The sequence below is a fragment of the Lonchura striata genome, chromosome 16 (genome assembly GCF_046129695.1).
Source record: "Lonchura striata isolate bLonStr1 chromosome 16, bLonStr1.mat, whole genome shotgun sequence".
In the NCBI taxonomy this organism is placed as follows: Eukaryota; Metazoa; Chordata; class Aves; order Passeriformes; family Estrildidae; genus Lonchura; species Lonchura striata.
Genome location: NC_134618.1, coordinates 15,469,382 through 15,744,470, shown reverse-complemented (window position 1 = coordinate 15,744,470; position 275,089 = coordinate 15,469,382). Strand labels below are relative to the sequence as shown.

At 54.1% G+C, this 275,089-nt stretch overlaps 11 protein-coding genes and 1 long non-coding RNA gene across 17 annotated transcripts in view; 5 read left to right on the top strand and 7 right to left on the bottom strand.

Annotated features, from left to right (window-relative positions):
* FLII (FLII actin remodeling protein) overlaps positions 1-9,391 on the top strand; it is a 9,787-nt gene extending 396 nt beyond the window's left edge. The window contains exons 2-30 of the mRNA XM_021550530.2: positions 724-834; positions 1,811-1,882; positions 2,010-2,090; positions 2,373-2,458; positions 2,601-2,762; positions 2,869-2,972; positions 3,072-3,247; positions 3,327-3,484; positions 3,592-3,676; positions 3,932-4,079; positions 4,217-4,350; positions 4,462-4,674; positions 4,756-4,935; positions 5,008-5,090; positions 5,170-5,244; positions 5,458-5,541; positions 5,607-5,778; positions 5,859-5,963; positions 6,167-6,358; positions 6,562-6,750; positions 6,840-6,979; positions 7,095-7,320; positions 7,500-7,654; positions 7,780-7,840; positions 7,924-8,052; positions 8,132-8,238; positions 8,360-8,465; positions 8,550-8,615; positions 8,775-9,391. Coding sequence (XP_021406205.1) covers positions 724-834; positions 1,811-1,882; positions 2,010-2,090; positions 2,373-2,458; positions 2,601-2,762; positions 2,869-2,972; positions 3,072-3,247; positions 3,327-3,484; positions 3,592-3,676; positions 3,932-4,079; positions 4,217-4,350; positions 4,462-4,674; positions 4,756-4,935; positions 5,008-5,090; positions 5,170-5,244; positions 5,458-5,541; positions 5,607-5,778; positions 5,859-5,963; positions 6,167-6,358; positions 6,562-6,750; positions 6,840-6,979; positions 7,095-7,320; positions 7,500-7,654; positions 7,780-7,840; positions 7,924-8,052; positions 8,132-8,238; positions 8,360-8,465; positions 8,550-8,615; positions 8,775-8,909 — 3,735 coding nt within the window. The 3' untranslated portion in view covers positions 8,910-9,391. The remainder of the gene's footprint in view (positions 1-723; positions 835-1,810; positions 1,883-2,009; positions 2,091-2,372; positions 2,459-2,600; positions 2,763-2,868; positions 2,973-3,071; positions 3,248-3,326; positions 3,485-3,591; positions 3,677-3,931; positions 4,080-4,216; positions 4,351-4,461; positions 4,675-4,755; positions 4,936-5,007; positions 5,091-5,169; positions 5,245-5,457; positions 5,542-5,606; positions 5,779-5,858; positions 5,964-6,166; positions 6,359-6,561; positions 6,751-6,839; positions 6,980-7,094; positions 7,321-7,499; positions 7,655-7,779; positions 7,841-7,923; positions 8,053-8,131; positions 8,239-8,359; positions 8,466-8,549; positions 8,616-8,774) is intronic.
* A 1,151-nt stretch (positions 9,392-10,542) lies between these two features.
* On the bottom strand, positions 10,543-21,279 carry LLGL1 (LLGL scribble cell polarity complex component 1). Its single transcript, XM_077786898.1, has 23 exons — positions 21,160-21,279; positions 18,510-18,607; positions 16,397-16,478; positions 16,197-16,312; positions 15,647-15,805; positions 15,404-15,566; positions 15,181-15,316; positions 15,034-15,088; positions 14,797-14,954; positions 14,498-14,715; positions 14,330-14,397; positions 13,907-14,060; positions 13,439-13,543; positions 12,950-13,242; positions 12,723-12,876; positions 12,492-12,645; positions 12,117-12,400; positions 11,641-11,905; positions 11,430-11,544; positions 11,241-11,335; positions 11,009-11,132; positions 10,857-10,936; positions 10,543-10,666 (listed from the first exon to the last, which is right to left on the bottom strand). Exons 1-22 carry the CDS (start codon positions 21,238-21,240, stop codon positions 10,858-10,860), a joined length of 3,156 nt encoding a protein of 1,051 aa, XP_077643024.1. The 5' UTR covers positions 21,241-21,279; the 3' UTR covers positions 10,543-10,666; position 10,857.
* Positions 21,280-22,918: 1,639 nt separating this feature from the next.
* On the bottom strand, positions 22,919-39,445 carry ALKBH5 (alkB homolog 5, RNA demethylase). Of its 2 annotated transcripts, XM_021550046.3 has the most exons (5): positions 38,642-39,418; positions 32,771-32,851; positions 28,498-28,653; positions 26,645-26,844; positions 22,919-26,547 (listed from the first exon to the last, which is right to left on the bottom strand). In XM_021550046.3, exons 1-4 carry the CDS (start codon positions 39,370-39,372, stop codon positions 26,661-26,663), a joined length of 1,152 nt encoding a protein of 383 aa, XP_021405721.1. In that variant the 5' UTR covers positions 39,373-39,418; the 3' UTR covers positions 22,919-26,547; positions 26,645-26,660. The 2 variants fall into 2 exon arrangements, with proteins under 2 accessions (XP_021405721.1, XP_021405715.1); XM_021550040.3 differs by having other exon boundaries at positions 22,919-26,844; positions 38,642-39,445.
* Positions 39,446-40,539: 1,094 nt separating this feature from the next.
* MYO15A (myosin XVA) lies at positions 40,540-63,469 on the bottom strand. The gene is made up of 64 exons (XM_077786964.1): positions 63,260-63,469; positions 59,735-63,211; positions 58,914-58,996; positions 58,631-58,694; positions 58,402-58,511; positions 58,113-58,187; positions 57,851-57,941; positions 57,273-57,376; positions 56,797-56,860; positions 56,599-56,712; positions 56,276-56,437; positions 56,065-56,178; positions 55,908-55,966; positions 55,571-55,694; positions 55,394-55,489; positions 55,170-55,301; positions 54,778-54,903; positions 54,529-54,606; positions 54,004-54,158; positions 53,833-53,878; positions 53,577-53,701; positions 53,214-53,331; positions 52,949-53,124; positions 52,796-52,880; positions 52,466-52,519; positions 52,227-52,308; positions 52,013-52,143; positions 51,025-51,120; positions 50,704-50,939; positions 50,049-50,227; positions 49,866-49,938; positions 49,536-49,727; positions 49,290-49,384; positions 49,116-49,204; positions 48,912-49,038; positions 48,751-48,809; positions 48,564-48,627; positions 48,341-48,479; positions 47,534-47,624; positions 47,351-47,450; positions 47,025-47,146; positions 46,873-46,932; positions 46,587-46,662; positions 46,133-46,248; positions 45,933-46,051; positions 45,712-45,853; positions 45,387-45,498; positions 45,156-45,230; positions 44,590-44,795; positions 44,389-44,522; positions 44,256-44,310; positions 44,087-44,159; positions 43,816-43,889; positions 43,649-43,731; positions 43,338-43,468; positions 43,103-43,197; positions 42,600-42,677; positions 42,265-42,361; positions 41,999-42,159; positions 41,765-41,898; positions 41,551-41,684; positions 41,064-41,197; positions 40,731-40,871; positions 40,540-40,641 (listed from the first exon to the last, which is right to left on the bottom strand). Exons 1-64 carry the CDS (start codon positions 63,407-63,409, stop codon positions 40,540-40,542), a joined length of 10,389 nt encoding a protein of 3,462 aa, XP_077643090.1. The 5' UTR covers positions 63,410-63,469.
* Positions 63,470-69,860: 6,391 nt separating this feature from the next.
* Positions 69,861-80,138, bottom strand: DRG2 (developmentally regulated GTP binding protein 2). The gene is made up of 13 exons (XM_021550032.2): positions 80,012-80,138; positions 78,643-78,803; positions 77,339-77,428; positions 76,253-76,313; positions 75,203-75,293; positions 74,791-74,863; positions 74,563-74,653; positions 74,288-74,385; positions 73,347-73,423; positions 72,606-72,694; positions 71,716-71,774; positions 71,255-71,308; positions 69,861-71,168 (listed from the first exon to the last, which is right to left on the bottom strand). The coding sequence occupies exons 1-13, from the start codon at positions 80,073-80,075 to the stop codon at positions 71,082-71,084; spliced, it is 1,095 nt and encodes a 364-aa protein (XP_021405707.1). The 5' UTR covers positions 80,076-80,138; the 3' UTR covers positions 69,861-71,081.
* A 1,666-nt stretch (positions 80,139-81,804) lies between these two features.
* GID4 (GID complex subunit 4 homolog) lies at positions 81,805-89,706 on the bottom strand. Its single transcript, XM_021550509.2, has 6 exons — positions 89,400-89,706; positions 88,244-88,303; positions 87,430-87,537; positions 86,692-86,793; positions 85,558-85,688; positions 81,805-84,384 (listed from the first exon to the last, which is right to left on the bottom strand). The coding sequence occupies exons 1-6, from the start codon at positions 89,610-89,612 to the stop codon at positions 84,321-84,323; spliced, it is 678 nt and encodes a 225-aa protein (XP_021406184.1). The 5' UTR covers positions 89,613-89,706; the 3' UTR covers positions 81,805-84,320.
* A 160-nt stretch (positions 89,707-89,866) lies between these two features.
* On the top strand, positions 89,867-95,563 carry ATPAF2 (ATP synthase mitochondrial F1 complex assembly factor 2). The gene is made up of 8 exons (XM_021550500.3): positions 89,867-90,089; positions 91,268-91,312; positions 91,644-91,789; positions 92,210-92,307; positions 93,150-93,230; positions 93,369-93,481; positions 94,238-94,353; positions 94,958-95,563. Exons 1-8 carry the CDS (start codon positions 89,960-89,962, stop codon positions 95,093-95,095), a joined length of 867 nt encoding a protein of 288 aa, XP_021406175.3. The 5' UTR covers positions 89,867-89,959; the 3' UTR covers positions 95,096-95,563.
* A 678-nt stretch (positions 95,564-96,241) lies between these two features.
* Positions 96,242-112,528, bottom strand: DRC3 (dynein regulatory complex subunit 3). The gene is made up of 13 exons (XM_077786963.1): positions 112,415-112,528; positions 111,356-111,529; positions 109,878-109,994; positions 108,411-108,577; positions 107,685-107,831; positions 106,385-106,504; positions 105,185-105,297; positions 103,719-103,893; positions 100,581-100,712; positions 99,252-99,322; positions 98,314-98,437; positions 96,836-96,967; positions 96,242-96,693 (listed from the first exon to the last, which is right to left on the bottom strand). The coding sequence occupies exons 2-13, from the start codon at positions 111,510-111,512 to the stop codon at positions 96,580-96,582; spliced, it is 1,569 nt and encodes a 522-aa protein (XP_077643089.1). The 5' UTR covers positions 111,513-111,529; positions 112,415-112,528; the 3' UTR covers positions 96,242-96,579.
* Positions 112,529-112,945: 417 nt separating this feature from the next.
* TOM1L2 (target of myb1 like 2 membrane trafficking protein) lies at positions 112,946-169,828 on the top strand. Of its 4 annotated transcripts, none has more exons than XR_002467255.3 (16): positions 112,946-113,052; positions 132,198-132,282; positions 133,224-133,302; positions 134,899-135,048; positions 139,203-139,337; positions 140,258-140,416; positions 141,094-141,210; positions 143,817-143,950; positions 146,502-146,550; positions 147,363-147,486; positions 148,285-148,402; positions 150,646-150,721; positions 153,801-153,866; positions 161,381-161,450; positions 163,900-163,936; positions 164,468-164,546. XR_002467255.3 is itself a non-coding variant. In XM_021550004.3 (16 exons), the coding sequence occupies exons 1-16, from the start codon at positions 113,001-113,003 to the stop codon at positions 164,614-164,616; spliced, it is 1,590 nt and encodes a 529-aa protein (XP_021405679.1). In that variant the 5' UTR covers positions 112,946-113,000; the 3' UTR covers positions 164,617-169,828. The 4 variants fall into 4 exon arrangements, 3 of the variants coding, with proteins under 3 accessions (XP_021405679.1, XP_021405685.1, XP_021405693.1); XM_021550004.3 differs by having other exon boundaries at positions 161,391-161,450; positions 164,468-169,828; XM_021550010.3 differs by lacking the exon at positions 153,801-153,866 and having other exon boundaries at positions 161,391-161,450; positions 164,468-169,828.
* Positions 169,829-173,869: 4,041 nt separating this feature from the next.
* SREBF1 (sterol regulatory element binding transcription factor 1) lies at positions 173,870-183,647 on the top strand. The gene is made up of 19 exons (XM_021549992.2): positions 173,870-174,112; positions 177,351-177,734; positions 177,880-178,049; positions 178,119-178,259; positions 178,336-178,554; positions 178,644-178,758; positions 178,840-179,051; positions 179,529-179,733; positions 180,271-180,455; positions 180,542-180,803; positions 180,907-181,073; positions 181,146-181,314; positions 181,392-181,500; positions 181,572-181,681; positions 181,773-181,905; positions 182,078-182,240; positions 182,478-182,663; positions 182,746-182,857; positions 183,424-183,647. Exons 1-19 carry the CDS (start codon positions 174,007-174,009, stop codon positions 183,645-183,647), a joined length of 3,372 nt encoding a protein of 1,123 aa, XP_021405667.2. The 5' UTR covers positions 173,870-174,006.
* Positions 183,648-186,572: 2,925 nt separating this feature from the next.
* On the bottom strand, positions 186,573-258,974 carry RAI1 (retinoic acid induced 1). 2 transcript variants are annotated; one of them, XM_077786897.1, is made up of 6 exons: positions 258,892-258,974; positions 223,771-223,851; positions 188,601-194,184; positions 187,339-187,432; positions 186,988-187,037; positions 186,573-186,630 (listed from the first exon to the last, which is right to left on the bottom strand). In XM_077786897.1, exons 3-6 carry the CDS (start codon positions 194,166-194,168, stop codon positions 186,616-186,618), a joined length of 5,727 nt encoding a protein of 1,908 aa, XP_077643023.1. In that variant the 5' UTR covers positions 194,169-194,184; positions 223,771-223,851; positions 258,892-258,974; the 3' UTR covers positions 186,573-186,615. The 2 variants fall into 2 exon arrangements, with proteins under 2 accessions (XP_077643023.1, XP_077643022.1); XM_077786896.1 differs by lacking the exon at positions 186,573-186,630 and having other exon boundaries at positions 186,703-187,037.
* A 295-nt stretch (positions 258,975-259,269) lies between these two features.
* On the top strand, positions 259,270-260,541 carry LOC116184157 (uncharacterized). The gene is made up of 2 exons (XR_004148904.2): positions 259,270-259,375; positions 260,271-260,541. It is a non-coding gene; the product is annotated as an uncharacterized LOC116184157 (long non-coding RNA).
* Positions 260,542-275,089: the final 14,548 nt, after the last annotated feature.

Sequence of the window (275,089 nt, the reverse complement as noted above, 5' to 3'; positions counted from 1 at the left end):
CGATCCCAGCTCCCGGTCCCGTAGAACTGAGCGATCCCAGCTCCCGATCCCGTAGAACTGAGCGATCCCAGCTCCCGATCCCGTAGAACTGAGCGATCCCAGCTCCCGATCCCGTAGGACCGGGCGATCCCAGCTCCCGGTCCCGTAGAACTGGGCGATCTCAGCTCCCGGTCCCGTAGAACTGGGCGATCCCAGCTCCCGGTCCCGTAGAACTGGGCGATCTCAGCTCCCGATCCCATCGGACTGGGCGATCCGTCCCAGTCCCATAGGACTGGGCGATCCCAGCTCCCGATCCTGTAGGACTGGGTGATCCGTCCCAATCCCATAGGACTGGGCGATCCCAGCTCCCGCTCCCGTAGGACTGGGCGATCCCAGCTCCCGGTTCCGTAGAACTGGGCGATCCCAGCTCCCGCTCCCATAGGACCGGGCGATCCCAGCTCCCAGTCCCGTAGGACTGGGTTTCCATGGCCCCCAGCTCCCAGGCCCCTAGGACGGGGTGATCCCAGCCCTCTAATTCCCAATTTTATGGGACTGCTTCATCCCAACCCCACAGCTCCCAGTCCCTTAGGACTGGGTCATCGTGACCCCACACTTTCCAGCCCATAGGACTGCACGATCCCAGACCTCCCATGACCACAGAGCCTCAATCAGACTGAGGTCCCCAGATCCTCATCCCGTGGGACAGGTGTTTCCTCACCCTCTTCCTCCTCCTCCTCCTCGCAGGGCGGGTACTTCCCGGAGCATGTGAAGGCGATGACCAGCCTGCGCTGGCTGAAGCTGAACCGCACGGGGCTCTGTTACCTGCCCGAGGAGCTCGCTGCCCTCCAGAAGCTGGTGAGCCCCGTGTTCTGGGATGGAATGGGGCTCCCCTATCCCGCTGGGACCGTAGGATCCCACGGGAGCCTGTTCCCTGCCAGCCTCGTGGCTCAGCAGCGGGTGCTCCAGTGTCTAATAATAGCACTGAGCTGCAATGTGTGGTTGAAATGGGATGCAGGAGCTGTCAGGAGTGGGTTTGGAGTGGGCTTGCTCTCAGTTTCACCTTGTTTTCCTAGAAAACCAGATTAAAAACCACGCTTAGATCCTCTACCCTGTAGTAGAAGGGAAGGGTGATGGTTACAGTGGGGACAATCAAGGGTTTGGGGGCTTTTTTTCCTTCTTCTTTGCTAAAGTATGTAAAAAGCAGGAGCTGGCAGCTGTCTGGCTTTGTTTTTCGGGTGGTTCACCCAGGCCCTTGCTGGAGTCAAGGCTCAGCTTGGCTTTGGTGGTGTCCACAGCACATCAGGGACCTCATCCTGTCCGTGTCACACAAACTGAGTGCTTTAATCGCTGCCAGGGAATCCCTCAGTGCCACTCCTGCCAGCCCTGCCAGGTGCTCGGGGGCCACAGCAAGACTGAAATCCTGGCATCCCACCCACAGCCTGCCAATGCCGTGTGTTCCTGAGCAGGCAACAGCCGGGCTGGTGATGCTCAGAGGAAAACATTTCCCCAGGGGAATTCCTCCCACCCCAGCAGTGCCCACGTCTGCCCGTTCCCAAGGACTGGGATCTGTTTGTGTGGGCATCCCAGAGCACCCCAAACCCCACGGCAGGGCTGAGGTGTGCAGGGGATGAGGGATGTGGAGGCAGCGCAGGCACACTGGGCCAACCAACCAGTTTGAGACTGGGAGTGTCCCAGCAGCTCTGTGGGTGACAAGTCCCCAACTCTCCTGGGATGGAGGAGCCTCCACATCAATGTTGGGGCACAGCCTTTGCCCTGCACAGCCCCAGCTCCTCTCTCTGCTCACTGGGGCTTGTCTGGGACTTCCCTGCAGGAACACCTCTCCGTGAGCCACAACAGCCTCACCACGCTCCATGGAGAGCTCTCCGGCCTGCCCTGCCTCCGGGTGAGTGTCCCCCTCCTGCCTCAGGGGTCCCCAGGCACCTCTGGGATCTGAGGGCACACCAAGATCATACCTGGGCACCCTGGGGGCTCCGCAGGCAGCTGCATTCCTGCCTCTCTCCCCTCTGCAGGCAATTGTGGCTCGTGCAAACAGCCTGAAGAACTCGGGAGTCCCTGATGACATTTTCCAGCTGGATGACCTCTCGGTGCTGGTGGGTGCAGATTCTTCTCAGCTTATACAGGAGCCAGCTCAGACTCCTGGGTCCCTTTGCTGCACCGTGGTGGCTCCTTGTGTTCCTTGGGAGCAGCAGTCGCAAGCCCATGGCTGAGCTCCAGGGAAGCTGGCTGTCGGCAGGGTGACCCTCTGGCAATGTCTCCTTTAAAGGCTGATGCCATGGAAGGGCTCCCTGGGTTCCCTGTGTGCTGGTCCAGCTCCCTGGAGGTGTGGGTGGTGGTGGCTGGGTGACAACTGCTTTGTGCTCCCCCTTTCCCAGGACCTGAGCTACAACCAGCTCACAGAGTGTCCCAGGGAGCTGGAGAATGCCAAGAACATGCTGGTCCTTAACCTTGGCCACAACAGGTGGGTTCAGGCTAGAATAACCATCTCCCCATCCTGGCCATGGCCACATTTTGCTCTGGGTCCTGTTCTCTGCCCCTCCTCGAGGGAGATCCGGGGCTGGTGCAGATCCTAGGCACTCCTGAATTTCCCCACATCCCTGCAGCATCGACACCATCCCCAACCAGCTCTTCATCAACCTGACGGACCTGCTCTACCTGGACCTGAGCGACAACAAGCTGGAGAGTCTCCCACCACAGATGAGGCGCCTGGTGCACCTGCAGACCCTCATCCTCAACAACAACCCCCTCCTGCATGCGCAGCTGCGGTACGGCCCCGCTCCCCGGGCTGCCTCCCAGCCTGGCAGGGCTGGCACTGAGCTCCCTGCTCCATCCTGACACTCCCTCTGCCCTGTGGCTCTCCCTGGTCCTCAGGCAGCTCCCGGCCATGACGGCCCTGCAGACCCTCCACCTCCGCAACACCCAGCGCACGCAGAGCAACCTGCCCACCAGCCTCGAGGCCCTGGTGAACCTGGCAGGTAGGGCTGGGGCATCCAGCCCCACAGAGCCCTCCAGGGGCTCTCCCAACCCCAGTGTTGGTCTGGCTGGTGGTGTCACCCCGTTGTTTCTGTCCCCAGATGTGGACCTGTCCTGCAATGACCTCAGCCGTGTCCCTGAGTGTCTCTACACCCTGGGCAGCCTGCGGCGCCTCAACCTCAGCAGCAACCAGATCACGGAACTGTCCCTCTGCATCGACCAGTGGACCCAGCTGGAGACCCTCAACCTGTCCCGCAACCAGCTCACCTCCTTACCTGTATGTACCTGCCCTTTTGTGCCATCCCTGCTCGTGGTTCCATGGTTCTCCCTCACCCCACCATCTCCCCCTTCCCCAGTCAGCCATCTGTAAGCTGACCAAGCTGAAGAAGATGTACCTGAACTCCAACAAGCTGGACTTTGATGGGATCCCCTCGGGCATTGGCAAGCTCACCAACCTTGAGGAGTTCATGGCAGCCAACAACAACCTGGAGCTCATCCCTGAGAGCCTGTGCAGGTAAGGAACACACCACTGGATCTGCTGTGTCCCCAGGAGGGAGCACAGAGGTTCTGTGGTCACAGGTCACCCTGGGCTGGCCTGTCACCAGCATCGCCGTCCCACAGGTGCTCCAAGCTGAGGAAGTTGGTGCTGAACAAGAACCGCCTGGTGACGCTGCCAGAGGCCATCCACTTCCTGACAGATGTGGAGGTGGGCACCCAGTGCTTCTCTGCCTTGGGCTGGCTCCACCACAGCCCCAGCACCTCCCTGGGACCCCAGGGCTGTAGGGTGGGCTGGATGAGGTGAGGGCAGGGAAGCTCAGGGCCAGTACCTGCAATCTGCCACATGTCAGCCCAGGCAGGCCATGGATTCCCTCCACATCCCCTCAGGTCTCCATCCCATGCCACATTCCAAATATCCCTGTGAGCACGAACTTCACCGAGGTCTCTGTGCCCTCCCTGGCAGATCCTGGACGTGCGCGAGAACCCCAACCTGGTGATGCCCCCGAAGCCGGCGGATCGCTCCTCGGAGTGGTACAACATCGACTTCTCCCTGCAGAACCAGCTCCGCCTGGCCGGAGCCTCCCCCGCCACCGTCGCCGCTGCCGCCGCGGGTACGCGTGCAGGGAGGGGGGCACGCGGTCCCTCCCTGCCCTGGCACGGACCTGGCAGAGGCTGGGGGGTGAGCCCTGCTCCGTGGGGTGCCCCACGGGCGGCGTGGCCGCCTCTCACCCCGTCCCTGTGTCCCCAGGGAGTGGCACCAAGGACCCGCTGGCCCGCAAGATGCGGCTCCGGCGGCGCAAGGACTCTGCCCAGGATGACCAGGCCAAGCAGGTGCTGAAGGGGATGTCGGATGTGGCCCAGGAGAAGAATAAGAAGATAGAGGTAGGGTCTGGGGTGGGAGAAGGGCCCTGAGGGCATCACAGTGTCCCTGGCCTACCTTGGCTGCCAGCTGGGTTCTGGTTGTCCCTAATCTGACCTGTTCCTGTCCCACAGGAGAGTGGGGAGGCGAAGGCGCCGGATCTGAAGACACGGCGCTGGGACCAGGGCCTGGAGAAGCCACAGCTGGACTACTCGGAGTTCTTCAGCGAGGACGTGGGGCAGCTGCCCGGCCTCTGTGTCTGGCAGATCGAGAACTTCGTGCCCACGCTGGTGGACGAGGCTTTCCACGGCAAGTTCTACGAAGCCGACTGCTACATCGTGCTCAAGGTAACCCGGGAGGACCAAAGGTCCCCTGCATCCCCTGCCAGGAGCTGCAGCCATCCCATCTCACACCCTTGTCCTTCCCAGACCTTCCTGGATGAGAACGGTTCCCTGAACTGGGAGATCTACTACTGGATCGGGCAGGAGGCCACACTGGACAAGAAGGCCTGTTCCGCCATCCACGCCGTCAACCTCCGCAACTACCTGGGGGCTGAGTGCCGCAGCATCCGGGAGGAGATGGGGGATGAAAGCGAAGAGTTCCTTCAGGTGAGGCCAAGTCCCAGCTCCCCTGTAACCCCCGACCCCTCCTGTCCCAGCCTCACCCCTCCATGCCCCCAGGTCTTCGACAATGACATCTCCTACATCGAGGGTGGCACAGCCAGTGGTTTCTTCACCGTAGAGGACACGCAGTACGTCACCAGGTACAGCTGGGGACAGGGGCTGGGGCGATGATTGGAGCAGGCAGTGCCCCATGTCCCACCACGGCTGTCCCTTCCCCAGGCTCTACCGTGTCTATGGGAAGAAGAATGTCAAGCTGGAGCCGGTGGCACTGAAAGGGACATCACTGGACCCCCGGTGAGTGGCCAGGGGACAGAGGGACCTTACAGAAAGTTCAGCAGGATCCACCTGAGACACTATAGCTGCAGTTCTGTGGTGCAAATGGGCTATGCCAGCACCTTTCTACAAGAACATGGGTTCAAACATTGGTGCCCTGCAGGGATCCCCAGGATGGGGAGGATGCCCAGCACTCCCCATTCTCTCCTGACCCCTCTCACCTCTCTCCTCCAGGTTTGTTTTCCTCCTGGACCATGGCCTCAACCTCCTGGTGTGGCGTGGGAGCCAGGCCACGCTGAGCAGCACCACCAAGGCCAGGTAGGGCTGGTGGGGGTGCCGGGGTGTGGGGAGCTCAGCTGCCATCTCATGTGCTCCCACCGCAGGCTCTTCGCTGAGAAGATCAACAAGAACGAGCGGAAGGGCAAGGCCGAGATCACGCTGCTCACCCAGGGCCAGGAGACCCCCGAGTTCTGGGAGGTGCTGGGGGGCCAGCCCGAGGAGATCCGACCCTGTGTCCCCGATGACTTCCAGCCCCACAAACCCAAACTGTACAAGGTGGGGAGCTGCATCCACAGGGCCACCACCTGCTGAGGTCCTGCAGCCCCCACTCACCTCTGTCCCCCTCCCCTCTGCAGGTCGGCCTCGGTCTGGGCTACCTGGAGCTTCCCCAGGTCAACTACAAGCTCTCTGTGGAGCACAAGAAGAGGCTGAAGGCTGATCTGATGCCGGAGATGCGCCTGGTAGGATGGGGTGGGGAGGTTCTCCCAGTCTGACCAGTGAGACTGGTTTCATGCCCCTTTTGCCTCCAGCTGTGCCCTGGGAGAGGGAGGTTCAGGCAGCAGAGCCTGGCTGGGGGATGCTCTGCCCTGTCGGGAGCAGGCAGGGTGTTTTCCAGCTGGGAAGGCCTGCAGGTGCCTGACCCCTCTTCCTGTGGTGCCCCCAGCTGCAGAGCCTGCTGGACACCAAGAGCGTGTACATCCTGGACTGCTGGTCCGACGTCTTCATCTGGATCGGGAGGAAGTCGTCGCGGCTGGTGCGGGCGGCGGCGCTGAAGCTGAGCCAGGAGCTGTGCACCATGCTGCACCGGCCCAAGCACGCCATGGTCACCAGGAACCTGGAGGGCACCGAGTGCCAGGTGGGCATGGACCCCTCAGATGGGTGCTGGGTGCCTGGGAGGGGACTGAGGCTGAGGGTCTGTTACCTGCTCCCCAATTTACACCTTGAACGACTGGACGTGGCACCTGGTGCTCTGGTCTGGTTGATGAGGTGGGGATCGGTCACAGGTTGGACTCGATGATCTTGGAGGTCTTTTCCAGCCTTAATGATTCTGTGGTGTAGGTGTTCAAGTCCAAGTTCAAGAACTGGGATGACGTCCTGCGCGTGGATTACACCCGGAACGCCGAGACGGTGCTGCAGGACGGTGGCCTGGCTGGCAAGGTCCGCAAGGACGCCGAGAAGAAGGACCAGATGAAGGCCGACCTCACCGCGCTCTTCCTGCCCCGCCAGCCCCCCATGCCCCTCACTGAGGTAGGGCTGGGGACCCCCATGAGTCCCCCATGGCGTGGGGCCGGGTGCTGATGGAGCAGCGGGGGCTGACACAGCTCGTGGGGCCACAGGCGGAGCAGCTGATGGAGGAGTGGAACGAGGACCTGGATGGCATGGAGGGCTTCGTGCTGGAGGGCAAGAAATTCACTCGGCTGCCCGAGGAGGAGTTTGGGCACTTCCACACCCACGACTGCTACGTCTTCCTGTGCAGGTGACACCTGGCTTGTCCCCCTCTCAGGGGCTGCTGGACCACCTTGTCCCCAATCTCCCTGCCCAGTCCTCCCGACTGTCCCATCCCTCACATCACTCCCTGTTCCTGCCCTCAGGTACTGGGTGCCAGTGGAGTATGAGGAGGATGAGGAGAAAAAGAAGAAGGGTGAAGGCAAAGGGGAAGAGGAGGGTGAGGAAGAAGAGGAGGAGAAGCAGCCTGAGGAAGACTCCCAGTGCATCGTCTACTTCTGGCAGGGCCGGGAGGCCTCCAACATGGGCTGGCTCACCTTCACCTTCAGCCTCCAGAAGAAGTTTGAGAGTCACTTCCGCGGCAAGCTGGAGGTGACACAGTCTGGGGGTGACACGGGGGTGCCCCAGCTTTGCCTCTCCCCCATCCCCTCCTGCCCCTCAGGCTGAGGCAGGGGACAGCCGCAGAGATGGGAGCTGGCAGGGGGGTGCAGCTGGGGCTTGGAGCTGTGTTTGGAAGTCCCTGTGCCCCTTCTGACAGCCACCCTGTGCAGGTGGTGCGCATGACCCAGCAGCAGGAGAACCCCAAGTTCCTCTCGCACTTCAAGAGGAGGTTTGTGATCCACCGGGGCAAGCGGAAGGACCGGGTCAGCGCTCCCCAGCCCAGCCTGTACCACATCCGCACCAACGGCGGGGCCCTCTGCACCAGGTCAGTGCCCCGGGGCTGCTCCGTGCCAGGCAGCACCCACGGGTGCCACGTACGGGTGGGATACCTGTGGTGGGCACAGCTGCTGGGTCTCCCTCTGATTTGTGCCTCGGGGGCTCCGTCTCCAGGTGCATCCAGATCAACACGGACGCTGCTCTGCTCAACTCCGAGTTCTGCTTCATCCTCAAGGTACTGCTGGTGGCTGAGCATCCTCAGGGCTGCCTGGGTGCCCTCCTGCCCCTCTGGGCAGCCCTGACTCCACTGTCCCCCAGGTGCCTTTTGAGAGCACGGACAACCAGGGCATTGTCTACACCTGGGTGGGCCGGGCAGCTGACCCTGACGAGGCCAAGCTGGCTGAGGACATCATGAACCACATGTTTGATGACTCCTACAGCAAACAGGTGAGCAGGGCTCAGTGCCACCTTACCTGGCTGACAGTGACCACCCAGGCCACACTCAGCCCTGTTCCTGCCCTTTCAGGTCATCAATGAGGGAGAAGAACCCGAAAACTTCTTCTGGGTGGGCATCGGGGGCCAGAAGCCCTACGATGAAGATGCTGACTACATGAAGCACTCACGGCTCTTCAGGTGGGCACTGGTCTGGGGGGGGATGCTCCAGTTTGGGCTGCTTCCCTGGGAACCCAGCCAGAACAGCTGCTCTGTCCTAACAAACTCGTGCCTGCTGCTGTCCCTGCCCATCTCCCTGCAGGTGCTCCAATGAGAAAGGTTATTTCTCCGTGTCAGAGAAGTGCTCAGATTTCTGCCAGGATGACCTGGCTGATGACGACATCATGCTGCTGGACAACGGGCGGGAGGTGAGCTGGGGGCATGAGGCTCTCCTGGGCCCAGATCTTCCAGTGGCTCTGTGGGCTAAGCCCAGCTGCTGATCCTTTCTGCAGGTCTACATGTGGGTGGGCACCCAGACCAGCCAGGTGGAGATCAAGCTGAGCCTCAAGGCATGCCAGGTAAGACTTCCCTCCATGCTGGGACTGTGGGTGGGAGGATTTGGGCACTTCCATCTCCCCTTGGGGCCCTGGTCTAGCTGCTGCAGAGCTCTGGGCTGGGGAATACCAACCCTGGAGGTGGGTGAGGACCAGGACCCCCACGGCAACGCTCTGCCCCAGGTCTACATCCAGCACATGCGCTCCAAGGACCCCGCACATCCCCGCAAGCTCCGGCTGGTGCGGAAAGGCAACGAGCCCTGGCCCTTCACCCGCTGCTTCCACGCCTGGAGCGTGTTCCGCAAGCCGCCCACCTAAGGGCAGGGGGCACCCGGAGCTCCGGCCACGGTGCCCCCGGCACGGCCGGACCCCGGCACCCCGCGCTGCCGCCGCCGCCAGGCTCAGCCTGGAGCCGCCTCCCCCCGAGCTGGGGCCAGTGGGGATCACTGGGGCTGTCCCTCTGTCCCCTCTTCTCCCAGCACAGGGCCCAGCTCAGCCCCCTTCCCTTCCAGGGGGGCACAGGGGTGCTGTGGGCCCTGTCACACCCTGCTTGGGGATGCTGCTGCCCCGAACCAGTGCCGAGCTCCCCCCGTGACTGGGGGACAGGAGTGACTCCCAGTTTGGGTGGGAGGATGCTTTGCTAAGGAGAGCTGAGGGGAGTGAGGAGCTCCAGGGGAGCTCTCAGCCCCAGAGTCGAGCCTTACAGCTGGTCCCTGCTGTCCTGGGGGAGGGACCCCCAGCGGGGATCAGCCCCTCAGAATCATAAATCATATCAATAAAGGCTGCACTTCTCACCTCAACCCTGTCCCAGGCTCTGACTCACTCCCAGGTGGGGTCACCCCCAACCCTGATTGTGCCTCTCTGCAGCTCAGCACTCACCTGGCTCCGAGGCTCAGCAAACACCTGCAGCCCAGGCAGCTGATATTAAATGCTTTATTTTCAATATTAAAAACCAGTATTTTTAATAACTAAACAATGCTAAATTCATCTTACCAAAAAAAAAAAAAAAAAAAAAAAAAAGATGAGGTTGAGGGTGGGGGGGGGTTCTACCAGGGACGCTACAGCCCCGGCCTCGGCCGGCAGCAACAGAGCCCAAACCCCCCCAGCCACACACGTACCGCAAGAGAGCCCGGGGGGGCCACAGGTCCCCAAAAGGAGAGGGGCAGGGCCCAGCTGAGCCCCGTGGGAACAGCCACCATGGGCCAGGGGACAGACCACAGCCCCCCAGGAGGACGAGGCCAGGCTTGGAGCCCAGGGAGGGTTTGGCACAGTGAGACCCCCAGGGTGGGGCAGCCCAGCCTGGGGCAGGAGGGGTCTGGGGCAGCCCCATCTGCCCCCCTCCAGCACCAACATGGACCAGGAGCAGGAGCCCGTGTGTAATTCCACAGCGTGACCCCATCCCAAACCCACCCCGTGGCAGGAATTAGTGTCAGAAAGGAGCAGCAGGCACAGAGCCCAACCTGGAGAATAGCCCTTGGAGAAGCCACTAAGAGAAAAAGGCCACCTGTGACCCCGCACTGTGCCCCTCCTCGGGCTGCTCGAGGCCTCTGCTGCCCACCTGGGAGCCAGGGGATCCCCACGGGGCTCCCCTGGGGACAGTCCCTGTGCAGCAGCCAGAGCCTCCTGGCAGGCAGGGAACGGGGCTGTAAACTGCAGGGAGCCGGGCATGTAAACACAGACCAGGGTACGGGGGGGCTGTGCCCGGGGGCTTCTGGCCCCCCACTGCCCCAAGGGACCAAAACCGGGGGACAAGGGGGGGCCCACAAGCCCTAGCCCTCCCCGTGGAGCCGGGGAAGCAGCAGCATCCCCCAGGAAGGGGGCTCTGGAGCAGGGGACAGTGACACTCGACCGTGTATAAAAAAGGAACTGATCTTCCCCGGGAAGAGTCTGTGCCCCACGGCCCCGGCTCGGGGCCCGGGGCCGGGCGGGGAGGTGTGTGGGGAGCGCCGGAGCCGGGCTGCAGATGTTAGAGAGGAGGCGAGTCTACGTTACGTGGGGAGGGGGCGCGGGGGTCCAGTCGAGTCGCGCATCCCGGGAATCCGAGCACTGAGATGGGTCAGGGAGGCCGGCGATGCCTGTGGGTGAGGCAGCTCCTCAGACGGCGTTGGTGGGGATCAGACAGGCATTCCCCCTGCTCCCCCTCCTCTACAAGCCCCAGGGATCACAACTCCATCCTCCCACGATGGATCAGGAAGCAGGGCACTGCGCTGGGGTCCCAGCTCCAAACCCCACTCCCACCCCAGGGACCACCAGCCCTTCACAGACCTCACTTGATGAGGATCCCCGTGGGCCGGGCCTCGTCCTCGCTGGCGTTCCTCAGGTTCTGCTCCGCTTCCTCCGAGGACCTGGGGCAGAGCAGGGTGAGAGGCGCTGCCACGGCCCCTCAGCACCATTTACCCCGTTCCCACCCCACTCACGCCAGGAAATCCTTCACTTCCTCCACGGTGATGTCCCCGGTGGTGTCCAGCGGGTTCTCCATGCTGCTGTTGGGGGAGTCGATGGGGCCGGGCGAGAAGGTGGCCGAGTGCTCCTCAGGGGACCCTGGGGAGTCGGGGGACAGGAGGCATTGGGGACAGCCAGGACGCAGAGCCGGGCTTGGAGCAGGGCTGTGGGACACGGTGTGTGTGCAGGGACAGGGTGGGCACTCACGGTCGCTGTCCGAGGGGGAGTGCTGGCTCTCGGAGCTGCGCGGGACGTGGGTGCCGTTCGCCTGCGGCAGCTTCGGTGTCACCGTTGAACTGTTGCTGGAAGGAAACAGGGAGAAGTTATGGCTAGAACCGGTGTCGTGGGGTGGGTTCCCACACAGCAAAGCCCCCCCACGCCCCCGAGACAGCCCACCTGAGGCAGGAGGTGTCCTGGAGCTGGGCGACCTCCAGCCGGCACAGGGGCTCCGTCACATTCCTGGCGCTCAGCGAGAAGCGCTCAAACTCGGATGGTGAAATTAGGTAGAAACCTACAGGGGGGACAACAGCGAGCCTCAGGAATCCCCCCAGAGGGCTGCAGCTGAGGTCAACATCTCATCGACACAGATGTCACCTGGCGTCCTCACCTTGGCCGTGCTTGGTGAAGACGCAGGAGGCAATGCCACTGATGTCCTCCTTACGGATGCAGCTGTAGTGGACCTGGGGCCGCAGGCTGGGCACGGTGAAGATGTGGATGTCCCCCAGGTTGGTGAGACAGGCCAGGCAGTTCTCCAGCCGCTCCTCGGAGCCAGCACTGGCCAGGCTCACCAGGGCCACCTTCCGCACCCGGCAGCCCTCATGTGCTGTCAGCTTGAACTTGGTCTTGGCACTCACTTTGGGCAGCGTGAACACCTTGAGGGGGAAGGAGGAGTCAGGCTCAAGCAAGCTGCAGGGCTTAAGGGGACACCTTCCCCTTGGATTCACCACCCTAGAACAGGCATAGGAGTGCCCCCAAAACCTGACTGGTCACCTCCAGTCCTTGCGTGATGAGGACATCGGAAGAGGACACGGGACATTTTGTGTCTCATCTCTACCAGAGTGGGACACTGAGCCCCGCACTCACCTTGAACTGTTCCTCGGAGGAGATGAGCATGGAGTGGCTGCCCTGCATGTCAGGGGCCTTGGCCAGGTCCCGAGACACCTCGTAGGGCTCGGGCAGGGGGTTCCCCCGCCCGTCCAGCACCGCAATGGCCACCACCGGCGCCCGGTGCATCAGCTGGATCTCCTTCCCCAGCACCGCCTCCACCGCGCGCTCCGAGAACTTCTCCTGCGACGGCACCTCCAGGGCGTAGGCGAACACCGACCCCGAGTTGGTCCCTGCCCACATCGTGGGGCCGTGGTGGGCAGCTGTGGGGATGGAGCAGTGTCAGAGTCCCCTCCCCACAGACCCAGCCTGGGGCCTTTTCCCTGGGGAGGGAGGGAGGGAAGGGGGTCTCACCGTCACGGAGGAAGGTGTCGGCAAAGTAGAGGCACCGCACGACCCCCGAAAGCGAATCATCGGCCGAGCGAGGCTCGATCCGCCGCTGCACCGGCGTCATCTCCACCTCGGGGGGGCCCGCCTGCTCCGCCAGCTGCGCGTTGGCCTCCTGCACCTGGGGAGGGGACGCGGGGTCAGCCCCTGCTTGGTGGGGACGGGGAGCTGCCACGGTGGCCCCCACCCCATGCCCACCTTGCTGGAGGGGCTGCTGGCATTGAGCCTCTTCTTGCCCGACACGCGGCTCTTGCGGATGCGGCGGAAGGACTGGCGCAGGGACTTCTTGAGGGACTTCACTCGTGACAGGGGCCCCTCCATGGCCAGCGAGTCGTTGGGGTGCAGCGTGCACCTGCGGGCACCGACGCTGCTCAGCACCCACCGTGCCACTCCACGGGGTCCCCAGCACCGAGGTCCCCCCGTACCTGGCCAGCACGGGGTTGCGCCGGTAGTAGTCGAAGAGCCCAAAGCCGTGGCTGGTGCCAAAGGCCACGAGGTTCCACTCGGAGTGGAGGGTGACGGCGGTGACGGCGGCGGGGGGCACGCACTGCACCAGCACGCTGGGCTGGAAGCCGGGGGGGAAGTGGAGGGGCCCATTCCGGGGGGCCAGCCGGTCGTGGCCCTTCCAGGTGAAGCCCTCACGGTCCTGCAGCAGGTCCACTGTGGCCACGCTGACCGCGTGCTCCGACTTCTCGTCGCTCAGCTCCATCACCAGCACCTGCAGGGATGAGCACACACAGGGGGGACACACTGGAGACCCCCAGCCGGCCAGCCTGCTGCACATCAGGGGTTAAACCCAGGCTGGGAGCCCTTTAAGGACAAGTATGGGGGTCTGTAGCCCCCTCATGCTGTGGGCCCCCAATGGGAGAACCGAGAGGTGCTCGGCAGCCCCTGCTCTGCCCGTGCCACCTTACCTGCCCCGCCGTGCCAGCCACCACCATCTTGGCCGTGTACTTGCAGAGCGCGATCTTCTGCACGCCCAGGCGCGGGTCATCGCTGTAGGGATCAAAGCAGCCCACCTGCGGGAGGGGACAGCTGAAGGGACAGCCAGGACCCCGCCCAACAGCTGCAGGACAGCCCCCCCTGCACCCCCACACCCCTCCACCAGCTGTGGCACACGGGCCACTCTGGGCATCACGCCCAGGAAAAGTCTGTCCCCATGCGCCCCCACGGTGGGGCAGACCCGCGGGATGGGGCCCACGGAACAAGCGTCCCTTGTGTCCCCACAGTGCGTCACACAGCAGCTGTGCCCTGAGCCGGGGGACACAGCCCGGGGCGCAGCCGGGATGGCTCCGGCAGGTGCATCCCCCGTGCCCAGCTCTGGCTTTGCCCTCTCCAGTGCTGAGCTCCGCGGGGGTGTCACCCTGCCCCGGGGACCTCACCTTGCGGAACGGAGGCCACTCCTCCTCGCCCGCCTGGTTGAGGCTGTCGTTGTGCTCACAGTCTGTCTGGAAGATGTTGGCGGTGCCCAGCTTGTAGAGGGGCTTCAGGGAGACCCCCGAGGCGTCCCAGAACCGCACCGTGCCGTCCTCGTGCCTGGGCGGGGGGAGTCCTGTCAGCATCTGCCCGGCTAACAAGAGCTGCCTGTGTGCTGGCAGCCACCGTGCCGGAGCGGGGGACAACGGGGACAGCGCAGCGGGTGACACACTCGTGCCCGGCCAGAACAACAAGGGGCAGCCACTCGAAAAGAGAGAGTGGATGCTACCACCATCCCATCCCACTCCTCCACCGCAGGAACCAGTGTGGATGTGTTCCCCCTGCATTTTGGGTTTCCCAGGCCCCCTCCCTGCTGCCAGCCCACTCACCCGGTGAGGAGAAGCCCTCTCTGCGTGGGCTCCTGGGCCAGGTTCTTTCCCCCATCAATGGGCCAAGCCTGGAGGGAGGGATGGAGAGGATGGAGGAAGGGATGAAGCTCACTGGGCCACGCTGGAAGAGGCTCAGCGGGACCCCTCCCCACCATCCCCATCACTGACCGCAGAGGATTGCCGGGGGCTCTGCTGCTCGCCCACGCTGACGATCCTCTCCCAGAGCTTGAGGGGCACGTTGGAGACATGGCAGGAGCAGGTGATGGCAGAGGAGTGGAGAGGTGCCAGGTATGGGGCAGGGATGGTGGGCCAGCCCGGTGTTTGCAGGTCGACGGCCACCAGCTCCTCCTCCACCAGCACCACGAGGGCTCGGGGGTTCTCAAAGCCTGGGGAGGGAGGAGATGGCTGCTGCATGTGGAGACCCCCACACCATCACCCGCTCCCTGGGAGGCCCTGGCAGGACGTACCTCCCTCGGGCACCTCTGCGCTCTGCACAGTGAAGAAGTCAATGACGCGGGAGGTGAAGTCGAGCGTGGCCAGGGTCTGGCCCTGCAGCACGCTGACACAGTGCCTGTCACCGTAGCTGGCCCGGGGCATCCCCCCACTGAAGATGATGAAGGGGTTCCTGGGTGGGACGAAGCAGCTGCCATCAGACCCTGGACCCCCAAGTGCCCCCCGTGCCCATGCCCAGCCCGCACACCTACCCCGACTCGCAGGTTCGCCAGAGGATTTTGCTGATGGCTTTGCAAGGGAACGGCCCTGAAACGAAGACACCAACACTGGTTGTAGCGCTGGGGTATGTGGGGGATCAGCCCCCAACCCCAGCGCCCCCCCAGCGCCCCGTCCTGTACCGTAGGGGATGGTGGACATGACGGGCTGCTGGCTCCTCTGGCCGGTGCCGCTCACTGCCCACACCATGTACCCGCCATCGCTGTGGGAGCTGACGATGCTCGTCCCGCTCTGCTCCCAGGCCAGGCTCTCCAGCTGCTGCGGGGCCACACGGGGGGCTCAGCTCTCGCATGGGGACACACACACAGGGCCACAACCCCGCCAGCCCCACGCCAGCCCCGGTACCTGGTTCCCCAGGAAGAGATGCTGGACAACACGAGTGCTCTGCTCCCACAGGACCACCAGCCCCCGGCTGTACCCGATCAGGAGCTGGCTGCTGCTGCGTGGGTGCTCCTGGATGGACTCCACGGGCCCCAGTGCCTTCCCGCAGCGGTAGTCATCAGGGACACTGCGGGGGGACAAGCACAGAGGGGTCAGAGCGGGGCTGGGGGTGCTGGGGACAGGGCATGGGGCCAGCAGGGCTCTCACCTCTGCAGGATCTCGTCCGGGAAGAGGGTTTTGTCCTCCAGCAGCGTCAGGGTGGGCAGGGTGACAAAGTACACGGCACCGCCCTCAGTGCCCAGGCAGACCGTGGCACCAGCAGCCATCGGCAGGACCACTGTCACCCGTGTGATGCCAGGGGAGCAGCTGAGGGGGGGACAGGGGCTGCCTCAGCACCATGTTGGGTCTGGGGGAGCATCAAAGAGACCCCAGACCTCCCCGGCTCCATCCCTACATTCCCATCTCCCCTAGTACAGGAGAACAAGGACAAGAACAGCCTCAGTGCCGACAGCAATTAGAGCCATTAATCACCCCCAGGCTCTGCCAGCACCATAAAAAATCCAGAGCTGTTCCCTGCACTCAGCATCTCAGTTCGGATCAGAGGAGCATCCCAGTGGGGAAAACACCACCACGGAGAGGACCTTGGCCAGCATCCCGCCCCAGCAGGCCGGCTGCTCCCATGCTGCTCCCACGCATTCCCAGCTGCGGCCGCAGCCCTGCTCCAATCCCCCCAGGCAAGTACTTAGCGCTGCCGGACCCTGGGCGTCCCGGGAGGCCGAAGCTGCGGGTCTCCTCCAGGTGGGAGCAGCCCTCCTTCTGGCACACCTCCCACAGGTGCAGCGTGTTGTCGTCCAGCAGCGAGAGGAGCCAGCCCTGGGGATGGGGGGATGATTTGATGGAGGGGTGTGTGAGGTGCTGGGGGCTGCTGCCAGGTTCTCCCCCGGGACACCCACGTACCTGGCCGGGAAGGAAGTGCAGCTGGGTGACAGTGGCTGTCTCCTTGTGCAGGCCGGTCAGCTCCACACCCGGCGCGCCATATCTGGGGGGGCCGTCAAAGAAACAACGAGGGTGGAGCCCCCCCGCCCCTTCCCCAGCAAACCTCAGGACCCTTGGAGTTCCCCCTGGTCACAGTTCTGCCTGCAAACACCAGTTTAGCTCCCCAGGAGAGCCAGGGCAGAGCATCCCTGGCCGCACCCCATGCCAGAGCTGGCCATGGCACCACCATCCCCATCCGGGATCCACCAAGCACCTCCAACTCCAACCAGGACGCTCTGAATCAGCCTGGAATCCACCCAGCACCTCCAGCTGAGACACTGCAGGTCAGGCTGGGATCCACCAACCACCTCCTGCCAGGGTGTCCCAGGTCAGGCTGCGGCCAGCACGCAGAGCTGGGGTGGATGTGTGAGGTGTGAGAGCGCCGGGAGCCCGGCACGCACCGGCAGCGGGGTGGGGTTCGGCATGCGCCGGCACAGCCTCACTCACCCGACTGGTCCCGGCTCCTCTGCTGGGCAGGAACCACGGCAGGACCCGAGCAGCAGCTCCAGCACTCACAGAGCAGCCTGGCCTGGCATCCCCAGCACCCCCAGACCCACCAGCTGCTCCCTGCCAGCCCGGTGCCACCAGTGCACTGTGCAGCCCCACCTGGGCATGCCGTGTGCTGGGGGTACCTGCCCCCGGCCACCTTCTGGTGCCCTCGGCATGGGGAACCAGCCCGGCAGCTCTGCCCGGCCGGACAGGCAGGAGCTGTCTGGCAGTGCTGGGCACAGCTGAGCCAGCAGAGCCAGGGACAGCCACGGAGTTTTGGGGAGAGCAGGCAACAGGGCATGGGAATGAAGCAGGAAGCACGCAGAGGGCCCTCGGTGCTACATGCATGGTGGATGCCACCCATCCTTGCGCATTCTGGGGTCTTTCCCCACCCAAAATAGTGCCACAAGCTGAGAGCCATCAGGGCAAGTGGCTCAGGCACCCCAGTGGCACCAGCATATGGAATGGGGGTCCAAGTGCAGGGACCCCCAGCTGCCTCAGGAGACCCCCCCCAGGCATTGGCTGCCCCTCAGTGCCAGGCTGTCTGCAACCAGAGCGGCCCAGCCCGGCCAGGGAGCACCCAGGGGTGCCCCCACTAACCAGTAACGCCAGTCAGGCCAGCTCTGGCTGCTGCCTCGCCCGGCACCGCCAACCTCCAGAAGCATCACTTGGGAGGCAGCCTGAGCGGGGCCATGTAGGCACGGGGTACCACGCTGGGTACCACCCCAAAAACCATCCCCGCAGAGGATGCTCAGGGCATCGCAGCCCCCCGCAACCGCATCCCTGCAGCGCCGGGGGCTGGGCTCAGCTGGGACCGGCACCGCGGGCCAGGCAGGGCGAGTGGGGCGGCCGGCGACGTCTCGGCCGGGCTGGCACCCGGGCGGCCCCGGCAGAACAAAACACGCCATCTTTGTGCTCGGGAGGCAGCGAGCCGCCGGCCTGGGGGAGGGGGAGCGCGGCTGCCCCCCACGCCCCGACCCCGCGCCCCCAGCCCGCATTCCTGCGGCGCGGGGCCCCCCGAGCACGGCCGCATCCAGCCCTGGCCGCCCGCCAGAGCCCTCTGAAGTCTCCCTGCATGCTGCCGGCAACAAAGCCCGGCCGGCCCCGCTCGGCGTCCCCCGCTTCGGCCCCCCACCCGGGACCGGGCTCCGCGCCCACCGCAGCCCCTCTTCCCAGCGCTGGGCCGGCCAGAGCCCCTGCTGCTCCCCCGGGGGCTGCGTGGATGAGAAGGATGGAGAGGAGCCCCCCCGGGATAAGCGGGGTAACGGCAGGAAGGACCCCACACTTGGGATGCTCCCCCCGGGACGGCCGAGCCCCTTTCCCCCGCCGGCGTTTTGGGGCGAGGTGGGGGTTTCCTCCAGCACTCCTCCAGCTGCAGCACAGCTGGACGGAGGGATGGACGTCAGCCGAGTGGGGGCTGCGGGATGGGCCAGAAGCAGCGCAGCCACGTCTCCAAGCATTCTCCGGGATGGGGAGAGCCGGAGGAGCGAACGCGGGAGGGTCCGGGAGGTCCTTACCTCCTGCTCATGTGGGAGGAAAAGGATACAGCTTGACGGCTCCCGCCTTGGTGCCGATGGCCATCACACGCAGGACGGGGTCGTAGGCCAGGGCGCTGGGCTGGCTGGGGAAGCCGTGCTCCACCGTCTGCCATGGGGACAGGCAGGTCAGAGCGGGACCCCCCCCACCTCGGACACCCCCAAACCTTCCACAGCCCCCCTCGCCCCCACAGCTGCGATCCCGCACCAGCCTGAGCATCACCCCGGAGATGGGGGATCACGAAGATGCTGCTCTGTCCCCCAGTGCCACCAAGGAGGGCCCCGGGGAAAGGGGACATCACTCCTCACCCAATTTCCACCCAGCACTCCAAAACCCAGCCCAACAGCCACAGCGGGGTAGGGCTGACCTTGAACGAGCTGCCCCACCACCCGCCGGCACTTTGGGGGTGGGACCCCCCTGCTCTGAACCTCGGAGGTGGGGACACCCCAGGGGAGGCGAGCGGGACCCCCAGTGCGACATCACCGGGCGTCCCCGATGCCGGGCGGCAGAACCAGGCGAGCGGGACCCGCCAGCGCCAGGGACGTCCCCGCCGGAGCCGCGCGTGGCCCCAGGGCACCTTCCCAAGGAAGTCCCGGCCGAACGGCGTGCCCGGGCTCGCCGGCCGGGGAGGGGCTGCCCCGGCAGCGGGGGGACGCGGGGGGCACCCACCGGCCCGGCCCCGGCGCGGGGACCGCAGGGCTCCCGAGGGCAGCTCGGCGGAGCGGCGACGGCGCGATCAGACGATACGGAGGCCGCCGGAGCCAGACTGGCCGGATCCTGACCCGCTCCCTTTGTCTGGGGCATCCGAGAGGCGCAGCGGGGCGGCTTTGCGCACCCGCCGGCGGCACCCCAGCTCCTGCTCCCCTCCCAGGGGACACCTCCAGGAGCGTGAAAACGCCCCCAGCCCATCCCAGGCGTCCCGGCCCATCCAAGTGGGTCCCAACGCGTCCAAGGGGCGAGGAAGTGGGTGCTCGTGGGTGCCCACCCACGCAGGGTCATGCTGAATCCCCCCGGGATGCACGCTGCGCTGGAGGACGGAGCTGGGACAGCAGCACCACAGCGATGCTTTAGGCCAGAAACCAACACGGTGACACGGGCAAAGAGTCCCCAAAAAGCGCTGTCGCAGCTCCCCAGCACTCCCAGTCCCAAAAGGAGGGACCCCCGCCGCAGCCCCCGCTCCCGCCCGCAGCGGGGCCGCATCCGGCAGGCTGTGCCGGCCGGCCAAGGCGCGCTCCCGGCCAAATTACAGCAAATCCCAGGCAGATCTGGAGCTCGGGAGGAAAAACAACCCTTAATGGGAGGCAGGTGGGCAGCCCGCGGCCCCAGGGCTGGGACGGCCGGAGAGGGGCTCTCCTCAGCCTCCCCCCAGGACATCCCACTGCTCACACCCGCCCTGGGCACTCGTTCGGGCAGGATCCGGCCGCGGGACTGTGCTCCCCAAAAACAGGGGGGCTCAGGCTGGGCTGAGCCTTGCACCCCGGCCGGATCCACGGCAGAGAGTTGGGGGGCCAGGGCTGTGCGGGGCGCTGACCCCTCAGCACTGCACACCCGACCCCGCTGTGGGACAGCCGGGGGTCGCCCCGGTGCGTCCCCAGCAGGAGCTGGGCAAGGACCCCACGGCAGTGCCGGGACGCGGCCGAATGACGGAGAGACGGGCACGGTTTGGGCGCATCCAGGGGGCACTGCCGGTGGTCTCATGCCCCGCGGGCAGGGCAGCAGCACGGTCCCAAGGCCACCACGGCGCCTCCAGGACAAGGTGCACCAAGTCCCAGGCACAGCCCGGTGTCCCGAGGGAAGGGTCTGGCACCTCAGGGCTTGTTTGATGAGCTTGGGGGTCGCTCCCACCCCAAATGAAGGAGGCAAGTGGTAAAACTCGGAGGGAGGAGGGGGGCAAGAGCTGACCTCTCATGTCCCCACAGAGACGCATCTTTGGGGTGCCAGGGCACCCCAAAAGCCCAGGGGGTCATTGGCACAGCCCTTCCGGCTGACACAGGGGGTCCAGCCCCCCAGTATCCCACCCCTGGGGAGACGGGAGTGGGGGGCTGAGCCCCACATGGGGGATGCAGCCAGGGATGCTCCAAGGCCAGACAGGGTGTGGGACCACGGGTCACCCCAAAACGCCCGCGAGCGAGGCCTCGGGGGATCCACGGGACAGGGGGGAGTGCGGGAACCGGGGCGCTCCGGGAGCCCCCCCAGGAGGGGCTGGGGACCGGGATGTCGCGCTGCTCAGGGGGTCGCATCCTCTCCCGGAGTGCCCCCCTGCACCGCACGGGGAGGAGCGCAGCCCCCCGGTCCGCACCCCGGGGCGCATCTCGCACCCGGGGGCTCCCGGTACCCACCCCCGGTGTGCATCCTCCCGGGGCGGCCCAGCAGCCCGTCCCGGGATCCCCGGGCCAGGCAGCCCCGCCGTTCCCGCGTGCCCCTTCCCCGGGAGCGGGGAGGTCCCGGTGCGCGGCTCCCCCGGGGGTTCAGCCGGTCCCGGGGGGCGGTGCCCCGCACTCTGCTCGCCTCCCCGCGGGCGGCATCCCGCGGGGGTACCAGAGCCCCGCGCCACCGGGGGGCTGCCCGCACGCCGCACCCTGCCCGGTACCCCCGGTGCCTCCCGGCGGTCGCCGCCCCCCGGGATCCACCGCCGCGCCCCCCGCTCGCCCTAGACGCACCTTGCTGAAAGCGAAGAGGTCGTGGCGGAGGCGGTCGCGGTGCGGGTCGGCACCCTGCCGCCGGAACCGAAACTTCATCATGGTTGGGCCGGCGGCGGCGGCGGTGGCGGCGGCGCGGTACCGGGCGGGGCGGGCGCGGCCGGCGGTCCCGGGGCCGGTCCCGGGGCGGCGGTGGCGGCGGCGGGGCGCGGCGCGGGGCGGGGCCGGCAGGGGGCGCGGTGCCGGTGCGGGGTCCCCGGTGCCGGTGCGGGGTCCCGGTGCGCGCGCCCGCCGAGCCCGGGCAAGCACCGCCGCGGCGGGGGCGGGGCGGAGCGCCTGACGGACAGCTCCGCCCGCCAATCACCGCGCGGCAACGCGCGCCGCGCGCCGCGGCCCCGCCCACCTGCGCTGCGCCTGCGCCGCCGCGGCTGCCGATGGGAGATGTAGTCTTCTAACTCAACGCCCTCTGCGCTGGGTTTATTTGTATTCTTTTTTAAATCCTCTTCTTTCGGCGTCTTCCCTCGCCGTGGGCATAGTGAGAGACAGCGAGGATACCCCAAGCTTGGTCACGGTGGTCCCAAAGCCCCCACAAACATGGGGCGTCGTGGATTTAGGGTCTCATGGTGTGCCCCACAGCCATGGGGTGCATCAACATGGCGGCGCCCCGGCTGCTAGGCCCGGAGCATCCTGGCGGCTCCCGGAATGAGCACTCGAGCCTCATTCCCGGCTGGCGACTCATTATTCCCGCTAGGGCACCGGGAATGTTGCTCCCCACTCCCCCCGCGGCACCATCCCCAGGTGGGAGGGGGTGCAGCCTGCCCTGCACCCAGTTTTGGGGTGAGTCAGCCCGGGCAGGGCACGGCTTCCCCTCCCTGCTGACTAACCCCGGCCCGGGGAGATGCGGCTGCGGGGCGGTGCAGGGTTTGGGGCGGAAAACAGCCCCGGGCGAGCGGGGAACCGAGCCCCGGTGATGGGCTCACGCAGGGATGGAGGGGCCCGAAGCGCCGGCACAGCCCCGGGACCGAGCGTGGGGAGGCTGGGTCTGCTCCCAAGAGAGGGAAAAGGAGGAAAAAGTCAAAGGAGGAAGAAGGAAAACAGATGGGAGCAAGAAGGGGGTAGTGAAAAGGGGAGGAGAGAAAGAGGACAGGGAATAAGAGCTAAAGAGGTGTGAAGAAGAGAGGAAGAGGAGGGAGAAGAGGGAGAGAAAGGGGAGAGAAAGGGGAGAGAAAGGGGAGAGAAAGGGGAGAGGGAATAAGAGCTAAAGAGGTGTGAAGAAGAGAGGAAGAGGAGGGAGAAGAGAGGAGAATTGGAGAGAGGAGGATGAGGATAGGAGAGAAGGGAGGAGAGCAGGAGAGAAAAGAGGAGAGAAAGAAGAGAAAGGGAGGGAGGGAAAGAAAGAGGAGAGAAAGAGCGAAAGGGAGAGAAAGGAAAGAGGAAAGGAAAAGAGGAGGAAGAAGCAAGGCCACAGAGCAGCAGATCCCATCCATCCCCTCTCTGGCACCGCACACCCACCCCGTCTCCTCTCGCAGGAGGGAGGCACCAGGAGGATGAGGGGCTCAGCACGAGGCCGAAGCACAGGGTGCTGGCAGCAAGGGGAGGAAGGCAGAGATCCCTGTCCCTGCTTTCTAGGACAGCACAGCCACCCCATTTGGCCACCCTGTCCCCGGGGAGCCGGTGACTCCCTTTATTTAGAACCATTTCCCTGCTCCAAACCACCTCGCTCCTGCCAGGGGGAATCGAGGCACGTCCCAGCCCCCAGTACCACACAGCCAGGCCAAGAGATGCTTCCTGCTTTTATTCAATTAATGCAGCAATCTATACAAGAAAAAAAAAAATAATAATGAAACCATGAAATTCCAAACCCTGACAGTGAAGAACCAAATTCTTCCTAAGAATCAATTGGAATTAAAAGATTCCCCCACGTCAGACTGTACATAAAATAATCTCTGCTCCATTTACAGCGTTTCACACAGTACTTCTCGTATCTCAAACTTCAGAACTGTACAACTTTGTTACAAACCACGCTTTTTCCTAGGAAAAGCTTACAGAAAAAAATATTGCCACTTTCTTTTTTATTTTTTTTAATTTTTATTTTTATTGGTAACAAAAAAAAAATTAGAATCTTTTAAAAAAAAACCCAAAAAATTAAAGTCAGCCAAAACTTCTAAGTGTGGGCAGGGGAAGGAGCAGAGACATTTCTCACCTGAATGTTTCTCCTCCCAACAGGGAAAGGGAACACTTTTGGCAGGTAAAAGACTCTTTGCTGCTGGTGGGGGTCTAAGACTCTGCTCCCCCTCCGAGTTCTCCTCAAAGCCTGGCAGATGTTTTGATCCATGGGCTTGGCTAATTCCACCACTGACCCTTCTCGAGATACGGTACCAGCAACAAACCCCAATTCCTCCTGTTCTTTGTGGAAAAGCAGGGATGAACCCCACCTTCCTCCCCCTTCCTTAGCAAAGACAGTTTCTCCTGGTCTGGGCACACGGATTGTCACACTGGATGCAGCTCCCAGTTTGGGGCTGAGCACGGACACGCTGTGGGTGGATGGAGAGGTTGGACCACACACAACCAGACCAGACACACGACAAACCAGCAGGGTCAGGGCTGTCATGAGCCTGGCCCAGGGCAGTTTTGCCTCCAAACTCCAGCTCACCCCACTCCCTGCTCAGCCCCAGCCCCATGGCACCAGCCTGACCCCTGCCTGCGTGCAGCCCAACAGCGAAACCCGGGAATTCCGAGCCACAGCTTCAACCAGACAGGTTACAGGAAGGATCCAGACCTCTGGATCCGTGTGAAAAATGTCTTCTGGTTTTGAATCCAGGTTTCACTCCGATGTTGTTCAGTGCAAAAGAGTTAAAAAACCATGTTATCTACACATATACATCCGTGTCTATAGAAAATGTCTGTACAAGTGGGAAGATGGCCCTGCCTGCACGCTGGGGACTCCCCTCCTGAGGGATCCTGCTCTCCCTCTCTCTCCAAGGTGCCAAGCCCCAACCAGTTCAGGTTAAAAACCAAGAGCAGATCGTGGTTGGGGAGGAGATCCTCCTGTCCCCCAGCCACTCTGCATGGATGGGAACGGGGAAGGAGGGGAAAGCTCCCGAGCAGGACATGCAGGAACAGCAAAACAAGCTGGGAAAGGAATCTTGCACACGCACAGCCTGCACAAGGACTGGGATGAGCTGGTGGCTGGGACCAGGCTAGAGGTGCAAGACCTCAGCATGTCCAGAGACAGAGCCAGCGCCTCATCCCACGGAAGTTCTGCTCTGGGAAGCTGCTCCAGCTTCATTTTGAGTTGACACCAGGGTAGAGCATCCATATTAGAGAGGCAGGGATAAAACTGGGAGCCAGGAAGGGAGAGCTGAGACCTCTGTCACCATCTGTGCCTACAGCAGAGCCTGGCACCATGACTGGAACAGGGCATGGCCAGGATGGATGCAGAAAGACAAAGCCATCAGGAGGAGAAGGGATCTCTGCTCTCTGCGTGCGGTTTTGCTGTCAGGGGAATGCCAAGCTGCCCAAAACAGGGGGTCTGTAGCCAAGAGCTGGCCTGGATTCACAGCAGAAAGCTGGGAGGGTGAGGAACACTGCTTCAAATGCTATGTGTGGTCTGAAAACGGCATTTTCAAGGTTTCACAAGCAGCAGAAGCACAAACTTTTGGATCTCTGGACTGACAAGACACGTTCCTTTGGAGGCTGTGCCAGGAAAACCAGTGGATAATCAGAGACAGGCACTGGGGACCTCACCAACACCCCCACAGTCAGCACTGTGCTGAAGTGATGGCAACATCCTCTGAGCTCATGTGACAAGATCCAGCCTGAGCAGAACCCCAACACCAGGAAAAAAATCAGCAGGGAAGGAAAAGGACAGCGGGACCCAGATGTCAGCAAATGTCCTCGATCAGCACTGCAGGGAACAATGCCAGGGTGGTTGTTTTAGACCAGGAGCCCCTCAAGCCAGCAGCAAACAAGTTTCAAAATATATTACATCTTTTTATTGCCAAGCGTGCAGACCATGAAGTGTGTGGGGGACACGACACTAAGAAAAACTACAATTGGAAGGAGGGCAAAGCAGTAAAAATTTAAAAATAAGACTACTCCTTACAATTGCCAACACTTGGGTTCAAAGAATCAACTGGAGGAAGTTTTTCCTTAAAAGTACAGCTCTAAATATGGCATTGGGCCCCAAACTTTGCAAACACCAAGGCTTTGGTCTGGGCTAACACAAACCAGGTGGGAGAAGAGGATGATGATGGCAGATGCTCTATCACAACTCCACGGGGCTGAATGCCTGATTCTTCTCAGCATTTCCTGTAGCAACCAGAAAACTCCCTAACCCAGGAACACAGGCAGGAATAAGCCAGGAGAAAGCAGGCAATTTCAGTGCTGGATGCACTGAACTGGGGCCAAACTCGAGCCCTGCAGCGTCCCTGCTCCCAGAGCCAGCCTCGGAGGGGACAGAGCTGCTCAGCTCCCCCAAGGCCACAGCAGCTCCTGGTGCTGCTCCACGAGAGTGCAGCCAGTCCTTCGGGATGGGAATGCTGCACCAACTCAGCTCTCTCCACCTGGAAGGGGCAGTGGAGCAGGGCTCTCCTCGGGGGTCCCAAGGCACGGGCCCTCACAAGCACAGCGTCTCCTACTCCTCTTTGCTATCCCCAGCTCTGGGAAGCAGCATGTGCTCAGTGTGATCCCTCACCTGGCAGCCCTGAGATTCCAATATGGATCTCAGGACAACGCTGAGCCACGTTTCCTTCCTTCTCCAGCACAGCCCCAGTCAGACCAGCACTGAGAAACCAGAGCTCTAGTACATTCTTCTTGGAGAGGGCAGCGCAGGGACACAGGGCTGCAAGCCCATGCTGGCTTGGGAAAAGGGTCTGGAAAGGAAACCTACGGCATTTAAAACACTAAAGTGCAACAAAAATGTCCTAAACCCTTTGAAATCGGTTGCAGCAAGAGGGGTCTGCAAAGCTTCAAACTTCCAGTTACTGCAGGGCACCCTTAAAAGAGACCCAACAACCACCAGGTGAAAAAGACCAAGGAGCCCTTTGGTGAAACAAGGAATATGAGCCCACCACAGGATTTCAGCTCCTGGGGTCAAACATCATATCTAGAACATTTGGAAAGGGAAAGTGTTAAAGCAAAACAAAAAAAAAAAAAGAAAAAAACCAACTGAAAACCGAAACAAAAATACAATTCTTGAATCTTGCGCAATGAAACAGTTAAACTTTTTGGTGTTTTCAAAAGAAATCCCAACAAACAACCTGGCACAACTTTATCTGCTTCCTAAGGGAGAGATGCCCACTTGACCCATGACTCAGGACACCGCGTGCACTGGACATGTTCCATCCTCACGTATGTCTCAGCATTCCTCCATTCATAAAACCAAATCCTTCCTGTTTACTCTTCAGCCTGAAAGGAAAAACCAAAACTGAAGCTAGATGGAAGATAGCCAGAGGGAGGAGAAAGTTTTCACAGACTGGAGGCCAATCTCATCAGCTCCACGAGCCTGGGAAGTGCAATCCTCAGTGTCGCCTCATTTTCACTTTCCTGGCGGGGCTGCCGTCCTCCTCCTCCTCCTCACAGTCCTCCGTGTACTCGTAAGACCTTCGCCAATAGTTCTCAGAGCTGAAGTTGCTCCGTCTCCTATGTTTTGGTAAGAGGACTGAACGCCTGTTCTCCTCCTTATCCATTTCTAGAATCCGTGGCCTGTGGAGAGGGAGACAACAGGAGTGAGAGCACACCATGATGGGATCCAGGATTCCTCCTGGACACTATCTGCAGCTAACCTGCCATGATAGCTCTGCCCATTTTCCCACTGCTTTCCCAGAACTACTCAGTGCTGGGAAAGTGCTTGGTGATCTGTTCCTGCTCTGCCATCTATTCCTTGGCAGAGCAGGAATAGATCACCAAGTTGCACCTCCCTAGGGAAGCCGAGAACTTTGCTATGATGGTCCAGTTCCTTCCCAAGGCAAGCTTTGGCCTTTACCTTGACCAGTAACACTTCCAGTCAACCTCTTTTTTTTTTACTTGCAAGAAAAATCAAAAAAGACCCCAAGAAAAATCCCTTGGGCAGAGGGGTCTGTCTCTACTGCAGCAGAATTTAGAGCACAGAGCTGAGCTCCTTATGGTGCAGGATGACACAACACAGCTCCAAAATCCTTTGTCCTCTCAAATATTAACACAGTGCAATTGTTATTTCTGCAGAGTAGCCTCTGATCACTTTCTAGCAGGACTAGGTTGGTGGGCTGCACACACCATTTACTTTATCTGAGTGGCTCCTGGGACATCCCACTATGATATCCATGAGAATTACTTGTTCTACTGGAGTCTCTGGGGCCAGAGAAAGAGAAAAACATGTTTTTCACACCCATCTGCTGCAGGAGACTATGCAAGCCATCCCCCACAGCCTGATAAGGTCACATCAGGCTGAAAAACAGCTCTGAGGGATGTGCACATTTGTCCCGCATGATCGCTCCTCTAATCGGACACCGGCCCTCTGCGTGCTCCCAGGGAAGCTGCATCTGCAGCCCAGCCTCAGATCTTCATCCATCTCCCAGCCTGCGTCCAGGTGAATGAACACTGCTCACAAACAAACCATCCCCACCCTCCTCCCTCCAGGACAGGTTCAAACAGGGCTGGGACTGCATGGCAGCCAAGCCCTGCGACCAAGTCAAATTTTGGGTTGTACCCATTGTGCAAAAAAATGCCATCTGGATGCTGAATTGGAATATGCAGGACAGCTGGCAGATTGGCTGTCACTCACAGCCATCAGTGTGCTCACACCGAGGTGTTTAAGGGAAGCCTTGCTGCAGAGCTCAAGCTTGTCTGAAACCTCAGCAAGGAGCTTCCCTGAAGGTCAGCCTTAAACGTCCACACGGTCTGGTTTCTCACACAAAAATACACACACAGAGCTCTGGAATCAAAACAGGCCTGAGAAGCTTCCCAAGAAGTCCTTAACCTTTCCCAGATAGCAAACCCTCACGTTCCCTCCCAGGACTGCTTTCATAATATAGCTTAACGCAGCTGCACAGGTTGCTTGGCAATAGAGGTCAGAAATGATTAGCTGCAGGAAAACTATTGTTCTGAACAACTGCATTATCAAAAGCCAGCCAAATCTATTGCTTCTTCATTATGCCACTCACAGGATAAACAATGTAAGCTGCTTACAGCCAGAGCTCAGCCTCCACAAGTCTGGGAGGAACACATAAAGAGCTCATTCTGATAAAACAGATCTGGGCATTGCAAACAGCACCTGGCAGGTGCAAATCAGAATGGTTTAAAATATGTTCTGAGACCAGGGACCTCAGCTATGCACAGAGATAACATCCCAGACATGGCTCTTAGGAGGGATGATCCTACCTGTGGGCAGCATCAGGATCTGCTTTGCGATGGGACCGCTTTGGTTTCAGGATCTGGTCCCGGTTGCTTCCCGACAGGCGGTCAGAGTTATAACCTGGTGGCAACACAGAGCTACTCAGGGATTTTGTTTCCAATCGAGGTGCATCTAGTCTTGTTCTGCAAATATTGAAAGAGAAGAGAATTTGCAAGGAGTTTCTACAGCATCACAGCAGAACTCTCCACCCCAACCACACACAGCTCAGGAGGAGGGGCAGGAATACCCCATTCCACAGCACAACAAGCTGCAGCTTTGTGGTACTAGAAGCTTCACAGAATGGTTTAAGTTGGAAGGGACCTTGAAGATCTTCTCATTTCCAAACCCCTGCCCCAGGCAGGAACACCTTCCACTAGACCAGACTGCTCCAAGCCCTGCTCACCCTGGTCCTGGACACTTTCAAGGATGGGGCAGCTACAACTTCTCTGGGCAACCTGTGCCAGGGCCTCAGCACCCTCACAGGAAATGATTTTTTCTTTACATCTAATTTAAACATACTCTCTGTCAGTTTGAAGCCATTGTCCTTTATCCTGCCTTGGCTTAGGGACACACAGTCATGAGGTGAATGCAAAAAGCACCGAGCTCACTGCAACCACAGCTCTGGGATAAGGAGCAGAGGTGCTGGAGCAGCTGTGAAATCCCATGAAATCACTTGGCAATAACTCACAGCTCCAGTTAAGCCACCTGGGTGGGAGATGCCCTGCAAAAGCATCATCACCTGCAACAGTAATAACTGCTTCCACCTGGAAACTCCCTCCTGCCCACGGATCTCCCGGGGTCAGGTGTTCCTCAGCTTGACTGCCAGGTGCAAGAGTTGAAGTACGAGTCAGGAGAAGGCGTAGCAAACAGAAGCTGCACTAAATCCCTTCCAGCAGCTATGCTGGAGAGCAAGCACAGCTCATCCCAAAGGAGAACTGTCACAGGACTGTAGCCATGCAAAAATGAAGGGGGAGAACCACTACTTGCTCTCCTGCGCTGAACTTTAGCTCCTGAGGGAGGTTTCCACAGGAGAATCCAAATCTAAACTTCCATTAGGAAACACATCCAGTTGCCAAGCTTCTCTCTGCCATCAGGGAGAGCCTCTTCAGCTAATCAGGGTGATGCCAGTCTGGCACAGGCAAAGCTGGGCATGGCAGCCTGAGTTTGCCCAGCATGCCAGAAATGAGGAACGATTCCACAGGCAGCTGCCAGGCTGGAGCCTGTGCTAGTCCACGCTGTCACCCTGAGTTTTCTCAGCTCCAGGGCTGGACCCAGTCCAGCCCAAACTCCAAAGGCCTTGCAGATCCTGCCCGTGACAAGGAACGTGGTTTAAATACCTCTCAAATACAACAGCAACTTCAGGGCTGCAGTTCAAACAAATCAACACACAATACACTGCAAGAGCAAGGGAACACCAGCCTTGCTGCCTCTGGCCAGGTACAAGGAGAGGTGACACTAAAATTAAGAACAGCATACCTTCAAATAAACTCTACTTATGAGAATGAAAGCAGAATGGCAGCAAAAGCCTCTAAAATTGCTTTACCCACCTCCCACGTTACCTCTACCAGCATCTCATAAATTGAGAGCACCATTCCTCCCCTGCCCTGGCTCAAAGCACTTCCAAACCCTGCTGGCTCCCGGCAGCCCTGCGATCCAATACAGAGGAAACACAGAGCACTGAAATGTTTATGACCTGCTCGGTAACCACACTGCTCTGGAGAATCCTGCAAAACCCCACTGCTCCTCCAGCTCCCAGAGCTTTGTTCTCCTGCTGCTGTCAGCGAAAACACACTCAGAGCAAAAGCAAGAGCAGAGCCAGACTTAAACGTTGGGGAATTCAGAGCCAAACATCCCAGCTCCAACCGGGATGATCCAACTGATGCGATCCGGAGAGCTCAGGGCTGCTCCTCACCAAAAAGAAGAGGAAGAGGCCGCTGGCTGCTCTCGTGCTCGCAGGCCACCAGGGGAAGTGCTGCTTTCCTGGTTGCACAACACCCTGTTCCAGGCAGCCGCATGATCCGGGGATGGGAACGGCGATCCACAGCGCGGCACAAGCGGAGGGCACGGCGGCCCCGCTGCGCGCAGGGACACGCAGGGGACACGCGGAGGTGGCCGCCCTGGCTGGGGATAAGCAGCAATTAATAAGCTCTACTTGGCAGCAATCACAGCCCAGCCTTTGGCAAACATCGGCATGGATTCGCCACGGCTGCGAAAGCTACGCAGAAATAATTGCCAGGGGGTTTCTGCTTTGCTCAAGAGAAAAATGCTGGTGTGGTTTCGTCTGGTCTGTCTGTTGGGTCAGCCCTCACTGTCTGATGGGCAGAGACACTTCTGCTCTGACAGGAAGCAAATAAGGGCCCAAAAAGCAGGGTGGATGAGCAAACAAAGCCAGCAGAGCTCCAGGTTCTGTCCCTGCACCACGTCAGCTGGGTACAACTGGGGAGACCTCACTGCTCCTCCCAGGACTTAAAGAGGGCTTATAAAAAACACAGAGAACAACTTTTTATGTTGGGAGATGGTCATAAGACAAGAGGGACCATTGTTAAACTAAAAGAGGGAAGATTTAGATTGGATATTAGAAAGAAATCCTTTACTCATAGAGCTTGCCCAGAGAAGTACACGTCAGACGGGGCTCTGATCTAGTGGAAGGTGTCCTTGCCCATGGCAGGGGCTGGAAACAAGGCCAAGGTTTAAGGTCCCTTCTTTCCCAGATGCACTTTGAGGGCAGCCAGGCTTGACTGGAACAATCCAACACCCTCAACTTACCAAAGCTGGAGAAAGCAAGAGGCAGAGCCAGTTTAAACAGGTACACTGGATATCTGCACCAGTTTGGGCAGCTTTAGCTTATTTATCTGACTCTGTCTTTTCCAGAAAACTGCTCCACAACTTAGACAAGTAGCTTCTCTTTCTCAAAGTCCAACCAAAGCAGCTACAAGACTTGGAGATGCCTCCTTGTCAGCATTTGTGCTGCTTTTCCCTGGCTGCTCCAACACCATGAACACAACAGCTGGAAGTTCTTATCACAGCCTCTCGCCCCAAACCTCACGTGGCCATACCCAGCTGTGGGCTGGTTTGGCTACAGCCTGCCGTTCATCCCTCTCTATCTCCTGCCACATCTCATCCTGCCTCCCTGGGTCTGGGCTGATTTTGCTTGGCTAATGCCTCAGGGCTGCTGTTTTTCCTGCCTTCATTCCATGAGTTTCTCTAACCAGATGTCCAACTCCACTCCACTGGCTTTGTGCCATATCCTCATAATGTTGCCAGACTTGTTTTGAAATCAAGTAAGCCATCCAAAAGCTCATCCAGTCTGGATCCAGACCGCTTGCCTGTGAGCCTTATGCCAGCCTGGGCCACAACCACAGCCCTGCCACCAATGCCCACGTTTCTGGCTGGGTTTACAGGACTCAAAATGTGTATTTTCATTTACAAAGACTCTTCTTGACAGTAGAATTACTGCTAACACCTTCCAAGGCACAGTCAGCAGGGGTCAATGTGTGGCGGTCACATTTTTTGGTCTCCTAGTAGAAGAACTGATAAGATAGGACATTTCTAGGCAGAAAAGAAGGTTTTACCAAGGGACTTTGGGGTGGGCTTAGTTTACTTTGTCTCACATTTTCTTAAGAGCTTTAGGAACAAGCACTGATTGATGAAATGCCATCAGGAGTGCTCTTCTAGAACAGGAAGCCCCTTTCTAAAACAGCTTATGGAGCTTGGCTTCCCAACACAGACTCAAAGGACAAACTCTGTAATGAGCACTGAACTATGTGTTTCCCTCCAAAGCCAGTGTCTTCCTCTCTCCCCAGGAAACCAAAGCCATGACACCAAGAAAACCTTCTCTGCTCCATAGGACATTCTTCATCACAAGTATCAGCCTCAAAAGACCATCCAGGTAACTCACACATGGGTATCACACACCCAAACACCTGTACACACAGCCCAAAACAGGAGTTTGATACCCAGGTGTTTGGAGCTGGGCAGCCAAGGGAAAGAAAGTCAGTTTGGGCACCAGAAGGGTTTGCAACCCCAGACATGACAACAAAGTGCTGCTGCACAGAGCCAAGAAGTGATTAACCCTGCAGGAACAGGCTCCAGCCACTTCCACTGCCGGGTACAGCAAGACATCAGCGAGTGTCAGAGTGACACCTAATCAAGGTGTAAGATCAAGCCAGCAAATTAACAAGAAACACAGTTCTCAAGTGTTTAAGCATCATGACACCACATCCACGTTTATCTTGCTGTCTGGAGGGCTTCAACACTTACTTTCGGAGGATGATGACAGCTCTCCTCTCCTTGATGTCCTGTGGTCGAATGCAGTGTGTGATTTCATCGGCCGCATACCCACTGACAACAGAAACAAAAAGCCACCATCAGGGACATGCCAGGCAGAAGCAGAAAGTGGTTTCCAGCCTCAAAACTCAGTTTGGTCAGTACTTCCTAACTTCCACCAGGAATTCCTCCCCCAAACACCACCCCCCAGGCACACAGGAGCTAGACTTGCAGGCAGGAACAAACATCAGGTAAGGATGAGGACAGTCAGGGGGTTTTGGGGGGTTTCATGACTCAGTTTTTCAGCATACCCCGAAGGAAACTGCCACTTGCTCCAGCACTGTGAATAAAACATGTAGAAATGTAGAATTATAGATTCAGACAATTAATTAATGAAGAAATCATAAAGCAACAGGGGTAAAAAATGAGCACATTCCTCCAAAGCATCATCTCAAACATGCCTATGAGAAAATGTCATCTCTCATAGCTCAGATGTGCAGCACACCCAGACCCAAACATGAAACACATCAAGGAGGTTTTTTAGTCACAGAGGGGTGCAGTCATGGTAAGAGCTGAGCCTCTCACCCCTTCTCCCTGAGCACAGACACCTCATCACCCTCCCCATCACACAGCACATCCTCAGCCACCACAAGAACATCACCAGCCCTAACCCACTGCTCATGGGTTAACCTACAAATTCAGACCTGCAAAGCAAGCTGGACTCCTCTAAAACCTTCCTATAACAGGGTGAAACAGCTCCCTGGTCTGAGGAAAAGCCCAGGCTCAAGCAGTAGCTGTTGTCAGAAGTGTTTCACTGTGTGACATGACTCCAGATACTCCACATTTTCAGCAGGCTGGAGAGAAGCCACAGCCAGCCCCAGCTTCCCACAACACCCTGGAGCATTTCCTGATGGCTTCTTCTGTTTCCAGCTGGGTTCCTGTGCCCAGCAGAGCAGGTGAGGTCACGGTGGGTCCATGCAGAGCGGCCACCACAGCTGCTCTGACACACAAACCATGCTGGGAGCACAGCCCAGCGACTGCAGGGCTGAGAGGCAGCAGGTCCCGTGGTGGGGCCTGCCCTCTACCTGCCATTTGGAGAGTGTCAGCTCACCCAGAGCCTTCTGGAGTCCACTGCGGGCAAAAGAGAAGCTGAGCACCTTCAGAGCTTCCTGAAACACCCAACAAGGGCAGGAACACCTTGGGAGGCACTTGGGTGAAGGCTGCTCAAGCTTGCACACAGGAATCACCAGGCTCAGTGTCCCCACAAGGCTGGCACACCAGGGGCAGGGGCTGGCAGGTTATTCAGGACACCCTGAGCAGAGAACAGAGCTCACACACACAAGTCCTCTCCAGGGACAGGACCAGGTTTCCTTGATCTGCTTAGATAACCCACCCACTCACCCAGAAACACCTCCTCACACACAGATTTACTGCTCTGCGAGGAGAGCTGAAAGTCCAAGGCCTGCCCAGTTGAAGCAGGGGTGGTGTCCATCCCCACCATGCTCCAGGCATTGCAGAACACGGACAAGGGCCTTATGATGATGCTCTATTACGTTCCTGGAATCTCTGTGTCAAGCTCCAGTGAATTCATGAATATCACCCACATTAACATTCCACTCAGCATCCTCAGCAGCACCCTGAGCACCAGGGAAAGGTCTGCTTCCAGATCTGCTTCCAGATCTGCACTCTCCATCACGAGGCATCAGCCTGGACACTTCTTTTCACTCCTTCCCCAGATCGCTTCCAGAGGGGCACCAGGAAGTTTGTGGTCCCAGATCCACATGAGCAACATCAAAAACCAGCCCCACCACTCCGGTCTGAAACCACAAGGGGGACACACCAGTCTGGCCTGAGTGCCAAACTGGTGTGGAAAACTCTGCACTGTATCATATATAGCGATGGAGTGCCTCTGCACAGGCAGAGAAATTAAAGGATTATTTGGTTGTCATACTCTTGCTGCCTCGTGCCAGCATGAACTTCTCACCCACTGCCCAGTCCTGCAAGCCCTGAGGATGGGTGAAGGGGCAGACCCTGAAGGAAAACACCCATAATGATATCAGGGGTCTATGCACAGATTTCTTGCCCAGAGAATAAACTCAATAAAACCTAGAAAGGAAAATTATAAATTCCTGCCCATGAGAACACTCGAGCGTGACATTTCCATCCCAGAGTGTTTTCCAGAAGAACATGGGCAAGTGCTGATGTTTTCTACACACTACCCCAAAACCAGACCCCAATTCCAAACTAACCTGTCAAACCTTACACCCCCAACCCTTCCCTGAGTATTTTTCCATCCGGAAGAGCCACTGCTGAGCCAGAATTGATTCACACAGAGATAAAAGTGGATATTTTTGTGCAAACATCACCAGAAAGGAAGCCTTGAAGTTCTACAGACTCTAACAAGAAAAGCTTGAACAAATCTCTGCCTCATCACCACTGGCACATGTGGAACTTCCTCTGCACCAACAGCCTGTTCTGAGGGATCAGGCTATTTTGGAGCAGACAGCTGCAGAGAGATTCCTCCAGCTGGGAAGGAAGGAGGTTCATCCTCCAGCGACTCCAGCCTGCTCTGACTGTGCCTCCATCAGGCACGCCTCGAGACAACAGGAGGGACACACATCACAGCACTCCCCTGCCACTACAAACAGCCAGGAGATGACCTGGAGCACTCTCCAGCTGTGGGAGGGAAGCCTGTATGGCACAAGCTCTGGGAATTTGGGACATGTTACCTGTGCCTTTCGTTCCTCCAGCTGCAGCTGCACTCTTTCCAAAGCTCACACAACATACCTGGCAGTTTCAGTGCTGAGATTTGCTTCCTGTGACAGCAGCTGCAGGACAGGGATCCACCTGGAGCCCCCCATCCCAGGTGGCTCCACACATCCCCTGTTCCCTTCCTTTTTCCCAGCCCAAGCATTCTCAAAGCACACGTTCCCCAGATGAAAAGGCAAATTCCTCCAGCTCCCCCCTCGCTGCTTCTATCGATTGATGCTCACCAAATTGTTGTTAAAATAAGAAAAACCCACAAACGTGGTGAGGTCAGCAGCCCCTCCCAGGGAGCTGATGCTTCCTCATGGCCTGGCTGCCACTGGGACAAACCTGCTTCCCAGGGCTGCAGGACAAGAGGGGACTGGAGGAGGTCATTTTCTAGATCACAAAAGCTACAAGAGCAAATCTTCCCTGCAGATGTGAAAGGAGAGGAGGAAGGGCCTTGCTGGAAGAGGGAAGGGCTCATCAGCAGGTCACGGGGTGGCTCAGCCTTTGCCTTCTGGCAGAGTGGCACAGCCCAGCCACGTGAATCTTGTTCCACCTCACCTGGCATTTGAGTTCTGAACACTTTCCAAGGAGTCTGAGGCAGGTCCAGTGTTGGCAAACACCACATCCTGCTTCAGGGCAGGCAAACAAAGTCAAGAGAGGGAAACTGCAAAATCCCTACTGGGTCAGCAGCTGTGAAATTTGGAGCAGGAATGGAACAGGAGCAATCTGGGGCCAGTGTGAGAGTGCTGTGGGGTCAAAGAGAGGGATTCAACACCTTCCTTTAGATCCTCAGGACTTCCCCAAACACACACAGCTTCCCTGGAAGGGCAGCAGGCCAGGAGCAGCCACTGACCCAGCAGGGTTTGAATCCCAGACATTACAGGCATGCCACCTCTATCTGTGCCCGTTCCCCATCTCCAGGGCAACTGCCTCCAGCAGCTGTTTAGCCAGAGGAGAAAATGCCAAGTTTGGGGAGTTGACTTAGTCATGACCAAGAGCTGGATTTGGTGCCACACCCCTGAGCACGGTCTGCACTTCTACTCCTCCTGATTTTTGGGGCTAGATGGGAGACCAGGAGAGCTGCTGTGAGGCAAGAAATTGATTCCAGACAGAATCCTATCAACACAGAACAGTCTCTCTGGCAGAATCTCTCCTAAGTGAGTGTAAAGTACGTGCTAACTGCCGTACCAAATTTGAAATAATCCCTGTTTTAAAGTCTATTACTTGCTGGAAGGCAGAACATCTGACCGTTGGATTTAGAGGGAAAAGATATCTCGGATATCTTCATCTGGTTTGTAGGATTGCTTCAGCCACATAAACAAACTGATTACAGCACCTGAGTGACACTGGCCAACAATCCAAACACCCCTGGGAGACACCTCACTCCAATTCCATGAGCCCTGAGCCAGCAGCCTCTTCCCAGCAGTTTTGAAGGAAGAGCAAGGGTCTGGATAACTCTTTGGTCCTGGAGAAGAGAAAGCATCTCTCCTTCCTCCCACCATCCTCCACTGCAGATCCTCCTCCGGAGTTTTTCAAGAGGCTTTGACTGCAAGACTTGAGGCTGACCCTGCATTAGCAGCTCTGCCAGAATGCTTCTGAGCAGGATAAAACTCTCACTGTCTTTAGAAAAGAAGGCCTCTGGCTGTAAAAGGAAGGACAACTATTTATCAAGGCCTGATGAGGAAAGACAGCAGAGGGGTTTGCATCAGCAGCAGGAAAATTAGGGTAGAAAGTTTCCCTCCTGGTCTCTTAGAGAAGTCAGGGAGCAGAGCAGCTGCCTCACACCCAGCAGTCCATCCCTGGGGATGGAGCTTGCTCTGCAGTAAAAAGATACAGAGCAGGATGGGTCCCCTTGGGTCCCATTTCACAAAATCACCCTGACCTCTGCCCCCCGAGCCCTGTCGAACCACCAGAGAACGGGAAAATATCCTCAGCGCCATTCCCGACTCCCTCTGCAGCCTCCCTCATCCCCGGCTAATCCACACAAGTTACCTAACACCGGGGTACGGCAAGGATTAGTTAATGTTTGTGCAGCTTTTCCGAGATAAAAGCGACGTGAGATCTCAGCATTTATTATTGATGCCCCAGTCAAGGAGGCCGTGTGTTTGTGGGGGGAAAAAAATTCCTTCCTGAACCCTGCAGCGATCAATTTACAAGCCAAAGCAAGGGATTGTATTACAGCCTGGGAGCCCGGAAAACCAGCCTGGACCTTCACCAGTCCAAAAAAACCACCCCAGAAACGAGGATAGAGCTGGTAGCACTGCTGGCAGAGCCCTGGTGATCCCTGCTCCTGGCAGGGAGGGAGCACTCTGACCTTCAGGGACACCAGGGACCAGCAGCTTCGAGCTGCCCTCCCCAGGAGCTGGACACCAGCAGAATTCCTGTGCTCCAGCCCTTCCTGGCCTCACCTGCCTGTCCCCTCACCTGCCTGCTCCCCGTCCCAGCCCGTACCGGGAGGCAGTGGGATTAGGAAGCAGGCATTTCCCGGTGCCAATCCCAGCTTTACTGCCGGCCAGCTGCATGACCTTGGGCAGGTCATTCCACCTTCCAGGGCTCTTCCTCAACACACAGAAAGTCCCTTCCTGTGCCCGTGACCCGCTGCACTTCCAAGTGACAATCACGCGGGGCTCTGCACTCTGGTGTCCCCATCGTCACCGGGCAGGGGAGGGTTCAGCATTCCCAGTTCACAGACTGGGAAGACGAGGCCATTCACACCTTCTCTCCACGATTAAGGTCAGGTCAGAGAAGCTAAGAATAGACCCCAGGAGCCCCGTCCCTACCAGCTGCTCCGCTCTGACCACTCTTGGGCAAAGGATCCATTTTGTGTCTGAACGTGTTGTTTTAACCATTTACGGGGACTCAACGCCTAACTCAGCTCTGCTAGCACGCTCCCACCAGCACTCGCCTCAAGCCCCGTGGAAAAGGCACCCACGACGGCGGCAGGACACCCTCCCACCTCCCCAAAATCCCTGCTTCACCCCTTCCACCACAGCGAAGCCCTGAGCTCCTAGAGGCGAGGGAGATGGAGCCCGAGGCGCCGTCGGGGCGCGCATCCGTGCGCCTCGTGATCCGCGTTACACAACCGGAGCCTCGGCAACGCGGGCGAGTTACCTGAGCACCGTGACGCTCCCCCTCTTCACGGGCAGGAAGAGAACGGGCTCCGAGACCCTGATGGGTTTGAACTGGAATTTACACCCGAAGCAGAGCGCCGAGTCGCTGAAGAAGGACACGGAGACGATGGGCCTCTCAAAGATATGGATGGGGTCCACGTGGGAGACAATGCAGCCCCCCGGCTGGTAGTCGTTGATGACGGCACTGTTCACAAAGCCCTCGGGGATCACCCGGTGCTCCACCAGCTTCCTGATCACCAGGTCGTGCACCCACTCGGGGATGGCGTCCACCTCCCCCCGCGGGTACAGGCGCTCCTGGCCGGGGCCTCGCCGCTGCAGCTGAGACCCGTAGGTGTAACCTTCCCCGAAAAAATACTTGTTCCGCAGCGGCGCCCGGTCCACCGTGTGCTCCTTGTAGAGCCCCTTCTCCGCCCGGGACACCACGTCCTCGATGCGCGCCTCGATCTTGGCGCACTCCTCGGCGCTGAAGAGGCGAAGCTGGCGGATGCCGCTCTTCACTTTCCGAGCTTCCTCCTCCTCCTTCTGCTCCTCGTAGTCGCTGGGCTCGGAGCCGGAGTCCTCCTGGTGCCGCCGCTTGCGGTCGTACGGCGCTTCGGGGGGCTCCCGCGGGAGGCCGCCGCTGCCGCCGCCGCCGCCGCCTTTGTGGCCGTCCCGGTAGGGCATCATGGACTTGAGCTTCTCCCGCAGGTCCGTGTAGCCGCTGCCGGCCATGGCGCGTCCGCAGCCCCCGCCTCTATCGATCCCGGCGCTGCAGGCGGCGGCGGGCGGCGGCGGGGGACGCGCAGCTGCTGCTCATGGCACCCGCCGCCCTGCCGGGAGAGAGAGCCCCGCAGGACGGGCAGGTGAGCACGGGATCCCGGTACCGCACCAGCCCCTCTCCCGCCCCCCCCGCTCCTCGGACCCCGCTCCCGCCCTCTCCCTCCCGGGGCTGGGGCGGCCCGGCGGACGCCACACTCACGGCTTGGCCCGGGGCGGGCGCGGACAACGTTGCCGGTGCCGGTGCTCACGCGGCGGCAGGGCCTGGCACATTCCCAGCAGCGGAGCCGGACGTCCTGCCCGTTCCCACCGCCGCGGCTCTGCCCATGGCGGGGGACAACCGGAGGAGGTGCGGGGGGTCCCGTGCCGTGCCGGGGGACGGCGGCGGGCGGGGGTCTGGCGCGGCCCTTCCCGCTACGTCACCAGGAGCCGGCCCGACATCCCGGATCGCCGCGGGGCCGCCCCGCGCCCCGCCGCGCACGCGCCGCCGCCGGCCCCGCCCCCCGCGCGCACGCACGGACAGAGCGCGCGGCCCGGCCCCGCCCCCCCGCGCGCGCCCACCGGCGCCGTTAACCGGCAGCGGCAGCCCCGCCCCGCCCCGCCCCGCGCGGCGCTGATTGGCCCGGGGGGCGGCCGCGAGCGCCGCGGGCCGCCGGCTGATTGGGCGGTTGGAGCGCGCGCGCGCGCGCGCGCGGCGGCGGCGGGGAGGGAGGGGCGCGGAGGTGGCGGCGGGCGCGCGGCGCCCCCCGGCGGACGCGACGGGCGCGACAGGCGGGTGGCAGTGACTGAGCGAGGGAGGGAAACTGAGGCACGGGCGGCATATAGGGGAAGCTGAGGCACCGGGATGGGCAAAGAGACCGGTGGGGGAAACTGAGGCACGGGAATAGGAAACACATGGGTGATCGGTGGGGAATCAGACACGAGGGGCAGCGTGCCCCCTGCAGCAGCGAGCGTAACACAAAACCACGGACACTGAGTCATGCCGGGCTCCTGGGCGTGTATAAAACCCCAGAACAACAGCGGGTTGGTGACAGGGGGACAGCAGCCACTGGCCAAGCTGGGGACACCCCATGGTCACTGCGCCCTCTGTCCCCCTTGCCGGGGGGCCGGGCCATGGCGGGCTCAGAGCAGGGTGATCTCGCTGGGTGGCAGAGTCAGCCTCTTCTCCCGGGCACCCAGCAGCCTCTCCATGTGCGCAGCCACCACGCGGCACAGCTCCAGGCCCTGGAGAGGGACACACAGGTGGGCGGTGGCCGTGCCACCACTGTGAGAGCCCCAGCAGGGCCCCCACAATGTCCCCAGTGTCCCCCGACCTGCTCCAGCTGCAGCTGGGTGATGCCCTGGGCCAGGAGGTCTCCCAGTGTGATCTCCACGTAGGGAGAGCTGGATCCGGCCGCCGGGCGCTGCGTCCGCGTGGACTGGATCTCATTCAGCGAGAACTTGGCGATGAGTTCCTGGGAGGGGGACAGGGGGGTGGCCCGTGTGCCTTGGGAACCCCTCTAAGAGGGTCCCTGGTTTGGACAGGGCTTAGAGCAAACTGGTCTAGTGGAAGGTGGCCCTGCCCATGGCCAGGGGCTGGAACTGGATGAGCTTTAAGGTTTGTTCCAACCCGAGCCATTCCATGATTCCACGTGTCCCACACCTACGTGGGTCTCCTTGCTGAGGAAGTTGAGGCCGTTCTGGTTGACGGCCAGGATACAGGGCGAAACGATGGCGTTGTTGCTGCAGCTCTGGATGTAGAAGAAGGATGAACCAAACATGGGGTAGGCGCTCAGCAGCCCTGCAGGGCAGAGGATGGGGTCTCAGTGCCCACTGCCACCCCCATCTGCTCAGTCCTCAGGGTGGCCTGCACCCAGGAGCAGCCAAGGGGAAAAATGCTTGTCCCATTAGGGGCCTGGAAGCAGCCTGTCCTGCTCTGTCCCGTCCTGCAATCCATCCTGCATTGCAGCACCCCAAGCTCTGTGCAGGGACAAGGGCTGTGTGTCCTAGCAGCATCCCATCCCCATCATCCTCACCCTCCAGGCAGCATCGCATCCCCAGCAGCATTGCATCCTCATTAGCACTATTTCCTCATTAGCACTGCATCCTCTCCCTGTGGATGTCACCTCCCCGTGCCCATGGCTGTCCCCTCACCCAGGAACTGTGCCCTGGCCTGGTGGGCGCTGAGTGCCTGGGCTTGCTGCACGTGCTGGGTCACCATCTGCAGCCAGGACTGGGGCTTCAGCAGGCGGAAGAGCTGCGGGGGGACGTAGTCCTGCATCTCCCGCCTGTGGGGAGCCCGAGGTCAGGCCCAAATCCCACGGGACACGTGTTTCCCCCCCTCCAGGTGCCCCGTCCCCTGCCGTACGCCGTGGGGAGGTGGTGGCGGTCCTTGGCTCGGTGCTGGAGCGCGGCCAGCTTGGCCACGTGCGGGAAGTGCTGCTCTCCCGGCCTCGCCGGCGGCAGGACGGTGAACAGCCCCTTGAGGTAGTCAGGGAGCACCTGGGAGGGGGACAGAGCACAGGGACACGGCTTGGGGACAGGGCACGCTCTGAGGGACACAGGGAGGTGGCCCTGGGGGAGGCTGATGGCGTGGCCCGACCTGGTTGTAGTGGACGGTGACGTAGAGCTCGTTGTCGAACTTGAGGGGCTGGCTCCAGAGCACGCGGCGGCACCAGAAGGTGTAGCTGCTGTCCCGGAGCTCCGTCTCGGCAGCCACGTCCAGCACGTATTCCCGGCGGGTCAGCGGCCGCACGCTCTGCCCTGTGCCACCCAGGAGTCTGAGTATGGCCACCGCCACGCCACCCGCATGGCTGTGCCACCCTGGCTTGTCCTGTCCCGTCCGTCCCGTCCCTGCCAGCTCCTCACCTCTGTCGGTCACCACGAAGAGGATGTATTCCTCCAGAGCCTCTGGGTTCTGCAGCCCCATCTCACAGCACAGCTCCTCGATCACATCCAGAGCCACCTGGGCACAGGGACAGCTGGCTGGGACACTGCCACGTCCCCCTGTTGTGCTCTGGGACACCAGCTTGGCCTGCATTGAGGCTCATCCCAGCGATGATCTGCTTTTGCCAGAGGATGAAGTCCCACAGCGGGGACAGCCAAAGGGTGCAGCCCCCCACATCTGCACCCTCTAGGTGCCCAAAGCTGAGGTGTCACCATAATCTTGGGGTGCACTGAGCATCCTGTCCCCTCTGGCTCACCGAGCACGTCTTGATCTTGAGGTGCCTCTCGATGCCACCGGGCAGGAGAAAGAGCTGACGCTTGGCACTGCGTCCAGCCTGCATGGAAGGACACGTTGGGGTGCAGGGGGGGCTCTTCACACAGCAAGAACCCACAGAATACCCCAAATCCTGCAGCTATCCCTAAGGAACCATCCCATTGGGATCATCCTGTCTCTTGCCCATCCTGTCCACCTGAACCATCACCCCTCCCCGCACTCCATGTCCACAGAGCTCCATCCCCACTGGGGACCTCTGAAGGCTCAGGGTACCCCCAAAGTGAAGAGCAGACCCTAAGAAGGGCTGTGCTCTCTTGGGAAGACCCCCAAAAAGGATCAGCTCCGTTCCAGGGTGCTGTCTGAGGGAGATCCCAAGCCCACAGGGAGAACCTGATCCCATGTGGGTACCCAGAACTTCTGGGGGGGATCTCAAGCTGACACCAGCCCTGTTCCACCCCACGGGCACCCACGAGCCCCTGGCCTCACCACCATGGCTTTGAGCTCCATGCTGCTGGGGAAGAGGCTGCGGCCGCCGAACTGCTGGGTTTTCCTCAGGTTCTGCTCGCAGGCTTTGGCGATGCCTGGCAGGAGCAGGGACCGGGATGAAGGATGGGGCTGAGCTGCCATGCTGGTTCTGTTAGAGCTCCTCCTGAGCTCTGTGACACCTGGGGTGTCCTTTCCCACCATATAGCCAGCACCCCAGGGTGTTCATGGCCCCTACCGTGGAAAGGCAGCTCCGGGTGCCTGCTGGCATCCTGCAGGAAGGCCAGGAGGAAGGGCCGGAGCACCTCAGAGCACTTGTAGTAGGCAGCGAGGATGTAGAGCAGCCTCCAGCCCCTCTGGCAGCTGTCCCTGTGGGAACGGCCAGGGCTGATCCCCTGAGCAGGGCGAGGGTGCCCGCGGTGGCACCCATCACAGCCCTCTGCAAGGATGAGGTCCCCGGGTCCCCCCCAGGCTGGAGCAGCTTGGCCTGGGCAGGGGTACCAGTGTCCCAGTGCCAGCCTCTGCTGCCCCACAGGTGCAGGGACTCACGGCTTGGAGCTGGTGTTGTTGGTGATCTGCTTGATGATCTGGCAGTACACCTCATCCCGCAGGACCTCGTGCTCCGCACACAGCTGGGGGACAGGCACAGCTGCCACCTCTCTGCCACCCCCTGCCCAGGCCACCCCCAGGACTCACCACCCCAGTGATGGATTTACCTTGAGGATGGTGCAGACGACGTCCAGGTCTGTGTGGCCCCGCAGGGGGTGGTCACCCATGAACTTCATCACGGCTGGGGACAACAAAGCCACACGGTGACACAGGTCAGCATGTCCCTTCCCCAGGGACGTGCTCTCCTGGGTGGGCACGTGGAGAAGTGGGACCAGAGCTAAACTCCCCTAGGACACCTCCTCTGCCCATCCCAGTCCAGCCCCACCCTCCTCCAAGGACTGAGGGACAGGGGGACAGCACACTCGTGCCCCTGCCTACCTTGGAAAGCCTCAGCAGCCAGTTTGTTGAGGCCACCATCCACAAATTCAATGAGCGACTCCTGAATAGGAATCTGGAGCAGGGGGAGAGGACCAGCTCTGGAACCCTGCTGGGACCTCAAAGGGACCTGCAGGTGACAGCAGGACCCCAGAACTCCACTTCCCCATACCTTGGTGAACGTCAGCATCTCCAGCACACTTGGCACCTTCATCCCACGAGAGTCCCTGGCAGAGGAACAAGGGAGCAGGTGGGCACAGCTGTCCCCACCATGGCATGCCCCTGTCCCACCGCTGGACACTCACGTGGTCCCACGTCGTGCCGCACGGAAATGCCGCTGGGCAAAGGCCAGCATGGGACAGGCCCCGGTGACGTCCCTGAGCTGCTCGATACCATCTCCCTCGGGACCCTCCACAAAGGTGGCACTGGCTGGGGACACCTGCAGAGCGGGGCAGTGGGCACCGGGCACAGCCAGCACCGGGGGACAGCCCCGGGCCAGGACCCACCTCGGTTTTGCGGTCCAGCTCCTGGGCGGCAGCTGTGGAGGCCACGGCCACGGCCACGGCCGCCGAAGCCGCCACTTTGCCCTGCTTGTCCCGGGGCTCCTCCTTCCTCTCCGCAGGCAGATGGACAAAGTCGGGTGCTGCCACGGGCTGAACGTACTCGGCAGGGAAGAGCCCTGACCTGCCATGGATGGCCCCAAACTTCCACCCTGTGGCAGAGAGGGTGGGGATGGCCCCAGGCTGACAGCCATGGGGTCAGCCCTAAGATTCTCTACCTGCTCCCTCCTGCCTCTGCACCCCCAGCCCTTTTCAGGGATCTGGCCATGGGTTTTGGTTGGAAGCAGCTGCAGTTTGGCATCACTCAAGGGGAAAGTATAGACCAGGGGCCACAAAACCTGTCACCTGAGGGACATGGGTGGCACGAGGGTGGGACCTTCAGGGGAGCATCTGTGCCAAAAAGACCCCAAACCATCCTGCTGAGGGGTGGCAGAGGCAGGACCCTGCCCCATGCCCCAGACCCAGGAGGGGACACAGCTCAGGGACACACGCAGGGACAGTGTGGCACCCACCAAAATCCTGGGTGCCTGCCTTCAGCTCCTCCAGGTACATCACCTTCTTGCGGACCACGCAGCCATAGTAGTGGTCTGCAGGGACACCGTGGGGACACCATGGGGACATGGGGTGTCACAGGATGCAAGGCAAGCACACAGCCCCACGGGCAGGGCAAGCCAGCAGTCTGCTGCCCCTCTGTCCTCTATCAAAGGCATTCTGGCATTTGGGGGCCTTTGGGGGTTCCTCACCTCTCTCAGGGTGCTCCAGTGACTGCAGGTGGATGATGTCCCCTTTGTGGAAGCTGAGCTGGCTCCCGTCCTCGGGGCTGTAGTTCCTCACGGCCACCACATACTGGGAGTCCTGGGCACAGGGCATCTGGCACAGCTCAGGCACGCAGGGACACCCACACCCCACCCAGCACAGGGACTTCAAGCACCCACAGCCTCAGGACTACTCCCCCAAATCCAGCCATGGTCCCATTCACAGGGTGCCCTCATCTGCCCACACCACCTCCCAGGCTCAGGCACACGGGCAGGGTCTGACCCCCAGGACAAACCCCAGGGCACCCCCCACCTTCCTGAGCTCCGTGATGAAGTGGTCGACCATGACCTTGACCTGGGGGGCTTTGGGGGAGAAGAGGATGAGCTTCTCGCCGCGCAGGTTGAACTCCAGCATGTTCCTGGACGGGGTGGTCACGAAGAGCACGTCGGGGTAGCTGGGGCAGGGCGAGGGGAGGCTGAAACACCTGGCATCTGCGGCACCCACAGCACCCACCCCACCCTGGCCACCCCTACCTGTAGGCCCGCAGCACCCGCAGCTGCTCCCCGGGGACATTGGTGCCCTTCACCACCCGCAGCAGCTTGATGCCAACGTGGGACACAGCCAGGATCTGCACACCCGTCCCCACGCTGCCCTGGGGGCCAGGACAGCACTCAGCCAGGGCACGGCGATGCAGTGCCCCCCACGCTGACCTGCCCCACAGCTGGACCCTCACCGTGGCAGGGAAGAGGCGGGAGAAGTAGACCTCGCAGCCATCCCGGGCTGCAGCAATGATCTCCCTCTTGACGTTCTCGGTGGCCACGGGGCTGAAGGAGTCCAGCTTGTTTTCCGCTGTGGAGAAGGGGAAATACCTCCCGTGAGCACCTCCTGCCTGGAGAGGATGTGGAGAGAGCTCCCAACAAAAGCAGGGGTGCTCATGCCCTTCCCATGCCTGGCAGGACCGTGTTGCAGAGACAGAAGCGTGTGCCCCAAGCAGCTGGCCGAGACCTGACACAACTTGTGATGTTGTGGAGCACTAAATTACAAGGGGTCGTTGCTTTTGGAGGCAAAACTACCCAAGGTTAAGCAGAGCCAGTCCTAGCTTTGAGATAGATAGCCAGGAGATGAGGACACGCACAAGAGTGGCTGGGTGTGACCCCCAGGCAGGGAGCAGCAGGACACAGGGTTACCAAAGAGGGATTTCAGGCGGAGCCGCTCCTCGTGGCTGAGCCGGATGCAGGTGTCGGACAGCACATCATTGAAGATCTGGGAAAGGGGGTGAGGAGCAGTGGGGTTGTGTGGAGAGGAGCAAAAATCCCCCCAGCCCCAGCTCGCAACAGCCCCAGCTCCTCCACAGCAGCTCAGGGGAAGGCAGGATGGCCACAGTGGGATGAGGAAATCATCACCCCACTGGGGAATCATCACCCCATCTCCCAGGGGACCCCGGGGGGCTGCGGGGCCAGCTCGGAGCCTCACCTGCCGGAAGATGAGGTCGAGCAGCAGTGGATTGTTGATGCTGTCCTTGGGGTAGAAAACCTGCCAGGAGAGAGACCAGGGCTTGGTGTAAACCGCTTATCCTGGTAGGACCTTGGCACCAACGTGTCCCCAAGCGTCCCCATAATCTGCACCTCCTTCCGGATGAATATTTTCCAGGGCACGTTGTGGTAGGTGTAGAAGTCCTCGCTGCAGCTGCGGTGCAGCTGGGTCTGGACCTGCTGCGCCTCGGATGGGAGCTCCCGTGAGACAAAGACTGTAAAGGGACAGAAAGCCTTGCAATCCCCAGGGGGAACAACCAACAGCTGCCTTCACCTGGGGAAACTGAGGCACGGGGAGCAGCTCTCTGGCTGAGCCAGACACGGCAGTTATCCCACCAGGCATCAGCCGTGCCACTGGGAGGATGAAGTGCCTCACTCTGCCGTGGTGCCCCCGGTGCCACAGCTCTGCCCAGCAGTACCTGGGGGCTGTGTGGCTACAGGACGGCCTGTGGGTGCTCGCAGCTGGTACCTGGCACTTGGCACTGGCTTCACCGCAGCCACCACCTCCTTGGGCCCCCCCTGCGAGGCACAGAGGGGCTGTGTTCAGTGCCAGCGACACCCCCAGCCCTGTCGGGGGGATGTGGGGCTGGCCACATCCCTACCCCAGCTGATGGCACCCGGGCTGCTGAGAGCTGCTCCTTCAGGATCTGCATGGCTTCCTCATGGGGGTCCAGCTTCTTCCCAAAGAGCTTGCTGCCGAGAGAGAATCCCACAGCAGCTGAACCCCAGCACCAGCTGCACCCCAGCATTCCCTGTGCCTGAGGCCACCCTGCAGCCCCATCACTTGGGGCACCACATCGTGCCAACACCCTGGAATTCCCTACACCCCGGTGTTCCCTAGATCCCATCCTTCCCTACACCCCATCATTCCCTACACCCCCAGCATTCCCAACACCCCACCATTCCCTGGATCCCATCATTCCCTATACCCCGGCATTCCGTACACCCCATCATTCCCAACACCCCATCATTCCCTATACCCCACCATTCCCTACACCCCACCATTCCCTACATCCCACCATTCCCTACACCCCACCATTCCTTACCCCCCATCATTCCCTACACCCCACCATTCCCTACACCCCACCATTCCCTAGATCCCATCATTCCCTACACTCCAGCATTCCCTACACCCATCATTCCCTACACCCCAGCATTCCTTACACCCCATTGTTCCCTACAACCCTGCATTCCCTACACCCCGTCATTCCCTACACCCCGGCACTACCTACACCCTGGCACTCCCTACACCCTGGCATTCTGTACACCCCATCATTCCCAATACCCCACCATTCCCTACACCCCATCATTCCCAACACCCCATCATTCCCTACACCCCACCATTCCATACACCCTGGGTATCAGGACCAGCAGAAGCCCGTGGCTGGGTTGGGGACCCCGGCGCGCACCTGTGGGGCTGGGAGCCACGCGGGGCTGGCTGGCACTGCCGGATGATGTTGCGGATGTCGTGCGTGGGCCGCGGGAAGTGCTCCGAGTTGAGCCGGGAATGCCGCACCGGCTCTCCCGGCCACCGCCGGCCCACGGCTGCTGCGGAGCCCAGCGCACGGCTCAGGGGCCCTGGCTCAGTGCCACTCGGCCCTGCGCCCACCCCGCGGCACCAGGACCCCTTACCGGCTTTCTGGGAGTAGGGCCGGGGCTGGGGGACACGGGCTGGCGTCCTCTCGGTCGCTCTGCCCTGCAAGGGACACGATGCCATCAACACCTGGCACCTCCAGCTGCTCCCATCCCCAGGGGCTGCCCCAGAGAGGTGCCCTGAAGCAGAGAAGGGGCTCAACCCCTCCTGGCCCCATGTGCTGACCAAAGCTCCGGGCTGGTTGGCATCTGCCCGGTGCTGTGGGGATGGGTCTGGCTCTGTGCCTGTGACAGCAAAGAGGAGAGCTCAGTCAGAGCTGTGGGGATCAGACAGGGAAACTGAGGCAGGGGGCTGGCTGGGGATGTGGGAGTGCTCGAGGCGCTCACCCCTCGGCTGACGCGTGTCCGCAGCCACGGGAGGGTCGCTCCGGGTGGCATCAGTGCCACTGCTGCCCCCTCCCACGCCACCTCCTCCCTTCAGCCTCTGCGAGAGGATGGATGGCTTCTCCAGCTCCTGCGGGACAGGGGTCAGGGCACAGCGGCCAAGCCACTTGCACCCCAAAATGCCTCGGGCAGGGACACCCCTCTCACCCCATTGCCGTAGGAGAGCACGGGGTCAAAGAGACTGTCCAGGTACCGGTCCAGACCCTTCTGGCTGCGTGGCTCCCCAAATTCCCCATCTGTGAGGGGACGAGACATGAACACTGGCATGGCAGGGCTTTGTCACAACGCTGGGGGACAGGAGCTGGGGGAACGATGCCCTACCATGGGGGTGATACGCCTCCATGGAGGGCAGTGTGGGGGCTTTCACAGCTGGGGGAGGAGGCACTTCATCCAAATCAAATCCATGTCCCAGCACCCTGCAGAGAGGGAGGATGCACTCATCCAGCACCCGTTGGGTGCCAGGATTCCACTCAGGAGCCCACCCAGCCCTGGCACCCACCCAGCCCGGTGCCAGCGTTCCCCCCACCAGCCCCACCGTGGGGCACCCATCCCTGCCCGGGTACCTACGGCCGGCTGTCCCTGCTGTGGCTCTCGGTGCCATCCCACGCGATGAGGAAGCAGGATTTCTGTCTGGGGAAGCCCCGCAGCAGCTCGAGGTCGGAGACAAGGTCCAGGACATAGTCGTGTCCAGCCAGCTCAGCCCAGTGGGCACCCGCCTTCATAGCCACGGACCAGCCACGCCAGCCCTCCGCCAGCCCTCTGCCAACAGCCAGGCACTGGGGATGGGCTCAGGCTCCACAGGGACACCGTGCCCATGAGCTGGGCATGGGGACACTGAAGACAACCCCAGGTGACACCGTGACCCGTGGGCTGGGTGGGTGCCAAGCCAGCACATACCTGAGCTTCAGGACATCCCCTGCCAGGTCCTCGCCTGTGCTCCAGGAGTGGATGGGGCAGGAGAATTGGTCACCTGGGAGGGGTGGACAATGAGCAGGTGCCACCAGTCCCCCGCGCCCGTGAGGGTGGTCACCCTGGGCCCGACCCTGGCCAGCGCCGTGCCCGGCGCCCCGCTGCCCGCACCGTTGAAGCAGTGCAGGTCCAGGGCCATGCTGGCCTGCCGCCGGTTCGCCGTCCACTCCAGCAGCGAGGGGGGGAAGGTGCGGGCGGCCGCGGTGCCCAGCTGGGAGCGGGCCATGGCGTGCATCAGCTTGCGCTGGCACACCGGCTTGTAGCCGGCAAAGGCGTAGTCAGACACGAACCTGAGGGGAAGGGAGGATGCTGCAGGAGGGATGTGGGCAGGATCATGTGTGCCAGGTTGGGACAGGGGACCACAGAGGGATTAAGAGCATTCCTGGAGGGATTTTGGCAGCATCCTGGGCACGTGTGCCAGGCTGGCCCAAGGCATCTTGGAAGGATCTCAGAGCATCTCTAGTGGGACTTGGACAGTATCCCTGGGCACATGTGCCAGGCTGGCCCTGGGGAATCTAGAGGGACATGGGCACACATGCCAGCTTGGCCAGAGGGATCCTGAAGGGACCTCAGAGCATTCCCAGCAGGACTTGGCCATGTGTGCCAGGCTGGCCCAAGCAATCGTGGAGGAACCAGTTGGGGTTTAGGCAGCATCCTTAGCCACAGGTGCCAGGAGAGCTCTGATGCTCCCAGGCATGAGCACCAGTCTATTCCTGAGGGTCCCAGCCATGCCCACTCCCCATCCCAGAGCCCATCCCCAGCTCACTTGAGCAGGTACTTGTCGAAGGCGGCGGACGGGGGGAAGGCGCTGAGGCAGGCGGCCAGCAGCAGCCAGCCCCGCTCCTCGTTGTTGACGTTGGTGTTCCTCCACACCTGGTTGGCAGCTTGTGCCAGGAGCTCGTCCCGCAGCCCCGGCACCGACAGCCCCTTCTGCACGATGTAGTTGCCAAAGAGGGTCTCCTGCTTGCCACCCAGCCCCGGGTCCCCCATGAACCGCAGGATCTGCCACAGGGACAGCCAGGTCCTCCCTCTGACCCTGGGCACAGAGCGGGGGCTGTGGTGATGGATCCCGTGCCATCCCACCTACCAGCTGGAAGAGGCTGAGAGCCTCGTGGCACAGCTCCTCATCCAGCCGGGTGAGGGGGGCTTTCAGTGGGGCTGTCAGCATCCCAAATGCAGGTTCCTGCGGTGACACCCGCACCCGTGGCTACCTGGGCACAGCCTCAGGCCACAAGGGGCTGGCCCCATGGTGCTGATGCTGGGTGGAGCCTGGGGGGGCTGCCAGAGGGCTGGGGTGAAGGATGGGGCCAGCATCGTCCTGGGAGTGGGGCTGGGAGGGGCTCAGGCTGTGCTGGCAGCACCAGAGATGGGTGGTGAGGCCCTGGCACAGATTGCCCAGAAAAGCTGTGACTGCCCCATCCACGGAAACGTTCAAGGCCAGGTTGGACAGGGTTTGCAACAAGCTGGTCTAGTGGAAGTCGTCCCTGCCCATGGCAGGGGGTGGAACTGGATGTTTTTTAAGTCCCTCCCAACCCAAACCATTCTGTGGTTCCGTGGCAGCACTTTGGCAAGGCTGAGAGCCTTATCCAGCCCCGGTGCTGTCATTCAGGATGCCGGGGACTGGGAAATACGGGTCAAAAATAGGGATGAGGAAGAGGAACGGGGCAAAGTGACGGTGGGTGGGGCCGGGGTCCCGGGAGCAAAGCGACCTGGTCTCCCGCCCCAGCGTTCCGGATCCGCCCCGCGCCGGGCGTCCAGGAGGGCTCAGCGGGTCTCTCTCCGATAACCTCAGCAGGGTCCCCCCGGCCTCTGGAGACGACAGGAACCCACGGGGAGGGAGGGAGGTGGCAGCCAGCTCCCCGCAGCACCACAGCCACCCCGGTTCCAGCCTCTCTTGCTACCCGTGGTGTCCCCGGGGTGGGAGCCGGGGCAGAGCCCGGTGGGACAGTGCGGGGAGCCACCACGGGGACCCTGAACCTCAGCGCTGCACCACGACCGGGGTGCCAGGGACTCCCCAAAAGCTGTCTGCCCGTCGGGAAAAGCTCCCCGCTGCCGGGCCACGGCGCCCACCTTACCTGGAAGTGGCCCCGCACGTACTTGGCCATGGGGTAGTCGTTGATGTCGAGCGGGAGGGTGAGCTGGGGGTCGGGCTGCAGCGCCGGCGGCGGCACCAGCACCACGCAGCCGGCGTTCACCTCCCGAGCGGCTGCGGCACAGCGGGGAGCTACGGCACGGCCGCCGGGAGGGGAGCGAGGGGCTGGGAGCGACGGCGGTGCGGGACCCGCTCACCTGCAGCGGCCTCCAGCAGCCCCATCAGCTCGGCCGGGATCTCCAGGTGGGTGACATCCACCACCTCCCTCCGCGTCAGCTCCTGCCGCCGCAGCGCAGGGATGTGCCCACCTGCCCCGCTGGTCCCTGCCCCAGCACCCGCGGGTGCCGCGGCCAGGATGGGATGGGCAGGGAGGAGGGCACACGGGCTGCTCAAGCATCGCACGTGTGCTCCCACCACCGGGGCCGCACATCTTTACCTGCTTCATCCTCTCCTTCTCCTCCTCGGCACGCCGGCGAGCATCCTCCTTCCTCTGCAAGCAGAGCAGCCATGCTGAGCCCCTCAGGAGGAAGGGAGACCCTGAGGCACCACGGCACCCTGGGTTGCCATTGACCCCTCCCCAGTATCAGCAGTGTTTTCACCCCAAAAAGGCACTGCCCATACCCAGTGGGACACGGAGGAGGTGGTAGGGTGGCACATGGTGGGGTTCACAGCCTGGGGATGCCGCTGTGTCCTCTCCAGGCTGAACATGCAGCAGGGTGGCAGCAGGTCCCCTGGAGCCCCTGGGATGTGACAGGCCCCACCTCACCTTGAGGTACCTCCGGCGGTTCACGTAGATGTGCACCAGCGACCTGAACTTGATGAGCGTGTGCCGCATGCGCCGGTACCGCTGCCTGCAGGAGGGCACCTGTCACCCTCTGCCACCCACCCGTGCCCGCCCGCCACCCCCAGGGACCCCCACCTGGCTAGGTATCCCCGCGCCCGGCTCTGCAGGAGGATGATCTTGCGGCGGAGGGAGCGGAAGCGCCGCTTGATGAAGAAGGTGCGAGCGTAGCGCTGGAGCGTGAGCGCGGCCAGGTGATGGGCTCGGCATCTCTTGCTCTCCAGCGCCTGGTACAGCTGCTCCTTCAGGAAGAGCTGGGAGCAGGGGTGAGGCCATCAGCTCCACCACCTTGGCCACCACCGCCAGGGCATGACCAGAGCCAAGCCCCCTCCTGGGACAGTACCTTGGTGACACCGACGTAGTACATGCTGGGGTTAACGGGGCAGAGGCTCCTCAGCATCTCCACACAGTTGGCTCCATTGGGAATGACATTGGACCACATATCAACGAGGCAGCGATACCTGGGTGAGCCCATGACACTGTCACCACACAAGACCACGCTGGGACACCAGCACAGACCCTCCCTGTGTGTGACAAACACTGCGCCTGGAGATGCAGCTTCTCTCAGAGCTGTGTGTTAACACGAGGGGGTTCCCAGGTCCCACTGTGGGGGAACCCCAGCCCAAACGCTGCCCCCAAAACATCCACAGCTTCTGTGGTGTCGCCTGGCTGGGATGGCAGTGCCCAGCCTGCAGCCCCCGGGCACCTGTCGATGAAGACGAGGAAGGGGATGCGGATAGGGTAGCCCTCCTTGCGGATGCGGATGGTCTCCAGGATCCCCGAGTACCGCAGCTGGGTCTTGACCACGTCAGCCTCAAAGAGCCCCGGCTCCTGAGGCAGGGATGGGGAGAAGCATCAGCAACTGCCTGGGCAAACCCCCACCCCATGTGCCCACACACTCCCAGTGCCAGCGGGGCGGGTAGCACGGGCACCAGCAGAGGCAGGAGAGCCCCAGCTCTCACCTTCTTGTTGTTTGGCTTGATGCAGCGCACAAAGAAGGGGTTGCACCTGTGACACAGAGACCCTGTCAGCCACAGGGAACAGGAGACAAAGCCAGCCCAGGCACCTTGGGCTCAGGTCCAGCTCCCAACAGCCCAGAGGACGGCCTGGCTGCCCACCCTGCCCACACTGACCTCTCCATCCTCTCCACTAGCTCCAGGAGCGACTGCTGGAAGCGTGCGGCCACGGTAGGAGCCTTGTACCGCCGTGTCCTGGTGCTGCTCCTCCTGATGAGGCTCCTCTGCCGGGCCATCACCTGGGCGTGGCCGAAGAAGAGGTTGGCCACCACCTTGGGGAGACAGGAAAGGTTAGAGAGGAGGAAGGTGGCCGGGATGGTGCAGCTCTCCCACAGCCTCTTCACAGCCCGGCCGGTCCTCTTTTGCCCAGCCCTAATTGTGGCAGGATTGCCTGGGTAGGGATGGGGATGAGGATATGGGTAATACAAAGCACAGGAGCAGCCCATGTGCCAGTTTCTGCCAAATGCTTGAGGGGTCAAAGCCCAGAAGATCCCATGGGTGGAACCAGAGGCATTCTCTGATTCTGGTCCCCCTGAGCTTTACTGGCCATGGGGACACGCTTGGGGACATGGAAAGGGATGTATGGAAGGGGGCTATTGATGCCCAGTGTCACTGCAGAGCCAGCACCAGGCAGGGCCCTACCTTGGTCCTGCTGCTGATGAACAGGTCCAGCACATCCTGACGGACCTGGTCATAGTTTTTATCCAAAAACTTGTGAACCTGGCAAATAGCAAAACCTCAGGGTGAGGAGCCTGGCAGGATGACAGGGTGAGGCAAGGAGCTCCAGGATCCCAGCCAGACCCTCAGAGATGCATTTCTCTCCTTGGTGCAGGATCAACCTCCTCTTTAACCCGCCTTAACGTCCCTGCTGGACATCCCGATGTCACACACCTGGTAGGTCACTTTCCCTGCATAGTGCTTGATGGTGAACTCGGGCAGTGGCATCTTCGGCTTCGTGTAGAGCGGGTTTGTCCCGTGGTGGTAGTGACACTTCTGGAGGAACGTGTGGTCTGTGGCCTGGGAAGGAACACAGGAATGGCACACGGCTCAGGCGATTCAGCAGCAGCTTGGAGCCAGGTGATCTCCAAGGTCCTTTCCAACCCAAGCCATTCGGTGATTCCATGATGTTCCTATGATTCTCTAGGCTTATCTCTGGAGGAACCTGGGGGTTTCCCAGGTTGACCAGGACAGCCCAGGAGAAGAGCAGCCCTGGGCCATGGTGATTCCTCAGCCACAGTGACATCCCAGTGCTGGCTGCACCTCACCACCAGGCAGCCCCTCACCTGGGGGAAGCAGCTCTGGTCATCCAGGATCCGGAGGATGCCGTAGGGTTTTTGGGAGATGAGGTCAATGCAGGGCTGGTTGTCACTGAAGGGGATCTCCTTCCACTCGATCTGCTCCCGGATGTACTCCTCCTGCAGGGTGGGCACCAGGTCAGCCCTGCGCCCCCAGCCCCACAGCAGTGTCCAGCACTGGGGCAGAGCCCAGCACTGCCCACCAGCCCCACCTGCTCCTCCTGGAACACAATCCTGTTGAAGAAGAACTGCAGATACTCATTGGCGTAGTTGATGCACAGCTGCTCAAAGCTGTTGAAGTTGAGGTCCTGCAAGAAGGAAGATCCATGGAGCCTGGGGGGATGGAGCTGGGATTGAGCCAGGATGGAGGTGGGATGAATCCTGCTCACCTCAAAGCCATAGATGTCCAGGATGGCGATGGAAAGGGCCTCCTGCCGCGGGTACACCAGCTTGTTGATGCGGTCCGTGAGCCAGCTGAAGAGCAGGGAGTAGAGGGTCTTGGCAATGGCATCCCTGGGAAGGGGAGAGATGTGCAGAGTGCTGGAGCTCTGGAATGGCACCAGTGTACTCCACCGCCACAGCCAGCACCCACCACAGCATCGGTTTTGATCACCACACTGGGGGACCTGATCATCCCCTTTCCCAGCTGGCATTTCACATCCCACACCACCCCTGGGGGTCACACCCCCTCATACCCTCCTGCAGTGCTGCCCCCAGTCCCTCTACCTGGCATCCACGGCGCTTTCAACAGTCAGAGGGGTAAAAATCTTCTCCCGCTGCGTTTCCTGGTTGGGAGATGGCACGATGGGGCTTCAGCAACACCAGCCCAGGTGGTCCCTGGGGCCTAGAGACCCCCTCCCAGCCTGTGCCCCCCTGCACTCACCGTCACCTTGAAGGTGATGGCTTTCTGAAGGCCCTCGGGGGACACCTGCAGCAGCTCAGCCACCGTCCGGATCTCCGTGGCGCTCACCACCGTGGCGACCTCCTGGCAGTCGGTCTGCAGGACACGGCGGTGCCGTGGCATCGGTGAGCCCCCGTTTGCCACATCCCAAATCTCGCCCGATGAGCACAGCTTGGCTCCCCGCGCGGGGTACCTCGTATTTCTCAAAGTAGACATTGCCCAGGTGGAGGACGGAGGAGAGGATGCGGAAGATGCTGTTCTGCTCGTCCACGCTGAAGTTCAGCACCTCCATGGTGTTGAGCAGCCGGCGGAAATCCTCGGCGTCGTCCTTGCCGGGAATCTCGCAGTTCCCACCCTGGCACAACCCCCTCAGTCCATCGGTGGGTCCCGAGGGGGTCAGCACCCAGCATGGAGGGTCACCCTGCCCTGGGCATCCTCATCCACTCATTGAGGACTCGGGAACCCACCAGCCCCCCAAAAATCAGGCCGTGGGAGGCCGGGGAGGGGACACACTACCTGGTTCAGGTAGTAGTAGGTCTCGGCGCCCTGCAGGCAGTACCTCTGCCGCTGCTGGGATGGCAGCCCTGCCAGCATCTCGTAGAAGATGTGGTAGTTGCGCTCGCTCTTGGCCTGGAGAGCAGAGGACAGGGCTGGGGAGGGGGTGGCAGAGGGGGCAGAGTGGGGGGCAGAGGCCAGGACCCCCTCACCACACACCTGGAAGACCACGCGGGACTTCTCCAGCAGGTACTGCGAGGTTATGGCACCGCAGATCAAGCCGCTGCAGGGGTGAGAGTGGGCACCTGGCTGGCAACCTCGGTGTGGGCAGGGCTGTGGCCCCCCAAAACACCCACCCATGCCTCAGATGTCCCTGGCTGTGCCCAGGGGTGATATCGGGCACCCTCTGCCAGGATCAGTGGGGCCAAGAGAGGACAGGATGGGATATGAGGACAGGGGTGGGGATTGGGAATGATAAAAGTGCCAGGCAGGTCACAGCATCCCTGCCCCTACCCCAGGGACAGCCAGGTGTCCTCAGGCGCCATCACCCTTCCAACATCAGGTTTGTCCCAAAAACATCCTTATGTGTCCTCCCAGAGCCAAGGGACAAGGGGCTGGCTCGGGCTGGACACCCCTGGGGCAGCAGGGGACGTGGGGTGGGAGCAGTCACACACAGGTTACTCAGCATTACTTACTCCTCCAGGAAGATTTCCACAAATTTCCCAAACCTGCTGGAATTGTCATTCCTCACGGTTTTGGCGTTGCCGAAGGATTCCAGCAAAGGAGTCGCCTCCAGGATCTGTCATGGTGATGGGGAAAGCTGGGGGTGAGCCTGGGCACCCAACACACCATGGGGCAACTCCAAGGTTGAGGCCCCCCCTTTGACCCCCTGTCACCCTCCCTTCCACCCCATGTTCCACCCACACACCCGTGGGTACCCAGATTTGGGGTGTGCACCACAGCCAGGTTAAATGAGGATATAAGAGAGCACAGAGACTCCATCTCTGTGCTTGCACTGATTTCCTGCTGTCCCTCCCACCTTTCCCCTCCAGCTGGGGTGCCATGGCCAAGGTGCCACCATGATTCTCTGTCCCCCTGACCCATCCTAGCCCACGTGTCCCCTTGGTACCTCTATCTGCCGTGGTCCAGGTGGAAGCATTGGGACAAGGAGAGAGCAGCAGAGCCATGAGGAGGGATGGAAAAGAGCACTTGGAGGTGGGAGAAGATGGTGGGGGCACGGGGACTCAGGGATGTCCCCAGGGCAGCAGCCTACCTGTGGGGCAGTGCTGCGTTTCTGGCTGACAGCTGCCAGGTAGCTCAGGATCAGCTTGGTGGCTTCGGTCTTCCCTGAGCCGCTCTCCCCACTGAAACACAGAGCAGGGGCATGGCTGGGGCCATCGCCAGCCGAGCAAGGGGCGCCCACCCCAAAGCCCCCTCAGCACCCCATCCCCAGAACCAAGCCAGGCTGGTGGCAGCGACCCAGCAATTAGGGTGGCGTTGATTAGGGGCTGTGCATGGGGACAGCCGTGTCCCACCTGATGACGATACACTGGTTGTGTTTGGCATCCATCACTTTGGAGTAGGCGACGTTCGCGATGGCAAAGAGATGCCTGGGGTGGGCAGAAGCAGGGGCTGGGAGGTGCCACGCTGGCCCAGCACAGGGACCCCCAAAATCAGCACGGGGACCCCCCAAAGTGCCCCGAGCATCCCCATGCACAGACACAGCTGCTCCAGCACCCACGGACCCAGGGATCCGAGGGTGGGGGATGGAGGGTGGGAGTGAGCCCATCCCCACAGGGTGTTTGGGGACAGCCTGGTACTCACGGTGGGTTTTCACCCAGGGCTCTGCCCTCATACTGCAGCACCTGCTCCTTGCCATAGATGTTGTAGAGCCGGTACGGGTTCACCGACACCAGGATGCTGCCGATGTAGGTCTGCCAGAGAGAGAGTCCACACTGGCTCGAGAGGTCCTGGCTGCAAGCCCTCAGAGGGGGGTGACTCCCCAAAGACCCCACCCCATCTTTGGGGGATGCTGTGTCCACCCTAAGCTTACGTAGATGAGCTGGCGCTCGAACCGTGTCCGGATGTTGCTGAGCACTGCAGCCTCCTGGAGGTCCCTGCGTGGAGCAGAGGCTGAATTAGGGGGTGACAGAGGGACAAGGGAGTGTCTGCTGTGCCCAGAGTGCCTCAGCATCTCCAGGCCCGGGAGGCTGAAGCAGAGCCCATATTGGGATGAGATGGGGTGGGATAGCAGGGTCGGGGGTATAGGGTTGGGGGCTGCAGCCCCATTGTCCCCCACAGCACTGAGTCACGGTGCAGGGGACAGGGACACTCACTCCAGCTGGGTCATGTCCTCCAGCCCGTCCTCCTCCTGTGGCTCCTGGTACCGCACGATGGGCAGGCTGCACAGCGACTGCATCTGCATGGAACAACCACCCCATCATGGCAGGGGTGTGCCAACACCCTCAGATGTCCCACCCAGTCATCACCAGCACCCCAAAACGCCATCTGTGACCCCACACCAGGGAACACGCAGCAGCATTGGAACCCCAGGAAAACACCCCACAGCTCCAAAACAGCAAGAGCATTGTGTGTCAGGTGAGAGCAGCAGTGCTGGAACACAGAAACACGAGGCCACCTTGGGGCTGGTCCCAGGAAAACCTGCTCCTGGGAATCCCGGTCCCGCTCACCGTGGGCATCACCTTCGGTGGAGGCGATGGAAGGGGGCTGAGGCTGCTTCCCCCGGCCACGCGCAGGGGTGACACAGGACAGGTGTCACTCGGGAGCCTGCACTGGCGCCCGGCCAGGGGGTGGGCAGGAAAGCGGACACCCCGCCGGGTCACCGTGCCGCCTGCACCCGGCCCCGCCGGATCGGGTCTCTACATTTCCATACGCCAGAATCAAGTGTCCCCAGAGGGGCCGCTCGTGGGGGGGACACACAACGGGTGATGATCCCCTCTTGCACTCTGCTCCCCACTGGAGGACCCTCACCAGCACCCAGACCCCCCACAGCCATTCACCCCCACCGTGGGCACTGCAAACCCCTCCGCACCGGGAGAGCCATCGGGCACCTCAGCTCGCCTCCCTGCCCCGGGTCCCGCCGGCTGCCAGCTCACCCCCGGCTCCATCCCCCGAGGGGGCTCCCCGCGGGCGTTACCTTGCTGCGCCAGGGCTGCTTGCTGCCCAGGTACCCGTCCGCCCAGGGGTGCCTGTCCCGCCAGCCGCCCGCCGGCGGGCGCTGGCACAGGTATCGGGCGATGTCGGCTCCCCACTGGCCCGCCCACCGCCGGCCGCGCTGGGTGGGCTGCTGGGGGAGGCCCTGCTCGGCTGTCCAGGCGTCGGGCATCTCCCGCACCCTCACGACGTGCTGCGTGGACCAGTGCTGCTTGTACATGCGGGATGCGCGGCGGAAGGAGCCCAACCTCTGCACCTGCGGCGTCACCACCGCGTAGCGCCCCGCGCCCTCCTCCGCGGCCGCCCCGCCGCCCTCCATCGGCTCCGCCGGCCCCGGGGGACGAGAGCCGTGCCGGGAGACGGCCGGAGAGCCGGGGGCTCGCCCGTGGGGTGGTGGGAAAGCGGCACGACGGGGCGGTGAGGGGCTCCGGTTGCCACGGGCGTTGGAGGGGAGGATGGGGCGCCCGCCGTCGGCCCAGCCCCGGCGCCCCGAGGGTGGGCTCGGGGACCGGCGGGTGCTCCCGTCCCGCCGGGATGGGCGCCGGGGCAAGGAGGGCGAGCGAGTGGAGGGAAGGCGGCTGGGGGGTGAGGATGAGGGGGTTTTGGTGGGGGCTATGCTCCTTACGAGCAGAGAAGCCAGGGACTGCGCCATGGAGCGCCCCTTGGAGAGGCTGCGGCCCCCCACTTCAGCAGATGGCCTCGGGGGTGGGGAGTGGGGGGCCATCCCGGCAAGGGGCTGCCCGATGCGCTGGATGAAACTTTTGGGGGTGCTGGGAGCGGGGCTGGGCGGAGGGGGCACGCCGGCGGGACCCCGCGGGGCGCCCTGCCAGGGGGGCAGCTCCTCATCCCAGGAGGGGCCGGGGGCGCCGAGGCGGCGGCTGCCGGGGCGGGACGGCGGTGCTCGGAAGGGAGTCCTCTGCAGCGGCTTCACCGCCTTGGTGGGGGGCTCGGGAAGCCGGGGCCAGGCCTGGGGGAGCGGCAGCCCGGGGGGGCTGCTCCGGCGCGATGCCAGGGGTCTCCCCGCCGCGGGCCCCCCCAGCCGCCTCCCCCCCGGCCCCGGGGAGCGGGGAGCGGGCGGAGGCGGGGTGGGGGACTCGGGGCCGAAGCGCCGGAGGCTGGCACCGAGGGAGGGGGATCGCCGCGGCCCCTCGGCCCGCGTGCTGCCGGGGCGCGGGCGGACGGGCGGCGGCGACGAGGAGCGCCCGGCGTTGGCGAAGGGGTTACGGAGCGACGGCCGGCGCGCAGCCCCCGGCTCCCGGGGAGGGGGCTGCCCCCAGGGCCCCGCCGGCGGGGAGGAGTCCCGGTCCCCCAAAGCGGCGCTCTCCATGCCCGCCAGCCTGCGGCTGGAGAGCCTGTAGGAGGGCTGGGGGGTGCGGGAGCCCCGAAATCCCCCGGCACCTCGCGGCGGACGGCTGGCAGGAATCGAGAGGGATCGCTGGAGGAACTGCCCCAGAGGGCTCCCGCACGCCCGCGCTGCCGAAACCGGGCGTCCCGGGGATGCCGCGGGGCTGGGGGCTGCCGGAGGCGGCGGCGGCTCGTACTCGTCGTAGTCGTCCTCGTCACGGGCGGCGGGAAGGTGGGGGGACGGCGGGAGGGGGACGTCCAGGCGGTCCCTGCCGAAAAGCTTGACCTGGGGTCGGGGGAAGAGCCTGAATTTCCTGTTGAGCGAGAGCTTGGAGGAGAGCGTCTCCCGCATGCCCCGGAGCGAGGAGCCGCTCAGGATGGAAAATGGATACTCCTTCTCTTCTTCCTCCTCTTCTTCCCACTCCTCGGGCTCCTCGCCCTCAGCTATCTCCTCCAGGCCCAGGGCGTAGGGGTTGCAGGAGGATTGGGCGTGGGGCGCCCACCCCCCCTCGCTGTACTGGATGCGATGCTCGGGGTACTCGCCCCCAGGGTACCCCCTGGCAAAGGGCTCCCCAAAGTCCTCGTAGGGGTCCCCCCTGTAGCCAAAGGGCCCCGCTGCCTCCTCACCATACTCTGGGTCGCTGCTGTACGGGTCATAGAGGCTGAGGGGAGAGCCACCACCAAACTGTCCCTCGTCCTCGAGCTCCGAGTCGCCGTAGGGGTGCCCTGGCTGGTCACCATCCTCCCAAAACCCCCCGTAGTAGTCATACTCCTCCTCTGTCTCATAGCCAGGGTAGTCAGAGTAGGGGGTCACCGCATCCTCAAAGCCGTACCCTGCTGGGTAGGCTGGGCTCTGCATGTAGCCGTCCTCCTCCTCGGAGTAGTTGTGCCGGGGGCTGTAGGCTCCATCCTCCTCCCTGCTGTAGCCATGCCAGGGGCCGTAGGCTCCATCCTCCTCGGCGTAGCCATGCTGGGGGCCGTAGCCTCCATCTTCCTCCTTGGGGTGACTGCGCCAGGGCCCATAGGCTCCATCCTCCTTCCTGGCATAACCACGGCGGGAACTGTAGGCTCCATCCTCCTTGCCGTAGCCTCGCCGGCGGCCGTAGGCTCCGTTCTCCTCCTCGGCCCAGCCGTAGCGCGGCACCGGCGGCTCCGCGGCCGCGCGCTGGGAGCGCCGCCGGGACGGCCGCCTCGCCATGCTGCCCTGCCGCGAAGTGCCGGGCGCCGGCAGCCCGACACCGCCAGGGATCCGCTTCATGTTGGCCCGGTGCCTGAGGATCTCGTCTTCCGCGGGGAACGGCAGCTTCTTGGCACCGATACGGGACAGCCAGGCCGTGTCAGTCGCCCGGCTGCCCCCCACCAGCCGCCCGCGCCGGGAGAGCACCTTCCTGGCCAGCCAGCCCGTGGCTGCGGCCGCCTTGCTCAGCACCTGCGCCCGGGGCTTGAATTTCCTTTCCGGGCGCCGGCGGAAGAGCAACGCGCCGTCCTCGGGGTCCTGCCCGCCCTGCCGCAGCAGCAGGAAGGATGGCCTCGATGGTGACTCCTTCTTGGCCTCCTCCTTGGCCTCCTCCTTCCTTTTCTTGCCCACCTGCTTGAAGCGCATCATCAGGTTGGAGGTGGACTTCAGCACTGCCTTGTTCTTCTTTTTCTTCCTCTTCTTGGTGCTGTGCTTATGCAGGCCCCAGAAGAAGCGGGATGTGTTCTTGAACTGCCCCTTCTTGGGCCGACGCAGGCCCAGGTTCTTGAAGCCCAGGAAGAGCTTGGAGGTGCTGCGGAGGCTCCGCTTTGCCCGGGCCTTCGGAGGTGCTGCTGCCTCCTCCTCGGCTGGGCTGGCTTCCACAGAATCTTTGGGCTGGCCCTTGGCCTCTGCACCCTTGGCCCCTTTCTTCTTCTTGTCGGTTGCCAGCCCCATCATCAGCTTGGAGGTGCCCTTCGTGTTCTTCTTGGCTGCTGCAGCATTGCTCTCACCCTCCTCTTCCTCCGTCTCTTGCTGCGCCTTCTTCCCACGGCCCAGTTTCTTTGCCACTCCTGCCTTGGGCAACCCCTTCTTCTCCTTCCCCTTCCCTTTCTTGGGCTCCTCTGCAGCCACTTCCTCCTCATCCTTCTCCTTTTCCACCTCGTTTTCCTCTTCCTTTTCCTCCTTTTCTTCCTTTTCCTCCTCCACCACTTCCGTCTCCTCACTCTCCTCTGCCTTCAGCAGCTCCGCATCCGAGGCATCCTCCGACTCGTTGGGATCCTCCTTCTTGCCCTTCTTGCCATCCTTCCCTTTCCCTTTGCCCGCCTTCCCTTTGGGCTCCCCCTTCTTGCCGGCCATGCTGGCGGCGGCGGCCGCTCATGCTCCGGCCCCGGCGGGGCGCTGGGAGGTGATGCCCTGTGCCGGCAGGAGCCTGCTCCCGGCCCGGCGGCCGGCTCCGGACCCCGCCGCCTGCCCCGCCCGCCTATTTACCTGTGCCCGGGTCTGGCGAGGCACATGCCCGTGCGCGGCTCCCTCGGGCGCCGGTGGCAGCCCGCTGGGCATGGCGCTGGGGCGCTGGGAGCCGGCCCGGGGCAGCCCGGCGGAGCTGCTCCTGCCTCCCGCGCACCCCGCGAGTCGGCGGCGCGGTGCCGGTGCCTCGGATCCGGCTGTAACCCAACCGCCGGGCTTGCGGTGGCATGAATAATGTAAGGGATGCACCACGCCAGCCCCGAGACTTTTCCGAAGGAGCAGCGAAGGGCTCTTGCTGCTGGGAGCATCCCCCCAGGGGAACGCTGCAGGGGCAGCATCGTTACCCCAAAACGGGACTTTGCCACCTCCCCACGCCTCAGGGCTTGCTCTGCCCCTCCTTGAGGAATCAGCCTCTTCCTCCAGTCAGCACAGAGACGGGTGAAGCCCGGGGATCCCTGAAACCGAACGGCGGCGCTAAAAGAGAGGTGGCAATTCTGCAGAGCCCAAGGCAGCAGCGGGAACACACCCAAGGGGACCCAACACAGACCAAATTCCACAGCCGCGCTGGGAAGCACTGAGGAGCCCAGAGCCTTCAGGGAACTCCTCTTCCATGCCAGGCAGCAGATATGTTCGGGGTGCCACACGTGCCCACACACAGCTGGCAATGGGGGGTGCGTGTGCCACACGTGTGGCCCGTGGCAGTGCCAGCAGCGTGTTTGCACACACACGTGCCCAGGCGCAGGGTGACCGCATCAAATGTTAATGGCAGGCCTGGATTCCTGCAGCTCATCAAAGTTTAAGCAGCAGCAGCGGGAACTCGCTGTCCCACATGGATCAGTGCACGCTGCAGTGGGGCTGGTGTGGGCAGGGGCAGCACCCGCTGCACCCCCCCTTACAGGGGATTTGTTTGGGTGAGAGAGAAGCATCCAGCTGTGCAGCAGCTGGCAGAACCAAAGAACTGGCAGCAGTTGCTGGACTGAACCCACTGGTCTCCCCCAGGATCAGAAGAGCTCAAGGCTGGCACCTCCAGGCATTGTGCTGTCCCCAGCCTTGTCCCTCCCTGCCAGATCTACAGAGGAGCACCATCCACCACGATCCCATAGCTTTGCCTACTCCCTGCATTAATTTCTGGGATAGACACATCCTGGTCTGCACAGATGGAGGCAGCTCTGGAGTGCAGGGCGGGCAGAGGGGCAGAGTGGGATGAGAGGCACCTGGCAGGCATCAGGAGAGGGTCTGTGACAGAAACACAGGATCAGCAGAGCCCCGCCCGGCACTGTCACAGCCCATGCCCAGGTGTGCAATGGCCACCGAGCCATATGGGGCTGACAGAGCCTGCCCTGCCAGGGGCACAGGCACCTGCCACACAGCACCACCCACCCTCCTCCTGGCATGGGCACACAGAGCCCGGGCACCACGATGTGGCAGGGAACCACCTCGGGCAGGGACACAGCCCTTCTCTCTGTGCTGGCAGAGAGCAAAGGGGTACCCAGCTGGGGAAAAGCTGGTGCAGGTCAGTCCCTGCATCCCACCACTCATGCAGTCCTTGCCACCAGCACACTGCCCTCCACGGTCCCCATCTCTGTCCCCCCAGGCAGGACAGCCCCGGCAGTGCTCTCAGAGCTCTGGCACAGCTCCCGTGCTGTTGCCATGGCTGTGCCCATGGTGCCTCCCTGCCCATGACAAGGGCTCTCTGAGAGGGGGAATAAAGGGAGAGGGAGGGGCCTCATCCCACACAGTTGCTGCCTTCCATGGTCCCGGCCTCCATACCAGACCCCAAAACGCCTCCCCATGTTCTTCATCCTGGTTCACCTGCCTTTGGCACGGCAGAGCTGGCCAAGAGGCTTTTGTGCCCAGGTGCAGTGGGATGGAAGCAAAGCAGGGGGGGTTGGAGGGGCACCCACATCTGGTGGCTGTTTCCAGGGTGTCTGGGCACGGCTGCATCCAGCAGCAATGCACAGGAGGGACCCTGGGTGCAAAACCTGGCAGTGAGGGGTCTCTGTGGTGGCAATGGGTGCCAAGGCTGTGGCAGAAGATACCCAGAGCATCCTTTGGTTGGGTGAGTCCTGAATGTCTCCAGCCACGTGGGTGAAGCAGGGAAAGCCACCTCACCCCGGGGACACGGCCCGGGGCAGCCTGCGGCTGTGCCACGGCCGGATGCAGGGAGGGGATGGAGACTTTGGCCTCGGGGTTCTCCCGCCCCAGCCCGGCAGGACTGTACCTTCGGCGTGCCGGCACCGGCGGGCAGAGCTCCAGAGGCAGCAGCTCCACGTCTCCAGGCAGGTCTGCGGTCACCAGCCGGCCCCGGGTTCGCTTACAGCCTGTTTCCAGTTACAGCCGGAGCGGGGCTCTGTGCCACCACACCACGCCACGCCACACCGGTCCTGGCACCGCCGTGCCTCCCGGGAGCCCCGCGCTCCGGCACCACGGAGCCAGCCCAGGCACCTCCTGGCTGCAGCAGCACCTCTCAGCACATCCCTGCCTTCAGTTCTGCATCACTGCACATCCACTCTCAAACACCTGTGAGCAGGGGAGGAAGCCCAGCCACAGCTCTTGTCGCTCCAGTCACAGCTCCAGGGATGCTGGGAGCATAGGGAAAAGCTGGACCCTTCCAGCAGTGTGACAGTGGCACAGCCCTCCAAGCCCCCGAGGCACAGTGGGGTCTTTCCTTGCTCCCCCAAGCACACATCACCCCCCTGACCTGGCTAATTTCCACCCCCTCCAGCTCCTGCCTCCAAAATGAGGATGAGGGCCCAGCACACGAGCAATGCATGACAATCCCTGCCTGCCAGCTGCTGCCTGCTCCCCACGAGGGAGGTGTTATGGGAGGAGATAGGCCAGAGCAGATGCTGGAAGAACAAAGCAGCTGGGCACGATGCTGGCATGCACCCAGGAATATGCTGGCTGGCAGCCCTGGAGCCAGGTCACAGCCCTGTGCCATCACCTCAGTCCCAAAGCCAAGCCCAGGAGCTTTCCTGGGGCAAAACAGCCCCGAGGTAAAAGGAATGTGGGGAAGGACTGGTAGGAAACATGGGGTAGAGGGTGCCAGGGGAGGAGGGAGCATTCAGGTGAGGCCGCTCTGCTCTGGAGGGCAGTAGGAATATGGGGCGTGGAGAAGGTGGGAAGGCAGAAGGTGAGATAAGGGAGGATAAAGACAGTGAGCAGCCAGGCAGGGACAGGCAGGGAACAGGCAGAGGTGAGGGGACACCACACGCCCTGACAGGGAGAACCTGAACAGCAGCGCTCGCTTTAAAACCACCTCACACACAAAGGTCCCTTCCCAGCAAAGCCCCTGCGAGCCCAGGGGAGGTGCCACCCAGCTGGGGCACCCAGAGCCACTCACCTGGGGTAGCCAGCTGCCCTGCATGGTGTGGGGTGGCTCGGAGCTCTGCCGTGCCCGCTCCCCGCGGGACCACAGCTGCTGCGCTGAGGGACCCGATGCATATTTGATGACTGCTATTATTCTCATCTCCACTAGTGAGCAGAGAGATGGGAGCTGATCTTCCCTCACAGAGCTGGAGGGGTGGAGGGTGGTGCCACCTCCTCCTCCTCCTCCCGTGGTCCCTGTCCCTTGCACCCCTGGTGACACAGCTGGACTGTCCTGCATCCCTCCCAGGATGTAGTTGAGCCTCAGTGTAGCCCAGATGTGAACAGCTGGGAAGTGGCCCTGACCCATTCTGGCCCCCAAACCAATGGGAGTTTAGAAGAAATCACAGAACATGGGAGTGAGGAACAAATGCATCTCCTCACACCCCTCTCCAAAGGTGGGCCGGGACCAACCGGGGCAGAGGTTCTGGCAGGGATCTAGGCACCCATTAGCCCAAAAATACCAGAGCTCTCTCCTCCCTGGATAAGCAGGGCACTCCACCCGCCTTCACAACACTCCATTCTCCCCATTCCAGCACTGAGCTCCTGCATCCCACCAAACTGGGGAGCGTTTTCCTGCAGTGATGGAGCCTGTGGCTCTGCCAAACGCAGGGGCAGAGAGAGCATCCTGCTGCAGCACCCGAGCCGGGAAAACCTTGCTTCCTTCTCCTCCTTCTGCTCCAGGCAGGCACGTCCCAGCCGTAATGCGGTGGGTATTTATTATGCTGATTCCTCAGAACGCGAGGGCTTAACTGCAAATTACAATCAATAGCCCCAATCCCCTCGGGGCAGGTTCATCATTTAGCAGGCGCAACCAGAGGAATTCAAAACTATTTGCCAGCCATAAATCCTCCTCTCCGCAGGCTCCCCAGCCGGCTCCCGCCACTCCCGATGGCTGGTTGGGGTGACCCTTGTCAGCATTTGAGACAATTAAGCTGTCACTGCGGATCGTGACTCTTATATACGGCCCTGAGCAGCACTTTGAGATGTCACCGTGATGGGGTGAGGGGAGCTGGCTGAGGCGACCTGCCGCAGCAACCATCTCTCATTGAATTAAATGAATGTATTTGGAGGCAGAGTCACTCTTTATTACCTTGCAAACGATTCCTGACTAAATTAAATTATAAGAGGAGTGCTCAGCCAATCAAACCTGCTTGATTGCCTGGAACAGGCATTTTAAACAGAGCACGCCTCGAGTCGTCGCTGGTTGCAGCGCTAGATGGAGGGTGGCTGATGGGCTGTGGGGAGGCTGAGCCACCCTGCTCCACACCTGGAGTCCTGTGTGGCCCCAGGGATGGGGCAGGATGAGCACAGCCCCCTGGGAACAGCATCAATGAGCCTGGAGGCAGCTGGAAGAGCAAGGGAATGGCAGGAGCACAGAGCAGGGCTGCTGAGGGCAGCTTTCTCTGAGCATCATCTAGCCAAGGCTTTCCTCCTAAAGAGCAGAGAAATGCAGGGTGCTGCTCTTCTGGGGGCAAATCCACAGCTCCTGCCTGCACCCACCCTCCTGAGAACGCTTCTCCCAACACACAAGGAGAGTCTGATCACATTTCCCTTCAGCAGCTCCCCAGTGAGGGGCTCTGGTCAATGCAAAAAATCCCAGAATGATTTGGGTTGGCAGGGAGATCAAAGCTCATCTCATCCACTCCCTGCCATGGGCAGGGACACCTTCCACTATCCCAGGTTGCTCCAAGCCCTGGTCTTGGACACTTCCAAGGATGGGGCAGCCACAGCTTCTCTGGGCAGCCTGTGCCAGTGCCTCACCACCCTCACAGGGGAAGAATCTCCTCCTAACACCTCATCTGTATCACCCATTTCAATTTAAAACCATTCCCACTTTCCCTGCCAGTGCATGCCCTTGTGAAAAGTCCCTCTCCACCTTTTTTATAAGCCCCTTTAAATACTGAAATACTGCAAATTCTGTAAACCTCAGGAGGCTCCAGTACAATCCTAATGCTGCAGCAGATTTCCCTCTTGCCCTTTGGACCTTGTCTTTTCAGGACTTGGAGATCTCTTGGAGGCAAACTCACTCCAGCACGAACTGCAACGTTTGCTGCTTTTAACATAAGTGCACAACAATTAGGGACGCTCCTGGAAGAAGGAATACTGCAATTAAATGGTGCATTTTCAAATGCAGCTATAAACTTGCTGCCAAAAAAGCTACTCTCTCTGAAAAAATAAGTTGGCTCCTTCTAGCTTAACTATTTTTACTTCATTCCCATTCCAATTTTAATCATGTATCTGTTCATTTTGAAGAGGATAAAATGCCCATTTTCCTAAATGAAGCTAATTAGGCAGAGGGGGTTTTAACAATGATATGCCAAAATCAATTTGAAACCCACACTGAGGTAGCAGCAGCTATTCAAGGACAGGTTTTAGCAGGTAACACTGTGCATTTCAGCCTCACACCAAGCACCCCCTGGCTCCCAGCACTACCTGGGCTGAGCATGAAGCCCTGTCAGCACTTCTGGCTGCCCGGCTCCATGCCAAGGCTTGGCAGGCTGCAGGATTTGGACGAAAAAGTCAGAAACTAAGGGACAAAACGAAACCAAAATTAGTCTTTGTGAAGGCAACTCTGCCTGTGCGACCTTCATGGGAAATGGGAAGGGTGAGTTAATGTGCTGGAACAGCATCCCACCCAGCTCACACTGGGAAGGGCCAGCTTTCCACTGCCAGACAGGGATAATGGGGATCATTTGGAGCTTGTTCACCACTCGCTGCTTCTGTGGTCAGGATTTCCTCTGCACCCCAGCTGTGAACAAAGCCAGGAACAGGGAAGGGAACTTACAGAGTTCAAAGTCACCTTCTTAGCTTGGGCACTGTGTATAGTATGTATTTATCTCCTATCACCAGTTTCTTGCAGCCACTTCACCTTCTGTTGCCCCCTCAATGTCCTGTGACAGCATCCAGGATTCCTCAGGTGGCCAAAGGTAAAAAAGAGATTTAGGAATCACACCAAGCCATCTACCCACCATTCACATGAAATAACAATTCTTTATTTTCTCAAATAAAATAATCCTTCCATTTCTGCTCAATCAGGTTGTGAGGGGCGGGAAGGAGCAGGGAGGAGGGAAGGAACTCTGCTCAGACAGGTGTCACACCTGTCCTCAGAGTTCTGCATCCACGTCAGACCAAACCCTTTTACAATGAAAGAAAATAAAAGCTATTGGCAGTTCTTGATCCCAGAAGACAAGAACTGTCCTCTATCAGGCACTCTGAATTGTTTAGCAACAGTATTCAATGGAAAAGCACGATTACAAAAATCCCAGATTTCTGATGAACAATATCCAGACAAGCAATGTGTAACAGGGCTGGGGTAAAACTCACAGCATGGGGTGGTACCTTGAGCTCCAAAGAGCTGCAACTGGAATTTAGGGGTATGGGTGATGAGACCTCCACCTTGGGGACTGAAGGGCAGGACAACTCCTGCCCAAGAAAGGAGGAAGCTCCCAAGGCAGCTCCTCAACGAATGAGATGACAGACATGAATCCTCACCCCAGACTACAGCTCTTGGATCATACCCCACTGCAGTCTGGCCAAGCTAATTAACCATTACCAAATTAATTTTTCATGTCTCAGTACCAGGATGTCCTACAAACCCCACTGCAAGGCTATGGAGAGGCACAGAATGCCAGGTTTTAATGTTAATTGAGGTGGGACCATTAAAAATAAGGGTTGTCTCAGCTGCAGAAATGTGTCCAGCAAGCAGGGGAGGGAAAACTCTGATTCTGCTTCAGATCAATGCTTGAATTAAGTGAATGGATAAGCAGCAAAGCATCAGCAATGTTCTCTCAGCCCAAAGCACAGGGCCAGATTTTTTCACACAAACCCAAATACTTCCCACTGGGAATGCACATGGATTCATGTGCAAACCCCACAAGGGGCAGGACACTGCTCTCTGTGGAACTGTGCCCTAGAAGAACTGTCTCCTTCTAAATTTTTAAGAAATATCACTTGGCCTGAAATGCTGCCAGATGGAAACCCATCTTCCCCATCCCCACCTGCAAGCACAGTAACCTCATTTTCTGCCTTTCTCCAAGAAAAGGAGCTTCACAGAAGCTTTCTTGGCTCTGGAACACATATCTTTTTTTTTTTTTTCTTCTTTTTCTTTTTCATTTTTTTTGCTGTGTTTTGTTTTGTTTTTACATGGTCAGTTCCAATTGCAGTGATTAAAGGCAAGGCCAGGCACCAGCAGTTACTTCTTCACAATCTGAATGACATCTTCATGCTCCATCATATGGGTTAAGCCCACTCTTTGAGGGCTGTACTTTGTGCTGGTCCCCTTTGAAGCAAAAAATGGGGAGAAGGGTTAGAAGACCAGTCAGAGACACCTGAAGACAGGAATTCCAGTTGCTGTCTAACACTTACCCACACCAAGGCATATTTGAACTGGCTGGCTAATGATCTGTGAATCCGATGGCACTGCAAGACAGGCAGAAGTTGAAGTATTTACATTCACCACTTTGCAAACAACTTGTTCAATACCCAGGAATTAAAAGAAACTCAAGTCTATGCCAGAATTTACAATAAAGACTTTAAGAGCCAGTTAAAAGCACTTGAAACCACACAGAACAGATACAGGAATCACCAATCCCATAAAGCCCCATTCTATTGTTTCCATGTGTTTTTTCACTGGGCTGCATTAAATAATTACCGTTTAAACCTTTTATAGCAGCTGTGAAAGAAACCTGAGGCAGATAAAAGGCAACAAAAGGAGAAGCACAACCAAACACTGACATGTCCTGAGCTTTATGGAGCACAAATCACAGCATGTCCAGGAGGAACTGCATCCTGCACACAGGGAAATGTAAAAGATGCAGAAAAATTACCACATGTTCCACAGAGGCCCCTTTCCGTAGAATAATGGCATCTGTAAAGTCTGGTCTCTCTGTGGAGAAGCAGAAGGGGGAGAAAAAGCATTGGATTTCTATCAAGAGTGTTTTAAAATGCTGACACCATCTCACATCACCTTGTGCTTACTACTCCCAAATTCCTCCTTCCTGCTCCCAGACAGAACAGGGATCCAGTACCTAAAAGCATCAAATCAGCTCTCCACTACCCACAAGTGCAATTACCCACTCCACACAGTCAGCACCTTCCTCACATCCCACCTGATCTGACTCCATCCCAAACCCTTGACTTAAGAGAAACAAAACCACCTAAGTCAAAACACACCTGCTGCTCAAGGAAAAACCAAAATCCCCAAGATTTCAGAGCTTAACAAGCTCAGAAAATTCCTTGATGTCCTCACATCCACCCAAGTTCAGCTGCTCACAACCAAATAGAGCAAGTTATAGATGTGCCTTCATAACTGGGAGAAGTTGCAAGCGGGTTATAAAGCAAAAGGGCATGGGAATCACCAAGGGCATGGGAATCACCAAATTTCTCGCAGTAGGAACAGGAAACTTCTGGGTTGTGACAGGCTAAAGAGGTCATCACAGTGTGCATAGCAAGGAAAAGGCTGTGAACTTGCACACTTTACTCCCCTCTATAATGCAAAGACTTATGAAAATTCAGCTCTTGTAAAATACAACAGGAAGGCCATGGTGGGATCCACACATGGCAGGATCAGACAGAGCAGGAAGTATTTGCCAAGAGCTGAAGGATGATGAGGGAGGGTGTAATTCCAGCATTTCCAAGGCACCAGCCCTGTCTGCCTTCCACAAGCAGCAGCAGCATCTGTGCCTTTCAAACTTCTGCTCAGCTCATGGTCACTTACGTCCCCGTTTCTTGGTGTAGATGCAGGTGAGTGCCAGGTACTCCCAGAGCTTTTCCAGCAAGTAGTCCAAGTTCAGCTTCATGCCACAGCTGCAAAACACCAGGATCATCTGTTTACTGCTGCTGTGATTTAGGGATCCAGAAGAACAAGGTGAAATGTCTTTATTAAAGTGCTGGAGAACGAGGAGGAAGTCTTTAATGAGGCAAGGAAAGGAAAAACACAAGGTAAAACGATGTTAAACTGAAAGAGGGCAGGGTTAGATTAGCTATTAGGAAGAAATTCCTTACTAAAGGGGTGGAGAAACACTGGAACAGGATGTACAGAGAGTTTCATGCTCCATCCCTGGACCTGTTCAGGACTAGGTCGGATGGGGCCTGGAGCAAACTGATCTAGAGGAAGGTGTCCCTGCCCACAGCAGGAATGAGATGAGCTTTAGGGTCCCATCCAACCCAAACCAATCCATGATTCCAGAAGGGTGAACAGCTTGGAAGCACCAAAGCCCCAACAGATATATCAGCACTTCTAAGGAAACAAGGCAGACTGTTTGACTCTGTCCTGCAGACAGCCAAGCTGCTTGCCTCTCCAGGGGAAGGAAATCTGGGAAAAGCTGCACAGCAGCTCTGCTTCTCACCCCAGAAGCCCCTGGGAGAAGTCCCTTCCTGGGAGAAGCTAGAGAAAGGGGTGTGAAATGAACCCTACACCAGGCAGAGCAGCAGAAAAAGGCAATGTGACAGCTCCTACCTGATGACAACACTGTGGGGCCTCCGAGCAAGACGATCCACCTCCTCCATGGATATCTGGTCAATCTTGTTATAAACCTAAACCAAAGGGAAAACAACACAGCCCTTAAAAAGGCAATTCAGCAACATATACAAAGAAATCTCAAGCACCTGAAACAGAAACACAGATCTTGTCAGAAGATAAGCCAAGACTCTCAGTAAAACAAACAATTAAAATTCAGACGCCTGAATATAAATTTTGGCCTTCTAAAATTCTCCTTTTGGGATGCCTTGGAACACGTTCTTTGATTTCATACAGACCCAGTGGCTACAAACAGAGCCCTAAAGGGACCTCTGGCACACAAGGGACTAGATGTGAAAAGTTAAGCACAGAGCTGGCAGCAGGGGAGTCGGAGGCTCCACACGTGGGAGCAAAGCCCGGCACTGGGATTGGAAGCTCTGCTGCTCCAGGGCAGCACCAGCCACAAGAGGGCCCAGGGAGCACACACAGCACACGGCTGCACATCCAAAGCCTATAAAAACCTCCCTGTCAAGCTGTTTTCCACCTCTTAAACCCCAACTCGTTACTGTTTTAGGAGCCAGGGACAAGGGCATGGAGTAATAGGACAAGGGGGAATGGTTTTAAATTGAGAGGGCAAGGTTAGATGGGATACTGGGGAAATATTCTTCCCTGTGAGGGCAGGAAGGCCCTAGCACAGGTTGCCCTGAAAAGCTTTGGCTGCCCCTGGATTCCTGGGAGTGTCCAAGGCCAGGCTGGACAGGGCTTGGAGCACTCTGGGAATACTGGAAGGTGTCCCTGCCCATGGCAGGGGTGGAATGAGATGAGCTTTAAGGTTCCTTCCCACCCAAACTGTTCCACAAATTTGTGAAGCTCCAACATTTCCTTTGGCACAGAAAAGAGATGTTGGGTGTGACAGAAGCCAGGCTGCCCAGGATACTCACATAAAGGCATGGCATGTAGACCCTGTTTCCTACAATCACATCAATGAACTCATCAGGGGAACAATCCTCTCGGAACAGGACCTCAGCGTTGAAGATTTCTGAGGTGGACACTGTCAAGGCCCAAATCCCAACACACCACACAGGCTGAGCTCCCTGGTGACAGCCTGATGCCAACCAGCCAGCACCAAGGTGACACCAAGGCTGTCCCACAGCAGGAAGCACTTAAACCATGAGCTGCTGATGGCTTAAGGGTCTCCCATATTAGGAAAGGATACTGTATTCATGGAGGATGAGCTGAACCAGCTTCTCAGAGCACTGAGTCAATGTGACAGTGGAGTTGAAGGAGATGCCTCCACCCTTCTTGGGCTGCAGGATGCAAAAGAGCAATGTAAGAACATTCTGCAAAACCCAGAGCCCCCTCAGCCTGTCCAACACAAGGGGCAGCAGAGTGAGCTCAGCTTTGAGCAGACAAGCTGTGCCTCCAGAAGCTCAGGAAGTCTCACCTTGAAGTAGATATTTGGTTTGCTTTTGTTCAGCCGGATTCCTACAGATTCCAGTTCTTTCTCCAGCAAGGCCCTGCAGGGACACAGCACGTGTGAGACTGAGTGTGGCCAGGTGACACCCAGACCTTTCCCTTTTTGATTTTTGTGTTGATACAGCCCTGCCACAAGCCTAAAACTCCCCTAACGCAGGTCAGAGTCTGTGGTGGAAATCCAGGTTTGCATTCCCATCTCTGACAGCTGTGCTCTAGGAATGACCCTTCAGCTGAGCACCCACTCTTATCAGCAGGATGTTTCTCATGGAATACAACCCCCATCCCGTACTCAATACTTTAACTCCTCATTCCCCAGGTGCTCTCCACAATTCCTCAGGGGGCTGGCATGTTTTCAAGCCCAAAGCCCAGCTCACACTCACCTCTGCACTTCGCCCTTGGTGGCATCCAGCATCATGATAACAACATCTGCTGTCCTGGCCACAGCAATCACCTGCCGGCCTCTGCCCTTCCCTGGGGAGACAGGAGGGGGATGCACATCAGCAAGAGGAACCAGCTGAGTGCTCTGACAGATGGGGAATCCTGCCCCATGCAGCAGCTTGAAAGCAAGGAAAAAAATCCTGCAGTGCTGTCCTGGCTGCAGTCAGCTGCTGGAAGCCCTGGCAGCAGCTCCAGGCTGCACAGAGAGCTCAGCACGGAGGAGATCAGTGCCAGAAGGTGCCTTAGGAAACACAGGCACTGTTCTAGTGACCCAAGGGAATGGCTGGAGCTGTGTCAGGAGGGTTTAGGTTGGATATTAGGAAAAGGTTCTTCCCCCAGAAGGTGCTGGCACTGCCCAGGCTCCCCAGGGAATGGGCAGAGCCCCAAGGCCACCAGAGCTCCAGGAGGGTTTGGACAACACCAAGCACAGGGTGGGATTGTTGAGGTGTCCTGTGCAGGGCCAAGAGTTGAACTGGATGATCCCTATGTGTCCCTTCCCAGATGTTCCATGACTCCCTAATTTCCTAAGCTATTTTCAGACATAACCAGCCAAGGGGTACAATGACAACACAGAGAAACAAAGCCAGCATCTCTTCCCAGAACCAGGAGTCATGGGAGGACTGGCAGGAACTCAGGGAATTACTCAAACAAGGTTAGTGTTTAGCTGTAATTCTCCCTCCTCCTCTCCAGCATCTTTCTATAGATTTCCTCAGTACCAGAAAACAGATGAGCCACTTAACACTCAGGCAAGGATGTGAGAAGTGACTGGCTTGCTTTGGCTCCCACCTCCAGAAAACCATCTTTGTGCTACATATAGACCCTTCTGTGGGCTCAGGGACAGGAATCGTGCCTCACATAGGATCAAGGACTCAAAAATTTGGAAAGCCAATGTAGGAACTCTTGGCCCAGGAAACCTCTGTGTGTATCTGAGATACCCAGGGGCACTACTGAGGGCAAATCCCTCCTGTACAAAAACACAGACGTGAGCCAACCTTGAGCTGCTCCTTCGATGATTCCAGGCAGATCCAGCAGCTGAATATTGGCTCCTTTGTACTGAAAGGGAAATGGAAGGATGGAAAGTTGAAAGCTTCTTGCAGGGCACCTGAGCTGCACCAAAAGCCCCAAACACGTGCTGGGGGTCCACATCCTGTGGAGAGTGGAATTGGATGGAACTGGCAGGCCAGGGGAATCCTGCACAAAGCTTGTGGCTCTGTCCTGAGGCAAATTCCAGAGCTATGGGCTGTGTTCAGCAGCACACACAGCTTGCATTAGATCCAGACCCCCTAAAGCATCCTGCTGGACAAAGCAGCAGGAAAACAGCACAGCAGTCACACATTCCCAAGTTTGGGGAACAGAAAGGAAAAACAACCCTTCTTTTCTTGGTCTAATGAGAAAACTCAGTAATGAACAAGTGCCACATCTCTTACTGTGACAGAGCAAATTATTCAGGGGTGCTGCAGATCTTACAGTACCAGAAAAAAGCCCAGGAGACTCTTATCCCTAGGATTTGCAAGGCATTGGCTCTCCAGCCATTGTTGCAGCTCACAGCTCTGCTTGAATGTGTTACATTAAACTCCTTTTCCCACTAATATAGTTACTTTCATTATTTAACTTCCTCTTCCCTCCTGACCCAGATTTCCTCATTACTCTTGGACACTTTTCAGTTTGATGCCCTTTATCATTTGCTTTCCTGATGGATGCTGAGGTCACCACTAATAAAACCCCTCAAGGACAGGAATAGCTGCATTTTGTTTTGAAAGTGATCACAGCACAGATTGCCTCTGTAAAGCTTCATTAAAAACAAATCTGTCAAGGTTTGCAGCCAGCTGGTCACTGGCACTGACAGTGGTTATACAAAATTCAGCTGAGAATTGTATTGCTCTGGTCAGTCCAAGAGCAGCACAAAGATCCTGATCAGGCAGCCAATCCTGAAGAGTTCAAGGAAGTGCTACATCAGCACTCATAAGTTTAAAGCAAAATTCAGCGTTGGAGACCCTTGGATGTGTGTGCTCCTTAGTGGCAGCACAAGTGTGGCTGGTGCAAACACATTTACACAGCTGGAGGAGAATCCTGCTCACCTCTATGACTCCTGGGATGCAGGTCAGCGTGGTGAACTCGTAGGACGCGGCCTCGCTGGCAGTCGAGGTCATTAAACTCAGAAACGTGGACTGAAATGCAAGAGATCAGCATCAGCAGGCAGGAAAATGAGAAGGTTCAGCAAAACAAGCAACACCAAAGTGCTCCTCAGGCTGTGGAAGTTGTGTTGTGGCTGTTCCAGGCACAGGGACTGAGGTGGTGCCACTGTGATGGAACTCAAGTAAATCAGGTTTTTTCTTTCCTCAGCCCTGAAAGAACAACTTTTAGGCAACAAGTTCCACAGGGCAGAGCACACAACATGAAGGAGTGTTTCCCCATCTCCAACTTTCAGCTAGATCACAGAATCATGGAAGGGTTTGGGTTGGAAGTGACCTCAAAGCCCATTTCATTCCACCCCTCCCATGGACACCTTCCCCTATCCCAGCGTGCTCCAAGCCCCATCCAACCTGGCCTTGGACACTTCCAGGGATCCAGGGGCACCCTGTGCCAGGGCCTCCCCACCCTCACAGGGAAGAAACCACCTAAATTCCTCCTCTTTCAGTGTGAACCCATTCCCCTTCTTCCTGCCACTACAAAGAATCCATTTCCATCTCCCCTGTAGCCTTTCCTGTGAGGTCTCCACAGAACCTTTTCCTCTCCAGCCCCAACCCTCTCAGCCAGTCTCCACTCTCCAGTCCTCTCTCCAACCTTGTGGCCTCTTGCTCCAACAGTTCCACATCCTCCTCATGCTGGAGACACCAGAACTGTGCACAGGACTCCAGGTGGCATCCCACCAGAGGAGCTTTAAGGTGCCTCCCAACCCAAACCATTCCACACTGCTGTGATCCCAAACCTGCTCTGCAGCCACTGCTGTGGCAGGCACATTCTTCTCTCCCTCAGGATTTTTCACAGAGGAACACAGAGGGAAGAATGAGAGAACAACTTCAATTTCTGCTCCTTGTTTTCCCCATGTGGAATGTGTTTGGGGAATTGTTTACCTGGGGTGATGGCTTGGTTGGATTCTGGTGAGGATTGAGCCTGATGGCCAATCCAACCCACCTGGGGCTGGACTCTCAACAGAGGGTCAGGAGTTGTGAGTGAGTTATGGTAGTTAGAAAAGTAGGTTTGTAGTTTTAGTATCTCCTTTAGAAAGTATATTAATGTATTACACCATAGTTATAATAAAGAAATCATTCAGCTTTCTGAGCTGGAGTCAGACATCATTTCTCCCCACCAGGTTCACCTGCATGTACAACACACTGCAAAGCCCAGCCTGGAGGCAGAGGGAGCACAAAGCCTGACTGACCTTCCCCACAGAAGGAAAACCGATCAGTGCCACCCGGGCATCTCCTGATTTCATCACATCGAAGCCCTCGCCCTTGGCAGCCGGCGATTTGGAGGGTTCCAGCAGCTGGGCTCTGTACTTGGCAAGCTTCGCCTTCAGCAGGCCCAGGTGGTACTCTGTGGCTGCAATGACACAAAGCCAAGAGCTGGTTGGCAGAAAGTTGCTGGTGATTCACTTCTGGGAGTGAGAACCTTCCTAAAAAGGAAACACTTATGGATCTTGGTCAGCATCTCAAGCATGGCCAGGCACTGAGCTGCTCCCAGCTGTAGCAACCGCATTCTTCTCTCTCTCAAGATTTTTTCATAGAAGAACACAGATAGTAGAAGCAGAAATTGTTTTCTCTTTCTTCTCTCTGTGTTCTTCTACGAAAAAATCTTGAGAGAGGGAAGAATGTCTTTGCTACATCCAGCTGTTCCATCACTGTTTGGAACCCTGGGCATTGAGAGCAAACCTTCCAGGGAGCTGCACAAAGTCAGAGTGGAGGGAAGCTGCCAAAAAGATTCCTGAGTTAAAGGAGCAAGGCAGAGGAAAACAGGTGCAGGAATGAAGGGAGCCAGTTCAGGAGAAAGAGAGGTCACAGGGGGAGCAGCCCCTCTTGGAAACAGCCCCTCCTTACAGCTGCTCACATTCAGCACCCCAAAACGACCAGGTTACTTTGCCCTCTTCTTGTCAACTTTTAAAGACACATTTAACCCAGAGTTCACATGTGTGAAAGTACTTTCCTGCCTCAGTCCTAACAAAACACTTGAATTTACACCCGAATCAGAAAAAAAAAAAAAAGGAAGGTAGCTGTCTGGCTTTGTAACAGATAAGGGCATGAAACCAGGACCTTACAGGTTTATTTCTATTATTTACCACAGCCCAGCAGCAGCTCTGGCAGAGCCCACGGGGAGCCCCCAGAGCACCCCAAGAGCAGGAGCCTCCTGTGCCAGCGGGACTTGAGATGTCCTCGCCTCCCAGCTCCGGGGGGGCAGCGGCTGCAGGGCAGCAAAGAGAGCGGCCCCCGCCCTCCCCAGGGCCCCTGGCACAGCCCCAGGGCTCCCCCTGCTCCCCAGCCCCCGCACCCCCGATCCAGCGCTCTGCGTCCCCAGAGACCCCCCAGCTTCACAACCCCCCGATTCTGCCTCCCGCACAGCCCTGACCGGCTCCTCTCCCCACGGAGCCCCTCCCAGCCCCACAGACTCCCCACAGCCCCCGGTCCCCTCTTCCCTCTCAGCCCTCTCATAACTCACAGACCACCCGTGCCCCACCCCCCCCGCCCCCCAGAACGCCCAGCCCGCCTGCCCGCCCGCCGCCCCCGGGTCCCTCAGCCCCCGAGCGCCCTCCGCACCTTTGTTTTTCTGCGTGCGGGCGATCTCCTTCTCGATCTCCGAGATCTTCTCCAGGATGCCCATGGCGGGCCCCGCTCCGCGCCCGCCGGAAGCGCCGCCGGCCCCGCCGTCCGTCCCCGCCACGCGTCCGGGCCGCGCCGCACTGCGAGCTCCGGCCGCGCCCCGAGCCCCGCGCCCCGCGTTCCGCCCGCCGCCACCGGGAGGGTCCCCAGGGAGGCGGCCCCGGGTGGGGACAGGAGGGAGAGGCTGGAAGGGAAAGGTCTCAGAAAGCAGCGAGCCCCTCACCGGGACTGCCTCCCCCTGCTCCTCTAGTTAAGGCTGGAAAATCCTGAGAAATCCTGTAAAAATTGGAAACGTTGAGGTCAGGATGCTACTGTGGGCCAGGGCGAGTGGCCGCAATTTGAGGCCATTTTCCACGGGAAAAAGAAGTAATTTCCCCAGGCTCTGGTATCTGCTTAGAGGTGGCACTTGGGGCTCTAAGATCACACAGGTTCCTAGTTCATGATAGGAACTAGCAACCTGTGTAGGTAGCTTTGAGGAATCCTGCAAAAACTGGAAATGTTGAAGTCAGGACGCCACTGTGGGCCAGGGCGAGTGGCCGAGTTGGAGGCCATTTTCCACGGGAAAAAGAAATAATTTCCCCAGGCTCTGGGTATCTGCTTATAGATGAGGATAGGGGCTCTAAGATCACACACGTGCCTAGTTGCTGACATCTCTAGTTTTGCAGAAATCCTGCAAAAATTGGGAATGTTGAGGTCAGGATGCCACTGTGGGCCAGGGCGAGTGGCCACAATTGGAGGCCATTTTCCACGGGAAAAAGAAATAATTTCCCCAGGCTCTGGGTATCTGCTTATAGATGAGGACTGGGGCTCTAAGATCACACAGGTGCCTAGTTGCTGACATCGGAAGTTTTGGAGAAATCCTGCAAAATTTGGAAGAGTTGAGGTCAGGATGCCACTGTGGGCCAGGGCGAGTGGCCACAATTGGAGGCCATTTTCCACGGGAAAAAGAAATAATTTCCCCAGGCTCTGGGTATCTGCTTATAGATGAGGACTGGGGCTCTAAGATCACACAGGTGCCTAGGTGCTGACATCGGAAGTTTTGGAGAAATCCTGCAAAATTTGGAAGAGTTGAGGTCAGGATGCCACTGTCGGCCAGGGCGAGTGGCCACAATTGGAGGCCATTTTCCAAGGGAAAAAGAAATAATTTCCCCAGGCTCTGGGTATCTGCTTATAGATGAGGACTGGGGCTCTAAGATCACACACGTGCCTAGTTGCTGACATCGGAAGTTTTGGAGAAATCCTGCAAAATTTGGAAGAGTTGAGGTCAGGATGCCACTGTCGGCCAGGACGAGTGGTGCAATTGGAGGTCCTGAAAGGGCCGTGGAGCCAGGGGGTATCGGGCTCATCTCCCAGGCTCCCAGCCACAGGACACGAGGAAACAGCCTCAAGGGACCAGGGGAGGTTCAGGTTCATTATCAGGAGGAATTTTTTCCCCAAAAGAGTGATTAGATATTGGAACAGTCTGTCCAGGGAGGTTGGTGGAGTCCCCATCCCTGGAGTATGCAAGTGACACTCAGTGCCACCAAGTGAAAAGGTGGCAATGGGTCACAGGCTGGACTTGATGCTCTCAGGGGTCTTTTCCAGCTTTAATAATTCTGAGGGTCTGTGAATTAAGGCCATCAGAAGCTGCTGGGATTCCTGGAGAAGCCCTCAAGGAAGGAGACAAAGCACAGCAATGCCCAGGAACCAGGAAGTGCTGTGGTGGACAAACACACACGGACACAGACCCCTTCAACAGAATTCATGTTTAATTTGGATGTTGATCGCTCCACAAAACTCCTCCTCGGCCCCCACATAGACACCCTGCTGCAGCCAGAGTGCTTCAAGAGACACATCTCTCCCAAACCCAAACACCCCATTTCTCACCTCTGCCCCCCAAATCCTCCCCTGGGCCATTCTCTCTCACCGCACCACGACGTACAGAACATCTCCCCTCAACTCAAACAGGTCAAAGAAAAGGAAAAACCAAAGCAAAGGCCTTTGAGGAGGGAAAATCCACACACCAATAGCTCCTGCAAAAAACCCTCAGCTCCACAAGCTGCTCTGCTCCTGCCACACATGACATCCAGCCAGTTCTGGATCTAAGCTGAAATTCCCTTCAGGATGGTGGGAAGAAGGCAGGCACAGAGCAGGATGCTCTTTCCATACCCTTCTCACACAACATATCAAGTCTTAAAAAAACCAAAACAACCCAACTTCATTGGTTTAGGGATAGTTACACATGTTAAACACTCCCAGGACCATCCTAACTCAGCTTCTGCCAACAAACAGGGTTAATTCAACTAAACCATATCAGAAATCCAAGTGTCCCTCTGGCACTGACAGCCCTGGGGAGCACAGGGACACTGGTGCCACCACCAGCATTGCACAGACAGCTCCAGAGGGCTGGGAAGAGCCACTGGAGCTGGGTCCCTGCACTCACAGCACCTGGGATGGAGATTTCACCCCCACACTTGGTCACAGTGGAGCAGCACCACTGGTTTTCACCTCCAAAACCAGGACAATCTCCCAGCACCTCCCATGAGGAAACCCCTCTCCTCCAAAGGGGCTGAGTTTCTCCAAGAGGAACAAATTAAAACAGGAACACACTTCAAAGTGCTCTGCTCACAGCCCTGAATCACCTCACTGCTGTCCCTGCACATCCCCCAGCAACAGCCAAAGCACCAGCACACAGTCCCTGGGAAGGGCCAGGTCTCCCTTTTCCCCCAGGCATCTCTGTCCATGGGAAAAGGATTGATCCACGGAGAGCAGCAGGCGAACTCTGCATCATCTCCCGAGACCAGGCACTCCAAATCCCAACCTGGAATAGAGGAAAGGGCTCCCCAAGCCCTGAATCCTCCCTTGTTAAGGCTTAAACAAGTGGTAACTGCTGCCAAAAGGGAAATTAGTTAAAAAGAAGCAAAACCCAAAGCACCTCGTGCCGGCACGTGGAGGCTTCAATCTCCTCTCCCAGGTGGAAAATCCATCCTCAGCACCAGCCGCACCACACATCTGCCTGGAGGAAGCTGGGCTTTAAAACAGCCAGAAAAACGGTAAACTCAACTCTCACAAAGCCCCACAGGTGGGGCTGACAAGGTAAAAACAAAACTGAGGCCAAGTTTTAAAGTGTCTTTAAAAAAACCACCCCACACACACACACACGCTTTGGCACAGGAGCCTTAAGCTACGTCACTTGGAACATTCGGAGTCACAGGGAGCTACTGAGAAGGGTTTTTTAAAAACTTTTTTCTTGTTTTTCCTTGTAAAAAGGTGTCAAGCAGTGGTGGTGAAGCATGAAGGGGGAGTACAAACGTTGAGAGGTCCCAGGGCGACGCTGCTCAGCGTTTGTGCTCTGGTTATGTTCCCAAAGCTTAGCTGGATACAGATATAAAAACACAGACATTCCTGGTTTTCAATGTGAAAACGGTAACATGGAATCCAGTACTTGTGCATTTGCCATAGGGTCCTTTGGAAAAGGAGCCATAAAAATAGATATATTCTTTTAATAAAAGGTGGGTTTTTTTGTCTTTTTTTTAACTTTTTTTTTTTTACCCTTAACTTAAGTAAAGAGCAAATATACACCTACAAGCAGAGTTCAGATCCACTTTACTGAGAGCCTGGAAGTCCGTACATCAAATTAATTCCCAATGGCGCATCCAGACACAGGAACAGCTTCCAGCTCCAAAACGCTGGTGTTCCTGAAAGATCTGCAGCTCCAGCTAACCTTGTTAGCCAGCAAAGCCTCATTCCAGCCTTACCTCAGCCAACACTCCCCAACAGACTCCACAGCCGAGTCTCACACCCAGGACCTGGCTCTGGGAGCATCACAGCTGAAAATCTGGGCAAGAAACCTGAATCCTGGTGATTTCAACCCACATCAGGATATAACAAGGAAAATATAAGCCCTGAGCTTACATTTCCTTATTATATAGAGGCCAGAGCACTGATTCCAGCTACTGAGAAACAGCTTCCAGAGAGCTGGGAGGAACTTCAGTGACAGAGAAACGAGCTGTGCAACAAGAAAGTGCATTAAAGTAGCTTAAAACCAGAGTAAAGATCAAATGGCCACTCGACAGGAGGGAGAATCAAGCTCCAGCAGCTCCTCGGGCTGGGTGAGTTAACATCCAGGCTCTCTCTCGCTCTCTCTCTCGAGTCCAAGGGCAGGAGAGAAGCGTGCATTCCCGTGCTCCCACAGGGACACAGTTCTCCTGGCAGGCCATGCTCTCCTGCCCATTTGCTTCTGGGCGCTATCAGATGTGGACAGCTGTCATCGGAACTCGTAGATAGGAGCACTGTGCTCGGGAACGTGCGTTAAATTCAATGACTGATACCTGGCAGAGAAGGAAGAGAGGATTACACACAGCTCCTGCTTGGCAGCCGCAGAGCAGCCACTCTGCTGCCTGCTCTTCTCTCCCCCTTTACACACCCAGGGTGTTCAGGCATCCAGCACCCACTTCCCACTGTGCCAAAATCCTGGCAGGACTCAGCATTGCTCCTCATCACTCAACAATTCCCTGACAGGAGGGTGCAGCCACGTGGAGATTGGGCTCTTTTCCCACAAAACTTGAGGCAACAGCCTCAAATTGTGCTATGAGATGTTCAGGTTGGATATGAGGAAAAAAAGTCTTCACTAAAAGAGTGGTTTAGACCTGGAATGGCCTGCCCAGGGAAGTAGAGGAGTTGCCATCCTTAGGAAGTGCTCAAAAATCAAACAGACATTCCATTTAGGGTTTAGAGGGAATGGCAGTATTTGGTCAAAGGTTGGACTTGATGATTTTGGAGGTTTTTTCCAACCTTAATGATCCTGTAATTCCCACTCTGGTCCCTCTGAGCCACCTGCAGCAAGGCAGCATTCCAGGTGGGCTGACTGTAGTGGTTTTTTGGAATTCCTTTGAAGTTCAACAACTTTCAAGTTCAAACAGCGTTTGCTACAAGTGCAAATTACACGAGTCTTTCAAAGCTCAGCTAGAGGGAATGTGTCTGAAAGCCTCCTGGTTCCTTCCCTCCCCCTGAGAGCTTACAGCCATCCACCTGCTGCTCATGACAATGATGCAAGGGAAAAGAGCTCTCCACAGCTACTTGTCTCCAACAAGAAACCCACCAATTAGCTTTGCCGGTTCTCTTGTTTTACAGCAACACCCCAAGGACCTCAGAATAAAAAACATTGGCCTGACAAGATTTCTGCCTAAAGGGAACAACAGCCGAGCTGTTCCTTAGGAGAAAGAACTGAGCTCCCTCACAGCACTTCCCCAGACCCTGCATCATCTTCCCTCATCCATCCTGCCATCCCAGATTTCCTCCCCTTTTCCATTAGGGCAGCACTTTATACCACACCAATGGACTACACCAGTCTGCTCAGGCCAGCTATGGCTCACACTCCCCCTTCAGCCCCAAGGTCCAACCACCAGCCTGAACCTCATGCCTGGACACTCCCAAGGTTGTGGACAAGGAGGAGAGGAGTCACAGCTTGGTTTAAGTCTTCAGGAGGCAGGAAGCTTCCTTACCATTCTGAACTCCTATGGTAGTAATAGCCTTCTATAGATGCTGCTGACTTCTGGAAGCAGATGTAATAGAAACCAGCAAAGGAAGCACCACTGATGTCCTTGATGGTGTGATCTGGGACTAGGAACTGCTCCTGCATTCAAAACATAGGCTGCATCTTAATATGTTGGTCAAATACAGCCCCACCCCACCCTAATCTGCCCTCCCAAACCAAATACTGGCACCCACTAACATGAGGACATTCCTGGCTGAGTACTCCCTCACTCTCAGCAGCCCAGGGCAGAGACCAGTGTCCCCTCACCACCCGCCACTGCAGGGACCTCACAGGGAAGCAGAAAACTGAGAACAGAATGAGTTTTGAGAGTGCAAGAGATCAGTTTCAACACCTGTCCCCTGCAAGCCAGAAGCCCATTGCAAAACTCGGAGTCAGAGCCTGAGAATGAAGAGAAGGCTCCAGGGAGTTCTCACTGCAGCTTTTCAACACCTATGGGAGCTTATGGGAGAACTGGAGGGAAACTTTCCAGCCAAGGACATGGAGTGACAGGAAGAGAGGGAAAGGCTACCCACTGCCAGAGGGCAGGGTTAGATGGGATATTGGAAAAGACATTTTTCCCTGTGAAGGTGGGGAGGCCCTGGCACACAGTACCCAGAAAAACTGTGGGTACCCCATGATCCCTGGAACTGTCCAAGGAAAGGACTTGGAGCAACCTGGGATAATGGGATGTGTCCCTGCCATAGGCAGGAGGATGGAACAAGATGAGCTTTAAGGTTCCTTCCAACCCAAAGCAGTCTATGGTGACTCTGTGATGATCTCAGCTGAAGAATGGAGCTGCAGACTGGCCAGAACATCAAACACAGGCCCCACACAGGGACTGGAGGCATCAATTCTCTCATCCTCTGCAGGATCACCAAGCAAGATTTTCCTGTTGTGTTTTTAGCCATGACTGCAGTCCTTAAGGACACAATTAGCTGGCTAGACAAGAGTCATACTGGAACTTGCAAGTACAGTGGGTTTTGGGGTTGGCAGGGTGAGATCTTCTATTAAACCATCATAGCTGGAAAAGCTCTGAGACATCTCAAGTTTCTGTCAGTGCCTTGCAAGCAGCTCAGCAGAGAAGGAGACAGGCAGGGTTTACCTTCCATCTCATGAAGACATAGTCCCCATTTTTTAGATCTTCATAATCAAAGTCATCAGAGTTAAATGTTTTTGCATACTGGTAAAAAGCTTGGAACTTTCCCTGAAACAAAACAAACAACAACAAAAAAACAGCTCAGGATGTTTATTCCAGGAATAGAACTTCTAGTACCAGCTGCTGTTTAGGAGGGAAATCTACTGACACTCACAGCAATATCCAGCCTGGCTGAAGAAGCTCCTGTACTTCCAGAGGAGGATATTTTGACAGAAATACAACAAACATCAAAGCTTGGCAAACAACAGCCAAGGTCAAGGGCGGGGGGGTGATCAGGTGGGCTGCTGTGGCCTCACAACACAGCAACAGGTACACCCTGCCCTGAGCAGGGACACAGGTACCAACTACTCTGCCTGTGCTTGTGGGATCCCTTTCCCCTTTTCCATTCCATTTTGTAATAAATCTCCAAAACTAATTACTGTGTTCTCTTAGGGGATCAAGAGACAGGGATTGCTCCTGCTTCCTCCCAACCCCGAGGCAAACAAGTAGAAAACAAAACATCCCTTCCCTCATCACAGATCACAGTTTGCTGAAGAGACCTTTATAAATAAAGATCCCAGGGGAAAAGGAAGGAGACAGCAAAAAGGTCTCCAGGCCTTTCTGCCAGCTCTTGCATGGGCACACACTGCCCCTCTCCCCCAGACCAGCAGCCCAGAGCCACCCTGTGCCCCCAGATTTATTTACCCAGTGTTTACGATCCACGTCTTCGTCGGCATCCCACTTGCGCGTTAGGAACGGGTGTTTCTTACTGATTATCTCGCCCTCGAAGAACGTGGTGAGGGTTGGGTACTCCTGGCAGAGGGGAGACAAAGGTGGGGTCACAATAGTCACCTACAGGCACAAACTCAAGAGCAGACAAAGCTCCATGCACTCAGCAAAAAGCATCTCGCAGGGAGATTGGGCCATCTGAGGCTGCTGCTCCCATCCCTCATCCTGCCCCACACCTCTCCAAGCTGACTCTTCCACGCTCTTATTCCAGCCTTTCTCTGCCTCTCTCTTCATTTTATGAAGCCAGGAGCCACATCAGAGCTGGGCTGCAGGGAAGGATTTGGAACATAAGCAGCTGAGGGGGCTGCGAGGTGGGGGTCATGCTCTGCTCCCAGGGAACAAGGGACAGGACAAGAAGAAATGTCCTTAAATTGCACTAAGGGAGGTTTAGATTGGATATTAAAAACAATTTAAAAGAGTGGTTAAACATTGGAACAGGCTGCCCAGGGAAGTGGTGGACCTGGCTGGGTCCTGGGTCAGTGGTTGGACTCAATGATTTCAGAGGGCTTTTCCAACTGTAAATGATTCCATGGAGCTCCCAGCTGGATGATCACCTGTGGCATTTACAGCCAGCACCACTCCCCAGCTGATCCCCTTTGATCAAATCTACACCATGCTCACACCCTCCGCTTCCTATTTCTGGCAGCAGCTTCTCTCACTCCACCAGGAAAAAAAAAAAAAAAAGCCTTCACAGAGCCCCTTTTTGTGCTGTTTTGCAGTTAACACTCACCTCTGTAAGGCCTTTAATCTTCAAGTATCCACAGAGATAGGAGTTTTCCATATCCACATGCTGGAAAAGAGTGCAAAGTCCAACCATAAAAATAGGCATGAAGGTGCATGCTTGACCCAAAGCAGTTTCTAACCCTTCCAAAGATAATTTCAGCTCCAGCTGGTACCCACTGCCCAATATTCACAGCCCTTTTCCATGATGGGAACCACCTGGAAAGATCATTTGCAGGTGCCCAGCTCACCTCTGGCAGCCTCCACATCCCAGGCCTGCTCCCAAGAACTCTGCAGCAGGAAGCAAATCCCCTTTCCAGCAGGAAGGGATCTGATTCACAGTATTCTCCAAGAAAAAGCATCCCTGGAAGAATCACCCACACCCCCGGCATTTTACAAGCCTTTCTCCTAAATTTAAAGCTTTTATGCCACCTGCATTTTGAGTTATCAGGCTGCATCTCTCTGCCTGTGCTGTGCAGAAATTAGGCAAGGATTTGCCTGCTCCTTTAAAAGCAGGGATTTTCCAAGGGGTTTTTTCTTTTCTCTGAGATCTAGAGTGAGTTATTCAGGGAAGTACAAACCTCCACCCGTGAGAAGATGGATCTTCTCCACCTGTGATCAAAGGACAGCAACGTTTCCCCGTGCTCAGCACAGGGAGAGCAGGCAGCCCCCTTCTCTTCAGCTGACACATGCAAATCAGCCACGTTTTCGACAAAAAAAGCAGCGTTTTTAAACACAAAACCACAACCAGCCCCTGCGAGGTGGCAGCGTGCAGCAGGGCACAAATCCCACCAGAAACGTGGAGAAATGACCATAAAAAGCTTAGAATCATCACAGAACCACTGAGGTCGGAAAAGAGCTGAGCTCATCCCGTGACTGATTCACCAGCACTAAGTGCCACGTCCAGTCTTTCCTCCAACACCTCCAGGGATGGTGATTCCACCACATCATTAAGTAGGATATTCTGATGTTTAGAGTGATATTTTCTGCGACAAATTCCTTCTAATATAGAGGGGTAGGGTGATGCGGGTGCTGTCACAAGGGGCTGGCAGGGTGGGAATGGCCACCGCGACCTGAGGCGAGCCGGGGTTCCCCCGTCTCGCCTCAGGCCGCGGTGGCCATTCCCACCCTGCCAAAACCAGGCTCGCCACGCCGTTCCCCCTCACCTGCATGACGACCTCCACCTCGTAAGCGTTGCCTTTGCTGCGCTGCTGCCCGCGGAACTTGGCCCCGCTGTAAAGAAGCGAAGTGGCCACTCCAGGCTGCGCCGTGTTGATGGGGGGTGGCGGTACTAAGCTGCTGGCGGCCGCTCCGGTAGCAGGGGAGGAGGATGAACCTCCCGCCCCTCCACTGCGGTGCCTCTCGCTCCGAACCGGCATCTCGGGAGGGTCCCCGGGCGCCAGCGTGGCCGGGGCCGGGGTTGCGGCCGGGGGGACGCCGCCCGCTCCGCTCCGCTCCCTCACGCCGCCGCCGCCGCCGGGTCGGGGCCTCCTGGCAGCGCCTCGGCGCGCGTGCCTGAGGGGCGTCCCTTAGCTCTGATTGGCTGCTGGCAACGACGCTCGGGCGTTGATTGGTTGCGGTGCCACCCGGCGCTGCTGGGAAATGTAGTTTCTTTTTAAATGGAGGCGGCGCGGATTGGTTGCGGCCGGCGGCAAGATGGCGGCGCCCAGGGAGCGGCGCTGAGCGCGGTGCGGACGGGGTGGTCGTGGTGGTGTCGTCTGGCGCGATGTGGCGCGGCTGTCGCCGGCTGTGGTGGGCTCGTTCCCAGCCCGCTCGGCTCCCCAGAACTCCTCCTGCAGATGCTGGGAGCGGCCCGGTGGGGTCATGTGGGCGCCGGGCCTATGCCCCGCCGACAGGTGAGGGAGCCGCGTTTGGGGAGGGGGATCCTCCCCCGGGGACCCTCATGCCGGGGTCACCCAGGGCAGGGCGGGGATTAGCACGGCCCCGGTGCTGGAGTTGTCCCCGGCGCCCTTTCCCTGGTGTTAGCCTGTCCTTGGAGCGGGCAGGGTTCGCTGGCAGCACGGCCGAGCCCTCGCTGAACCAGTTTGTTACACTTGTTTTTGTGTTTTGTTGGGTTTTAGGGATTTTGAGGGAATGGGACTCAGACCAGGGGGTTCAGGTATGTTCTGGCTCACGTATCCCATCACGTGGGTTTAAAAACAATAAAATTAATCTCATTTTGTCGGAGGTGAGGCTGCAGCGTCGCGGTGACTCATGACAAAGTTTTGGGAGTCACTGATGAGCCTCGGGGCTCCTCTGGGGTACACACACTTTAATCTGTTTTTAGAACTGTGCCTGAGGCCCCAAAGCTCACAGGTCGCCGAGCCTGAGCAAATCCTTCTATTTCCTCAGTGGGAATGTGCTGGTTTTAGCCTGGAATAGCAGACCCGCGGCCTGGCCTGTTTGCTGTGTCCTTCACCAGACAGGTTTATGGGTTTGGGATTTACAGCCTGCTTGCTGTTGTCAGGGGAATGGCTCGTGGATTCTTCCTGCCTTGTGGGAGGGGTGTGAGCCTTTGGGATGGGTGTAATCCTGCTCTCACGGCGGTAGGAGTGCTGGTAGCAAAGGATGCTGCTCCTAAAATGAGACCTGAAGTTTCCTCAGGCTCATCTTGTTGGTGGAACAGGTATATTCCTGAGCTGGACTGAGATGTTTGGGCTGCAGTGTCCTTTGAGGGTTAATTTATCCAGTGTAACTGTAATTGTAGAATCTGGAAAGGTTGACCCTGAAGCAGAACTGAGGAGAGGTGGGACAGGCCTGCTTGGGAAACCAGCCCTGCCACACTCTGAGGCAGCTGAGCCCCCAGCCTGGCAGGATTGGAGCTGGTTCTCGTTGCTCCTGGTGCCTCCCTGCTGAGGGGAGCTCACTGCAGCTCACAGCTTGGAAACTGTGGAAGAAGGGCTGGATTTTTGTTACCACGTCGACAGCAGCAAAGCTCTGTCTGTTCTGAGCTGTGATGGGGAGCAGGGGAAGGCATTGAACATTCTCTGTTTGCCCTCTGAATGTTCTCTTTGCCTTCTGTTTCTGTCCCTAGAGAGGAAGAGGTTCTACCAGAACGTGAGCATCTCGCAGGGGGAAGGTGAGTATGGCCGATGGGATGGGATGGGGGAGCTGATCCCTAGGAGAGGTGTCATCACCCCACCCCACATCAGCACCTGCAGCCCAAGCTGTGTCAGTGGCAGGTTTGTCACCAGCTGCTGTGCCCCCTCCTCATCTACAGCAAAGCTGCATGGTGGGAACCAGCTTCCAGGACCAAGTGTATCCAAGTGATGGTGGGAAACCTGAGTGTTCCTGGTCTCTTGCTCCTCTCAGCTCTATAACTTTGAATCTGCTCCTCCTGTGGGGTTGTCTGTTGTTCCTTAGTGCCTGCTCCTCTTTGATTCCCCAGGATTTCTACTCTGATTCCCCAGGAGGCTTTGAAATAAACCTGGACCACCGAAAGCTGAAAACGCCCCAGGCCAAACTCTTCACTGTCCCCAGCGAGGCCTTGGCCATTGCAGTGGCAACAGAGTGGGATTCCCAGAAAGACACCATCAAGTTCTACACAATGCACCTGGTGAGCATGGCAGGGTGGAGTGCTGAGACCTCCAAATGCAGAATGTGGAGGCAGCAGGTTGTCCTGCTCCTAATGAGCAGAAAGGACTTTCTCTGGGCTGGCCAGGTGCCTGTCTAGAGGGAATCTGTGTCACTTAGGGGAACTTGAGAAGGGGCTGGACAGTGTTATTTGGAATAGTTAGGGGCAGGAGGAAACTGAGCTCTGGAGCAATCCTTGGCCCCTCTTCCCTGCTGCTTAATAAGCTGCTTCCAGGGATTCTGAAAGATTTGAGAAGACACTTATTACATTAGCCATTTTGTAACCCTGCACCCCTCAGATCATTTGCCACAGATCCCTCTGCTTCTTCTTGGCATTGTACCATGGAAGTTGCTGCTTTTTCAAGCCTGGAATAACAGCAGTTTCAACTGCTTTTATCCCCAGACCACTCTGTGCAACACGGCGCTGGACAATCCCACGCAGCGAAACAAAACGCAGCTGATCCGAGCAGCTGTGAAGTTCCTGGAGACAGACACAGTCTGGTAACGAGATGGGGACCCAGCTGGATTTTGGAAAGAGGGTTGGGTAAAGTGAGGGAAGACATCTGCACTCACCCAGTCATGGCATGGCTCTGTGCTGGTTTTTGCCTGAGGGTTTGAATGTGCAAACCTGGTTGCAGTCTGTGCACCCAAAGAAGGAGAATTGGATTTGGTCCTCTGTTGAACTCCGTTTTGGACACCTCCCTGCTGGGCAAGGGTGAGATCAGTGGGAAATGAAGATCTTGGAGAAAAGAAAACACCTTTGAAAGGCTTGTGGGGCTCTGTCAGCCAGTCCCTGGTATTCCTGTGCCAGTACAGATAGCTGAGACTACTTGTAGCAGTCCCAAAATGCCCTTCATTCCTTAAAGTCCCCATGAGCTGTAGCATCAAGCCTGTTCATGCCCAGGCTCCTCCACTGGCAGCTGCACAGTTCCTGTGGAGAGAGGAACAGGCTTCCCCCACCTGCCCCTGTGGCTTTGGTCAGACTGGGTGAGCAGGGAATGCTGAGCTGAGCCACTGGGCAAGGAGAAGCAGGAGTGGCCCCACAGAGAGTTGCAGTGGGGTTTGTACCCTCTAACTTCAGTCTGGCTTGGGGCTGCCTGCAATTTTCAGTTGGGTGGTTCACCGCTCTGTTTTGTAGTAAGACAGAATTGTCCTTCCTGGAATAACAAAAAAACACTGAATTTAGGGCAGGGTTGGGGGATTATTCCCTGTCACTGCTGCCTGGGTGGACGGCAGGTCCCTGTTCCACTTGCTGTGGGTCTGGTGGGGTCAGTGGCCTTTCCAGAGGTGTGTCCTAGCCTGGGAGTGACCATCCAGTGTGGTTTTGTTCTGTGATGTCCCAGCTATCGTGTGGAGGAGCCTCCAGCCTTGGCAGAACTACAGAAGAATGAATGGGATCCTGTGATCACCTGGGCTGAGAAAAGGTGAGAGCTCAAAAGGTTCCTGACTGCTTTAGGCCCTGCCCTGCTCAGCCCAGGAGCTCAGAAGTCCCAGGGCCACAAGCTCCATGAGCCCTGGGTCTTTCCCCTGGGCTTTACTAAGGGTTTGGGTGATCATTCCAGGTACAATGTGACAATTGGCTCCTCGACCAGCATCCTGGGGCCAAACATTCCAGCCAGCACCAAGGAGACCTTTGTCAGCCATCTGGCATCCTACAACATGTGGGCCCTGCAAGGTGAGCGGGGCTGGGCCAGTGAGGAGTTGGTTCCTCTCCTCAGGGCAGGAGAGTGACTGGAATGTTGTTCTTCTCCTGCTCCAAGTGTGGAGGTTTATGTTTTAAATCTGCAGGCCAGGCCCTGACCTGCTTTTGTCACAGGCAGGGATTCTCTTCAGTGCCACTGGTGTTCAGGATCTGACTGTGCTGTCCCATAAGCTGCTTGCTCCACCTTAGCACAAATAACTTCTTTAATGCCAAACCTTCTAATGATTTAATCCCTAGCTGTTGTTACCAGGAAAAGAAATCAGGCTTAGTACTTCAAAGTGCCCACACTGTGCACTGTCCTCACGTTTTTATCCTTATATCCCACTTAATCTTGCCTGAATCATCTGAATGACACCGAAAGATAAAGAAGTGAAGGGAGGTTTGCTTCGCTCCAGACCTGAATGAGCAGCAGGCAGTGAAACCCACAAAAGACACAGAATTCTCAGGCTTGGGTGGATGTCTCTTCCCTTTGCCCAGGGAAAGGTTATGGCAGAATAAAAGGAGATGGTGTCCAGGGCACGGCCTTTGCCACTGTGGTGGCAGGGCCAGCACAATGTTCTTTCCTGGTGTTAACCACAGGTCTGAGTGCTCAGGTGCAGGTGGGAGGATCACTGGCCCTCCCTGAGGAGGTACCACAGCCTGCCTGTCTCTTCAGAGCTGTGAAGATGCTGCTGTAATGCTGCAGAAAACAGCCATGAATCTTGTTTGGTTTGGGTTATTCCCTTCCAGGTATAGAATTTGTAATCACCCAGCTGAAATCGCTGATTCTGTCCATGAGCCTGATTGACAGGCACATTACAGTAGAGAAAGCTGTGCTTCTGTCTCGCCTGGAGGAAGAATACCAGGTAAATTATGTTACAAAACAGCCCCATAATTCAAATAGCAATAATCTCAGCATGACAAATGCATCCCCCACCACAAATAACTGGCAGGGGAAGTGCCTGCTATAGCAGGAGACGTTCCACTCCACCAGTCTCCGTGTCTGAGAGCGTTTGGAGCGTGCTGCTGCAGAGCAACACCACGGGCACACCAGCCCAGAGTGCTCCCAGGGCTGCCAGTTTGTTTTCACAGAGCCCAGATGGCTGCTTTTCTCCCTCTCTAATCTGAAGTGCAAAGTTGTGGCTGACTTCTCCTGCTGAGGGTTATCCAGCCTGGAGGCTTTGGTAGACACCAAGATATCAAGCTTGCTGGAAATTAGCTTGGTGTAAAGCTCTCCTTGTCCCAAAAGTGGCTGAAGTTGGGAATCTTTTCATCCTCCTGTTAAGAGGCTTTGCCTCAGACCCCAGTACAGATGAAATACATCCTGATCTCAAGATATCCCTGCCTCAGCAGTCGAGGATCATCTCAGTTCCTGGGGGTGGGGGTTACCTGTGCTTCACAAACATGAGAAGGGAAGCCGAGAGTTGCTGAGCTGCTGTGAGTATAATCCATGTTCCTCCTCTCCTTCAGATTCGGCGCTGGGGCAACGTGGAGTGGGCCCATGACTACGACCTGTGTGAGCTGCGTGCTCGCACGGCAGCTGGGACTCTCTTTGTTCACCTCTGCTCAGAGAGCTCGTCTGTAAAACACAAGCTGTTGCAGGACTGAGGCAGCTGGGCAGGGCAGAGAAAGAAAATGTCCAGCTGGGAATTGCTGGCCTGACCCCAGTGGATGGTAGCCACCTTCCTGCCATTCCAGTTTTCCTGGGATCAGCTTCATGTGCTGTGGTTTTGTGGGCAACTCTTCACTTGGATTGCCTGCTGCATTGCAGCACACAAGGAGGAGAGGTCAAGGTGAGTTTCCTCTGAATCCCCAAGCCAGCAGCTCTGTCCTTTCCTGGTGTCTGTAACTCATCAGAGGAGCTCCCACAGAAGCAGCAGCTTCCTGGGCAGGGCACGGCACAGACATACCCAGCATATGCCACATGTCTTCATAGCTGCCAGCTCCTGACACACACTTGTTATGGAAATCTGAAAACAGACTCCACTGCATCTGTTGTTCATCCCTCGGCGTGCCTGTCTGTAACACCAGGGTCTCTGTGTTCCATTAAAGACTCGCCCCTGTGAGGTACCAAAAGTTGTGTGTCTTTGTTTTAGTCACCAAGCTGTGGGATGGGTCCTGAGCTGCCAGGTTGTGGGCAGGTGCTGGGATGGCTCCAGGTATTAAAAATCACAGACCAGAGCAGACACTAACTACTGTGTGAACCACTCCATGCAGCTGAGGAAGTAGCAAGGAGACAACTGTGTAGTTGTGGAGCAAGAGGAGTAAAGCGTTCCAGCCATCTTCAGAAGCACAGAGCATGATGAGCTGAATCTGTTTTTGACGGGCAGCACCAGCCACGGGGTTTTCTGAGACCTGCTCTGCACACACACGAGAGCCACCCTCTCGTTTAACCTCCCCACCTTCTCCTTGCTGCCCGCCTGGAGCAGCACCGCCCCGGCCAGCACCTTTCCTCAGCAGCTGCCCACAGGCGAGCGTGGCAGCGCCTGTCACCGAGCAAGGAGGGGAATTAATGACTCCTCACTTGGCTGTCGCGAGCGGCGGCGCGTGAGCTCCTGTGGAACCATTGATTTCCCTTCCTGCTGGCTGGGGGCTGCTCTGCTCACGCTGCAGAAAGCCGATTGTGAGAAGGGGTGAGAAGATGAGGCTCCCAGGCATACGGAGCCCCCGCCAGCCTTGTGCTTGCTGAGCTGGAAACCTGCTGTTATCTCGGGGGTGGTTTGATGGAGAGTGTTCCTCTCCCAAGCTGCTGCCTCGTGCCAGCAGCTCACAGGTTCCTGCCACTGAGCTTGCAGGTACCAAAGCTTTCAGGCATGATATGCTACAATGATTTGGTTCAATCAGCTCACAGCTGATCCATAACCCCTTGTGACCAGGTCTGAGTTGTCTGCCTGGGCTTTGTGCCAATGTGATGGAAGAGACAGGGCTTTGGATGCTTTTCCAGAGTCACAAAATAGCTTTTATTTGCAGTTTATGGTGGATGGAAGAAGTATGCATTTGGTCTGAAATGTCCCAGGCAGCTTGGCTGTAGAGAGGTAGCTGTTCCTGCTGGGGGCTGTCCTGTGTGCCCCAGCTGAGGCAGCTCCCCAGCCCTATTCTGTAGGCTCCAGGATCATTGTGCTCTCCAGCTCCTTCTGCAGAGTGTTGATGAAGCAAATTATATTTTTGATACAGGCGCGGTTTCTGTCGCTCTCGGTTTGGAAAGCCTGGACAGATTGAAACCAAGCAATGAATCTGCAGGTGTGTCAAGGTCCAGCAAAGATCTGTGAACGTCTCTCCTCACAGTGTCCCTGCCACTTGGGCCAGACCTATCTGTGTCCCATCCCCCTGAGTGTGAGGGTCTCTTACCTTCCCTGTCACTGAGATTTGCCACTGGTAGGTGTTGCAGAGCATGTCGCTCTCTCGCTTATCAATCTTCCGCAGGCGGATGCTGTGGGACACGTTGAGGATGTTGACAATGGTGTTTTTGTTCTTGAAGAGCTGAGAGGTAACGTGACCGGATGAGAGGAGGGGTGAGCACACAATGAATGAGCAGCACAGCAGTGCTCAGAGGGAGAAACCCTCTGTCACTGGCAAAATTTGGCAAATCCCTACTCATCCAGGGCTCTACCCTTGGCATTGCTGTGGTGTAATGGGGCATTATCCCTAACACAGCAAGGGAAACAGAGGCAGCACCCTTGGCCTCACGTGCTGGAATGGGGAGATCAGTGCAAGCAGGGCTGCTGTGCAGCTGGTGTGGAAGAAAGGCTGTGTATGCTCCAGCATGCCTGGAAATGGAAAATCACACTTGGAAGGGATTCCTGCACTGCTGGCACTGGCTGTAAATCTTCATTTTTGGAGAGTCCCAGCTTCTAATGGAAGCGGTGACTTCCCTTGTGGCTCTAAATAGAGGGTGGCTTCACTAACCCATAATGAGTCTCCTCCTGCAGCCAAGTGCAGCTGTTGGGCAAATGAATTCCCTTCTCCATGGGAATGGATGGCAGTGAAGCAAAATGGGTGCATGGCCGTGGTGCGGAACTGCCACCATCTGCACAGGCCATAAAGCAGCAGCTCCCCCAGGAGCTCAGGGCTCTGGTTTGTGTCTGTCAGCTCGTGATTACCTGGACTGACAGGGGGCTGGGATAATCTGGACAGAGCAAAACCGCAGCTAATGCAAATTCAAGTAATTTAGCCACTAAATGAAGGAATTATGGAGGCAAAAAGGGCAGCAGCGTTGCTGAGTGGAGCACTGCAACAATGTTGGTGCTTTTGGAAAGGCTCCTGGGATCTTTGCTTGCACAGCAAGACTGAGGGCTCGGTGGAAGGCTCCATTTAAAGTGTCATGTCCTGCCTCCAGATCAGCTCATGGGCTCAGGAGCTCCAGGAAGGGATTTTGAAATCATTGAGGCAAATAGAGCCCTGGTGTAAGAAGTTCAGAGCAGTGTTGGGATTCTGCTGAGGGAGCAGGGAGAGTATGAACAAAACCAGCTGTGAGGGAGTGCAGCAAAGATGCTGCCTGAGTGCCTGGAAATCAGCCAAAGCAGTGAGTTGTGCTGGAGGCAGGAGAGAGATTTCCTCAGCACCTCTCCTGGGCTGCTGCCACCAGCTCTGGCAGTGCCCAGGGAAAGCTGCAGTGCAGTTATCCCCTGTCCTAGTCAATGGAGATGTTCGGAGGCACCACAGTTCAGCCAAGCAGCTGGACCCTCTAGGAAGGAGGTAATGCTGTGATTCAGGTATGGCTCTGGCAGCACTGAGCCTCCTGGAAATTCTGTCCCTTCAGAGAAGAGGCTATGGCCTCATTCTCTTTCCTATTCTCTCACAGAGATTAATGGTTTTGGTGACCTCACCCTTCGAAGATCATCTGGAAAATCCTCTTCAAGCTCATAGTGCTCCACTTTCCTCAGGGTGGCCATGGCAATCTCCATCAGCTTTTTATGGTGTTGATTTTCCAGGTCCCGGCACTGGTTAAACGTACAGAACGTGGTTAAGGGAAAAGATGACCACACCACTCATCTGTGGAGATTAAATGATCTCCTGTAACTGGGACCAAGTGTCTGCACAGGGGGATTGTGCAGAAATGAGCCTGGCTGCTCCCAGAGGCTGCTGTGGTGTCAGGATATCAGGATACACACTTTCAGTTCTTAATCACACACCGAGTCTCATCTTTACTGCCAAATATGACAGAGGTGTGAGAGAGGACCTGGGATTTCCAGGGAAATTGGAAGAGGCCTCCAGGTGAAAGCTAAACTCTGAATGCAGTGCAATTATTTGCACCAAGCCATCAGATTTCTAGATTTAAATAAGTGTGACCTGACACTCAAGCACTTCAGTATTCTCATATAACTTTTTTTCAGCACACATCAAAAATACAAAAATGAACACCATTTAAAGAGCATTCAACCAGAATTGTAGATATTTACTTTAGAATTACTACAGAATTGTAGATACTTACTGCTATGGCAGGAAGGTACTCAGACAACAGCCTAACCTGATCTTCCCTCTGTTTTTTCTTCTCTGCATGGAGAAGAAAGATTCACAACAGGGTGAAAGCTGCCTAAATCCTACAGACTTTCAGCACAGTAGAATTTTGATCTTTCTGTGCTCTCTAGAGTCTCCACATAAAGAAGCTGGGCACCTTAAATGACCATTCCTCAAGGCTGGGAAAAGATATTTTCTATTGATTAAAATTTAAAAAAAAAAAAAAAGTTTTTATACTGGAGGCTCATTTTTGGATTTAGAGGTACATGGCAGGGAGGTCCAGGCAAACCTACTGTGAAAAGGATATATCCCTTGAATGTTTTCAGTGAATGTTGATGCTAAGACATCAATGCTTCTTTTGAAATCCTGTAATAGTTCCTTAACAGAGGGGGAAAAGAGGAAATATCACAATGAAAACTTGCACAAACATAACAGGGAGTCAGAGAGTCTAGGAGGAATCTACAACTCATTGTAATTTGGACTCACTGCTGTTATTAGCACAGTCAGACACTGAACTGCCTCAAGCATTTAAAGTGTTTTCAAGGTGCTGCAAGATTTTATTCCCTTCTCCAGGGACAGAAAAACAGAATCAGTTTATTGGAGGGAAGTTGACTGAATACTACCCTTACCCAGAGTCTGGAGTAAGCCAGGGGATGCTTTGTAACCCTCACCTAAGCAGTGCCTGGGGAGGGCTGGATTCCCATACCCTGCCTTACTGCAGCCTCCTTGTCCTTGTCTGTATGAAGAGTCTCTTGTCAGAAGCACAACCCCTGCCTGGGCTTTGCTGCAGCTCTTGGTTTAGTCCTCAGAAATTAAAATTGCAGCTGCCTGTTCCCTCTCTCAGAAATGGCTGATGGAGAATCTTTGAAGTGTTGCAGTTAAATGTCCTGGTAGCTGAATCCTGCACACCCAGCAGGGCACGCAGGGAGGATTGTTTCTGCTCATCCCATCAGTGATTGCAGATATGTAAGGGCCAACTCAGAAAACACTAAAAAGGCACAATCCTGATGCAGTGAGGATCTGTTTTGAACTGCTGCTTCCTGCCATTCCTGCTCACAAAACTAAACTGCTGCACAGAGGCCACAGCTCCTGCCTGCTCATTTTTAAACAGATTACTTTGGGTTTTTTCCCTTCGATGAAGATGCTCATCAGCAGCCCTGCCCTAGTTTTTGAGGAAAAGTCTGGGGAGGAAAAGGCAGCTATTATGCAAGCAAATGCAGCAAGCTGAGCAGGAATGTGTATAATCTTATAGCAGAGATCAGCTTCAAAGAATGATACCTCTAGAATTCTAAATGCATACCCCATGCTATGCAGCAACTTGTGCAGACCTATAACGTGATTGCACGACCTCCCTGCCTCTGAAGTGTGGGAAATCAGCTTGGATAGATGGGATGGACATACTGTGCTCTGCTCTGAGAAACAGAAATCTGCTGTAAGGTATCAGTGTCCAGGGCCTGATCTCACTCCCATCAACTTTGAACAGAGAAAGAATAAGACGGGGACAAAACATTTTCCTGAGTGGAAGTCCTGTGCTCCCCTCTTTGTGAGTAAGCTGCTACACAGGGCTGCAGTGACAAAGAATTGACTCCCCAATGTTCTAACTGTGAGGTCCCACAGGTGTGAGCTTGGATCTCACCTCCAGGTCGTTAGACACCAGTGCTTCCAAGGTCAGGAGTGCATCCAACAGCTGATTAATGCCCTCCTCACCCTGGGCTTGTTTAGACTCAGCAATTTCACCACTCCCGGCCTGAGAAAGCTCATCCAGCCTCTAAACACAGAGATACATGAATTAGAGTCTGTGTTCAGCACTCCATTGCAATTTAATTAACTTGTTACATGTGTGAGAAAAGTTCGTGCTGCTGATTAGCTGAAATGAAATGTGATGATCCAGGGATGTCTCCAGATTTACATAGTGGGTAGTCAACAGTGCTGAGGTTTGCTGCTGCAGGGGGATTGGGAAAACCCTTCCTCATCCTCCACTCAGCAGAAGACTTTGCACCTTCTATGCTTCCAATTTTGGTTCCCCCTCATTTCAAGTGAAAAAAAAAAAAAGAACAACATTTCATTCTTGATATTGCTGGCTGTGAAGAAGAAATAAACAATTGCTTTGGAGAAAGAAAGGCAGGTGTAAATCCTGATCCACTTCCTGCTAAGGAGAATCTTGACTGACTTCCAGTAGGGTCAGGATTTAGTATTCTGAATATGGAATACCTATCATTGCCTGCCTTCCTCTTACAGCAAGGATTTATTGCCCTTCAGAATTATGTATTGATGTCACTTTTGTATCAGGCAAGATTTATGTTTGCTTGGATCAAAAAAAAAAAAAAATCCTCTTGCGCTGAATGTGTTATTTTCAAGTCTGTTTAATATCAGTTAACAATCAACTGCTTAAAAAAGGAGGAAAAATATATATGTTTTATTATGTCTAATCCACTTCTCCTGAGAGGGAATGGAATGGGGTGAAATAAAGAATTCTGTTAAAAGCCCCTGCCAAGGCTTGTGTTTGGAAATGGGGTGGATTACCCAAACTTTGCAGTTTAAAAAGGGGGAAGGGGAGAGCAAGGTGTCTTCTTTTCTAATGTAAACAAGTGAGGAGGCTCAAAAGGCTCCAGAGCCACTCAAGCAGCACCTCTGGGAGCAATAACTTCAAAGTTCAAGGCCTTTAATCCTCAATAACCAACTTCAGAGAATGCAGTGATTTTACGGGTTACCCAAGTTTACATGAAAGGATTACAGACAGACAAACAGCCTAAGAACAGCTCACAGACTGCAGTCTGCTGGGACCTCTGTGCCTTTTGAACTCCTGCAGCAATTTTAAATGATGGGGAAATGATGTTAAAACACTGTGTTCAGTTTTGATACAAACTCCTCTAATATTTATATGAAAACTGGCATGCTGAACCCTGTGTCCTGTTTATAGAGAATCACAGAATCCCAGAATGATTTGGGTTGAGAAAGACCTTAAAGATCATCCAGTCACACCCCCTGCCATGGGCAGGGACACCTTCCACTATCCCAGGTGGCTCCAAGCCCTGTCCAACCTGGCCTTGGACACTTCCAGGGATGGGGCAGCCACAGCTTCTCTGGGAATCTGTGCCAGGGCCTTCCCACCCTCATAGGGAAGGATTTTTTCCTAATATCCCATCTCTCCACCCCTCTTTAGCTTAAGGCCATTCCTTCTTGTCACCCCTTGCAGCTCAATCCACAGCTGAGCCTGTAGGTCAGACAGAAGTGAAGGGGTAAAATCTAGCTTCAGCTGTGTCTCTTTGGGTTTTGTTGTTGTTTCTTTGTTTTTGTAGGTTTTGCAGGGTTTGTTTTGCTAGTTTAGGTGTTTGTTTGGGGTTTTTGTTTTTTTTTTTTTTCATGGAAGATACAGTAAGAATTCAAGCACAACTTAACTGAATATTCAAATCAAACTTCTAGTTGGAACGAGACGATCTTTTAGGTCCCTTCCAACCCAAACCATTCTGCAGTTCTGTGACCCTGGTAGTGCTGCCAGCCCCTAGAGCTGCTGGATGCAGATTTCCAACATGAGTCAGCAAGGTTCAAAGCCCTGGGAGCAGAGTGACTCAGCAGCTGGCAGCCTGTGACACAAAATAAAAGTGACCTGGTTTCCAGCAGGAGCCAGCACTTGTGACTCTGCTGGTGTCACTTGTCAGGGACTTGCTCTCTCAGCTGACAGTGTTACCAGGCTTTAGCCCTCCCCTAATTCTCTTTTTTTTGTTTGTTTGTTTTTTGTTTTCTGTGGAAATAAAATCATGATCCATCTATTATACGTGGTTAGAAAAGGATCCAGCTAGAAGCTACGCCCTGAGCAGCCACAATGGGTGGCTGTAGTTGAGCAGAATGAAAAGAGAGAGTTTCTGCTTTAAAGGACTAGAAATACATTAAAATAACTTTCTCTAATTTTTTTGGTTATAGTTCTTTGAGCTGTTGAGAAAATGAACTGAAGCAGAAAATTGCTTGAAAATAAACTGAATACCCTGCAATTTCCTTTCTTTTCTTCCTGTTTTTTCAGTGAAGGAAGAGCTATTGGAGGCTTCAAATAGAAGGGGAGTAGAGTAAATATCTATCTATCTATCTATCTATCTTAAAAATCAACTTTATAAAAATATTTAAACTAAAAGGAAGGTTGAGCATTTCCATTTTCTTAAATATTGGTGGTTTTTCTGGATGGGAAACAAAAAGTAAAAAACTCCACCCTGTTTAGCCACATTTTTTGTAAACCCTTGAACGACTTTTACCTTTATAGATGAAAACATTATGGCATATTAATATTCTACACGGAATTCCCAGTATATATAAAGACTGTGTTAGCTGGTTGTAGTTTGCCCAAAGGGTAGAAATTTCAATCCCCATTATTTTTCCCCTACATAACTTTATGTCAATGACATTATATTAGCTAATAAATCAATTTTTCTTTGCATAAATGTATGTTGTAAGAACCATATAAGGACATATTAGTGAGTGAGCACTGGAAGAGGTTTCCCAGTGAGGCTGTGGAATCTCCATCCTTGGATATATTCACAGTCCTGGGCAGCCTGCTGTGAGTGGTCCTCCTTGACCAGAACCAGATGACTTCCAGAGATCCCTTCCACCCTCAACCACTCTGTGATTCTGTCATTAGGGATCAAGAATTAATTTCCATTACAGCATTGTCAATACAGAATAATTTCCCTAATTTTAATGGAGTTACCCCCATTTTGAGCAAAATTAAAAGCTGGTATAGGATAGAGAGAAATCATGTATCAAACAAACAAAAGTATAACATTACCTTTTGGTTCTGACTCTCAAAGTCTGAGATTATTCTCTTGCTTTCTTGCTGGTTGACTGCCAGAATTTCATGGAGTCTTTTGTAGAATTTAGAGACTTCAGCTTCTCGTTTTTCATACTCTTCCAGTCCATAGTTATACAGGTTCCCACAAACTAAGACAAACTCCTTCTTGTATGTGACAGCAGAGTCAAGGTCTTTTGCTTGTTCAGTGGAGCAACACATTATGTTCCTTCTGCTTCTGCAAATCTGAGCAGCAAGAGCTACGAGCTACTTTTATGTAAACTCTGTGGTTCTTGCTGGGAGCTGCCAAATATTCTGTCTGGGGCAGGTCTGGGTCACCCATTCACGTTTTATGCACAGGATTTTGCTGCCTTAAGGGTGTGGAGAAAGCTATGGCAACTTCAGAGGGGAAAAAGGCCTTGAGGAAGAGAAGAAAATACATTCACTTGTCTGACTCTTCTGACACAGCAGCAGAAGGAAGCCTACAACCCTATCTGTCTTCACAAGTGTGAATACAGTGCCTGTGTGGTTAATAAATACAGCTCTGGAGCCCACAGCCAGAGCACAGAATAAACTACTGACTTGGTAGCATCACAAAAATAACGTCAATTTTTCTTCTGCTATTATCTTGGCAATGGAATTGTTTCTGGAGTCTATTGTAGTTAAGCCATGATGCATTTTTCCCCAACAGTGTAATGCAATTTTAAGGAAGGTCAAGTTACTGGCCTTGACAATACTCTATTAATCTGAATGAGAAAAGAAAAAAGAAAAAAAAGTGTCTGCTTTCTGCTCCCCCGTGTAGGAGCAATGATCAGAAAAATGTGCTGGCCTGGAAACTTCACGTTGCTAGTTCTGGCAGGTTGTGAGATATGCGACTTGTATCCTTCTGATTAGTCTGTTCCTATCTCCTACCACTTCCATTTCAACTTGATTTTAGCAACTGTGCTCTTATAATCTAACTGACAGAGATTTATCTTCCAGCTCATTTTAAACTTTAAGTGGATTCCAGACTTAAAGAAAGTACAAAGTCTCGATTCTCGAAGGGTCAGAAAAGGAGGCTACCAAAATCGTGTTTGATTCAAGGGAAGGAAAAGGAATATGGTAATTACAGCGGTGAGAATTTAAAATGCTGGGATCTCACGACCTGTTGGGGATAGAAACGAGTGGTTTTACAAATGGGATGTCTCAAGCTGGGCTGGCTAGCTTGTCAGTAATATAAACCATTTGTTTGGAGCCCTCATATTTCACAAGATATCATGCCTTAAAGCTGTCAGTGGTCTCACAGCCTTGTAGTGTAACTTTTGGTACCGTTCCAAAATTGAACACAGACTGCCTCAGATCTTAGATCAATGTAGCTTTCAGCTCTGGACAAAAGCAACAGATGAAGAGTCCCTGTGGATGCACTTCCTTCTTAACTCAAGGCATTACCTGTTAGCTGTAGGTATTCCAAACCCTAGGAAGGATATGCCTGCAGCAGGTCCCCCACTCCAGGGAGGGAAGCCAGTTTGGCAGCTTCTCTATCCTCTGCATGCAGACTGTCAAACAGGAATGATCCGTTCAGGTACTCAACAAAGGCTGCCTTTGAAGAGAAACAGAGCAAAATAAGTAAAATAGAGACGCCAGCCTGCTGCCAGTCCTCAGGATGTGTCTCCTCTAAGCTCCTCAGCAGCAGCAGAACATGGGTGCAGACACAGACACATGAACACAGCAGAAACACCAAGCAAGCCACAAAAGCACCTTGCAGCTGGAGTGAAACCCACCCCAGGGGCTTTGCTGCTACAGCTCTGTAGCCTAAGGATAAAAAACACTGTTTAATCTTGTATCAGATCACCAAATCATAAAATGGTTTGGGTTGGAAGGGACATTAAAGATCATCCAGTCACACCCCCTGCCATGGGCTGAGACACCTTCCACTGTCCCAGGTTGCTCCAAGGCCCATCCAGTCTGGCCTGGAACTCTTCAGGGATGGGGCAGCCGCAGCTTCTCTGGGCAAACTGTGCCAGTTGCCAGCTTAAGACATTACCACATACAAACACTTATTGCAAGCCTATTTAGCCTTTCAGATAAGGAGTTGGTGAACTTTGGGGAGGGACAAAGGGAAGAGTTGCAGCATTCTCCCTGGCACTAAGCACTCAACTTAAACCACTCTGATCTTCTAGAGGTCTGGAATATAGAGCCAGGTTATAACTGAAAGCACCATTTCACCTGGTCTTGCTTTCAGCCGATTCAAAGGACTACAGTGATCTCCAAAAGTCCTGGAGAGTTTAACCATAAAACTAATGAAAAGCTTGACTTAGTGTGAAGGAGAAAAAAAGAGTCACTTCACTATGAAAACGTTAACATTTCCCTCAGCCCTGTAATTTTCTTAATCTCACGTCAGGCTGATAAGCTCCCTGGGAATGATTTACTATTTAGCTTTGCAGGGTCTCTATCTGTAGTTTCATTGTTCAGCTCAAAGAATTATGTTCCCCCACGTCATGTGTATTCCACAGCAGCTCCTGTTTCCATCCAAAAGATAAGATTCAGAGATCACAGAGATTAATCTGAGCCTTAGTTTTAGCAGAGTTGATGTTAACCTCTCATTAAATCTTCGAGCAGGGAGAAGACAAGTCAATATGTGTTGTGCTTCTTTCTCCTGAGACAACACACAGTTAAAGAAAACTTACCTGGTCATACTCCAGCTGTTTCTGCTTTGCATCTTCTGCCTCCTGGAGAGCAAGGACCTGAGCCTCCTCTTGCTCCAATGGCTTAGTAAGATCTTGATACTTTAAAGCTGCAGCTTCTCTCTGAGAAATATGAATAAAATATTTGTATTAGATTATCCAACATTGCTCAGTGAGTCAGGGTGTAAGCAACTGATCTTTCTAGAACATACACCAGAGCGGCATCTGCCTCTCCATTTCTTCATGGGCTTTTTATTAAACTACTTATGAAGTTTCTAATCTAATCCTCATCCCATTTTTTGCTGACATATTGCTCTGTTTCTGCATTCAGTGCATCTGAGATAATTCAGTCATAGGAAACTTTTCTCTCTCCATTTTCTCATCTTTAGAGTTGTTTTTTTTTTCCTCTTTTAGCAGGAAGTTCTATTTTGACTTCTAAAATTTGAGCTCCAATTTGATCAGTCAGCGAGGTTAATACATTTTCTAGGGAGGAGAAGGTTCTTTGGAGGAGTGGATGGCAAGGTAGTACCAGGGGCAAGAACCTCATTAGCTTGAAACTGAAGCTTGACAAATTTAACTGTGCAATTCTCAGACATCCCTGATGAGCAGGGACTGCCTTCCATGACCTGGAATGCACTTCCAGTCCTATGGTAAGAGCAATGTACATTCCAAGTACAGCTCCTGCTCTTTGACAAGCAAATTTACAATTAATCATGTTCTTCGGTTACTAAAAAAAACCCCAAACCCTGAACAAAAATCCCCTTGTTCCTTTGAGCCCTGGGATGATAAAGCAGCTCCACAGGTTACTGCTGAGGATGAAGAGTCTTATCCTCAGAAATCAAAAGTGGGAAGTGCATCCAGGCACCTGCTTGCCTGGATTGTCAGTTTGCTACTGAAACAAATCACTCTGTGAGCAGCAGGACCACCAAAGCTCCTTCCCCCTGGATCCATGTCTCCAGACTGATTTCCTCTGAGATTCTCTAAGAAGACTTGCACTCACACTGCAGCCTCTCTGTGGCAACACGAACTGGGCCCCTCTCCCACACACAGCTGCTGATTTTCACAAAATCTGTGAAGACATCATGCTTCTGACACCTCTACCTCTCTGTCAGATTTGACAGAATTTGGCCTACAGGTTCACAGCTGTTATGTGGAAGCAGAATAAACACTGTGTGTTTCTGTGAGCCTGATTTCTGCAGGGAACCTGCCCCCAGTGCTGGAATATTGCTGGCACACCAACAAAGCAAAGGCTCTGTAAGATGCTGCTGCCTGATTTCCCAATCAGGGAATGCAGAAATCTCACCGTGGAGTTTCTCACGAGCTTGAAGTCCAAGTACACCAGGCTTGGAAGATGAGCAACAACAAACAGCCTGTAGTGCTCTTCACTGCACAAAGGGTTCCCACTGAGGTTCAGTGTCTGTAAGCTTTTTAACCTCCTGAGATAGATAACCTGTGCCAAAGGGAAAGAGCTTTGTATTTCCCAGTGCTGGAAAACACAGCCTTCGAATTTATTGCTTTTATTACGGTTGAGTTCCAATATGTATTCTGCTCCGCTGCCAAATTCACACAACAGTCAATTATGAGTTTCTAATGGTTTTGGGAAAGGAAATACTTAAATTCACATTGACAATATCCAGACAATGGGTGGAGAGAGAAGGCAGATGGGGTGCACAAATCACAGGTCCTAAATTGGTAAGATGGCCTCAAAAGAACCCCAAATAAATCCTAGCCTCCCTCCTTTTCTCATATGTAGCCACTTATTCCTTTTCTAGCTTTCATGGAGGCCAATAGGAAGTTTGCCATGACTGAGAGCAGTCACAGAACTGGGCCCCCATGAGTCAATAATCTAAAAGAAAAATGGCTGCAGTAAGCAGCTAACATCAGAGGACCAAAACCATAGCTCAGACTACTTAGAAATCCTAAGAAGAATTTTATCTCCTAAGGAGGGTCTTGGTCACAATGGCAAATGCCAGTTTAAGAATATCTGAGCCTTCAGCAGGGAATATTTGCAAAGCCAGGGAACACTCACATCTTTCAGAATGGTCAGGTTATTCTTCCCTATGGAGAAAATCTGCAGCTCTTGCAATGTGTCCATGTGCTCAATTTTAGATATTCTGTTACTGTAGAGACTGAGGTCCTGCAGTTTGACAAGAGTATCCAGGCCCTCAATTACTTCAATATTGTTGAAGGACAGGTCTGGGGAAGAATTTACAAAACAAACATTAAATTATTTCTTGCAGAACACCCTGATTCTGCCCTTTAGTTCTGGATGTAGGAGTTTATGTACAGATTTTTCTCAGGGGTGGTCCAGGTCCCACAGGAAATGCTCAGCATTAAATCATCCTTTATTCCCATCTTCTCCTTGCAATTATCTGTGAAACTTTTAAATGAGAGGAAAAGCTGAAGTTAGTCCATGCAGAGTCCACACAGCCTGAAAAGGACTTCTGCCTTATGGGGAAACACAAAACAAAGGGTGAGGAAATGCCCTTAGAGGGAATTTTTGTGATAAATCTGACACTGTCTTGTTTCTTGCAGACTCTGCCCTGCCACACCAATGCCACAGTTGTGGTCACTCCCACAGGGCCAAGATAAGGCACTTCCATGTCAGTGGAGTTATGCAAAGGCTCACTTTCACTGTTTCACTTATTGAAATGTCCTCTTCCCCTGCCAGAACATCTAACACCTACACTCACCATGACTAAGGGCAGGATTTGCCTTTGAACTAGTACCGAGCAAGCCAAGAGTCCAAAAACAGTCTGTGAGGTCTCTTGGGTGGCTGAGACAATTGTACAGCAGCAGCTGAGCCACTGCAGCCTTTGGGCAAACAAAATAGGTGAGTGTGCTTCAAAACACGGTGCTTACACTGATCAGCTGGTGTTTCACAAGTGCCTCAGTCATCTGTGGAGCAGCACAGTGCAGACAACAACTGGGTGGAAGAACCCATTAGACATTTCACAATGTTGAGGATATATTTAGAATTCCAGCCAGCAGCGTGGCTGCAGTTCCAGGGAATGCTCTAAGCTGTGCATCTGTGTAGCTGCAAGCAGTCACATAAGGCTACAAGGATGGGCACTCCTTGGGACAAGGATGACACCAAGCCCTTAAGGACATAGGGGTTGTAGGTTTTGGAATGCCTGCAGCAGCTTTGAAAACAGAATGCAGGCTTCTAAATCACAGAGGTGTTTCCATAAATATTCCTGAAAGTCACCCCTAAACACAATACAAACCTTGGAAACAACCTTGAAACCTCAGTTTCCTGTTCCTGCCACATGAAATGTATTCAACCCAGTTTTTAAACATTTGAAGGATTGTTTTGCAGCTCTGATACTCAGGCATTTTGACATTTGACAGTCAAATAAGGAGACACACAGACAGCTGACAGCCTTCCCAAGGTAAGCTCCTATCAGTCGTGTTTGAGAAGGAAGGTGACATCCTGGTTTATCACAGATTGCTTTGCACCTGCAAAGGCATCCACCCTCCTCTGTCTGTATCTCACCAAGCCATACAAGGTGAACCAGACTCTCCAGGCCTTCTATCTTTTCAATGACGTTGTTGTCCAGCTGCAGTTTAGTCAGATTCTCTAATGGCCACAGATTATCAATCCGCAGGATGTCTAAAGCCACAGGGAAAAAAAAAAAGGAAAGAAAAAGAAAAGAAAATTGCTTTTCACGTGAGCCAGCTTTGTTTTAGCAGACACACTGCCTTGCACAAGGAAAACATGTCCAGTCTTGCCTCCAAAAGGATTTTCAGCGTGTGATGAGTGCCCTGGAGAGCTCAGAGGTGCAGAGATTTCAATGAAACAGCCCACTTAACCTCAGTGTCCTGCACCAGAGCACGCTGCTCATCAGCGAGGCCAACGAGGCGTGCAGGGGATGCTGACTATGGCCCTGCACTCCAGTGCCTTTATGAATCCACTACTAGGAGGCCTTGACCTTCATTTTCCTCTCCAGCTCCAAGCAGGAGGTTTGGGATGAGACTCTGCTTTTCTCTGCATTTGCAGTCTAGCAGTGCCCAGCTCCTGCTTTTGTAAATGACTCTTCTGCTCCTGGGATTCTCAGCACAGGAGAGGAAGCTGGAATCTACTTTTTTTCTGTGAAGGCTGCAGTTTAGAACTAATCAATATCCCTGCATTTAGTTTCCTCCAAAAACAGAATCACAAGGGCAGGCTGTTAGTCACCACAGCAAAGTATCAGGACCAAGGTGACAGGAAATACAGAACATTCTCACTCCCATTTCTCTTTTGCCCTGCAATGGCTTCCCAGAAGATTTCATCTGCTGTCCTGTTATCCTTATTTAGTGAGGGCACCATAAACTGAGGAATTGCACACCCAAAATATTCACACAGCTCTGGATTTTTTATTTGCAAACAAATCTATGCAGGATCAGATCAAGGGAGTATTTTCTAAGAAAATTGACCCATACATACATTATTTTACTGAAATTACCCCCCTCCCTCAAATACTCAAATATTGAGCCAAATGTTCTTCCTCTACCTTTTTTTTTTTTTTTTTGTGTGCAAGTTTACAACTTGACAGGTTTGACAGTAAGAGGCACACCATGGTAATGCTACGGATGACCAGAGAATGACATCAGATTGGACTGTAAATCACCAAAATCTCCCAAACAGCTCCCACACAATCACCAGCCGTGGCAGAGCCTGCCCAGGGTTGGGTTTGGCCACGAACTGAGGGGCCCAACAGGCCTGTGGCCTGTAGGTGTCACCACAATATAAATGTTAAATGAGAACAGCAGTGACGAGAAGAGGGAAGTGAAGCAGTTTTGAAGTCACTCATCAGCAAAAGTTCCCTCTGATGAAGCTCCTGTGTACAGCTGTGAGCTAAAGTCCAAGTCCAGATGTTAATTTTCACATAATAAATCCAAGTTAATAATGGTTGCTTAATTGCCAGTTACCCACTTATTCTATTACCTTCTAGCAAAAGAAGAGGCAAAATATGTACATATTCTGATACTTACTTTTAAAACTAAATTGTAGCTCTGTTACAACCTTAACATTAAGACTTTCTTCTCTGGCAATATCTCCAAGGTCCTCTGGACATTTCTCTTCAATGGCTTTCTGAAGCATTTCATCATCAATAATTTGTGGCTCAATAATATTGAAAAACTGACTCATTGTGAGACAAAATCAGCCTTAAAGGACAGAATAGAAAATAAAGTAAATCACTGCCTAGCTACTCTTTCCAGCAGTTACAGAATCCCAGAATAGTTTGGGTGGGAAGGAACCTTAAAGATCATCTCATTCCATCCTCTGCCATGTGCAGGGACATCTTCCACTATCCCAAGTTGCTCCAAACCCCATCCAGCCTGGCCTTGGACAATTCCAGGGAAGGGGAATCCACAACTTCTCTTGTCAGCCTGTTCCAATGCTTCTTTCAGTGAAGAAATTTTTCATGGAAATTTAAATATCCCTAATGTTTTATATATATTATACATTATATATATCATATATCATAATATATATTATATATTATTTTATATTTATTTATGTATATATATATGTATATTTATATAATGTAATTTAAATATCCCTAATGAGACTATTTGTCTTTTTCAAATGGTGCAGAGTTAATGAATTGCTGTGAAGGACTTGAATCTTCAAACTTTTGCTTGTGTAAGATGTTTATAATTACAGGGTAAGTTCTGATTTATTTTTGCATGGGCCAGCGATGATAAATGTCAGAGTTTGGAGAGGTCTGTCCTCATTATGGCATTTCATTAACAAACCAAACCTCCCTGTGGCTGTGTGCAGTACAGGCCGAGGAGCAGCCGGCCTTGGATTTATCCATCCTTCACCTTCCTCTCTCTCTTTCTGGTACAATCACAGAAAGGACTGGGTTGGGAGGGACCTTAAAGCTGCCATGGACACCTTCCACTAGCCCAGGCTGCTCCAAGCCCCAGCCTGGCCTTGGGCTCTCCCAGGGATGTGCGCTTGTCGCCGGTTCCGAGCACCCCTGCCCGCCGCCTCTCGCTCCAGGACCCACCGAGGATCAGATTCCGGCCTATCAGGGCTCTCACCCGCAGGTCCCCTGGGGTCTGGGTGGGTTCCCGGTTCCCCGTTCCCGGTTCCCGGTTCCCGGTTCGCCGTTCCCGGTTCCCAACAGAGCCTCAGCGCCCGTCGCTAAGGAAGCCCGGCTGGGTTGCTAAGGGCGGCACGTGACCGGCTCAGCCGCCAATGGGCGTGGAGTGGGTGAGGAGGCCAACGACTAATCAGAGTTAGAGAAATCCGTGTCAGCCAATCAGCGCTGGGACCGTGCCCTAGGGGCGGAGAGGGCTCTGATGATTGACGTTCCGTTCTGCCCAATAATGTTACAGATCGTTTAGGGCTTTGCCCAATAAGGAATGGCAGTCTCATTGTCCTCGCTGTCCATCAAAGTGAGGGCGGGGAAAGAGGCGGGACTACCGCGGGGGCAGGACTCTGACTTGACAGTGATGGACACGCTTTTTAACCAATGGCTTTGCCGCGCGTCCTGGAGCTGTCCAATTGAACGCAGGGAGACGGGACGCGGCCGGCAGAGCGCGCTGTGGTTGGTGCGCGCGGCTGTCAGTCAGGGCGCGGTGCGGGAGGGGCGGGCGCTGGGCCGCTGTTTGTTGTCATCCCAAGATGGAGTTTCTGCTGGGGAACCCCTTCAGCACCCCGGTGGGGCAGAGCCTCGGTACGGCGGCCTGGGGAGCGCGGAGGGGCCCGGGGGAGCCCGTGGAGACAGCGGGGGCTTCGGCCAGCGGGCGGGGCTGGGGGCAGCGGGGCGTTCCGGGGGTCTGTGACGGGCTGTGGGGGCTCGGGGGGGTCTGTGGGGGGCTCTGGGGGTCTGTGAGGGGCTGGGGGGGTTGTGAGGGGCTGGGGGGGGGGTCTGTGAGGGGCTGGAGGGGGCTCTGTGGCTCTGTGGGGGGCTCTGTGGGGGTCTGTGAGGAGCTGTGGGGGCTCTGTGGCTCTGTGGGGGGCTCTGGGGGCCTGTGAGGGGCTGGGGGGGCTCTGGAGGTCTGTGAGGAGCTGTGGGAGCGGTGGGTGGAGAGTCCCTGAGAGCCCATGGGGGAAATCTGGGCTCGGTAAGGGGCTCTGGGGCTTAGTGGAGGTGTTTGGGTGTTATGGGGGGTCGGTGAGGGTTGATGGGGGTCTGGGGGTGGCCAGGCTGCTCTGGGGGCTCTCGGGGGTCTCTGGGGAGCAGGGATCTCAGGGCTGGTGGGGGCTTGGAAGGGCTGGAAGGTTTTTGCGTTTGGGGAGTGCTGGAGGCCTCAGTGCCGGACTCTGGGGTTAGTGGAGGGTATGGAGAGATCAGAGGAGGCCTGGGGAGCAGGCTGCTGTCCATGGGAAGAGACTGACTCCATGTCGAGATGGATGCAGGAAAGCTGTTGCATCCCCCAGCTCCTTTTCCTGAAGTTGAGTGCCTTCTTCCAGACCACCCCATCATTGATGCACTCTTTCCCAAAGTACTGAAACCTCCCTGTCCCTCTTAGTGGGCGAGGGGGTGATGTGGTTTAGAGACACAAATAAGTGCTCGTTTTTCAACCTGGAGGCTGAATTGTGGCTTTGGTAATGCATTGGTGCCATTAGCAGGTTATTCTGAGCCAGCTTTCACTGCGTGGCCACTCAAGGCCTCCCTGGGCTGCTGTGGCTGATCCCTCCCTCCCACAGACGTGTTCTTTCATGGCTACTCATGTTTTGCTCTGGGTTGCCATGGGGCAAAGAAGAGAAAGGAGAAAGCCTGGGCATCACTCATGCAGAGTTTGGTAACTCTGAGTTTTCACCTCAGCTGGGTGGGCTCTCAGTGCCTCCTGCTTTTCTCTGCTGGGCCCTGAAGAAATTGAAGCTGTCTGACATTGCAGGAGCAGGCTGGCTCAGGTTCCTGCAGTGCAGGAGGGCAGGCAGTCCCAAAGCCAAGGTGATGCTCAGTTGAGCACGCCTGCTGCGAGGGAAGGCTGGGAGAATTGGGATTGTTCAGCCTGGAGAAGAGAAGCCTTGGGGTGACCTAATTGTGGCCTTCCCATATCTGGAGGGAACCTGCAGGAAAGATGAAGAGAGAGGATCTGGAGTGACAGGGCAAGGGAGAATGGCTTCAAACTGGCAAGAGAGTAGGGGTAGATGGAATATTGGGAAGGAATCAAGAAATCCTTCCCTGTGAGGATGGGAAGGCCCTGGCACAGGTTTTCCAGAAAAGCTGTGTCTGCTCAGTGCCTGGGAGTGTTTCAGGCCAGGTTAGACAGGGCTTGGAGCACCCTGGGATAGTGGAAGGTGTCCCTGCTCGTGGCAGGGGTGGAATCAGATGATCTTTAATGTCCCTTCCCACCCAAACCATTCTGTGGTTCTATAACCCACAGCTGTGCATAGCCTAGCCTCTAGCTATTCTAAGTTGATTTATGGAATGATGGAAATCTTTGAAAATCATAGTGGAGAAAACTTTGCAGAGTATCAGCTCATGGCCTCAAAGCTCTTTTCTAGTCCTTTCCTCATCCCCATGTGCAGGGACACCCCCTGGTCGAGGTGTAAGGGCCTTGCATGGGTGAGTCTCACACTGTGCTTTGAGCATGGCTGGGCCCTCTTTGTCAGGCTATATGGAGCATATGTATAACTTGCTGTTTATCCTCAGCCATCTGGGCTGCTTATTTCTTCTGCTGAGGGAGAGAAGTGCGGGGAATCAGAGGAGAATAATGAGAACAACTCAAGAGAAAGGTGATTTTAGAGTGAATTTGTTTTGTTGTGTTTGGCCATCACAACAATACCCAAAAATACGTGTTGTAATACCTTCATAAACTACAGTCTGCTTTTGTCCCTATAAAATTTTAGAGTGAATTGGCTTTGTTGTGTTTGTTGTGTTGTGTCCTGGCAGCCCTGCCAGGCCTCTGCCATCAGCCTGGGGAGGGCAGGCAGCAATTTCTCCTCTCTTCATTGGCAGCTTCTTTTAGCATCAGTCAGTGGTTTGAATTGTTGGGGGGCAGGGAGGGAGGAGTAAAATCTGCTTTTTTAGCCTTCTGCCTGTTTAACTTCAGAGTGCAAAGGTTTTCACAGCTCTCACATCCCTTCGCTCGCTGAGCAAGCGGCCGCTGCCAACTTTGAGACTTTGAACACTGAACTGCTTCCATCAGATAAGGTTAGGTGTGCAGCTTCCCTTAATGCAAAATTCAGCTGCACTTTCACAATGTTTTTCTTTACTCCCAGGGGGAAGAGATAACTGCAGATTTTATTTTGGAAGACAAATTTTTCTGCTTCTCCTATCGCTGCCAGTTATCCCTTTCTGAGACAGCAGTAAAACAAAAGCATGCCTTGTTCTCAGACACTGCTATTTGCCCAGTGCTTCCACAGTTTGTTTTTCCAATGAGCTTGTGGAATATAATTTTCACTTATGCTTCTCTTCATTCTCTGAAAGAAATGGAATAATTTTGTATTTCTGTTTAAACATATTGTGTTGTACACAGTTGTGATGTTTTCAAGCAAGGCCTAACACTCACCATAAGGGAGAAGTGCAGAAAATCCTGTAGGTCCATCAGCACACCAAGAATGTGTGTTCTCTGCCAGGAAGTAGCAGAAGTTCACGAGAAGATTTAATTAGGGCTCTACAATATCTGCAGATAAATACCAGGTCTGTAAGAACAAAGATGTCAGAAAAGGTTTGAGGAGAGCTGAGAGAGGTAATACAAGGGATTTTCTCTTTTCTCCTCTTTATCTGGATAATGTCTGAAGTTAGGCAGGCTTTTTATGTTAACTCTTTTGCTTAATGTGGGAAAGTAATGCTAGGATGAGCTCAGAGGATTTGTAATAGAGATGGATAGAGTCTCCTGCATCTAAAGTGCCAGTTGAAATGGCAGCCAGGTTCCTCATGGCGGAAACTCACATGATTTTTAGACTGGCTTATATGGTACCCTCTATTTAATTCCCAGTGGTGACACAGCAGAAACAATATAAGCCACCACAATATAAGCCAATTATAAACCTCACCTAATTTTGCTATAATACTTTGATTGACCTGTGGACACTCAGCTGACCTTGTGTCTCCAACAAAGTCCTCTCCTGAGAAGAGTGGTTGGTTTTTGGTGGGGCTGTGTGGAAGGCAGGCAGCTGTACCTGAAGGATTTCTGAGCTCATAAAAAACATTTTAATTTCGTTTTGCTTTTTACCTGGAGGTTGCTGTGAAGGGAGCTTATAGCATCATTTTGTGTATAAACCAAAAATCTCACCCAGGGTTTTGCAGCAGAATCCGGTACTTCCCAAAGGTTTTGTGAGGTGTTTTTCAGAAGTTCTTTGTGAAGTCTAGAGGGTGAAATTGGGTGCCATGGATTTCATAGGCTGCCAAGTACATCGAGGTTGGCAAGATCCTTTGTGGCACTGGGTGCTGGCCCAGTTCTTACAACTGAACTGTTTATTTTTTCCACTCACCACTGTAAATACCATTTTGAACAATATCCTATCCAGTGAGGAGCAGAAGAGCAGGAAGATGTGTAGTAAAGCAGCTCTGACAGAGTGCTTGCTATGTGGAGAGGGATTGGCCTGGAGAAAAAGCTGCAATTTACAGTAGTGGGAATTTGCCTTGAGATTCACCATCCTGCCATAAATTGCTTTTTTTTATCTTTCTTTGTTCAGTGGAGCCATCTTTAAAGTGTCACCACTCAATTCAAGGTTATTAGAACAAATACCCTTGCTGCAGGTTAGAGAAAACATATTTGATGATGAAAGCTGATTGAATTACAAGAATGTGGAATGCTAGTGACTCTTTTTTGGCCAGGCTGCGTATTTGATAGTGGCCATATGGCTTCCACATGAATACACAGGGAAGCCTGGTTTAGGGTTTTTTTTTTGTTTGTTTTACTCGGGAGACATTGCAAAGGCTTCAGGAAAGTGCTTCTTTGTTTGAATCCAAACCAAACCTTGCTGCTGCCCCCTCATGCAGGTGCAGAGGGCTGACCTGGGGCGGTGAGGTGTGAAATGAGCTCCTCACAGGGTGCTGGACAGGGACATCAAGGTCAGTTTTGGTCAGGCTCTGGTCAGGGCTGTGTGTGCTGCTGAACTGAGCTCTTCTCGCTGCAGTCCCAAATCTGCCTGACCCAGAGCCAAAGACCTCTGGGGATGAAGTTCAGCAATTACGTGCAGCAAGAATTGAAAGTTAATTTTTAACACTGTAGTAGAAATGAAGTTGTCCTGTGTAGCTGGGAGTGGGGATCAGGTGCTGCTGGTTGACACCCCTGGTGCCTGTTGCTGAGAGGAAGTTTCAATGCACAGTGCTGGTCTGGGCACTTGGAGTCTGGTTTTGGAGGAGAAACAGTGTGGTGATTTAAGGAGGCTAAAAAAACAAGGTTTCAGCAAAAGATACAGAGGCACTTTATTGAAGCAACAGTGAGGCAGACAGCTTCTCAATTGATTTTTATCAAAGCACTTGCAGTTTCCATTCAAGGTTGTTAAATTGATAATATATATGGTGGATACAGGCTGTTTTCAGACCTGCTGTTTTGTTCCCCCCCCCCTTTTTTTTTTTTTTCCTTTTTTTTTTCCTTTTTAATGGGAAACTGCTTCAGGGGGTTTAAAACACCTTTTATTTTCCCTTCCACAAAAAGCACTTGAGCCCTTTCTTCAGGTTTCTTATATCTCTAAGATTTTTATGATTCTTAGAATAAAAACAGTTCCTAAATAAATGAGTTGATGACTACATGTAGGAACAGAGAAATGCATTAGAGCCAGCAGCCCATGGTAGTCCTGTGGGAGGCATTAATCCAGGCTTTCTTGTCCACAATTTCCCTAAGTTCCCTTCAGAGTAAACTTACTACTTAGCTGTGCTGTGAAACATTTTTTTAAATAGATAAGCCTTTCCCCAATGTTAGAAAGGAGTGTTTAAAGTGTACACCATAATCTTAGGATGTGGTCCACATAAAATATAATTTTTGCAGTGTGCTGTTGGGCTCTGAATCTTCCCACTCATCATTCATTGCCTTATAATGAAATAAAAAGTCCTTTGCATTTACCCACAGCCATGGAAGCATTGTCCCTTATTCTAAGGGAAGCTTTTCTCCATACAAGGTGGCAGTAACTTCTCTTGCTGTATCAAAAAGATGAATTTTGCCTTTTCATGCAGTGAAAAGGGCACAAGAAGTTCTCTCCTCAGAGTTGAAGTACTTTTCTAGGTACTCCTGTAGCTGGTCAGTTTTTAGAAATCCAGCCCCCCACTGCTCATTCAGAATTGTGCTTGTCATGCAAAAAGAGCCTGATAAAGTGCTTTTAGTTTTAAAAGATTATTTGGGTCTGTTTTCACTTCATGACAATGGATTATGTTGTAAGGAAAATCTCCATGAAATACAAAAATGGATATCTTTGCTCTTTAAAGGAGCAAATAAATACTGAGTCATGAATCTGGCAACTTGGAGAAACTATGTACACGTGTGAAGCTGGGTAATTAGTATAATGCCATTTAATACTGGGTTACTAAGACTGGATTTATTTTATAGGCACAAAAGCAGATTGTAGTTCATGAAGGTATTATAACATGTATTTTTGGGTAATGCTGTTTTATCTCTTTCAGCCTGGTATGCTTAAATGTATATTCCATATGCTTCTAATAGCCATCTATATGTGACAGTGAGGACAGCTTGTTCCCAGTTTGGTACTGCTCTGCTCATGAACTCAGCAGATTTTTTAGACTTCATATTTAAAATATGCATGCCTGAAAACCACAGAAAATCCCCACAAACCCTTCCAACTGATGTCATATTTCATCCAAAACAATTTTCCCCCAAAAAAATACTCTGTGTTTTCCTTAGTGAGGAACAGTTTTAAGGTAGACAGACTTTCCTATGATTTCATAAACTATGTTGAGTTTTTAATTAACAATTTTTGAAGGTGTTGAAGGCATTTGTGGCATTCTCAGTGACAGGGATCAGTGTAGGGACAACAACAGCTCTTGCAGAAGTTTTGGTAAGATAATCCTTGGCTGGGAAGGTGCTGCCTGATACCTGCAGGGCTGGGGCTCTTTGAGGTTGGCCTGGCAACCTTCCTCCTCATCTGGTGTTTCCTCCTTGACCAAAAGTAATTTCATCCTCTGTGTTTGGGTTTAAAATCTGTACAATGGGTAGGTGATAAGAGCATAAATGTTTGAAGAGCACAGGGAGAAAGGATGTTGTGGGAGCCCTGTGAAGTGAGGAAATGACCCAAAAACCCAGCCTGTGAAACAGCAATGAGTCTGCACACATAATCCAGAACTAGTTTTCCTCCTTCTCATTTGCATCTGCCTGGGGAATTCCTAGTTTTCTATGTAAAAGAAATTCGTTGCTGAGCATAAAAATCCTACCAAGGATAGATAAGCCTTATCTTCTGTATTTGTGTAGTTATTCTATTGATGATTCTGCCCGATCATTTCAGTTACTGCCAGTGGCAAAAGGCTCTTTTAAAATTGATGATTCTTCAGCACAAAAGGTACTGGTCTAAAAGCTTTGCTAGAGCTGGGTCTCTCTTCCCTTAGGAGCAGCTCCTTTCATGTTTTTATACAACCCAGGGAGACAAATCTTCCAGCTATAGGTAACATTTCCCACTGCTCAGGAAGGGGAGATGCAAATAAATCCAGCCAGTCTATTATTGGCAGCATTGTCTTTAAATTTAAATATACACTCCCTGGTTGTTCTCTACCTGCCAGAATTATAAGGTGGGCTCCACAACGCAGGAACTCATTTCAAAATCCAGGATTAAGGATGAAAAAAATCCATGCCCTGTCTGTGTTTGAGCAGTTCCTGGCATGGCTGTGTTTGGACTATTTACCCATGCTCTTGTATCTCTTTGTTCACAGCATTTGGCAGCTCAGTGTAGTCTCAGGGAGCATCAGGAGACTCAAAAATGGGGAGATGCTCAGAAGAAACCTGTTGAATAAGTTGGTTACCTTGTAACCTGCTTATTCCTTGAGAGTAGGGCAGCCTGTTCCCCAGCTGGACCTCGGAAAGCTTCTGGGTTAAATTAGTTTGGGAAGAAATTCCTTTTTCAAATTCAGATCAAAGAAAACATACACAAAGTGAAGGCACAGACTTGTGTTGTAAGCTGTTTAAACTGTGTTTCAATACCAAGAATTTTTCAGAGCATTGGTTTCATGTTTTTAAGGCAGGAAAGACTTTGTTTCATCCCAAATGTGGTCAGGAATGTCGAAGACATTAGCTTGAACATGTTGCATCCTCTTTATATCCTCTTTATTTTCATGGGACACATTTACTGCAAGAAATATGACTGGTTTCCTATTTAACCCAAATAGAAAAAAAAAAAAAAAAAAAAAAAAATCCCATTTTTTGCCTACCTTAATAAATGCAAGAAGTCCTTTTTAAAAATCTGGTATTTCCTGACTTTTTTTTTTAACTTTTATTTTGTCTCAGTTATAGCTTTCTGCATTTATTTTACCTTGCCTTTCCTTGCCCATAAACTACCTTGAACATATTAAATAAATTGCAAGCTTCAGCAGCTTTGCCAGCAAAATTTGGAAAGTTTTATGATAATCTGAGCCTACAGGTGAGAAATATTTCATAGCTTTGTTTTTTGAGACTAATAAATATATCTGTATATTAAATTGAAGCATTTTACTTAAGCTTTGGTGACCAAACACATACTGAAGTACAGATATTTTTTGCAAGGCTTTAATTAGTAGTTTTGTCCAAGAAGTCCTGCCCAAGGTTTGGACTGAAATGATCCAGAGATGAGATATTATGTTGTAGCTTTTCCTCCAAAACCTTGTTGATTGCAATCTGTTGGGCTCAACACTTTCCCCTCTTTTACATAAGTTGTTGAGGATCTTAATTCCTCAGTTTTCACCAAAAAGCTCTCTGATCAGTTAACAGAGTGTTAAGGAATTTCACCAGTTAATTGGTTCCTAATTAAAGGATTAGGAGAGAAAATATGCAATTTTTATTGGAATATTTAATCTGGAGTGAGTGTTGAAATCCATCTCCACACTGTGACCGGAGTTATTTCCTGAATTCTGTCTGGTATTTTCCTGAGCAGTTGTTGTGGGATATAGGTATGATAATAAGGTGATTAATAGTGGGATGTAGAGGTTGGGCTGGATGCAGCATGTATTTGGGTTTGTGTTACCCTGAGCTCACATTTAAGCTGTTGTAGTAAATAGCTTGGTTTTTTTCATTATCTTTGAGCTGCCCTTTCTCTACTGATTTTCAGTGGTTTTAATTAGAAGGGTATTTTGCTGAAAAGAGCGAACTCAGACCTTTGTGAAATTTTCTGCAAGTACAAATAATGGTAAATCTGAAATCACTTATTAGACAAGGAGTTGTTATGGCAACTATAAGATGGTTGGCTAATCAGAGAGTGAGATCAGTTTTTATTTACAAGTGTAATGAGCAATTAAGTTTGAGCAGCTGTCAGACTTGGAAAGTGATTAAAGTTCAGCAAACAACCCAAATGGGTCAGTGTTCAGTTCTGATGGTTTTCTGACACTGCAGCTTGATCATCTGTGGGTTTTACCTACTATAATTAAAACTGCCTTTTAAATCCCCATCCGTGCCAATGACTTGGCATAGCCAGTGAGTAGAAAAACCCCTTTTTCCTACCGGGTTCCTTAATGGGTATTGGCCTGGAGTCTTGCTGTGGGTAATGAGGTATTTCACGTGTAGCATTCCTTAAAGCAAAGCTCAGTTTGGATGTAGAATCATCTCCTGCCTGTGCTGATCACCAGGAAGGAGCTGGGGCGGTGCAGCCTGGCTCAGCTTTTGCACCTCTAAAGGCTCCCTTTCATTAGAGGCAGCATTATGCAGTTGTTGGTTGCTTAGGGAGCTGCTGCTAGGCTCAGAGGAAGGATGTGCATAGTGTGCATGAGCAATAAACCCAAAGGAAGTGGAGAAAGTTGTGATTCACCCAGAAACAGGAGGGAATGCCCAGGAGAGGCTGACCTTGGCTGGAGCTGCTCACAGTGGACAGGGAGGCTGCTCGTCCTCGTGGCTTTCCCAAGCATGAGGAGCTGGTTCTCTGCAGATTCCAAAAGGCTGCATGTGTTCACACTGGGAAGGTTATCCTCCCATCCATACTTAGGGCAGGCTGCTCATCCTCGTGGCTTTCCCAAGCATGAGGAGCTGGTTCTCTGCAGATTCCAAAAGGCTGCATGTGTTCACACTGGGAAGGTTATCCTCCCATCCATACTTTGCACCAGATCAGTCTATCTCATTGCTGGGGTTTGCTTCCCTGTTGCACGTGTTAAATAAGCCAAACTGTTTGTAAGCCTTGCTCAAAATTTGTGTTCTAGTTAGAATTTTAACTGTCCAAAACTGTTAAACCAGTAGAGTTATTTTCCAAAATTACGCTGCAGTCCCCTGATACATTTTCATTTTTATTAATTTTGCCACACTAATGGTATGATGTAATAAAAGCAATTGCAGTGGAACTTGAAACGGGTTGGGACAGCTCCTGACCTGAAGAATTTACAAAATTGTGTGCCTAGATAGCACAAGCTGGTGGATGAGGACTTAAGGGGAAATTAAAATGACAGTCTCAGAAATAGGCATTTGCATACTTGACCTAAACTTCTGGTATTTACATTTTCTATTTATCAGTCTTTTTCAGGCTTATCTACAGCAGTGGCACATGAGAAAACAGGGCTGTAAAAATGGAACAGAATTTTTAGTAGGGTTATTAGAGACCAAGAAATCCACATTTCTCAGCCCCCAAGATGGGATTGCACATACGTATCTTGTTATTGCTGTTGCCTGATTTGCACTCGGGTTTCCTGAGGAGATTGCTTGGGAGTGTTTATCTGCTAAGCTTCTGCAGGCATAGCAAGCAGAATGGGCAGCTGGCAGTGGAGCCTTTCAGTCACCACAGCATTGGCAAAAGCAATTCCTGTCACCTCGTGGAAGAGGAGCCAGCTTTTCCCTCCTTGCGTGGTGAAAACACAGAGTACTCCAGATACTGATCCTCAAGCTGTGGAGATTTTGGAGAACTGGGATGGGGTTAGAGCTTGCTGCCTCTTGCACAGGCCTGCTGTTGTTCTGTAGAGCAGTGCAAGGGAAGGCTGAAAAACTGAAATGCAAACTGAGGCTTTCACACAAGAAAATACAACCCATCAACTCTCAAAAGCTGCAGACTCATCTGTCTAGGTCACTCTACATGTGGGATAATTGTAGTTTTCCAGAGGATGCAGCTCTCACCTTCCTAGTTGTAGGAGAGCTGGGGTGGGAACATCCACTTGGAATAGTTACTGCAAGAGTTGTTGCATTTCACTTCTAACACATTTTAATTATCACATGTGAACATTTGCTTAAAAATTCCGTGTAGCATGCTTCAGCAAAGCAGTAAACCTGTTCTTGTAACTGCCTTCTTGTAGGAATGAGTGATTTTACCTATTTTTTCCCTCACTCAATAGTATTTTCAGTTTATTTTAAGCATGTTAAAATGTGGGCAACTGATTTTAGGAGTAACCTGTAAAAAATAATACAAATAATTCTAATGTAGGAGCGTGATGATTCTTTCTGCCTTGTAGTTTGTTTGCAGCAAACATGTTTCAAGTGAGCAGGTGGGAGGGGGATTTTGAAAAATATGGGGATGGATTTTTAGAGTTTGCAGCTGACATGGATTAAAAATTCTTAAAACATTCCATCCATGAAAGGCAATTAGTTTTGTTTTATGAATATGAAAAGCACGTAGCTTGTAAGTACTGGAGTGAAGTCCCAAGTGAGTTATTAGAACTTGCTTTACTCATGTAGTACAAAATTGGCCATCAAGAGCTGATAGATTTCAAATATAGCTCACTGACACACTGATCATCCATAACTTTTCATAAAGTCATTTTTTTGGGTTCACCTGTAATTACTGGATGCTGTTGAAGTCCTGAATGGGGCAGATAGTCACACATCAGGACACCTCCTTACTCTTGATGCTGATTACAGCATGTTGTGCTGCTGGGAGATGGAATTGTGATACCTCTCAGCCTGCTTTTCCTACTTTCAGCTGCCCCATTCTCTGAGATTGATAAGTTAAGGCTAATAAAATGAATGGAGTCTGCTTTTTTTTAGCAGGTTTTTTTTGGCATTAGGAAAAATTAATGTAGTCATTGGTTTTTGATTGGGGTTGTCTGTATGAGTAGTTCTCAGCTACTGATGGGTGTTTTGAAAATGATTTTTTTTTCAACTTCTTTGATTGTTTTTTGGAGGTTTTTTTGGAGAGACAAAACTGTTAGAAAATTTGATAATTGTAGTGTTAATCAACTCAACAGATGTTATTCACCCAGTATGTCAGTGCTTTAATATCTGAGATTCTCAGTTAAGGAACTGGTAGCCCAAGTTAAGGAATGAGGTAGCCCCTCCAACCATCCAAATTCCACGGAGAAACTAAAACAGAACGAAAACTCTTTGGCAAGTGGTGGGCTACAATGTAAGTTCTGGTTATGGAAATGACTAACTGTTGATGATCTTGTTATAGAACACTGGCTGCTGGACAGTGTTCAAAGGAGGAGGAGATTTGGGTACCCATCCTGATGCATTGACCTGTTAAAACAACACCGTGCTGTTAAATTCTCCCACACAGAATTGTACGGACACGTTGCAGCAGTCGCAGTTAAATTTAGAAAAGGCAAATCTGAAGGAGACCATTTCATCACCCAGGAGATTTTAATTTATGCTTTCATGCCTCTCATCCAGAGAAGAAAGATGGACACTCAGAGTGGGATGATATTAAAGCTGGAAGTGTTGCCTAATAGATCACAAATGTCTGTGAAGTGGCAAGTCATCATCCCCCCAACACAACGGGACGAGGGGACACCGTCACGAGATGTGACATGTCATAAAGGATCATTGATTTGTTGCTCCCCTACTGTAAATCAAACATCTCCATTCAAATCCATTAAAATCCATTAATACAGGGTGCAGATTTTAAAACTGCTTTGACGTTTCTGATTGAAGGCTTGGGCGTATCGATTCCTGACGTGAGCAGGACCCTGTTTGTCAATCAGAAAGTAGCACCATCATCTGAAAATCGTGGGTTGGCAGCGAGGTGGGAATCTACCCAAGGTCACTGCTAAAAGAGATGAGGAAACGTGCAGTGAAGGCTGAATTTTGGGGAAAAGTGCCTGTGAATCATGCAAATGGCTTGATGAGCTGGGAGCTGCTTGTGTATGACCTCGCTGTGAAGGACGGCTATTTACAGTACATGGGTCAACATGTGAGCTCTGATGAGTGTCAGGGCATGGGAGGAAGGTGGCTTTCTGTGCTTTGTTTCTAAAGCTGTGTAGAATGGAGAAGTCAGATAGATTTCACTGTGTTTTAAAGAAGCAGTAGTGTCTCTCTGCCATCTGTTTTGGAAGAGAGCAACTCACATACACGTGTCATTCAGCGGAGTTTGCTGTCAGCAGCAACAATTTCTGCTGATGGGGGAACTTCAGGGAGAAGATTCATAACAAAAGTCTTTATTGTATAGAAACACACCGTTCTGCTTGGGATCCAGCTTCCAAATGCTTTTAAGGACTGTGACTAAACTACCATTTATGCCTGAGGTGAGAGACATATGAGTACAGAAGCTGCCTGGACCAGGTTGTCCTGCCAGGCCTTTTTTGTGCAACACAATTGCAGCTGGGAAGGTCTGACTGGTTTTACACCCTGCAAACGTATCAAGACCTTTGAGATGAGATAAACTAAGTGAGCCATGCTGATACGCTGCCTTGCCTGCTCTGATATTATTTTAAGGCTTTCTGTTTTGGTTTTCTTTTTGTTCAGGTGAAGCTCTGATCTGAGTATGAAAGAAAAGTCTTCTTTATTGTACAGCTGTTAATATTTATTTAATATGTATTAGTACATTCACCTTGTTCTGCTTCTGAAACTGCAGTGCAGCTATGCTCAGTTAATCACCTGGAGTTTCCTGCACCTGAGAGGCTGAATTTGTGGGTGATGCTTTTTTCTGCAGCATATCTAAATCACGAGAATGTTGTAGCATGACTGTGAGTACCATGAGGTCCTTAAAAAGGCACAGTAATTACATACTATATATTCATGGTTGCAGGTACGTGTGATCTGGAAAGCAGGTTGGAGGAAGTTTGCATTTGGGTGGCACCTTCAAAAAGAAGAAAACCTGAAAGTTAATTGGAGAAAATGACAGTTCCCAGTTTACTGCTGTGCCTTCCAACAGCACTTGAGCTAAATACTCTTTAGAATTGCACATGTGCATGTCCGCAGTGTCTCTTTATTTTATTTTAACATAGACTCTGCAGCCATTACCAACTATTCATTTATTCAGCACCAGAAACTTTGGCAAAACAATGAATGGAAGATAAATTATTTGATCCCAAAGAGTTTTAGTGTGAACATAGCTAAAAACCAAGTGAAAAATCACAGTGGTCATGACAAGTGGATGGCCGGTGCTGCAGCAGTCCGACCCAAATCGCATTTTCTGTAGTGCTTTGCCGTTCAGATTGAGCCCGTTTGTTCTAGCTGACTGGCTTTTTCCTTGGAAGTGTGAAGCTCAGCATTTTCAGAGCAGTGTGAAATAAGGAATGTAGAAAAAGGACTTGGAGCAGTGAGGTGGCTAATTGAAAAATGCTCTTGGAGCGGTGCGCTCTAACAAAGGAGCTGGCAGGGTTTTATGAGTAAGTCACTCCAGAGCTGAGTTTTGATCTTGAATTTTGAATGAGTCACATTTATATTTTAATAGGAGCGTTTTGATAAAAAGGAACAATCCTCCTGTTGGTTACCATAATGTCTAAGTGGCCGTGACTGTCTTTTTAAAAGCAAATATAGAGAAACAAGAATAGACTGTTGGGTCCAGGAGTATCCAAGTGTGTTATTTGAGTGTGTCTCTTGTCTCCCAAGTGAGATGCCTTGAACTCAGCAGCTTTGTGAATGCTGGAGGTCTTTGGTCTTATCTTCATTTTGCTTGGACAGCTGAAATATGTTTCCATGGCCTCTGTATGGTCTTTCCTTGGATCTTATTGATGGTGCTGTGGGGGTCATTGATGATTGAATCCAAGAGAGACAGCTGCAGTCACAAAATGTAATGGTGCTTTGAAGTGTAAAACAGTTCTGTAGGCTACAGCTCAGAGATGTCATTGTCCCGTTCATTTGAGCAATCTTGTCTGGTTTGCATTGCCTTGCAAAACTCTTGCTATTTTCCTGAAAGCCCAGTCTGTAAAAGCATTTTGCTTTTACCCTCAGCTGATGCCCCTCGCTTCTGAGAGAGCATTGAAGGGAGGGGAACCAGCAGGATGGGAGCAAAAACCTGCTGATGCTGTGGTTCCTTCTGATCCCTGTTATGCAGAGTGAAATACAACATATCTGACTGTTTGATTTGCTAATATCAGTGGTGGAGCACAGCTGGTAGGCAGGTGGACTGTTAAGAGACAAGACGAAGATCTAAGATCTGCAATCTTATGAACGTGCAAGCAAAAAAGAAAGAGTAACCACAATTCCTAAGATGTTTTATGCTATTTGAACACCGAACACTGTTGGAGGGAAGGGGACTTGGAGCTTTCTTGGTTTTGGATCTTTCTAACACAGTGCACTGGTGTGCATGTTTCTTGCATAAATAGAAGATGATTTTGTGTGTGTAGTTCATCCCAAATGTATGAATTGAGTCTCTGAAGGAACATCTGGAGAAGACCCAAGAGAGAAAACTGTGAGTTTTCTGAACATAAAGATCTGTTCATTCATGAGATTCTGATATTCAAACAGAAAACTGCAGTTGTGTCCTTTCCATTTAATGTTATTTCTAGCAAGTGCCACATTTAACTTTCCCTTTTGCCTTTTATCCCAAGATCATTCTACAGCACTGTAAAGACTGGTACTTATAGATGGACTTTTGGAGAGATTTTTACCCTGGTGCTGTCATAATTCGGGCTGGAATAGCTGCTCTCAGTTCTTCCAGCAGTCAGAATTCCAATCTCAGCTCTACAAACATGCACATGGAGCAGTGGTATGGATTGAAGAGAGCAGAGAAGAGCTTTTTGAGGATAACCAGTGTTAGTGTTTCTCTGTGAGCCCACTTTTGACCTGATTTCAAAAGATGGGTGATAAAAGTTGTTTTGTTTTCTTCCTGCATTTAGAAGCTAATTCCTGCCCTGTGTAACCTGTTTGTTACGTGGTGATTGTACAGGAATTTCTAACCTGGTTTCCTTATGGTGACACCTCAGGTCAGAACAGGTTGTTTGGGCAGAGGCTTGGCTGGGGGTGTGTGCACCGAGACTCTTTGTACTGGGAACTTTAGACTGCTGAACCCTCTGAGTGCTGTAAAGGATACAGGATTTCAGCATGAGTAGGGAAATGCTGATATTGCCGTTTGGCAGAGCGTGGAAACGCGGCCACAAGAGTTGGATCTCAGAGGGAAGGTGTGAATGAAGAAAATAGCACCGTTTTTTCTCCTTTTCCTCACAGACTACAGATAAGCTGATGCTGCGTGTGCATATGCAGTGCCCAAGGTCTGCTGTGTGTCAGGCATGGAGTGCCAGATTGTCTTTCTTCCTACCAGAACATTTATGCTTTAATTTGGGACACGTGGTGGGAACTGATAGCATCTTGTTTCAGAGAGAGACTTTCTGATAATCTCACTGGTGGTATCGTGTCTCTGTGTGAGACACAAACCCGGCATTATCCCAGCACTCAGAGCTGTGCAAGGAGCCCTTGGCACCAGGCTGGGAGCTGCCAGCCCTTCTGTGATGCAATGAAACTATACCATAAATTCTTCAGGGCAAACTCCTCCTCATCACCTTCCCTCTTAACATTTCTTATTGCACCCTGGAATCTTTTGGTCACATTCCAGAGTTCATGTGTGAATGAGCTGGTGCCTTTTAATGGTTGTGAAAGAGGTTGAGGAACTGATTAACTTTTTAAAGGGGATTTGCATGATTTGTGTGCCATTCCTTTGCTGTTCTGTGTTAGTTTCCAAAATCTGTTTAATCTTGTCAGCCATGTCTGGGTGCTATTTGAGGAGGAGCCTTCCAAAACGTCCATGAAATACTGGACAGATTATTGAACATTTTTAATTTCCTGCATTTTGGCTATGTTGGGTACGGATTCTCCTACAGCTGAGTGCAGGCAGAGCTGCTTCACTAGAAATCCAGAACTCCAACCTGCTGTGTTTTGGCTCTAGAAGAGCTCTGCAGGCTCTCAGTTTGTCACAGCACAATACTGCTCTTCAGACAAATCCCACCCAAACCTTCTCTGCAGCCAGTGAGCTCCTTTGTACAGCTGAGAGAGCTCTGCAGCAGCAAATCTGGGTCACACACCCTACAAAGGACACACAACTCCAGATGACAAGTGCTCGTGTGCTCTCTTGCTGAAGAAGAGACTAAAATTAGCTTCTGACTCTTACTCGAATTAAAAATTACCCAAGGGGAAAAGAACTAATTCTCAAGAAGACAACTGTTATGTCTTAAACCCACGCAGTCTCAGCTGTGTATGCAGAAATGCAAAAATAAAAAGGTAGTAATCAAATTTTTTGGGAGAAAGGGGATTTTGTTTTCCTTGGAGTATCTCAAAAAGGGAATATGACCAAGGTTATCAGGGACCACAGTTGAGCATTCTAGTGCTAACCTCTCTAACAGTGCTGCAGCAGCATCTCTTTACTCTGCTATCTTCAAAATATCAGCTTTTTTTACCTATGGAGTGCTGCCATATCCACATTTTGTCAAAATAAACCTTAAATCCATGGGTTTTACAAGACCAGTGAGTGAATTGGCTGCCAGCACAACTTTGTGTAGGATCAGCATTTTCCAAAATCATATAAAAAGTGATTATAGCAGACCAGAGAGACTGAACATTGCTAAGTTGCTGCCTGATGCCAAATACTGTCAAGAACACACAAATTTGTTAATATAGTTTAAGATTAAGGAAACAAATGATGTGCCCAGCTTAAGGAATACTCTCTATTTAAGGCACAATCTCTTATTTTGGAGCATTTGGCTTGTAAATCCTTTGCAGCTCTGGGGATCACCTTCTCTAGCAGATCAGATGTAGTGATGGGGTTTTTTTATCTCTGAGTGTTAAGGGTTTTTTTCTAATGTTGAATAAAATGTTTTCTTAAGCGATAAGGACTATATGGTGGTGAAGGCAGATCACGTTCTGTAGCAATAAAACCTTATGTAGACTGTAAGAACACAAAGCAACTAACAGAAGTGATTCTTAAAGTAGCTTTGCACAAAGATAAATTCCTGTATCCTAGAAAACATTAAATAGCTCTGCCTGCACTGTAAATGCAGTAAATTAAAAATACTCAGTAACCTGTCCAGTATTTATTGGACATTATGGAAGCTGTGTAGCTCTCAAGCATAAAGAATTTTCATTGACCAAAGTGAACTTTACCATGAGGGGATGATGGCTGTAAAAGATCCAGCTGGGAGATTTTCAGCCTTCATTCCCTCCCCAAAGGGTACACTGCAGTGCTGCTTCTCAGAATGAGAAGTGAGGTCTGTAAAAAATATTTTCCTGTTCCATAATCTCCTTTTCCATGATGTCCTCTCCCTTCTGTTCAGCTCTCCCTTCTGGGGTTTTGCATAGCTGTCTGGTTTGTCTCAAACTTCTGTAATTGCTGTCCTTGGTGGAGCTGCTTTAACCATGATTTTGGTGTAGATAAGTCACTGAAACTTCAATTACCCAGGCACAGTCTTTCTCCAAATAATGTCCCATAATTATGGCCTGTAGGCATCTGTATCCTCAGTCACAGTGATGGAAATATTAATAGGGAAAAAGCACTATTGGTAAACAAAAGGAGATGTGTGAAGTTCTTGGAGCCTGGTCTTTCTAAACAAAATCTGCCTTGTCCTGGGGTACAGATTTGGGTTAGATGTGGACAGAAGGATAGTTGGAGAAGATGGTACCTCTGGTTTTGTTTCTGCTTTGAAATGTTTAGAAGTGGGTTTGGTTACCCTCTTTACCTTCCACCATTGGATGCCAGGGATCTGTAGAAAAACCCAGAGTAATTTAGAGAAGGTCATGCTTGGCTCAAAGGTCTCCTTTTTAGATCTTTCTAGTGACAGGCTTTACATTCAACTTGACATCATTCCTGACTGTGGGTCGCAGATAGGATTTGAATGCTGCAAGTGAGGAGTGTGAAAAATTCCAGGGATGTTCCAGGCACTGCTAGACAGAACTATATTGATTTAGGAGGAAATCCCAAGGAGGAAATAGTTCTTGTCAACTGATTACTACAAGTTATGGTTATTCTACTCCTGCAGACATCTATAAATTAAACTGCCAACAGTTGGCATCTGCCACTGTCACAGTGCTATAGGTCATTCTTCCCCGGGAATTGAGTGATGCCAGAGTGACTTAACCTGCCACACAAATAGTGAGGGAAGATTTGGGAGGAAGGCAGAGCTTGGGAGGTGTGTACAGAGCCCCAGCATGGAGAGGGACATAGCACAGGACAGGTGTCGTGATATAATGACCTGAACTGTTATGTACCAAATGTTTTCACGTGCTGGTGGGTCTTTTCATGCTGAAATTCCTTGAATTCTGTCTCCACTTTGCTGTTTTTCCTCCCTCGATTCATGTGGAGGTATTATCTGCTGAAACAGGGAGGAGGTCATGCTGGTTTGGGGGATATTTTCCTAGCTCATAACTTGCCAGCAGTGCAGCATCTGAAGAGTTTAAATTGGAATTAGCTGACATTTTCCTACTCTCCCTGGAATTCAGGAGTCTTTGAAGAACAGCCCATCTATGTGGGCTGGAGGGATAATTGATTCTGTCTGGAAACCTCTATGCTGATCCCTAAAACCAGGATGGAAGGATTGACATTGTTTACTGCCAGCAGGGATTTGTTTTTTTCTGTCTGTTACTGAATAGTTTCAGCTCAGAGTAACTGAAGATGGATTGAGGTATAGACCTAATCAGGAAGATGTGAAAAGATTTATTTTTCTTTACTTTACAGAAAAGGCCACAGATGGCTCTTTGCAGAGTGAAGACTGGACACTTAACATGGAGATCTGTGACATTATCAACGAGACAGAAGAAGGGTATGTGCTACTTCAGCAGACTTGGAAAGGTCCCTGAACACAATCTTCCTCTAGTTGTACTCAGCACGTGAGGAGATGCAGCGAGGCTGGGGGCAGATGCTTATGGTTTGAATGCAGTTTGCAGATCAGTTGCTTGGTTTTCCTGCTCCTTAGACCTCTCCTGCTCTCACAAAATACTGTATGATGCACCACCTGTAGGATTCAGGACAAGAAGAAATGGCTTCAAGTTGTGCCAGGAGAGCAACTTACTTAGATGACATATTAGAAAAAAATTCTTCACTGAAAGGGTGGTCAGGCTCTGGGTCAGGCTGCCCAGGGAAGTGGTGGAACCACCATTCTTGGAAGCATTCAAAAAACACATGGATGTGGCATTTTGGGACATAGTACAGTGGTGGCCTTAGTGCTGAGCTAATGATTGGACTCAATGATCTAAGAAGGCTTTTCCAAGCCAAATGATTCTGTGATACTTTCTGTGGTCAGTCTCTGCTTGGGAGGGTTGGCATGAAAAAATTTTTGGAGAGGGTGCCACCTTTGTTTTTCATCAGGTGTACCTCTTTGCAATGCCTTTAATTTCAGCTCTTTGTGTAGATAGCATTTCTGACACACCTCCAGCACCAGAAAGCTTTGCTGTTTGCAGTCTGCAGGAGAACTGATCACTGCTCTTATTCCCTGGGCTTGTCAGAGTGGCTGTCAGTCTTCCCTGCCTAATCAACAGCCTGAATTTTTGGAGACTTGTGGCATTCTTCCAGTCTTGACTTCTATGGTACCTTGTCTCCTCACCTATTTCTCCATAACCCTGATTTGGTTGTAGTCAGATGATCTGAAGTTAACCCATGTGCTTATGTCCAGCTGAAAACGACAAAGGATTCATTTTCCCACAGTTTATGGGATGTGAAAAGCCTGTCTGAGCCGTCTGTTAAAATGGTGTGTTTCTCCTTCAGGCCCAAGGATGCCATTCGAGCACTGAAGAAGAGGCTGAATGGAAACAAAAATTACAGAGAGGTCATGCTGGCGCTGACGGTGAGTGGGGGCAGGCTGGAATGCCTCAAAGGGCAGAACCCTTTTGTCATTTTCCTCTTCCTGGCACTCTCTTGAATGTACACACTATTTCCTTTAACAGCCACTGCTCTGCCCTTTTCTTCTCTCCAATTGCCTCCTCACTTCCTTGGGGAGAGCTGCTGGAAGCTTTGCATAGTGGTTTTCTGACTCAATTGATTTCTGCTTCTTTTTGTGGCTCTTATTCATCCCAAGGACTGACTGAGGAAAATTAAAGTGGCTCAAATGGATCTGTTACTCTTTGAGGTTTTCCTTTCTACTCTCATTTCCCTGTGTCCAACCATTCCTCCACTCCAAGGCAACAGCTGTGGGCATATCTGCAAGTGAGGATGATGAACTTGCCATATTTTCAGCTTCACAAGTAGCTGATGCACAATTTCCCTTGTGAATGAATCTCTGTAGGAGACAACGCATTAATTTATGCTGATCTAATTTCACTCAATAAAGTGTGAATTATATTCTGTGCATTTAGACAGCACTGCTAAGGTGTGGGATAATTTAGCAGTGACCTTTCCTGCTGATGGCTTTAGCTGGAGGTTTCCTGGGTAGTGCAGCCCTCCTGAGTGGGGTGCTGGGCTGGCTGTGGCAGTAACTGGATCGAGTTATCCTGCTGTGGGGAGGTGATCTGCATATGATTCTTTCACAGAGCTCTTGTTGCATCTCCCTGCCGAGGCGTAACCGTACTTTCTGTCTTCTTGCCATTTCCTATCCTGGATTGTCATTTTGACAGATTACCAAAGACCAAACCATGAGATTATCCATTGTGCAGGAAAGAGCAAAATCCATCAGGAATGAGCTCGTGTCATCATGGCTGATGAAAGTAGCTGAAGGAGGAGAGTAATTACAGATTCCTCGGTACAGAGTCGCAGTGGTTATTAGGCATGGCTGTAAGGAGAAGTGACGCGTTGGATTTATCTCCATGCTAATCATGTTCTTCAGAGAGAAATCAACAGCTGTTCTTCCATGGCAGTTGAATGGCAAGTGGAAGGTGCCTCCAGCTAGGTTGCAGGGGGAAAATGTGTCAAAGTATAACCTGTCAGAGCATTCACAGGGGAGTGTTTTGAATGAGTGAAGATCATTCACCTGAATTCCCAACTCTAAAACATGGCTTATCGCTCGGAGCAACTGGGTCCAGCTGTGTTCCAGGCACATAGAAAATGGTGGAGTGGCACAGCACGATAATATCTCACTGTGACAGGATGTCCTCTGTCTTACCTGCTCCTGATGTGCTGCTGGATATGTGGCTGTTCAGCTGCACTGGCTGGAAAGTTCTGCTTTGAAGATGAAGAAACTTTCTATTTCTTTACCTTGAAAACAGGAAAGGTGGATCACAAAAATGCCCAATATGTTAACAGTGGGTGAGGTACAGCTGAATGTGTGTGTAGAGAAGTTTTTTTGCAAAACTGGGGAAGAAGAGAAGTAGTAAGAGTATAAGTGTAATCTCCCTTCTATCTTCTCACCCTCCTATCAAAAAATCTAAAATAAATTTAAAAATCTGGTGCCGTGTGTACGATCAAGCTTTGCTCCAGCAATGAATGTTGGGTTTTCTTGTGTGTGTAGGTGTTGGAGACCTGTGTGAAGAACTGTGGCCATCGCTTCCATGTCTTGGTGGCAAACCGTGACTTCATCGATGGAGTTCTGGTGAAAATCATCTCACCCAAGAACAACCCCCCCACTATAGTACAGGATAAAGTCCTAGCACTGATTCAGGTACACAGCTTGTCTCTGCTTCCATATGTTGCTGCCTGAAATAAGGACTGTCTGCTTTGATGCTACGCATCACTAAACATGCTGTCATCGTTAAAAATGTGGCAAGTTTTTTATATATATACTCAAACAATATATCCAGATTGATGGGAAAAAGCAGACATGAACACACATAGATATTTTATCCAGGGAGAGCTGTCTGGATTCTAGTTAGAGAGGTACCAAGCTAAAACAGGAGGATTTAATACAAGGTAAATGGATGCTTTTGCAATTTAACAGTCATATCTAGAAGCTGGAGATTTGCCTCGGTGATGAGCTTGTCATCTGAGGCCAGGAGATTTCAGAGGATTGTGCTTTTGGTGTCAGCTGCAGAACATTTGCCTTTGTGTGTCTGTTTCCCTGACTGGAAAATGGAGCTGTTTCCCTCCATTTGAAAGCATTCTGCATTCCTTTCAAAGATGGTTATAGAAGAGTAAATGACCAGATAGGAATTAAAATGGTTTTGGTGTCTTTTCTGTGGTTATTGTGCAGTAAAAGCACACTGTCAGATCCTTGCCTGCAGTGGGAAGTTCAGACATGGGCCTGTCTGCCACTTCTCTTTCTGTGCAGCACAACAATAAACAGCCGTGTTAATTCCACAAACCATTAGCCACACATGAGGAAACATTGGTGCCTGCCTGGAGGAAATCTGACAATTATAGGAAGCTTTATCACTAAGCTTCCACAGGCTACTGCATACACCAGAGACTAAAAGACACTGCGTATTTAAAATGATATAAACCTGCTGCAGTGTTCCTTGTGGGGAGGTATTTACAAATGCACAGCATCATTTGCCAGATATACTTCTGATTTTTATGGCAAAGCATGCACTTGGATTTCTGCTGCTTTATTTCTTATTTGGATACAGGGATAGGGCATCCTTAGAGCATGACAATGTAAATAAGTGATTTTTGAACAGGAAATAAGTAGGGTGGTGGAATTAGTGGGCATTGTGTTGGGGTCAGTGGGAGTCTCTTTATTTCTGGTATATGATTTTGTGGCTTTAAAAAAATAGCACAAAATTAATGAAATTTTTAAAAGCAATTCTTGTGCATCTGACTGAGCCCTCAGGTTTCTGCCTGCTTTGGTGGGAGAGCGGATGCATGCAGTGACCAAGAGATGAGGTTAAAAACTGTCCCATAAAGACAAACTGGGTGTGTTTCTATGTTGTTTTACGGAATGTTGGTTTTGCTGGGCTCTGGGCTTAAATGGATTCCCAATCATGAATGCAGCTAAGATGGGAGTGTTTGTAACATAATCAGAAAGCCACAGTCATTGCCTCAGTGTATTAAACAGAGCTTTATCTGAGGAGACTTAGTGCAGTAGAGCTAAAAGCCTCACTCTGGGTACTAAATGCCTTTTGATATAAAAAGCCTGAAAATTATGAAGGTTGCCTGTGGGTGGGTTCGTGTCTCTTTAGCTGGAGGTGGTAGGGGACTTTGTTTTCCAGATTGCCTGACAAGTTTGGAAGAGTGATGGCAGTCACTCATCCCAGGTGCCCTATGGACACACACCCCCAGAATACCCCATGACAGCTTCACTCAGCTTAGGCTGTGCTCTGTAGAGCTCCCTGGGGTTGGAGTTAACCCCATCCCAGAGGGCTGATCTCAACTTTGCCCCACCAACATTATTGTATTTATCCCTTTCTATTTTTCAATTGGAGAATTAATAAGAACGGAAATGAGGATTAATAGCCCAGACTTGGAAGAGAACTATACAAAGAGCACACGTCTTCAGGCACACAGCTGTGAAATTCATGGGCCTTTCCATAACAAGGGTAGATAAAGCTGCCATCCAGTTTCTTATCTAGAGACTTGTTTTGAGATGTTGAGCATCTTGTGTCTCACTTTCTCAACCTATTTCCCATTGTACATGAATTAGCATACTTCACATAGTGCTTATCTTTCCTTCTTCACCTTGCTAGGAGGCCTTGGAAATATTCCTTGTCGCTGTGCCCTGAGAAGAGCTGGCCTGTCACCCAGTGCCCAAACACTGGGATGGTCCCTGATTTAGGGGCTGGATTTACAATGGTATTTATGTGACCTGTTTGGGCACATTGAGGATCCAAGTGGGATTTATCCTGAAGTACCTATATTTGATACTTTAGAAGCTCTGAATTGAATCTCCCCTCTATCCTACATGTGCTTGGACAATGGGCAGTTCTCCTAAGCTCTAGTGTAGCTCCTTATCCATAAAGCAGAGCTAATATTGCAGCTGCCTAGTTGGGTTGTAAGCTGTCTAGGACAGGGATTGTCTTACAATGTGTGTAGACAGCACTTAGGACAATAGTGCCTGTCCTTCTTGTGACCTCTGAGACACACTAATGTAGATAATGCTCCCAGCTCAGGTGAAGAAGAATACAAATGGAAGTGTCTTCCTTCTCCAGGGAAGAGAATTGCAGAAGAGAGAATATTTTTAAAAGGTGGAGTGCAGATGAAATGAGATCATTTTGCAAAATCCACAGGAAGCCAATGAAAGAGGGGATGAAAATGTACATCCTCCTGGACAAACAAGCTTCACTAAAAACTGGGGAGAGAATGCAGCATATTTTTCCCTCTAAGTTCCTTTCAAGTGATGATTGTTAAATAGAACATCCCTTGCCTAACACTTTTCACATTTGCTTGCAAATAGAGTTGAAGTGGTGAACACCATTATGTAGAAGCCTCATTCAGATGGCTTCTGATGTAAATTGAAAAGGCAGTGAAATGGCAAAGGTGGAGTTACTTGTGCAGTCAAAACCTCCATCAGATTTGGGGATGTTTTGGAAGGTCAGTTCCAAGGAAACAATGGCTGTGTGCTGTCAGAGCTGTTTTTTCTGGCTCAAGCAGGGCTGTTTGGACTTGCACTGCATCAGAACAGTTGATGTAGTTAATTTACTCTTAACAAAGCTGAGAAGCAAACCCAGGATTGTCTGTTTGCACCTGATAATGGATTGTCTCCTGGGCACAAATGGTAGGAAATGCTCTTTCTTAGAATTGAACAGGATAGGAATGCAAGTTAAAAATTAATATTTCTTGTCTTACTTTGCTGTCTTGGATTTCTGTTCTCTCAAATATACAAAATGGTTAAAAGAGCTTTTAAAGTAAAAATAGTCACATAACTAGTGTAAAAGTGATGACTAAATGAATTAAGTTCTGAGCCCACATGTGTCTTGCAGTAGTTCTGGATCCAGCACACTGATACCCTGCTCCACACATGTGGGGGTTTGTGGAATGCTTCATTTTTAAATTGAGTCATAATATTTCAGTTTTTCCTTCCTCTACCTTTTTAATATTTGGTTCATTTCCAACACAAGTGAAAGGGGTTGAGGCTTTTAGCATCCTGTGCTCCCAGCAGCTTCATGAGTGCAGGAGGCTGGCTAGCCAAGAGAAGCACTTAGTACTCCCACTGAAAGAAAAGCTCAAACGTGAATTGAAGTCTTTTTAGACACCACAGAATTCATGCAGGAGAGATATTATGAATGTTCTGGCTGTGGGAATTTCTCTCTTTTAAACTTGTCCTTTGTGCCACACTGGGGTGTCTTGACTGTTGGATATGCTCTGTCAGAACCCAGGCGTCGTTAGTTCTGCTGCTCAGGGGACTGTCTCTTTCACAAGACAAGAACCTCAGAAAGGACCTTTTTTTAAATTTAAGTCTGGTCCAAATAAGACAACTTGGTGGCTGTGCTTTTCCTTTGGCAACAAATGAGGATGTTTCACAAAGTGAATGGAGATTACTTAAGATGATTTTACAGCTTTGTGAATTTTGGTTAGATCTGTTGAATCTTTCACACAGACCTTTTCTAGTGGGTCATTTGCTGTACAATATGTCAGAAAATATCAGCATCAATCACTGCTGAGGAGAGGAGATGGGAAGAGACTTTCATATATGTTCACGGATTTTGATGATGTCAGGAGCTACTTACAGCTACTCTGCACTGAGTTCCTGTCTGTTTTATATCTGAATAAAATGTATAGGTGACTGTCTTAATACTTGCAGGATCTTTTAGACCAGGTCTGATGATTCCAGCTTTCCTTTGAAGCTGAAGACTATGAAAGCTTTTACAGTCAGTATCTGAGGTCAGGGTGGGGCTGGAGCTTCATTTGGAAGGTTTCTGGATAATCCCTTGTGTTTTCCAGGCTTGGGCCGATGCCTTCCGAAGTAGCCCCGATTTAACTGGAGTAGTGCACATTTATGAAGAACTCAAGAGGAAAGGCATCGAGTTCCCCATGGCAGATCTTGATGCTCTGTCTCCAATACACACACCACAGAGGGTAAGCTACAGCCTTGCAATGCCGGGGCTGTTTTCCCAGAATGTCTGAATAGTTGGATAACTACTCATTTTCCCCCTCCCATTTCTCTGAATTTGACTGATTTTCTCACTCCTGGAAGAACATTTTAATAGTGAAAGGGCATGCAAGAGGCATAATACAGACTGATAAGCTATCTCCTCCCTTGAGTCAGTCATCAAACTAAAAAGTTGTAAATTGTTACATTTAATCTTGTAAGACCACCAAACAAATGCAACTAATTTGTTCAAGGAGAGCCCAGCAGGATTTATGATTGACATTTACTTCTTTTCCTCAAAAGTGTGGTTGCTTCTATTGGTAATAACCCTGAGCCAAGGTCTGCCTGTCTATTAGGGATAGAGTCTGAATCTCTCTGATTCCACAGTAATGTGAGAACTTTACACCTCTGGAAAGTTAGGTCTGGAAAGTCGACAGAACTGCTGCTTGGAAGTAACTTAATGATCACAGGTGTTCTGATTATTCACTCTGAAAACTGAAGTTAATGAATCTTTGAAGCAGCAAATGCAAGTGATCAAGGACTGAGAGATTACAATTCTTGTGTCAAGGTTAATTAAATTCAGTATCTATGTATCACATCATTTTTTGGGAGCTTGAAACTTAATTCCTAGTTTAAAGTACTTTATAACTATTTCTCTTTGGCTTTTGCTTTTATTTTGCTTCTCACTTTTCTTGTAAAACTAAATGGACTTAAATGCTTGTGCATTGGGTCAAAAGAGATGGGCATAGAAGATTTTTGGAGCTGCCAATCTTTTCTGGTAGTTGCACTGACCTTTCCCACAAGGTGCAATTATGTTCTATATTTGAGCCTGTTTGGCCTGAGGTTGCTGACAAAGCAAGTGCTGTCCCAGCTCAGCTTTTGAATTCCTCTCTTTCTGATGTGGCAGAGTGTTCCTGAAGTTGATCCTGCAGCAAATATGCACAATTCCCAGTCTCAGCAAAGGATGAGCAGCAGTTCTTACTCTTCGTCCTCTCCAACGGCGTATTCTGCTCCTCAGGCCCCAGCCTTGAATGTGACTGGTCCCATCACTGCTAATTCTGAACAGGTATTGGCATGTTGATTCTTTTGAGTGAGACTCTTGCAGCAAATCAAATTAGAAATTAATTTGCAGAGGAACTTTAATTTTAACTCTTTGGACTTTGTCTGCTAGGTCTGGCTCTATTTAGTAATCTTTCTTCCTGTTATACTGTAAAATCTGGGCTTTGGATGTGTCTCTGTGGCCTGGTAATGGCAGCACAATCTGCTGGTCCAGCCTTCTCAGCAGTATTTTAGCAGTTATTCCCATTAACCCCTCTCCTTTCAAGGCACAGAATGTCACAGATGTAGGAAGTCAAGCCCTTGCAAATGTCCTAATACAGGACTTTTTTCTCCTTGCAAAATGATAACTTCACAGAGACAAAGATTCTACTTAAAATGGGTACATCTTTCCCCACACTGGAATGAGGCACCACAGCCAAGGTCTGGCTTTAGGTGCTGTTTGCAATTGCTTCCCTTCCATACAGACACAGCACATCTGGGTTTGTGATGATAATTCTTCTCTTTTTCTCTTCCTTTTCTCCTGGGTAAACTTTTTATCTTATTTGGTTTTTTCCCTGCTAGAATGTCTGGAGCCTGAGATATCAAGTCAGACAGAACCAGAGATATCTCAAAGTCAGTTCTTGAAAATGAACTGCTTCAACTAAAAGATTATGCAGTGTTTTGCTGTCTTGTACCCCAATTTAGATTGCCCGGCTGCGCAGTGAGCTGGATATTGTTCGTGGGAATACAAAAGTGATGTCTGAAATGCTGACAGAAATGGTACCTGGACAAGAGGATTCCTCTGACCTTGAGTTACTCCAGGTAGGTTTCCTCGAACATATGATTCTTCCTGTGCTTGTGTTTCTCTGGGGGGGTGTGTTTTGTTGTAGCTCACTTCACAGCCCATGCTTGGATCCATAATAGATCTGGGCTATGCCTGACCTTGGCAAGTGCCATCACTTGATTTTCTTCATTTGTTAAAGCTTCCAGTGACAAGGATTTCATAACTTCCCTTGAAACTTGTTCCAGTGCTTTCCTCTTTCAGTAGCCAAAAATTTTCCCCAATGTTGAATATCAGGTCTCCTTTACCACTAAGCAGCTTAGAATTGCCACAGGTTCTGTAAGCCCTGAGCATTCCTGCTTCTTTTACACCCCCCATCACCACTTGTACAGTGTCAAGACATTCCCAGTCACTAGGCAAGAAAAAGCACTCCATATTTCCATCTGGACTAAAGAATGCTTAGGGTCTGTGGATGCTCTGCCACTTGAAATCTTATCCATGAGCTAACTGTCTTTCCAGAAGATGTGTTTTCCTGAAGGTGTGGTGTCTTAGGGCAGATGCTCAGGTGAAGTTCTGTGGTAAATTCTGAGGGCTAGACTCTGTAATCAGGAGCGATTTCTCTGCTGGAAAATCTCAATCCAATGCAGCACTGTGCATCTCAAGAGGGAAAACAGTATAAATTGAGCTCATGTCTCAGCCTTCACACCTATTTCCCAAGGCTCGTGGTCGTGGGGTGGCCTTGTCACTGAGGAAAGTCACAGAGTCCCACAGATGAGGAGCATTGCGATCTGATGTTCCAGCTGCTGCCCTTAAGGTGGGATTTGCCTTTCCACAGCTTCAGAAATAGCCTTCTGTTTGGATCCTGCAGCAGGGAGGATGGGCTCCCACAGCAATCCGTTCAGAGGACGACAGGGAATTGCTCTCCGTGATACATCAGAGTTTGAAATCCATCCAAAAACTGGTCTCTCCCATGCAGTGGCATTGTGTGTTTGTCTCAGAGCCATCATGGCAGCTGATGAGAGGCTTTGCAATAAAGAGCCTTTCAGTCACTGCCCATTTGGGTCGAACTGCTCAAAACAAAAGCAGCTTCCAGGAAACCATGACAGGCCAAAATCGAACAGTTTGCTTACACTGAGAAACAACCACCAGCATCTTGACAGCGTAACCTTAGAGCACAGCTTTAAGGTGAAAGAACTTGATCATAAAATGGAGTGACAGCAACGATTCTTTATTCCAGCTGGTTCCCTTCTGATGCAGCCTAAATCTGAATCACAGAGGTGGGGAGAACCCATTTTTGATCACAAAGGATGGTTAGCCTTTTGAGAGCTGTGAGCTGGGTGCTGCATGCAAGGACTCCTTGCTTTGAGGTTTATATAGCCCTCCTCCTTAAATAATTCCTGACATTTTCTCCAACAATCAAATGTAAACAGCCTGTGAGAGAGCCAGCTCTGAGCAGAATAGATAGGTACTGTCAGCCCTCTCAAAAAGGCAGCAAACAAACCTCTGAAATGTCACAATCTGCTTCGAAAGTGATGGGATCAAAACTGACATTGGAGAACACATTCCTCAAGCTGTTAAGGCAGCTGGATTGCACTAGGTGAAATTTATCCAGAGCTTAGGATGTCAGACCATGCAAGGAAAACAAACACATTTTTGCTTTCATCCTGAAGGCTGTGTACCAACAAGTCATCCTTGTTTAGTGCTGAATTTTTGCTGTGAAGTGGAGCTGGGAGGAGTGGAAGATGACAGAGGGACATGCTTTAGCTGGAATGTCAGTGCTTATTGAAGTAAAACCGTTGGCCTGATCAGAGGCACCCTGCCATACGTCATGTTTCTTCTTGCTGTTCTCCTCAGCAGACCAGTTTGGCCTTTGGTCTTGAGGCCTTTCGGGATTCTGCTAAGTATTTGGTGATGGAAGAGATATCCTGGAAGCATGAGAACTGCTGGTCTAAACAAACTGAAATCTAGATTTCTTAATTAGAGGCTTTTAAAATAAATGCTCTCCCTCTGCATTCCTTAAAATGTTCTTTGCAACTCCCTGTTGCCTTTGTGGAGTCTCTTGTCTGTGCATTTGCTCAGTGGAAAGAAACATTTCTGTGTGTCTCAGTGCTGGGGGGTGTGTGGAACACTTAGGTTTTCATGCTCCTTCTCCTTGGTTTGTCTTTACTTTCATGTTCTCTGAAGTTGGTAAGTTCTCATCCTAGCACACACTTAGTATTTGTGGTAGCCCTAGTGAACCTTTTCTCCCCCACATATTCCACCATCCACATCATTTAGTTTTTAAGGATGATACTGCCAGAAAGAGCAGATTGAATTTTCCTTGAAAGCTCTCTTCTGGGAAGGTGTTGTATTAACATGTTTTATTCTTAAAACAGATGACTAAAATACAGATATTTATTTTCTGAAGTGTTCAGAGTTAAAGAAGAATCAGGAAGTTGAATTGTGAATAGGCTCTCAAGGTTTTATGCCATCATCTCTTGAAGGGCGTTTGATTAGATGTGCTTTTGGGTGACATTTAATCATGCAAAGATAAACTTGTCTTAGTGTTTCTCAGCTGGGGGATATGTTTGGCTGTGAACAGAGCTCAACTAAATCTACTTATTGCTTGTTGCTTATCAGACTTGTGTGCACAATGCATTCCTCCTAGGAACTGAACCGAACCTGCAGAGCCATGCAGCAGAGAATTGTGGAGCTTATCTCACGAGTGTCCAATGAAGAAGTCACAGAGGAGCTGCTGCACGTGAATGATGATTTAAATAACGTCTTCCTCCGATATGAAAGGTGGGGCATCTTTCCCAGCAAGCGTTTACATTCATTCAAGGTTTTCACATAAGAATAAAGTAGGTCAGTTGGTGAAATTGGGCCTTCTGGGCCAAGGGTCTAACATGACACAGAGAACCAAACCACAGGAATCATTTACACAGTATTTTTATGGCCTTTTATGGTCACATCCCTGTTTCTCCTGTTTCAGTTGATTCTTTTAATACTATAATTTTTTTTACTATGTATTGAATTTTTGTGGGGCATATCCATAAAATGCAATACAACCTTGTGAAAATGCTTGAATCTGAGAGTCCCTGTTGTGCAGGGCTGTATAGGTGTAGGGACTTGGGACCGAAAATAGCACAGCCACAGTCACTAGTTCCCCTGCTAGCCCAGGCTCTGCACAAATCTCTGTGCTGCTTCCTGGCTTAAGGAGGCTCCTTTGAGCTCTCTCTGCCCTCTGATCTCTGAGCTTTCCAGTCCCAGTGCTGGTACGAGGGGAGCTGCCTGAGGTGGGTGAGAGCATCGTGCATGCAAAGGGTTTGTTTTTAAGCAACAGTTCAAACCTTGAAAAACAAAAAAAGCCTTTCTTGTGCAGAGCTAATGTTTCGAAGAGCTGGTCTGTAGGAATCATCCCCAGGGACAGGACTTGGGGCACAGAACTTTCGACATGTCAGACAAAGGCGCTGTCAGGCACATCTGCTGCAGGAGGCGACACGTGATGCTGCAGTCTTGGGAAAGTTTAATCTTCCCCTTAATGACAGGCCTGGGGAGCGAGGCACCAAAGAGTACCCTTTGTTCCTTGCTCTTAGCACAGGGCTTTGTTTCTCAAGCCTTTAAAAATAAATTAGACTCTAGATCTGTGAATTTGTGCTGTCACGGCAAAGGCTGCAAAGACGACTTGGTGCCCTCGATTTTGCCTTTGATTTCGTCGTTCAGAGGAGATGGGGCAAACTTTGAAACAAACGCTGGCTTTTTGTGTGAAATGGTGTGTGTTTCATGCACAAGCAGGGTTCTACGAGTGCCAGAGTGTAACTATCACCGAGGTTTAGTCTGGTCACCCTTAATATTTTTTCTATTTCCCCCCATCTGCGACTTTGCTGACTGTGGCTGATGTGTTTGTAGTCATTATTCATGAAAGGGGAGCTGAGTGATGTTAGCAAGCCATTTGTGGTGGAATAGCTGCACTGGTCTGAGTGTTCAATAAATTCCAGTTCCTCCTCTGCTATTCCAAAAGCTCCACATCCATCATGCTGATTTCTAGCACAGGGACCAAGCTCTGTCAGTGACTCAAGCAGGAGCTCTGGCCTTTGCTGTGAAGCCTTGGGATGTAAATGAACAGAAGCCTTTTGGTGAGAAATGAGGTGGGAGGTGTCTTAGGTTTCCAGCAAAGGGAGTTGGATTTCCAGTAATAGCAAACACCCACAGTTTCCTAAAATTGAAATTTGGGGCTGAATTTGGTTTTGCTGCCTTTTAAGTCTGCATTTTCCTCTGTTGCATTAAGAAAACATTTTCATTTGCTCGACATTCCCTGTTTTATTTGGTCCATCTGGGAGAAAACCCGTAGGATTATATGAATATTTTGGGCTTTTTGCTGGAAAGAGAGACTACTTCTGAAACTACTTTGAAAAATTCAGACCTCCAAGAAATCATGGTGCTTTTCCATGGTAAGGAAGGAGATCAGACTGGCCTCAGACAGGCCATGGGAGCAGGTAGTTCCTCTGCTGTTTTGAGTTCATAGAACCACAGAATGGTTTGGGTTGGAAGTGACCTCAAAACTCACCTAATCCCACCCCCTGCCATGGGTGAGGAAACCTTCCACTAGACCAGGTTGCTCAAAGCTCCATCCAGCCTGGCCTTGAAGACTTTCATGAAAGCTGGTTTAGGTTTGTGGCCCCAGATGCACAGAGTGAAGAAAATATCAGAGCTTGACTAACCTGACTTCTTCTCCTTAGAAGAATTAAGGTTTTATCCAACATCATTGCTTTTCCTTCTTGGAAAGTACCAACCTATTTGAGCATAGGCTGTGACCATCTTTGAGTCAACTCAGGATGTTTTAAGCAGTGAATCTGCTGTTCATTGTCCCTCATGCCACATGTGCCTGGCTTGGGCTGTGCCACACACATATGGCTCCTGATTTACATTATTGCAGCAAGAGGGAGCTGGTAAGTGGGAGTGAGATGAGCTGCAGTGCTTGGCTTGTTGAGCTGTGAGCATCGCTCTTGCTACAGTTCCTCCCGTCCCTTGGCTCACACAACAGTCTGTCACAAAGCACTTAATGATTAAAAAAACCCCCCGAACCAGAAGACAAATCCTGCAGTGTTTTTCAAGCATATTTGAGCTGCAAGATCAGATTAGTCAACTTAAAATCTACCTCTGCCAAGAGTGCAACTTCTCAGCAATCCTGTCTTTGTCCTGGCTTGGAGTTAAAGCTTTCAGGCTTCCCTTTGGAGCCAGAGAAAACTTAAGTTCAGTGGCAAGCATGTCATGGCTTGGTTATAAACTCATGGTTTTTATTATTTATTGGTGGCTTTGATAATCCATGTTGGTTTTTCTTTTTTCTGAACAGATTTGAACGATACAGATCAGGACGCTCAACACAGAACGCCAGCAATGGAGTAAGTACCTCACTCCAGTGATTCTCTCATACCAGCTGTAGTACTGTCACTAGTATCACACCTTTTACCTGCCCAGCCCTGTGTCCTGCCTGTACTGGCTAATGGTGGATGCCAGGAAAAGTAAGAATGTGGCAAATCCCAAGCTCAGGAAGTAACTTCACAGTAAAACATCTCTGTGTTTACAATCCTTGATGGATTTTCACTCCTCTATTAACTTTTTTGATTGCTTTTGAGTCTATGTGGACTTTAGGAGTTCACAATGTCCTTAAGCAATAAGTTCCACAGTTGCACTATGCATTTTTACATATTTATTTTGCATTTATATATAACAAATATTTTGTTTACATTTGATCAAGTCACTTAATGATTTTTGTTTGCTTCACCAAATTTTTCTTCACCATGTCTTACATACCACTGTTCAGGTTAATTTTCTTCCTGCCATTCATAATTTTAAGAACCACTCTCATCTCCTATTTAAGCAGCCCCTTTCCAAGCTGAAGAGTTCTAATTATTCTTTAAATGGAAACTCTTTTGTAGTTGTTTGATAGCATTCAAGGTCTGAGTTAATGATGAATCTGTATTTCTATTATATTTTCTATTCTGCATTCCTATTTCCTCTGTTAACTGTGCTTTACCCCTTCTGCAGTGTGATGCAAACTTCAGCAAAGACTCTATTGACACTTCAGTCATAACAAAGAAGTTTTGTTTCTGAAAGTAGTTATACCTAGTGTGGAAAATCGTGATGTTTAATGTTGCATTGCAAGAAGAAATTTCTGGTATGTGTAACTTCTGTGTTTCTTGTGTCCTGACAGGTACTGAATGAGGTGACAGAAGATAATTTAATAGATTTGGGTCCTGGCTCTCCAGCTGTGGTGAGCCCAATGGTCGGAAACTCAGCACCTCCATCTTCACTTTCTTCACAGCTTGCAGGGCTTGGTGAGTACCTGATCTAGATCATGCTCTCCTCTACCTATTAATGTTTCCATGTGGCCTCCAAAAGGTTTGGGTATTTGGCTTATAGGAGGATGAGAAGGCATTCCCACTCTCCTGCACTGTGGCAATCTGCAATTGAGAGCCAGTCTGGCACAAAGGGAGGGATTTATTAATCAGAGGGAAGATTGATGGAGAGGGTGCAGGTTGTTTTCATGGCAGAACTTTTACTACTACTTCTATTTCTGCTTAGTTATAGTTCTTTGTGAAATCAGCCTGGTGATGTTCTTGATTCCCCTTCTACAAATAATATTTGAAACCTTTGGGTGAATGGTTTTATGAAACTCTTTGGTGGTTTGCATTAAATCAAACCAAAGATTGTGTGATTGGATCACTGGGTTTGACTGAAGGTTCTCCACATCTTTCAGCACTGCACCAATACCATATCCCTTTGTTTGAAAGTGTTGGTTTCACAGTCAGTAACTGAGAGAAAACATTGTGGAGAAAGCTACTGTCCATGCCCAAAATTTTGGACTGTGTTAGTGACCACTGAATATCTCAGGATATTGGCAGCAGGTTCACACCAATTCCCAAATGCTGGCTTCTTGATGAGGAGCATTTATGGAGTGCTGCTTCCAAGATGAATTAGATCATCTCTACATTTTTCTTTTAAGAACACATGATTAGCATCCTCCAGCCTTTCCTGAACAAAACTGCCCTCAGTGCTGCAGCTGTTAATGATGATGGTGTTTGCGTATGGTTTGTAATTTCACTGGTTCACTCTTTTTTCTCCTCTGGTTGCAGACTTGGGCACAAACAGTGTCAGTGGCACACTCAGCTCCCTCCAGCACAGTAATCCCCGTGATGACTTTGACATGTTTGCACAGACAAGAGGCAGCTCCTTGGCTGAGCAGCGAAAGAAGTAAGTTGGAATTTGTCTTCAGCACTGAGTCATGGCACTGCTGTTTTCTAAGGGCATAAATCTGAAACTGCTTGACTTCAGACTGAAAAACTAGTTTTGGTGTATGTTTTTTTGCTTTTAATCCAATCTCTGTCCTTTTGGTTGTTATTAATATGAGCAAGTGGAGAAGTTCCTGCTGCTGGACAGAGCAGACTGGCTGGGTACTGACTGTCTTAGTTAATGAGCTCACTGGAAACTTGGAAGTGTGCTTGCATGTACTTCTGCCTTCTCCTAAAGGCTTGTCATCCCATCCACCTGTGTTTGAGATACAGGAGCAGAAGGGTCCTTCACCTGAAGGTCATGGATGTACTTTGGTGACTGAATTACTGTCATCAAAGGCTTGCAAACAGAATTACCATCTAGTTAACTCTCCTTTTGGCCCCAGTCAGACTCTCACAGGCTGTCAAGGCAGTGTAGCTTGCCTGGCTTCATGCTACCCCTAATTTGTTTATATGCATAGGGCTTGCATTTCTAGAGCTGCAAATCTGGCACTTTCAAGGGCATTTAACAGGTCAAATTATTTTAATGTAAAATAAATCTATGCACTTATTAAGAAATTCTTTGATCCCTGTCAAGTGATATTCAGTAAAAGACACACTCAGGTATTTTTTTTTCATATATTATTTCTTACCCCCTGGCTTCAGATGGTAGAGGAAGTACTCAGAACATCATCAATATCTTGTCTCAAGCTAAGAAATGCTATTAAATAGTTATCAAAAATTTAGAAAACTTAAGCCTACAAATTTATTGGACTTTTTTATTTGCAATTATCAATATAGCTATTGTACTGCCTCAGCTATGGTATCAGTGCTGAGAAGAAATTCTGTAATGTAGAGGGATAAGCCACCACTGGAGATTTTGGGCTAGGAGCCTTAATGTACAGTTAGAAAGGAGATGCATTGCAGGAGAGATCTAATCAAGGTCCCTCTGTATCTTGTGCTAAATGAAGCACAAAACTACTCTTCCCACACCGTACCTAATGGAACAAGGAGCACAGATCATCCATGATTTCACAAGAGAGGATTGCTCTGTCTTCCTTGGATTGTGCACTGTATAAACAGAGCAGCAGGGAGGAGGAAAGGCATGAGTGTGACTTGCTGTGGTGTGTAGGTGACAGCTCTGGGTGTGACAGCTCTGTGCTCACATCCTGGGAGAAGCCAGCATGAGGAGGAGAGAGGGCTCCCCCTGCTCAGGCAGCCCCTCCCAGGAGCTGATGTACGGGCACATGTTTGTGTCTGCTGCAGCTCATGGTTCACCACTGTGCTCTGTGAGATGCTGCTGCTGCCTCTGTCACCTGACTGCTACATGTCCCTTTTGCATTGCAATTTAAGAAGCTTTTAACTGCTCTGTAAATAGTGCATTTCTTTGTCTGCTTCACTGCAGTTGCATAATTTCATCTCTCTTTGAGTCTTGCTCTGCCTCCCCCCCATGCACACAGCGAGGTCAGGCTTCCAGATGTCATCTCCAAATCTTTGTTAAACATAATCTGCAATCAGGCCGCTTTTCACAGTCCCCCACTTGCTCTTGGATATTCTTAGGGTGCCTCATGACGTGTTTGCCTGCCTTTCATAATGCTGATCTTACTCTCTTTGCTTCAAGGTGCTTTCCAAAACTGATGGATGGCCTTTGTACAGAGCAAGCTCCTCTTCTTGGGGTACAGACAGTACCCTCCAAGTCTTGTTAAGGAAAAGAATGTGCTTTCTGGTTCCCAGGGGAGCAAATCAGGGCATCCAGAGTATTGTTTTCCTATGAGGAAAGGCTGGGAGAATTGGGATTGTTCAGCCTGGAAAAGAGAAGGGATTGGAGTGACCTAATTCTGATTCTTGAAGGGAGCCTACAAGAAAGATGAGGAGAGACTATTTACAAGGGTCTAGAGTGACAGGACAAAGGGGAATGGCTTCAAACTGAGAGAGTTTGAAGGGCTAGATTGTATATTGGGAAGAAATTCTTCCTTGTGAGGGTGGTGAAGCACTGGCAGTTGTCCGGAGAAGCTGTGGCTATTCCATCCCTAGAAGTGTCCAAGGTCAGGTTGGACAGAGCTTGGAGCAGCCTGAGATAGTGGAAGGTGTCCCTGCCCATGGCAGGAGTGGAATGAGTGATCTTTTAACACCCCTTCCAACCCAGGCCTTCCTATGATTGCATGATTCCTCATGGATGACTGCTGGACTTTCTTGCTAGTTGTGTGGTTTGTTCTTTTCTTCCAGCGTGACGTACGAGGATCCACAGGCTGTCAAAGGACTGGCATCTGCCCTGGATGTTCGGAAACAGAACACGGGAGGGGTAGGTCACAGCTCTGTGTTTTGTTATCCACGTGGAATCCTGGAGGCGGCTGGAGGCGGCTGCTTTGACTGAGTTTCTCATTCTGGATTCCACCAACGTGGTAGTAATGGCTATTTTGAAATTGATATCTGGGAGCAAGTACTTGCTCAATAATGATCTCTAAAGAGATGCTGCCCTTCAGTCTAAAAGACTTCAGAATCATAGTGGGTAAATTATCCTGTGTCCTTGCAGCTTGTCTGGGGAGTCCAGCTCTTTGGCTGGAATCACAGTTGAGAAGAATTAAGTGGGGAATATCCTGTGAACACTGATGTGCATTGGCTTGGTTTGGTTTTGCTTGTGAAAGTCTTAATCTACTAGACTTTGCTTTGAGTGCACAGATACACGAGCGAGTTACAGGGAGAGAAATGATGCAGACTTTTAATGCTTCATGTTCTTTGCCATAACTGCCCTTGCTTGCAGCCTGTTCTGTCTGCCCAGGGCAGGCTCTTGCTCTCTTGTGTGGGCAGAAGAGCCCCATGTGCTGTCACCTCTCAGCAGCTGACACTTAAAACACGGGTGAGAGAGCTTGGGCAGCTTTGTCTGCATCCCTCGGTGAAGGCAGAAGTGAAGGAGCTTTCAGATCATCCCTTGACCCCTTTCTACCATCCTGCTTTTAAAAACTCTGCTGCTCTTTTGTATGCAGCTGTGTGTAAGTTTTTAGAGGACAGAGCAGGTTCAGAGCCTTTTCCAGTCCAGTTTTGGGCTGTGATGACCACTAGGGAGCACGGCAGAGCCAGCGTAGCATGGGAGAGCCAATGCAGTGTGCACATGCTTCTCACTGGGGAGAATTGCCTCCCCATGCCTTGGCTGATCCCACCCTGGTTCTTTCATGAAGTGGGAATGCTCTGGGCAGCTGACATGCCTGGCAGCTTGTGCTCCAAGCCAGGGAGAATTTGTGTTGGGAGCCAGCTGGGGTCAGATCACAGCTGCCTGTCTGCCCAGGCCATCATTCAGTGGGAGCAGGCCCTCAGCTCTTACAGAGCATCCCCCACCCCACAAACCTACCTGCTATTTCTTGTCCCTGTCCTCCTGCAGGAAGGGCAATTTATAATCTAGGTCAGCCCCATGACCAGCTGGAGCTCAGCCCCACAAAAACTCATGGCAACAGTACTGAGGGAAAAGGGGAGGCATGAGGAGGCAGGGGCAGAAATATTCCTACACAGGAATTCCTGAATCCAGTGTGACATCCCAAGCCCCCAGTATCACTCAGCTGTTATTGGCAGGACCTGGGGAAGGATTTGAGATTCTGCTCTTTGTTTCTGGCTAACCAAATGCAAGGGGCTTGCATTTAGCTGGTCAAGGGAGCTGTATTCCCTCAGTGGCCTCAGGGTCATGTCTTTATTACTTAACACTTTTGTTCCCAGCCAGTTCTGCTTTAGGCACCAGCACAACCTGTCATCCACACCATCGGAGCTGCTGCTCTGCCCCAAGTGTTGTCAGTTCAAAGGGCTGTGGCTAAGCTCATCTGTGGGTCAAAGTTTTTTGGGGTAAATGCCTTATTGGTTGTGGAACTTGAGGCTATGAGATGTCAAGACTTTCAGCCTCTTTTCAAAGGTCCTGGAGACTGTAATGTCTACTCAGAAGACCTTGTTTTGAAATGCAGTCTCTCTGTAATTGGTAAACACTTTTTCTCAACTGTTGTGAGGCTTGTGGGTGTCTCTTCTTAAAGGAAATAAAAATTAAACTCTCCTAAAGTTACCAGCCCCAGTTGTGTGTAGCAAAAAACTGGCAGTGCTCAGTAAATGAAAAGACAGGCTTTAATTTGGGTAGAGCTAATTTAAGAACAGCTCTGGGGAGGAGCCAAAAGCTTTGCAACACATTCTTCACACACGTCTCGTTCCAGCACAGTTGTCCAGTGGTAGAATTCAGCACATCCGACATTTCTAATGCAGTCATTCTCAGAATGGTCTGCAGAGACAGGGCTGATCACGTGGCATTAGCTGTCTTTTAATGTGATTTAGCAGCTGGAAACAAGATGAGCTAAAAATACACTGTTTTCTTAATATTGCTTTTCCATGTTGGGAATTGCTTTTGTTGCCACTGAGTTGTTGCATGATCACAACTGGGAGGAGAGGTGTCCAAGAAACAATTCTCTGGCGTTACACAGAGAGTAGATGAAATTGGAATGATTTCCCTTTATTTTTTTTCCCCTCATAAAATGAGACATACAAGATTGCAACTGATTCTCCATTACCTGTGTTAATGGGAACAGCAGAGGTGTCCTGTGTGTGGATGTACATAACACCAGTGGCTCTCTGCTGAGCTCACTGGAGCCACTGCACTCTGCTGAGCCCAAGCAAGCCCTTCCAGAGCTGGAGACAGCTCTGCATCCCACCCTGGCTCAGGGAGGAGATGCTGAAGGACACAAAACCATCTTAGAGTGTTTGTGGTGCTGTGCCATGCAGTCTGCAGCCTGCTCAGGGGAGCTGGATGCATCAGCAGTCCTTTAACCTCTGCGCTTTTCAAGAGGGGCAGTTTGAAAGGCTGCCAGGACACTGCAGCAAACTGCCCTGACTTCCCTCCACTCAACACCAGTGCAGAGCTGCTGTGCTGTCTGTGTGGGGCACAGTCTGTCTGCTGAGGTCAAGGACATGAGCAGGGTGTGCTGCAACCCACAGCTTCATAAACAAAGGGGACTCCACAGAGTGTGACATGAGAATTTCCAGTGCAGTCCCACTGACTGCAGTAGCTTGTACAGCCTCACTTTTCCTTCTTCTAAGAAGATGACAAACATCAGCCTCACTACCAGCCAGTGATTGGTTTATTTTATTATTATTATTTTTATTTCTAAGGACATAATGGAGGGAGTGCTAAAACGCTGTGAACTGTCTGTAGGAAGTGCAGAATTCTGGGTGAGGTCTGTCCCCTTATGGACAGAGCTGGCAGGCAGAGGGGGACACAGCTGCTGCCAGAAGCTACTGTAGGCATCTCTGTGTGTGTATGTGTGTCTGTGTTTGTGAAGTTTTTAACTGTTTTATTACTTTATCATGGGTTGTTGCTGTGGTTTCTCTCTTTATGGACCTTTCTGTTCTCAACACAGAGGAGAGGTAAAGGTGGGAACTCAGACATGGAGCCCATAGACAAGTGGCTAATTACACAAGGAATGGTGAGGATTTCACCAGTGAAGCAATTCCTACTGCCCACCCCAGTCCCTGACCTAGAATAACCATCCTCCATTCACCTCTCGTCCTGCCCTTTTGAACCGCTTGAAATCGGACAGTACAAGGAGTTTATTTCCCACCTGCATCATTACCTGGGGCAAAGGGAAAGATTTGCACCAATTTCTGGTTTATACAGCACAAAGACCTGTAAATCACTGAATCATTTGTAGGATCCCACGTCACCTTCAGAAGAGGCCTGGGGATCCAATTGGTTCCTTCTACTGTCTTGATTTATTTATGCAGTATCCACTTTTCGAGGGATAAACACAAGTCTCATGGGTCTTATTCATAAAGAGGACACTTGCTATCTGTCTCTAAAACAGCCTTTTCTGGTAGTGCTTAGCTTCATGGTCTGGAATAAACCTAGGGAAGTTGTAGGATCATATGTAGTTGAATTGAGTAATGTAGGGATCATTCTTTATGCAAGGAAGGGAATGGGAGAACTGCTGCCCAGATTGACATCTTCAACATCACTGACATTAGGAATCAGACTCCAAGAAGTACAACAGTGTTTCTGGTTTTAAGGATTTAATTCCTATGTCTGGTGATGCCAGTACCTTGATAAAATCAGGTTTCTGAAGATCACTGAACCTGTGCACGTTCTGACCTCATTTGAAGTTGTCCTTCATCAATGTGCTTGTAGAGAGAAGTTCAAAGCTTGCTTTAGGTGCAGAAGCCAGAGGAAGGAAAAAATACCCTCAGCTATGCCTTAAAGCCAAGTTCTAAGACCATTTTTTTTTTTTTTTGGACAATGTAATCCATCATTTTAAGTGTTTGAGATTAGTACCAATAATGGGACCTAACTGTAGAAAATCCTCCTGAGACAGTTCTGGCTGCAGCTGAGTTCAGAGAGATGCAGGGAGGATTCCCTTTGCTCTGGGGTGTGCTGGCACTGCCGCATGTGGGGCTGGGCACCAGGAACAGAAATGTCTCACTCCAGGGAGAGCCCTGAATGTCCCAGACTAAGCTGCCCAGTGCTCAAAAAAGAGAAACATCCCAGAAAGCTTAAAGTTTAGAAAATCCAGAGTATGTAGTATCTACTCTGTGAAACACTTGCATTTATTCTTCTGAATTTAGGGCTAATTCAGATTATTTCTCAGGGCCAGCTTGGAAATTTGGCAGAACTTTGCACAGCTGGTGCACACGCAGTGATGGGACAGGTGCTGTATCTGCCTGCCCAAAAGCAGCTCCATGCCTGCTCACACACGTGGATAAGCCCACTGTGGGTACAGTCCCTGGGAGCCAGTGTCATTCTGGTGCTGTCAGACACCCACAGCTCACAAGGTGATGGTGAAAAGCTGTAACACGAGCAGCAGTATCAGCTTTGCCTCTGATGCTGTTGGCTGTGGCTCCCAGAGGCTCTCGCTGTTCGGTGGCTCTGTTGCAGCCAGGGATGTGCTGTGCCACTGTTGGATGTTCATCCATAATGAATAATCCAGTGATTGAGTTAGTTCTTCTTCTTTGCCTTTCCACTGTTTACAAGAGCGGGGAAGCATGAAATCAGCACCCCTGCTGTTCACACCACTCACACCACTGGTTTATTAAAAAAGCAAACAGCATATTCCTTCATTGGCTTGTGGTTATTCAGTCTGGAAAAAGGATACTGCAGCATTCATGGAGACATATGGATGTGGGGAGGGAAGGGGGCTTGGCTGTCCAACCAGTCACTGCTCTTACAAACCTGTCACCTTGTTTGTATGCTAAATACGAGAGAGAAATACCTAAAATAAAACTAAACTAATCATTAACTCCGTTTCTCTCTTAATTGGTTGTAGTTCTTAACAGTATTTATTAATATGACCTGTAGCATTTACAATGCCAGTGGATAACTAGAATCCCAGGTATGAACTTGATGTGCCCATTATGTGGGGTACTTTTTGTACTTTTCTGAGGAGGAAAGGGATGAGCTGACACTGCTGTTCCCTGAGCCCACACCGAGACCACTCAGAAGGAATTCTTCACCTGCCAGAGTGGTTCTCAAATCCCTCACAACCTGACATTGTTCTGTACAAGCTGTGATACATTTCAGCTTTGGGCTTTGTGTGGTGAACTGCATCCCAGTTCACCACACACTTTTGCAGTCTCTGGCTCTCCTCTCCAAGTGAATTTGGCAGTGTTGTTCTTGTTTCCAGTTAACCTGTGGCTCAGTTTCTGCCATCAATTCGATGCCAGAACCATGGAGACAGACACAAGCCACAGTTCTATCCATCCCAGCTCTACACACAAAACTAAAGTAGATAAAATTACATTGTCAGAAAATGTTTCTGGTTTTTATATGGCTGAGGGATGGGAGGTGAGCAGTTCAGTGAGAGATCTGTCTGCAGTGTGAGGTCAGGGTTTTGCAGGTTTCACACAGGGATCCGTATCAGCAGCAATTAAGCACAGGCTTTACCACAGAACCACGTTTTAGTGCAGGTAGTCTCAGTTCCCTTCTCATGAGATTGGACAGCTACTGAGATTTGCATTAATATATTCCTTTCCTAGAGTAATTTGTCAACCCACTCAAATACCAAATGGGTTATTTGTTTTGAAAGTGAGAAGTAGGTGTTGCTTAAGCCACCATGTCAGGACATTAACTGGGACAGTGGCAGGGGAGGGATGACACGGAACCAGAATTCACAGGCATTGATATGAGCACCACTCAGCACTCTATCTTGACTGCCAGCAGCATGCCTGGCTAGAGAGGAGAGCCCTTTTTGTAGGAAAGATAGGTGATTAAAGATTAAATGAAAGCTCTGTTAATTAGTAACCAAGTGGGATGCCGCTATGTGCCTTCAAGAGAGAGATAGGATCTGAGATGTGGAAATGACTTTGGTAACACGAGACTTGTTGAATAACATCATCATCTTGAAGACTGAAGTGCTTGCATAGTGGATAAGCCCAAAACCAGACACATGAAGATCTCATTTCTGCCATGTGGTGGGACCCCTCTCCCTGTTGAAGGCAAGCAGGTGCTTCCCCTTACCCCAGGACCACAGGGGTCTCTGTAGTGGTGTTTTTGGAGCACTGTGCAAGGACAGCCCAATCCCTGGAGTCACTGTCAGCGAGGGCTGGCACTGCCTGGACACTCCTGTCACATGCAGATGGGTACAGCCTGTCAGAGCTGGGCTCCTGCCTGCCCGGCCCTGCAATGTGCAAACACAGTTACGAGCAACCAAGGAGTTCATTTAATCCTTACACCTAAAGCCAAGCGTGGTCTAATATTGAGGCCAAGCAGCTATTTCAAGATCACAACAGCTTTAAATAGATGGTAAGGCTGTAGTAGTAAGCTGGAGTAGCCTGCTAGTGGCCTAGCTCCTAGTGCTGCTGTAGGAATGACAGACCTTTACAACTACTAACCAGCGAGGGGGAGTGAGTAGCAACTAACCAAGAACTGGTGTCAGCTTTGTTAAACATCTAGAAAGAAGTGGCATTAACTAAGCTATTACAAGGCAGTAGTCTAGCAACAATTAGCATAAACCTTGTTAAACATTTTAAGAACATTAATGAGCTCACCTAGAGACCTGAATTGTCATTTCATACCTGCTTCTTTTCCAGTGGGATCATTTTTAATAGAAATAAAATGTGATAATAATAACCTTAAACTGTCTTTTTAAGGGTAGAATATTGGATTTTATGACTTCTGAGGAAAAATATTGGCAATACTCTTTGGCTTTTGATTGCTAGTGAGAACATCAACACAATCTAGCCTAGATGAGTAGGAACTTGAATTCCAGGTTCCTGTGGGTTTTGTGGGATTGAGCACTTACTTTTGATCTCCCAACCCTCCTTTTCCATTTCTCTTTCAGGACTGTTAAGATGATCCCATTCATAGGATTTTCAAAAGACTAAATAAAAAAGGAATTTAAACAATAAGACCAGCTTTTAATTAAAACCAGTTACTTGAAGTACCCAAAAATATTTTGTGACTTAATTTCCATTTACAGTTAAGTATAGACTTTAAAAAAAAATCCCAATATCTTTATACAAACAGCTCTTGCAGCCTGCACTATCTGGGGAGCTATCTTGCCAAGACTGAAAGCTTCACTAGACCATGGAAGTTTGCATAATCAAAATATCAACAAGGCAGTGTCCCATTCCAGAATTTTTTCCATGTAGTCTGTGGCTGCTACTGCTGCTTGTTCCCAGAAACTGTTGTCTTTTTTTAATGTGTAAACTAGTTAATTTGTTTTTACATTGCCTCTGTTGGGATTTAGGGGTTAGTTATAACAAAATTCCCCTGCACATTTTTCAGTTTAGGGCTTCTGAAAGGGGAAGACTTGCCAAGTACCCAACTGACTGGCAAAAACTGAGCTTCTCTGTATGTTCTCTTCTCAGTTTAAAATGAAAAATAAATGGTACAATGTTATCGTTAAAATAATTTAAAACTTCCAGTTGCTCTTTGAGAATTTCCTCCCTCTTTATTCTTGAACAAATTAAACCTGGCACATGTAACCCATGTTTTATGAGGAAATGGGGCTCAGAGTCTTAGGAAAGTAAACTGGAAGTTTGTGCATGGAAGGAGCAATAGATACCAACCCTCAGCACTTCTGTGGGTGTGCTGGGAGACAGGGAAAGCTTTTTAAAAGGTCAGTGCTGAATAGCAAACGGCTGACACACTCAGATGTTTATCTTACAGCTTTGTCTGCTTCTCTGCAAGAAGTGCTCTTGCACTTCTGAGGGCTTTGTTTATTTGTTATAAGTAGCTCTAGCTGAAAGTAGAATTCCTTTATTTGCTTTTTTTTTTTCATTTTTTAAAATCCTTACGAAACGCCACAGCACAAACCCTTGTGCTGCTGAGCTGTTCTTCGAGGACTTCTGCAAATTCAAGAGTCCTGTGATTCTCAGGAACTCAGTACTTGATCAGTCATCTGTCATGTTTTCAGGATAATCAAGATCTGAGCTGCTGTTCCTTCTAATACAGGGGCACAGTACTGCCACACTTTTTAGAACAGTTGCTCTTATATTCATAGAATCATAAAATCCTGGAATGGTTTGGGTTGGAAAAAAGCTCATCTCATTCCAACCTCCTGTCCTGGGCATGGACACCTTCCACTATCCCAGGTTGCTCCAAGCCCCATCCAGCCTGGCCTGGAACACTTGCAGGGATGGGACAGCCACAACCCTTCTCTGGCAATCTGTGCCAGGGCCTCCCCACCCTCACAGGGAATAAACTCTTCTAATATCTAATCTAAATCCACCCTTTCTCAGTTAAAAGCCATTACTCCTTGTCCTGTCACTGCAGGCCTTTATCCAAAATCCCCCTCCAACTTTCTTGGAGCCCCCTGAGTTCCTGTAAATTTTATTCACAGAAAAGGAAAAATAAACCAGCTGTTTTCCTCCTCCCTTCCATGCACATGTTCTTATCCTTAGAGAAACATGAGCACCTTTCTGAGCTGCAACCAACAGCTCAGAGGCTGCACCTTCCACAGTGTTAAGCAATACAGGAGAGAGGCAGCAGTGCAACTTCTACAGCAGCTTTAAGGTTGCTGTAGGCTGAATAAAATAATTACTTTTTATCTCTGAAGCTAGTATTTTATATAGCTGTTAATCCAAGGAGACAGTTTTACAAGATGCAACTTGTCCTTGGAAAGGAATGTGTTGGAAGGGGCTTTAGAGCTCTTCCCTTGTGAGTGACCGTCTGGGCCAGCTCTCAGCAGCTTCAGCTCACTGTGATAGTCTTGTGTGTGCATGATTCAGGAAATCAGAAAGGAACAGTTATCCTAAATCTGGCCCATTCCAGAGGAAACTGCAGAAATTTATTTTCTGTTTGGGATCTTGATGAATTCACTGGAAGGAAAACAACACCTTCTACCTCTAAAGCCAGGAACTGTCACTTTGTCCAGGCAACCTGTCAAGTTAGAGCCCAGCCACCTTCCTGGTGCTGGTCTTTAGGGGAGATGCTTTGGATTGAGTTCTGGATTTCTAGTTCTTGGACACAACTAACCCACTTTAGCACACCTCACCTCAAGCAAGGGCTTAACTGGCCTCCTCAGTACAAAGGGCCACTTGATACTGTGAAAAAATTCCTGAGGAGATTTGCTGAACAGCCTCAACCTCTGTGATCCAGCATCTATCCATCTTTCCCTGCTAGAAGTGCCTGAGAAAACGACATCTCCCAGGAAATGCATCTGCAGAGCCTCTTCCAGCTCTTCTTGTTGAATCACAGAGGCATTAAGGTTGGAAAATTCCTCCAAGGCCATCAAGTTCAGCCATTAACCCACTGCTGCCAAGGCCACAAGTAAGCCATGTCCCAAAGCACCACATCCACAGGGTTTTTAATCACTTCCAGGGTGGGCAATTCCTGTGAGAGGTTTCAGGCAAAGCTGTAGAGAGCCCCTGATATGTTTTCTGCCTAGGAGAGTCCCTCTAACAGTGCCAGGTCTCCTCCCTGCCAGCTTTGCTGCTTGGCTGCCATGCCCTGGCCTGGAACTCACATGTCTGACATTGTTTTCCACCTATTTTTCAGGTTGTCCTTACTAGGTCTATTGTGGTGTTTTCCTGTTTACCTCAGCAGGCCTCTGTTGTATTTAAGCAGTGTAGTTAAGTCAGGAAATTCTACACCTAATACTCAGTAATTTCCCTTTGCTGACCCGGTTCCCTCAGCACTGTGTGAAATCGCTGCCCTTCAGCTGCCTCTGCTCTGCCTGTTGTAATCACACTGGTATCGTGACCCATCCGCTGCAGGGGCAGAGGCAAACCTTCCAAACCTGAGTGTTAAACTATCCCTGGAGCCTGACCTGCTCTGGAGAGCCCTGCTGCAGCTCTGGGGCTGTCCTCTTCTCCTCTGCCCCATCCTCTTCCTCCCCCACCTTTGGCACATGCTGGGCTCTGCTTCCGAGGGTCACCTTTGGCAGAGGAGTGGGAACTGGGAGCTGGGACAGTTTTGTTTTAAACCCTTGTGCCAAGACTTGCCAGGGCTTGGTGGTGTGATGGGAGGAGGATCTGGGAGGAAGCATGACTGTACCCTGGGCTCTGACTTCTCCACCTGCCCAGAAAACCAGTTTGTTTTCATAGGAGTGTTGCCTAAAGATTTTGAGCCCCTCTTTTTTGCTAACCCTTCACTGTGGCTAATACCCATTTTAAAAAACAAAAGGTGTAAATTTAACATTTCAAAACCTAACTGATATCCAGTATTCTACCCTTAAAAGCATTTCACGATCAAGATTAGAATCATCAGTCCATCTTGATGGTTTTAATATGTGGTCGAGAAGTTACTCATCTTATGCTGGCATCCAGTCACGTCATTCCCATAATCTTTCTCCTGGTTTTTTTAGCCTTGTTGTTCATAATTTCCTTTCCAAGTTGTTTCTTTATTTGAAATGCCATTTATATTTTGTTGCCTTTTTTTGTTTTTCCAGCACATCTTACATCTTTGTTTTTGTTTTGTTTTTAATCTTGTTTCTGGCGTTTTCCATCGCTCTGTGGCCATGATTGTGGATGTGTTTTGGTTTTTGCCTGCCTTGCTGTTCTCTCGCTGCACTCCCTAGATCCCTGTTGCACAGTCCTCTGTCATGGATGACATTGAGGAGTGGCTCAGTACCGACTTGGTGAGACTCTTTATATTTTCATTTTTCACTTGCATGGGTACCTTTCAATGCATTGCTGAGTTCCTGGTACTTCTCATAGCAGGAAGCAGTGAAACTTCCCAAGCAGAGAGTTTGGTTCCCTTTGAAGGGAATATCTAAGCAGGAGGAGTCGGGGTCGTGTTCAGCAATTCAATGAAAACACTTTTTTTCTGAGCTGTTTTATTTTCCCTTCTCCATGTGAACATCACAGAATAGCACATGTTCCAGAAAATGTGGGATTCTGATCCTAAAATAGGGAAGCATTAAATATGGGCTGAATTTTTCTACACCAGACTTAAATTCCATGTTTAAAGCTTCATTATTTAGACAGGATGTAAGTTCATGCTTATGTTGAGGCATGCTTTTAAGAGATGCTGGATCAGGGCATAGATTCCTTTCAAATTAAGATGTCTTTGTTAAACTGGCAGGCAATCTTGACATGTTTCATAATAGTAATAATAAAAAATTATAACAGTCTCCAATGTTTATAACTTTCTCCTAAATGATTATTGTCTAGTAATTATTAAACAAACAAACAAAAAGCAGAACTAAAAGTAGCTTTGCCTTCACCCTGGGGTTTGTTTTGCTGTCCCAACACACATTTGGTTTAAGCAGGATAAACTAGTACACATTTACTGTTCTGGTTTTTTTCAATGTAAGCATATGACTCAAATCAACCAAGTGCATTTTGGGGGGTGGGGGGTGGGTTGTGTCCACACTGCTCTTAGTTTTAGTGAACTGAACTTGAACTCAGCATATCCCCAAGGATCATCATCTCCTTCCATTCCTCCAGCTTGAGGCAGAAAACTCCCAACTCCTTAGGGTCTCCCCCAGCCCCCTGCTGCTGCCTGCTCAGCTCCCAGCTGGGAGCTGTGGGATTCAGCAGAGCTGCAGGCATGCTCTGGCACGTCAGCCCTGTGCTCTGGCACTGCAGGAGCTGGCTGTACTGGAAGGAAGAAAATTCTCCAGCTCTCCCGAGGTGCCTGAAATGCTTAAACAGATTCCAGGTTCAGTGTTTGATTTTGGCAGACTGACTGGCTGGCTCTGAAATGTCACTGGGTTCCAGCTGCAGGTTGGTTTGTCAGGCCTCGGTACAGGAGTCACTTTCAAATTTAATTACAAACTGGCCTCATTTTGTTAAAGAAATACTGTAAAAGTAGCATGTCTGCTCTGCTTAACCAATCAACTTTTGTCTTTGCCATTTAAATTAATTGAGAGAAAATCTGATGGAGAGATATGGAGGTAGCTCTGTGCTTCTGTCATCCCCAGCACAGACTTGCTCAAAAGGAACAAAGCAGAGAAATGTCCTGGAAATGCCTGAGCAAGCCTGGGGATGTCCCTGGGTCCCCATCCCAGCCCTATGTGGGTGCAGCAGAGAGAAACCTGTGAAAATCTGAACTGGATTTTCCTTTTTCACTCTGGGTCCCCTCCTTGTTAACAGCTCATTTCAGTTCTCTACTTCCCAGGCGAGGAAGCTGCAGGTTAGGTTAAATAATTGGCGTTTCCTTACCCTTTTTGGGGTACTCTGGGACAAACAGCAGCTTTGCCTGTGAAGAGGCTGCTGTGTGAACCTTTGGAAACCTCAGTGCAGTAGGAAGCCAGGAGATGCTCAGGCTCTAAAATGTGAGGCCAGTCAGTATGTTCCCACTTCTAGTAGAGATGCCAAGTACTTTACTTTTTCGACCAGTATTTTTACCCATCTTAAACATCCTGCTAGATTGACAAAGATGCCTATCCCTGGACTTCTAATTTCATTATTTGAAAAGCACATTGAAATGCACAAACTGTTGGAAATGCAGTGACCCTGTGGCATTCCCAGCCTTTGATTCTGATGGACAAACACTAACTGCTGTCAGTATCCTTCATCCAGCTCACCCTGGTCTTGTCTTCGTGCAGCATGGGCACAGGAAAGCTGCTATATTTTTGTATGAAACCTAAAATGAACTCTCACAGGAGGAATGTTGACCCCATACAATTTTTCACGTGTCCTTTGTCAGCTAAAAGGGCATTTTACTTGAAGACATAATGCAAACCACAGTCCTGACTTTTTAAAGGACTGTGTGACAGAAAAGATGCCATCTGGTACAGTGTGTGTGTGTGACTCACACAGCTCAGATTTGGACCAGAATTACTGTCTGAAGGGGAAACAGCACTGGGCTGACATTCAGGTCCAACAGGGAAAGCTTAGCTGTCCACCAGCAATCTTCAGAAGCACCTCAGTGCTCATCCTCCTGCTCTGCAGCACAGTGAAATGTCAGTCCCCACTGGCCTCCCGAGGTGGGAGCTCTGTGATTTCCCCAGGACACCCTGCTCCCATGGTTAATATGTGGAAACAAGTGGTGGAAACTGTCCAGTTGTATTAAAGGTGGAGGGGATGACAGGGAAGGGGAAGCACTGCCTGTGCTCACGTGGCTTTTTATTCCCATTGCAGAAAGGCAACGAACTGGAAGAAGGAGTGACCAGTGAAGGTAAGCAGAGATGCCCCTGGCTTTGAGCCATTCTCAGGTTAGTGCTCAGATGGAATTTGCTTTGATCCCTGCTGAGATGCTGCCTTCTCCCAGCCTGATGCTCCCCAGCAAACGCTTCCATGCTCAGAAAGGTGGGAGGAGAGCATTTCACAGCAAAAGGTTCATATTTATGGTGTGGGGAGCCCTCCTGGCTGTAAGTGCTTCCCTGCCATCTTCCTTGGCTGTGCTCAGTGTTTGTGCCAGCAGGAATGTGTCCCCAAGCTGCTCAGCCCTTTGGAATGATGTTTCCCTGGTTCTGTCACAGCCAATGGCATAGTGTGGGTTTGATTCCAGCTGCTGCCTGAGCTCGGGTGTCTCCAAGGACGGCTGTACCCTTTCCCGAGGAAATCAGGCTGTGCCACTATTTGTGCCTGCAAACACAGCCCGACAGGATGCCAGGCCCTGGAATTTCAGCCCCTGCCAACCTCTGTCCCTGGGGCCAAACCCACGGCCCCCATTCTTACCTGTCTTCCTTCTGTTTTTACATTGCAGAGTTTGACAAATTTTTAGAAGAGCGAGCCAAAGCGGCGGAGATGGTTCCCAATCTGCCATCCCCTCCTCTGGAAGCCCCCACCCCTCCGACAAATCCTTCCAGCAGGAAAAAGCAGGAGCGCTCGGAGGATGCCCTCTTTGCACTGTGAAGGTGGCGCGGAGCCGCCCTCCCTCCCGCCCCTCTGCTCCGCCGGCGAATGTCGCCGCACGGCCACTTCGTCCTCTCACAGTCCTTGGCTAACAACGACTCCAGTCCCCCCCATTCCATAGTTTGCTTCTCCTTCCCTCCCTCCCCAAATGATCCACCCCCACAAGCTGACTCTTTCTATTTAAATCCAACACTATTCCTGCCAGACCACGATTCTCCAGCACTCGCTTAATCCCCTCCTTCCTGTCCCAGCTGCACAAAACCAGCTCTTGATGCTGAAAACCCCTTCAGAATGCACGAGTACGTCACACTGGGCTGAAACAAAAGCCCAGGGGGAAGAGAGCAGCCTTGCCCTTCAATTTATGTAGGGATCATCCTCTTCTGTAGGCAGGTCCTGCCAAGTAGACGGCTCTGTCAATCAGCATGTAATTGACTGAGCTGGAATGTTCAGGAGGAGTGTGTCTTTATTTTTAGATAAAATGTTAATGTATTGGCTTTCGTGTTGGATTCGACAGCAAGGAACAACTGTTCCCCTTTCAACATGTGCTTCACAAGTTAAAATCCTTTACTCTCCCACTCACACATCTCCTGGTACCATATGGTGGTCCCTTTTCCCCACTTTCTGTGGCGTTTCATTTCTAAATCTCACAGGGTATTTTTTGCCTTGTGTTTTATCTGGGCTTGCTCTAATTTGAAACAGTCTGTTGGCCATGTCCAGTAGCTCTGGCAGTTGACAAGGATGGAAAATGCTGGGCTAAGTGGATGTTGTAATGATGGCACAGGAAGCACCTCGCTCTTTGGGAGACCATTCTCAAGCAGGAATTTTCCTGGTGTGTTTGCCTTTTAAAATAGCTTAGTTATTTTCTCCTTACCTTAGATTCCTTCTCTGGTGACTCTAGAGCTCTGCATTTGGTGTAAACATTCATGCAGATGGATGGGACTTGCTCATGGATTGGGTGTGAACTGAGCTTCCTGGATTCCCTGCCATGCCTGGTAGGACAGATATGCTGGTTCTTGGGGGTAGGGATGAGGAAAAGAGCAAACCTCAGAGGTTTGGATGGAACGCTGAGGGAAGTGGTTACCATGGAAGGATTAGCTGTGCCAGCCTGTGCTGGAGGTGAAACTCCTCATTTCCTTCCAGGTTTAGGCCTGAGAAAGTGTTGGAATGATTGTGACCATGCTATTTGTAATTTTTGGAATGTCCTTTGATCCCTCTGCCCTTCATTAACTCCCAGCTCCTACGGGACTGCAGTCTCTGTGCAAACAAACATATTCCCTTACTTGCCAGAGGCATGGCCAGGATTCCTGCTCCTCTGGGGCTGCCAGCAGGGATTCCAGCATGTGTGCCTGCCTTGCTGGGCTGACAGGCAGAGCTGGAGCAGGCAGCTCCAGCCATCGCCGCGTCCCCCAGCACATTCCTTGGGAGGAATCCAGTGGTGCAGGATGGCAGGATCAAAGAGAGAGCTGAGCAGTGCATGGCAGGAGAATCTCCCATCCTGACAGAGAGGCACTTTATCAGCTAAAAGCCCATGCAGGCAGCAGGCTTCAGCTCCTCTTCCTCAGGGTGTTCATTGGCTTAGGCAACCTCCGTCTGACCTGACATGTCTGAGCTTCCTAGGATGCTGATGTGTGTCAAGCTCTCTGGAAAGTTGTTCTAGGCCAAGTGATAGAAGCTTTTATCTGAGCATAGCATTTTATCAGCCCATTCCATACTCTCTGAGGACCACCCCCTTTGGGACGTTGTGACACACAAAGCCTGTTACCAAATGCCTGATTGCAGCACTGATGGACTTTGACAGCGGACACATTAATCTTTGAAGGGAAATGTTGTTTGGTGCAGGATTTCCAGGCCGTCCCAGGTCAGGTTTCACTCTCTGCTCTCCCTGCTCATCATCTTCTCTGTCCTGCCCTGCCTGTAGCCTCTTCCAGGATCCCTGCATATGTAGCTGGGCCCAGGCAGGGCTGTCCTGCCACCCCTCTGTGCTGGTGTGACACCTCATCACTGCTCTGTGTAGCACAGCTTACAAATGGACAGGCAAAACCAGTTTAAAGATGGAAATAACTTGGAGATCAAACTTTTCTCCCCACTTGCTGGCCCTCTCTCCAGCTGAAGCCCTTCTTTGTGGGTCTGCAGAGGCTTTCTCCCATTCCATCTTCTCCGTGGCCAATGGAACAATCTGCCTTGGCTGCACTGCACACCCCTGCTCTCACCCACTGCCCTCACTGCTCAACACAAGGTGAGCCCAACGCTCAGGGATTGGCACTGCCAGCTTGCTACAACACATCAGATATGGCCACCAGCTCCCAGAAACCTGAGGAAACTTCTGTGGCAACGCTGATTTGATTTCAGACAGCATCTGGTGATCGCCCGAGCAGTCTCGCCAGCACAGAATGAATTGCTGGTATTCCTGTCAATGCAGAAAGCTCCGTGGGTGTTTTAAGTGTGTATTTTCTCTTCTAAATCCTTGAAACACATTGACCCTGTAAATGGCCACATCAGGTGATTCTAAGCATGTTAATCCAGCTTCCCTGCCAAGCCAGAGGAGATAATCGCATTGCTCAGGCATGGGGACACTGTCAGATGGTGCAGAGTGGCACGGATGTCACTGTCACCGAGCCCCCGCAGCGTCCCACTGCTGCAGCTGTGCTGGCCCTTCATCCCCTACTCCTCAGCCAAAAGGTGCTGGGGGACAGTGCTTTTAATGCTTTTTTCTGCCACACTAAAACTGCCCTGGGACCTCCAAGGTGTTGCTTTAGGGAAAATCTGGTCCCTTTCTGGAAGATTCTGCAGAGCTGTCGGTGATTGCTCTCTCCAGCTGGGAGGAAAAGAGGTGGAATGAGAAGGTTGGGGCTGGGGGGAAAGTACAGAGCATGTGTTGGCAGAGCTCAGGGGGCTCTTTTGGTGTGTGCAGCCCCAGGCAGCCCGTGGTCCCTGCTGACACTCCGCATTATCCTCTGGAAAGCCATGGCAGTGCTTGCAGGGAATGGCAGGTGCCACCAGCACAAGTGGTGGCTTTGCTGGAAATAGGGCAGCTCCCAGGAGATGCCTTCCTAGGGAGGAAATGTACTTTTGAAAAGACCTGGGATGGATCTGGAGCCCAGATCCACCACGCTTGGCTCTCAGGGCTGGAAGCACCGAAGGGAACAGAGTGTGGCAGAACAGGTGGTTTAGCCCAAACCTTCTTTAACAAATACAACAGCTATGCTAGAGCTTCCCAAATGTCCTGTATCAGGATCTCTCATCTTCCCTGTCCTCTTGTGGTCTGCTAAAAACCGGAGTGGTGGGAACTGTTTGAGGGAAAGGGAAGGGGTTTTTCACTTCAGGAGACCAACTTCTCGATTTATCCTTCCTCCGCTTTCACTCTTAAGTGCTTCTTCTGTGCAAGTGGGCAGAGGACTCATGTGGCTCCAGTGCTTGGGAGAACAGGGATGGAGCTGCAGCCTGATCCACTTTCCATAAGAAATAACATCCCAGTGCTTTCTAGGCATATTAGGAATCACAGCTTGACACTCAGTGACACTAAATTATTCTCGGGGTCTTTGTAAGGTCTAATCGTGCCCTGTTCTAGGTTAAAATATTTATTTTGTCTATATATTTTCTTTCCAGTGTGTTTTTTAACCTCTTCTGTTAACTCTTCATGTGCTGAGATGTAAGGAATCAATGGTTTCTATTTAAATATATCCTTTGGGTTTTGGGTTTTTTTAAATTGTTCTGTGTAGATTTCAGCTGCATCTTCAGCAGGTGTAATAGATAACAATGTGCTGTACAGACATTTAGGGTGTTTAGGGTGTAGGTAAGGCTCATAGGAGAACTGCTCATAAAAACGTAGCATGGTGTCTCTTAAAGGGAACAGCATAAATGGTGAGACTGGTCCATACTGGGACCCTCACGTAGCCTCCAACATACCTTTTCCCTTCTGATTATCACAGCCTCCACCTCTAGGATGTGCTGATCAAACCAGCTCTTTCATACTCAGGGCTGGTCTTGCACCTCCAAGCTGAAGGATTTTTTTTAGTGAGGATTTCTGTTTGTTTGACTTCATTTAGCGTTTTTTGATGGGATACATTGGCTGTTTCCACTTTGAAATGGAGGACTGGGAGCTGGCTGTGGTGGCGAGATGTTTCCCTCCAGTGGTGGAAGAACAGATCCGGGCCATGGTTTCAGGCCCAGGGCAGGGGTGATGGTCACTCCGTGCAGGAGCTCCCAGCCAGCACAGCCTGTCCCTGCTCCTCTATGCCCTGCTCTCCTGATGTCACCTCCAGGGACAGATGTGCAGCCCAGGAGAGCAAACAAGATGGATTTCCAACACTCATCCAGTGAGTTGTTGAGTCTCCTGCGGCAGCTGGGAGCCCTGGAGTGGGAACTGCTTGTGCTATCTCCATTCCCGTCCATCCCCATCCAGCTCCGTCATTGTTTACCTCCTCAGGGCTGACCACAAGCCTTGCAGAGCCTCCCCTGGAAAAAAACAGCTCAGAACAGTTATTTTTATGGAAATAGTGAAGCAGTGAGTGGATTTAGAGCTGTGTTGGAGGTAACCCTTCCACTGCTGTGGCTTCCCACCAGCCAAGGAGACGAGGTGCCCACACAGCACCTCCCACCCACCCATCCCAAACCACATCCTCAGGAGCAGGCCGTGCCTGCCTGCTCCAGCCCCAGGCTCCACACACCTCCTCCTCACCTGGAGAGAGGTGAGGCTGGGTGTCACCAAGAGCCAGCTGGCCTTGAGCAGCACCAAGCTCTGGTGCTGGTTCTCTTTAGCCCATGGCAAACGCACTACTCCAGAATTCCCACCCTGCTCCGTGTTTTTATGAGTACGAGCTCCTCATTCCCTACATGTTCCTATGAGCTGTTGTTAACCCTACAAACGTAACCTGTGTAATAGCGTCTCTGTATATTACAGCTGTAGGCTTTCCAGATAAAAGTGGATAATATTTATTTACTGAAGATACTGGATATTTTTTTGTTTGGGAATGGGGTAGGGGGAGAAAGGGAACATAACTGTTTACTGTTTAAAGAGATTGACTATGTAAAGAGAAACAAAATACACAAGAAGCAGAGAAACCCAACACTAAAACATCACTGTATTCAAGTAGAAAGTGTTTCCGTTAAGGACGAGACAACTGTATTAATCTGCCATTGTTTAACTTGCTCCAGAAATCATCTCCTTGGTTCCTGCATGTGAGATATTCCAATAAATACACTATTAGTGTGAGCTGGGGGTGCTATCGTCTGTCTCTCAGCTGGGGACTCGCTTGGCTCCACTGCCTGGCCTGAGCACAGGGGACATGTGCAGCCCTTGGGTACCCACCAGATGCCAAAACTGGGAGTCCTCGCTCTCCTCCAGGGGTCAGAACCTGGCTATTCCCACTGGGAGAAGGCTTGTCCCCAGCAGTTGCTCTTTGTGTCTTTGTGTGGCTCATGCTGCCCTCGCTGCTGTGCTGCCAGTGCTGCTGAATTCGTGTCCCACTAAATTCTGGCACATCTTCTGAGGGGGGCATCAGGCAGATGCACGGGTGACAACCTCGGTGCTTGGTGGGATGCCTGCCCACTTGGCAGGGCTTAACTGATAGTCCTTAGTGGGCAACTGTGGGTCACCACCCTTGTGACCTGGAAAGAGATGGGTGATGTTCCCAGCCCATCCAAGGGACACTTTCCTGACTCATCTGCCAGGAATTTGTTCCAACATCCCCATTATGATGGTGGGTTTGATAGGCAGAGAAGGAAGAGCACCAGATTAAGAACCCCAGAGAAATGGCATTGGCCAAACTGAACCAGGTTGGTTGAATGGTGCCCTCTGTTCTGCACGTGGAGATCCACCCCGATTGTTTAAATCTGGGTAAGGGGGTGTGGAATAGCTGGAATAAGTTCAGGGTTTCCCCTCCCTGTAGCTACATATTAGCATTAAACAGCCCTGCCCCAGCTTTTTTACCCCTGATGATCATGTGCCTGCCTCAATGTCGGATACATTCAGGGAGGCTCCTGGCCTGGATCTGCTGGGAAAGGTGTGGAACTGCTGCTGCCCGGACAGGGCAGAATCACACAAAAAGCGCCGGGTCAGAAATGTCCAGCGCTGTGCAGGAGGGGCTGTGGGGATGGGGGATGTGGGAGCAGGGGGCTGCTCCTTCCAGGGGCTTCACCACATTGTCCTCTGCCGCCCCACAGTTACACTGGGAAAGGAAAAAATCCCCTCTAACCCCAAGTTCTGCCTGCAACAGGGGCCAGAGGGGATGCAAAGGGAAGAGCAGCACAAGCACATCGGGACTTGCCTTTCCCACGCGTGCCTCTCCAACTCCCCAAACTGAGCATGGCTTCCCCAGTTTGTGAACCCTGATGGAGTTCTCTTTTCCCAGCCTGCTCCCACAGCGACCGTGCAAACTCCCACCATGGGCTGGGGGCTTCCACACCTCGCTGCCCTCCACCCTGGGCTGCCAAGCCCGGGCACAAAGCACAGCACCGAGCCCCATACGGGCAGAGCCCCGTGCAAACGGAGTGTCGCTGCTTTCTGGCACTGGGCAGCAGGTTTGGATGCCACTGCAAATAGGAAATGACCACAGGTCATTTACCTTTCCCCATTTCACCCGAGGGTAAATATACCCGGAGTGGGGGCTGCACTGGAGTGCCACCAAACCTGGCTGTGCCTCCCCGAGCTGTGGCTCGGGAAGGGACAGTTGGCAAAGCCGAGTTACACGCAGCGAAGGAGAGAAGCGTTTGAATCTGTTTGCGACACAAATTAATGATTAACGCCGCTCCCTGCCAGAGCAAAACAAGCCCCGGGGCAGGCAGGATGCCAGAGGCTGGGCACGGAGCATGGCACGCTGCTGGCAGGTGGGAAACAGCCGGGGGCTCGCTCGGGGAGAGCCCAGCTGCCTGGGCGAGGGGGCAGCAGCACGGGGGATGCTCCGTCCTGGGGCTGCCGCGTTCGGGCTCTGCACGCCCGGCGCTGCTGCTGCCGCTCGGGGAGACGCTCCACAGCCCCTCGGAGCCGCACCAGCCTGCCCGGCCGGCTCGGTAGCCCGGTGGCCAGAGGCCAGCCATCCCGGGGCCGGTTTGTTTTCTTTCTCATCCTGCGGTTTCCTCCCAGCCTGCGCTCAGGAAAACGTCTCAGCGACTCCGGAGCCACCACGTGGCCCGGCCGCCATCCCCGCAGGACTGACATGATGTAATCGCGGGCCCCGGGCCGTGATGTAGAATCACTCCACTCACGGCCGCCGCGCTTATTGGCTGCGTGGCCCTGGTCCTACGGGCGGGGTTTTCCCTGCTCCGCAACCCGGCGCACCCCCGGGAGCCCCACCCCGCGTGGAATCCATCCCCGGAGCCGGCCCACGGAGCTGCCGCGCTGCTCCGCCCTTCCCCGCTGCTGCGGGATGCTGCTGTTGGCTGGGGGAAACCAGGGGCAGGGACAGCTCCACGTGTGGGCTCCCGGCGCCCTCGGACCCTCTGGATCGGGGACGGGGCCTGGCAAAATGCAGCTTTGCACACAACTTGTGCAAAAGTTAAGCTGTGTTTACGTGTGTTGTTTCCCCCTTCCATGTTTATGTGTGACTTTGCCCTTCTGCGTTTGTGTGGGTTTGTCCCTCTGTATCCCTCAGGGAAGGCTGTGCCCCGGATCTTGCATGGGTTATTAAAGGTCTGTGACCCCCACGCTTGCACAAGGCTGCTCTGAATCCATGGGGACCACAGCACATCCATCTCCCCAGCCCTGGAAACCTGCCCTCTCCTCCCACAGCGCAGGGACTGCAGCAAGGAAAGGGAAACTCCATCACCAGAGAGCCTGGCTTCCCTGCGGTGACCCCAATAAAAACGGGGGGAAGCACAAGGCTCCCTGCGTGCCCCATGGCAGGTCACGGCTCCCAGTGATGTGATCGCTGCTGCCCCCGTGATGTTTGCTCTGGGTCAGGGATGTCCGAGCGGCTGATGCTGCCCCAGTTCCTGGCACGGAGCTGAGCCAGGATTCCCTGGGCTTGTCCCCAGCTCGGGCACAGGTCAGTGTCCCCAGATTGAGGAGGCTGGAGTGGGGTGAGGGTGCAGAGGAGGCAAACGGGGCTGTGCAGCTCCAGCTCTGCTGCCCAGCTCTGTGTGGTGCCCTGGGGTGGTCCCTGTATTGCAGAGGGGTGCCTGCTGTGCCACCATGTGGGAGCCAGTGAAGCCAAAGGGAAATTTCTAAGCTGCACCCAGGTTTAATAAATTTCCAGGTAGCCTCAGATTGTGTTTGGTGGTGCAGAAGAGGAGAGGGAAACTTCCAGAGAGCTGATGTTGCAGCACATTTTCTAGTCCCAAGTGAATCCCAGCAGCAGGACAGACCATGGAGCTCTGCAGGGCACAGGGCATGGCATTTTCCTGGCACAAGGCTCCCACACTGAGACCTACCACGCTTGGGCAGCAGCCACAACACTAATCCCAATGGCACCAGCATTTTTCCTGGATCCCACAACTGATGGCCCCCAGGAGGGTGCATGGGCTCAGCTGAGGCTCACAGGGCAGCACTGGTGTGTCCCTAACCAGGGGGGTGAGAGCTTCTCCCACCCTGGGCCATGCCATGGGCGGGCAGCACAGGTGGAAAGTGCTCTGAGCCCTGGAGCTGGGACAGGGAAGGCCCAGGGCCCTTGAGAGGGTTGGTTCAGTGGCCCAGCCTCACCCTGGCACGTGGAATCCGCCGTGCAGACGTTTCTGCAGCCACGGCCACCACCTGCCCACACGGGCTCCCCGACCTGCTCCCTGGGACTGAGGGGGCTCAGTGCCCAGCCCAGGGGTTTAGAGCCCAGCCCAGGGGTTTGGTGCCTGTCCTTAGGGTTTGGTGCCTGTCCCCAGGAGTGTGTACTTGTCCCCAGGTGTGAATGACGTCCCCAGGGCTCAGTGGCAGCCCCAGGGATCGATGATTTCCCCGAGCTCAGTGTCCGTTCCTAGGGCTCGGTGCCCATTCCCCTGGGGTCAGTGACATCCCCAGAGGACGGTGTCCTGCTCGGGGCTCGCAGCCTGCGCTTCCCCCGGCCCAGCTCGTGGCAGACCCGCACCCAGCCCGGTGCCGCGGGGTCCCCGCCCGGTGTCCCGGGGGTCCCCGCTCGGTGCCGCCGGGGGTCCCCGCCCGGTGTCCCCGGGGGTCCCCGCTCGGTGCCGCCGGGGGTCCCCGCCCGGTGTCCCGGGGGTCCCCGCTCGGTGCCGCCGGGGGTCCCGGTGCGGCGGGCGGCGCGGAGAGGCGGCGCGGGGCGGGACGCGGCGGCGGCCCCGCCTCCACCCACCCCCCGCCCTCCCGCCCGGTGGCAGCTCCGGGCACGGTTCGCGGGAGCAACTTGGCGGCTCGTCCCCGTGGTGCCTGAGCCCGGGCCAGCGCGGCCATGGCGGGCGGGCGGCCCCGCCACCCCTAGAGCCGCCCGAGCCACCGGAGCCACCGGGATGAGCGCTCTCGCCTTCGACGACACGGCCCTGGAGGGGCTGGCACCGTCCCTCGGCCTCTCCGGGGCCAACGACATCGACACGGCCTTGCTCAGCGACATCGACGGTGCGGACCGGCGGGGACGGGGCCCGGCGTGGCCGGGGCTTGGGGCAGGACCGGGACCGGGCTGGGGCTGTAACCGGGCTCGCTGCACGGCGGGCTCCGGGCCCGGTGCAGTCCTGGGGCTCGGTGCATGACCGGGACCGGGCAGTGGCACGGCCGGGACCGGGCTGGGGGAAAGCCGGGCTCGGTGCACGGCCGGGGCCGGGCACGGTGCGGTACCGGCTCCTGGAGCATGGCCGGGACATGGCTGGGGGTACGACCGGGGCTTGGGGCACAACCGGGACCGGGCTGGGGGTGTAACCAGGCTCGGTGCAAGGTCAGGACCGGGCTGGAGGCATGACCGGGGCTCGGTGCGTGGCCGGTACCGGGCTGGGGGTATAACCGCGGCTCGGTGAATGGGCGGGCGCGCTCGGTGCAGGGCCGTGCCCGGGGGGTCCAGGCTCGGTGCACGGTCCGGGAACTTGGTACCGGCATTTGGCCGGTCCAGCGGGATCGGTGTATAACCCGGACTCGATGCATGGCCTGCGGACCGGGCTCGGTGCCGGGCCCGGCGTGGGGAGGGGTGACACCGAGCTGCTGGAGCGCGGAGTCGGTGCAGAACCGCTCTGGCTCCGTTACCGGGGGCTGGTCCATGGCGGGGGGCTCGGGATGGGGGAACAGGGGACACCGGGACCCCCGTGCTGGAGGTGCCGCTCCCGGGACAACCCCGACGATCCCCCCCCGTTCCCGGTCACAGCATCGTGTCGCGGGTGGCCCCGCCTCGCCCGTGACGCCACCGGCGGGGTTACTCTCGGTCGTTCCCTCCAGGACGCCTGGGCTCTCCCAACCCATCCCACCGGCGTGTGGTGAGATGGGGCGGCTCTGCCCCAGCCCCGGGGCTGGCACCGCCAACACCCACCGCCCCGCCGCTTTGAGACGGGCATGATCCGAGGGAACCCGCTCCCGCAGGGAACCCACGTCCCAAAGGGACACGTTCCTCAAGGGGACCCACTTCCCACCGTCACAGCACCACGTGTGCCGAGTTCAGTGTTTCCAAGGCTTTAGCAAAAAATTTGGGATCCCAAAAAATTGAAGATCTCAAAAAATTGGGGATCCCAGCTCTCGGCAAGCCCCGCTCCCGCCTCGCCACGTGCCCCACCAGCTCTGTCGGTGGCATCCAGCACAGCCGGCGGGACGCGCGGAAAGGTGGCACGGGACTTCCAACACCTGCCCCACTGGCTGGTCCGTGGTGGTCTCTCCTCCGAGATCTGGGGTGGAGATGGCATCCCAGGTCTGCTGGTTCATCCCAGTGGCTGTTGGGGTGGATCAAAGCAGATCCAGGTGCCACCTGCTTTTCTTGGCGACGTTTTGGCGTGGGCAGGGAAGCAGGAGCGGTGCCAGGGCTGAGTGGTGCCGTATGGGATGAGGTTTTCCCACTGTGGGGTTTTGCCATGCTCCTTTGTATCACAGCCAGCCGGGCCACCTCGTACCCCACAGTTCCCCAAAGTGGGTTTGCCACCGGTCTCTTTTTGGCCACGGCTTGTCCCTCATCCCTGGACCAACCCTAGGGTGATGTGGGATGTGTGCCCACGGATGTGGGCGCCCTGAGCCTGCTAGAACCTGCCAGGACCCACAGACGAGTGGGTCTGCCCCACAGGTTCCCACGGTGGGGGTGGAGGTGGCACTGGTGGGTGCCCCTCGTCCTGCTGATGGCGTGGGTGGCAGCGGGTGCCACAGGATAGAAACACAGGATAGAAACATCTGGAAGATGCCAGGAGGGTGGGACAGCCGTGCCCACCCCAGGCTGGGCAGGAGGAAATGGGAGGGGGGACAGGAGGGAGCACCCCCTCTCTGCAACCCTAGACGAGGGAGCCTTGAGGGGAGGAGGGGTCTCTTGAGTGGAAGGAGGGGGCTGGGAGCCCCCCGGAAGGACACCCACCTGCGCAGGGCAGCAAGCCGGGGGCTGGCCGGGTGTTTTTGGGGTGTAGCGGTGCTGTGCGGACCCGGGGTGACTCCCGGGCGGTGAGCGCGGGGGTCGCACCGGGCTGGGGGGGCGCGGGCAGGGGGGTTCGCGGAGCGTGACCCCGAGTAACCGCGGGCGGCTCGGGGCCGGTGCCCGCCGGTAACCCGGTGCCGGGCTCACCTTGGGCGCCGGGGGCTGTCCGGGGCCGGCCGGCCGCGATTGGCGGAGTCGCATCACCCCATCGCCGGCCGCGCTCCAGCCCTAGCGCGGGGAGGGCGCCGGGGAGGAGGCGAGAACATGGCTTTAAAATATCCCGGCGCCTCTTCGCTGCCGGGCACGGGGCTCAGCGGGGGCTGCAACCTCCTCCTGGAGAGCCCTCCACTTCCACCTCCATGGAGTGCACTTTTGAAGGTACCCCCGCCTCGGCAGCCGCCTCCACCTCCTCCTCCTCCTCCTCCTCCTCCTCCTCCTCCTCCTCGTCCACCGCCGTGGTGCCTCTCGGAGTCTGCACCCCACGGGGAGGGCGGTGTCCGGGGGCTGTGTGGCTCGGCGGGGACATCCCGGGGGTGTGTGCGTGGTGGGTGCCCTGGGGGTATCCCGGGGTTTGTGCGTGCAGGGGGGGTGAGCCTGGGGGTACCGGAGTGTGGGGTACCCTGGGGTCTGTGTGCCCCCGGTGGGATGCGCCTGGGACATCCCTGCATGGTGGGAGCATCCCAGGACGCCTCGGTGGAGGACACAGAGACCCCGATGTGTCTGGGGGGCAGCCCAGGTGCCACTGAGTGGGACAAACCCCGCTCAGGCTGTTTTAGCCCTGTGCTTGCTCCTGAGGGCTGTTGTGATCAAACACACCTGGCACTGGGGTCTGGCACATCCCGGGGTGCCACCCCGCTGTCCCAGTCTGAGCACCCCCTCCCCTTTATAGAGGGGCTGATTTGGGGATTCTCGGGGTTCCCAGGACAGAATAAATGAATGATCTGGCACAAGCCCCCCTCAATATCAAAGACATGCTGAGATGTGCCCTGCCACTCTCAGAGCAGGCTGGAAAACGCTGACTGCTGTTGGTCAAGCCCTGAAAGCCCCGTTTTGAAGGCAGTGCCTCAGTTTCCCCAATGTCAGCATGGATAGGAGGCTGAGAGGAACAGGGTACAGCAGATTCATGCACTCCCAGGGAATTTTGCCTCTGGATTATGGGGATCTGCCCCCTAAATGCTACACTGCGGGGAGGGCAGGACTGGACCAGCCCAGGCCCACCTTGGGAGGTGGGAGCTGCAGCTGATGGCACGGGGGTGTGTTTTACAGACATGCTGCAGCTGATCAACACGCCGGACAATGACTTCTCGGGCTTGTTCGACTCACCGTTCAACGCCCCGGACAGCGCCGTGCCCCCGGGGCTTCCCTCCACGCCGGGCACCCTCAACACCTTCCTGGGTCCCAGCAAGCCGCCCCCCGCCGCCCCCACCGGCAGCGCCTTCACGGGGCCCCCCGGGATGGCCACCTTCACCCCGCCGCCCCCGGCCCCGCTCCTGCCAGCACCGTCCCTGGGTGTCAAGGAGGAGCAATCCGTGGTGCCCATCAGCCAGCCCCAGCCCGGCGTCATGCTGGCCCCCAGCTTTGTCCCTGCATCCCCCAGCCCGTTCGCTCCCCAGCCCTTGGTGGGCTACCAGAACCAGCACAGCTTCTCTGGTGAGGATTTGGGGGTGCAGAGTGGGATCGGGGCTCCCAGGGTGAAGGTCTTGCTGGAGGGGGGATGTGTCCCTGCAGGATGGGGCTGTGTGGGGTGGGCTGGTGCCAGGGGCTCTCTTAACGCTGTCCTCTGCTCCATGCCCAGCTGTGCAGCCTGGGAGTGCGGGGCAGAGCCTGCCAAGCCCTCTGCCCACCCCACCACCCAGCCAGCCCGTGACACTGCCTGGCCCCGTGCAGAATGTGGCACCCCAGCAGCTCCTGGCGCCCGCCGCCCCCACCACCCAGTCTGTGTCGCCGCAGATCCAGTCAGTGCCGGTAAGCCCAGGGCCAGGGGCGGGGGTCCCGCTGACCCCCACGGCCCCGCTGACCCCCGCTGCCCCTCAGGTTCTCCTGCAGCCCCATTTCATCAAGGCTGACTCCCTGCTGCTGACGGCCGTCAAGACGGACGCCAGCAGCGCCAAGACTTCCACCATCGCCTCCCTGGCCACCAGTGCCAGCGGCTCTGCCACCCCGCTCCAGGTGCCGGTAGGTGCCACCGCTGGGAGCTGCGAGGTGGGGAGGTGCTTCAGGACCCTCACTGACCCCACCCTGCACCCCCCAGGCGCTGGTGAGCGGAGGGACCATCCTGGCCACGGTGCCGCTGGTGGTGGACGCGGAGAAGCTGCCCATCAACCGGCTGGCGCCCAGCGGGAAGCCGGCGCTGGTGCAGAGCCGGGGCGAGAAGCGCACGGCCCACAACGCCATCGAGAAGCGCTACCGCTCCTCCATCAACGACAAGATCGTGGAGCTCAAGGACCTGGTGGTGGGCACCGAGGCCAAGGTGGGAGCAGGGGTTGGTGGGGTAAGGTCTGGCAATGGTGGGGGGGCTTTGTCTGTAATTTGGGCTGAACTGTCCCTGCCCACTGGCAGCTCAACAAGTCTGCGATCCTGAGGAAGGCCATCGAGTACATCCGCTTCCTGCAGCAGAGCAACCAGAAGCTGAAGCAGGAGAACCTCGCCCTGAAGATGGCCATGCAGAAGAACCGTGAGTGGAAGGGCAGTTCATGGGGTGGGGGGCTCGGCTCCATGCCCCCAAGCAGCCATCAGCTTACTCTGCTTCCTGCAGAGCCTGTGAAGGAGCTGGGCACCCACTGCAGCCGGAGCACCAAGGCAGAGGCCCCCATGGAGGTGGTGAAGGCGGAGGTGATGGAGATGCTGACACCGCCGCCCTCAGACGTGGGCTCGCCGTCCCACAGCAGCCCGCTCTCGCTCAGCGGTGGCAGCAGCAACAGCAGCAGTGACTCGGAGCCCGACAGCCCCCTCTGTGCCCATGGCAAGGTGAGGGTGGGCTGGGGGGATCTCCTTGCCCTGAGTGGGGCCGGGGTTCTGCTGCTTCATGTAGGAGGTGCCAAGGCAAAGTGTACCAGATGGGGACAGAGCTGAGAGCCCTGGTCTTGTTCTTTGAGGCTTATCCTCACAAGATTTGGGGGTGGGCATGGAGGCAGTTTTGTTCTACTCTAAAATGTGCCCTGTGCCCCATGCCTGTACCCTAAAATCCGTGCTCCTGTACTCCAACCTGTGTCTCATCACCATGCCCTGTACCCATGCCCTACATCCCATTGCCTGTATCCCATGCCCGTCCCCCATCACCACATCCTATATTCCATGCCATGTACCCCATGCTCTGGATGCCATGCCCTATATCCCATGCCCTATATCCCATGCCCTATATCCCATGCCCTATATCCCATGCCTGTGCCCACCACCCCATGTCCATGCCCGTGTCCCAGACTCACAGCAGCTCTGCCTGTGCAGGTGAAGCAGGAGAACCCGCCGCCCTCGCCCAGCAGCCAGGGAATGCTGGACCGCTCCCGCATGGCCCTCTGCACCTTCGTCTTCCTCTGCCTCTCCTTCAACCCCCTGGCCTCCCTCCTCCGGGGTTCTGGCTCCCCAGCCCCCTTGGGGAGCCAGGACACCGCTGGTCCCAGCAGGAGCATCATGGCTGAGTCTGGCACTTTGGGTAAGTTCTGGTGTGGGGTGGGAGATACAGGAATGGAGACTTGGAGATTGTTGGGATGGGTGTGGGATGGAGGCTGTCAGGTGGGCAGGGCTAGAGGCTGTTGGCGTGAAGAACATCAAGGGGTAGGATGTTGGGGTGGGTGTATGGTACGAGCTACCTGGCTCGAGGCTGTTGGGGTCAGCATGAGGTGAAGACTGTTGGGATGGAGGGCATCAGAGTGGTGGTGATCATGGTAGACATGGGGTGAAGGCCATCAGGAGGGAGGGCTGGGATAAGTCTGAGATGGGAGATGATTGGGGTAGCCATGGGGCAGAGGCCATCGGGTGGATGCCGCTGGGGTGGGCACAGGGTGAAGGCCACCAGAATGGATATCCTGCTGTGTGTGTGAGGCAGAGACCATTGGGGTGGAATCTGTTGGGTGGACACGATTGGGTGGAGGCTCTTCAGTGGACATGGGATGAAGGCCACTGGACGGAGACCCTGGGGCGGGCACAGGGCAGCATTGGTGGGGTGTTGCTGACCCCCATCCCTGCACAGAGGACCCGTGGGGGTGGACGCAGTGGCTGTGGCCCACACTGGCCTTCTGGGCACTGAACGTGGCGCTGGTGCTGGGTGCGGTGGTGCGGCTCTTCGTCTGCGGGGAGCCCGTCACTCGCCCCCACTCCGAGCCCTCCATCCTCTTCTGGCGGCACCGCCGGCAGGCCGACCTCGACCTCGACCGGGTACGTCCCGCCGTGTGCCGCGTGCCCTGCCCCACCTGCCCCGTGCCCTCGTCCTGCCCACACCCACCCGTGTCTCCGTGCCGCAGGGAGACTTCGCGCAGGGGGCCCAGCACCTGCGGACGGCGCTCGGGGCGCTGGGGCGGCCGCTGCCGGCGTCGCACGGGGACCTGGCCTGCAGCCTGCTCTGGACGCTGCTGCGCCACCTGCTCCAGCGCCTCTGGGTGGGCCGCTGGCTGGCTGCTCGCGCCGGGGGGCTGCGCCCGGACCCCCCGCCCCCTGCCCACGTCCGCCAGAGCGCCCGCGACGCTGCCATGGCTTATCACCGCCTGCACCAGCTCCACCTCGCCGGTACGGCCCCGCGCCATGGGGGCTGAGGGACGGCACCCCTGTGCCCTGCGCGTCCCCACGGCCCCCAACCCCATGCCTGAGCCTCCCGTCCCCATTCTCATAGGGAAGCAGGCTGGGGGACATCTGCTAGCCATCAACCTGGCACTGAGCGCTGTCAACCTGGCTGAGTGCGCCGGTGACGCCATCTCCGTGGCAGCGCTGGCCGAGATCTACGTGGCGGCTGCCCTGCGGATCAAGGCCAGCCTGCACCGCTGCTTCCACTTCCTGGCGGTGAGTGTGGTGTCCCCTGTGTCCCCTGGCACTGTGTGTCAGGTCCTTCCTGACACCCTGCTCTCCCCGCAGCGCCCCTTCCTCTGCAGCGCTCGGCGCGTGGCCCTGTCCCACGGCGGGGCCGTGCCCCCCGCCATGCAGTGGCTCTGCCACCCCTTGGGCCATCGCTTCTTTGTTGACGGGGACTGGGCGGTCAAGGGTGTCCCCAGGGAAACCATCTACAGCTCCGCCGGCAACCCAGGTGACCACAAGCTCCTGAACCCTGCACCCCAGATTTGGGGGTGTGGTGTACCTGCTGACCCCATCTCTGTGCCCCAGTGGACCCGCTGGCACAGGTGACCCAGCTCTTCCGTGAGCACCTCCTGGAGAAGGCGCTGTGCTGCGTGGCCATGCCTGAGCCCGGCCGTCCCACTGCCCAGGGAGAGGGGTGAGTGCTGGGGTGGGCACTTCTCCCCCTGCCTGCCGTGGGGCCAGCCCCCTGACAGCCCCTTTGCACAGCCGGTTCTCCGACGCCCTCGAGTACCTCCAGCTGCTCAACGGCTGCTCGGATGTCAGTGGCACACCTGGCCCCACACCCTCCATCACCTCCGGCTTGGCGGCTGTCACAGGTGAGGCTGGCCTGTTCCCCACTGGGGTCACTTCATGTGGGGGGCCATGGGAGTGGAAACACCCTGCTCCTGTGTCCCTCCTACCCCGCAGGCACTGACCCCGTGTCCAAGTGGTGGGCGTCCTTCATTGGCATCGTTATCCACTGGCTGCAGGGAGATGAGGAGGGGGCTGAGCGCCTCTACCCGCTGGTGGAGACCATGCCCCGGGCACTGCAGAGCTCTGAGTGAGTGCTGGGGACACTGGGGACAAGGGTGGCACCTCATTGCCTGCCTCTCATGCACTTTGCACTGGCACAACCTCACTGAACACACTTGGAGCATCTGGTGTTTATTCAGGAGGGGTGCAGCCGTGCACAGCGAGGGGTCTGCAGTGACCATGTCCCCTCCACCTTGCAGGAAGCCCCTTCCCCGTGCTGCCCTGCACTCTTTCCGAGCTGTCCGTGCCTTGCTGAGCAAACAGGACGGGAGCCAGGCCACCCTGGGCCACTGTGAGAAGGCCAGCAGCTGCCTGCGGGAGAGCCTGGAGCTGGGCAGCCCCCCCAAGGGCACCATCGACAAGGTGAGCTGGGCTGGGGAGGGACGAGGTGGCCGCGAGCCCCCAGCCCTGGCGGGAGGTGCCCCCGACCCTCGCGGGGGTGCATTGTAGTTGCATTGCATGTGTCAGACTGGGAGTGCAATGCCCCTGCCGTGCAGCCCGGCGGGGGTCCCGCGCAGCAGCACCTGCCCGCAGCGACCCCCTCGGCACCCCTGTCCTCTGTCCCACCCCCTGCTCACCCCCATCCCCTTGTCCCTGCAGGCGGTCCAGCTCCTGCTCTGCGACCTGCTGCTGGTCACCCGCACCAACCTGTGGCAGCAGCAGATGGGGGCGAGCCAGCAGCGCAGCTGCCTCTACCAGGCCTCCGCCCTGGAGCTCCGCGGCTTCCAGCAGGACCTCAGCAGCCTGCGGCGCCTGGCACAGACCCTGCGCCCCGCCATGCGCCGGGTGAGCCCCCCAGACTGTCACCTGCCGGGTCCCCTGGTGCCCTGCACCTGGCTGTGCTCACTGTCCCCCCCCTCCAATCCAGGTGTTCCTGCACGAAGCCACTGCCAGGCTGATGGCCCGGGCCAGTCCCACACGCACCCACCAGCTGCTGGACCGCAGCCTGCGCAGGAGAGGGGTGCAGGGCAGCAAAACAGGTGGGCACGGGGTGGGACACGGGGTGGGACACGGGGTGGGACACCTCACTCCTCACCTGCAGCACCTCAGCAGCTTTGGGTGTGGGATATGTGGTGGGATAGGGATGGGACACATCGCTGTGCACCCACAATACCCCAGCACGTTGGGTGGTGGGACATGGGGTGGGATACCTTTGTCTTCACCTTGGAGGATGGGAAATGGGGTGGGGCACCCTGCCCAACACTACAGCAGCCCTCACAAGTGTTGGGTGGTGAGACACAGAGTGGGAAACCCCATTCTGCACCCACAGCACCCCACCAACCGTGGGTGATGGATACGGGGTGAGACATAGGGTGGGACACCCCTTTCCCACCTGCAGCACTCCAGCACCACAGACGGCGGGTCACTGGGTAGGGTTCCCACCTGCATCACCCCAAGAGCTGGGACAGTGAGTTCCCAGCCCCTCCACTGCTGGTGGCACCAGCTCCAGAGTGAGCAAATAACCCCATCCTTGTGCGGATCACTGAGATTTAGTCATGACTTCCACGGGTGCCCTCGGTGCTGACCTTGGCTCTGTCCCCTGCAGCTGGCGAGCCAGAAAGCCACCCCAGCCCGCGGGAACAGGCCGAGGCGCTGCTGCTGGCCTGCTGCTACCTCCCACCCAGCTTCCTGGCGGGCCCGGGCCAGCACGTGGGCATGCTGGCCGAGGCCGCCCGCACGCTGGACAAGCTGGGCGACCGCCGGACGCTGCACGACTGCCAGCAGATGATCATCAAGCTGGGCAGCGGCACCACCGTCACGTCGGGATAGGTGGGGAAGGGGCCGCCAGCCCCCCTGCCACCCCCGTGGGTGCGGGATGCGGGGTGGCCGTGCCTCAGTTTCCCCACAGGGTGATGTTAGGCAGCGCTTTTGGGGGTGGAGGGGGTGGGTGGGGAGGGGTCGGGTGATGCCTGATGGGTGCGGGGTGGGGGTGCCAGCGTGGGGCAGACACGGGTGGGGTACCCGGGGTGGGGTACCCGGGGTGGGGTCCCCCCCCCACGGCCGTGTCCGTGTCCCCGGCCCGCGTGGGGCACGGCCGTGGGGCCCTCTAGTGGCGCTGTCGCAGTATTGCAGGGCACCGGCAGGCGCGGCAGCGACCCCCGGTGCCACCGGCCCCCCCCCCGTGTCACCGGCCCCCCCCCGTGTCACCGGCCCCTCCCCGTGTCACCGGCCCCCCCCCCGTGTCACCGGCCCCCCCCCCATGTCACCGGCCACTCTCCGGTGCCACCGGCCCCCCCCCGTGTCACCGGCCACTCTCCGGTGCCACCCGCCCCCACCAGTGCCACCGGCCCCTCCCCGGTGCCACCGGCCCCTCCCCGGTGCCACCTGCCACCCCCGGTACCACCCGCCCCCACCAGTGCCACCCGACCCCCCCGGTGTCACTCGTCCCACCCGGTGCCACCCATCCCCGCCCCGGTGTCACCCACAGCCCCCGCTGTCACCCGTACACACACTGGGGGTCCATCCTGGCCCCCCGTGGGTCCCACTGCTGCAGGACCCCTCGTGTTTGGGGTTTGCCTCTGGAGGTGCGGCCCCATGGCACCGGGAAGTGCCCCCTGCCCAGCCATGCCCGTGGAAGGCAAGGGGGGACCCCCACCCTACGCTGTTCTCTCCTCCCCAGCACTGATCCCCCCCCGTTCAGAGCTGCCACCACCCCGGAGCACGGACACGCTTTGGGAGAAGGGGTGGCAGGGTGGCACGGGGCTCCTGGGGGGCTGGCGGGTACCCCCGTGTCCTTGCTTCACCCCCTCTTGTACATAGACCCCCTCCCCTCGCCTCCCCCCACTCCCCTTTTCCCTTTTTAAACGGTATTTTCATAGTCGGACAGTTTTGTACAGACAATTAAAGCTGATTATTTATACTGGTGTGTGCTGGATTGGAGGGGGACCGACACCAAAAGTGGGGGACAAGGGGCCCCCCACAGCTGTGGACGCCTTGCCCTGTGGGGACAGGGGTGGCAGGGATGGGGACACTGGGTGCTGAGGGACCCCAAACACCCCCTCTTTACCCCGTGGTGTCCCACGGGTGCTGTCACATCCCGGGGGGGACCCCAGCAGCCCCCCAAGGATAAAGAGAGGCCATGAGCAGGGCGCCACGTACTTCCAAAACAATCGTTGTATCTTTATTGACGCTCTGAATGCAATGACCTGTTTTTTTACTCTTAAGGAAAATAAACATCTTTTAGAAACAGCTTGTTACACACAATCTTCAGTGTGAAGCAATATACTAATAAGAACACTAGTCTTAACATTTACAGTCTTCATATATATTATATATATGTATATGTATACATATATATACACTATATAATGAGGCAATATATAATACACACGGTTTACCATTTTACAGTCATATGTACAAGATGTCACTAAAAATAGCCAGATTTCAGGCAACACTGCCAAGGACACGGGAGATTTTTTTTTTCTTCTTTAAATTAATTTTTTTATTATTATTATTATTATTTCTACCTTTTTAAAAATTTTTTTTCTCACCTCCTCTTTTTGTTTTTCACTCCTGTGTCCGAGGCAGCTGCTGAAACAACAGACATTGTGTGGCCAGCAAACCTTGGGGTGGGTGGGATGGAGGGGACACAAGAGGCGGTGGGGACATGGGGCGCTGGCTCTGTGGAGGACATGGATGGGAGCAGCAGTGTGCCCCCCTCTGCAGGATGCTGCAGAGGTTGGGGGACAGCCAGTGGCTGTTTTTAGGATGAGATTTGGAGTTGGTTCACCCTGGGCTGGTTGCTACCTGTGTCGGGGTGTGGGTGACACAAAGGGAGGCTGTGGAGCCTGGGGATGTGGGCAGGGGTCAGCAAAGTGGTGGGCAGTCCCCCAGCTCCACTGAGGTGGCCAGGAAGCAAAAGCCGAGGGAGCTGAGCAAACCCAGGGCAGTGAGGGGTGAGCCAGGCCCATATGGAGGGAGGAAACAAACGCCTCCTCCTCCTCCTCCAGTTCAGCACGCAGAGCTGTGGGGTTCAGCACAAGCACAGGGAGCAAAGCCCCCACAAGAGGAGCCACAGAAGGGGTGCTGGTGAAGCCAAGCACAGGCAGTTTTGGGGGGTCCTGGACAGCAGGACCAGGTGTCCCCAGCCCAGCAGTGCCAGCGCCACATGGAGTGGAAGGGTGGGGGGTGCAATGAGTCAGGGTTTGGGATTTGGGAGAGGGGCTGGGGCAGCCTGGTGGATGCCCACCAGTCTGACCGAGTACCCTTAGCGCCCCAGTACCCTGGGTGTGGGTGGGGGCAAACAGGAGATGGAAGAACAAAACGGAAAAAGCAGAGTGGTGTTTCAAACAGCAGGCCGTTGTTTGCCTTTTTTTTTTTTTTTTCCTCATTTTTCTCTTTTTTTTTTTTTTTAATGTATTTTTTTTAATCATCTTCGCTGAACTATATACAGACACCATGAGGTTTGCTGAAGGCAACATCTCAGATCAGATCAGTGTGATATTGAGAGCCGGGACCCACGGAGGGTCCGGCGGCCCCACAGTAAGACAACATCGCCGGGACCCCCCCTTGAACACGGACACCCCCCGCCCCCCTGTGCAGCCATCGCGGGTGGGAGATCCCGATCCGTCCCACGCGTTTCCAGACCGGGTTTTACCGGGACCCGGCGGGAGGGAAAGCCCGGCGCTGGCTCCGCCCGCCGGAGCGGGCTCGGGGGTCCCCGGCCCGGCCCCGCTCTGCTCCCGGCGCTGCCTCCTCTGCGGTCCCTCGCTGGCGGCGGGGCGGCTGCCCGCGGGCGCTACACCGGCTGCCTCTGCGGGGAGAACGGAGCTGTCAGCCCGGGAATCCCGCCGGAGAATCCCCTGGGTTGTCCTCATCGCCCCCTCCCCGCCGATAACCGGGCATCCACCCGGGACGCAGCGCTTTGAGAAGGGGTTCAACCATCGTTCACCACCTCGTCGGTGCTCAGGGAAGGGGATAGGACCCCTCAGATCCGTCTGGGGTGCCCCAGACCCAGTGGCTGGCCCACCCGATATCCCCAAGGATGTGGTGCCCACACTGAACTGAGCATCCAGGGCGGGTGTCCCCAGGAATTTGGGGTCTGAAGGCAGGAGTTCCTGCCACAGGGAGCTGCAGAGCATTGAGGGGTGCAGAGGGGGCCCTGGCTTACCTTATGTTTGGGACATCTCAGAGAGAAGCTCTCCTCAGTTAATAAGCAGCCTGTGAGGAGAGGACAAGGATGTGTCAGGGGACAGCCTGCACTGTGAGGCAGCTGCTCCTGAGCAGGGGAATGCAGTGTCCCCGCGGTCCACGGCCACCCACCAGCCACAGCGTTTGTGTGAAGGGCTCAGCTGAGGCCACACAAGCTTGTGACACCTGCCAGTGCTGCCAGCACAGTGGGCATCACCACCCTGGCAAGACAGCGAGCCACAAACCCCAGACCCTGGAGCAACGGGCCCCTCACTGAGCTGTGTCACAGAGTGCCCAGGACCCCGTGTCGCATCCCTGTGGCCGGGCTCACCTGTGTCGATGGCACACGCGTAGTGGTAGGTGTGGGGACACCCCTTCTGGCAGCAGCCCACGGTGGCTCCTGCTTGCTGGCAGCTCGAGCACTTCTGTACACGCACCCGGGAATTCGGAGCAGGCAAGGAGAGATGTGGAGAGACAGAGAGACCCTGTCAAAGCCCAGCACAGGAGAAGAGAACCACGACGGCCCCAGCAGCGAGGGCAACACGGGTGTCCCTGATCCTCTCCAGCCCCTCCTTGCCTCTTTCAGCCAACATTCTTCCTCCCGTGCCAGCGCACTGTGAACCACACCATGCCTGTCACTCGGTTGTCTGCAGCCATGCACGAGGTTTCTACCTGCCATACCACTCCCTTGGATGACACTGAGCCCACAGCCATACTCCATGAGGCAGGAGGTCAAGGGACATGACCTGGGTTGTGCCCTACCTGCCCCGTCCCCAGTGGGTGCTACAGGAATGGGAGCACCCGCCTCTGTGGTGAGGATGGCTGCCTCCAGACAGCCACGAAATGAGCACACAGGCTTGGGAATACAGCCAGCCCTCAAACCTGACACTGGGGGACTTGCTGGAAACCCCCTGCACGGCCTCTGATGGGAGGCTGTCCCCTTCTTCTCCCCAGCATTAAAAATCCATGTCACAGAATCCCAGAATGGTGTGGAAGGACCTGAAAAAGACTCATTCCAGCCCCCTCCCACAGCCAGGAATACTTTCCTCTAGAACAGGTTGCTCCAAGCCCCATCCAGCCATGAACGCTTCCAGGAATGGACCAGCCACAACTCTCATCCCCTTCAGCAACCTCCCCGTTTTGCTCACACGATGTGGCCTTACTCCAGCCACTGCGGGAGAGGAGCAGGGCAGGGTCATCCCCTCCCTGCACTTCCCTTTCCCCCGCTGCCCATCACGGTGGCATCAGGCCGTGTCGTGCCCCTTTCCATCTCCCACCCTGCAGCATCTGTCCTGCTCTGAGCCACCCCGCGCAACACAGGACTGGGCCAGGGGATGTGACAATCCCAGGGGGGCCCAGTCGCCTTCCTAAGACATAAACCGTAGGTTATTTCTCTAAAAGGGAGAGTTCAGGAGCTATCAGAGACGCAGCAGCACGAATCTCGCAGGGCCCCAGCAGGGCTCACGGTGCTGAGCACCTCTCCCGGGCAGAACTACTCATTTTCATCCCGACCGGAGGCGCAGACACGGGAACGACGTTGGCTGAAGGAGGCCAGCGGAAGATGCCGCCTCGGGCGTGCGGCCGAGCTCTTACCAGGTCGGCAGCCGCCTTGACAGCCTCCTGCAGCCCATAGAGCTTCCCCGCCACCAGGAAAACCCCAGCGGTCCATACGGCACAGGCCTCGTGCAGCCAGTGCTCCTGCGTGTCGCCCGCCGGCTCCTGCGGCGGGGACTCGCCCTTGTGACATTCGTGCCGCCGGGGCTTTTCGGCCGCCTCCTCGCCCTCTGTCCTCTCGTCACAGCAGTAGCAGCTCTGCAGCCGACGGAACATGCCCCGCGGGCTGGAGCGCAGCGAGCTCTGCTTGGCCGCCTCGGCCGCCGCCTCCGGCCGCGCCGCCTTCCCGCAGCCGCCCTCGGGCCCGCGGGGCGCCCGCTCGGGCACGGCCGAGTCCTCGCCCGGCCCCTCCGCCCGCGCCTTCTCCTTCAGCCGGGATTTCTTCTTGGGCAGGCAGTCCTCGGGGTAGTAGGGCCCGCACAGGTCCCCCAGGTCCTTGTAGTTGGCGGGGTTGCGGCAGAGGCAGCAGACGAGGCACGCGGCGCTCAGCGCCTTCGACACCACCGGCCCCATGTGCATGGTGGAGGAGGCGGGCAGCGCCGCCCGCGGCCGCGGCGCCGGCCCGGCCGGTCCCCGCTGCAGCCGCGCCTCGTCGCCGGGCGAGTTGACCACGGTGCAGGCGGTGGTGAAGTCTCCGCGCCGCTCCACGCGGACGTAGGGAGCGAAGGGCGGGGCGCGGCTGTCCGCCCGCAGCCGCTTGCAGGAGATGTACTTGAGGCGGATCTCGGGCTCGGCGGGGTGCAGCAGCGGGGCCTGCTGGGGCTGCCGCCGCCGCTTCCCGCGGCTCTTGCAGCGCGCCGGCACCGCCTTGGCCTTGCCGTGGCCCAGGCGCTTCCGCTGCCGCTTGGAGTAGCCGTTGTAGTTGGAGTGGTTGGCCCGCGGCTTCGGGCCCCGCGCCGGCCCGGCGGCGGAGCGCCCCTCGGCAGGGCCGTCGCTGCTCCCCGCCTCCTTCTCCTCAGTCTTTGGTTTCTTCTCCCGAGGCGCCTCCTCCGCGCCACCCGGGCCGGCAACGCGCTCCCGGGGCAGCGGTGGTGCCAGTGCGGGGCTCAGGGGTGCCTTGGCCATGCCCAGCGCTGCTGCTTTGCCCTTGCGGTTCCTCTTCTTGGGCAGGAGCCCCATGTTTTTGGCTACCATGTTGGGGCTGGACTGGGTTCCTGGCGTTGACCCACAAGCCTCCCCCTGGCAGCCGTCATGGGGCAGCTTCTTCCCACCACCCGGCTTCCCCTTTGGCGCTCGGCCATTGGGGTTCCGGCAGAGCGGCTCAGCCACCGGCATTGTGGGCACCTTCTGTGCTGCCCCCAGCCTGGGCAGCCTCGCTTCGCCCACTGCCACAGCCAGCCCACTGTGCTTCACCACCCGCTCCGCCCCAGCCGGGCTCAGGGAGGAGCCATAGGCAGCTACTGTGGCTGCCACTGCTGTGGCTGCTGGTTTGCAGGTGAACTTCTTCAGGTTGGGGGAGGTGATCTTCTGGACGATGGCTTCCAGCTTGAGGCCGCGGCCCTTGCGGGGAGGCAGCACTTTGGTCTTGGTGGCCTCCTGGAAGGCCGCCCGGGAGGTGATCTTGATGCAGACATCAGGGGCCTCCTTTGGCAGCGGGGGCTTCAGGATGGCTTCGCCAGAGCTCTTGGTGGGCAGCTTGGCTTTCACCTTCTTGGCCACCGGCATCTTCTTGAAGAGGCTGGGGGGACCCTCTGGCTTCTCCTCCTTCACGCCACCGCTGTTGCTCCGCAGGACCAGGTTCCTCTTCTTGGTGGGGATGGGGGAGATGAAGGTGGACTTCCTTTTCAGTGAGTGCAGCGGCCGCTCTGACATCTTGCCCCCCACGCCCGGCCCTGCTTTGGGCAGCTTCATCCGGGCACCCACCTTGCCCTCCTTGTGGGGGCTGCCTGGTGCTGGCAGCTTGAAAGCAGGTGGGAGGTGGTTGTTGGATATGAGCTTCTTGGGCGCCTTGCAGTTCTTCAGCCGGACATCAGCTGCCCGCTTGCCCCTCTGCCGCTTGGTGTAGAAAACCTCCTGTGTCTTTGTGCGGGAGCGCAGGATCATCGACCGCTGGTCCCTCTCCCCGGCTTCCACCGCGTCCCCCTCCAGCGGTGTCGGCCCTGCCACCTCCTCCGCCACCACCAAGCCGGGCACCAGGAGGGTGGCATCGCTGGCGTTTTGGACCACCCTGGGGGCCGGCCGGCTGTTGCGCTTCCTGGTTTTGAAAGCCACTCGCTGCTTCACGCCACAGCCGGGTTTCTTCCCCAGCTTCTCCTGGTGCGTGGGGGCCTTCAGTCCCTCCAGCGGGGCAGGGGCACGGGGCTCGGCCAGGGCGGTGAAGGAGCGGGTGCACATGCGTGCTGGCAGCCCCTCGGCTGGAAACCGGGGTGTTTGGCTCTGGGCGCTCTTGCTCGGTGCCTCTGTCTGTCCATCTGGCCCCAGGCTGGCTGCTGACAGCTCATCGAACGGACTCAGCACGGTGCTGCCGGGGCCATCCCCCTCTGGCAGCCGGCAGTGGACCCTCTTGTTGCGGAGGCTCTTGCCCCGTGACACAGGCTCCATCTTCCTCAGCACATTTTCAGGCGTGAGTTGCTGCTTCACCATGACCGATGAGGTGGATTCAGCATCGGCCGCCTCCAGGTGGGATGTCTCCCCTCCGCCATTCTCCTCCTCAGGCTGGATATGGGGCAGGGAGGATTTGAACCAGCTTTTCACCTTGGTCTCCGTGCCCACAGCAGGGCCCAGCAGGATAACAGACTGGCCAGAGAGGCGTGGGGTGGAAGCTGAGCTCTCCTTCTCCACTGTGCTGACCGTCTCCTCGGCAGATACAGGCACCTCGCTGGAGGACAGCACAGCTGGCATCTCTGGGGGCTTTGGTGGTGAGGCATCGTATGTCACTGACTTCTGCTCCGAGCCAGCCAGCTCACAGAGTGAGGAGTACTCCTCTGCCTCCAGGTCTGACTCCTTCAGATCCGGCGAGGAGATGATGGGGATCTCACTAAAGTCCCCAGCTGAGCAGCAGTGCCGGGTGTCCTGCAGCCACCTTTCGCTGTCTGCCTTTGTTGCTTCATCATAGGTCAGTGTCTCCTCCTCCTCCTCCATCACCTGCTGGCCAAAGTCCTGGACCGGCTCACTCTTGGCTGGCTGCTCTCCATCGCACAGGTCCAAGCCGCAGGCGTTTTTTTTCTCCTTGCAGGAGCTCACCAATTTGCTGGGAAACAAGCCCTTGGGGAGGTCGGTGGCCTGGAGATCCTTCCACCGCAGGCAGGCCTCACCCAGGCTCTCCTCCGGCCACTCAAAATGCTCCATGGCATTCTCAGACGCCACCGAGTTGGCGGTGGTATTTGAGTAGCAGCTGTAGCTGGTGGCTCCCGCACTTGAAGTCGCTGCTGGGATGCTGGGCTTGGAGTTGAAGGCCAGTGGGGCAGCGTCCTTCAGCACATCCTTGCTTTCGGTGGTTGGAAACTCCACCTGAGGACCCTCGTACACCTCCTCACTAAAGTCCTTCCCTGTGCTGGCCCCTGAAGCTTTGTCCAGCTTGAGGGGCTCGGTGAGCGTGCTGGAGTCACCCTGGCTGGGCCAGGCACCTTTCACCATGGAGTCCAGGCTGGGCCGGTGGTTCTCCATCTGGAAGGGGGACTTGGTGGTCTCCTTGCCCAGCATGGGCAAGTTGGCCCAGGCTTTGTCTGCCTTCTCACTGATGGCATCCTGCAGGACGATGATCTCAGAAGCCAGCTCCTCCTGGGACAGGGCGCTGAGGAGCAGTCGAGGGCAGTCCCGTTCATTGCTCACATACTTGGTGAAGGTCTCCAGGGGCAGGGTGGCGTGGATGCTCTGGAAAGAGTCATCTGATTTGGTGGACATGTCGTCTGGGGAGGTCACAGAGCAGGTGGACACTGACTCAGGCTTTGCCTTGGAGTTGCTGTTGACTCGTGCAGGGCTGCGGTTCTGGTTGCAGTACAGGAAACTCCTCTCCAGCTGGTCCTCTGACCCACTGAGATAGTCAGCGTCCTGTGTTTCAGCATGGACAGACTGGGGGGTGCTCAGCGGGTCGGACAGGGGGGTCCCCACCTGCTCTGCCGAGTAGGTGCTGCTCTCAGGACTGCAGTGCTGCCCCTTGAGCTGCTCAGGGGTCCTTGCTGGGGTCTTGATGCCCTTTTTCTGGGGCACAGCCGCTTTGGAGAGCAGCAGCTGCTGGACAGTGTTGGAGATGTTCTCCACCTGGGAGGTGAGTGCTGTCAGGCTCTGCAGGCTCAGATCTGACAGCAGGTTTTCGGGCAGCTTCTCCTTCTGCAAGTTTTTGCAGTTCCCAGATTGAGTGTCGGGGCTCGTCCCGTCAGTGGGAGAAGGGTTCAGCAGCGGCATGAAATGGCTGTGGTCAGCAATGCCGGCCGGGAAGGCACCAGCACTCAGGGGCTGCTGGCTGTATTGGAAGTTCTCCAGGTTGGGCATCAGAGGGGAGGGAGTGGAGCTGTAGGACGGGGACCTGCCGACGGAGCGAGCCGGCGAGTGGCTGGCGCTGGGGCTGAAGGTCTGGTAGTACTGCTCCGGCGTCCGGACGGGCGGCGCATCGCCCTGGCAGTAGGTCTGGCCTGGCTGGTTGTAATGTTGGTACTTGGCCAGGTTTTGGTAGTGGAGGGTCTCTGAGGCGTGATGCCGCCCCTGCATGGGCTGTGGGGGCTGCGGGGGCTGCGGTGGCTGTGGGGGCTGTGGTGGTGGCGGCTGCGGGGGCTGCGGCGGCGGCTGTGGGGGCTGCTCGTAGCCAATGCGGTTGGGTTGGTAGCCGTGCAGGTTGGGCACACGGGGGCCAGGGGCCAGGCTGGCAGCGCTACCCAGGGGCCGCTCCAGCGGCGGCTGCCCCGAGGGCGCCGTGCAGCTCTTGTAGGAGTGTGCCGGCTGGCTGCCCCCCGGCACCGAGGAGTAGGTGGAGGAGGCAGGGAAGGACTGGGAGTGCTGCCCGAAGTGAGGGCTCTGTGAGAAGGGCATGGGTGAGGAGACATCGTTGGGCAGTTTCTGCCGCTGCAGCTTGGGGTAGGGGAGCGCGGGCGGCTGCTGCTGCTGCTGCTGTTGCTGCTGCTGCTGCTGCTGCGGCTGCTGCTGGAAGTGAGTCCGGAAGGGCAGCGAGGTGGCCGCCGGCTCATGGTACGGCCGCCCACCCGCCAACGCCACTGTCTTCTTCATCAGGTTGTCCTCATACTTGGCCACGCCGCCGGGCAGTGCCTGTGGCTGGCCACCCCACGCCTGCAGGCTCTCGTCCCCGGAATAGCGGGCCGGATAAGGGCTGTTCTCCTGCACAGTGTAATTGGAAAAGGCCGGCCTGCCCTGCAGCTGCTGCCCCGCTAATTGCTTGTTTCCCCGGTGGTATTTCTCCACGGCGCTGTTCTCATAGCCCGCGTACGGCAGCTGCTGCTGACTGTAGTACTCCTTCGCCACCAGCCTCTGCCGCTCGCAGTTCGGCCCTGCCTGACTTTGATGCCTGTAATTCTCCAGGCGTGATGTATCTTGTGAAGTCGGCTGGTAGCTCTGCTGGTTGCCATGGAAACCACACCTTTCTCGAAAGGACTGCATGGCGCGGGCTCGTTATCTGCGAAGAGAGAGAGGCGAGAATTCAAATGAAGCGTCGCCACCGCGGTGGCCCAGGGTCCGAGAGGGCCGGTGTCACCTGCACCATGGGGACATCACTGCCTCGCCTCGCCTCACCTCAGCTGCTGGGCACTGCCCCGCTGGGCATCGTCTCAGGGCTGCCCTGGAGCACGGCATGTGATGCTGCATCACCTCTCATTGCCCTGCATTGTCTGGTATCACCCCGTGGTGCATTGAATTGCCTGCATGGCCTTGCGCTGCTCTCCAACGCCTCACCTCATGTTTCACCTCCCTGCATCTTGTTGCCTTGCATCACCCCGAACTGCATCACCCAGAATTGCCCTGCATTTCATCACCCTGATTTGCATCACCCTACATCACATTGCTTTGCCTCATCCTGCATCACATCACTTTCCATTTTGACTCCCTGCATTGTGTTGCCTTGCATTGCATCGCCCTGAACTGCATTGTCCTGCATCGCCTCCTCCTGCCTCACCTCACATCACCCTGCACCATATCACCTTGCATTTCATCTCCCTGCATCGTGCTGCCCTGCATTGCATTGGCTTGCATTGCCCTGCATCTCATTGCCCTGTGTGGCATCCCACTGCCCTGCATCCTATCCGTGTGCACTGTGCCACCCTGGATGGCAGCAGCTGGCTCTGTGTCACCTCGCATCACTCTGCATCGTGCTGTGCTGCTGTGCCTCACGCTGTCTGGGCGCTGCACCCCCACCTTGCAGCGTCCTGCATCCTCCTCTATCCCCTCTCCCTGCGTGGCAGCACGGTGCCCATGGGCAGGAGGGTGCTGGGGTCTAGTTGTCTCCTCCCCATCTTCAGTGGGCTCAGCCACCCTCCTGTCCCTGCTGCTGAAGCTGCCCATTCCTGCTGCCCACCCCTCCCTGCCTGATCACGCAGTGCAGTGACCCCCCACACCATCCTGGGGTCCCTCTGCTTTGTGTTTCACACATCCACCACCCCTCACACGCACAAATCACTCCCGCCCTTCTCACACACCTCCCCAGGGATGCCGAGATCCTGCGAGCGCCTCTGCATACCCCTCTTATCGCCATTCTTTTTAATTATTGGGCTAATTACTGGAAGCAGCAGCGCGGAGGGCCAGAACCGCAGGCTCTGCTGCAAAAAAAAAGTCATTTCAACTTGCTGGCTCTGCCCGTCTCTGCCGGCTGCTGCCTCCACAGCCCCCCCGGCCCCAGCGATCCCCCTGCCCCGGCGCGATGCCATCTGGAAGCTGTCTGCTCCCGCCAGCAGCCGTCATTACCGAGCGCCTCGCCACCGTCGTCACTAAAGCTCCCCATTTCCTCAGCCCGCTTGCTCTGGGAGCAGGGACACACCTGGGTCACTGGTTTGATCTCTTAAGGCAGTCAAGTGGCTTGTGGGGGCTAATGAAGAGCTTGGTGGCAGGGGGTGCATCCTGCCTGTCCTCAGTACCAGTGGGTTGAAGGTACTGGGGTGCACACAAGCCTGGATGAGATAAGACATTTGTCAGCCTGGGTTAGGGTCTGTGGCTATCCAGGGACATCCCCAGTGCTGCTCCCTTGGCAGTGACACAGTGGTGACACCAGTGCTGTCCCCTGAGCCTCCATCAGGGCAATGAGTGTAACGAGAGGAGGCCACAGGGTGCTGGCAGTATCTGTCTGACCTCAGCTCCTGGCACACTTCCCTGTGGTGCCAGGCAGCCTTGAGCTGGGACATGGATTCATGTGTGTCCCCACATGTCCCTCCATCACCCGCATGCCACTGCCACAACATGTCAAACACCACACGGTCCCTTTGCTGGCAGTTCTGCCACAGCCACATAAACCACACTGCTGGTTTGACAGGTCCCAGCTCAGCCCTTTACCTTGCAGCACCCACCAGTAACACCTCAGCACCTTTTTGGGGTCTACATGCACATGGGGCTTTATTTAATTCTGTTTCCACAAACACCAGCTGCTCAGGCATGCACCAATCACACAGTGTCTTCAGGCACCACTGCAACCAGGCTCAGTGCCACCCACACCAGCCCAGCACCTCATCCCTCCCTGTTCCCCATCCCTTTCTGGGATGTTTTCCATGTCACTGCCACATATTGCAGGTGCATCTTGCAGGCTTTGTGGGAAACTGGATGCAGCTAAAGCCTAAATTCCAGGGAAATGATGGGTCCAAAAATCTGGAAAGCTGGCTCAAAAGCCCCTACCACAGCATGGTATCCTGTGCCAGTGCTGCTGGAACAAAGGCAGGAAAATCAAAGCCAGGCTGTGGGGCAGCCCTGGGCTGTGGTGGGAGAATTAATGGGAGCAAAGAGCCCTTCATGCTGTGTGGGAGTGGGTTTGAAAAATTAAATCGGGCTTGATAAGACCCTGGGCTGAAGCTTTAGGGGGAGCTTTTCTCCCCTTTCTCCTTTATTATTAATTATCGCGATTAATTAATTATTATTATTAATTAATTGTTAATTTTCCAAACAGCTGGGACAATGTCGGGATGAGCAAAAGCGCATGGTGCGGGGGGAAGAATCAGTCACCGGCACACAGAGGTGGGGATGCACAGAGGGAAAAGGAGTGTTCCAGCTGAAATCCCACAAGCCCAGAGCCACGGTCCTGTGTCCCTGTGGGCCACCCGGGCACCGGGCTGTCCCTGGGAGGGGACGCTCGTCACCAGCAGCACCCGGAGCCGCTGGCAGCGCCGGAGGCTCTCGGATCTGCCACGGCGTTGCCGGGGAAGGGCCGTGCCAGATGTTGTGCCTGATGCAGGCTGTTTCCGAGCAAACGCTTTAATGGCATCAAATCAAGCTGTCGACAGCAGGGAGGTTGCAGCCTTCCCCCGGAGAGGGAGGTGGCTGCGGCTGGCCCCAGGGGCCCTGCCCACTCACTGTCCCTGCCACGTCCCTGCTGGATGTGCTCTCCTGACCCTGAAGAAGTTTCCAGCCACTGCCTCTGAGATGGGAATCGATACGGGGCTGTCGGTGCATGGCTGAGGCTGGACACCTGCCCTTGGCAAAGCTGTGCTGTGCCCAGGGCTCATGGATGGTGTGAAGGGAAGGGAGAGGGCAGGGACTTGGGGCCACCAGAGTGATCAGCACTGGCACAACCCTGTCCCTGGAACACGAGGAGCAGTGCTCACTGCTGGCTACAGCCAGAGCATCCCGTCCCCTTGGTCCCAAGGGAGCATGCACAGCCCAGCACAGCCCCTGTGTCACTCATGGGGGACACACAAGGACCTGATGCACCTCCCTGATGGACCAGGGATGACCCGGGGCCATGATGGTGCACGGGGTCATGCTGCCATGGTGCCGGGGGCTGATGCATGGCACGGGCCGATGCCAGGAGCCGAGTCGGGGCAAAGTGGCACTGCCAGGCCAGTCCGCCTGCTGCTCAGGAGGATTTGTGCTGCATGGCTGGATTTCGTGTTATCTTCCTTCCTTCCTTCCTTCCTTCCTTCCTTCCTTCCTTCCTTCCTTCCTTCCTTCCTCCTTTCCCTTTCCCTTTCCCTTTCCCTTTCCCTTTTCCTTTCCTTTCCTTTCCTTTCCTTTCCTTTCCTTTCCTTTCCTTTCCTTTCCTTTCCTTTCCTTTCCTTTCCTTTCCTTTCCTTTCCTTTCCTTTCCTTTCCTTTCCTTTCCTTTCCTTTCCTTTCCTTTCCTTTCCTTTCCTTTCCTTTCCTTTCCTTTCCTTTCCTTTCCTTTCCTTTCCTTTCCTTTCCTTTCCTTTCCTTTCCTTTTTCCTTTCCTCCTGATTGGCAGGAACATGACATGGTTGGATCTGGAACCCTCTGAAGGCAGCCCAGGACATCCCATGGCAGGGACCCTCGGAAAGCACCCACGACCCCCAACACCAGAGCCCCGTGGGGCAAGAGGATCCCCTGTTTCCCTGCACGCTGGCCTTGCCTCCCAGCTGCTGCTCATCCCGCGGGGGCCGATCCAGCCCTGCTGCTCCTCCGGCTGCTCCCTCGCCTTCGCTGCTGCACCATCAACAAGGACTCGGCGACTAAAAATAGCAGCGTGCTCTCGCAGGGGGATGCTCCGCCATCAGAGCGCTGCTGGCACCGCGGACACCCCGTTCCCACCCCAAAGCCCCGGCACAAACCCTCTCCCAGCCCTCGTCCCACTCCCAGGGGTGCAGCCCCATATGGTGAGGTGGTACCGGAGCTGGGAACGAAGCGATTGGACCCCCCTGGATCCCCCGGCAGCTCTCAGGGAGGGGAATAAGCGCCTATCGAGTAGCGTCAGCCCCGGATTTGTTTAATTGTGAGCTGGTGGAGTTTAAAGAAACCCTTTCTGGCTGGCTGCCACACCGCAAAGTGCTCCGGAGAATTTGATTATTAAGGGAGGAGAGAAAAGGGGAGGCTGCGGCGGGGGGGAGCCGGGGTGTGTGGGACAGACCAGGAAAGGGCATCCTGCCTGAGGAGCTGGGAATGAGAGGAACTGGGGGCATGGAATACAGACAGACCCCCCTCAGCAGTGCAGAGGGACCCGAGGGGTCGCCCGGGGTGCGGGCAAACCCTCCACGCGGTTGTGGAGCTGCTGGTGTTTGTCCCTGCACCCCACAGACACCCCGCTGCCAGGGCATCCCCCATTCAATGCCCCCTAATGTGAACCCCTTTAATGCATCCTCTCCCCAGTGCACCCCCCAATGTACCCTCTTACTGCACTGTCCCCCAATAAACCCCTTTAATGCACCCCAATAATGGTCCCCCTCCTCAGTGAACCCCTTTAATGCACCCTCTCCCTAGTGCACCCCTTCAATGCACTCTCACTAGTGCACCCTTGCCCCAATGCACCCCAATAAAGTGCTCTCCCCGCAGTGAACCCCTTGAATACCCCTCCCCAACACCTCCCAGCAGCAGCAGCATCCCCCAGCACGCCGGTGCTCCGTCCCGGTGCAGCGGCCGGGGGGCTGTGGTACCCCCGGGCAGCCGCAGCCCCTCGCAGCCCCCCCAGCCCCGCGTCCCGCCCCATTTCGGCGCTCAGCCGAGCGGAGCAGCTGTTCCCTGCACACTTCACTTGCCCGCAGATGATGATAAATGGAGCTGGGGCTGCGCCGCCCATTGCGTGGGGGTGGGCGGATGTGGCTAAGGAGGAGGAGGAGGAGGAGGAGGAAGGATGGGGTCCCCATCTCCCGCAGCCCCCCCAGATCACGCTGCTCCTCCCATCCAGCTGCTGGGGAATTCCCTGGGCAGGTCCCCCGCTATCCAAACCGCCCTCCCGGGGGTTGGAACCTGCCCAGGGAATTCCCATCGCAATGGGGGCGCTGATCCATCCTCAGATCGCTGTCCCATTTAGGGGCCACAGTCCTTCACTGCTGCCCCCCTCCCAGCTCTGCTCCTCCCCAGTGAGGAATTTTCCTTGGGAAAAAAAAAAAAATCCACCGCCTGCGAGCCGCACTCATGACTCAACGTTTCTGCTGGCCCCGGTTCCTCTGTCGCTTGCCAGGGGAAGCCCGTGGCCGCCCCAACCTCATCCCCTCACATGGAAATCCGGCTCAGCCGCCAGCTCCAGCCTCTCTCCCCTTGGTTTTTCCTCCTTTATTTTGGAAGGGGGGGGTTGGGTCCTTGATGTCAGGGATAGGAGGTTTGCAGAGGGTTGGGCTGGGGAGGATGATGGGAGGTTCTGGGAGTCAAAGCAAGTTGCTGGGGTTTTTTTTGTTTTTTTTTTCTTGGTGGTGGAAAATGTCAGTTGGTAAGGAAGGATTTGAAAAGGAAGGGAGGAAAAAAAAAGGGGGAATAAGAGGAAGAAAAAACTTCCAAAAAGAAGAAAGAAGGGCGAGGGGGGAGTAAAAGGAAAATTAAGAAAAGGAAAATATAAAGAAAAAAAAAAGAAAAACACAGATAAAGAGAAAGAAGAATAATTAGAGAAAAGGAGAAGGAAAAAGAAAAAAGGAGTAAAAAGAGAAAAAGACAAAAAAAAAAAAAAAAAAGAAGAAAAGAAGGGGGGGAAAAAAAAGACTGAGGGTTCACAGCAAAACAGATACTCAGCCTGAGCCTTCCTGGGCAAATTCCCTCTCTGGAGGTGAACCATGTTCCACTCCAGAGCAAAATTCATGGCCGGATGTACCATGGAGTGAGGCTCCACATGATCCCACTTCCAGCCAGCGGCTGGACATCGACCTTGGGGCTCTGAGGGGAAGGAAAACCAACCCTGCAGGAGGCTGCAAACAGCTGTGAGGTTAGGAGAGCTCCAGCAATCCCAGGCTCCAAATCCAAATCCAAATCCTGCTGCAGACCTGCCTGGAGCTGTCAGCACAACGGTGCCAGGGCACCAATGGGCACAACGGTGGCCATGGGGTTGTTGTCACCACCGTGGTGACCTTCAGCCAACCCTCCAGCCTCACCCCAAGTGAGCAGCATGGGGCCAGCACAGGGCCAGCGTGACAGCCTGGCCAGTTCTCCACACGCTCACGGTTTTGTTCTTTACTCATTTTCTGCCTGACAGCTTGGGATCCTTCTTCCTTCCTCCCTCCCTCCCTCCCCTCCTGCTCTCGGCCTGACTCACTTCAATCCCAATAATAATTAACCATTCCAATCATTACTGCGACTGCTAATATTAACCCTCTGTTCTTCTCTCACATCCTGTTTGTCCCCTGCCTCAGTTTCCCCTTGAGGCAAGACAGAAGCTCCATCCCTGCCAGGAAAGGCGGGGAGCAGATGCCATGCCCTTGGCACCCTCCTCCGTGATGCTGATGCCCCAAGGGGTTCATGCTGCTTACAGCAAAAATAAAAGCAAATAATAACTCTCCCAAGTATGGAAGAAGAAAAGGACTCTCATCCCACTCTTGGATTTGGTCTGCATCTTGTGAGCTGGTTGCTCATGGATGAGGCTGGCTGCACTCCCTGGGGAATGTGACAGGGATGCCTCGGGGTCCCCTGGCACCTACTGCTGACCCTTCAGTAAACCCACCCCAAACCTGGCACCCACCCAGCAGCTTGGAGCTGGAAAATCCACTGGGTTGGAACCAGGACCACACTCTAGCTGTGCCTCAGTTCCCCCAGTGTAGAGCAGTGCAGGTTTGTGCTGGGGTCCAGTGCTGATGCTGGGAAGTGCCAGCCCAGGAGCAGGGGAATGCAGCAGGTTCATGTCCCAGCCCCAGGGTCCTGGACCTCCTCCCCAGTGGGTCTCCCCATCCCCAGCAGAACTGGAGACCCAAAGGATGACAGGTGGCCGTGACCCCCAGGACATTCCCAGCTCTTCTGAATGGGCCACTGGGTCCAGCCCCTCTGGCTCATCCCTGGTCACATCCTGTTCTTTCTGTCAGGAAAACTCAGCAAATTCATGCTGCCACATCCAAAACCAGGAGGCCTCAGCTGCTGTGGGATGGCTGCTGACAGCCAAGGACAGACCCTGGCACCATCCTAAGCCTTCTCCCCATCCCAAACTCTCTCTCCCTGTCCAGAAGAAGATGGGGTTTTGTCCCAGCATCCCCACCACGTCAGGCACATGGGACATTTATGGCTGTGTTTTATACAAGTGCTATTCAATTATCACTGGTGATCCCAGAGAGATCCGTATCTCACTGGGATTCGTGGTTATGGGGGACATTACCCTGCCTCCCTTTTACCTTTGGGAGCTCCTGCCTTCACTTTTGGGGCAGCCAATCTCACGACCCAGCAACCACCAGCTCCATCACAGCAAAATCTGTGAGGTGCCTTCGGATATGGGGACCCTGCAGATGCCCCGTATCCCTGCAGATGCCACGTTTCAGCATCTGCCCACAGCCAGGTCCGTGCACCGGAGCCAAGCCTGGCTGTGCCGCTGCCGGGCTCTGCCCTGAGCCGTCCCCTGCCGGCAGCAGACAGCTCGGTAATGAAGCGTAATGCTCCGACACTCCCCTGAGTGACAGTGGCCAGCACCGGCTCAGCACAGCCTCCTCTGCCTGCCAAGGATGGGATGAGCATCCCCCTGCCACGAGCGGGGCTGGGGAGTGGTCACCTGCTAGGGGATGCTGAGTGGAATCCCCCGGGGGAGAGGAAAAATAAGGATAAAATGGTGTTGAAAGAAATAAATCAAGTAAAAAAAAAAAAAAACATAAAAGAAAAGAAGGTTGAAAATAAAAAATTGAGGCTTGGTGCTGTGTGGTAAATTATTTCAGTATTATATATCCCCCAGCTTCAAATCCTGAAGACAAATACTGGGGCAGGTGAAGTGGGAAGCAGATTTCCAAAGGCCTTCTCCTGGCTCCAGGTTATTGACTCTGTCAATCACGGCGGGCGCCGTCCCCACCTTTGGCACCCTGCAAAATCGGCTCCTTTTGTTCCTGCTGAAAAACTGGGGGCGGGGGAAAAGGAGGGGAGAGGAATTTGGGGCAGGGAACTTCCAAAAGAGATGATTAAGGAGTTAATCTGCCTGAAATAGATAAGGAGCTTAAAGCTGCTGGTATTTGACTGTCCAAGTTTGGATTCAGCGTGTCTTAAACACTGGCTGGAATGTACTTAGATATGACCAAAGTACATGTCCCCCCGAGGAATTACCAGGTTGCCAATTAGATTTGCTTCCCAGATTCACTCAAACCTTCACAAGCTTCTTCAGAGCAGGAAAATTGCTGCCTGTCCCTGGGGAGACGCAGAGCAGCCGCTGCTGCCTGGCCCCGCAGCCAGCACAGCACGGCACGGCACGGCACGGCACGGCACGAGATCCCCGTGGGCAGCCACAGCATCTGCAGGAAGGTGGCACAGCCAGGATGATGGCAAGGAAGGGATGGATGCCTGTGCCAGGGTATGGGGGCATCAGGCATGGCCTGGTGGGTGCTGCTGGGGGAATTTGGGTGTTTTTGGGTGCTTGGGGTGCCAGTGTGAGCCTTGCCATGGTCATGGTGCTGGTGCACTGGGGGGGCTTTCACCAGAGCAGGCTCAGCATTCCATGGCTCTCCCTACCTCCAACCAGGCTCACAGTTCTGCCACGCAGCCAAATCCAACCTAAAACACCCCAGCTCGACCTCCAGGCAGGGCACACAACACAGAACAGAGCCATGATGGTACACGGGGAAGGCAAGTAAACACCAAAGCGTGAACAAGCCCCTGCGGTGAACACCTGGCTCCTGGTCCCTCTGGGCACCTGGCACACCACAAACTCAGCACAACCCAATGCTCAGAGCAGTGAGAACCCCTGCCTGTGCCAGGCTGAGGGTCACCACTCAGGGTCCACAACAACATACAGCACCAGGACAAAGTGGAGGTAGAAAAGCAAACACCAACCCCTGCAAAAACCCTTCACTATGCATTTATTTTAACCACTCCATTCCCATCCCATCCTTGTTATTAAAGGTGCTTCATAACATGATGGTGAAAGTAATGAAGTCTGGGGGGGCTGCATGACCAACACAGAGGGAGGACCATGATGGAGGATCCCACCACCAGCTCCCACATGCAGGCACCAACTTCCTTTCCCATCCTGGGCAGTATTTACTAAATCTGAGCTCAGTTTCTGTGCTGGCATCCCAATCCCACTGAAAAATGTTGGGAGTGGCAGCCAGTCTCACCAGGCTGGTGTTGGCACTGTTGGAGTGGCAGCGGCACCATGATGGAAAGTTGCTGGAACATCAGCTTTGGATGCTGAGTCCTGGTAACAGTTGCTATGTGAAACATTCAGAGGTGGAATTTACTGTCACAGTTAATAATAGATGAAGGTTTTAGAATTTTTGACGCTTTACATTTTAAGCTGTTTGATTTATAATGTTTCAGGTGAGGGTGGGGGGAGGCAGGAGATGAACAGCAGCACGAGGTAAACAAAGCAAGTGGGGAGGTGGGGAAAAGGCTCCATCCATCCATCCATCCATCCATCCATCCATCCATCCATCCATCCATCCCCTACCCATTCCAGAGATGCACTGAGATGGCCAACAATGGGATGGGGTCTCCCCACCAACCACCAAAACCACTGAGCATCCTGGTGGAAAACCACGGCACGACTGGGACGGAGCCCCTCAATTCCACATCACACTTCATTTTGAGTTTGGTTTTTTTTTGCCTGCATCTCTTCTCCCTGTTTTCATTCCGGCAGGTTGCTGGGTTATTTACTTGCTGGTGCTCCTCTCCTCTCCTCTCTTGCAGGTGTATTTCAAGTAGCTCCGTAAATAGCAGCGCGTGGCGTGCCTGCGGCGGGGCGCGCGGGTCCTGCTGATTAGGAACACGCTGCCAAAAAAAAGAAGGGTCTCAATTCCCTGCCAAGCTGTTTCCACAAAGAGGTGCCAATGTCCTGTAGGGATGCTCTCCCTGGATCCCAAGGGGCTGGAGTGTGTGCTGTGTCCAGCACCTGGAATGGAGCCGGTGCTGTGTGAAGAACCTCGGTGTCTCATGGTGTCCTTTGGTGTCCTCCATGTCCCATTATGGGCACCAAAGCCCTGTGATGGCTTCAGCTCTGGCATATTCTTCCCACTTCTTCCAAATGCTGGAGCATTCCAACATTTCCAGTGTGTGTGTGGAGTATCCCAGTGCCTCAGATGTGTGGTCAGGAGGATTAATCCCAGCTCAGTAGGGCTTCAGGTCATGACACGAGGAGCAGAGCGGGACTCCACACTTCCTCCACCAATGCTGGGCATGCAGTGACATCATGACAAAACTAGGGAGAGAGGGGGTTCCCCTCTACTCCCCCAAACACAGTACAGAGAGGAGGTACTTTACAAAGCTGTTTGGAGGATGTGGTGACTGGAGCCTCCAACACCTGAAGACATTCCAGCCCTAACCAGCTCCATGGCTCCTGCCAAAGCCCTGAGTGCACACAGGGGCTGCCAGACCCCAGGAGGTGGCTGAGGTGCATCCCACACCACCAGTACCCTCCAACCCCTCTGGAGCCCCTGTTTCCCCCAGGACTGAAGATTCCCAGGGGTCCTGGGCTGAGCTGCCCCATGATGTCTCAATCAGGGCTGTGCATCTCCCATTTACATACACACATCCCAGCTGGAGCTGAGTATAATTTCCTTATAAAGCAGCTCTGACACACGGGGCAGCTTGCCTTAATGACAAGGGTTATTCCACAAAGATCTGTCACTAATGGGTTTGGGGCAGGCAGACACCCTGCATGCAGACTCCTGCTGCCAAACCCAGCTCCACATCACACCTGGATCTCCCCATGGACACAGCATCCCCACCAGAATTACACCCACAGCCAAGACAGCGCTGGCAACCTCTGGCTTGGTGGGATCTCACCCTGATCCCAGTACGATCCTGTACCTCTGCCTCCCTGCCTTGCAACAAAACCCACTTGGAGGTCCAAAAAGGCAACCGTGAGGCATGGAAACCACTCAACTCTTCCCAAAAACCAGTGCCAGGGAGGGAGATCAAAGTCAGCACAGCACTGGAGTCCCCCAGTATGCACGAGGCACCTGAAGCACCAAACCATCCACGTCCCTGTCCGCACAGGCACCCACTCTACCAAGGCACCAGCTCTGCCAGTGACCAGCCTGCCATTACCACAACTGCCTAATTAAAAAGCACATTAAAAAACCCGCGACTCCCCCAAGAGCAAGACCCTCCCTGCAGAGCCCTGACAAATTCAAAGCACCGGCCCATCCCCAGCACTCCCCCAGGGACCCCCGTTAGCGGCGGGTGCCTCGTTAGCCGCCGTTGTGCCGGCGATTGGCTGCAGCTCGTTCGTGGCGTCGAGCAGCTCTGCCCCAGACACCTTCTCCTGCGACCGGAGGCGCGCTACGTCCCAGGGCACTGTCACAATATATTAAGACGCGGCGCTAAAAATAAGCAACAGCAAAAATAAGCAAGAGGATCGTGGTCCCTGCCTGCCCCTGCCGGCCTCGCACCGGCGGAGCTCCCGCTGCCGCACACGCGAGCTGGGGAAGCACGTCAGGAACGAGAGGATTTTGCTGGGTTTTATTAAAATGATGTGTTTTTCCCCTCCCTCCGCCCCCATCTCCAGCCTCTCTGTGGAGCGAGCCCCGCGGTGACACGCAGGACTTGGTGACAAATCATCCCGGGGGTGGGCGGTTTCTCTGCATGCTGGTGGTTCCGGGCATGGCCACAGCTGGCGTGAGGCCCTGCCTGTCCCTGCAGGGCTGGAGCAGATCTTTGCCCACCCCGCACAGCCCAGGATGGGGCTCTGCCCCTCGATGGGGACACCCCAGGAGCCACGAGCGCTGCTCCGTGTGCCCAGCCTTGGTGTGCCACCAAAGGGCGGGTGGGTTTTGGCCAGCCCCGTGCTAGACACAACAGCCAGGGTGGCTCCCTGTGGTTATCCCCACTCCCAGAGCTCCCCAAAATCTGCAAACACCCCATTCCCCCCTCTCACTGCTAGCCAGGCACGAATGCCAGTGTGGCACAACCCATGGCATGCGAGCTGGGAGAATCCTCTAAATCCTCTACCCAGGAATGCATCTGGGAGCACCTGGGGAGAGGGCAAGAGGCTCTTCCCGCTGCCTGCTCCCCGGGGGTACCATCCTTCCTCCACGCGGGATTCCTCGGGGCTGTGGGAGGCACGGGCAGGGACACAGCCCCTGCTTGTCTCCGGGAGATGAAAGAGCAGCTCCGGGCGCGGGGACGGCTCCGTGCCCGCAGCCCACGGCGTGCGGCCGCCGCGCTGCCTCGGCTGCGGCTGCAACGAATGCGTGCACATACCTCTGCCCCGGCACGGGTGTTTGCTCTTCTCTTCCACGGCTGTGATTGATTAAAGGATCAGGGACATCTGAGAATGGAGGCAGCAGCGGCAGCAGCAGAAGCAGCTCCCTTTGGACTTGGAGAGCTTCCTTGCCTGCTGCTTGCTGCTGCCGTTGCCTGTCAGGCAGCTTTTAATCAAGGTTTGCTTATATCTGCAAAGGCCTTTCCCAGAGGGATGAAGGGAGGAAAAGAGGGGGGGAGAGTATATTAACATGCCAGCCACCCTCCCTCTCCCTCTCCTTTGTTTATGGAGAGGGTCAGTGCTTGGAAACGGCTGGCGGGGACCGGGAAAGGCGCTTTGGGGGTGCTGGGTTGTGGTGCAGCTCTTGGCATGCCCAGGTCTCATGGCACAGCCAGGGGTAGGGAGGGCATCATACTCAGCTGGGGTGTGCTCAATAACAGCACCAGTCTGTGCAGGGAGCAGGACCTGGGGGCCAGGGCTGATGGCTTCCTTGGGATGGCCCTGGATGCCTGGCATGTCCCCCCAGGCATGGCAGGGAGGGGACCAACCTCTATAGCCCCAAATTGGGGTTTTGGCTCTGACAGACCAACACCAACCATATGCTGAGACCAGCACTGTCCATACACCAAGACCACTCAGGCACAGGGAGCCCAGGCCCCTCCATCCCACCCCTGGCCTCAGAACCTCCATCCTCATTCTACAGCTCATCCTACTGCAGTCGGGATGGCCACATCGCAACACCCCATCTCCCTTCTGCAGGGTGGGCTCTGGCAGTGAAAGCAGGGCTCAGAGAGACCAACACGAGCCCCACACCTGCCCCAGGGCTGGGTTTGCCCCATGGGACTAGGATTTCAGCACTTCCCCTGGCATCACCCACCACAGCCACCACCAGAGCCCTGCACACCCGTACAAGCCACGTGGGAGGACAGGTGACCCCCAGCCCCGTGTCCCCTCATCAAGCACTGTCTCTGCCTCCACTGCCATTCCTGCACATCACTTTGGCTCTCCACGTTATCTTATTGCTCAGCTAATGACCTGCTAAAAGTATTATGTGAAAAACCATGCTCTTAGCCAGCCATTAGACTGGTTAGGACCAGCGGGTCATGCTTTATTGCTTTAATAACGGAGTTTATGAAAGGTCGTCTCATAACTGATAACATGCATAATTTTTGTAACTTAATTAATGCTGCTAATATACTGGAGTCTCCATCAGCTGCTGGTGCAACTGATGCGCAGTTTGCATCCCGAACAGGGCTGGGAAGAGTATCCCAGGCCAGGCTCTGCCTGCTGTCCTTGCCAAGCAGCACCCACAGTGGGAACGCAGTTCAAATCCACACCCAAACCCCACTGTGCCACCTCTCCACCCTGGAGCATCCCATTCAGAAATGCTCCAGCACAGACAGGGAGTGCTGTGAGTGGGCAGAGGGAAATGGGAACAGATCCAGTTCCCAACCCCACAAGCCTGAAGGGAAGGAATTTCTTTGCTTCCACTCTGCCCAGCCCTGTGGAGAAGACACGGGCAGATGTGGAACCTGCAGTCAGGGAAAGTTTTACTTGTGGAAGAACCATAAAACCTCTGAGGGATGGGAACTGCTCCAGCAATCCCATACATCTCTGCCTGAAGTTACAGCTGAGCAAAGGAGTTTTGCCTTGACTGGGGATTTGTGGCTGTGCCCCAAGAGGGTTCCCCTGGGAACCCCCAGACTGACTCTGCTCCTCTGGTGATGCTAAGGGCAGCCAGGCTGGCATGGGGCAGGATGCTGCTGGAACTGCTGCCTTTCTTCCCAGCACTGGTTTTTAAGGACAATCTCACTGACAACAATTTTGACAGTATTTTTTGAGAATTTCTTTTAAGAACACCCTTTTGTGAGGCTGGTGAGGCACTGGCACAGGTTGCCCAGAGAAGCTGTGAATGCCCCATTCCTGCAAATGTCCAAGACCAGACTGGACAGGGCTTGGAGCAACCTGCTCTGGTGGAAGATGTCCCTGCCCATGGCAGGGGTTGGAAGAGGATGGTCTTTAAATCCCTTGCAACCCAAACCATTCTACGATTCTGTGACAAATACACACTTTTCTCATTAAAAGGGCAAAAACACAAAAGCAAACAACTTCTCCCCACTACCCGAGCGCACACCTGGGGGGTTGAGCTGGGAATCAGACACATTTTCCAGGCAGCAAAATCAAGCCCTTCCCTTGCACAAAAAAGAAAAAAAAAAAAAAGGAAAAAGAAAAAAAAAAATCATGTAAATAGGAGCCCAGGTGCATGCGGTGTGCGAGTCCCTGATATGCTGCCACCAGCAAATCTGGTGAGCTGTGAATCCGCGGCACCGCACATCCAACGCTGCAAATCCGAGCTGCTCCAGTCGCCTGCTTAGTTTTGCAAATTCTTTCCTGCTGGCTGAGAAAAGCCAATATGTCTGCTGCTCCCGCTCCAGCGCAATAATTGTTCAGCACTGGTTATCATCCTGCCAGAAAGGCACGAGCTACCGCTGGGGCACTCTGCTTGCTGTAAATGCAGCGAGATGATTTCCTAGCAAATGCAAGTTTTCCAAGGAAGTGGGTGGAATCTGCTTGTCTCTGATTAGACAGCTTGGGTTTTTGTTTTCCTGGTGCTTTAGAGAGAGAGAGAGAGAGAGAAAGAGAGAGAGAGAGAGAGAGAGAAAATAAAAAAGGCATAAAAAATGTGGCTTTGCATCCCCTCTGCCCTGAATCGCAGGCTCACATGCATCCAGGCGATGGTCCCCTTGGGACTCGCAGCTTTGCCCACACTCTGAGCAATGATCCCGTGGAATGAGGCTATGATCTTTCATCAATCATTGCCGAGCGCTTCTCCCTCCCGCGCCCGCTCCCCGGGCTGTGCCCACTGCGAGCGTGCAGCCCCACAGCTCTGCTTCCCCTTCGTGCCCCCAAAACTCAGGGGGTGCAGGCTTGGTCCCCCAAGTGCCTGGGGGGTCAGGACTCTGCTTGGGCACAAGGGGCACAGGGCAGCCCCTCTTTCACCTTCTCAGCTCAGCACAATCAAGGGATGCTTGGTGGGGATGCAGGATGACGGAGAGGCTTGCAGGATGAGAGGGTAAATCCCGAATTCTGGCGCAGCAACCAGAATAGCCAGGATGCTGCAAGGGAGGTGGGATCAGGACAAGCCCTGAGGCTGTAGAGAGACAGGTCTGCCTCCCCGCCCTTGCCAGGGGAGGAAAAATGACTTGAAATTAAGATTTCCTGATGTTTGGGGGCTTGGAGACCTTGACACCCCCTGCGTCCATCTGGCTCTTCCCCTCTTGTGGCAGCTCACTCCTGCGTTCCTGTCTATCTGTGAATACCAATTATGGTTTAGGAGAATGTATATCTGAGATGTGCAAATACAAAAGGCAGGAAATAAAAGTCATCTCTTACTGAAGAGGAGAGGTAACCATGACTACCTGGGACCTCATTTAAAACTGTGCCGGCCGCAGGCTAAAAGGCAACGCTTCCTATTGTTACACACGTTTACGGAAAGCTTTGAAAACCCGTTTTCCCCCCCAAAACCAGCTGGGAAGTAAGAATGAAAATGAGAATTGGAGGCAGGATGGGGGGGAGGAGGACATAGAAGATATTTATTGGTGTTTGTGGGCTGGTTTTGCATCCCACCTGCACGAAAGCAGCCGGCAAGCTGAAACTTCAAATGAGCAACTCGGAAGGAGACGGAGCGCCAGCGCTGCGGCGTCGCGGCTCCGGTGCCACGTGGCAGCCACCCGGCACAGCTGCAGCTCCAGCACCCCTGGAGGAACGTGGGGTGCAAGTGAGCCTGCAAGTGAGGGCTCTCCATGCTGCAAACACCGCCAGGATGTGCTCAAGGTTTGCAGGGAGCAGTTGGTGGGTCTCAGTGTTGGCACCCAGACATGCTTTGCCCGCTGTCAGAGCCTGCGGTTGGTTGGATTTTGGGAGTGCCCTGCGCTTGCTGAGATGTGGCAGCTGCTGTTGGCATGCCAGATCCTGCAGCCTGCAGGAGGGATACCTGGGATGGTGGGGGATAACTGGGAATTGCTGGCTGCCCAGCTGAACATTTTCACCAGGCAGATCTGCAGGGCCAGGGGATGTCAGCTTGTTGTCCTCAGCAAAGACACCCCATTTCTCCAACACATGTGTAACCACAACCTGTCCCAGCCACATCAAAGACCAGGAAAGCTGTCTGCCAGCCACCAGCCTCGTCAGGACCTCACATTGCTCTTGAGCTCGTGGTTACAAGGCCAATGACCAGGCAATTAAACTGATTTTTGGTTCAAAGGCCATCCCACCTGGCACACTCAGATAGCAGGGACCACCTCAAAACCAGATGCTGCTTTCTCAGGGATCTGTGCTGGGCACCAAGAGGCATCACTGTGGATGCAGACAAATGTGATGCTCACCTCCACCTCCATCATTCCTGGGCACCTGCCACAAGCTCCCAGCAGCAAAGCCATGGTCCTGAGGCCCCTGTGCCAGCACCCTAGACCCACACCTGGGACCACACAATGGGGCTGCAGGCAGGAGCCCAAGCCAGGAATTATGGTCTGTACAAAAGACAATGACAGTGAATCTTGTTACTGGCTTTTCAGCAAACGTAATTCCTTTTTATTAGAAAATTAAAGGGTATGAAAAGCTTTCCAAGGCTGAAGAGCTGAAATGTGCTTTCATAAAATATGCGGCGTCTGATAAAACGGATTTGCTTGTCTGCCTGCCCCGGCCCCCTCCCCCTTCCTACTGGCAAGGTGATGCCTTTTGCCAAAACACTGACCCCAGCGTGGCCAGTGGAGATTCCTGGGGACCAGTGCTGACCCTTAGCATCCCAGTCATTCCACCATGAGGCACAGTGTGCACCTGCTTGAGGTTGGGTTTGGGTTGGGTTTTTTAGCTAAATAAAACTCTGAGGGGGAGTTCTTCCCCTCCAGTGTTGCAGGTGAAGGCTGACAACAACCCAAACCATCACCCCAAACGCAGCTGTGAGGATGCATCAGTTGCTAGCAGGAGAAGGTGAAGGCAGGCAATGGCAGACATAAAGAAGTGGATTCCCCCAGACATCACAGCAAGCAGCAAATCTTCAACAGCAAGCAGTAAAATCTTCCTGGGAAGTTCCCTCCTGAGGAGAAAGTCCTGTGCCCTCCTGTGCCCCAGCACTGAGCTGCATGTGAGAGGTGCCAAGGGCCCACGGCTGCAGCGGGCAGCTGAGGTAACAGAGGAATCTCGATTTCTTCCCTTTAATCGTTCTCTCTCTCTGTCTCTTTCATCTTTCTGATGGTTCAAGTCAACCTTACACGTTTGTGAAGTTAAAGATTCTTGCTGTCTCCCACTTGGGGCTGTGGGGCCGGCACAGGCCAGGGACCACAGCACCACAGAGCAACGCTGGCAGCCGCTGCTGCCTCTTCCATCTTTTGTGGGCAGGATGCCCCTTGCCAGCCCTCCACAAGGACCACAACCTTGGCGCTCACCTCAGCCCACCAGGTTTTTTATTTCCATTCCATTACCAGGTTAGTTTTGCCTCTGCAAGTCCCTGAGGATGCACAGCAATGGGAGGCATCCATCCCCACACAGAGATCCCCACAGGGACCTCGCTGTGTGCACAGGGCTGGCACCCTGTGATGGTTTGTCACCCTTGGCATGGCAGAAACAGGGGAAATGAAACCACGTCCTCTGAGTGCCATCAGGGAGCTGACACCTTGGCTGGGAGAGGACCTGGCAGCCCTGGCCACTGTCCCCAAATGACTCCAGCCCTGGCGATGTGACACGAGCAGGAGGCAAGGAAACAGCAGGACCCACTGCACATGCAGGACAAGCCACTGGAGATGGAGTCATTGGGCTGGTGGGACAAGGACAGGCAGAGCCAGCTGTGTTTCTGCCATGGGGAGACACAGCTCCAGCAGCAACACCGTGTCCCCACATGCCCCCCTCAGTTCTCTTGCAAGCAAATGTGCCATGACCCAGCTACAGCATCCCCTTCCCACCACGGGTTCCCCGTGCCACTGGCAGCGCTGTGTGAGCGCTGCCCGGCCGGCTATTACCACAGGAAAAGCTGTAACACTACAGCAAACCTCCCTGCTCAGCCCTGCTACAAATCAGGGTCAGGCGGCAGAGCTGTTAGACAGAGCCTGCCGGTACGTGCTCCTGCTCCTAATGTCCTCCTGCCACACACTTAATGGGGACACACAGGAGAGCGACGTGACGAGGCACAGGCTGGGCCCCCCTGCCCATCTGGGGGCTCCTGCCCTCAGAGCCAGCTCCCCACCACTGGCAGAGCTGAGGGTTAGCACCAGGGATGTTTTCTTCCCCGGAGCTGCTCTGGCTTTACCTTTAACATCTGCAAATGTGGTTAAAAGTTTGCCGAGCCTATTTTTAGAGCCTCTCGCCACATGCGATTTCTCCATCGTGAGACAGGAAATGCTGATGAGGCTGTTCGCCTCGGAGCTGCTTTCTCCTCCCTGGATGGCCTCTGAGCTGCTCTGGCCTGCATGGTGCTGCCACGGCCACTGGTGCCCCTGCTTCCCACCTCCCACAGTGGCAGCTATGGCAAACCCAAGAGCTGAGGGTGACAAACTGCTGGAGGGTGCTGGCCCTGCACCTGCCAGTGTGGTGGTCACACCAAGGTCTCAGACAGTGAGGGGACAAATGTGTCCCAATACCACTCAGGAACTTGAAGGCAAAACTGATCCAAGCAATGGAAATAAAAAACCTGGAGGGATGAAACCAGACCCCAGCATTATGGACCTTATCCACCGTTTTGCCTCGTGCCTCGGTTTCCCCAAAGGAACAAAATCTTGCTTGGCTGCCCACCCTGGAGCAGCACTAAGAGCCTTGACCAGGGGATGCATCAGCACTGGGCACGGGGACTGCCAGCAAGCAGAGCCTGGCACGGGTGTCCACTGCTCCCCCTCACACCCACTGCCCCCAGCACGAGCAACTCAGTGCATCCCCCACCATCACACTCCACACAGAACGCTCTGGAGCCAAAGCAGAGCCGGCTGCCCCATCGGCCCTTCCCGGTGCCCGGGTCGGTGCCATGGGCTCGGCAGCACGCAAGCGCGGCGGCGGCCGGGCGGCGCGGGTACCTGCTGTTTGAATGTCAACACCTCATTTATACATCTTGATTGGCTCTCATCAGCCATGCTGAGCTACACCTGATTGCTCCGAGCTGACGCAGGGTGCCAGGCTGCAGTGCCTAATTCCAGTTAATTGGCCCTTCATCCGAAGCAAAACAGAAATACAGGAATAAAGAAACAATAAAGCATCCTCCCCCGCTAAAAGAAAAAAAATAAAATTAAAATCTTGGCGTTCTGGGGGTTGGTTTTATTTCACAACCATGAGTAGGCCATGCTGTGGGCTATGGGAATTCCTTCCCTGGAGTGCTGGGAGATGCTCTGCCACCCCACAGGCTTGGCTCACTCGTGCTCCCCCTCATCCCACAGCGAGCCCTGCGTTCGTGTCACGCTCGCCTGTGCTCCTGCTCCCGCCCGCTCTCGCGAACCACTGAGGCTGAAATTTCAATTAAGAACGAGAAATAATTACCCGCCGCTCCACATTCCCTCTAAAATGGTAGCCAATGCCGGCAAGCCGAGTCACCGCCTCCCGCCACGTCCTGGCGCTCACCGGCGGGCTGGCATTCGGATGACATTTCCAGGATAATGCCGGCCCAGCTGCCGCACGCTGGTGGCTGCTCCCACAGCCACGCCGGGAGGCCGATGCTGGCGGATGCTTGGAAGAGATGCTCTCTTCCTCGGCGAGAGTGGGGCTGCTGCGAGCCCCTGCTGCCCTGGCTCAGCCTTTGATCCCTCTGCCTGCTCCCAGCCGTGCCCTGGGCTGGGATGCTGGTCCCCTGCTCTCCACCTGGCAGAAGTGGTCTGTGATAATGACTTGGCTCATCTCCTTCCAAGCCACACGTCACGGGGAACCACCATGCTGCTGTCCCCAGCAGCCGCTGTGCACAGGGGTGGGGTACACGGGGATGTTCCCCTCACTCCAAGGAAGAGGCTGAAGTGCTGGAGTGCGTCCAGAAAAAGGCAATGGAGCTTGGGAAGGATCTGGAGCACAAGGAGCAGCTGGGGGAGCTGGGGGGGTTCAGTCTAGAGAAAAGGAGGCTCAGGGGAAAACTTCTCACTCTCCTTAAGTCCCTGACAGAAAGGTGCAGCCAGGTGGGGGTCAGGCTCTGCTCCAGGCAACAGGCGATAGAACAAGGGGAAATGGCTCCAGCTGAGCCAGGGGCCATTGAAAGTTGGATATTAGGAAAAATATCTTCACCAAAAGGGTGGTCAAGCATCAGAACAGGCTGCCCAGGGTATTGGTGGAGTGTTCATCCATCTTGGAAGTGTTCAAAACAATGTTTGGATATGGCATCTGGGGACATGGTTTAGTGGTGGGCTTGGCAGTGTTCAGCTAATGGCCGGACTTGATGGTCTTAGAGTGGTTCCCAACCTTAATGATTGTGTGATTCCATGATTCTATGCAGGATGGGCAGCACTGGGACAGGCAGCAGCCTTGGCTGCACCTCTGACATGTGGAACAGCATTGGGAAAGGGCAGATGGACCCAGTTTCAGGACATGTCCCCAGCCTGGGGACGCCAGCAGAGTGGCTGTGTCAGCCTCCCCCATGGTGCTACTCCAGGCAGATGCGCCAGCCCAGCGCTCACCAGGGCACCTCAGACCTGCTCACAGCTGCAGAAATCACACTTCTTGCACTGTTTTAATTTAGCACAGCCAGAAATAAGAGGAACAAGATCCATTGGGGTCGGAAAGGGCAGAAACCCCAATCAGAGGAAGATCTGGCACCACACAAGTGCTCCTGCAGCTTTCCTTGTCGAGACAGCCTGTCCTGGCTTCAGCTCATGCCCGGCTGGGGTGGCACAACCCTGTCACAGCGACACAGCCTCACCCCAGAGAGCTGAGGGAGATGCAAACCCTGGGAGAAGGTAGAAATGGGACACTGACATAGGCACAAAAGGCTCCTCCATCATGAAGATGGATGAGAATGAGGGAAGAATGAACAAGGATCCAAGCTGAAGCAGAACCAGCTGATGTGGAAGATGTACCATGCCCCCAAAACCAGACCCTCTGCCATCAATGTAGATGGTGTCTTATTTTCCCTGGATTCTTTCCCATTCCCCTTCCCATAATCCAGAGCTGGGGGGGCCACTGCAAAGCCTGCAAGCCCCGTGACTCCAGTGGCAGGAGATGCAGGAGCCATGGGCAGTGATCACAAGAACAGGGAAAGCAGCAACCTCAGGTTGCAGATTAGCTTCATTTTACAGCCAGGGAGGCAGAAACCTCCCATGGTTCAACATCTTGCTGCAGACCACACAGGGAGCCTGGGGAAAGCCAGGGGGAGGTCGCAGGTCTCTCTGGGGTGAGAGCATCCTCTCTCCAGGGAGGGAGGGAGGCAGCTCAGCGCCAGCGGGACCCCACAGCAGCCCCAACCCATCGCCGCACCCCAAACCTCACCCGGGGCCCACACGCTGCACCCCTTCCCCCCCGACCCCGAACAGTGGGGGCTGCAGAAACCAGTTTGGCAAAGAGAGAGAGGCTCTTTACCCAAGTTTAAATGCACTTCCCTTGACTCGGTTCCCAGTTCAGCGTAGAGGAGACCCAGCTTGGCCGGCAGCCACGGCGCTCAGCTCTGCACGTCCCCGCCGAGAGACACATTCCTCAGCACTGCAGCTAAGTGCAGCACAGCCTTTGAGGCCTTCACCCCTGCTTCAATGATAATTTATGCCCTCTGACCCAACTCCCCCTTTTAAATCAGGCTGATCAATAGAGAAATCAGACAATCCTTTTAAGAAACTATCTCATCTGATCCTGCCAGCTAATGATCTCTGCTCTTCTTACAGCTGCTAGGGGAAGCAGGAGGGAAAAAATCCACTGGGCCAAATTCCTCCTTCCTCAGTCCAAGCAGGAGCAACAACAACGCTGATGATTTGCATGGAACCAAAACAGGAGATGCCAACTCCTGTTTTTTGGAAAACAAGCTGAGCATCATGCTGCAGGGAAGCACTAGCTCCCAAAATTTGCTCCCTCATCCATCTCACCACCAAACATGCTATTCTCCCATCCTGGGAGCCCTGACAAGACATCCTCACTCTTCTTACAGGTTCCAGCTTCCAGGCTCTCCAATGCCTCCCCACCAAAGAAAACCCAGCAACACAAAGCAACAACTCCAAATCTGGTTCCTGGCTGAGCCATGGTCACCCCCACCCTGCTCTGTGCACAGCAAGGCTCCAAGGGAACGCTGTGAGCACTTGGCTGGAAAACCCCCACTCCTCACAGAGATCCTCACTTCACCAGGGCAGCAAAAGCTCAGGGGTGCAGCCACCTCCTGCCCATAGAGCATCTAAACAAGATCAGCTGAAGAGGGAACAGTGTCCAGCACAGCACTGGGAGCAGTGTGGAAAATCCATGGAACAGCCTCCAGAAGGGCTTTATTGATGGCAGCTGCACTTCTATTTAACTGGCAAAGGAACAGGGTTAACCAGTGAAGAGGGAAGCATCAGAGAACCCTTGAAGTCTTCAAAGTAAATCAGCTCCTGGAACAAACATGCTCGGTAGCCAAATGTCCCTTCTCCTTTGTGTGTGCAGAGATACTGACATTTATTATGATGCCCAAACCACCCAGAGGAAGGATGCTCTCCTTGCATCCAAGGGCCATTTCTCACCCTGGCACAGCCACAGGGATTTCTCCCCTGTCCAGGCAGAGAAGCCACCACTCCCTCCTTTAAACCACCCAGGAGGCAGGATGGGACCGTGTCCTGGGGATACTCAGCACCTTCCCAGCCCCACCAGGAGCCAGGGACCAGGCTCCAAGCCCGGGACACCTCCAAAGTCCCTCCACCATCTCTCCCCTCCCACCCAGCCCTTGCTCTGAAGCCCAAGAGCAGATGCAAAAGCCAAGGGGTCTGAAGGGCTGCGGCAGCACAGCACGGTGCAGGTCCTGCCACAGCAGTCACAGTGAATTACAAGGTATTAGAGCCCCGTGCTGCCGTGTCTCTGTGCAGCAGCAGTCACGGTGAAGGACATGCTATGATAGGACTAGAGTCTCCTCTGGAGAATCCAGTCACTGGCCTGGTGGAAGGCAGTGGTATGAGAGGCCAGCCCTGTTCTATAGATCATGTAGTGACAGGCATGTGAAGGACACACTATTACAGGACAAGGAGGGCTGAGAGCCGTGGGGTTTGGGGAGGGGGGATGGCTGTGCCTCGCTGGATCACTGAGTGCCCACGCTTTGCGAGCCAGCAGCCGTGAACGTTTTTAATTATGCTTTCCTACTTTATCGAGCATCTCATTTTCATTTACACGCCAGCCATCTCCACCTGAGAACGTGGCCACTGCTGCTCCTTTCCAGCACTGCTCCCATATTCCCTCACGCATCAGCTGGAGGGACCCGGCAGAGCTGGAGATCCATCCTCAGCACAGGGGACCCATTTGGTGACAGAGCTGCCCTGCAGCTCCCCTACACTCCCCACACGATGCCAAGGACCGTGAGGGAGCTGGGCAGAGCCTCCCTGATGCTCGGTGTCCCTCCCTGTCGGAGCAGCCAATTTTAGTGGCTGCCATAAATGCAGCAGGAGCAGTGTCCTCTGGTGAGGCATCGAGCGGTGACTAAGAGCGGAGATGACAATAAAGCAGAGGAAGCAAGGTCTGACTGCAAAGCAGCAAACCACCCCCCCGAATCCTGCTGGGAGGCAGTGACTGATGATGCCCCTCCAAACCAGAGCCTGAGCCCAGTGAAGGAGGGCTGGGCTCACTGGGGCTCAGGATGAGCCCTGGTGCAGGCTCGGTTTGGGTGGAAATCCCATAAAGAGGAGGGGAGAAAGGCTTCCCCCATCAGGACACCGGGATGGAGTTCAAGCCTCTTAGCAAAGCACACAGGGAGACTTCTGTACAGCCCCTACAGATAAATCTACCCCCTGAAAGCATTCTCAGTGGTAAATGAGGTAGAGGCTGTGCAGGACTTGACAGCTCGAGGTGTATTTATGGTGCTTTGGCACCGGGGATACAACCAGTTGGGATTTTTGCTCGGCTCTACCACTTGGGCATAGCACAGCCACAACAAACCCATTTGAATACCTCTTGTTTCAACCAAGGCAGAGATCCAGCCTATTCCCTGCGGAGCAAGCGCCAGACCTGGGGCCAAATTAATCTCCGATGGATCTCCATCAACTTCATGGAGTTACAACTACAATTTGGCCCATGCCTGACACGTAAATCTGCTCATTTTTCTTCCAAATTGTCCAAATACCGCAGCATTTGTTAGCGCAGGAGAGGGGACGCATCCTCCGGGAGAGATCTCTTTGGATACCGCGCCAGCCCTTTCTTTTTTTTATTTCCTTTGCTGCCTGGGATAAAAGGCAAGCGAGACAGACCGTGGTACGTGTCTGAGCTGTTTGGGAAAGAAATAGGAATTTCCTCCTGCCATTCCCAGTCTTTTGATAGGCAGGTGGGATGCGAGCAGGAATAACTCAATCAAGACAGAGCAATTTTTAATTAATTTGTGGATCCCTTCACCGGCTGATTGCCTTGGAGACAAAAGGGAAGCCTCTCCTTTAACACTTGTGTGTGCCTGGTACTCTGAGCCTCCCCTTTTCACCGGCACATCTTTGGTCTTGAAAGCTGCACAAAAGGAAGAATTCCTTGATCTTTTGCCTCGGCTTTTGCTAAGATGGAGACACACATGAGGGGGTGCTGGGTTGGGGGGTTTTTTGGGTTTCTTTTATATTTTGGGGGGGATTATTAAAGCCCAAAATTCACATAAGAGAGAGGTGAGGAAGGGGAAAAAAAAAAAAGAAGGAAAGGGGAATAAAAACGCTCAAAGCTAAGAAAGGAGAGCATTTTCCGTCAACACCTTCTGCCCAGCCCGCTCCATCCCCAAGGGGAGGGAGTTGAAAGGTTCAAGCTACATCAAGTGGTGAGTAATGCAACGGGAGGCTCCTGCTCAGGGCTGGGCTCTCGCCCTCTGCCACCCTCCCTGCCCCATGCCCAGTGCTGGCGGGGCAGAGCCCAGCTCTCACCCTCCCCTTCTCCCCCACCAGCGACCGTGGGGATGCGGGAACTTCCAAGGCAGTGAGTGACACCACAATTATCGATTGCCGGCTGCAAAGGCTTGCTCTCGCCTCCCCCCCTCTTCTCACTTGTTTTCTTCTGTGCAGCAGTGCCAGCCTTTAGAGACTGCTGCTGTAAAAGGCTCAGATTGACGGGGTGTCAAGATATCCGCTGCCCCTGGCTTTTAACGTTCCCTTGCAGGGGGGAGCAGGAAGAGCCCCTGCACCGATGAGGGGAGCTTGGATAGCTCCAAAAGAAAGGGAGGAATGAAAAGCCTCCCTCTCTCCTCCGTTGAGGAGATGCTCTTGAACCACAAGCAGCTTTTTCAGCCTCAGCTTGGCTGCGTGCGTCTCGGAAATCTCAAGATGCTGGGAAGGAGGAGAGGCGATGTGCCAGCCGGCCCCTGCCAGTGCCGGTGTCCTGCCCAAAATCAAGGCACCCAGGAAACACACCCCGCTGCCCAGCAGGTCTCTGTGGGGTGGCACACATGCCTGACCACCCAGCAGGTTTGGCAGTAGCCATTTTAAAGGTGGGGAAGACAAGACACATCCAGGCCAGATAAGGTCACCCAGAAGAGGTTGCAGCAAAGGGACTGGGACACCCCAGTCTGGGCAAATCCTCTGCTGTTCAACACTGATGGCACAAGGGGTGCCAGATCAGAGGGTTTTCCTCGCAAAGACTGGCAAAGCAGAAACTCCAGGTGATCCCAGATCCCCTACCAAAGGCTGAGATGTCACCCTGCCCAATGGCCCTAGGATGGTCCCTTGCCAACCCTGCCCCCAGCTCAGCTGGCCACCTACAGCAAGTGCCATCCCTGCCACAAAATGGGGATGGTCACCTGTCTGTGGAGGTGTTTGTTTGCAAAGCCTGGTGGCACCTTGGGACCATGGCTAAGTGTTATGTGCTGGAGACAGGGGCCTGAAATTAAAGCCAGCTCCACGGCTGTCTGTGTCGACACCTGGTGATGGGAGGAGAGGGATCGATGATGGAGAGTCTGTCGCTCCTGATGCATCGCTGTCAGGGTCAATACACAATTCCCGGGGAGATCAGATGTCCAGGTTAACTGCTTTGCCTCCCTGCTAAGCCGATGGGCTGGCAGAGCCCCATCCTGCTCACACATCCTCCTCCCCAGCACGCTCACCCCACAGCCACCAAATGCCACTGACAGCAGCCCTGGGGCTTGTGGCTCTTGTTTTCATCCATGCAGAGCTCAGGTGTAGTTCAAATGGGTGCCCAAGGCTGGGAAAGGGACACAGGGACAGCAAGGACCTGCCCCCCAGGAGCTTTTGGCTGTATCAAACCAGCCCACTGCCATGGGCAGCATCACCATGAGACCTCGTGGGGACACAGGGCTTGGGGACACAGGCCAGCAACTCCTCTGGCCACCCGAGGGGGCTGGGAGGGGAAGTGGGGGTGATCAGACCTCTGAAGGGGGGAGCCCCATCTGCCAGTCTCCCTGAGCACCCCTGAATTCCTGAGCAACAGAAAAGGCAGGAGAAAAGGGAAACTTGCCCAGCACGGGTCCTGCAGGCTCAGTGGCTGTGTCCTGCTCCTCACCCTGGGTGGGCAGAGCATCTGCGTGGCTTTGGCACAACACCTGTCCCCTCCAGGCGACAGCACAGACCCCCGTGGGACAGAAGAGCCGTGCCAGCAGGGCTGCACTGTGCCCTCTGCACCAAGCAGGCTTGTGGCACTCCATGGCACCCCGAAATCACTGCAGTGAGCACAGGCAGGAGGCAGAAGCCGTGCTGTGCTCCCATTCCCGTGTGCCACGCCGGGCAGGACCCGTGCCAGGGGGTCCTGTGAGGACGAGAGCCACCCGCAGCCAGGCTGCAGCATCTCACCCCGACAGCTCCCGGGGGCTTTCAGCTGCTCATCTCCTCCTCCAGCACAGCACAACCTACCCGGGGGAGCCCGGTGTGACCCCCCGAAGAGGGGACCAGGGGGTCCTACCTGCTGTCAGCCCACGGAGCCAGCCTGGGGGGGACACAGCATCACACCCGGCGCAGCCAGACTCGCATCAGCCCCCCACAAAAAATCCCGAGAAAACAGAGCGCGGCATGAATAACAAAAGCAGCGATCAGTAAAGACTCTCCCAAGAGGCTGCAAGTTCTTCAATTAGAGCTCGCATTATAGGAATGAGAAACTCCACGCCGTCTTCCGTAAGGATAACACTTTTTTTCCCCCTCTCTTTTAAAGAATAAAGGGAGGGGAGGGAGAGGAAGGGCTGCATCTCTAATGCAACAGACAGGTCTGCTGAGATTCACTTTGGCTCTTATTTTGACTTTCATCTAAAAGAGCTGCCCTGGGAATCCATTAAGTCCAATTTAAATCGGCTCTCCGCCCTCACGGCTTCTCCCCGCCTTCGCAGCCCCCCCAGCTCCCTTCTCCCCCCTCCTCGGAAGCAAACAAACACAAAAGCAAGGCCAGGCAGGGCAGGCAGCGAAGGGCAGCACCGGCGCGGTTTCGGAGCCCTTCCCCGGGGGATTTCAGCCTTCCCCAGGGCAGTCGCTCCATCTTTATTTCCGCCCAAATAAACACAATCCGGCCACGTTTGGTATCCCCCACCTCGGCGGCTTTTTTGGGGGAGCCGGTGGGATTTTGGGACCTGCTTCTGCTCCCCGCACATCTCCCCCCCCCCCTCCCATCCACACACAGGCATATTTCCCCTCTGGTTTTATTATTTTTGAGGACAATTAGCTCCATTAACGCCGCAAGCGGCAAAGTTGGACGGGATGTAATCACATACTTCAGGTTGGTTGGGTGTTTTTTAGGGTTTTTTTTTTTTCCTCCTCCTCAATGAGCTTCCCCACCCCGAGATCATTCCTCTGCCTTTGGGAATCGCCCCCCCTCGCAGCCGGGCGAGGGACGGACCCCTCGCCTTTCATCTCAGCACACTCATTCAAGCTCTGCTTCTGTCGTATAAGCAGTTTTCCAGCTCTTCCCCCCCCCTCCCGCCCCGTAACACACCCGCTCTGCATTGCATCCTATTCATATGTTTTCAATCATCGCCGTTTCGTTATTTAAAACAAAAGCACACGGTTCCCCACCCCCGGGCAGCACTCCGAGCCCCCTCAACCGGGCTCCACGGCTATTCCCTGGTTTGTTTGTTTATTAATGTCAACGGAGGATTTGGAGGCAAAATTTGCCGTGGGAGAATGGGAGCGGGAGGTGAAAGTCCCATCAAGGGGGTTTCCAAAGGCGCAGCCAGATGTGCAAACCCCACGATTCCTTGGGTTATCTGCTAGATCCATTTTTCCCTGCCCCGCCAGCCACCGAATAAAAGAAAGAAAATCCATCAAGTCAGCGTTCTCACGTGCAGACAACGGCAAGGAGAGCCAGGCGCCCGCCCGCGGCACCGCCGCAACTTTTGGAAGTATAAAACCATGCACATCCATAACTCCTCAATTAAATAAGCCTTCCCGGGAAGCCTTCCCTCTGCAGAGGCTTTCACAGCCCCTTGCCCATTATTATTTTAACTTTCCAAAAGTAGGGATCCAGGACAAGCAAAACGAAATCCACCCCTTCCACACACAAACATTTCCAAGTCTCAGCTGTATCTTTGTTCAGACACCCATCAATCGGCAAGTCAGGAGGGGTTTTTGGACCGGTTGCAAATTTCTTTATTACTTCCAGAAAAGCAAAACAACCCCCCCACACACGCCCCCCGGCTCCTCCGTTGCTGCTGCAAATAGGACACACACACAACACACACAAGACACACACACACACACACGCACGTATAATCCCCCCTCCCTCCCCAAACTCCGCGATGCCGGCGCCCTGCATCCATTCAATCGCAGCAGCACACGAGTTGCACAAGAGAAAAAATAAATCCGGGAAAAGCTCTGTCCGCACACCCTCACCCGCCGCCCCCCCCCCCACCCCCTTCACGCCCTCCCTTCCAATTCTGCTGCGGCTTCAAGGAAAAAAAAAAAAAGAAAAAAAAAAAAAGAAGGAAAAAAAGGAAAAAAAAGCACAAAGATGTAGCTTGCAACAATACCTGCGATGGTCCTCGCTCTCTCCTCTCTCTCCTGCTGGCTCGCTCTCCTCCTCTTCCAGAGCACAGTAGCCAGATTAGATCCTTAGAAAAAAAAATGTGAGAAATAGCACAATTCTCCTTTTTTTTTTTTTTTTTTTCCTTCCCTTCTCAGCAGCCCTTCTGAGCTCCTTCACTAACCATTATTCATAGACCACTAGGGGATATAAGGTAATTAGAAACGGCCCTATAGCATCCAGCCTGAAAATGTAATGCCAGCGGTAGGAGTGGTGGAGGGCTCTGGCTGCGGGCGGCTCCGGCAGAAAGTGCTCGCTGGAGCTGGGGACCGAGGTGAGAAGTGGGGTGGAGGAGAGGGCGAGCGGCAGCGGGTGCTGGCAGCTCTCCCGACACAGACCAGGGTGGCCAGGGACACCGAGCGGCACCGCTTTGGGTTGGGTTTGGGCTTTTTTTTTTTTTTTTTTTTCCTTTGGGTTTTTTGGTTTTTTTTGTTTTTGTTTTTTGTATTTTGGAGTGGGCTCGCCGTGCCCGTGTGAGCCGTGCTGGGGCTATGTGTGTGTGTGTGTGTGTGTGTGTGCGTGTGTGTGTGTGTTTGTGCCAGGAATAGCAATCAGCAGAGGCAGCACACAGAGCGCAAAAATGCCATCATGCAGGGTCAACAGAAAGCTGCAGACATTTTTTTTCTCTCTCTTTTTTTTTTTTTTTTTTTTTTTTTTTTTTTTGTAGGCTTAATCCTCTGGAGCGGGGGAGAAGGAAAAGGAGGAGGCTGCTGCCTTCTTTATAGTTTTGATTTTTTTTTTTTTTTCCTCTTCCAACCTCGTAGCACCAGATTAACCCCCCCTTCTCTCCCCTCCACACACACTCTCTCCAGCCCCAGCCATCCCAACCCTCCGCCAGCACTGCACCGGGGAGATGCCGGAGCCGGCGCAGGGTGGGATGCGGGTCTGGCCGGCGCGATGAGCTGGGTGGGATGAGCTAGGTGGGCTCGGCAGGGAAGCAGAGCAGGAGGGAGGCAGCGCGGGGGGGAAAAGGGGGGAGGTGGAGGCAAATGAACAAATCACACCTGCAGCTTTCTGCGTGCCGGAGCCAGCTGCAGCCCAGGCAGCGACCGGCAGGAAAAATCCAGGCGCGCTGGCTCCCAGCACCATCATCTGCGGGGATTTAGGTGCACGGTGAGCCGGTGGCAATCATCGCTGGGAGCGATTGATTTTCGGGAGGTTTATTATTAGCAGGAGGGGAAAAGGGAGGTGCTAACAAAGAAGCAACCCTTCCATACACACACACACACACACACACCGATTTTTTCCAAGGGGTAAATAAATAAAAGCCGTCGCAGAGGCGAGGAGGGGCAGCTGGTCCCCTCGCCAAGGGACGCAGAGCTGTGGTGGCCCTGGCACACCGGGCCACCCGTGCCGTGCCGGGGTCGGTGCCGGTACCGGGACCGGTGCCGGGGTCGGTACCGCGCAGCTCCGGTTGCTGCCCGAAGGGCGCAAACGCCCAGCCCTGCCTCCTCCCACGGCTCCGCTCTGAGCCTCTCGTTAATTGAACTAAAGCTGTTCACCTTGATAACGCAGCACGGCAGCAAGTTTCCGAGCCGTACGCGGGGGGCTGGAGAGCTATTTGATCCACTTCCAAGGCGCTGCCTTTCAATTCAACCCCTTGCTCTTGAAGGATGGATAACCAGGCCCTCTCTTTTCCCTGTTAATTACTCGAGATAGGAGCCATCAAGCTGCAAACCAGACCAAACCTCACAAGGGGATACAGTACCTGCAAAAGCAGACTGCTTGTTCTCATCTGCCATCTTTTTCCTCCCCATCCTCATCCTCATCCTCATCCCCATCCCCATCCCCATGGCAGACCCAGTCTGGCTGTTTGTGGGTAATACACCACAATATGTTCCCAGCCACCTCCAGCTTCACACAAGCCTCTCTGCAGGATGGTAAATCAAGCTGGGACCTCACGGCTCTCCAGGGACTTGGTGTTATTCCCCTTAATCACCAACCTGCCCTGCCCTTCACACACAAGAGCCTGGCACTGTTTGGCATCACAAACCGTGACTACCACCCTAGTAAAGCCAAGGTGGGATGGACCCAAAGGACGTCACCCCCAGCTTCTCCTCTGGGATTGACAGAAGACTAAAGGATTTGTTATTTTTACTCTACAATCCAATAAATTCAACAATCTGGTCTGTCCATGTTATTTCCCAGCTCTGGTATGTATGAAATTCCCACCTCCAGGAGTCCTGTGATTTCAGGAAGACCTCATCTCTGCTCTCCTCCAACCCTGACCTCACTGTGGTGGGGAGAAAGGTTGAAACCACAAACCCCAGAGAGCCCCATATGCAAATTAAATCACCACCAAACACTTTGATTACTAAACACTGTTATTTTTCTGGAACCTTTAAAGTTCAGCACCTACGATTTACGGGTTCAAAGAGGCTGATTTCATGACTTCTCAGCATTTCTGAGGCGTCAACACCCACATCACCTCTGTTTGCATGACACGGTCACGTCTATCTAAGCCCAACCACTGACTGGGTGGGAGACCACCACCTATAACACCAATTAACTTCACTCATTAAAACCTCCAAGCTCACAGAGGATGCTGCTGCTCAGTTGTGCAGATTGAAAAGTTTCCATCCCCTTGATAACATCCAGATCCAGAGCATTGTGGAGCAGATCTTCACCCTGAGCTACCACAAAACAGCACGACCAGCACCAAAAAGCCTCTTCCCACCTTCCCTGCCATGAGAGCAGGGCTCACCTTGCTGATCAAAGTTGGAGGCTTCCCTGGACGTAACCCCGCACCTCCTGCCCTGGAGAGGCTAAAAAATAATGACTCATTGCAATGTTATTTCTGGAGCTGCTAAAACAAAGGCACTCTGGCTCCCTTGGTGTCTCACTGCTTCAACCTAAATGATAAGGCATCCTGAGAAAACGGAGCTTTTCCCACCAGCCTCCTCATCCAGCCTTGACATGAGTGGCCAACCTGAGGTCCAAGGACCTCCCCAGCACCTACACAGGATGCTCTAAGCTGGCTCTTTTTCATTCATCTTTCTTTCATCTCTCATCCTGGCAGATTTTCCCTCAGCCCCACTCCCAGCCATCCCAAAGGATGGTTTTTGTCCCCTGGCTGGGGTGCCACACACCCCACGTGTGCGGTGGCTGCTCACAGGCAGGAGCAGCAGCCCTGCCCCAGCTCTCATCAAGCTCTGTGCATCGGCTCCGAGCGGATCCGATGGATTTTCATTTCCTAACTTTACCCTTCGGGCTATTTCTAACAAGCTTCCTCACGCTTAAAAAAAAAAAAAATAAAATCCTTCATCTTGCAGTGTAGTGTCAGAACAGCAACACTCAGAATGACTGTGCCTGCGAGGAGGCTGGAAATTAATTATATCACAGTGGCTTTAGGTAGGGATCCATCCACTGACCTCCTTGTCCAGCTCCCGTCTGGGACCCAGAGAACAGCCAGAAATCCCCTCCCAGAGCAAACAGGCTTTTTTTGGCCTTGAAAAATGTATTTTTGTGGTGTGATGTTTGGTCTGTGCAGCACAGCCTTGGGCGTGGAGCCACCACTGTCCTCCCGTGACCCCGTGCCCTCCCCGTACCCCACGTCCCCAGCCTTGAGCCTCCTTGTGTAGCCTCTTCCAGCAGCACGGGTCCACCCACCCTGCTGGACTCAACCTTCCCACTGAGAGGGAGGAATCATTCCTGGGTGCCTTAATTTCCACTGATCAGATGTTTTAATGAGTTTCTCAGCGCCCAGCAGATCCCACTTCCCACCACCACCCCCTGCGAGGCCGGCCCCGCTCCCGCGCCGTGCCAAGGCCCCTGACATCTCGGAGGCTTTCCTTGGTGGGAGAGCAGCGATTATTCCTCTCAAAAGGTCTCTTATAATGGAAACCATCTCTGCAACCCTCCTTGGTCTCCTCCTGCCGTGACCCAGGCTCCATCGAGAGGAGCTCTGCTCCAAGGCAGCGCCGTGTTTCCATGGAAAGAGTGAATAGCAGAGTCTTCCCAGTGGTTTATTAGAATTCCTTTTACTCCGATGGAGAGTTTTAGAGCAAAGTAGAAAGGCTTTAATGTGGGGCTAATGGAGCCCCTGGGAAGTCCAGGAAGGAAATCTCCCCTGGAGGAGGCGTGAGGAGAGGGAGGGCAACTTTCAAGATGAATTCCTGGACAGGTTGAAATTTTTTTGCAGGAGCCATCTCAGGCAGTGAGAAATGGAAATGAATGTTTGTTTTATTTTTAACAGATGTTACAAAAGACCTGCCAGTAATTCAGTGAACGATGCAAAACCTAGATCCCACTCACTTTTCCCAGCATGTCTTCCATCCCCTCCCTCTCCTGCTTGGTACAAATGCTTATTTGCATTTAGCATATCATATTTTTAAAAAAATATTAAGCAATAAAATAACAATCATACGCCACTTCATTTCCTCCCTCCCTAAGGCTTTGGTTTCAGGTTAAATCCTTGTTTGGAGCAGCTATTAATTGTTTTTAATACATTTTTCTGTCTCTTCAGATTTCCCAAACCTATATTCTACTCACCCACTTTAGGGGGTGCCCTCTTGCTGTGCCCCCATCCCTCTCTCTCCCTGCTGTTCCCCCATGGAACAGCTCTTGACTCTGCAAAGTGTTTGGAGCCTCAGTGTGAAACACAGACTGCAGCCTCTTCTTTGGGAAGAAATACAGAGATTTGCAGTTAAGAGATGGGGAGATGGAAAGGAGAGGAGGTACAATGAGGGGGTCCTAAAACCATCCAGCCAGGGGCTGGAAAAGCAGTAAGAGCCTGGCTCTCCAAAAAACACAGTGCAGGAAGTGATCCATGAACACACACCACAGCATAGGGAATTCCAAAGCTGGTCTGAAACCACACCATGATGCCAGAGGGGTATTTGGGATGAGATACAGCATTTATGAGTGACACACACAAAACCCAGACCTGGGAGGCCAGCGGCAGTCATGGAATCCCAGAATGGTTTGGCTTGGCAGGGACCTTAAAGCCCATCTTGTTCCAAACCCCTGCCATGGGCAGGGACACCTTCCACTATCCCAGGTTGCTCCAAGCCCCTTCCAACCTGGCCTTGGACACTTCAAGGGGTGGTGCATTCACAGCTTCTCTGTGCCAGGGCCTTACCACCCTCACAGGGAAGAATTTCTTCCAAATATCCAATCTATCCCACTGTCAATGTGAAGCCATTCCCCCTTGTCCTGTCACTCCATGCCCTTGGAAAGAGTCCCTCTCCAGCTTTTGTAGTCCTGGCCAAAGGAGCCCTGAATCCCACGGATACCAGATTTCCTGAAAATGAGCAACTTTGGCAGCTCCTGGTTTAACTCTTGCCTGCAAATCACAAGCTGCAATGGTTCCCCTTTTCATGCCTAACTGTGAAATACCACTTCTCCTCTGGATACCCAGCTTTCCTAAGGGCAAGATACCAGGAAAACCTGGAGTGGGCAAATGCAGGGTGATTTTCTGCCCAGTTTCCTGTTAGCAACCCTGCATGTATAGCCCCAGGGGGCCCATGATCTCACACACCAGCATGCCTTGTTTGTGGGATCCCAAGCAGGAAAGGAGGAGACAGCCTCTGGGGAGCAGCTACAGCTCAGTGCTGACACAAACAGGGTGTCCCTGCACCCATTATAAATCCTAAAATATGCCAGATTTCCAGGCAGAAAATGGCATCCGTGTGCATTTCCAGGTGACGGAGGAAAAGTGGCTGTTTTCACTGAGCTTTCTCCTCTTCCCGTTACAATCCTGCACCTGGTTAGCAACTGTCGGAAAGAGGTTAATCACAGTCCTTAAATCAGGAACCTTGTTGTGGTATGCTTGGGATGCACATCTGTGCTCTCCATGGCTCATCCCCGGCGGCATTTGGGAGAAGGCAATATGCCAAAAAAACCCCACCCCCAAATAAGCCACCCAACCCCCCCCCAAAATGAGCGACAAGCATCCCAGGGTGCAGGATTGCAGGATCCTGCTGATTATTCCTTGAGCTGGCTCTGCAGCACACACGAAAGGCTCATGATTCCCCCAGCCCTACCACGGCCATGGGTTAAAGGCATCTCAGATAATGTGGTGTTGGCAAAGCCATTATGGGGCAGAAAAGTGCATTTGCCCAGTCTAGGTTTTCCTGGTATCTTGCTTTTGAGGGATTGGGGTTTTACTCACTGGCCAACCTTATGATGGAGAGGAGGAGGCATCACTGAAAATGCCTTGGGAGTAAACCATGGGGACCAGGGGTGGTCTCACATCCCAGCCCAGAGCTCAGCCTTTGGCAGAGTAAAGGCTGGAGCTCCAGCAGCCACCAGCTGCCCAGCTTGGCTCCTGATTTCCAAGCACTGCAAAGCCTGGCCTGGCCTTGCTATTTCTAGGCCTGTCCCAGGGGATTACCCTGCTCTCCCTGTTTTGGGAAAAAGAAGCATTCCAGAGCATCAGAGCCCTGGTGCTCAGCCGGGCCCTGGGCTGCCGGTGCGGCAGAGACCGAGGCCGTTCCATGCACACACACGTGCACAGCCCGGAAAATGGAGAGGAATTGATCCCGGAGGCAAATCTCTTTTGTTCTAACCCCGCTGCTGTAACTGGATCTCCCCAGGTTCTCGGCTCAGGAGCTGCGGCGGATCACATCGCTTTCATGCCATCTCCCAGTGCCAGCTTGTCACATTCCCCCGTCGCCGGGTGGGAAGGGGAGGCATCGCTCCCAGTGCTTGTTTACCTCGCCGCCGTGCACGGGGGGTGTACGGTGGTAATGAGCAAAAACCTGGAGGGAGCAGATTGCAGAGCCGCGGCATGAGACCACCCCCAACTCACAGGCTGCCCCTTTTTAATGAGGTCCCTTCCATCCTCCTCCCTGCCAGGCTCCCCGTGCCCTGACATCCTCCTGCCTTTCCCCGCTGTCTTGTTCCGGCTGCAGAAATGCTGATTCACAGAGCCCGGCACAGGAGGCGACTGGGAGGCAGAGAGAGCAGCACAACAGCGCCCGAATGCGCCCGACCTCCCCGGGCGCCTTCGCACCGCTCACTGGAGACCGATTAATCCGCTCTGTGCCCATCCCAGCACCTCTTTCCCAGTGTCTCCCTCTCCTCTCAGCAAGGTGAATCCATCCCCTCCGCTTCCCAGGAGAGCTCGCATGCGAATGTGCCAACCCTTTCTGCACAGGGGAAAGCAAGGTGAAAGGTTTCCCACTGCGCACGGCAGCGGGATGGGGTGGATGGCACTTCCCCAGGGCAGTACTCTGCTTTCCAAGCGGCAGGGCAAAGAGAACAGCACCCTGACCCGCTGCCAGGCAGGTGGCAGACCTCACTCCTGGATGCTTTGATGCATCACCGGCTATCCAGACCCTGTCTCCTCCTTCCAGGGCAGGCAGTGACCGGCAGCGGGGTCCGTGCCCCGGCTGGCTCCTGGCACCCACCGCCACGTCAAGGGCGCTGTGCTGTGACAGCAGCCAGTACCAGCAGAGCTGCCCACCCTGCCTCACCTTCCCTCTCCTCTCCTCTCCCCTCCTGCCAGCACGGTGCAGCTGGTGCAGCAGCAGGGCCGAAATCCGACACAGCAAAAGGATGATTTTTTGGAGCAGGCTGTAGGAAACGGTGTCCCCAGCAGCCCAGGGAAGGCAAATGGCTGCAAAAGCAGGGGATGACTGCCCTAAGATTTAGCTTCTCCAAAGTCCAAGTCTCTTCCCTCTGGGAAAACCACAACACACTGTAGGAGAGCTCAGGTGAATAGAGCCATCCTGTTCTACTCCATCTTGCATTCCGTGACCCCATTCACTTCTCCCCTGAGACCACTTCACCCCGAAGTCACCTGTGGTGCCACAATGGATGCAAACACCTGGGGACCCCGTGCATTGAACAGCAGGATGTGACACAGACTTTCCTGTCACCCTCACACTCCTCCCTGCTCCGCGTCCCTCTGGACCAGCTCAGCACTGCTCGGATCAGGTGGGATCCATCCCAGAGCAGGCCATGCAGAAGATAAACCCAGTAAGCCAGGCAGGGAAGCCAAAATTGAACCTAGCTCTGCAAGCCCATGGGAACACTTTGGATGTGTCAGGGGACACTAGGGCATCACCCCTTGCCACCACCACACTGCTGCATCTGCAGCCCCAAGGCTCAAAGATCAAATCCACCTCTTCTTTTAATCCTTCCACATAGTTTTTCAGGGTTTATCAAAGCTGTGCTGGTCCACTCTGCATAGGTGACCACCTGCCCACAGCCAGTGGCCAAGCTGGGCTGCTCATCTGGCTCCCTGAAAAGCCATGCTGCATCTGAATAGATTTCCACCATGCAACTGTAAAGGCCTCAGTGGGTTTGAATAGAAGCCCCTTGAGGTATTATCTCAGCAGTGCCTTGAGGCAACCACCTGAATCCTTACGTGACTGCTGCACAAACCTGGAATGTCTCAGGCAGCTGGGGATTATGGACAGACCTTGCAGAGGAGCCCCCAGACCACCACAGCACAGCCAGCACCATCAGCTCTCAGATGCTCCCACGTGCAGCCAATCCTCTAAAAACAAGGCACGGTGATGCTAAGAAGACCAAAGCCCAGATGCCAAGGCAGGAAACCAAGCTGAAGTTTTCACATTAATCATATCGAGCTCTATTCTTTTTCATCTATTTCAAGGCAAGTCAAAAAGAGGTTCACACTCTCCCCTGGCAAACCACAGAGGATGACGTGAGCCTGTCTCTTGCATTGCAAGTAGACTGTGTCAAGCAATTAGCAAGTCATCAGGAATTCAGATAGGGTGGGCAGGGTACAATCCCTCAAAGCTCTGTCAGGAGCATTAGCCACCCTGGAGTTTCCCATCAGGCACTGAAGGCAGCAGAGGGAGCAGGGGCTGTTGGTGAGCTCTCAGGAGCAGAGCCTGATGCCATAATACACCTCACATTTAGCCTGTGCTGTAGCTCAAAGGCCCTGGGCATTCAACTCAGATTTCTCTTCGCTCATTCCCAAACTCAGCAAGATGGTCAGGCCAATCCAAGATCCCTCAGGCATCCTGGAGGCCTGTTGGGTCAACCTGAGTACCTCACACATGACCCATCCCTGGGCATTTTTGGCATTGCATCAACTCTTGCTGCTCCCACTAGTTTCACTCCCTGCAGCTCTGACCATGCTGGTTTCCACTCATCCCAGCAGCCCAAACCCTGCTCTCCTGGAAGTTAGTGGCAAAATCCATGCAAGAGGAGGAGCAAGATGAGATTTGTACTTTGGTCCCCCAGAGCTGCTAAACCCACACCACACCAAGGCCTGCCACAGCACACAAGTGGAGCAGGACCATCTCACCAAGATCACCATGGAGGGGAACTTGGTGGCTTGCAGCCTCCCCAGACACCTGGCTGGTCCCTATGAACACCCAACCAGCCCTGAAAGAAAAGAGGAGGATTATCCCAAGGTGTGAGCAGCCAGCCTGGGCACGCACCTCCCTGTGCAGAGGGATCTGGCGTGCTGGGCAGGTGGCACAGGGGACGCCTGATCTGCCACCTGCCCTTTCTCCTCTCCATTGCCAAGGTAGCAGCAGACAATGCTATCTGCTGGCTTGTCAGCCGGCCCTCCTCCCGCCGTCTCTTTAGCCAGAAAACTCTCCATCTGTCTCCAGATGGGGTGTTTCTACCACTCCAGTCAAACCGATTCAGAGTGGAACAATGATGCTTTGTTAACAAAACAATTTTTGTATGTCAAGCCCTCCTTCTTGCGGGTTTTTCTTCCCCCCCCAGTCCCCAGTGGGTCAGCTTTGTGTGGCGTCCTACATTTTGTTGTTTCTTTCACATTTTAAAGGCTCCGTATTTTAGTACAAAAGGTGCCTGCGGAGCAGCTTTTATCTGCGAGGCAAGATTTGACACATACGCAGATCACAATTGCGACAGGAGGTTCGTGATGTGGTGGTTAAGGGTGGTGTCAGGACCTTCAGAGTGATGAAGCATTATTTCCAGTGATTTTTGCCTCCAGGATAAAAATTACAGCTGGTCCAACGCTGCATGTATGGCTTCTGTGAGCTGGAATCCCCCAAGGGCTCATGGAGGGGGCAGAGGAAGTTTGAGCTTGCTTTGGTACAGAACTGGCATCACCTGTGTCCATCCGTCCTTCTCGTGTCCTCCTGTGCAGGACAAGCCACTTCTGTCACTTGTGAGCAGAAAGAATGGGTACATGGAGCAAATCTACGTGCCTGTGAGAAAACTACAACCCTCTCCCCAGCACAATCCCTGTGGTGGCCAGCAAGATCAAACCTCAGGCCTCCTGTGGCCAGAGTTTCTGACCAAAGCTGCTGAGGAGTGCTTGAATTCTCCCCAGCTACCCGGGGCTGGATCATCCCCCTTGACCCCTCACCCAGCAGCAGGAAGGAGAGCCCTCTTTCTTCTTCCAAATACATCTCCACCACACAGGCCTCCAAGAAAACCAGCTCTTCCTTTATTTTTTTCTTTTTTTTTTTCCCCTGAAGCAACAAGCACACAAACCACCTTCTGCTCTGCACAAAACCAGCAACTCCCAGCAAACAACCAAGCCGCTGGCTCCAGAGCAAACAGCTCTGTGTTCCTAAGAAGGCTGGAAATTTCTACACAAGGGGGACTTTTTCTTCCAGCTCCCTCCACATTTGCAGGGAAGGTCCCTCCTCCTTCCTGTCCTCAGGTAACAGCATCTTCATGGAAACACCAATATTTTTATGAGTCATCCCCCTTCTTCCCCTCTTCTTCTCTGTGGCCAACACCCCTCTGCTTTCAAGATCAAAGCCGAAGGGGACCAGCTGTGTTGAGTCCTTTCCTTTCCAGCCCTTTCCATCTCCATTTGCAGCCGTCGCCAGCGCGAGTCCCCGCTGTTCTGACAGCGCCTTGTGCCGCCCCTCCAGCACCGCACCCGCCGTCTGCTCCCCCTGCATCCCTCTCCTGCCATCCCAGCTCCTGCTCCAGCCACGCTGGGAGCACAGGGAACCCTCCCTGGCCTGGGCTCAGTCCCCTCTGGCATGCATGGGAACTGCCCTGCTGGCTGCCCCGGCTGCCCTGCCTGTCATGTGCTGATTCAGAGGCAGAAATGTGCTCAGAGAGAAACGGGATAATCTGCTTCCACTGAAATCCCATCCTAATTCCCTGTGTTTGGTAACTCCTCTGCAGACCAGAGCATGAGACTACATCTCCCTTCCAAACAAGCAACTCCATGGGGACCTTCGCTCCAGGCTGCTTTCAGCAGGGGTACAACCTTGGCTGGGAAAGTCCAGCTCCTGCTACAAAAGCGGCTGAGGGAACAGGAATCTCCCTCCCTATCCAAAAGGCTGAACATCTCACACAGCCCCCGGTGCTGCAGCAGGGATTTGCAATGTGATGGGATAATTAGAGTCAGGGATGTGCTTCTCGTGCTTCTTAACTGCCAGAGGGCAGGGTTAGATTAGATATTAGGAAGAAATTCTTCCCTGTGAGGGTGGGGAGGCCCTGGCACAGTTTACCCAGAGCAGCTGTGGCTGTCACATCCCTGGAAGTGTCCAAGGCCAGGCTGGATAGGGCTTGGAGCCACCTGGGATAGTGGAAGGTGTCCTTGCCCATGGCAGGGGGGTTGAATGAGACGATCTTTAAAGCCCCTTCCAACCCAAACCATCCTGTGATTCTAGGATTCTTGATACATCCAGGAAAATCCGTCCATTTTTGGTCTCCCAGTGAGTGTCATTTGTGCACGTTTGACGGAAGCTGCTTCCATGTGCAGAGACTCACAGGTCTGACAGGTCCCTCTCAGGGTCATACACCCCATCCTTCATGACATCTCATCTTGCACCACGTGCACCTCCTGGGTGCTGCCATCACACATCCTGCCCTGATACAATCCCTGCTTCCCAACACCTCGCAGTAACTCAGCCCAAATCCAGCTTGGAGCTGTCTCTCCTACAAAGACTTTGAAGAAAGCATTGCACAGAATTAAGTCTTGGTGCTTTTTATATGTAAAACACTGAATTTAGCTGCTAATGGCAATTCCCAGCAGAAAAGGATGGTTAGTAGTGGTGGGTATATTTATGAATTCTTTCTAAGCAAATGCCGTGAGGCGGGAAATGTCTCGGTCCTCGTGGAAAACTTCCCGGGTTGCTGCTGCAGGCATCTAAATGCAAAGTTTCACCGTGACTTTTTGAGTTCTGTGCTCTGCTAGACATATTCCTTTCAAATCTCTTCTCTCAGGAATGCTTTCCCAGCCTCTCTCCCTGGGGTCATGCGTGTGTCACCGTGACCTGCCCGTCTCCATGAGGGCGGCAGCATCTCCGTCCTTCTCCAGCCACTCCACTGACTTGCCAGTAAATAAAAGTCAGGAGATCTACTTGACTGGTCTCCTTAGCTGCTCTCTCCAAAGGGCTGACTTATAAAATACCCACGTCCTGGATTTCTGGGAGGTTTTCACTGAGAGCACATTGTTTTTCCCCAACAAAGCCAGAAAAGAATTTACAGTCGGTCCACACAGCGAGACTGCTCTGCTTTCTCTTTCCTGGGACAGGAACTCAGTTTGAAACAGATTGCTAGCAGCTAAATGCAAGTTCCTTAGCAGCTTCCAGAGTGAAAATATTCCCTCTCCAGATCTCCTTTTATGTCCACAACACATTATTCCGGTGGAGGGCTCTCTTGCTAAGAAAAGCTCTGGTAACTCCCAGCCTCGTCTCCAAAGTGGTTCAGGTGTGGAAGCCAGCTTCCCTGCAAGCATCCCTTGGTCCTGCTGCCCAGCTGAGATGTCCTTAATTCCTCCATCTGTCCCCTCCAGGCTCTGGCTGGCTCTGCTCTCAGACAGTGAACACATACAGCAGGCTGCAAGGCTGCTTGTCCTAAATATACACTTTTCCCACAGCTTCAAGAGAAATGATGTCTTCTAAGTCCCCCAGCCCACTCCTTGGGGTGCTTCTGGGGCTTTCCATGCTAAGCTGCCTTTGTCCCACACACTGCATGCAGACAGACGAGAGGTTCACACCAAAACCCACCTCTCCTCTCTGCCTTTAACTGAACCAAAACAAAAAACAGATGGAAAATCAAATGCTGGCAGTGTGAAGCATGTGGGCTGCACTCGCATCAGCCCTCCTGGAGCTGCAGAGTGTATTCCTTCCTGCTCTGGGGTCCCAGGGCAAAGCCAGACCTCCCCAAAAGGGTTATTGGTGGGGGAGATCCTGCTACTCCCCCTTGCTAGCCACCATGCAGCACAGAGGTGGGACAGAGGGAAGGAAAGGAAAGACGGAGGCCAGAGCAGGCTCAGCATTTTAGGAAGTCCAGGAGGAACAATTTCAACCCCGAAACAGGATTTGCACAATGCACAGGGAACAAGACACTGGGGCTGCAGACAGAATACTGGGGGAACAGTCACAAACTGGACACTGAGCTGCTTTTAACCAAGCTCCATCCATTCCACACACTCCCTGAGGCAGAGACACTGCGGAAGAAACACCTTGAGACCAGAGTTAAGGCTGTCCCCTAATGAATGCATGGCATTCCATGGCCATAAGCTGCTCAGATGTCCTTAATTCCAGGATTTCTTACACGCTCCGTGCCTGACTTTGTAACTTAATAATGTATTTTTTAATGCTGCTCTTGTGTGCACGTGAGCGTATCTCCTTTTACTGTGGGATCTTCTTCTCACTCTCTTGTTAGGATAAACAATACCCATGACTCTTCCATGTTCCTCCCTGGGAGTGCATCAGTGTCCCTCAACTCCCCTGAACACTCTTCAGTTTTGCAGAACGAGCAGTGGGGCTGTCCAGGCTCAACTCCAGCTCCTGCTGGGGCCTTGGTCACCCTCAGATGCTTGGAGGTCGCTCCCACATGTGGATGAGCATCTGGATAACCCCAGTGGCACACCAAGGCTCCCTGCAGGAAGAGCAGGAGCAGAGGGAGCCCGCGGTGGGGGCAGGGACCAGCAGCGTGTTTGTGGAGTAACGCTCAAACTGCCATAACGGATTGCCTTGTTTACCCTGGGCCCACGGAAAATCACTCCAGGGACAGAGACACAGAAGCATCCAGAAGCCTCTGAGAGCAGGAGAAGCTCTTCAGACCCTTGCCTCTTAACTTTTGCTTACAAAATCATCCCCCCCCCCCCTCCGCCTCGCCTCCTGCATCACTGTCAAGGGGCGGAAGCTTTTAAATCACTGTAGTAAGCAGGGGAGGGATGAGGAAAGGAAAGGAAAAGTATTATCGGATGGGAATGTGGCTTTTCCACTCCTCCTTGCCAAGAGGAGCCCTCAGTACCCAAGGACGCACCAAAAAGGGCTGCTGGGCCACAGGGTGCAGTGAGAGTTTCGACAAATTGCTGGGAGAGGGAAAAGAATAAATGGGAACCACCTTAAGGGAGGGGAGCCACCAGCAGAACAGTTAAAATGACTAAATACTTTCCCAATATCACTCCTCCACGTAAGCATTGCTGTAATTGCCCTTGGGATGTTGCACAACGGCGAAAGGGAGGGGCAGGTGCTGGCAGGGAGGGAGTGAAGGCTTGCAAACCTCCAAATCTCCATCCCAGGCACTGCTGTCATCGAGGAGAGACGCTCATGGATGTCTCTGCCACCTCGGGCCCTGGCGGATTTATCCCCTGAGGGGCCATTCCTCACATGAACTGGAAGACTCCCAGGAGGACTCACTCCTCATGCCTCTGAGACACAGTGGGCTGCCCCAGGGAGCAAGAGCAAAAGGCGAGGAGGAACAGAGCCCACGCTGCACTGTGTGGCAAAAAAAAAAAAAAAAAAAAAGAAAATAAAAGAAAGAAAAAGAGAGAGAGAGAGATATAAGGGCTTCATTCAAGCTCTCTTGCTCTCTGGAAGTCTCACGCAGAGCAGCTGGTCTTTAAGACTGTTGCAAGCCAGCCATGCAAGCACAGAGCCCTTCCATTCCTGGGTGCTTTCATTAGTGACACTCAGACAGGGACAGCCACTCGACCCCCACGAGAAGGAAAACGGCTGACTCATTCTGCCAGCAACGTTTGAGAGCAGGACACGGTGCTCGTGCTCTGCAGCAGCAGCCTGAGTCCTCTCCTGCTTCCTAAGCCAGATCACCGGATCTGGGCTCAGATACCACACACACACAGCTAATCCACAGACGTGCTGAGTCCCTGCACAGAGCATCCTCACAGAGCATCCTCACAGAGCATCCTCAGCCTTTGCCTCCTAAAGCTGCCCAGTGATGCTCGACTCAACAGGGAAACCTCTGAGAGATGCAGTCTTGAGGTTTAAAACATCTGTGGGCCATCAGCCATTAAATGGGATGCTATGCTGGTTTGCTGCTCTTGGGTCTCACGCCAGGTTCATCGCTGTGCTGGCTGGGTACCGTCCAGCAATGCATTAAGTGATGTGACTATTTCTGTTCTCATCACATGTTTGCTCTCATCCTCTCCAGGGTGTGTGCAGGGGGGAAAAAACACACATTCATTCTGGAGTGTCATATTTTGGTAAGGCTTTTCGTTTCTCTGCGTAACACCGGGCTCTTGGCAGAGGAGAAGGGGGATTTTGTTTTCCTAATATCCATGTACTCAGGTATTTCTGTTAGAGGAGGCAAAGTCAAAGAAATGCTAATCAAATATCCAGGAGTGCACAGTGCTGACATCCGCACCTCGCTACTATATGGCCTTTCATTAGCATTACCTAAATGTACGACCGTACAAAGAGCAGATTTCCTTAGCAACAGGGCTGCCTTCATATTTCCTCCCCACTACCCCCTGCCCTTAGAAGAAAAATGACTTCAGCTCTTTCTCTGAGCCCTGCTCTGTGCTGCAGCAGTGCTCTACGCCACTGCCAGGCTTTGCTATATGCTGCATCTGGGACGCCTGCCTCTCCACGCTGGGATCCACGAGCCATAAAGCAACCTCTTGACTTAGCTCTTCTGCACAGCCACAATAAAACTCCTCTTTTCCTAACGGAGCATATGCAAAACAGCCCTGTAACAGCAGAGGGGGGGATCCTCTCCTCCAGATGACTTACAGCTCCCATCGCTGAGGGAGGATGTCCAGCATGCTCAGCAGAGCTGGCATTGCTGGCTGGCGACTCCTTTGCTCCCTGCCACCTGGCTGAAGGGTGACAACTGCCCTCGTCCCCAAATGGCACTGTAAACCACCTTTGCCTTGGGCAGGGAGCTGCCAACCCCCCCTCTCCCCGGATCTGGGCCAGGAAGACGGAACACTTCATCCTCCGCGCTCTCCCCCGGTGCCACAGCCTGGTGCGCTGGGCTATTTTAAGAGCTCGTCTGGGAGACTGGCACACGCACCGCGCTGCCGGGAACTCCCTGCTTCTGTTTCAAAAAAGCTGGAGGCTGGGAGCCTGCTGGGACTCACCCCTGTGATTCCCAAGGTCTGACCCTCCTCTCGCTGGGACTGGCGCAACGCTGCTGAGTCAAACGGAATTAGTCCCAATTAGCACCGGTGAAACGGGAGGAGAATCGTGCCCTCCCCGGCATTTCAACCCCCCCAGCCAGAGGCTGGGACCTCTGAGCCTCCCCCTGCAGCCAAGCCCCTGCTCTTCATCTCCCTGCTCTCCAACCTGCTCGTTCTGTGTCGCCATTCCCTGCCTTTTTCACACGGATACTCAATCCCCTTTCCCATTATGATAGGGTCTTTGATTGCACGATCGCATAACTATAATGAGACAAATATTTATTTTGCAGATATGGGTTAATCAGACCGAAGGTATAGAAATATTTCATGCGTTAATCAGAGTACCTTCAGCAATCAGTATAGCAAATAACTCAGGTAAATTAACATAGGAGAGTTCCCTTATCAGGTTTTAGTCTAAGATATATGTGCATTAAGGACTAATTTGCTCTCGCCCCTCAGATTTGGGCTGGAGCCCAAGATGAGGTTGAGACCAAGGTTCCCTCCCATCAGCTTTCAAGGGAGCTGTGCAAGCTTTGCTCCTGGCAGAATCAGACGCCAGGATGAATATTCAGCAGTGTAAACGCCTTTGTTTTCTGTGCTCTGCACCTTTAAATTTCCAAGGGCTCTGCTGTTTTCAGCTCAGACAGCCTTTTTGCATTCAGTTCGCTGCAAGCTGACACAGAAGACACGATGGAGCAGGTTGTGTCTCCTGCTCTGAGCCCTTCACGCCACTCTGGCAGCGTTCAGGGGCCATATTAAGAGCTGCGAGTAATTAGTGAATTCCTCCTGCCCCAGTGCGGCGCAGAGCAGCCGTACCGGGCATCTCGTGGCAGGCTGGCGGTGGCCTGCGGGCACACGTGGTGCCAAGAGCACTGGTGGCAGTGGGGACAGAGGGGCTGAGAACAGGATGAGCCAAGTGAGAGCCCAAGAAGGGCTCCTGGGTTCAACAGGCCTTCCCAGGGCACTCACCCAAGCTCCTGCAGATTAGCAGTCCCAGAAGACACCTTATAGAATCATTAAGGTTGGAAATGGCCATCAGGAGTTGCTTGTAGACTCCTCAGGCTCAGTGTCCCCCAACTCCAGTGTCCCCAAACCAGGAGCAGCTGTGCTCCCGCCCCACAGCAGCTCCCACAACTGCATTTTCCCTGCTTGGCTCTGAAAAAGCTCCCGCAGAGGAAACACAGAGGATCTGCCCTTGCCTCTGTCATGTTTTGGGATCCCAGAGAACAAAAAGCACCGGAGGAATGGCAGGCATTATAGTAACGATGGTGACAAATTTAATTAGAGCAGGAAGCTCTGGAGTGGATTTCAAATGGCAACACGGCATTTTGTGTGAAAGCATTGCCTCGCTCCCCCCGCCGCCTCCACCACGCGGCTCCATCCAAACCCACCCCACCCTGCGGGATGCATCCCTCTAATTTTCCCACATGTCGTCCCCTTCATCCTTTTCCCCCCCTACACTCCTGAACCAACACATTCCCGTGGTCTGGAAAATGCAACCATAGAGCAATTCAATAATACAGCAGCCAGATGTGCAACAGTATATCCAACATGTCATTCAAAGGAGCCCTTCAGTGGAGCCGAGACATGCTATCCCGCAATCTTAACTAATACATCCTGAGGCCCTGGAGGAGTTGATGGATGTATACAATTCCCTTTCCTACAGCTGTGGTCCCTTTTAGAGGGGGCATCCAGACTCAACAATAGCCCTGCTGTTGCTTTCAGGACAGAACCTCTTCAGACAAACCGGGCTTAATCCTGACCCCGGTTACGCCCGCCCGGGCTCTGCCGAGGTCGGTGGGGTTTTGGGAGCAGGATCCAGCCTCATGGAGACGCTGTCTGCCGTTTCACCTTGTGCTACAGGCTCTGAGAAACCTTGGTAACTGGTTGGAATATAACCACCTTGGGGAAAAGGCAAGCGGAGAGGAGCAGGTAATAAGATTTCTAACTGGTGCTGGTAGAAAGAAGGAAGTAATATAACAGTTTAATTAATCTATGCCTATTAGCGTTATTAAAGAAAACAGGGAGCTATTGGAGGTTTACCTCGGAGAATATCATCAAACAGGGACCTTCTGCAGGGAATTTTATGTCTCTGTGCCCAATTTATAACCAGCACGGAGGTGTGGTGTTAGTGACAGCCAGTGCTGAAATGTCACAGTGCTTAGAAGTCATTAGGCTGGGGACACAGGGAGAGAGAAAGAGAGGATGGAGGAGGGGACAAGGGAGAAATGGGGAAGGAAGGAAAAGGAATTAATTTAATTAAAAATATCTTTAGAGCCTGTCTCTTGATTTGTGTGGTTTTGGGGCTTGGCAGAGCAGCTGAGAACGGTGTGGAAGGAAAATCAAGGTTGCTGGGGCTTTTTGAAGCTGATAAAAAAAAATAAGCACACTTTTCATGTTCAGGAAGATAAATCCCCATTTTCTCAGTCTCAAGACAATCCAGTTATTTACTGACAGTTTTACTGTGAAATAAAAAGGGCTTTAAGCTTCTTTCTACTTGATGTCTCCATAGCCTGAATATTATTAGATCCCAGCCTGGTGCAGCTGGAGTTTTGGTTAATAAATTTAACGTCATTAGACAGAAAAGCCTTCGACTGAATGTTGCAATTCTTCCCCCCCCACCTTTTTTTTTTTTTTTTTTTCTGTTGCAGTCAGACTGTATGTAGGTGGTAAGAATCAAAAGAAAGGAAGTACGCTTGGCAAATAGGGGAGTGCTAAAAAAAGGTTTTGCTCAGGCTGGGGGTTCAGTGCGAGGGTGTTTCGCCCACAGACGAGGCAAGGCTGAACCCCCCTGCAGGGGATGCACCCTGACGTGGCACTGGTTTCAGCAGCATCTCTCAGGAGACCAAAACACTCCCGATTTCACAGTGATGGCGTGTCTCAGGGTGCTTGTCCCACTCAGAGGGTGGCACTGTGGGTGGCCATGCCACTGCCACCGCAGCGAGGTCTTGGGTAGTCCCTGGCAGCAGCAAGACCACGATGCTCAGGGGCTGCCTTGGTGCCACCACTATGGTGCTGTGCTCCAGGTGGTTTTTCTGAGAAGAAAAGTCTGCTTTTCCACCCAAAATCTGCCTCGAGGCCATTGCAAGGCCAAGTGTTGGGGCAGCAAAATGTCCTGGTGGGACAACGGGGGAACAGCCAGCATGGAGTGGGCGAGGGGAGGGCAGATGGTGGTGGAGCCACTTGTTCTTCCTGTGGGGAGCCAGCTGCGGCTCCTCAGCTCACATGAGGGAGAGCTCCCACCAAAATCCAGCAGGTCCCTGCTCTCCCCCTCAAAGCTGCTTCCATCTCCATCCTCCCTCTGCCACCAACTCTCCTCAGGTGCTGCCCCAACATGGCCGAGCCTGCTGCCCCCGCCATGGCCAAGCCTTCTGCCACCACAAAACGTGCCCACTGGGAGGAAGACGCTGAGGAAGACACCACAGCACTCACATTCCTCACCACACACCTCACCTGCCTCTTCCCCAGCTCCTGCCCTGCTGCCTCCCCACCGCACGCGGGCGGCGGCCATGGCCAGGCCTTCCCTCCCTGCTGAGCCTGAAACATGGCGGGCTCGGGGGGATGCTTCATTTCGGGGAGCTGGTGCTGGTGTGCTGGCTAAAAACATGTCCCACATGCTGGGTTTCTAACCCCAAAACCCTGCAGGTGTTGTGGACACCAAGAGGAACCTTCTGTGGTGGAAGTGGGATGCAGAGTGACCCCCCACCTGGCCATTGGCTTCACTCAGGAGAAAGTCTCCAAGTCCTTCACAAAATAAACAGCATGGCTGGAAGGAGAGGAGCAGGACAGGGGGATCAGGGAGAGAGCGAGGCCGGGGCTGGGCAGGGATGGTTGTGGAGCTGGGGTGCCAGGATGGGAAGGAAGTGGTTGTTGTGGGAGTAACGTCAGGAAGAGCCTCGGCTGGGGCCCGGGCGGGCAGGGAGAGGAGAGATCCGAGTTCATGGCACGGCTACGGAGGGAGGAAACGCCTGAGGGAGATGAGCCAAGGGAAGAGTGCAGTGTGGGGACAGGGAGGGATCTGGGGTGGGGACAGGGAGGGATCTGGTGTAGGGAAGGGGAAGGGTCTGGCGAGAGCCCAGTTTGGGGACAGGAAAGGGTCAGGTGTGAGAATGGGGAAAAGTCCATTGTGGGGATGGGGAAGGGTCCAGTGAGGGGACAGGGAATGGCCCAGTGAGGGGACAGGGAATGGTCCAGAGAGGGGACAGAGAGTGGTTCAGTGTGGAAATGGGGAAGGGTCTGGTGTGCGAATGGCGAAGGGTCCAATGCGGGGACAGAAAGTTGTCCAGTGTGGGGATGGGGAAGGATCCAGTGAGGTGACAGTGAAACAGTGAAGAGTCCAGTGTGGGGATAGGGGAGGATGTGAGCATCCACTTGGGCAGAGGTGTGCTGGAAGTCACCTATCCTGGGAGAACAACCGACCCCAAAATCCTGCTGGATTCCGTCTACTCCCTTTCCAAAGCGATTTCTAATAAAGAGTTTTTATTTATTTTTTTTTTTAATCCCCCCTCTGGTGAATAAAAGCTAAAACAAGTAACCCCAAGCAGTGAGGCTGGGTGATGAGCAGCAGATGGCTGGTGATAACAGGTACCTTCATACCTGTGCACCCCTTAGCCACAGCCTTCCCACTTGGAGCTCCCAAGCTCCCAGCTCTGTGGCTCTAGCCAGCCCAACAATCCCAACCCAGCTAGGGGATATGGGAGTGCAGACAGCAGCGAGCTGCTTTAGGGAAATCCAGTTTGGAGCCAAGTCAATGCATGCAGAGTCATTAATCTAGGTCTGGTGCCAATAGGGATGGCTTTGCATTAGCCGGGCCCCTTTGTAGTTCAGACAATCAGTTGCATTCAACCAGCGCAAGATAACGCTGCAGAAAGCTGAGACCATCGCAGCTCATTCCTCCTGTAAGGGGCGGGGGGAGAGGATTTACAGGCAAAATAGCATTGCATTAATGGGACTGCTCAGTATTCTGCACAGACGCTGGCGGATAATGTCTTTGCAAACTAACTGCAATAAATTAATTAAATTAATCTACTATGCCGTGCTTGTCCCCACCCAACATCAAATTCAAGGATGATCAGGGCTTGCCTTATCCTCCATAGCCTACGAAAGAATCTGATCTCACTTGCTCTAGAGTTTCTGAGGCACTGAATTGCAAAGTACCACCTGCCTCACTAAACTAATCACCAGCCTGGTGGTTTAGATCACATCAGTTTTACATGTAATTAAGACTGTCCAGGAGGGCATGCAGCTGCTTACATGGTCGTTCCCTCTTATACAGCAACGTGCCTCCTGCTCAGATAGGTGCAATTAAACAAGCCTGTTCACAGTCATTAAGCATTAATGCACCTCATTAGCATAAGAACTGGAAGAAGCTTTGATGCAGGGAACCCCGCAGGAGAAGGAGATAGAGAGAGATGTACATACAGACAGGAAGGCAAAGGGCTGGGCCACCACCTTCTCGTGGCCCCGACCAACCATTCCAGCTCCATTTCTCCAAAGCAATGAGCCATGCCGTGCCCTCCTCCCCAGAAATGGGTCTGGGTTATCTTTCTCTCCCCCTCCCCCTCTTTCTAAATTATGCTGGTGGAAAGGAGAAAAGAAAAAAAAAAAAACAAAAAACACCACCACACCAAACTGTTGGGATATTAACCTAGCGAATCCATTAATAAGCTGAACTCTCTGTTGGCTTTGACACAGCACACTAAAGCTTTAAAGAGACAGGGCCCCAGACACTGGAGATAGGGGCAGAGACAACAGCGCTAACAAAGAGCCACTGTTGCCACGGCCGTGGCCATCTCGGGTAGGTCCAGCTGTCTTTGGTGTTCTGTTTTCCAGACACAAAGAGCAGACTGAACCGTTTTGGTCTGAATGGCTTTCATTTGATGGTAGAGAAAATGAGAGGGAAGAAAGAAGCTAAGTAAAGTGTCCAGGAGAGAAGAAAAAAAAAAAAAAAACAGGAGAGGAAAAAAAGAGCATGGTGTGCTGCAGGTCTCCAGTGAGAAAGACTGCATCTCCCCCGAGCACAAAATGGGGCTGTCTCAGGGAGCAAAGTGAAGGTGACATGGTGATTTTGGAGCAGGATGGAAGTGAGGATCTGTGGGCAAGCAGGATGCACGCTCCAGGGGAGCTGGGATGGATGCTGCCTCTGCCTCACCTGCTTGCCCAGCGCTTTGCACAGCAGTGTACTCAGCACTGCCAGACCACAGACTGCAAATGGCTTTTCTAGCTGGGGTTTAATCTCAAGGGAACAACCAGTGTTTGTACAGTCCCTGGCCCCTCTGGGCTCACAGCCTGTTAGGAGCCTCTAGCCCAGACCAGGCGTGTTATCACACAGAGCCTCAGCCAGCTTCACTGTCACCATGGCGAGAAATGGGCTCGCACAAGGACGTGAATCAGCTGGGAAAAGTGAATCTCCAAGTGAAATGTCTTCAAGGAACCACCACATGCTACCATGGAGCCTCTCCAAACCCACACCTCAGCCCAAACTGTATCCTAAGGCATGAATAACCCTCCTGCTGCAGCCTCAAGATGCCCACATCATGCCCTTGCATCTCTGCCAGAGGCCAAACCTGTATCCTGTAAGCTTAAAAAACAGGCCTGAAATACCCATTCGAGGGTCCCCTATTATAAAGCACAGCTCTGAAAGCCAGAAGTGGAAGCTGAGACCAGATAAATCAGTACCTACCCACTGGAGAGCCACACAGGCTCATCCCTACAATGCGCTCTCTGGCCTCCATCTAGTCCAGCTCGTAAGTGATAAAAGCGTCCACGACTGCAGCTCTCATCTGGGAAGAAGAACAAACAACCCAAGTAGATCTTACCACTGGGAAATGGTTTCTAAGGGTCTCCAGAGATATCCTCTTTCCTACGCTCATTCCATTAGTGCTGTGCATGCTCCATTGTCCCAGTCTCTCCCTCCTTAGTGGTTACATCCTACAAACACAAACAGATTTCAAATCCCCCGTAGCTCTTTGGCCCATGATGATAATAATTTTCCCTCCTTGAGCACCTTTTATCTAGAGATCTGGAAGCATCTCTCTGGCATTAATAGCTATTAGCTTCTCCACCATTGTGCAACACAGGGTGAGCACCGTTACATCTCACAGCTGAGGGGAATTCGGGCACGGCACAATTAGGAATTCACTCCTGCCAAGTGGTGCATCCTCTTGTGCCCAATCAGTGGTGCAGGCATGGTGGTGTTTGGTCCCTGGATGAATCTGGCTAAATCCTAAAAGATTTGCCAACAGCGTCAGCAAGAGGAAGAGATCCCAGGTTTGTGCCTGAGTCACCAAACCCTCTGTTTTCCCTTCTGTGCCTACAGAAGTCAATGGGAAGACTCCCATGGATGGCAATGGGAAATTCAGGCTTTTTGAGTCAGTAAACAGCTTTTTTTCGAGGCGGGAGGGGAGGTTTGGGCAAAGAGGCTTTTACTGCACAGTCATTTTGATAAACCAAGGAGCCGAGCTTTTACCCAGCAACAGGCTGGGAGAATGACTGATGGAGACCATGACCCCAGTGAACCACAGCCTTGCTCCCCCAGTCCCTTCCCATTTGCCTTTTGTGATTACAATTAGTACTGGGGGCTGGCAGGTGGGGGAAAAATGAAATAAAATAAACTAGAAGCCCCCGCTGCCCCGCTGCCAGCCCCTCATTGTCTGCAGAGGCTGGCTGGGGCTCTGCACACTGCAGTCCTCTGCCCATTGTACTGCTGAGAACATGCGAACAGACGCTCTCGGGCGATGGGTTTTATTGAACGCAACTTCAATGGCAAATGGAGAGAGAAAGGGTGGGGAGAGGAAAAGGGAAAAAAAAAAAAAAAAAAAAGCCTTGAAAATCCATGCCAAAAAAAAAAAAAGAGGTGGGGAGGGTGTTTTTTAATGCAATCAATGGCTCCTTCCTATAACTCTGCCTGTTGTGAGGAAATTTCTTTCCAGTAGCAGCCAGCAGCAGTCCCAAGGCTGTGACATTGCTGTAACGCTTGGAGCTCAGCTCTCTATCTCTGGCAGCAGCCCCGTCTTTTTGTCATTATTGGCTGTGATTGCAGGGGGTGCACGCCAGCTCGCCGAGTGCTGAGATATTGCTGCCTTCCCCTCCCTCTGGACAACCTGCCCTCAGAGAGGAGTTTGGGGAGGGGATGAGGGTGAAACAGGGAGCTGAATTCTCTCTGCCTCCCCTGAGTACGCTCTGATCCAAGCCCACATGGATAGGTAGAGGTCCCCAAGGCCCTTTTCGGAAAGCTCATTAGGAAAGTAGTGACAGATGCATTAGCTATTAAAAAAAGGCGGGGGGAGAAGCTATCATAGAACTTTAAAAAAAAAGCAGCAGCAGCCGCCCGACAGTTTTATTGCTGTCAGATCCTTTTTTTTTGTGGGCACGTTGCAAAGCAGGAGAGGTTTGGGTAAATATCTGACGCACGCACGCACTTCCCATGCTCTGGGCTGTCTGTCAATAATCCAGCCGGGGTATTTCTCACACCCTCAGGAGGCAGCTGCCAGCTCTGCCCATTGCCACTGCAGCTACTCACCCTTCCTATCCACCCCCAGCACCTCCTGGAGGGGAGGTTTTGGAACAGGCATGTCTGGCTGCATGCAAAGCTGTGGGAAGAACCTGCCAGGATGCCACAGGGGGTGAAAAAAAATGGGCATCAGCTGCTGCCATCTCTGACTCCGAGCTGCAGCCTGGGGAGGACAGGTCTTGGCATGAGATGTTGCCTCCTGATCTAAGCAGAGGCTGCTGAGATGGAGATTGAGTCCTGCATGCCGGGACCTGCTGTCCCTGCAAGCTCTAGCAATGCTCTCCACGAAAGGACAGAACAGGTCACATTGTGCAACTGCACCCGACACTCAGGCCTCTGTCCATGTCCCACACCCACATCCCAGCCCAGAGCCCTGGGAGCTCAGGGAACAGGTGTACACACAACACTGGGAGGAGCTGCTGCCCTCACCCAGGATCAGTGACACATCTGGCAGCAGCTGGAAGCCACAAAGCCCCATGTAGGGACCAGGCATGAGGAAGGTGGGAAATGCTGGATACTGGATGAAGATGCTCTGTATGAAGGTCTGGGCTGGCGAGCTGTGGTGGGCAGAGGGGCAGATGATGGGGAGGATGAGGCAGGATGATGGCATGGGTTTTGTCCCTCCCTGTCCCATGAACCAAAATGGCCACCACTGCTCTTACACCTGTGTGAAGAGCAGAGCCCAGGTAGTAACAGAAGAACAACAGATGTTGCACCTGCATGACGGCTCCCGAATGGCACCAGCCGAGCTGGAATTCACATCTGAGCCACAATGGCAAAGCTCTTCCCACAGACAGCACTGGGAAGCAGGGATCAAAACACCACTTCCACAGACATGCTCCCAACACTGGGTCCTGCCTCCACACACTGCATTTTCCACGAACCATCCTCATCCTTATGAGACAGTCAAGCCAAACATGTCCCCTCCAAGGCCTCAGCATCCCTCAAAAAGGGGGCACAGCCATTTCAAAAAGAACTATGAGGGAACCAGAAGCAGCCATCAATCTGTGCCCCCCAACCTCACCTCCTGCCACATTCCAACCACAGTCAGAAGGCAGAAAAGGCAGAAACCTCGCTGGAGGAAAACAGCAGCAGCAGCAGCAGAAACCGTCCCCCTCGGTCGGGTTTTAAATGGCTCTCAGATCCCTTCAAACAAATCTAAATGCACCGATCCTATTGTGTGCATAAATCTTTGCACCGGGGCCTGCACGCCTCCACACTATTGATAAAGAGAAACGAGTCTTAAATATTTAATGAGCGAATAAACCCGTTAAGAGGATATGATTAACTGCACGCCACGGCTCTGCATTTAAGGTGTCCCTGCTGTACCTTTAGAGGGGTTTTATTTTTAAGGGAAATCGGCAGCAGCAGCTGGTGGAAGCCAGCAGCCGGGCTGTGCGGGTGCTGCACAAACGGGAACGCCGGCACAACGCTCCACTCCAGAGGCATAAATATGCCACGGGAGCCCAGGCTGTTCAGGGGGGGCTGTATTGACTCAGCCCCATGGCAGGGAGGGCAGAAAACAGAGCCAAGGAGGTTGGAGGTTTTAGGTGAGGTGGCAGGAGCCAGGCTGTCGGTTAGAGGAGACACGTGAACTCTGCACCTTTCCGTCTCGCCCGGCAGCGAGGGGGCTGCCGGGGGGATCAGGAGACCTTGGAGCTATTTCCAGCTGAACCACGGAGCTGGAGTGTGACCTTGGGCAAGTCACTTACAGTCACCCTCTGCCTGGAGTCCAGCTCTGTGTGAGGCAACTGGAGCCTTGCCTGCTGAGGGTGCGGATCGAGGCAGTGTGGGGTCTCAGGATGGTTGAACCTTCCTTTTCTCCACCTCCACTGAGCTGGGAGCAGCCTCAGCACGGGGCTGGAGCACTGAGGGCCAGGGTACAACACACCAGCCAGCCCACAGGATGTTTCTCATGCACACAGAGAGCAGCTGATGGAAGATTTTATGAAACCAAGTGCTATAAATGTCCCCTTGCTATGTGACTTTTTAAGTTTCTAAATTATTTTGATCATTATTTTTACCAGAGCGAGGTGAATAATATACAACAAACCACTGTGAATCATCACTCCAGTTTTTAGATATGTTAAATTTAGCTGTTTTGGTGCCACCTTTTTGTTTATATTCTCCAAGTGTTTCTTGCCAACAAGTTACCGGCAGGGATTTTTAGCTAGGAAGGAGAAGAAAAAAAAAAAAAAGTGAGACAGATTGTTAATTTCTGTTAATTTTAAGCATCAACGAAAGATATTGGAAGAAAGTGGATTTCAAATTCTTAATTGCAACAGTTTCCCTCCCCAAACCTCAAGTCTAAAAATTAAGCCTGCCCAATCGGGAAGCCAAAACCCATCATGTGATGTGAGATCCCAATTAAAACGACTCTCATTCTTGAGACCAAGTATTCACAAAAGAGCAAAGACCGCGAATTATTTGCAGAAATTATCTGGAGAACAATTTTGAATACGATGGGGAAAATCGCAGTCACTTGGAATACTTAATGCAACTACAAAAAGAATCACCAACAGTTTGCGAACAGAGAAGAGGTGAAATGTGTGGAAGAGATCATTTAGCACAGTCCTGCCACCACCAGTGACCATTCCAAATGATCAAGGCCCCTGCCTGGCTGTAAATGCTGCAGGAATTAGCAATAGAGTCTGATGGACAGATGGAAGTCATGCTTGGAGATACACCTAATCAAAGAGGCTGTGCCACCACAGCCAACATGCCTGTGACCTGGTAAAATCAGGGTGAAATAACTCGGGAAACAGGATGTTCCAAGCAGCCCCGGGCAGGAGGAAGGGATGCTCCGGGTGACGCAGCCGAGCGGAGAGCAGCTGCAGAGGAAGAGGAGCCCTGACACATGCTGGCCAAATCCCAAGAGGCATGAGCACAGAGGAACACCAAGGACGAGCTTCTGTGTGATTGTGGCTGGTGGAAGGGGTGGGAGATGCCCTGGGAAAGGAGAGGCTCCAGGTAGGTCTGGATCAAACACAGGTGGATGCTGCATCACCAAATGCTGGCTCTGCCATGGGAAATATCATCCCATCAGCCAAGGACTGTGAGTATCCCTGGGTGTCCCCAGGGTGTGAAGCTGAGAGATGGGGCTCCAGCAGAACCCACTCTGCTTCTGCCACCTCTCTTCAAGTGCTGGGCTCAGCCAAACTCTGGCCTCACACTGAGAGCTGCTCCCACGGCCAGACGTGAGAAGCAGGAATCTGCTGAAAACTGAACGGTCTCTCTTGCCCAGGAGCCAAAATCTGCCTCTTTGTTAGATTTCCTTTATCAAAGCACAAGCTTTGCAATGAGCATGGAGGCCAAAATCTCACCACTGCCTGTAGAGTCCAGCTGGGAGGAAGGGTCTGAAGGGAGAAGGCAGGGAGAATCTGGAGGGCAGGAGCAGGCAAAGGGGTTTGGAGGACCTTGGGGAACCACAGCAGAGCATGCAGGAGATGGGAACCTTGTGGCATCAGGCAAAATCTGCAAGCACCACTAAGGTGGGGAGATGCTGGGCCCTTCCCTGCCCCAGTGCTGAGTGAGGAACAGCAGCAAAGCTCTGGTAGAGATGGAGCTTTTTCACATCCCAGCCTGGTCAGCTGACATTTATCAGGGTAACAAAAGGATACAGCCTGATCACAAGACAGGCTGACAGAGCATCTTCCCCTCCTGAGGAGGAAAGTCAAGAGCCAAAGTTGTAAAAAGTAGTCCAGTCATCTTTCATACCTTCTCTTTCCTGCATTTTGACATGTGCAGGGATACTTCCTCTCTTCCTTTGAAATGAAAGATGAAAGAAAAATGCAGAAAATTCTGCACTTTAGGTGCAGGAATTAAAAAATAAATCAAATTCTTCCAATGTTTCAGGTCAAATATTCCCCAAAGCTTCTGTTCTGGCAATTTAAGAATGTAGAGGCTGGATCTCTTAAAATCCCTTGAATTCAGGATGTTTCTATCAATCTGTAGCAGTATTTCAACAAGCCTGGCTGAGGATGCTCAGGAAAGCCTGGTTGTTATATGCCTGGACTGCGGCAACCAGAGAACCACTCAGGAACTGAGAGACTCATTATTTGTTATTAACTCACCTGGAATCTCTGATTTCTTACATGTTATTTTGCTACTTGTCTGCAGAGTGAAACAGCTCCTCAAAAAATAGAAAAAGGAAAAAGTGAACCACCCACCAGTGAAGGATTGTCTTTCCAGTGGATTCTAGTAGGTCACCAGCAACTGCATCAAGAGAGTGTCCTGGGGGCTTCAGTGTTTGCTTCTTGTGCCCCTTTATTTACTGTTGATTCCCTCTGTGGCAGCACTACCAGCCCCTGCAGAGATTGCCCTGTTCCAGCCTCTGTTTTTCCAGGTTCAGGCACTGGGTATTTATTGCATTTGGCTGTTTTCAGAGCGTGGGTGTTTGCTTCACATGTCCCCACAGAGCAGAGTCCCCTTGGAAAACTGTTCCAGGCAGGAAACTGCTGCTGCTCCTGGTAAGGGAATCACATGGGGAAAATCAGTTTCTTTTTCAAAAAATCCTCCAAGTGAGGAGTTTGTTCCGGAGAGATGGAGAACGGAGATTCCCATGGGCTCTGCTCCTGCCTGTCTGATGGATTCCCCCCAGCACCCATTTGGCTGGTACAGTGGTTGCTGTAATGAATTTTTAGGGATAACAATTTCCTGGGATAATGACTTTAGGTGCACAGGGCACATCTATGCCCCAGTCCTCCTGCAGCATCTGCGAGTTACCTTGCTAACCTTGCAGACAGAGAAACTGAGGCACAGGGCTGGCTCTGGAGAGCAGCAGCACCTCCAATTGCAGCACTCAGATACTCCATGGATGCTGCAATATCAGCATCACCCACAACCTGGCTGAACTTCCCAAGGTCCCCTGACAAGAGATCTCCCCTCTGTCCCCAGCTCAGCTGCCATGAGCTGCTGGCCCTGGTCCCTCTCCTGAGCATCACTTTCTGTCTCTGGCACCCAGCAAGCTCCTCTCCAACTGCTGCTGGTGACCTCGAGGTGCCACCTCTGCCTGCACCATCCCCAGGAGGGCATCACAGCAGGGCTGGTGCATCTCCACTGTGGCTGGGGACAGCAGGGAGGACAATGACATTTGCTGCAGGAGCCTGACATTGAACCCAGCCAGTCAGAACAGCGGGTGTTTTGCTGGCAAGGGTAGAGGCTCTGCTCTGACACCGTCAGCGAGGGGACAGGAGAGGGAGGGGAAAGGAAAAAAGCCGAAGCAGCAGCCAGACAGCTGCCTCTTCCTCCTCCTCCTTTTGTGCAGAAATGTGGTTTTGTTTGTCAGTCAAACAGATTGTTTTCTCCTTCTTTGCAGGCCAATTGTTTCTGCTCCTGCAAGATAAGGGATTGAAAAGGGCTATATTTTTATGGCACTGAATCTAGGCCCTCCGAATTGGAGGGGAGACATCAAGTGGGAGAGGGATGCTGGTTCAAACCAACATTCCTCTCCCCAGCTCCACTCTCCAATCCCATTTCCACCCCCATTCTCCTTTTTTCTCCTTCCTTCTCCTGCCTGGAGCTGCCTCTCAGCCCTCTCACTATTTAATCTCTGTCTCTCCAGTGGACTCAGGAGGTTTACACAGCTTCATCCTCTTTGCACCATCTGCTGAAAAGAATCCGCCTTTCCCCTGCTGGTCTGTCCAGCAGCTCCTCCTGCCACCCTCCCCAAAAAATGGGGAAAGCAGAGCCGGTGCCACTGCTTGTGACGTTGAGAACAAAACCCAGGAGGGGAGTTTCCTTTTCTGTGAAGGATTTGCCCAGAAAGCACCTTGGAGAGCCAGACCCCAGAGTGCAGCAAGAGCAGGATGCAGAGATGAGGGAAGAAAATGGTCTATAACAGCAAGCCCAGGCCTGGGTAAGACAGGAGGCTCCTCTCCAGGCTTCTACAGTGGGTTCAAGGAGGATGTGTCCAGTCTTCCTCTTCTTTCTTGTTGAACTCCCCCAAATCCACAGTCCAGATGGGATGCCGTGACTGAGTGATGGGAACGCTGGAGCGATGACCTCTGAATGACCGCCAGCATCCCCAAGCCAAAGGACATGGAGAAGGTCCTTGCTCCAGGGACAGTCAGGGCTGGAGGCATCCTCACCCTCACTGTATCCCAAGCAGGAGCCCTTTGCTCCCAGGCGCTGATCACATCACACACTGAGGACCAGAGGGAGGATTTGCCTCTCCTCCTTGGGGGATGAGAGGCTGGAAGGGGGCAGCGTGGTTCATATCCAACTCATAAGCCTCTCAGAGCTCAGGCTTGAGGACTGAGATTCACTCAATTAATTTTGCTTTGGCAAAAAGTCCATTTTTATTGCTATTTCATGCCTTCAGTATAGATTTTCCCTGCTCGTCTCAAAGGGATAATAAAACCCGACTCGTTCTTTTTATAAAAGTCTCACACTCCCTCTCTCACCAGGCTCTGTGTTCCCCAGCTAGAGATGTAAATTTAAAGGGGAAATGCTGTCATTTAAAACAAAACAAAACCAAAAAAAGCAACTCAGAAAGCCCAGCTTTGAGCATATTCCAGCTCTCGAAACTAGGCCGTGCAACCAAAGCAAAAACCAAGCTGCCACCTTCCCGCGGTGAAGCGGCATTCCCGCAGCGATCCCAACCTCCCACAGGGGAATGGGGGGTGACTGCCAGCCCCAGGAAGCCACTCTCCATCTTGCAGGGATGCTGGTGGCCCTCTGCTTGCTGGGACGTGTAGTTTTTGCCAGCTGGGTGCTGCTGAGAGAGCTCCTTGTGCTTGGATGCGATGCTGGAACCCCAGCACCTGCACCTGCCTCCCACCTCCTCCTCCTCCTCCTCCTCCTCCTCCATACCAGGTGAAAGCCTCGCTGCTGCTGGCCTCAAGCAGCTGGACCAGTCCTCCTGAGGGAAATCCCAAACCCACACAATTCCGAGCAGGTGGATTCTGAGCGTGTTTTCAGGCAGGCAATGGGACAGGATGGTGGCAGGACAATACACGGGCCTGCCTGCTCCACCCCAGCTGGGATGCATCCTGCCTGCTCTCCAAAAGGGCTGTAGCTGTGCAGGATCCCTCTGAGAGGTGAAGAAGGGAAAGGGAAACTGCCTTTCCTCTGCCTTGTGCCTTGCTGCCATGACCTTCTGGGGGGATAGGATGCGAGCAGCGGAAGCCAAGTGGAAGTCTTGTCATCAGTGGGTGGCAGCAATTGCCTGGGGACAGGGCGGGGTCCCCAGCACCACCAGGATTTAAGGGCAGGTTACACCGAGGTGCACGCTTGGCAGGGCTGATGCAGCCTGCTAGGACAGACTCAAGCCTGTGCTGCCTGCCTTGGCTGTGTGTCTGATTTGGTGACGTGCATAAATCCACCATCACTGGGACTCTCCCGGCTCGGCAGGAACCAGGAGCAAATCCAAAACAGAGCAAATCCAAAGCAGAGCAAAGCCGTGCGAGGCAAGAGACAACACACAGGTATCTGCACTGTGCCACCCCAGCCCAGGACCAAACCAGGCCAAGAGGTGACAGCCAAACCTTTCATATCCAAATGTTTCTCCTTCTCCCCATCCTGTACCCTTTTCCTGAACCTCCCTGCCAGGCTGACTGCATGCCCTGGCTGCCAGGAACTCGGGGCCCTGCCTGCATTTGGCAGGGCAGGCAGCACCCACGGCGAGAGGAAACCCACAGCTCTCTCTGCTCCTGCAGGTGTGCCCGCAGCAAACAAAAGTTGTAGGGCAGCTGACAAGGACGGGCAGGAAAGGAGAGACAAGGAAAAACCCAGGTGCTATCACACTCCCTGGCTAACTGATGGTGCAGCACCTCCAGGCTTACCTCTGGTGCCCCCAGTGAAGCTGTGGCACAGCTCCATCAGTTAAACCAAAGTTGTGCCATTTCCTCTGATGGCAGAATAAACGGTCCTTCCCCATCGTGGGCTGCCTGAGGGATGCCAAAGAAAATTCTGCACCTCCCCCGTTTCAGGGGAAAATCAGTTGGAGTGCCTAGATTTTCCTGCAGAGCCCTCACAGGACTCGACCCTCCAGGCTGGAAAATCCTTAGTGTGCTCTGACAACCTCTGCAGCTCAGGCAGAGGCGAGAGATGATTAAGACTGGCTGAAATCTCCCAGGACTCTGACATCTGAGAGGCCCCATGCAAGGCAGAGAACCACCCCAGGCTGCTCCTTGCAACCTGCAACTCCCCTCACCTTAGCATGGAGCTGAAGGGAGAGCAGGGACCCAGCGGGGCCAGGAACCAGGTCACCGCTGCTGGTTTCCAGGCAGCAAAGGTTTGGAAGAGCAGAGGATCATTTAGCAGAGCGACAGTGAAGGTTCAGAGCAGAGCCTTCAAATTACACGCTACAGAGCACTTTTCCTGCCTAAAAGGTCTCTGAAATGACTGTGGCGGCTCTGAAACGAAGCACTCTGTATGCAATTGTTCCCTGGGGCTTGCAGCGGAGACAGAGCCGGGAGAGGAGAGGTGGGTCTGCGGTCCCTGGCACGGGCAGCTCCTCATCAGATGAGGATACACACTTCTTCTGGGCTCCACAGCACAGCACTGCTGCTTCCCTAAATCTCCCTGGTGGTTTCTACCAGTCGTGGTATTTTTTTTTTTTTGTTTAATTTCTCACTTCCTGCCTTGAACTTCACACAGCTCCTGGCCTGGGCTGCAGAGCTGCTGCTGCTCAGGGCGTGGGTACCCCTGTGCTGTGCACAGACTCACACTGCACCCCTCACCATCATCACTCTCGCCACGCCTCGAGGCACACCTCAATCCTATGGGGGAACAGGGAGGGAAGAGCACTCGGGGGGAACATGTCCTGTTCTCCATCTCACTTGGCTTCTTCCCATCTTTCTCCACTCCATCTCCCAGCAGCTCGAGGTCCATTTTCATCAGGCAGTGACAGTCACCAGGAGAAGCAGTCTCAGCACAGCAGGCACCACGCACAGCCAACCCGTGCCTCGCCCGCCGCGGGTCCCCCCACCCTCTGTCACCAGCACACAGGTGACAGCACCCACATCTCCACAGCCACCACGGCGCTGCTCACCCACCTGGGGCACACATACTGCCACCCTGGGAAACACAGCTGTGGGGCAGGAGCGCTCCACAAAGTCCTGGCACACAGCAGGGAACCATTTCTGCACCATCAAGGAGGCTCCGGCGATGCCCAGGAGCTGGGGCAGCTGGAGCTGAGCTGGGAGAGCTCTTGGAAGGTGCTGGCACCACCAGCAATGCTCTCCCTCAGCTGGCACAGGGCCCTAGGAGCACTCTCCCATGCAAAACCCCAACTGTTGGGCTAGTTCCTCCACACCATCACTTTGGGAGGTCACCTGAGGGCAGCCAACACGGGCACCACTGGCAGCCAAGGGGAAAGCGGGCAGAGCCAGTGGCCACAAGAGCTTTCAGCAAGCCAAAATCTGCTCACATCTAAGGCATGGCACCACTCTCCATCAAAGGCAGTGGGGAACAAACATGCACCCCAGCAGCACCCCACTCTGACACCAGCGAGAACCTCCGGCAGGTCTGCAACGTCAGCCCAGCCACGATGCTTCCACCAGCCGGAGCGCCCTGGGGATGCCGACCCCTGGGGCAGCCCAGCACCTCCACTGGGATCCCACCGCCGCGCTCAAGGTGCTGCTCCAGCTGCACATTTCCAGGGAGAGTGGGAACGGGGACAACACACACACACACACACACACACACACACACACACAGAGGAATTCAAATGGAATTTCACAGCTGCAGCAAAAGGGCACAGGAGGGGCTCAGGGCTATCTCTCCGAGATGCACCGTGTCCCCGCTCGGCATCCCGGCACCACCGGCCGGTTGCACCGCGGCCACCCGCACCCGCGGGACCGGGGGGGCCGGGGAGCCCCTCCGTGACGTCACCCAGCTCGCGTTTTGGGGGGATCGAGGCGGGTTTGGGGGGAGTTCTGGGGGGGGCCGGAACGGGCTAGGGTTGGAAATACGAGTGCGGAGCGGTGGGAGCGCGGGCGGAAGGGAAGGGAAGGGAAGGGAAGGGAAGGGAAGGGAAGGGAAGGGAAGGGAAGGGAAGGGAAGGGAAGGGAAAAGGAAGGGAAGGGGATGTGGCGGCGGGTTCGCGGTGCCACCGACGCTCCAGCGGCAGCAGGAGAGCAGCGGGCCCGGCGGGAGCCGCGGTTGCAGCCGCAGCTGCGACGCGAAGCCCCAGCGGGTAACGGGGCGGCGGGCAGGGCCCCCCCCGCCTCCGGCAGCGCCCCGCTCGCCCGGCCCCTCCGCTCCCCTCGCTCCCCCCGCCGGCCCTTATCACCCGCCGCCCTCCCCGGGCCCTCCCCGGGCTCGGCGGCCCGCCCGGTTCGCCCGGAGCCGCGTCCCGGAGCCCTCCTTACCTGGCGGGCCGAGCCCCGCTGCCTCTCAGCGGCGGCGCTGGGCGGGGGCGGCCCCGGCGGCCATGCCCGGGCGGCCGCGCCGCTCTCCCGCGCCGTGCGAGCCGCCTCGGCGGTGTCAGCGGGCGGGAGCCCCGCGCGGCGCCGGGAGCGAGGGGAGGGACGGCGGGGGCATGACCGAGCGCCGTCGGAAGTGCACGCGCGCCCGCCGCCTGCCCGCGACCGCGGCGACACCTGCCGGCAGCGCCGCCGGTGGCACCGGGAACGGCGGCGGGGCGGCGGCGGCGGGAGCCGCGCACGCCGCGGGCAGCGGGGCGGCCGCTGGGCACGGCACGGCGGGCACCGGGGGAATAGGGAGCAGCGGGGCGGGCTCTGGGCGTGGCACGGAGGGTATCCGGGCACGGCACAACAGGCACCGGGCACGGGGAAAGGCGCTGGGCATGGCACGCTGGGAGACGGGGCACGGCACACCGAGCAGCGGGCAGCAGTAGGAACCGTATGGCAGCTCCCGAGCGGGGCACCGGGGACCAGGCAGTGGAGGGTGGAAGTGGTGTTGGGTACCGGGCACGCTGATGGGTGCAGGCACCGGGGGCCATTCGTGAGAGAGTGGCACCGGTGCTGGGTGCGGGGCAGCCCACGGGTAGCACCTGCCAGGTGCTGGTACAGGGCGCTGGAGGGTGACACCGATGCTGGGTGCAGGGCGTCCCACTGGGCAGCATCTAACGGGTGCTGGCACTGGGCAGGATGAGGTCCCTGCAGACACACACCAGATCCTGGGTCCAGGTTCGGAGCTGGAGCTGTCTCTGGGCTTGAATCCACATTTGGATCAGGACTGCACCACGTGTGGGTCTGCACTTGGGTCTGTGTCTGGATTTAGATCAGGATTTGGAACTGGATTCTGATCCACATCTGGATTTGCATTTGGAGCTGAATTTGAATCCACATCTGGACTTGCCTTCAGAGCTGGATTCAGATCCTCATCTGGATCGGAGTCTGGGACATGCATCTTTCACAAAGGATGGATGTAGCCTTTCCACCCCCTGCTCTCCGAGCATTCCATGGGTGCACAGGGCACCATCACCTCTCGAGGTGTTCATCACTGCCCACTTACCCTGCTCTGGGCAGCCTGGGCACCTTCAGGGCGAAGCTGGGGTCTGCAGCAGTGTGACAGGAGCCCTGACCAGGGAGCAGAGGGGAGGGACGAAATGGCAGCGATCCCGCTGGCCTTGGCTGTGCTCAGCGGTGTGTCTGGGGCTGAACGTGCTCCAAGGAGGAGCCGAGGTCAGGGAGGGGGATGAGTGCAGGAAACATATTAAGTGAGGAAAATTGGCTGCAGCCAGCAGCCCTGCCTGATGTTTGCCTGGGATTTTCCTCTCCATCAGGTATCCGGTGTAAGCCCTCGCTGCTGGGTGGTGGCAGCTGGTTATTCATGAGCCTCTTGGATGTGCCACTGGCCACCAGCACCTGCTGTGCACGGAGAGGGGTGGCACCCAGGATCCCCCCCGTGCTTGTGTCCCCTTTGCTGACACCCAGCTTTGGCCAAGGCGACATGTGCAGATATTTTAAGAGGAAGACTCTGTGCTCTCACAGCTTGACTGCTAATTTATAATCCTGTTTTCCTATTAAAATAAAAGCCTCTCTCTTATTCCCGAACGTGAGAGCCAAAGCGGAGCTCTGAGGAAGTGCCCTGTTTGCAGAACACACTGAAACACACAAAGGAAACGAGGCAAAACCAGCGTTTTGCACGTTTTTGAGCCTCATTTTAGCTGGGACTTGGAACAGCAGAAGGGAAATCTTTTTCCAGCAGGATGTGCACAGCGGGGGTGTGCGTGGAGCTGCTGGTGTCCCTTTGGAGCGGGGCCACCTGCCTGCCGAGGGACAGCAACCGCTGCGGTGGCTGCTTGTCCCCGAGGGGTGGCAGGTCCCTTGGGGATGCCGGGGATGAGGGATGGAGCAGCACGTCCCCCGTGGGGCCGGCCAGGCGGGGATGGCAGCCGGTGGCAGGAAATACCTGCCGCTCCGCCGCTTCCCGGCCGGGCCGAACAAGAGGGAGAGTGTTCGGAGAGCGGCTGCGGCCGCGTGTGGCAGGAGGAGCCTCCGAGGGACACACGGGCCATTGTTCCTCGAGGATGTGGGGCGGAAATTTGGATGGACCCGTTGCGTGCCACGCTCCCAGCATTGCCGGGACTGATCGCAGACTGAGTGGGTTCAGGGAATTCATTAAACACCGTGTCTGATATGGGTGGTGGGACAGCCCCAGAGGAACAACCCCCTTGACAGGGTTCTCCTGCTCCTTGCAGCTGGAGCGTGGCAGATGCCCAGGTGACATTTCCCCCCTTGCACAGCTCCCTAAATATTCTAGGCTAGCTCAGAGGTAAGCAGGCTGTGAGGGGAGGAATATCAGGAGATGGCAAAGATTTCCAAAAGAGGATCTTACCCCAAAATACATTGGTTCAGCTCTCTTTATTCTGTGATCTCCATGTGGAGAGCGGGGCAAAAGAGCACAAACAGGAAATGTCAGGGGTCTGTATAGACTTTGGACAGGGTGGGCTTCCCTGGCTCTCCCCCAACCCCGTTGGGGCAGGAAGGAGGGATCCAGGGTTATCTGATCAGAGTCACAGGGTTCTGGGGAAGGGGAAATAGAGTGCCCATGAGCTCACTGTAACACCCAGGAACTTTCAGCCTTTCCACAGCTCCTGCTGGTATTTGCTGTGGCCCTGCAGTAGCTCTGCTGTTTGCCTGTTCCACCCGCACCCCACCAGCCTTGCAGCAACCTGGAAAGACATTTAATACAGGCTGGGTTTGATCTGCACTTTGACATTCCTTCAAGTGTTCCCTGGTGTTTTCCTGTCGCTTGCACGCTGCCTTTTCCCACCAACGCTTCCTCACTGCTGTAGAAAGGAAGAAAAAGGCTTGCAGAGTGTGCCCAGCCTTGCAAATCCCTAATTACGCACCACACATCCTGGCTTCCCTCGGAGCAGTGTTGCTGGCAGCAGGGATGGGGTGCAGGCTCTCCCCAGTGTGGCTGATAATTCTAGTCCTCCCATTGCCCTTGCAGAGAGAGCAGAGGGGTTTGTCTGCCTGCTCCCACCTGGCTCTGCTCTCCTTCCCCCAGCGCCCATCTCTGCACCGGCTTCCAAATCTGAAGCGGTTTTTAAAGAGAGAGGCTGGAAAAGGGGGAGAGAAGAGAATGTGCTGCTCTCCTTCCGTGCTTCACCCTTTCTCAGGAACTGGCCAGATTGTTTCCATTAGGAAAAGCTGAGGATCCAAGTATTTGTCAATGACCAGGAGAAGATTTGCTGATGGAAGCTGCCGTTCCCTAGAATAATGTTGAGCGAGGTGCTTGGCGTGGACCCATCCTTTTATGGTAAAATTAGGGCTAAACGCTGTGGGGATTTGCATTTGAAGTTGATTGATACATGGCATTAGTGCACGCGTAGATAATTTTGTATTTTGAGATCGCTGAGCAAGGAATAATTTTTATTTTGGGTCAAAGATAAGGGCATTGCGTTGAGATGAAATATGAAGGGGTGCTGATCTGTGTCACGGACACTGCGTTTCTCTTGGCTGGGTAAGGGGATGGCAGACCTGCATTACCCATTCCTGCCCTTGCTTTTAAGTGCTTTGGGTCTGTGCCTGATGCAAGGAGTGATCCCCTGCTGTCACTTAATGCCAGGACACGGTTCCAACTTTACAAGCTTTGGAGTTTCCCCTTATTAAAAAAAAAAAAAAAAAAATCAAACAAAAAAAGCCAGAAGAAACCTCTGTTATATTTTATTTACTTATTTTAGTAGCTGAAGGCCGTGCCATGAGAAACATTAATTAAATAGAGCGGTGTGGCTTGATCATTACGGGAAAGGTGTGGGGAGAGCGTTGCCAAGCTGGCAGTGCCTTCCAAACCCCCCTCTGGCAACCTGGACTGATGCTGTCAGCAGCACCTCGGCCCTCCCAGCTGCTCAGTACCAGTCCCTGCCCTTGCCTTTGCTCTTGCAGCACATCCCAGGCCAGGTGGCACGGCTGGAGTCACACCAGGATGTGCAGCTGTTCCCTTGGCAGTAAGGACAAGGGTTCAGCACTGTTGGGGACTCAGGAGTGGAGGAAAGGGGCTTCCCTTTGGGTTCCAAATCCACAAGGGCTGAAGAGGTGGTGGCTGCTTTTCTAAATGCATCAGCACAGGGCAACTCCAGACACGAGGGGTAATCCCTCCCTCCCTCCCTCCCTCCCTCCCTCCATCTCTATCCATTCATGGAATCATTGAATCCTAGAATGGTTTGGGTTGGAAGGCACCTTAAAACCCATTCCACCCCCCTGCCATGGCAGGGACACCTGCTATCCCAGCTTGCTCCAAGCCCTGTCCAACCTGGCCTTGAACACTTCCAGGGTTGGGGAGCCACAGCTTCTCTGGCAACCTGTCACCACTATAATGGGAAAAATTCCTTCCCAATATCCCATCTAACTCTGTCCTCTAACAGTAGGAAGTGATTCCCCCTGTCCTGTTACTCTCTGCCCTTGTCCAAAGTCCCTCTCCAGTATATATATATATCCATCCATCCATCCATTCATCCATCCATCCATCCATTCATCCATCCATCCATCCCTCCATCCATCCCTCCATCCCTCCATCCCTCCATCTCCCAGCAGGAGCACGTGGACTCTTTTGGCAGGGCTGGGTGGCAGGAGCAATGTGGTTCATGGGGTACAGGAGCTCTAAGGAGAGGGAACTGCAGACATTAATTAGGCAGTCGGTGAGATCCTCAGGTGCTGATAACTCAGCACAAGCACCGGGCCATTTGCATGCAGGAGATGTCCTAGAGAGAAGAAATTATCCCCCGTGTCCCTCCTTGTCCCTTTGATCAGGTCCCAGGGCCACCACAGCTGGCAGAGCAGGGTGACAAACCCCCTCCTCCTCCACCAAAGCAGGTGGAGGGAGATAAAAAGGAAGGGGAAGGAGGAGGGAGCAGAGCTGAGGAGCAAAATCAGCTGCACTACAAAACGCCCCGAGCAGTCACTTGTGCTTGAGGCCATCCCTGCTGTGTGGCCGAGTGGCTTTTTCCAGGCCTGGCAGGAGAAGCCCGGAGGGGTGGGAAGGGGGACTGGGATAAGGGAAGGAGGAAGACGGCCCCAGTTCGAGCTTCGATAGCTTTCAGAGGTATTTTGGGGATGAAAGGTGCCCTGGGGCCCCTCCCAGCGAGCAGCATTGCTGTGGGTACGCTGCGAGCATCGCGTTTGGCTGGCTGGCAGCTTCCTTGGTGTGCTGAAAATGGTATTAAAAAAAATAATAACAAAAAAAGTAAAACCTACAACAACAAAAAATATAGCACCAGCCCCCCTCCACCTCCCCCCACCCCGTCTCCACCACCCAACAACAACCAAGAAAGGCAAAATCTTTCACAAGCCCGGAAGATGTCACCATAGAAACAGAAATCAGACCCACTCCACGGATCCTGCCGCCTGGGAAGGTGATAAAATGTTTTCTATCGATTGCTGTCGGGAAAGTCACTGCTGATAAGCCATCCGAGGAGAAATGGAGCGGGGACGCGGGGACGTGGGAGCTCTTCAAATGAGGCTCCAGATGGTCCCTCGGCTGCCCCTGTGCAGCGGGCGGCACCGAGGGGCCAGGGGGTGGCCAGGGGTGGCTGCTGTGCCCCGGGCTGGTGCCAGCGTGTGCCCAGAGAGGTGGGAGCGTGCCATGCCCTTGGCTGCTGCAAGCACCGAGTGGAGAGCTCAGTGTCTGCTCCTGCAGCACGGCAGCTGTTCCTGGCTTTAAGCTGAAAGAGAGGAGGTTTGGATTGGGTATTAACAAGGAATTCTTCCCTGCGAGGGTGGTGAGGCACTGGCACAGAAGCCCAGAGAAGCTGTGGGTGCCACATCCCTGGAAGTGTTCAAAGCCAGGTTGGATGAGGCTGGGAGCAACCTGGGATAGTGAAAGGTGTCCCTGCCCATGGCAGGGGGGTGGAATGAGATGAGATTTAGGGTCTCTTTCCACCCAAAGCATTCCATGAGTCCATGAAAAACACGCCACGCTGGGACAGATGAACCTTCCCCTGACTCCCTATGTGGCACCACCAGCATTTCACCTTCATCCATTCATCCTCTTGCCTGGCCTTGCTGGGGATCACTGTGATAATCCCCGTGGTGTTTTCCAGCATTCTGCCCTCCCAGAGCCCCCATTCCCGGTCCCCATTTGCAGGCTGGTGGCTGCTCTGCAGCTGGGAGCATCCCCGTGGCTGCGGCGCTGGCTGGGAGGTGTGGGATCTTCTTCCCAGGGCTCCGCACAGCGCCGGGGCCTGGCTCGAGTGCCCTTTGAAGAGATGGAAAATCCTATTATCTGCTCATTCTTCTCGCAGTGTGAAGCCTCCGAGCATTCAGCAGCAGTCGAGTGTGGTCTGCTGCCTGCAGCCCGGCGCTGCCTCCGCTCCCACCCACACGGGAAGCTCTGGGTCACCAGGGATGGGCATCACATTCCCATCCCCTGATCCCTGCATTTCCCATCCCTGATCCCTGCATTTCCCATCCCCTGATCCACGCAGCTCCCCCCACTCTGCTCCTTGCCATAACTCGGGGACCCAGCTGTCCCCAAAGCACCCTCCCAGCTCCCAGCAGTGGGGTGCAGAGGACACGCAGGGAAGCGCTGTGGGGGTCTGTGTGCTGATCCCCTGCTCCGTGGGGAGCCGAGGTTGCTGCTCCAGCCTGCAAATCCTCGCGTCATTAAGGCCAGGAAGGTGTAACCCATCTCACATCCTCCATCCCCGAGGCAGCTTTGCTGCCAGTAATTGGCAGCAATAAAAGAGGCGGTTAATCCAGGGCAGCGTGGGATGCAGGCAGAGGGATGTCTGCAGTGAAAGGCACCCTGGCAAGGAGGAGCTGAGGAAGAATATGCTCCTGGGCACAATTTGCAGCCCTGGAGAGCTGGTTGGATGCCACGGGGAGCATTTGCTGGGGATTTTGTTAATGATGTAGGCGCAGCCTTCCCAGCTTGGCCTGTGCTAAAGCCCTGGCTCACACAAGCTGAGGCTCTTTGGCTTGAACTTAGACCAGCTGCTTTCCACTGGCTGGTGGATTTTTGTCTCATTACTGGGTGGTTCCATGCGGGAGATGAACAAAGGAGCAGTCAGTGGGTGATTTCACCTTAGGGGGGTTTTTTTTGGAGGAGAAGGGAAGGGTTAAACCATGCCTTGTTACTGAGTTATTTTAGGATGGTTGTGCCGAAGGGACTGCGAGAGGATTTGTCTGCACATGGGAAGATGGAATTTAATCAATATTGACAAGAGCCATTCACCAAAACAGGCTCATTCGCTAATGAAAGCCAGACCTGGTGTGTCCCTGGGGAAGGACAGCTTTGGGAAACAGGGGAAGGAGGCACTGGAAAGACACAGCTCCCACTCCCATGCTCCTGGTCCTTATGAAACCAGGCTGCATTTGGGATTGATTTTCCCAGCACAGAAAGACTTTGGCTTGTTTGTCTTGTAGCTGCAGGATGCTCAGGACCAGCCCCTGTGGCTGCAAAGCAGCGTTCCCATTCCTGCCCAAGGATCCGGGTCCATGTCACCCCCTCAGGCACAGTGTCCTAGAGCCTGGCAGAGGCTGGGGGGGGATGTGGTGGCAGCAGAGCCAGTCCCACACAGACAGCTCGAGGTGCAATGGGGCAGGATGGGCTTGCAGGGATTTTTTGCCCTCCAGCTCAGATAACAGCCAGGAAACGAAGTCTCCTTCCATGAATGGACGTGATTCCATCCAAGCCATAAAATCTGTTGAGTCTTCTGTCACCTGTTTAACTCAAAACAACCCACCAAGGTGGTGGGACAAGACTGGCTTTGTCAGAGTCTTGTTTTCCCCTGTATCCTTGCAATTAAAACCAGGAAGTAGCCAAGACACCTCTGTGACCAGCCCCTCCCAGCAATGGAGAAGAATTTCTGTGGTTGGCAGCTGATATTTCCCATCACTGCCAGCTCTGTACCCTGGAGTTGGACTGAGCTGGTTATCCCACAGTGGACAAAAAGTCCTGCCATCCCCCCCGTTCCCCTGTGCATCCCCAGATTCCTGGAAAGCCATGGAAGACAGCGATCCAGGCATCATCCTGCTCCATCACAGCATCTGTGTGGAGCAGCAACCGGTCTCTGCTGTGTGGAGGACTCGACTTAATTTGTTGGGCACATTTTTTTCCCCTGTAAAAGGCAGCACCGTATCCCCCAAGCTTCTGGTGCAGCCGCGGGGCTGCTCCCGGAGCGTGGGGGCCGAGCGGGATGCGATTGGAAAAAAGGAAGATTTTGATCCCCCGCCAAGCCCGCACAATCCCATCCAAGTTCACACTGGCAGATAATGAGCTTTAATGAGCAGGCCACACTAATTGGTAAGTGATCCCAGAACCGGCTGTGGCAGAGGAGAGGGAAGAGCAGTGGCAGCTCAGGGGGAGGAGGGGGCCAGGGCTGAGCAGTCCCTGGTGCTCCGGAGGGCAGGGGCTGCCAGGGATGGGGCTACTGGCATCGAGGGTCTGCTTCCCCTGTGGGGAGCTGCCTGCTGGACTGCCAGGGGGGCTGCAGGCAGGGCTGTGAGAGGTTTTGCAGGATCTGTTCCTGGGTGCCACCCGTGTCCTGGGGAGCAGCAGCAGCAGTGTGGCCAGCGGGACACAGGAGGGGATTCTCCCCCTCTGCTCTGTTCAGGTGAGACCCCCACCTGCAGAGCTGCCTCCAGCTCTGAGGCCTCCAACATCAGAAGGATGTGGAGCTGCTGGAGCAAGTCCAGAGGAGGCCAAGGGCTCGAGCATCTCTGCTCTGGAGACAGGATGAGAGAGCTGGGGGTGCTCAGCCTGGAGAAGAGAAGCCTCCAGAGAGATCTCAGAGCTTCTTTCAGGGCCTAAAGGGGCTCCAGGAGAGCTGGAGAGGGACTTGGGACAAGAGCCTGGAGTGACAGGACAAGGGGAAATGGCTTCCTACTGACAGAGGGCAGGGTTAGATGGGATATTAGGAAGAAATTTTTCCCTGTGAGGGTGCTGAGGCTATGGCACAGTGTGTCCAGACAAGGTTTTGCTCCATGGGGTGATGAGTGACCAGCAGCTTTTGTACCCAGGGTGGGGCAGGGTGAGCCCAGGTGGCCAGTGAGCGGATGGTGCTAATCAGAGACATTCCTGAGGCAGTCCTAATCGGAGATCATTGTAAATTCCCCTCTCAAATGGAGTGGAAAAATGTTATTAAGCTAATATAACATCACTGGGAAGGACGCTCTGCCGCCGCCGTCTCCAGGGAATCCGGCTGTAATGAGGGGAAGGAGCAGAAGATGACAGCAGCTGGAAGGTTTGGGGTGGGGGGAGCCGCTCAGGACCTCCCAACCCTCCTTGGCTGTGCCCTGCCTCAGTTTCCCCATGGCCAAGGGGCCTTGAACTCTGCTTCAGCACTCAGGGGACCCCAGGAGCTCGTTGAAGGGCTTGTTTCTCGTTGAACCACTATAAAGTCAGGGGAAACTGAGGCAGGGGAGAGCTTGCCAAGGACATCATCAGGATCCTATCCCTGGGTGCCTTGGTGCCACATTCCCTAGGAAAGAGGTGTCTAAGTCATATTGTCTAAATAGTAACACATCCAGGAGAGCAGCTGGAGCAGAAGGCTCCAGGGTGACCTTAGAAGACAAGTTGAGCAGAGAAACTGTGACTGCCCCATCCCTGGAAGTTTCCAAGGCCAGGCTGGACAGGGTTAGGAGCAACATGGGACAGTGGAAGGGGGTGGAACTGGGTGGATTTGAAGGTCCCATCCTACCCAAACCATTCTGTGATTTGTGTTGGACATCGTGATGTGGCTGATTTGGGGAGTGCCTGGGCAGGGGTGAGGAGCAGCTCAGCTGTCTGGGGGTGCAGGGCTGGAGGGGGTGACCCCTGCTAGCACCCCAAAGGGACAAACAGGGGATACATGAGCACGAGCCCCATCAGCCCCATCAGCAATTAGCAGCAGAGCCATCGTTAGATGGGACCACCCGCACCCAGGGATGCTCAGGGGGCTGAGCAGGAGCCTGGGGACCTTCCAAGGAGCACAGGAGTGGCCTGTCCCCAACCGCGGCACTCTGCCAGCTCCCTGCAGCAGCCGTGCTCCCTTCCAACACTAAGTGGCAGCCTCTGCCCGGCTTTGGGGCAGCCCCTGGCAGCGCCCGGGCAGCGGCGCCTGGGCAGCAGCATCCTCGGAGTGGGCTTCAGCATCTTCAGAGTGGGTTTCAGCATCCTCAGGGGGAGCTTCAGCATCCCCGTGGAGGCCTTCAGCATCCTCGGGGAGGGGCTGCAGCATCCTCTGGCTCCCAGGGCTCCCAGCTGGCTGAGACCTGCCTGGTGCCAACCACACTGAGGGTCCTGCCAGGGGACATCCCCACGCCCACAGCCCTGGGTGCCAGGCTGAGCCCTGCCCAGGGTCAGATTGGGTCAGTGCCGCCTGCTAGGAGGGAGATAAGGCACGGGCTTGGCAGCTGTTGGTACCATATGCTGAATTAGAATCACAATCCACTAAACAAACACTGTCTTGGGATAAAAACGTGCTGCTTAAGGCAAGGAGGTATTTCTGCTGCAGGTATTGCTATGACCCCAGAACCCAGCGTGGGGATTTGCAGTGCTATCAAGAAGCACAGGGATAGAAATGAGTCCTGGGAGCTGAATCCTGCCTGTGTGCACGCCGGTGTGTCTGTGATTAGGGAAGCACGTTGGGACTTGTGCTGGATAAAGTGCTGACACTTCAGGGAAAGGCTGCTCTGGGTTTTCTGCCGCACAGGGTGGGAGGGAAGTAAAATAAAAATAGGTCAAATGACCATCAGGGTGTTTTGGTGGAAGGCAGCAGTTCAAACCAGCGTGGGAGATCAAAGAGACAGGCAGCATGACACAGGGCAGCCCCTGCTCCCTCCCAGGCATTGTCCTTGGCACAATGACAAATTTTAACCTTGGGAATTGTACCCAGTTTGCCAAGATATCCCTGTGCAGAGCAGGAGCCCTTGCTCCCACATGGAGCTGGTCCCACAGCCTGTCCTGCACCATCAGGGCACAAAATGCTGTGTCTGAGGTCAGGATCTCCCCAGCCCCAGCCCAGCTCAGCACGTGCAGGCAGTACAATCCTACACGGACTTTATAAAATAGAATTCTAGGCTGGTTTAGGTTGCAAAGGACCTTTAAAAGGTCATGTAGTCCTACCCCCTTCAATGAGCAGGGACATCTCTAAGTAAATAAAGTTGCTCAGAGCCCCGTCCAACCTGAGCACAAATATTTCCAGATATGGGGCATCCACAGGTTCTCTGGGCAGCTTATGCCAGTGTTCTACCACCCTCACTGTAAAAATATCTCTCTTATCTCTAATCTAACTCAGCCTTTTTTTTTTCCAGTGAGACACAGCAGGCTGTAATTTACGTGCACCTCAGCAGGGCTACGTGCTACCTGCAAGGCTGCAGGTGCTTTTTTTCCCCCGGGCTGGGGACAGGTACAGCTGATGTGACATTCCCCCCCTCACAGAGCCCCCTGAATATCAGGCTAGCCCAGAGGTCCGAGGCTGTGAGGGGAGGAATATCAGGAGATGGCAAAGATTTCCAAAAGAGGCTCTTACCCCAAAATACGTTGGTTCAGCTCTCTTTATTCTGTGGTGTCCATGGGGAGAGCAGGGCAAAAGAGGATGAACAGGAAATGTCAGGGGTCTATATAGATTTTGGACAGGGTGGGCTTCCCTGGCTCTCCACCAACCCCTTTGGGGCAGGAAGGAGGGTCCAGGGTTATCTGATCAGAGTCACAGGGTCCTGGGGAAGGAGAAATAGAGTGCCCATGAGCTCACTGTAACACTGATGGTCAGCCAAGGACACGGTGGCAGCGCTTGGTCGCATCCAGCGCCGCTCCCCGGAGCTGGCACAGCCACTCCGCAGCTGCAAGTCCTGATAAAAATCCCGATAAAAATCCCGATAAAAATCCCGATAAATCACGTGTCAGCCCCTCGGTGCCACTGCTTTGTCCCAGCCCAGCGCTCACGCCGGGTTTCTCCCAGCTGAGTCGGCTGGCACACGTTCCACTCCACATTTATCCCTTCCAATTTTGGAGCAAGCAGCCGCTCGGAACCGTCCGCACGATGCCAACAGCCCCGGGCTGAGCGCGGTGCCTGCCCGCCCGTCCTGCACCGCCCACGCTCCGGAAGGCTCCTTCTCCTGTTACATCAACAAGAGATGTGTTAAAACACCCCAAAATCCTGGAGAAACCCAGCCTTCAGCAGGCCTGGGAGGTCTCCAAGGGTTGCTCTTCTCCCTGGGATCAAGGGATGGGAAGTGTGAGAATGAATCATAGAATCATTAAGGTTGGAAAAGACCTCCGAGTCCAACTTCTGAATGGTGCAAAGTTGTGTTGTAGGGGGTGTTAGACTGGATATTTGAAATTCTTTCTTTCTGGAGAGAATGGTTAAACCCTGGAACAGTCTTCTTTCCTTCAATGTCCCAAGCTTGTCCAAGAAGCATTTGGAAAATGCCTTTAAGAACATGCTTTAGCTTTTGGTCAGCCTTGAAGTGGTCAGACAGTGGGACCAGAGGATCATTGTGAGTCCTTTCCAGCTGAAATAGTTCTATTCTATTCTATTCTATTCTATTCTATTCTATTCTATTCTATTCTCTATTTTAAAACTCATTCCCACATCCACCTTGAAACCCCTTTGGGCTCACATGCCTCATCCCCATGGCCAGTCTCAGGCTGCTGAGTTATTTCCATGGCCCCCAGATGATTTGTGGCCTCCTGCCACTGCTCAGAGGACAGGGACACTCAGATGAACCCTCCAGCCTCTCCCCCCAGAGCTCCCTGGTGTAAATCAGCAGAGCACTGGCGATTCCAGCCAGGCTGATTTATGCCAGCAGAAGAATGCTCTGAAGCCGTGCTGTGATTTAGAAATCCCATTAGGACCTGGTCACTTCTGCAGGAGAGGTGCAGGAGGTTGGTTTGTCTTCTCCTCCTGCAGTGCTGGCACTGGCAGCCAGCTGTGGCTGACTCCAGCAGGATCAGTGCTCCGAGAGCTTCATCCCAGGAGGGTGAAACCTCCTCTGTGATTTACAGCAGGCAGGAGAAGCCAATCCCATCTGCTACACTGGGCACCTACTCTGTTTTTTTTCATTAAAGCTAATGTGAGAAACAACAGGGCAGCAGGAAAAGGGACTTCCATGGGCAGGGTTCCTGGGGAGGGAAGAGCTGTGAGGAGCTGAATTTACCTCCATGGGAGCCCTGGAGAAGATGAGAGTTATTTTGTAAAAGGGAGAGTGAGGCTGACAAGCCGAAAACATCACCTAGGAAAAAAAAAAAATAATCTCTCAGTACTCTCTCATGCTCCTTTCCTGATCCTTCCTCTGGTCTCTGCACACACTCAGGGCTTTTTGCCCTACATGATGTTCTGCAGCTGGTGCTCAGCCACACAAATCACCCCTCAGCCAGGCTAACACATGACTAAACAACTGCAAAGGCACTTTGCAGCATCGTTTTTTTCACCAGCTTTAGCAGCAGACTGGCTTTTATGGCACAGCTCTCCCTTCCGTCGCTTTATCCAGCCTCCATAATGTACCACCCCCTCAAGAAAAAAAGAGGAAAGCAGTTTAAAACCAGGCCATTGCAGAGAAACAGCTCCCACATGGAAAATTGCTCCTCCAGGGGTGCTGCAGCCTCCCCTGCTGCCACGGAAAGGCCAATTAGAGCTGGAAAAAGCTCTCAGGGGAGTGCTCAGGTAGGAGGTTTGCTGCTCTTTTGGGGTGAGGCTCGGAGCAGCCAATGCTCAGCGTGGTGTGAGGGTCTGCAGGTCCCACAGTGGGAAAGGGGTTGCTGAAGACAGGGAGAACCTTTCTGAAGGATGCCTCTGCCATATTTTCTGGGCACCCAAAGTCTGGTTTATGCACTCCTGGTACCATTGCTGCCAGGAGCAGTGCTTCCCTTGCTTCTTGGCAGCACCATCACCAGGCTGCTCCATCCTTATTCCTGGAGTGGGGGTACCCACAGACCTTCCAGTTCCCACCACTATTCACCTTGCAGGGCACTCCCAGTGCTCTCTTCCTGAGGGATTTTTTAACATTTCAGTTCCTTTTTGCAGCTTGTTGTAACAAATATCCCGAGCCTGGGTTTTAGTGCTTAAATATGTTGTGTGTGCTGGTGCTTGTGTGGCAGCCCACGGAGGGGGTTCTGTGGGTTATCCATCCTCCCTTTTCCCTCCCTTCTGCAGGATCAGACCAAGCCACCAGCTCCTGTCCCAGTGTCCCCAAGCTCAGCACTTTAACTGTCTGCATTTGGGGAGAGAGAGAGGGGAGCTTGGGGGGAGAGAAACTCTGAGGCAGGACACAGAGCATCCCAGGGACACCCCCAGCCCCACAACAGAGTTTGACTTTCACAGATTAAATCTTCCCCCTTTCTCCACCTCTCTCATCCTTCTCTTTCTCCTGCAGGAAAATAAAACTTCTCACACAAAGCTTGGGCCAAGGAAATGCCATGCCAGCAGCCACAGCCTTGGAGAGCTGGGGACACGTTGTCCCTCCCAGGGAACTCCCTGAAAAGTCAAGGCTGGGCTGGCTCTGTGTCTAGCACGCTCACAGGAGGCTGGATTTACTTCTGACCATAATAATCATGTAATGCCACAGCCTTGCCGTGTGCCCTTGGTCACATCCCTGGTTCCCGGCGTTCCCCAGCACTGATGATGCTGCTGGAGACCGTGGGTGAAAATGAGAGAGTGATGGAGGGATGGAGCAGGAGGCTGCTGGCCACACACTGTGCTCCTGGCAAGGCTGGGAGCTGCAGACGTGTCACACGGCTTCTCCCGCACGGTCTCCAGGATTAGCTTAATAGCACAGGGAAATAACAGGATGAAAAATTCGCTCCCCTCCAAGCACTAAAAGCCAAGTTTCAAGGTTAATTGTCTGCCCTGTAGGAATAGCTTTTACACACTGCAAGGGGCTTAATTAGTGTCATTTTAGCCAAGCAGAGAGAGCGTGCCCTGGACCCATACTGCATGCCCCCAAGCCTATTTTCCTCTCCATGAGGGGTGATGGATTGCAGGCAGCTTCCCTGCACCAGAACTCAGCAGGGACAGGTTTAGGGCTGATCATGGAACCCCAAGATGCTCCTTGACAGCTGCTGCAGCCCCAAGCCCCATCCCTGCACCCACTGCACTCTTAGGTCCTGCACTGAAGTGCTGGAAAGTGGCTGGGTCCTGTCTCTGTCCCCACAGATGCCTCTGTCCCCACTGGCCAGGGAGCACCCATCCCACTGAGCACCCTTGGGAGAACACACTGCCAGGCCTGGCTTTAAGGAGAGTACAACGGGATGGAGGGAATTTCTCTCCCCAGTTAAGGTTGTCCTGGGTGTTCCTACCAGCTTTGGGACGTGGCCACTCTCCATGTAGCCAAGCTTTGTTTTCAGCCCAGCACTGATCCCAGAGCAAAGCCAGACACGATCCAGCTCCAAGGTGTGAGAGAGGCAGCTGAATACCAGGGTCAGTGCCAGCACGGGGTCTCTGGGGGTACAGGGCAGCCCATCTGCAGAGTCACTCAGGACTTGCCCAGCCCAGGGCAGCTCTTTCCCCTGGAGCAGGGAGGGAGCCCCCAAGGAGGGTCCCATGCCCTGGCTCGGAGCCACCAGCAGCCCCTGGCTGTGGTTTCCCATCCTTGCCAGGCTGCAGCTCACAGGTCCCACAGGGACAGCCGTGACCTCCCGTGCACTCCTGCCCATCTGGGCTGCCCACACCTCGGAGAGGAGCAGCCTGCTGGGATTTGAAGTTTTGCTCATATTGAAGAATTCATGGCATCCCCCAAGAAACCCTCCTCATTCCTGCTCCAGCCCCACTCCCAGCTGGGCTTTCCTCCTCCCACACCCCACACTCTGCTGTGGGGTTGTGGCCAGTGGGTGCTGGGGCCACCCCATGCTCCCAGTTTCACTGCAGCCTCTCTCCCTTTTCTTTCCCTGACCTTTGGATTCAATTTCTCCCTGTTAGCTGATGACCAAACAGGGTCCCAGGGGCTCTCCACCAGCAGAAACAAACCACAGCAGGAAACATCCATCCCGACAGACAGGGCTGGCAGGGAGCCCCCACACCCCTGGGCCCTGACCCACATCCCAGCTGCTTCCCTTTTTTATGGGAACCTGCAAAAATACCCCAATTCTTGGCAAGTGGGTGATGCTACAGGAAGGCACCGTGGCAAAGGGAATGTCTGGAGTTTGGTGCTTCCAGGTGGGTGTGAGAAGGGGAGATGC

Bases quoted from the DNA above. Each gene is read 5' to 3' on its own strand.
- LLGL1 (XM_077786898.1), bottom strand. From the start codon at position 21,240: ATGATGAAGTTTCGGTTCCGGCGGCAGGGTGCCGACCCGCACCGCGAC. The intron at 15,806-16,196 runs GTCCGGCAGCGC...TCCCCCCCTCAG, and splicing joins GGCCTCCCGGGACGCCCAGG to CTGCTCCCCTGGCATCACAC. The intron at 11,336-11,429 runs GTGGGCTGTCTC...GTTTCCTTCCAG, and splicing joins CAGGACACCTCCTGCCTCAG to CAACAGTTCAACGGTGACAC.
- ALKBH5 (XM_021550040.3), bottom strand. From the start codon at position 39,372: ATGGCCGGCAGCGGCTACACGGACCTGCGGGAGAAGCTCAAGTCCATG. The intron at 28,654-32,770 runs GTAAGTGTTGAA...CAATATTTGCAG, and splicing joins GCTGTCATCATCCTCCGAAA to AACAAGACTAGATGCACCTC. The intron at 26,845-28,497 runs GTAGGATCATCC...CCCTCTCCACAG, and splicing joins GATCCTGATGCTGCCCACAG to GCCACGGATTCTAGAAATGG.
- MYO15A (XM_077786964.1), bottom strand. From the start codon at position 63,409: ATGGCCGGCAAGAAGGGGGAGCCCAAAGGGAAGGCGGGCAAAGGGAAA. The intron at 56,861-57,272 runs GTAAGTAATGCT...TCACCCCTGCAG, and splicing joins GTGGAAATCTTCCTGGAGGA to CGGCTTGATCTGCGGTGCCA. The intron at 40,872-41,063 runs GTAGGTGTGGGA...TCCCCCTCCCAG, and splicing joins TCCTCAGCAAGGAGACCCAC to GAACTCATCGCCAAGTTCTC.
- DRG2 (XM_021550032.2), bottom strand. From the start codon at position 80,075: ATGGGCATCCTGGAGAAGATCTCGGAGATCGAGAAGGAGATCGCCCGC. The intron at 75,294-76,252 runs GTTGGCTCACGT...CTGTCTCCCCAG, and splicing joins CATCGAAGGAGCAGCTCAAG to GGAAGGGCAGAGGCCGGCAG. The intron at 74,654-74,790 runs GTGAGACTTCCT...TGCATCCTGCAG, and splicing joins AACCAAATATCTACTTCAAG to CCCAAGAAGGGTGGAGGCAT.
- GID4 (XM_021550509.2), bottom strand. From the start codon at position 89,612: ATGCCGGTTCGGAGCGAGAGGCACCGCAGTGGAGGGGCGGGAGGTTCA. The intron at 88,304-89,399 runs GTGAGGGGGAAC...ACTCTTTTCCAG, and splicing joins AGGTGGAGGTCGTCATGCAG to CATGTGGATATGGAAAACTC. The intron at 87,538-88,243 runs GTGAGTGTTAAC...CCCCTCTGCCAG, and splicing joins AGATTAAAGGCCTTACAGAG to GAGTACCCAACCCTCACCAC.
- ATPAF2 (XM_021550500.3), top strand. From the start codon at position 89,960: ATGTGGCGCGGCTGTCGCCGGCTGTGGTGGGCTCGTTCCCAGCCCGCT. The intron at 93,231-93,368 runs GTGAGAGCTCAA...TGATCATTCCAG, and splicing joins ATCACCTGGGCTGAGAAAAG to GTACAATGTGACAATTGGCT. The intron at 93,482-94,237 runs GTGAGCGGGGCT...ATTCCCTTCCAG, and splicing joins CAACATGTGGGCCCTGCAAG to GTATAGAATTTGTAATCACC.
- DRC3 (XM_077786963.1), bottom strand. From the start codon at position 111,512: ATGAGTCAGTTTTTCAATATTATTGAGCCACAAATTATTGATGATGAA. The intron at 108,578-109,877 runs GTGAGATACAGA...ATTCTTCCCCAG, and splicing joins GGTTCACCTTGTATGGCTTG to ACCTGTCCTTCAACAATATT. The intron at 98,438-99,251 runs ATATCCTTTTCA...CACGTTCTGTAC, and splicing joins ACTGAAAACATTCAAGGGAT to GTTTAACCAGTGCCGGGACC.
- TOM1L2 (XM_021550004.3), top strand. From the start codon at position 113,001: ATGGAGTTTCTGCTGGGGAACCCCTTCAGCACCCCGGTGGGGCAGAGC. The intron at 113,053-132,197 runs GTACGGCGGCCT...TTTACTTTACAG, and splicing joins CCCGGTGGGGCAGAGCCTCG to AAAAGGCCACAGATGGCTCT. The intron at 133,303-134,898 runs GTGAGTGGGGGC...TTGTGTGTGTAG, and splicing joins AGGTCATGCTGGCGCTGACG to GTGTTGGAGACCTGTGTGAA.
- SREBF1 (XM_021549992.2), top strand. From the start codon at position 174,007: ATGAGCGCTCTCGCCTTCGACGACACGGCCCTGGAGGGGCTGGCACCG. The intron at 179,052-179,528 runs GTGAGGGTGGGC...CTGCCTGTGCAG, and splicing joins CCCTCTGTGCCCATGGCAAG to GTGAAGCAGGAGAACCCGCC. The intron at 181,074-181,145 runs GTGAGTGTGGTG...CTCTCCCCGCAG, and splicing joins GCTGCTTCCACTTCCTGGCG to CGCCCCTTCCTCTGCAGCGC.
- RAI1 (XM_077786896.1), bottom strand. From the start codon at position 194,168: ATGCAGTCCTTTCGAGAAAGGTGTGGTTTCCATGGCAACCAGCAGAGC. The intron at 187,433-188,600 runs GTAAGAGCTCGG...GTGCGTGTACAG, and splicing joins TCAAGGCGGCTGCCGACCTG to AAGTGCTCGAGCTGCCAGCA. The intron at 187,038-187,338 runs GTGAGCCCGGCC...CTCTCCTCACAG, and splicing joins CGCGTGTGCCATCGACACAG to GCTGCTTATTAACTGAGGAG.